Raw genomic sequence first — 288,358 nt, forward strand, 5'->3', positions numbered from 1 at the left:
AGCATGCTCTGAATCAGCACATTAAATGTCAGTGTACTTTCTGGGAATCTTTGCAACTTGCTTCTGCTTGTGCAGCACAATTCTTTTCTGTGGTAATGCTTGCTCTCAAAATAACACAATGAACATCTGGTGAGGGTTGCTAGCAATGCGTAACTTCATCTCCTCACCAAGCAAGCAGATTAATTTCTGGCAAAGATGGTCATACCATCACAGCAGAATGGTACTAAGCTGCCTACATGTGCCCTTTCTGCAGTTCAGAATCCCTCTCCAATATGTCATATTTTCCATCCATGTGTAACGAGACCTGATAAGAGTGTCAACTGGCAATAATAACTGAATATGTCAGAATTAACATACACTAATGTATATGTTTCACAAATGTTAACTCTTGGTCAGAATAAGCCCAGGCTAAAGTACATAGAGTAATGTCTGGGGCCCAGAAAGCATGTGTGAAGATGTTCATGTTAGCCTTTGTATTTATTGTCAAAGAGCTACAGACTGGTCAAGGAACAGCCACTCAGTGTATGAGGCTGCTGAGCCTTCCCCTCAAGATTTTCAAAAGAGGACAAAATCAGATATTCTGGTGATAGTCTGTAGTTTGTCTGAGAAAGTTTGGTCTTCCCCTGGTTACTGAATGCAATACAGTATTTTCTTGTAGCACAGTTTGTTTTGTTTAATTACAAATGATAAATGAAAAAGTAAACGTATTTTTCACTTGCTTTTCTCTTAATGTTTCCTTTAATGAAATCTTTTAATGCCTTTCATTTCACAGTACAGTTGCACAAGATTTGACTTTAAAAATTATGAAAATGTGGCTCATTTGCTCTCTTGCTACAGAGGTCTGACAGTTCGGTCTTGCAGTACTGCAGTGTGTTCTTTGGTTCAGCTGTAAGGCATTTCTTTCTGACTGCAGTAAGCCTTCTTTACTTAGCTGAATGCTTTTTGACAATCTCAAGGTACTCCTTCACATCATCAGGAGATCCCAGGACAACAGGCACTCTTTGGTGAATATCCTCAGGCACTATATCCAGTATTGCTTGATGACCTGTTGTTGCTATTCCCCCAGCTTTCTCAATAACAAAAGCCATAGGATTGCATTCATAGAGCAGTCTCAGCTGTAGGATAAAAATCAAAATGGCAACGGTCAGTCCAGGCAATAGTGACAATCATGAAATATAACTATATTTAGCATTTGGTTAAAAACCAGTCAACAATCCAAGTACTCCATATTTAATATAAACTTGTCTCCAGAGTTAAATTATATAGACTTTTCTTTTAAATACAACAGTGAATGCTGGATTTGCCCAATTCAAGGACTTTCTCCATAGCTCATATTTGCATGGTGCACTTTACACAGAGACAAAGCTCATATGTAAGACACAATCTTTAACAAGGCAGCAGATCATGTAAGCCTGTGTGAAAGAAAAGAAAAACACTGCCCCTGAGTGTTCCATTAGGTTTCTGTAATGAGTAACTGCATCTTATCTTCAATCTGAAGCAATAATTTACGGACAATTACAAAACAGATGAAAGGTCTTCGTTGAATAAACAGTCGCCTTGTCAGCCTGTAAGGGTGTGCTTTTCCATAAGGGACTGTCTGATGTCCTGCAGAGGCAGCCAGGCATGGTTTGTCCAGATGAGTCAGTGTCACCAAGTACAAGATGCAGACGTGTTTCTGTTTAGCAGAGCTTTTCTTATGGAGAACAATACACATAGGCCTCTGATATATCAGCTTGTAATAGGAATCTCAGTGCAGTGCGGGATGTTTATTTTGCTTTATAACTTTTCACTTGGTTGGGTATGGCATGGTTTGGGATGAAACGGTATATAGAAGCCTGCTTAAACAGCACATCCCCTGGTACATTCCTGCTAATGTTCCATAATGTGAATGTGTTTGGGTATAAAGAGAAATCAGTACAGATGACACATGTTAGCAGCAATGCTAACATTGGTGTGTTTTATACAACAGGATGCTTTCACTTGCGACAGTGTGCAATGGGTGGCCACACTTGCACACCAGAGATGTAAGCTACCAAGCTAAAAGAATTACATTCTGGAATCATAATACTGATCCATGACAGTAAAATATCTATCTAATGTAGCGTCTTCTATAATTGCCTTTACGTGGGTTTACCTTTCCTTTAGGGCTTTTGGAGTTAGCAGGATACAGAAAGATTCCTCCATATACCAGCGTGCGATGCACATCAGCCACCATAGATCCTATATACCTTCCGCCATATGGTGAACTGCCATCCTACAGAAAGACATTTAAATAAGTGTAATTTTTGAGAACATCAGGTTAGTCTTCTTTTCCCCTACTAAGAGAGGGGGCTCTTAGTGGTCCTAATGTCTAATTCATCCATATCGTAATTTGTAGTATTCCAAGGAGCTTGGAGAAAAATTCAATTTCTTCCTTGTTTTCTAAATGGGAAAATCCAAGGAAAAAGACAGACAGAAGATTTCAGGATAGATGAGTGGTGATGCCAATAACAGAAAATGATTCCCAGCTCTCCATCAGTGCTCTAGCCCTTAGAAAATACTGCATTTCTAGTAGCAAAAAGACCAAGTGGTGGTAACTGATACTGCACTTCTATTGTAGTGCAATAAAAACATACAAACAAACAAACAAAAAACCATAAATAATCCATAAATAATAAAAACAAGAAAGGAAGCAATCTTTAGTACTTCTTTTACCCATTTTCTCCTGAATTTACAACACTTTTTCTAACAAAAAGTTCATAGTTGACTACTAAAATTAGTTCCTCAATATAGCCCAGGCAGTACTTTTTATTATTCTAATAAACAGCACCTTAAGGCTGGCAAGATGCCAGAAGAAAATGCCACTCTGCCTTCAAAGCGAGGAAGTCAAGAGCAGCCATCAACATTTAGCAATAGTGAATGTTTACACTTCGCTATCCAGATAATAACTGCAGTGATGACAGAAGGAAGGCATGAGAACAGACATGATTTTTATGGGCACTCCTGAGAGCTTCAGGCCTCCTGATAGTAGGAACCTGCATGACCACTAAGCAGACTTTGAAACTACACGAGGCTTTCAAGTGAGAGGCCCTTGGGAACACAGCTTGTGTTATCGCTGAGCACATGGCCCACCCCTGCTCAGCTTCTCCATCTAATCAGCTGCTGCAGTGATGCAGCAGCAATCTAACACCTGTAGGAAACATGCTTTCAACAACAGATGAGCCTTCCTATCCAGTATCACTAAATGCCCAGTTTTGCCTCCAGCACCATTACTCAGGTCCCCAGCAAGGATGGGAGATAAATAAGTAAATAAATAAATAAACAAACAAAATAGATAAATAGAAAAGAAAAAAAAAAAAAAAAAGAGGGGGTGTGAAGTGCAATACTGAAGAATGGTGAAAGATCTGGTCACATCAGTGATATTGGTGGTAGGGGGATGGTTGTATCAGGTGATCTTGGAGGTTTTTTCCAACCTTAATGATTCTGTGATTCTGTGATCAACTGCAGTTCTAACCAGCAGCCCTGCATACATGCAGATATATTTTAAATAGATAAAGAATAACAAGTTGTGGAACAGTACTTCATAAGTAGGAAATTAGAAGTGTAACTTGTCATCCAAAAACTGGATCTCTTACCTCAGGAAATTTCTTCTTCTTGAGATACTCTGTGATTGCAGGATCAAAGTATTTAGCATAGCCCTCATTGAGGCTGTAGATATTCCCCTTCTTTTTGATTTTTACATCCCTATCAACCAAAATGAATTCTCCAATTGCCTAACAATAAGAAAGAAAATCAAATTGTTAATATTAGTTGATCATTTATTTACAAAGTGAAAGCCAATCATACACACAACTTAGGAAAAATTCACTACAGCTTCCATTTTCAGTAACGATTTAATACCTATGAAAAAGTGGTGATTGCAGTTCAGATGCAAAGTGTTTTGTTTATCCATAAAACACAGAGCAGGAATCCCAGGGTCATGCAAAGTTCTTCATGCTACCATTCCCAGCTCTCTTTCATTTTTCTGTGCCAAAAAATGCTGTTGCCTGTAAATTTGTTTATCTCTCTGCTCTGTTGCTAGACCTATAATCAAAGTGCAGCTCTGAGGAATTCAGAAACTGACAGTGCCAGCTGGAGCAATATGCAGATATCTTCAAATAGCTATACACATTAATAAACTCCAGTTTGCCGTAGCTTTCACTAACTAGAAGCCTGGAGTGAAGAGAACTACTCTCCGTAACAGCTGGGCTCTTTCGTTTTCACTGATGTAACTTTCGATGTTAGTGCTAAAAGCAAAAAAAAAAATAACATGCACACATGCACAAAGCTAAATCTCCTATCTGAATATAAACAAAAATACATGCAGCTACGTAAGCTGTTACTTAGCAGGGAGCACCACATTTTATATCCTGCTGCTTGACCACTGCAGTTTCTAAAAATTTAATACAGGCAGGTGGCACATGCCGATTAACTGATGATGCTAAGATGGTTCACTACAGCTGTGGTCAATATGCCTTTGATTTTAAAATTCCTACGGTCAATGCATTCTAGAATGTCTAATGCATCCACACACATAACTTACTCTTTTACTCATCATGGTGAGGCCTGAAAACATAAAAGAATGTTAAATATTTCTGCTTCTTCAGGTTTACTAAGGTTCTAGCATCAAGGAAAAGGCAGAAAAATCTACAAATGCATTCTGCATGGTTGAAAACAGCTTATTTTAAATATGACATTATCTGACACATGCCACATATTTGCTTCACTGCACTGACTGTCTTCCCATTGTTGAATCACCCATCTTGGCAGGCAGAGAGAATATAAAAATCTCTTGACATTATTTTTGACAGGTTGTTGACTTCATTTTTCCATGTCAGCTTTAATTTGAAAATTGTTCTTTGATTTTTTCATGGACAAGGCGCTCTTACCTCTTACTACGCAAGTACCTTGTTGCCCGTAACAAACAAACAAACAAGCAAGCAAACAGAAGAGTTCCTCACCGGATCCAGCATAAAACAGTTGACACCTCCAGCAGAAGTGGCTAGTACCAGCATCGTGGCACTCCCATAGAGAGCATAACCAGCTGCCACAAGATTACGCCCTGGTTGTAAAGCATCTTTCCCTGAAGGTTCCTCAGGAGTCACCTAGAATAAGAAGGAGCATAGAAAACATCATTTTACTTCATTTTTTTTTTTCTAGCTGTTATGTAACTGGACTATTTGAGATAGGGATGGCCTTCTGCTTTGTACCCAGGCAACAGGTGTCACAAATGTTTCCATGAACTACAACTAGGATTCCTACTGGATGCGTTATATTACTGGATTCATTATATGTAATGTACAAATTACACGGAGGAGACAAACACATTGATCTAGAAATGCTCTTATATAAGCCTGGTTGGAATGCAGGAAACAGGAAAGGATTAAGGAGATATTATAGAGCTGTGTGCCTCCCCGTAGGTCATGATGAACACAGCTAGAAGCAACTCTCCAGAGCACAGTTGAAAAGCAAGCAACAAGACATGACTCATGGAGTTTACAGCTGATCAAAAGCAGCTAGGGTTGTTCTGTTTTCCTTTGCTTCATATAAAAATGAAGTTGAAAATAGTTACTTTGGGGTGTGTGATGACATACAGAAGATGATTAAAACGGACAGTTGGGTGTGTTTTATCTGACTTACTGTTTCCCCCTTCTTATGACATGCAAGTCCGGTATTTCAAGCTGCTTCAGACAAGAGTTCTGCCTTTCACACTGAATTAGACACTTGAAATGCACACGCCATGTTTCAGCTCTGGTTTGTATTTGAAGCCTATCCTCGGGCTAACAGGACCATTAGTACAGAGAACAAGAAAACCGGAAAGCACATTCCCCAGGTAGATGACAAACACATGGTATTTTGTCCCTGTGAAGGTATCCATGAAATCTAATACCTGCTTTGTTTGTAAGGGCTAATTCCTCTAGCTGGCTAATTAAGCATCAGCCAGGCTCCCATGTACATGGAGGTACCTCTCATCTTCTAACACAGTGATGCAAATCCCTCACAAATGTGTTTTATACAAGTGTCTGAAACAACAGATTTATTTAACTTAAAGCTTGTCCTGAAAGCCTCTTTTACAAACAAGTTTAGTTAGATTTTATGAAGTCTTCATATGCAATTATGTATTACCAAAAGGTGCACAACAATATTTTTTCCTGCCTTACATGAAAGCATTTTACCTTTCTATAGATGCCAAAGATGGTCCCAATGGAAACAAGACAGTCAATATTAGATGAGCCATCCAGGGGATCTATGCAGACTATGTATTTACCCTAGAAAATACAAAATAGAGAGCAATAAGGTTAGTGACATTATTTGCCTCCCTCCCCCAAATACAAGAACTTCAGTATGTAAATATTCTCGCACAATTTCAAATCAATATTAACTAAAATGCTGTTATAGATTATGAAGGACTGGAATTCCAGTAATATTTACTATTCAGGCTACATTTTCTCATTTTTAATAAAATTGCTTTCTGAATTATAAGGAAAAAAAAAAAGACGTTTTAAGAAGATCAGTGTGTTAAGAGCTAAAATTAGAGGTATCAAAAAAATGACTTTAACACCTGACATTCATAAACTATGCACTTAATTTTAATGCATATTCCACTTCAAAACCCTGTGCTCAGAACTTATCTTAGCCAGTTTGTGGTCTTATCCTATATTGTTTTTTCCTTCCCATCCCTTGACCCCCTCTCTTCTCCTCCACCCTCAAAAAAAAAAAGGGGGGGAGAAAAAAAAAGAAAAGAAAAAAGAGAACGGTCTCTGCCCATTGCTGTATATGGATTCCTGCAGGTACAGGAAATTGCTGATACAGGGAAAATAGCTCATTCCGCTCTACCTATTAAATAGCTTTTTTTCCCCTTATCTTGCCCACAGTCATTTTAATATTCATGTGTATTAACAGTGTTTGACTATTTGCTCTTCATTTGATTTAACCCTGTATACCAAAAACCTTTTAAGCACAAAAGTACTTTCCTCTGCTATCATACAGGTAGAAATTCTGATAAAACCACATTAGCTCATAGCCTACAGATCCTCAAAGATCAGTGAAGGAGTCATATTTGTTCAGATCTAAAGCAGACTTTGCTCATCCAATGCCCATGGAATCAATTTTCAGGATTTCTCAACAAGGAGCAAAAGAGATAACTGTTTTGACAAAACAAATGTTATGCCTTCTAAATTAGATTATTTTTTTTGTTTTCTCTCTCTCTATTTTTTTTTTTAAACTCAGATTTTTTACACAATAGAGTATTAGCCAGGAAAAATGAACTATGATCATTCAACAAGTGTATGCAGACTTGTGCACATAAGTAATGCCTAGGCCAAAAAGACAATTTTTTTTTCTTGTTTCATTGTTGTTAAGTCCTATTTTCATGGACTTCTGTGAGGATTTGCTTAAATTAAAAAACCTAAGATCTGATCTGCACTGAACAGATACTCAGTCTTTTACTGACAATTCTGCTTTACAGAAGTGCTGGGTTGACTCAGAGCATAGCTCTAGAGATCAGGAGGAATAACCATGAATTTTCCTCCACAAATAGGAAAAAGTAGGGTAAAAAAGAAGGTGGAGAGGAACCGCAGAGAAAACAAATTAAAAAAAATATGTCTTGGGAAAAGAAATGACAGAAAGAACAAATGCTGAGGTAGAGAAACACACAAGTAAAATATAATAAAACAAAATAAAATTCCAAGAAACTGCTCATATTTGCATTTTCAGAAAAGTACATGTTCTCTGAAATTTTCAGCTCAGTTTCAATTTCTTACATTTGAAGAAATACAATTGTAATACAACTGTAATTTGGAATCAAGCACAAATAATTTTTAAAGCTACCAACCCTTTTGTCAGCTTCCACTATTACAGCATCTTTGTTTTCCTCTGACACGATGACACATGTGCTGAAGGATGACTTGAGCATATTAATCACCAGATCATTGGAAAGGATATCCAGCTTCTTTACTTGATCTCCTGTCACATTGGTAGAACCAGCAATTCCATAGCTAAAGTAAAGGAAGGATGAGCATTTAGTCAGAGCAGGGCACTATGCCTTCCTAAGCATCCCATTTCTGGCAAGGTAAAGCAAGACTGGATGATATCTCAGTTTTTCAAAACTGTGTTTTATTTACTGTCCATTGGATTCTTGCTGAGACCTGCTAACATCATCTGTGTTGTGGCAAATCTAGAAGACATCAAATGTGAGGAACACAAAAAAGGGGATCATTTTTCTACAGTCCCTGAACTGGATACAGGCAGACATAGCCAGAGCAGGCTGTGAAGGCTGAATTACAATAATTGTGTTACTTTACATTAACTATAAAACCTAAATATTCTCCTTCAATCCTAGCCTCCAACAGCACAGCTGTTTACCGTAAAAAATTAAGATTTGCTAGAAAATTTATACTTAAAAAGTAACAATGACCCTGACTACACTAGTTACACAATAACTTTTCTCTGTAACTTGCTCTTGGTGAGCCGTATCAAACTCAGATTTCAGAACAAATATTTTGCTCACACTTAAATCAACATTTCTACGGTTCAGTGTTTTCAGTTTTGGTTTTATGCAGTAAGCATTTCTTTGGGAGTAAAACTGAGAAACACAAACATGGAACACAAACGCAGTCCCGACAGCTAATCAGAATCAAGCCATCTGGCATCAGGAAGTACTGGGAGACTTTGCGATAGGCACTTTTGAAAGCACACAGAACAGAGAACAGGAAGTGTAGCTCTAAGAAGAGCAAAAAGAGACCCTGCTCTGCACACATTCAGATGACTCTTATGTACTTTAGGTACAGTGCACCAGTTACTCCGAATACTGGTATTTCTGGTCTTCAGCAATAGCGCTGCACTCAGAAATATAACAATGTACTGCATTTCTTTAATTTGATGCAAGAGAAAAAGAAAAATACCCAGAATAATTCTCTGTCTGTCTGTCTCTGTCTCTGCCACAGCAGCTCAAATGCTTTTCTGCACCTGGGGGATCGTAAGGCAAGGCTTTGGGCACAGATACCGAACCTGTGGGCAGCTCAGCAAAGCAGCAGGAACAGGACCTCTGAGTGTGACAAATCAGGTCACTGATGGGAAAACCTGGTCTCTTCTGACAGACATAAGAGGCATGGGAAGGGGCTAGCACATAGCAATTAAAAAACTGTCTCAACCATTTAGAATCTGAAGTCAAAACAGAGAAAAAAGTTAAAATATACAAAAAGCAGGACTTTTTTACTGTCTCCTGCAGTTGCTTCTACTTTATTAACTTCAAATTTTTCAGCTTTGATGCTAATAATACTTTTTACAATAAAAATTACTTTGTATTGCTAGAGGCCTTTTGCTTCATATATTTTCCACTACATGGTACGTAGATGCAAATTCATTTTCTCTCTACTGCATTTTTCATTAAGTAATGAAGCAGCTCATGTCTAAACCCCTGATCAGCATACAGTTTGGCATACCAATGATATGTAAAATACCTAGGGGAAGTAGTTATTAACAAATAGTTTTGTTTTTAACATTTTGAGAGCTCTAATTTCCTCCCGATTCTCCTCCAGTCCACGCCCCTGGGTGTCAGCGCTGACTGGCTGACTGCAGACACTGCTGTTCCTGATGAAGGCTATTGCTAAAAACTGACATTGCTATGGTGCAACAAAGAGAAAAAGAAAAACCCCTTTGGGCTGCTGGCTGAAAGCATCCAGCCTGACAGGGGTCTGCATGCAAGCCCATCAGCCACCAAAGGCTGTGTGCCCTCTGGGTGAAGGAGCAGCACAACACAACACAGTCCTCTGGGGAGAAGCTCAAGCTCATGCTACAGCAACAGCTCTGGAGAGGGGAGGAGAGGAGGGATGGGCGGCAGGACAAGGAGGCATCTCAAACTATTTCCAAGTTCCTCCTGGGCTGATGCTGATGGGCACAGGGATGGGGATGGTGATGGTGATGGGGATGGGGATGGGGATGGGGTTGGGGATGGGGACAGGATGGGTATAGGGAGGTGGACAGGGATGGACATGGACATCAGGATTGGGATGGACATGGGGATAGACATGGACGTGGACATGGACATGGGGATGACATAGGGATGTGGATGTGGATGGACATGGGGATGGGCATGGGGATGGGGATGCACACAGAGACAGGGATGGACATGGGGACAGGAATGGACACAGGGTTGGGGATGGACACAGGGATAGGGATGGACATGGGGATGGGGATGGAGACAGGGATGGGGATGGACATGGAGATGGGTATGGACACAGGGACAGGGTCGGCTCACTCACAGGTTGGCGATGCCCGCCTTGCGCACGGCAGTGGAGATGGCCTTGACGGCGGTGCAGAGGGAGTTGAGGAGCTGCGTGAACTCCCCGGTGCCCTTCGCCCGCCTGCCCTCCTCCATCACGAAGCGGGTCATGGTGATGACATTGGTGTCGAAGGCCGAGCGGTCCGTCATCCTGCCGACACCACAGCACTGCCGCCGCTCCCCCGCTGCCCGCAGCACCAGCACCGGCCAGGGGGTGGGAGGGGGGGTGGGCGGGGTCTTCACGTGGCCCCGCCCATCTCCGCATCAGGCCACGCCCCCTCCCGTGGTATATCCACAACTCTCTCGGGCACGCGATCTGCATTTTTTTGGGGGGTTGGGATGTGCCCAGTTGGATAAACATAGCCTTAAATGATAAAGATGTGCACCTCTCAGTACACGTGTGCTGTCTTCCAAAGCACGCTCTGTATCTCTGCCTCGCCGACATCAAAGGTGTGCATAATGCCTTCTCCTGCAGGTGTGCACAACTTTGGCTTAATTAACCCATGCTCGGCATCACAGACACTCCGGAAAGCCTTAGGTGTTAGTAGCTGAAATGCTCTTCTAAAAGGGGCAGTTCAGTACTTCACATGACAGGTGGATTTTGTAAAATTGATAAAGCATTGATATTAGCTCTTTCTTTAAGAGTAAACAATGATTTACAACCACATAACACAGCTACACCTGTCCGTCTAGTTGAGAGCAATTAATAGTGAGCATCCCATAAAATTTTGTATGAGTGGACTTATCTAGTTAGAAATAAGTAGGCTAAAAGAGTCTGGAAATATATGATTTCAGGAAACAAAACTCAGACCTGCTGATTTGAGACAGTTTAGCTTAATTGTGATTAATACATCAATAACCAGTAGGAAGAGCTATACATTTGTGTATAAAAAAAATCAAGATCATATCAAAACACTTGCAATCCAAGGTTTAGTATGCATGCCTGAGGACTAAGCTCTTTCATCTCACTTGCAGGGCTATGCACTATCCTCACGTTCTGAACAGAAACCCGTGTTTTTATGGTGATGGTGAGGTGACTGGGGAAAGTGTTTCGCCTCTCCGTTCCTACCATGAAGTTCAGGTAGAAACAATCTGTGAATTGAAAGAGCAGTCATTTGAAAGGGTGCTGGTTTCACAGTGGTCTATCCAGATGTGCATTTTCCACTGTGGGGAGGTAGCTTAATTATTTCTAGCAGTTATATCAAGTTCATAATCTTCTGAACTGAAGGCAACTTTGCTTACAGTAGATTAACCCATTTTCTTATCCATGGCCTTAAAATACACCCAGACATTGGTAATTCTGGGGATTCTACTACCATGTTGAAAGTTGACTTCACATTAAATAATTGAGATCAAAATTGTCAAGGGTAGACAAATTAAGAGAACATAAAGCTTAATACTATAAACTGCTTCTCACACAATTTTTCAGGCAGAATCTGCTACCCACAGATAGTTCCCTGCTGTGAGAACCAGCTATCCGGTCAAGATATCTGGCTAAGTTTGTCTACATTAGACAGACACTATGGTATAGTTATATCCTGAGATGATTCCAATCAATTCCCAAACGTGTTTGTTAAAATAAAACACCACTAGCTTAGTCAATGTTATACCAGGGGCTTAATTTTTGCCTCTTTGTCAGTATTTTCACATATCTTAAAATAATGCAGAAAGATAACAGGAGCAAAATTATAAATGAGACAACACAAGTATCAAAAGACCCTTGGACTGCAGAACAAATCTTTTAACTTCCTAAAACACATAGGCAATCCTACAGCAACCACGCTATGTGGTATCTATAAAGCCAGTATACGATTAAAAGTAGGTTCTACATCTTTTGAACTTTTCCCCTTAGAAACCAGTAGTTAAACATTTATTGAAAATGAATTTGTGGCATTTGAGAAGAAAGGTCAGTGCTGGTTGATTAAACATTGCTGAAACAGCTTACTTCTGGATGGAAGAAAACATGGTCTTGTTTGCGAACAGATGACGTTCAACCAGACATGGTTCACAGCTGACTTAGAACTGTAAGCATCCAAAACCACAACTTTTTCTAAGCAAATTACTATGTTGAAAATAAGACACATGTTGATGAATAATTCCCAGGTATTTTATGGTGAAGTTTTGCCTCTTGTAGTTTCAAATGACAGACAAAAGGACAATGAGAGTTTTCACAAAGCCTTTTTCCCATGAAGTAACAGTGTCAACATGGAAAGGGTAGTCTTAGATCCCACTGTTGCTGAGAAAAATTCTCTCTATGCAAAAGTATTGCAGTCGCAGAAGTTTCTTGCCAGCTGGGTGGATTGAGGGTCAGATCCAACAAGTCATACAGCAGTCACTCACAAGACAGTATCAGTCCAGTTGCTCTCTGCCTTGCTATGCCATGATGCTTGGGACTGGAGCAGAATAAAGGGGATGACAAATGTTGCCTGTCATTTACTGCAGGAGATGGATCAGGAGGAATTGCAGTAGCACGTGTGGAACTTCACGCAGGGAAGTGACAATATGTGGGAAATTCCCAGGCAGATTTCTGTTTAGGCAATCAATCTTTCATCTTTTTAGCTTCAGATAGTTCTTTGTTTCTTCTGCATGAATTTGGCATATGGGGCCAGAATACCTATTTTTGACTGTGATAACAAAACACATCCCATCTCCTAACACAGGTGAAATATACCAGGAAGCATAAAATTCAAAGGGATGTAATTAAGCGTACAAATTGGTTAAACGTTAATATCTGGTATAGTAGCTGTAAAATGGGATTAATTTGTTATTACATATTAAATTACTTTGCCAATTGAACTAGAAAGTTCAGATTAATTTAAATCCTCTGGTAAGGCATTTTCCTGTACTGTGCTTGTGTACTGCCCTCTTGTGGAAGTAGCGTATCAACACTTTTAGCATTTTGTGAAACTTGGCTCTTCTGAGAGTATATTTGCATTTCTCTGTAGGTTGACAAAGCACTTAAAATGCAGACAACAGACGCTGAAAATAAACTATACCTGCCTCTGAAGTACAAATATTGAATTGTAATTTTTATTGTCATTTTAAAGTATCTGTATTTATTACTTATCCACAAGACTGCCAGGAAAACAGACCAGAGTATGTTACCTGAGTATTACTTATACTATCACTTTCTGTCTTATAAAATGTGTAAACTAAAAGTATGTTAAATAATAATTTCAAGTCTACATTGATTAAAAAACTGATAAAAAAACTGAGGAGGTTTCAGTACATTCTATACTAAGCTAAACACAAGGGAAAGTTATCGTGTTCAGTTGTTCACTTTGCAGAAAGAAATAATTTTTGTCAACACTGAATAACATAAAGTCATGATGATATGACACAATTTCACAATGGAAAAACCAGATGGAAAAATGCCTTCCTACATTTAAAGAAGGAACCTAAAAAGTCAAGATTGCCAGATGAAGGGCACTTGGTATAAAAGGTCAAATTCTCTGCTCAGACTCAGCTCCATGGATAGATTTCTGAGGCAGATATCCCATTAATGTCCTTGTGGATTTCACTGACAGCTCAAATACCCAGTTATATTGTTCTACTTCGAAGACCAATCTGCTCAGGTTTTTCAGATCCTGTTGTCTGGAATGATTTAAATGAATGGTATTACAGAGGGTTCACTGTGAGGGTTTAACTAGGGCATTTGTTTGGCTTTGGTAATTCTAACTTTGTGTGATTCAATTCAGAGTTTTCACATTTCACATCTCAAGTGTTTATTAGCACAATAAAAATTCTTCTTTAAAGCTATAGAGCTTGGCTTTTCTACCTTTATTTGCAGTGTAAGGAAAGTCTGACTGGAAACTATTGTGTTAGTGAGATACATACTATAGAGTATGATACAGAAATGCAGCATGATATTCACAAAAGCCTCATTTTGTATAAGCCTATGAAAAAATACAGCTATGAAAAATACAGGGAAAAAAAAAAAAAAAAAAAAAAAAAAAAAAAGTGGAATAATTGACTGTTTACCAGGTTATTCCCTGTTGCTGCTCTTTGCCATTTGTATTCTGTTACATGCCAAAAGTACAGGCAACAAAACTATCTAAAATGACTATTAGCCTTTATATTTTTAATACAAATTCTATCCATAGTTTGCATAGTTTGCTATAGCTTCTAAATTCCACTTAAACATCAGCTAATTGGTAAAACTGCCTTGTGAGGTAAGTAGGCAAGCAAAGAAGATCAAGGAAAAGACTTTATCCTACACCAGAGAGCAAATCTGTATATGAATGAAAAGCTGCCTGATTACTTTGGGAATTCACACAGTGAGAGAGAGGGAAAATGGGAAAGAAAAGCATTTAGATAGACAATACAAGTAACTGCTTCTGTGACCTTTTCTTTGTTTTTCCTCTTGCTCTACTGATTTGACTTTCCTCTTGCTCTACTGACTTGTGCTCCAGGGCCTTGATGTTCTTCTTGTACTGAAGGGCCCAAAGCTGAACACAGTACTCGAGGTACAGCCTCACCAGAGCTGAGTACGGGGGGATGATCACCTCTCTGATCCTGCTGACTACACTACTCCTGATACAAGCCAGGATGCCGTTGGCCTTCTTGACCACCTGGGCACACTGCCAGCTTGTGTTCAGGCAAGCATCGACCCACACTCCCAGATCAATTTTCCTTGGAACAACTTTCAGGTCACTCTGCCCCAAGCCTGTAGCACTGCATGGGGTTGTTGTGGCCAAAGTGCAGGACCTGGCACTTAGCCATGTTGAACTTCATCCCACTGGCTTCTGCCAATCAACCCATCCTGTCCAGGCCCCTCTGCAGGGCTTTCCTAACCTCCGGCAGATTGACACTTCCCCCTAGCTTGGTGTCATCTGCAAACTTACTGAGCCTGCACTCAATTGCCTCATCCAAATCATCAGTGAAGATATTAAAGAGGATGGGCCCCAACACCAACCCCTGGGGAACACCACTGGTGACAAGTCGCCAGCTGGGTTTCTCTCCATTCACCACCACACTCTGGGCCTGGCTATCCAGCCTGTTTTTAACCCAGCAAAACATGTACGTGTCCAAGCCATGGACTGACAGCTTCTGTAGGAGAATTCTGAATTCTGTGGGAGACCATGTCACAGGCCTTGCTGAAGTCTAGGTAGACTACATCAACTTCTTTTCCCTCATCCCCCAGGTGGGTCACCCAGTCATAGAAGGAGATGAGGTTGGTCAGGCAGGACTTGCCTTTCATGAAACCATGCTGCCTGGGCCTGATCCCCCAGCTGTCCTCATACATTGCATGACTGCATTTAAGGTGACCTGTTCCATCACCTTTCCTGGCATTGAGGTCAGGCTGACAGGCCTGAAAGTTCAACCCATACAGCTAGGACATTACTGCGAGCCTGTATGACTTTAGTAATGGGAAGGAGAGGTGAGTAGAAAGAAATCTCTTCTTTAGATCGCTATACAGAGTCCATTTGGTTGTGATGAGTATGTTGTAGGTCAAAATCCTTTTCAATTAACTGGTTATACACACGGCTATAGATAGCTATAAAATCCTGACCTAAAGTTGGATTTTACCTCACAAATTCACATCATTGCTGCAAGTAGTCTCACATTACCAATGACAGAAGTATAGCAAATAGTATAGTATATAATAGTATATAATATTATATAATATTGCTTATAATAGTATAATATCTTTTTTCTAAATCAGAATGACAGCATTTTCCGGTGATGAAATTTCTTACCAAAAAATAAAAAAATAAATTAGGACTGATTAGAACATTCTGTTCTGTTGAAATAATAATGAAATAATAATAATAATAAAAGGATTTCTGGTGCTTAAAAAATAATCACCTTGCAATACATAACAATATATTTATATTATTTTCATTGAGAGTTTGCTAACAGAAATTCTACTGAAATCAGCTTGTTCCTATTAAATTTTTCACCTGAGGGAGAACTGCATTTTCTAGAATATTGTGCAGTCAGCTGTAGTATCCCTGTTACCAAGAGTCCTCTAAGTCTCAGTGCTGGCACTAAATATCATTGCCAATGTGACTCAAATAAGTTGGGCAGCTCTGAACACTGTAATTACCAACTCATAGAATCTTAGAATGGTTTGGGTTGGAAGGGACCTTAAAGACTACCCAGTTCCAATGCCCCTGCCATGGGCAGGGACACCCCTCACTAGACCAGGTTGCCCAAAGCCCCATCCAGCCTGGCCTTAAACACTTGGAGGGATGGGACATCCACAGCTTCTCTGGGCAACCTGTTTCAGTGTCTCTCAATATTCTGAGTGAAGAATTTCTTTCTCATACCTAATCTCAACCCACACTTTTTTAGTTTAAAACTGTTACCCCTTGTCCTGTTACAACATTCCTTGCTAGAGTATCTCCCCATCTTTCCTGTAGGCTCCCTTTAAATATTTTTGATCTTAAAAGCCCAGTGTCTTACAATTAAAGAAATTTTGACTGGACTAAGCCTCACTGGTTAGGATGAAGTAAGCAACCGATTTTAGAGTAATCGTGGAATTGATATGCAAATAACTGTATTGCAACCAGGCTCTTTGCCAAAACATTATTTATGTATTTCATTTCTTAGCTCACAGGGGTTTTAGAAGTGATTTGTGTTAACAGAGTTTATAGGTTCACTGCTAGGTGTCTTCACACTGGTCTGCAAGCATGAAGCAGAAAAAAGCTCCCTCCTGAATCTGATGCTTTCCCAGCTATCTGCCAGGTGTGAGTTGTTCTGCTTCATGCTATATTTACTCAGTTACTTATGGTAAATTCAGAAGGATTGTCCCCAAGACTCTAGCACCGTATGGGATGCTCTAGAAATGGTTTGATAGATTGTTCAGCTAAAATCACAGGAATAAAATTGGTTCAATTTTTCTCAAGCACAACATCTCCATTTTTGATAGGAGTGAAACTCCTATCATATATATTTTTTGATGGTTTGTTTGTTTGACAAACATTTCTTTCATTCAGAAATACAATAACATGAACTATCACAAATAGGAGCAAGATCTTTGCTTCTCTCAGGAGACTTACTTATAGAGCTACATCCCATGCCAAGACAATCTGTGGGAAGGTAATGACCACAGCAAGGTAGCATTGGCCAGCATGTAATTTTAATCTGAAGTCAAAGGAATAAAACAACTATGCAGAAGTGGTCAGAACCAGGACTTTGGGGTTTCTGGCAGTCAACTGAATAGAAGTCTTGAGTCCAAGATGAAGAAGAACTGGGGTTATGGTGAACAGTAGCACTGTGGAAAGAAGACGAGAGGAGCTGAGCAGGAAAGTTGACACGTAGACAAAGACATTTCAGGTAAAATAAGGATACTGGAGAGTCTGGAGTGGCTGGAGAAGTTCTGGGACAGGAAGACCTTTGGGACAGGAAACATCTGGGGAAAGAGTACGTTGGAATATGGGAATATTGAAGAAGATTGGGAGAAAGCAGTAGGAAGAGGTGGGGCATGAGGTCTAGCACTGTGGGAGCCAGAAATGATTGCTCAAGGATTAAAGAGATTCTGAGGAAAGAAGACAAGGAGTCTTCACTCTAGTAATTTCTATTGTGAAGATGAGCATATCACTATTGTGACAGAGCACCCTGTTGACATGTGGAACACACTGGTATGGACAGTGCTGCCAGTGTCTTGCCTCTAGATGAATATAAATGAATGTGACCTTGTGGGTGTCTTGTGCTGTGGTAGCCTGAAAAGCAGACTGAAAATGTATTGTCTCCTCAGAAAAGGAACTTTGTATTAACTGCAGGTGAGTGTGCAATGGGAATGGGGCATCAATCTAAAGGTTCGCTTCTCAGTTTTTAACAGGCTGAAATAGAATTTGTTGACACCTAAATTCCAAGGTATAACACAGGGGAACTACATTCTTCCCATTCTAGGAAGACAGGTCTTCTGAGTTGTGGTGGAAAGGATGCTGAGTCAAAAAGAGCAGCTGAACACCTTCACTGATCTGCTGCCCATCTGACTGAGTTTATATTCACGATCTTCCTTCCATCTCTTTTTCTTCCTTCTTTCCTAATAGATTTAAGATATCTTTCCACAGCTTCATCTTGAAGTGTGATTCCTGACCTCAGATGAGAGACAGACGGTGACAAAGCAGAAAGCAGCTGAGAAGGCCAAAGTCTGAGAAGGTGCTGCCAGATGATGCAGCTGAAAACTAGGTCAGTGAGGAATTTGGAAATGAGTGCAGCAGCTAGTGATAAGAGCTAGCAATGAGGATAACACTGGCCACTGATGATAGCCAGCTGAATAGGAGCCAGCAGTGTGCTCAGGTGGCCAAAAAGAGCAGCAGCATCCTGGCTTGTATCAGAAATAGCGTGGCCAGTAGTACCATGGAAGTGGTTATCCCTCTGTACTCAGCTCTTGTGAGGCCACACCTCAAATAGTGCATTCAGTTTTGGGTGCCTCACTGTACAAGAAGGATATTGAAGCCCTGGAGCATGCCCAAAGGACAACAAAGCTGGTGAGGGGTCTAGAGAAAGTCTTAGAGGAATGGCTGAGGGAGTTGGGGTTGGTTAGTTTGGAGAAGACAAGGTTTGAGGGAGATTCTATCATGCTGTACAAATACCTTAAAGGAGGTTGTAGCAAGGTGGGGATTGGGCTCTCCTCCCAAGAAACAAGTGATAAGACAAGGGGAAATGGCCTCAGATTGTACCAGAGGAGGTTTAGGATGGATTTTAGGATAAATTTATTTACTGAAAGGGTTGTGCAGCATTGGAATAGGCTGCCCAGGGACGTGGTTGAATTACCATCCCTGGAGGTCTTCAAGAAACGTAGATGTAAAACATACTACTTTGTGGTGGACTTGTAACTACTAGGTTAAAGATTAGATGAGGTAATCTTAAAGGTCTTTCCCAAACTGAATGATTCTATAATTCTGTGATTCTATAAACCATCCTCACCAACCCTGACAGAGAGAAAAGACATCCCTTCAATCTAACGGCACCTTAACTGGGTGACATACAGTCTTATTAAATATCTGTATTCAGTATTTAGGCAGATGACTGCTGCCTACATGGACCTGGCAGGAAAAATAACCTTTAAATAGGCAGGAAAATGGAGAATCCAACACTGAATGCTGTTTGGCCGGTTCATGCCCAAGGTGATCAGGATATGGATATAGCACAGCACCATGCCCACAGATAAAAACCAGCACAGAGTTTTGAAGCTGCTTTCACCATGGGCAGGCTGACTGTAGGAATAGGCTCTCATGTTAATGCCATCCGTTCTCTACCATGCAAAACACATGACTGCTTAAACCATTTTTGTAGACTAGAATCTAACTGTGTCCCCACAGAAAATGGTATTTCATGTCATTATTTCATCGTTTTCAGCAACTGATCATCTCACATGTGTGAAATGCCTACAGCTAGGGCTAGCCTAGGTCTAGGACATATGAAGATACCCCAATTTATAAACTTGTTTATTCCTTTTTAGAATAGAATTAGATGAGAAAATCAATGGCAGTTTGTAGTTAGGTGACAATTTCTGGGAAACATTAAAAATTTCATTATTGTCATTTCTCACATAGGCTAAGATAAAAAAAATCAGGCTTGAGGGAGAAAATTTCATGCTCACAGCTCCCAACAGATGGGTGAAGTTTGTTGGTAGGGGTGATACCAGTGTAAGCAGCAACCTCATACACACCCTTGCCATTTAAACTCATGCAGACATTTTACTACAACAAGGCATGAAGTACCAGAAAGGATAATAGTAAGAAGTATGGTGGAAAATGTATATGTGCTTTTCTTTTTCCTCTTTCTTCTTCGATCATTGAGATGTATGGACCCTGACTTGTTTTCCTGCCTGAAATCTCTGTTAGAAGTGTAGAAAATCATAAATGAAAATTAACTGTATTTTTGACAGGTAGTCTGCAGCATTGTTTGTTGAGCATAACAAAGTATCTGGAGGACTAAAAACTTGAATCTCAAATTCCTAGTGCTTGTATTGAGTGAGACAAAGCAGCATGTTGAAGGACAAATCAATAAATGTCTCTGAAATTTCATTAATTTTAATGGCAGAGTTCTTTGTTATTAGTGAAGGCTTAGAATTTAGCTAAATTTCTTGTAAATTTACCTGATTTACTCCCTATTTTGTACCTCTCTTCACATGTTATGTGAACACAACATTTGGTAAAAGGAAGATTTAGTGTGCAGCATGCTGCAACCAGTATGCAACAGAGTAATGGTGGAGGAAAACATTGTCTTTTTGAGTATAGACCATGATGAAGATGCTTACATATATATATATATAAAAGGTTGGAACAGTTGTATTGAAACACAGTGCTCAAAGTTGTCTTGCCAGTAGTTGTTCAGGTTTGTTTCCCTCTCTTGCACTATCCCAGTTGCAGTGCTCATCATTGAAGACAATCATGACTGCAGTCTGGTCTCCATGAAACAGAAGCACCTCAGAAAACTTGGGGAAAAAATAATGTATTTCAGTAATTAAATTATAGGCATAAATAACAGGGAACAACTTAGGAAACCAAGCAAGAGATCAAGCTTGACACAGGTTTAGAAAAATATTCACATATGGTGCTTTAGATAAAACACCTAAATAAGATTCTTGGGAACAGGCTGGAGTAGGGTGAGGCAAAAGGTTTGTTGAGCAGATGTGGATTGTATCTTCATTTTACTCACATGTTTGTGCATATGAATGCAAACAGAAGGCTGGCACCTCTGTTTCCTGTACCTGGAAAGCTGTTACTACAGAATATGGTAGAGCATACTGGGTAAGATATAAGCGGATATCCAGCATTTATAGATATCACCATTTTTGTATAAATGCAATATCATTCTACAAAGGTGAAAAGGTATTTGCCAGGTGATAAATTACAATTGTGAGAGCTCCTTTAACAGTAAATCCCTGCATGGCAAAGTTTATTAAACTGAAGGGCAGTGTTTCAAAAAGTTTGAGCCAGGTAGGCGTGTTCCAGTTGTCTAAGGACTGTGAGTTTTGCAGAGCTCCATGCTGCTACCAAGGTGCAATTGAGCAAATTTAAAACCAACACATACATATCTCCATATGGTATTGCAGACACACACATGCAAACGCTGAGAAGTGTCTTCTCCAGATCACAGACGCAATATTATCTCAATCTAGCCCTGTTTGGCAGTAGCACCATGATCATTAATATCTCTTCTGTGATGGTTATTCAGTCCAAAGCAGAAGCAGAGCTCTGCAAGGACGGACGGGCTTCCTACACCAAGCAGGTGGAAACTAAAGTTGACAGTGGTGAAGCTGAATACAGTTAAACAAAGCACTGTCAGCTGAAATATGCTGCTGTGGTCTTCATAAAGTGTGTCTGTCCAGGCTGCCACCTGAAAGAATAGCGTGGCACTCAGTAAATGTGCCAACCATCCAAAATCATGGCACAGGCACACAGAGAGGTTTAACTCTTTGTTACCCCATGCTTCTCTGAAAGTTTGTGAGTGACCCCTCAGAGAAAGAAAAGGCAAAAACAGAGCAGAAGTTTCCAGCACCCTGTCTCTAAAAAAGCTGGAAACACAGTGCTCAGGGATGAAAAGGGTTTTGGACATTGAAGTGACTTCTCTCCTGGCTCCAGAGCCCTGCTATTTTCAGGAAAACGGGATGTTAATCAGAAGCAAATAAATAAATAAATATAAAAAATAATAATAATTTTAAAAAATCCATCTATCAGTCAGTCAAACAAACGAACACCAGCATTTATTTATTCACGGTCGCTTCTTCCCCCGCGGGGACCCAGCGCAGTGCTGCAGCCAGGCCGTCAGGTGGCGATGCTCATTTACGCTCAGAAAACGGAGCCGGGGACCCCCCGCCTTCCTCCCCCGCCGGCACAGGGTCGCCGCGGTTGGTTTTGGTCTAAAATGCCGTTTGCCGATTCCTAAGGGCTATTTAGGGTGGTTTTCTAGCAATGGGAGGAATTATCGGCGCTGCGCAGCGGGGGAAGAAAAGGGCTCATCCCATGCAGCCCACAGCCTGAAAAAAATAAATAAAATAAAATAAAATAAAATAAAATAAAATAAAATAAAATAAAATAAAATAAAATAAAATAAAATAAAATAAAATAAAATAAAATAAAACAAAATAAAACCAGGAAAATGTGAATGTGCTTGTTTTTCCTGTGAGCTGCTGAAATGGTTGTATGAACAAAGTTCCCACTGTCATTCAAAACTTCGCTGCTATCTGTTCTGCGTTGTGCAGTCTGTCACCCTCTGAACTGCGTTTTGCTCCTGTGAGCAGAATATGTCACTTCCCAAAGAAAAAAAATATCCCGTGAGATTTTTCAAACAAGCATACAAACAAAAAAGTAACAAGTAGGAGTAACCTATATTGGGTTTAAAAAGCTCATTTTCAGTGCAGAAACTGGGTGGGGTTGCCACGTCACACATCCGTAACGCTCCACGCTTACATAAAGGAAAGACAGCAAACTGTCCCTGCACATTCAGTACTTCCGTCTGTTTGCAAACCCAGAGCACCCCTTCAGCCAGTTACAGGATGAATACCCTGCAAATGAAGAATTAAATAGGCCCCACGTGTGTTTTGTGACATGAAAACCTTATGAGACAGCAGGAGTCAGAACATCCTACCCTCAGTTTCCACTGTGTCTTAATTGCAAAGGATGAGCAAGCACTGCACAACCAGGCACAGCTGGAAGTTGATTTAGCCTGTCTTTATAGAGGATATAAAGAGGATAGTTATTTTTCATAACAGCTGATTGGATTTCTATTTCATGCCACAGGTGTATGCCTAAATGGAGGATTATATCTGTATTTTATTTGTAACAGATGCAACATTCACGTAGTGCTCAAGATGAACTAAGTGCCCTGGAGTAGTAGTATCAAAACATACTTTGGTTATACACCTCTATTTGCAACAAATTTCTGGTTACACACCCCCAGTATATGTAGATTTATTTGTAAGTTATATACATGTACTACTGTACTGATATATAAATAAATCATAAAACATACATACACACACCAAAAATAAAAGCAAACCCAAACCCCACAGAAGTTAAAGAAACATGACAATTTACCATACCGTAATGATAAAATTATTTTCTTCTGGTACCTTAGTGGATTGTCTGCTGCACCCCATGGGGTGCGTACACCCTTCTTTGGGCACTGTATAGAGATAGAAGCTGTGAGGTCTGATATCCATTGCCCCATATCCAGGCACCCTGCATCCAGGGTGCTTCTGTTCTGATTTACCCAGGATATGAGGTATCTCCCCCTTCCAAAGGACAAGATCCTGCATCATCCATTTAACCTGCTTTATGTATGTGGATGGTTGAAGGCATGAGGCTTTCATAGGTAAACAGGACTAAGAGGTATGGCAAGCCTGGCACCTAGAAATTAATCAGCTCCTGAGAAATCACATGGCAAATGACACAGGTTTTGAGGGATAAAAAGATTCAGAGATATGCTTGTGTGCATATGCATTATAACAGGTTTGTGTAAATGTTTTTAACAGCATGTTGGGAAATGCTTAAAATTGAAATTTAATGGAGAAGCGCTATTAGAAACAAAAGAATTAGATGAAATTAAAGAAATACAGATATTGAGAAGGGAAGAAGAGAAAAATGTGAAAAGCAAAGGGATGAGGAAGGGCAAACAAAAGAGCAGAGAAGGAAGCAAGATGTTTTGCCAGCACTTCAGAAGAGGAACCAGCTCTGCTTTATGAAACCAGATGTTCATAATAGCTGTGAAAATCTCACAGCAGAAATACATGTATAGTTTTCCCAGTGCTAACCCTATATTTTAAAGTATTTTTTTGTCAGCCCTGTACTAGAACCATGCCTTTCCTGCTTTTTAGACAGTATTTTTGTATAATATGATCTTCAGCTCCTAAAATTGAAAATATTCGTTTAACCCCATTTTCTAGCTACTGATGACCGGTTAATAATATAGCATAATTAGAATGAAAAAATATATATTCTGTTAAACTGCCCAGACATTCTTACCATTTGGCTTCCTAAAAGTCAGAAATAATTGATTAAGTTAATTTTAAATGTCCTTGGCCCTCCTGACAATTTTGTCATGCAGAAAGGCCTCTCCATAGCAAAAGTCTCCCTAGGGTTAAATTCTGATGGACCCACAAAAATTGTAGGTGAATTTTTTAGTTAGGAGTTTAAGCACTCAAGGCAAAAGGTCATGAGTTCCCAGCCCTGCCTCGACTCCAAGGCCAGCTCTCATGATCACATCTACCCAGTGACTCCTGCAAGCCACAGCTCTACATCGAGCTGCAAGGCACCTGCTAGCATCTGCCTCAGCAGGGCACAGGAGCAGGTTTGGTCCAGCCCAAGAGCTGGAACCACGAGGAGACTTCACCCTGCCCCCATTTCAGGTTATAACATTCTCAAGCACCAAATTTTAACACAGCCAATACTCTCTCGGTTGCCTAGACCATGTCATAGCTGTTTGGCTCATAACCAAAATCTGACATTTATGCAGTGTTAAGTGATCCCTTTATTCTGAAGTATAAAGGATTACCATCTGGGCCCTATTATCACCAGCCATAAATTAGCATCAGGACCCCTTCCAGACCCAGCACCAATCATAGTTAATCATTCCCCTTGGGCCCCAAATTTAGGTTAAAACTTGAATTTAGCCAAACCATCATTTATCCCAGCAGCTGTTTCTGGACCTGTCCCTACTTAGTTTATTAGCCTTCCTTATGACAAACCTTAATCTCACTCTTAATCTCAATGTCAGAAATAGAACAGTAATGGTTGGAAGTGTGAGATCTGCTAACCATGTGGGAAGTTTTATCACAAAGTAACATCTCCATCTGTATGCAGCCTTAAACCCAGCTTCCTACAAGGCCAAATCCTAAACCAAATATTACTTATAGGCTCAGGGTTTGCCCAATGGCTGCTGCCAGGCAGAGATGCAAACATAACTACTTCTAAACAAGGACCAAGCGACCCCGCGTTTAATAAGCAGTAATTGAGGTTTGCAGGTCACCTCTTAACCCTGATCCAAACCCCAGCCTTCATGTGGAGATCCCTGCCATCCCCCAACCTCTTCTAAACACTGCATCCCCTGCAAAACTCAGAAAGAAGAGAAGAGAAGAGAAGAGAAGAGAAGAGAAGAGAAGAGAAGAGAAGAGAAGAGAAGAGAAGAGAAGAGAAGAGAAGAGAAGAGAAGAGAAGAGAAGAGAAGAGAAGAGAAGAGAAGAGAAGAGAAGAGAAGAGAAGAGAAGAGAAGAGAAGAGAAGAGAAGAGAAGAGAAGAGAAGAGAAGAGAAGAGAAGAGAAGAGAAGAGAAGAGAAGAAGCTATAAGAGTTGCAAAACAGTTTGCAAACATGATCTGAATATAATGAGCAGTCACATCCCTGAGGTCTAGGCAAAACTTAAAAAACGGTAGTTTGAGGCCTGGAATAGACTAGAAAAACTATTTCTAGCCATAGCACTAATCAGCATGTGTTAGCTGAAGGAATGTAAACACCATTAGGGGATGAGACAGAGGGACTCAGCAAATCCCTCTGCAGCTGTGCACAGGGTGGCTGGCCCTGGCTTTTGACCTCTGCCTGAAGCTACAGTCCCCACAGCAGGGACATTGCCAGACGGCTCCACCTCAGTGTGGATCCCACTCCCACTGCCATCTTTCAGAGGCCTGAATTCAACTCCTAGGAGGTTTACTGGCTGCATTGAACCCCAGGGTTTATTGAGGAAAGCAAGGCAAAAACCTGAATAAGGAACCGTCTCCTTCAGAGACATAATTGGCAAGACTGACATAGTTTTATATAGTTGATTAGTAGAGTTTAGCCAAATTATTTACAATCATATGGATTAAATATATATTTTTTAAAGACAAAAACTACAAATTATTAACTGCAGTTGCAATGGAGAACTTCACTGAGTGCTTTTTTTTTTTTTTTTTTTTTTTTTTGGCAATTTGCCATTCTATAAATGCTTAATGATATATTTAAAGTAAAACAAAAAAAAATCTGTTCTCACATTTAGCCCAATTTTACTTTCACTAATTTAGCTTTTTCTTGTCTGCAATCCAAAGCAAAAAATTTTGGAACTGTGTCTGTGTTGTTATTTCACCAATAATCTCACCATTTTCAACTAATAGCATGCATTTAAATCACTTTTAAATATTAACATTAGTGCCAGAGAATACAACTTCAGTACATAAAAGCCTGTCTGAATAAGTACGGAATTTCTGAGTAGGTATGAGCTATGGTTATTTACCTTATATAAATGAATTTTGCTGCAGGTATACCCTGTTATAAAGATTATATCCTCTACTGGAAATTAAATCAGCTTGTCAGCAAATTTGGGTGTCCTGATATTACATTAATTACACAAATATTTAGCAAGTGTATTCTTGCTTCCCACAGAACTCTTTTTGTTTGAATCCATTTTAGAAAAGCTTTGCTACCTAAAATAGCTCGAGGAACGCATGGCATTACAGAGGCCTTTTTAAGGAAAAGATAAATCAGGGAATCTAAAGGGAGAACTGAAATTCTGGTGTTTCATATTCTAATGCCACCTTCGATGCTGATCTCATGCACACAAAACAAAAACAATCTCAAAAGTTTTTTGGTGCCAAAATGGACAGAACTGTGGCAGGAGGATGCAGAGTTTCTGTAAAACTTCAGAAAGCCTTCCTCAGCCGGTGTTCTCTGAGTTACCAGTCTTCAGAGCCCAGTCACAACTGCGCTTTCCATCTTGAGATCAAGGTGGGAATGGTTGAGAAAGGCAGGCACAGAATTTAAATAACAAAGTACAGAAATGCTGGCATGGCATCACAGCAGGGAAAAGGCAAAGGGCTTGGTTGCCTGGTGGTCTGAAGAAAAAGAGCTCCAAAGAGAAATGAAGTAAAAAGAAGGGTCTGTGAATAGAAATAAAATAACAGGTTTATTTAAAAGAAGGGCAGTGTTTGAATTCAGAACATAATTTAGTGGGATGTAGAGAATCCCTGAATGTCAGGCCACTTCTGTCTACTACAAATTTAAAAACCTGATTCTGGACACTTGTTTTGGAAATGTATGCCTTTGATTTACAGATCTGAGTTTTGATGGCAGGAAAACCCATAATGTGGCCACTGGGATGATCCTTACCAATATCTTAAATGAGGTTCAGTGCATTGCCAGCAAAATGGCACTTGCACTTTCTTTCTTTTTCTCTCTTGGCTCAGCCAATCTGGTAGGTTATTGTCTTTGTTGTTAACATGGCAATTTTGTACTGTCAGCGAAGAGCTTGCTGTTAAGCTGTTTAAACAGTCTTAGAAATTGTTGTTGCCTTTCAGTTTTGACTTTGGATTCTATTTCAGATGTTTTTTGTTTGTTTGTTTGTTTGTTTGTTTGTGGTGCCAGCCCTGTAATTGTGTTCTTACTGGGTTTGCATGACTATAAGAAAAAAAAGATTCCACAGCTTAGACTTTGTTAATGTTTCTGTAAAGTGGGGAAACAAGGTAGTATGGTTGGTCTTCCCATTAGGTCTCCACCTCCTATATACATCTAAGAGTAAAATGCTGGTAAAGGTTATTTTACTTAGAAAAGCAAGCAGCTAGGCTCTTACAGAAAAAATAATAATAAAAATAAAAATATAGAACCTTGGACAAACAAGTGGCTACTGCTTTAACATTTGCGCTTTTGGGGGAATTTGTAAGTCTGTTTTCAGTCTGTTAACTTCAGTCTCTACAGGAAAATAAAAGCATAAGATTGCTGGAAACAGTGATTGCTTTGAAGAACCAGAGCAGAGTTGCAGTTAATATAAATGTGCTCACAGCACAGGAGGAGTAAGGACTACCTGGAGGCTGCAATCAACACACACTAAGGAAGAGCATTACATTTTGCATTCTATCATGCTATAGAGATTTTTAGGATCTATATATATATATTTAATGCATGTACATTGAATAAAAATAGTGTCTGCGTATCTGAAGACCTGTGCTTTGAAATGAATTATTGCAATGCTTCATAAATCAGGGACTCATGGTGACCACCATGAGTAGCCCCCCCACACTCTCTAGTAATGGAAAAGTCAAAGCCTTTTCCTGCTGGACTGCTAGGACTATCTCTGCCTCTCTACTCCAAGCGCAGCCACTTTTACATTTAATCTTTCACTGGAATTAAAACAGAATACTGGAAGTAAAACTTAAGCAAAACATACCAATGTGTTTTGTCACTGTAATTTTTCTTATTCTTACACAATTATCACAACCAAAAGGTCAGGCTATGAAATGCCAAGAACATCCCCATGGCGGATCTGTTAATCCTGGGAATGCATAACAAGGACCACATAGTCAGTCATAAAATTTTAAAGAGCTACAGTAAATCTATCTGCAAAACCTCCTTCATTTTTACAGTAAAGCAGCTGAGTGAGATACAAAGGGGTCACTCATCTCCACTGAGAAACCCATTTAGTCCACAACAGCACACCTTATTTTAGCCCCTTTCTCAGAATGCCTTTTGCTTTCCCAGTGGTATTTCTGAAAGAAAAAAAAAATAATAAAAAAAAAAAAAACAATGAAACACATGAGGTTTAAGTACTGATACTGTAAGCCATTAACTAAGTTTTGTTCACATCATCATTGCTCACTGCAGGATGAGTAACTTAATTGTTTTCTTGTCAAAATGTTTATCTGTAGTTTCCTGGCAGATCTGCTGAACACAGCACATTGACATCGTTTGAAGCCCTCTTGCTAAAACTCAGTTCCATCTTTTCTGCAGTTGATCAGAAGCAACAATTATGTGCTAAGAAAAAAGAGCAGTTTCTATATGGAATGAAGCAATGGAATGAAAACTAAGAGAAATCATTCCGTCATTTTTTCCCTGTATGATTATAGTCAGAGATCCCACATGTACAATAATTACATTTACAAGAAGAGGCAAAGGAAGGAGTTATGCCTGCTCACTGTACAAGCACGTTGAAGCTCCACTCTGTAATGATTAAACTTTCAAAAACAATGCTTTATGAATTAAATTCCACAGAATTGCTGTATGGTACTTCCATTTTTTCTTTCTTATCAGAAAAAAATACAAATGCACAACAAGATTTCTTCTTATCCTTTCATTGCCTTCCCAGGTTGTTTGGGAATTCCAGCTCCCTCCCCAGCATTAGCGATATTTGTTTATGAAGGTTCATCACAGAACAGAGACATGGTACCTCCCTTTTATGTAGAGTTTACAGACAGAGGCATTTGTCCTGCTGTCAGACCTATAGGGGCAGATATTTATATAGACGTGTAACTCCAATTCTGTCAGCACTGGCCTAAAGGAACAACTTTTTTTTTTTTTTTTTTTTTTTCCAATCAGATTACAGGCTTTGTGTGAATGAAATCCCAAAATAAAGTGGTTCCCCAGCTAGAATTTGTTACTGGAAGGGACTGCCCAGTGATCAAAGTCCATTTTCTCATAGCCACAAAGCACAGATAAAAGCTGTCAAACCCAGATCAGTCTACACACACCCACCCTAGCACCAACCTACACTACATTCTCACTTCTAGCTCTGGGCATTCAATGGAAAGGTCATGTTGGCAATTGTCATGGGCATTGTCCCAGCTCCATGCATAGCAGAGGTTTGGGGAGGCAGAAATGCTTGGCTGGCCCCTTGGAGCATACAGCCCTTGCAGCAGAGGGGGACAAGGCCACCCATCCAGCTCCTGCTGAGAGATGTGAACAACAGAGAGGGGAGTGAAGCAGGCAAACATCAAACATCCGAACATCAGGCCACAGGACTGAACAAGGAACATCCACGAGTGTAAAAATAACAGAATGCAAGTCTCACTGATTCCCTCGTGTATAGGGGAATGGCTCTAATGAAGCAAGCTGAGCAGTGGAAAGGCAGGGGGAGGAGGCTGTGTGAGATGCTGAGGCTGTGGTCTGGTTACGTGTATGAACTGTACCCATTAGCTACAGCATCCGCAACTGCTCGCTAGTGACGATAATAGCCTCTCTGAGGTTACAGGAGTGGGAATGGCCGGTCAGAGCTCAGCAAATAGGAACCACACAGGCTTCATTTCTATCGTGCTGTGGGTGTGCACTTACAGTCCAAGCCCAGGGTGAGGCTAAAAGCAGTCAGACCAGTGATAACTTCTCTCTTACAGTATTGCTTCCCTCTGGAAGGGACAGTGCCGTGCGGACACAATGTGGTGCTGTGGCAGAGGAGTAGCGAGAGTGTTTGGAAAGGAAATTGTTTATTACCTGAGAAATTATCATATTATCATCCTGCTTTGAAGTAGGCATTCAATTCCCTAGGCTTAATGAGAAAAGAGACTGCAGCTCTGAAGTGCAATAGGAATTGTATTGACTAATGAGCATGAACATGGTATCCGAGTAACTCCTGTCCAACCTGAGTTTCTTCTCTTGGATGGCCAGTTATTTCTCAGGAGATAGGGAGTACAGGCTATTCTTCTTCTCAGTCCAGGTCTAAAATCACAGACTCTATCCTCTCTTCACACCAAGCATAGCAGAAAATTTGGCTACCCTTGCTAAAATTTCTCATCCGTTGGAGTAGCTTACAAGTTGATGACCCTTGTCACCTGCTCTGTTCCTGTGATTCTTGGAAAACTTCAGTTCTGTCCTGTGCCCTTCTTTGAAGTTCCCACCCCATAAGAAAAACAGGAGAGAGTTATAAGAAAAAAACACATTAGAAAAACTCTTAATACCTTTTCAGGAACTTTTTCTTCTTTCCCTAGCAGAGAAAAGATTTGGCCTCCTACAGCACAGTTTTGAATTCAAAGTGTCGATGAATTCTGGAGGAATCAAATCCTTTTTGTTTTAGACAAGCCAGAGGGAGCTCACCAGAGAGAACAGACCTCAAACATGGAAGGAAATCTGTGAAAGGCTGTAGGGGATTTGGTAAAACTCAGTTTGAAGTCTGTCTGCAGGCAGCAATATTATACATATTGATATATTTTAAAGTCCTTTAGTCAATTTGCATCCATTAATTAGAGAATTGTTCCCCACATATCTGAGGTGCTTATTTTATGATAAATCCAATGTACATAAAAGATAAAGGGTAGGGGAAAATGAAGAGCTTATCAAAGTGTCATTGTTCATGGAAAAATAACTGATGAAAAAGTTAATATGGCAATAAAGTACCAGCAGACACTTCAGTTTTGAATTATTATGACAAGCATTTAGTGCATATTTTTGTGTTATGGCAGACTTGGGTGATCCCATGTTGAACTAATCATACAGTGGTAAGTTCTCAGGATGCTACAGTCATATTTGCTAAGATAACATGACAGCAACTGAGCAAATTCACCACAGATGTAGGCAGACATTCAGAGCTGTAAATCTCAGTTTTTCAGAGCTGTGCTTTGCTATATCAGGATTTCATTTTGGAATAACTAAGTGATTATGACTCTTGCTAGGTTAAGATATAAAGAAACATTCTGTAAGCTAAATCTGATTTTGAAGCTTTGCTCCAATCTGTTGATTTCTTACAATACCTGCAGTACAATAACACTCTTTTACTGCTGAACGTATTTTATCTTAATCAGTTTGTTTATATCTTTACCCATATAGCAATTAAAAGTTGGTTCAAGTATATTCACCCAGCATTTGTGTGCCATTTGTCCACATAGAAGGTAAACATCTGGAGTCAAAGGTGTTGTCTTTCCTTTGTCTGGGTGTCTCTACACCACTGTGATATAAACATTTAATAATAAATTAGAAATTACAGAGTTGCCATGACAGCTATTGCTCATTTTCAGCAGCTAACACAGGATCTGTAACTATTAATATATACCCAGGATGCAGTACTGCCTGTAGCTTTGTGAAGATTATTATTAAAGTTAGCACTGAATTAAACATTATACATTAAGATAATTTGTTTTCTCAAAGATCTTCAAAAAAGTCTTCTAGGATAGGTTAGTATCCACGATTAGCTAGCGTGACTTTTGTAGTATGACTTTTACTGTGTGGTTCAAATAATTTAAGGCAGCATTGTAAAACAGCGTTAATATTTTATATTAAAGAATTCTTTACAAAGAATTAGTAATTCTTTAAGTTTTATTTGATTATATGTAATACAAATATATATACTGTATGTTTAAAAGAGGTATGTATTTTGTGTGTATTATAAACAGTTTATAGATAGAGGACAAATTTTAAAAATAGACAATGATGGGAAATTAATTTAGCAGAGATTATGATATAATAATGAGAGACACAGAGGTGATGACAGTGAATTTATGATTAGTAAGTGAAAATTAAACCATGAATGACCTACACTGCAGTCCTCAATAAATGAAATTATCAACATTGCTTTGCTTCATTGTATAGTTTATTTATATCAAATAAAATCTTACCTTCTGTGGCTTTTGCCTTTTTATTAGATTTTTTCCAGGGACAGCTCTGTTTAATAAAATGAAGACTGTTTGATTACTCTGCCGGCTTCAAGTCAGAATGCTAGTCATTACTTTTACACAAGGATAGATTTGCATCATGTTAACATTTGTTATGGTTAACTAAAGATGGAAAAAGTGTTGTAAACTTTAAGGTCACGCAGCTGCACAAACCATTATACAAGTGTAGGCTTTTATTTGGAAGGTTGTGCACTTTTGTCTTTAGCCCTGTATTTTACCCAATAACTGTTTAATGTAAAACACAAAAATAGGCTTGAATGGAAGGTAAGATGGAAGCAAAGGACACCCTCTTACAAAACAGATCTCCTACTGGTAAGCAGGCAGGCAGCTGGGGAAATTTGAAGGAAGACTGTAAGGGGCCTTTGGGATTTAAGCAGCACCTGAGCAAAGGTTTTCAGGTTCTTTCTTTTGAACGTGGGCACTAACACTCAGCCTGACTTCCCTTCTTAGTAATGCTGACTCCACACTATGCTGTGCAAAGATTGTTAAGCTAATGCCACAAGACCTAATGTCTCCATACTTCTATACAATTTTGAGTATATGTACTAGGTCACTTCTGGCAGACTCAGCCTCCCTAACCCTGTGTAGTCTATTGTACTGCAAACACACACAGCTCAAAATCTTTATGGAATTTTACCTGCATTTCCTGAACAGCAAAAACTTAAAGACTTATCAAGATTCATTTTCTCAGAGATTTAACATCCTCACAGATAACACACACCAAAATATTTTTTATTTTTATTTTTTCCCCACTGAAGGTTTTTCACCCATTTTTATAGATCTTGACTGCAAAACTGAGCATTTTCAACTGCATGTTTGGCTGTGATTTAGTAATAAGATCCGTGATGTCATTTCCTAGTGCCAAGCATTAAAATAAATCCATCATTGGCACATAATGAACTAATTCACCTCTTCCCTTGAAAATTCTGATTCCAGCAGAATCCAACAGAACAAGCTGGCAGCAACAAACCCCTACTCAGAGAAGACGAATCTGTCTTCCCAACACCTTCTGACTCACTCCATCTTCACAAGGAGATCTCTTTTGAGCTCTGCCAAGTGAAACAACATGTCTGTTGAATAGAGCATCTATGAAATACGGAATTCTCCAGAATTTTCACATTTATTCAGATCATTAATATATATATATATATAATAATAAGGCTGCTTTATATGCAGCTACATCTCCTGCATCCCCTTTGAATATGACTGTGTCTACTTGCTACAGACAAGCAGAAGCATTCCAGGGATTTCTCAAATCATTTCAGATTTCCTGCAAAATACATGGATATGAATCCTGCTACTTCGCTGACTGACTCCTTAAAATGGAGCTTGTGGGAGAACTCTCCCCATACTGAAACATTACTTCTGGGACTGCTCCCCCATTCAACCTGGAGGCACTGGAGATGGATCATATCTGCTACTTACAAAACTGGTCCCAACCCTGCTGGAGCAGTGCAGTGGGAAATACATACTGTTCTTGGGAAGAGAGTTAGCCAGTTTCTCCATCGAAAAGGCAAATTTTCATATGTAGTTGAAAGAATATCACAGACTAAAAAAAAGCCTGTGCGTCAAGCAGCCTCACTGAATGACACACATTTACCAGTTCTCTCCCTTTTGGCAAGATTGCTAAAGCTCAGTCTCCTGCAACATCACCATAATAATATGTATCTCATAGTCATGCTTCTCACTTAAGCATACATCAAAATAGTCTCAGAAATGCTAACAAACTGAAGAACTTTTTTCTTCTGATCCTCAGAAATAAAGAGGTTTCTACAGTGATCCTTCTAGGTATCACAATGCAACAATGAAATACGATGATCGTATGGTATTGGTGGCAAGCATGTATTTCACTTACAGAGTAAATACAAGGACACACAAAATTCTTCCTCTGTTAATCTACAGGTTTCAGAGAATCATTATGGACACTTTTTACTTTCCAAAATTTTCAGTGTACAAATCATTACCATCCTGTACTTCCATATCAATCAATGGCAGTGTCTTCTCAAGGTTAGCTCCACTTTTAAATATTTATTTCATAAATAATCTTCTAAATAATACAATTAATTACATTTTAACAGCAAGGGCTGAATAATTTGGGTTAGTTTTAATAGAATTATACCATTTCCAAAGCATGTTTATTAAGGACATTGCCTTTTTTTTTGTTTTTTTTTTTCCTTCTATTAAGTATTCAGACATTTCATATTGTCAGTGCAGATGGCAGATCAAGTTTTGAATTCAGAAAGTTCAGCCTCCTTGATCTTCTGGCTTAGAAAAGGAAGGATATATGCTGAGTGCTTGAGAGGTCTCCAGATCTTGAGCGAAACTCATTTTGGCACTGGGCAACCCATACATTTCAGGACTGCAGTTGCATTTCTTTCTTACACATATGAGCTGGGCAAGTTATGTCATCACAGGCTGTTACCCACGATCTGTGTCAGAAGCTTTTGGCCTGTCAAATTATAAAATGTTCTCTAGATCCTCATGTGTGAATATTTATTCCTATCCTCCAGCATCTCCAGTGTTTCTGAACATTTTCTTTCAGCTTCCTAGTGACAAGCTACTATTAACACTCATTGGCCAGAAGGAAAGTATTAAATTATGCATAAGTTTACTTCCATTCTTTGTTTACTTAACATTTGGAGATCAGAGAGTGAGTAGGAGGTTTTTGTGATGTTTCACTCCATTAAACTTTGCTTTTGTGCACTCACCGTAAAGTTTCAGAATGAGCTGACCTGTCTACCAAGCATAACGAAACCCACACTTCTTAGGGGCAGCAAATAATTTTTTGTGTCAGTTGAGAAGGGTTTCCTGAAAGCGAGACTTTTCAGTCTCTTTATCCCAAATTAGAGTGCCTGTATTAGGATTTCATCAGGTCAAACTGGTCTCCAACCTTGACAGCAAATTAAGGCACTAATGTTCATGTGCATTGGACGATGAGAATTACTGCAGCTCAAATAGACTGGATAAAATAAATAATTGTTTCAGGGAAAAACAGGTTAAATTAGATCGCAACACTGATGTGAGATGTGAGAGTAAAACTCTCCAAAAAGTAGGAGAAAATTCATCTTTAGCAATTGTATTAATAGCCAATTCTTAAGTGCTGATCTGCTTGCAATAGTCACTGAATCTACATAACATTTTATCCTAAGATTACATGTGTATTTTTATTTTAAGTCTGTTCTCAAAAGGTAACATCACATGGGAGTTATCTCTGGAAATTCAGAAGCTGAAATGTTGTATGTGCCTAGCTAAGGCAGAACACAGCATCTGAGGTTCATTTTTATCTTCTGTGATGCATTTTAGAACAGCCTTTTATTATTTTAAGATGTGCAACCAAGGAAAGATTACCAGGCAAGGTATAATTTTTCCTCTACTGGCTCTCCAAAGATGGTTCCATAGCCAGTTTTCTTTACAGGCTTCCACATATGGTTTTGAAGATTTCAGAAACTACTTTCAGAGGATTCTCCCTTAATGTAAACCAAAATAACGACAAAGCACGACAGCAGCTTTGGCCATTAGCTGCAGAAGCTAAGAAGATAAAGCTTAGCCACAGCAGAGTGCACCCATCACTCAAAACTGTGTTGGAAAAAGCTTCAGCTTTAGTATCAGGCAGCATACCCAGGTGGCAATTCTGCTAACTCCTTTTCCTAAACAATGTGTGGCCTTGAGGGAAAACAAAACAAAACAAAACAAAACAAAACAAAACAAAAAGTCACAAACTTGACCTATGAAAGCCATAAAAACAACAACGATAACAAAAGCAACAAGAACAATAAAACCAAAACCAACAGTAATACCCTCTGAGGCCATGTCTGCTTCCCAGGCTTTTAAAGTCAGTTTCCTGCACACCTGCTTTTATACCACCTCCTCCACACTTTCTTACTCAGCCTCAACTTTCTTTCCTTTCGAAATGTTTTTAATATTTATAACCTATATATCAACACTGCCAGAAGCATCTGGGAGATCCTTGCTGCCACCGCACCGTTCACTCTGCCTGTCTGTAAAGCCCTTTTCCCCTGCACCGTGTGTATGTGCCCTTTCCTTAGATGATAAACTCTTTCAGGATGTGCCTTCCTCTGTGTTTGTACAGCTCTTACCTAAAATGTTTTTTTTTTTTTTATAGCCGTTACTGTCACAGACATAATAATTAATAGTGTAAGGAAAGCCAAATGTTGAAAGGAGTTTATAAGGAGCCAGTAACCAGTTTCAAACTTTGCCTACAACTGGGCACACCCTCAATCAAATGCATCAGCTTCAATCTTCACATATAATATTCAACAAACATGAAGAACTTAATTTGCAAGAAGTGCCACACTGACATGCAGTGTTGATTTCTGCGGTTCAACAGAGGTCATTTTTTCAGATTCTTACTGTTCTTGAATATCACAATGTTGTAGTGTAATCCAAAAGGAGAAACTATGCACAAGCTCTATTCCTTTTAGACTCCACAGGGTGTGGAGAAAATACCAGTTACCAAAAGGATCACAGGCAGAGCATTTAGTACATTAACTACGTTAGTTAAAGGCAACACTTTTCACTCCAGAATGCAATCCTCCCTTCTTTTATTCTTTGTGGTCAGCATCTTATGATCAATTGAAGGATGATTTGGAATTATAGGTGGTGAACTGCAGTCTAGATTCAATTTGTCAGACTGAGTTCTGCCTCTTGTCTGTGTTTCAAGTGCTTCATCATGGCAATAATATGCCATCATTATTATTGTGAAATTGCCCCAAATAATTGATACTGGTGTCACATTTGACACCAAAACAAAGTTAGTCTGGCACAAGTGGCAAAATATTTTAAAAAGTATTTAGCAATTATTTTCACTATTTTGGACACGTAGAACCTACATCTTAAGACTGATTATGAAGGGCATAAAATATTACTACTACGGAAATATTGCCTGAGTAACTTGTTATAAAAATACCCCTTTATGAAATCTTTAGCTTTTTTATTGTGTGGAAGTTACAGTAGGACTTTTACACCTTTTTTGAAGCCTTTGTTTTCAATGGCAAATAAGATTCACTGTTGGAATCACAAGCAAGTACTTACTTTGCTCATGCTTCAGTCTAAATAGAGGAAACCTCCAATATTTGTTTACATCAAACTATCCACTGTTCACTTGACAATAGCAACTGAATATTTTATTGCAGATGGGTGGGGTGTAGGCATTTGGACAGTAACAGGAAATGCAATTTGACAGAGAAGTTCTCGTCTTTCGAGAAATAAATAGGTTTGTGGTAAATATGGAGCAAGAGAATTTGGTTCATTCATGCTCGTGACAAGGTCCTGCTCTAGATTTGTTTTTAGGCTACAGCAATGTGTTCTCTCAGTCACTGGAAAAGGCTTCCATGCATGTATGCAGCTGATTTCAAGACCTCTGTACATCACTGTTGCATAAGTAGGAATGTTGATTGTGCACTGAAAATCATGAAAACACAAAAGCTGTTGTACATGCAATGCTAATGTAAAAAACAAAACAAAACAAAACAAAAGTGTTCCTTCTCTAGTGCTTGCAAAGTAATGTGTGTTTTCATGGTCATTCATTCTTGTTTATATTTATAAAATCTCCTCAAACTGAATTCTTGCTAACTGAAGTTCCACATGGATTCAAAGCATATACTAATCCTATCTGAAGTGGCACATGATTTCCGTCTCAAACCTTCCTTGATTACTGCAGGTAGTCCTAGCCAAAAATTCCATCCTACGCATGAGTGGTGTGCCTGTGATCCTCAAAGAGAGGTTTGTGACTGGATCAGAGATATTTTTTAACATCTGTCTAAGTACAGCATTACTAGGTGGTCAAGGGAACTGGTTGTCCTGCTCTACTCTTCACTGGTGAGGCCTCAAGTACTGTGTGCGGTTTTGGTTGCTACAACAGAAGGACATAAAACTATTAGTGTCCAGAGGAGGGCTACAGAGATGCTAAAGGGCCTAGAGGAGATGACATATGAGGAGCAGCTGAGGTCCTTTGGTTTGCTCAGCCCCGACAAGAGCAGGCTGAGGGGAGGCCTGATGGCAGCGTGCAGCTCCCTCACAGGGGAGCGGAGGGGCAGGCGCTGAGCTCTGCTCTCTGGGGACAGCGACAGGACCTGAGGGAACGGCATGGAGCTGGGACAGGGGAGGGTCAGGCCGGGGGTTAGGGAAAGGGTCTGCACCCAGAGGGGGGTCGGGCACTGGGACAGGCTGCCCAGGGCAGTGGTCATGGCACTGAGCCTGATGGAGATCAAGAAGACTTTTGACAACGCTCTTTGACATACAGTCTGATTTTTGCATGGTCTTGTGTGGAGCCAGGAGTTGGACTTGGTGGTCCTTCTGAATCCCTTCTAACTCAGGATGTTCTATGACTCTATGATCTTCCTATCATTGCTAATATGTTCCAATTATTTTGGGCAGAATATTTCTGACAGCTTTGACATTTTAAAAGCCCTGTTAATCAGGCCTGCTCTGAGTAAGCTTGCATGGCTAGGTCCACAATGGCAATTTGGTAACAATATTCCTTATGTATTCCTGATTTGACCTCCCCTACCTTACCTACATTTCTGCAAGTCAGTCTTTAAGGCAACTTTGAGGAGGTTTACACTGCAACTGATTCAAAGGTCCTTAATCCAGAAACACATGCCAGGTCTGGAACCAGCACTTCATAGATGCATGGTGGAGCCTGGGCTATTTAAACATGGCACTTAGCCCTGGCATTAAAACATCATAAGGCAGATAAATTGCTCTCACGGTCCAAGCTTCAGTGCTGTGTTGCCCATGTAGATATTCCTAAAACTGAGGCTGATCCTTCTCCTTAGAAAGATTCTCTAACTCCTTTCGTGGTTTCCCAAAGTACTGTGCCTTATCCACTGGGGACATCAAATCTGCACAAAAAATGATCTTTACATTTCTTTCCCTAGAATCCAAAGATAATGCGGAGAGGGAAATCTGTTTGCAAATTTCCCTGATTAGCTAGATTCTGACACCAGGTCTCTTACCTCCCTAGAAAATGCACTAGAAAATACAATTGGGCATTCTGGGAGAGACTCTCACATTTTCTCCTGTCAGTGTTTTTCCACTTTGCATGAATAATTAAATGTTTGTGGAGCTAAAGGGGAGGAGAAACTGACTTTGCAAAGCTGTGGTTATGGCACTTGCATTGCAAAGTCAGGTTTAAACCCCTATTCTAATGAATATTTAATTATTCTTCTGACACAGACGAGCTAGGGAGGCATTTCCATTCCCTCCTCCCCTATTCCATATGTTAGCATCACTGAGGAGCTTGGCACCTGCAGGCTGAGAACATATTGTCAAGACTCACAAAACTAAACATTTCAGAGCTGAAATAGGTATTTCAAAGACCTTCCATGGTTTTGGTTTTATGAGGCAGTGTCCTGCCTACCGTTCCCAGACTATCAAGATGTTTCAGTGCTTGTAACAACTGGATGTTTTTAGTGGCTATTCCTATTTCTGACAGAATTTTCAGTGGCTATTCTTTCTGCTGATAGCATTGTCATAATAATTTGCCAGCTGGAAGCATCCTTGGCTTCCTCAGGAGCCAGCTGATGGCTCCAGCATGCAGCGTGCTGTGGGGGGTGAAGCAGGGTGACCGTGCCAGCGGTTAACCAGTGATGCATTTCTCCAGGAGCTTAACCATTCACTGCCAAACTAAATGCGGGAATGAAATAATCTGTGATGCGAAAACAAATACTTTTAGGTGTCCCCCCTGCTGAGGTCTATACACAACCCTCTGGTTAGGGGCGGGGGAGGGGGAGGTGTTCTTAGGGGCGGGGCGGCGTTGCTAGGGGCGTTGCTAGGCGCGTGACGTCATCGAACGGCGCCGCAGCCGGGGCGGCGGGGTGTCGGCGCGAGCGTGGCAGGTAAAGCAGCGGCCGTTGGTGCCGGTAGCGGCCGTTAGCGACCGTTAGCGCCGCCCGCACCCCCCCTCGGCCTGTGCCCGTGTCCCACTCGTAGGACTCTGGTCCGAAGCGCAACGTCCCGAAGGAGCTGTGCCCGCCTTAAAGCTCTGAGGGGTGGTTAAGAAGCTGCTGTGGTCGTGGGCCGGTGGCGGCAGGGGGAGGCGCACGGGTAACGCTCGTGTGGTAGGCAGGGCCGTCGGGGGGTCTGTCCCGCCCAGCGCCTCGTGCGGGGGGAAGCTGAGGGTTGCCGGAGGCAGCACGGGCAAGGGAAGGTTGATTTTTTTCCACCCTTAAGAAAACAGTTCCTTCACCTTGGAGGTGGTGGTCACAAGCGGCAGCTGTGGTGTGTTAAAAGCAGTCAGGCTCTATCAACTCTTTAGTCACATCCCGTATAGGCATATCCTGTCGCTCATGTGCCCCGTTTTGTGAATATCAGATCCCCGTCCTCCTTACTACAGAGTGGAAATAATACCCGGTGTGATTGTGCACCTCTGTAAAGCTCTTCAGCATCTCCACAGAGGCGTTGAGGTTGGAAGGGACCCTTAAACATCTTCAGGACTGGTGACCCAGCCTAGGCGCAGCACATTGCTCGGGACTGCCCTTGAAGTGTTCTTGTGAAATTAAAAATTGTGAGCTTTACTCTTGTGTCAATGGGTGTTCTGTAAACTTGCAGATTTAGGGGTAGGTACTTGTAAAAAGTTTATCTGTGTATATTTGGACTTCAGTTAACAATTTAGGTATTTGGTTACTACTGTAATTCATGGAATCACAAGTGGATGAAGGATCAGAGTTCATGGGGAATCTCAGGATGTTCTTTGTAGCACATTCACCATAAATAAGCACTGCTTCCACAAACTTCGATTAATTATGGTTTTTTTTTTTTTTTTTTCCTTTTTTTGTGGGCATCAGTATTTTTGGGAAGGAAGGAAACTTGACTTTTGGAGTGGTTTCATGTCCTATTTGAGCTGAAGGGAGGAGTTATTTTCTTGTAACTTCACCTCGTGGGAAGCAACTTCCACAGCTGCTACCTTGCGGTAGGTGAAGAAGGTCCTTCGTTATGCTCGTTACTGCTGGAGTTCACAGGCTGGAGAGGAGGCTACTGGAAGGGCATCAATTGCTCTGACAAGAGGTGTTATTAATTGGATTAAATTTTCACTTCAAAGCTTCATTTGGACCCGTGCAGGTTTTTTTGTGAGGCACAGTGAAGTCTGCAAGCTCATTTGTATAGATTCATTTACAGTCCTTTAAACAGTAGCAAAGGCTTGTGTTAGTTTCTTTCGGTCTTGCTTTCACCTGTGGTATTGCACTTGCCTGCCTTAAAAAGGCTTAGTTGTGTTAAGTGCTTGGAACAAAAATAAGTTAAAAATTATGAAAAGTATGAATAAATATTATCTGACATTCAGAGAGTAAAATTACTGTTGATGCTGGTGTTCAAAACTGACTTCCTGGTAAGATCTTTAAGTCTTACATTATACAAAAAATATATAAAACTGTATTCGGAAGAAGGCAGTTTAAAAGAGAAATAGTTATAAACATAATTATTAAAGAGATTGTTTATCCAGACTTCTTTTTTTTTAATTTTTAAATTTCTTTAAATGCTAAGTGGAGATAATTGTAGGTTATAATTATGACACCTGCATTTGAAAGCAATTGAGCTAGCTTTTATGTATGGATGAAGCAAATGATGCTTAATTGAAAGTGAAGGGAACCCAAACATGGCTTTGTTTTGCAGTGTATTTTATTTAGAGTTGTTTTATATAAATACATAGCTCTTGGATACTGGCCAGTGGCATGCAGGGAAAGTCTGGGATGGTGAAATACTTATTCATTTTTTAAAGAATATAATGAATACATAATACAAAAAAGTTGTCTGTGCTCAGAGATCCCTGTTTGCTGCCCAGAATACTAACTTAAGTTACCTGTTATCCCACGTGTGCCAGGGTGTGGGCTGGAGTGACTGGCCATGGGGATGCTCGTCTCTGTTGACAGTTTTTCAGAGGATATGATTCTGGTGGAACAGGCCGCTAGGAGAAGTCTCTTCAGGCAGACTTAGCATAAGTTGGTAGGGTTTGTCTGACAGTCCTTAGCTTTCTAGGCATCTCAGCTTTTATACATTTCTATTTAATTGCTTTAATTGGCTATCATTTCAGGGAATGAATTTGTCTACTGCACAACAAAAAAAAAAAAGAAAGCAAGCCTGGGGTAGAAATGACCTCTGTCTTGGGAACCGATGTCTACTATTTGTGTCGGCATTTGTGTACAAACAACTATGTGCAGCTGATTTTGCCCAATTAAAAATACTTTTTTTTTTTTTTTTTTTTTTTTTTTTTTAAGACATTAACCAATTGGAATTTTATGAATGGCTTTAAGTTGGGTATTTTCCAGTGGTTGGCAGACACTAAGTACAGAATTGTAACTACATGATTTTTTTAAGAGATTACTTCTCTTGATCTTCTCTCATACAAACCTTTCCTTGATTAATTTCTGTTCTCTCAGATTTTAGAAATGCATGAGAGGAAGCAGCTACGGTTGTGCTCTGATATAAGAAGCATCTCACACACGTTCACAAAAGAGAGTACGCATTTGGCATAGTCATATGATTTGCTATGAAGACTTAAGAAATCGCTTCGTGCGCTTCTCTTTTGGTGTGTTAATGATCTGGGACAGCCCGCTACCGCCCAGTCTGGTGGACAGAGTGCAATACGATGCAAATCCATGCTGGAGAGGGAGCAGGGTGGAGTGCGTTCTGCATGGTGTGCTTCTGGCTTGTACCACTATATTGTGGGGTCATCTCTAAAGAACATGTACATTCTCTGTTAATTTTTTCAAGGTTTTCTTTTCCTTTTTCTCTCTTCATTTATTTCTTCTTCCTTCTCCTTTAACTTTTTTTTTTCCCCCTTTGGGTTTTTCTTTTTTTCCTTTTTCTTTCTTCTCTATGTTTCTTGCCACAAATGTTTTCTGCTGTAGATATTTTGATATTTTTAGGAAGTTTATTTTCTGATCTTGTCTACTTTACAACCATGGTTTTTTTTGTTTTTTCTTTCCTCAGGTTTGCTTTCATAGGCTTATGAGTCTAACTCAAGCTGATGCCTTCTGTAGTACCCAGAAAGGCAATATTATACAAGTACCATTCTGTGAAGAATCTCTTCTTCCCTGTTTGCCATTCTTTGTGCTTTTTATGCAACTCTGTTATGCACAGGTGATGAAGAGTGACTCTATTCATGTTGGCCACCATCTGCTATTGTTGTTCTTTCTTTTGCAAACATCTACCTTTTAAAATATTAAAACATAACCAACCTATTAGCTTGCCGTATATTTTTTTATGACTTAGGAAGTACATTCAGTAAGGACAATGCATTGAATGTGAGGTACATTTTTCAAATGTACTAGTAATGTGTTAAATGTTTTGGTGCATAGCAATGTGACATAACACAGTGTTTATGAAATGATTGTCAGTATTTTATAGTAGCAGTATAGTTTTGATGCTTAGAATTCAGCTAGTGAACTTGCCCTTCTAGAGTGCATTACATTCAAAAAAAAAAAAAAAAAAGCCAGATATTCCTATTATGTACAGAATATAAATAAAATATTACAGAAGACAGTGCTGTAGAAAAGAAATGTCTCACAAAGCCCAACATACCAGTATGGCTCTAGTGCCTTCTGTGTCATGCCAGGATCTGGATATGTGTATAAAGTAGTGAGAAATTTGTCATATCAAATTCAGTGAATCCCAGCTCAGACCAGCATCCTCAGGAAGAGCAGTAAAAGGTCTACTGTTTCCATGGAAAAAATGAAGCTTGGAAATGCACAGGGAAATTCTGAAAGATACAGCAAAGTTATTGCTTCAGCAATCAAAAATGTGTGCTGCTTGTAGTACATGAACACCATGGTTAGGATTTATTCTCTGAACTTGCTAAGGAAGAAGGAAAGGAAATGCAGAACGAATTCAGCTCGTAGAGTGTATGTTTGGTTATAATACAGTCATGTAGAGTTCAGTTTTAAGAGTGTATAACGTAGCTGGGTCACAAAATATAATGGGATAGTTCAGCTGGAAGGGACCCACAAAGGTCATTGAAAAATAAACTGAATGGTACCTGCGTGCTTTGATGTTGATATAGCAGAATGCATACAAATGCTTATGATTGCCTACAAAACATTTTGGAGGTATTTAAACCATTCTAATAACAGCAAAACACGCATTGTATCAGTGTATGACAAATACACGGTGTATGAATATATCGGCAAGACTTTCCCATCTTTGTGTTGTTAGCATAGTCAGTTCTTTTTTTGAAAAAAAACAAAAAACAAAAGCTCCATTTCTCTTTGTATCTTTCAGACTCCTACTCCTTCGCCCCATGGAAGTGAGAATGTTGAACGACAAATGTTAGCCCAAATGAGTTTCGTGATCATACACTGTTGGGCAATCAAGATTGTTGCACTTCATCTGAATCTGTATTGAGTTAATCAGAAAAAAAAAAAAAGCAGGGGAGAATGCCGTTTATGTATACCTAGTCTTGACTTTCAAATTTGTGTAACGTTGCAGCTCATACTGATTCTGCTTGGAATTTTGATAAGCTGCATTTTAGTACTTGCAGTTGAAAACATATTGCCTCAATAATTGTACTATGATTTTTGTGCATCTTTGGGAAGACTTGATTACAGAAAAAATAGAAGACTCGTTTGGTCTCCACTGAAATCAAATGGTGAATTAAATAATTATTTACTGCCTATTTTGTTAACCTCTGTAAATTGTTACATATCAAAGACATCACAGTTCAAATGAAGCGGATAGCATAGAGTTTACAAGCATGTTTGACTGTTGTACACATTTTTTTTTAATTTTAACTTTATTCTCACCTGTCTCTTGTACTTGCCAATACATCTTTTTGCTTATGTGAGTGCACACATACTTTATGTCTGCCTCGTGGCTGATGTTGTCATGTTGGACCAAGGAAGGGAAGTCCATGTGTAGATATTAAACCTCAACTGTAAAATCAGTATGTTTTTTTATGTTGAAATAGCAGTACTGATTGAAACATTGTAGATGACTAGGACTTAAATTTGGAGCTAGTTTTTAAACTAGCACATAAAAATGGAGCATATATATATATAAAGATATATATATGTATATCTTTTTGTCTTGTTCAGTTAGAGGTTTTTATGGTGGCCCTTTTAAGAAATTAACACATATATATTTATCTGATAATGCATGCTGTTTACCCTCTTGTTTTGCTGAAATATATTCTTTTATCAACTTTTGCTTGTCTTTTCCCCGCCAACCCCCACTTTGTTTGACCTCTGTTTTGCTTTTATGTGATTCCGTTGTCATCTTCTAATTCATTGCTGCAGAAATAGGGTGTATAGTCATTAATTGCCTCTATTTTTTACTTTTTTTCTTGATACTAAAAAGGCTCTCTCTTTGGACCAGATTCATTCCTGTCTTCTTCTTGGAGAAAATTGAGACATTTTCCTAAGATGTCTCAGATCCAGTTTTTGATAAGCCAAGCACAGCCCTGTGGAATATTCATCTTCTCTGGAACATAGCCATTTATCCATGCATTTTAATTTCATAAAATTGGCAGACTGGTTGAAGCCAATGGATCAGTTCGTCTCATGTCAGGTTACATTCTTGTGTAAAATGGCTTTGGGCCCAAATGAAACATTCAAATAATCTTTCCAGCTCAGGTAACTATCACACATACGCCTGAAAATATTTCTCCTGTACTGTTCTAAATTCTAGGCAGCCTTACATAGTTTTTCTGTATTGCAAATGCTGCATGCTTTCAAGAAATGCATTATTTTATCATTTAATTTTTGTTAATAAAATAGGTGTAAGTAAAACAGGGTTAAAAAAGCACAACTTTATCACAACTATATTAATTTTTGCCCTTCCCCCCCCCTTTTTTTTTGGATCTGGGAAATATATTCTGTTAGCACTACTTATCTTCTGTCAGTTTTCTGTCAGTTTTGTTTGGATGTGAGTCTGGAGTGGCAAGATTAGCTCAAAAGGAGTGGAAGTTCTGTGTATTTAGTAATCACTTGTCATTTAATTTTGAAGAGAGGACTTTATGTCATGTGTACCCAACTGGTGTAATGCATAGTGTTGTAATGTCACCCAGAGACATGAGGGTATGCTGAGTTCTCTAGAATATAAACAGGAAAAACATTTTTTGGTTAGGGTAAATTAATCCTTTCGGGGGGGGGGGGGGGGGGAGTACACCTAAAATGAATGTGGTGCTATTTATAATTTTTTACATATGTTTTGTATTAATATTTTAACTATATGACAGAAAACTAATCTTATCTTGAAATGGTAAGCCTTTGGGCTTAGTTCAGTGAATATTGTGTATTTCTTTGACTAAAGGTTAGCATTGTTGCCTAAGTTGGAGTAAAGAAAAATAAAAAGCACCCTACCGTGCATGTCATCATTCCTTTCTTACTGTAGTGTGTTTTGTACAAAAGGTTTTCACAGGATCGCAGAATGGTTGAGCCCACCTGGCCCAACCCCTGCCCAAGGAGGGCCACCCAGGGCAGGCTGCTCAGGGCCACATCCAGGTGGCTTTTGCAGCTCTCCAAGGAGGAGACTGCACTGCTGATGTGGGCAGCCTGTGTCTGTGCTCCCTCACCTGCACAGTAAGGGCGTGCCTCCTGAAGATCAGGAGGAACCTCCTGTCTTACAGCTGGTGCCCAGTGCCTCTAGAAATACAAAAGCTCCCATAGTCCCAGGTAATCTTCCCTAACATGCCCCATCCCTGGAGGTGTTCAAGGCCAGGCTGGATGGGGCTGTGGGCAACCTGGTCTGGTGGGAGGTGTCCCTGCCCATGGCAGGGTGTTGGAAGGAGATGCTCTATAAGGTCCTTTCCAACCCAAACCCTACTATGGTTCTATGAACTGTGTCATTCCAAGGCCAAGCAAACTTAGTGGCGTCAGCCTCTCCTCCTACAATGGTATGTTTCAGCCCCTTAGCCATGTTAGTGGCCCTCTGCTAGGCTTTTCTGCAGGAAAGTTGGTCCAGCTTAATTATAGAGTGAACGCTGAGACTCAGAGACTTTAGTCAGAGAGAAGAACCGCTTCTAGTAATACAAATATTTGTCTTTCCTGCAGGGGCTCCACCACCCCTGTGGATCTGTTGAATGACCAGTTATGCAAATGGTCTGAATTTATTACAGGCAAAATTAACTATTTGACTGAGAGCACAAATTCAACTTCCTGTTAATAATCTGACTGTTCTGAACTGGTGTATTGAGTGATCGGGAGTATGTGTGGAGAGCGGAAGAGTGACCTTGCAGTGCAAGTGGGAGATAGAAGGGGTGAGAAGCAAATGAGTGCTTCCACAGTATACATGTACTTCTTTATCCAGGAAACACGACCATAGTGAAGCTTGAAGGACAAAAAATTGTTTGCAGGAAAGAAGATCTGATTAAATGGTACAAAAAATTGATCAAGCAATCTAGCAAAACTGAACAATTCCCTTCTGCAGAAATACTTAAATACAGAAGAGAGAAATATTTCACATGCATCTGTCTTATCTCAATGGAAAGAGCTCGATTCTTCCAACGAGGACCCTTCCAGACAATCTGTCAGATATGTGAAATATATACGCATTAATGGGGGTACAAAAAGACAAACCAAACGAAAAACAAACAAAATTCACAGGGCAAACAAAAAAAGATACACTTGGAGAATATTTTTAATAAACCTAGATTTTGGATGACATTAGTAGGAAAGGCCACATATGATAGAAGTGCAACAGAGCTGTAGGCTGAAAATACATTTTGATGCAAATAAAGGGTAACCTGCTAAAATCATACTTCACATGTACAGGGTACATTTTAGGTAGCTCCCTACATGTATTTGAAAGTTCTTGCTTTTAACAAGTGAGCACTTAGAGCAGTGCAAGGTATCAGTCACGTTATGAACTCTGTAAATATTTTGAACAATGCAAGCTAGGCAGGTGTGCATAGTTAACTTGTCAAACACAAAAGGGAGTTGGCAACAGCTAACTCCCTTGCTTTAGGATTATTGTGGATCCCCAGAGTGTGATGTAGCAGGAGTATTTGGCTGGTATCTGGTGATATTGGGTACAGCTAAATGTTTCCGTATCCAGAGCTATGCTTTAAGCTCCTATTTTTCTTTAAAAATAGATCTCAAAGGACATTTTTGAATGCTTATTTGCTTGTCCAAGAAGTAGGGAATTCCTTGGTAATATGAATTTGCTAACCATATGCTGCTTCGCAAATGCATTGTGGTAGCTTCTGATCAGATGATTAAAATATTCCTCAGAAAGAGCTCTTTTTCTTTCTTTCTTTCTTTTAGAACCTGACATCCATGTTTATATCCTCTGAAATAAATTTCCAGTTTATTGGAGTTTTCATTTTATTGAAGTTCTAATGTTCAGAGGTGTCAGCAATTGAAGAAACTATCAGGGATGTAGGAAATGCCTCACTACCATTATATAGATAGTGTTGTACCTGTCTGTTTCTTTACAGAATGATTGTGCAATATGGAGTTTGAAATAATCATATGTTTTAGTGACTTCTTTTTCTTCCGAAATCTTAATGTGGTTATGGCGTTAAGAAATGTTTTTATCAATTTTGGCTCATTATGCTCTTTTATACAATTTTGTACTGTTGCCAAGAGTTAGGCTTCTGCTGTTTTGCAGTAGAAGAAAGTGCGTGGTTCCATTAATTGGCCTCACTGAGGAATTAGTATGTACTTCTCAGCAAGAGGCTTTACCTCTGTAGTTCCCACACACATTTTCCCAGTGAGGTTTTGAACTTCTAGAAGAGTTTTTCATTACCAGAGTGATAAGGAAAAATATGGCAGTAACAGATGTAGAGTTTCTGCCTCTAGAGAACATAGTGAAGATAAAAAAAAGTGAGCAGAGGTCTTAAATAATAAATGAGCAGAGCAATTACACTAATAGCAGCTTCTTTTCAGTTTGTGTTAAATGTCGAATGCTTTTTGGAATGCTCTGTGTGGACAATTGCAGCTGGCAGCAGGGTGCTGAATTGTGCAACCCAACCACAAGAGCTGTCCTATTGTGGATGAGCTCCTCACTAAGCTAAGAACTGTCCAGTGCCTGGATGTTACAGGGCAATTTCTTTACAGAAACAGTATGTGCAGTATTTCTGAAGCTTACCTAGAATTCAAAGAGTGGACTTCAGGGTTCTTTCACTGCTTTTGAGAATTTACTTTTGGATACTTGGTTGTATTATAAAAATAGGTATGTGTAAGATACTCAAATTGCAATTTTAGAGATATGGCCAAGACCAGTTTCAAGCCAACTTTTATAAGGAAGTTTTTGGAAATATTTTTTGTTTGTTTGTTTAATTTACTTTCTATTATGCTTCTGATATTTCTTAATCTGTACAACTATACTGAAGTACAAAACTGCTTAAAACAAATGCTCCTGTGTACGACTATGAAACACTAGAGAGCAGGGAAAGGAAGTAATTGTGTTTACAATTTATATTCTGTTAACAGTGGATTTTTTTGCTTGTATTATTTGATGAGCAGTAACTCTCTGGAAGCACCAGGCATAGACAAGATAGTATAGAAATGACAGTTTTTAAAAATCAGGCTGCTTGTGTACAATTTTTTTCCCTCTTCTGAATCAGTGTGTGTTTACAATTAGATATTGAAAATACAAATGATGAAGCTATGAGCAAATACGTTCAGTTCAGCTAGACACAGGTACGCTGCAGAGTACAGGCATCCCTTCCATAGGCATCGCGTAGCCAGAAATTCACACTAAGGGTGTGTGTGCCGAGACTGTCAAACAAGGTCAGAGTCATATGCTTCCTTCAACTTCTTCAGCATTCTTTTTAATGTCATTTTCCATCTGTTGCTGGAGATTATGCTATCTGAAATCTGTATCTTTGGAAACTCTACAGTTGATTAGTGTAGTTCTCTGTACCTTCATAATGTCATGCCTACCTTTAAAACGCTAAAATTGGTGGAATTATTGTAAAATTAATATTTAAATTAAACACACACACCATTGCCTTGTTTTAAAACGTAGTGCATAAGTTCAGTGTCTTTCCTAGTTAAGAGAGCTCTAAATAGGACCATCTCAAATTACGTGAGACACCACCTCACTTTGTGGGTTGCAATTTCCAGTATGAAGCTTTACTGGAGGAGTAAAATTATCATTCTTAAAAGAAGTGCATTTTGCACAGAAGACAGCACTTTTTTCTAATTCAGTATCAATATGAAATTATCAACATGCAGTGAAAAAATATAGCTAGTTGAGGCTATATTTCCTAGTTGAGGCTTTCTATAGCTAGAAAGGATATGTGCAACTTTTGAAAGATGGGATGTCTAAAGTTAAGGTGATTTGAGAAATAGACAAGACTGAATAGGCAGTGTTACATTTGAATTAAAATTCCATGTCAAATATACACAGTAGTACTTGTTACTTATCTACAAATGTGTTCCCCCTTCTCTGTTCATAAACGTGGTGAGATGTATCATCTCCAATAAACAAAGAAATGCTGACCTGAAACTTTCCATTGTAGGAAATGAATGTCCTCTCTGCAGGTCTTTTAGCATCATTAGGACAGCCAACCTTTGTTTTCAGTTGTCTATGTTTTTGTATTAATAGTTTTAAAGAGGATTTATATTTATAGATTTTATTTTATTTTATCATGCTTCAATTTATTATTATTTTTCCAATTGAGTTCACCTGTATGGTCCTATTTGGCACTTTTTAGTCTACCCTGTTAATTAATTTTAAATAAGTCCTCTAAATACAAACTAAATGCTTTTGTGTAGGCAGTGAGCTGCACATCTACTATTTATTTTAAGGTGTTCAGAGGTACTTCCAATTATTAATGCAAGTTAATGTAATTATCTTGATACTTTTGAGGTAAGAAATTGATAATGCTTTCCAAATGGAAAACAGAAAATCAGGGATATAAACATATGTTACGAGTATAGCATAAAAATTTATTGTTAGTATAGTACTTAAGTTTTATAAAAAGTAGCAATATTGTATATATACAATATATTGTATATAATTGTATATAATAATAAATATATTGTATATAATTGTATATAATATTGTATATAATAACAATATATTTGTATATATATACAAATATTGTATATATACAACATTGCTAAAACAGGTGCTAATATTGTATATAGTAGCACCTGTTTTTCAAATGAGAAAGTCTATTTGTGCAAAACGGAGGTTCTTGAATGCCAGTTCAGTATGCTTTTTTCTATAAAGTTACCTTATTTCTTTGCTTTAACACCAGTGCTTAGTTTACCTGTCAGAAGTCACAGGGTTTTGGTAATCATAAAACATTCAGATAACATCAAGTTTGATCCCTTGTGTCAGGCACAGACATCATAGATGTGCTCCTCACATCACAGCATTTAGAACCTTTGATTGCTCTGCCAATTTTTCCAATTAGGTTTTAAGGCAGGAAATGGTTTTAATGGCCATGTACTATTTATAGATGTTTCTTGTTCAGAAAGCTGAGGTTTACTGAAACTTGTCTCAGCTTTTCTTACTAGTCTTCCTAAGAGCTTTTTTTTTTTTTTTTTTCCAACTGATATTTTTCCCCCATTTCCAAACTTCTTTAAGTAGAAAGCAATTGCTGTTATAATGTTAGCTTATATACATTTCAGGGAACTTAATGCTTCACCTTTATCTGGTTTTGTTTATTTATTTGTTTGCTTATTTTAAGTCAAGCTGACAAAACAGATAAACATCCACACAGTTATCTGCAAAGATAAGTCATCTTTGCAAAGCTAATGAGACTCTGCAGGAGCCCATGAATCTGTTTTTCGATCCTGACAAAGGTTGAATTCTAGAAGAATTCTCTGACTTACACATCAGTGCAAGATGCAATGTGATTTCTTGCAAATATGTGAAGTTTGAAGTACTAGAAATAGTAAACTGTTAAGATTAATAAGAATATGATTAAATTCAGAGAAGTTTGGGAAATCTCTTGAATAGAGAATTATCTGCTGGAGGTAGTTCCAAAAATGCCATGAGTGTCTTTATCAGGTCATCTTCAAATTATTCTGAATTTACTGATTTACTGGGATATTTTCAGGAGGGATGACATAAAAATGAAAAAAAAAAAAAAGAAAAGAAAAGAAAAAAGATTTTTCTCTGCTTGTCTTCAAAGACATTCCTGTTAGAGCTGTTTCTGAGTGGTGGAAAGCAGTCAAAGAAGGAAGATGTTTGCCGTGCTTTGTGTGAAGTGTTGTGCTTTAAGCCAGCAGGCAGCTCGGCACCACACAGCCATTCGCTCACATCCCCTCACCCCCCAGTGTGATGGGGGAGAGAATCGGGGAGGGAGTAAAAGCTTATAATAATAATAATAATATGTACAAAACAAGTAATGCACAATGCAGTCGCTCACCACCCGCTGACCGAGGAGTGGTTCCCCCACCCCAGCCAGCACCCCCATATGAATTGCTCAGCACAGTGCCATACGGTATGGAGCACCCCTTTGGCCACTCCGGGTCAGCCGTCCTGGTTTGGCCCCCTCCCAGCTCCTGCTGCACCCACAGCCTCCCCGCTAGCAGGGCGGTGTGAGGAGCTTGGCTTAGTGTAAGCACTGCCCTGCAACAATTGAAACATCAGTGTGTTATCAACATTGTTCTCATCCTAAATCCCAAACACAGCTCCATACCAGCTACTAGGGGGAAAAAGAACTCTATCCCAGCTGAAACCAGGATGGTGAAGCCAGTTCAGGGAACAGTTAGGTGATTTCTTGTCCTGAATCTTTCAGTTATGGATGCTAGCTTGATAGCATGCTCTGGATTCTTACAAAAGAGTTAGCAAATCTTGAGGGAATCTAGGTTTTCCTTCTTGAGAACTCAAAAAAAAAAAAAAAAAAAAAAAAAAAGGATTTTGGACACTGTAGTCTATGACAACACTGTGAAACTAAAATGGCACGAGCTGATATCTGTTCACTGAAGACACTTAAAACCAGACTTGGCTGTGTATCATCAAAGTGTCACTAATCTGGCAGAGAGAGAACTGCGAGTCTTAACATGAAATTGCTTCTTCCTTTCTCTGATTTCTAATTCTGCTCTAGAAAGTAGTCAAAAAAGTACTGAAGTGAGATAAGAGTGTGTAATTTTAGCTCAGTGGCCATAGCAAAACAGAATGCATGACAGTTAAACTTCCATGATGAACTTTTGCCTCTCGTTGCAAAAAAATGTTGACGCATTTTAATATTTTCTTTTGTAGGTTTTTGCATATTTTTCAGTGGAAAGACCTTTTGTTTTCTGTAAGATGCTATTATCTCAAGTGTTAATGGGTTTTCAGCTATTAAGATGTAGTCATATATCTTAAGAATATAACTATAAATTCAAAAAATCTTCATGAACAATCTCAAAGGAATGCTTAGAATGCCCTCATAGTAAACGGGCTTGTTTTCTTTTAATTTACTAGAATCGCTGATACAAGAGTGGTTGTAATGTGGATAGTTTATTAATCCATACTCTTGCCTTGTATATATTAGGTTATTACTTCCAAAATTTAAAACGTATGAAGGGATTTAGGCTCATATTTGTTGTGTAGAATCACAGTTGAAAAATGATCACTATCTTTTCAGCTAAGGCACTTGAAATAAATGCAAAAATTTTAAAAACAAACAATGCAGTAATAAATAAAGTTAGATGTTGCATAATGATGTATTTTTTCTAAAGTATTTTTTGGGGGTGTAGAGAGTCGACAGAAGGACTTTATTAAAGTGTGTCAGTTTATAAAAGCTGACTAGAAATACATTAACTTGGGATCTTCCCTGAAAACTAAAGCCTTCTTGATGGCAAATTCGGAAGCAACTAGCTTGATCTCATTCTGTGGAACTATTTTTAATAAAAGCAATTGAACTTTAAATAATTTCTCAAAATGCTTGTTTCAGAAATAGTTGTGAAATAATTATGTGATATGTTTTTGTTTTCCTTCGCAGAATGAGAGGAGTGGAGGAACTGCAATTAATTTCTACAAAGTAATATTAATGTTTTTGACACTGGAAGGCTGAGTATCCTTGGTCTTTGTGGAGGCATCATAAGTACGAACTGGCCAAGGTTTTGTAAAGCTGCCCAGCAGACTGGAACATGGAGCCGCAGCTAGACCCCATGAAGGATGACCTGCCCTTAATGGCCAACACTAGCCACATGCTTGTAAAGCACTATGTATTGGACTTGGACGTAGATTTTAAAAGTCAAGTTATTGAAGGCTTCATAGTTCTGTTCTTGGAGACTGGGAGCAGGTACAGGAGAGCCAGCAGTACTGGAGAAGAAGGCTGCCAGTCACAGTTTGATGAAACCTGCAAAATTAGGGCATCAGAACAAGGCCACGTCCCTGTGTCAAATGCAAGTGCCTGTTCATCTAAAATGGAATATAATGATGTTGCTGTCTGTGGTAAAGGTGAAAAAGATACTTCTGATAAAAATGGTAACCATAGCAACGAGGAACAGGCTTCTGGGATTTCTAGTTCAAAGAACTGCTGTGACATAGAGAATCATGGGAACGAGGATTTTCTGCTGGTGTTGGACTGCTGTGATTTGTCTGTGCTAAAGGTTGAGGAGGTAGATGTTGCTGCTGTGTCAGGCATTGAAAAATTCACAAGGTCTGCCAAACTAACTGATGTTTCAAAGGAGCTGGCAAATCTCAGGAATCAGATTGTACATGAACTTGTGACTTTACCTTCGGATCGCTGGAAGGAACAGCTATACTATTACACTTGCTGCAGCCAGGCACCTGGCTGTGGAGAGCTTCTGTTTGCTACTGGCACTTGGAGCTTGGAGATAAGGAAATCAGGAATTCGGACTCCAGCAGACTTCCCTCACGCAATTAGAATACGGTACAAAACCAAACCAGAGGGAAGATCTGTTACGTGGACTACAGACCAGAGCGGCAGGTACGTGACTTATCTCAAAGGCTTTGCAGACATTAATTTTAAACCTAGATGCAAGAATGTGCAGTTGTGTAATGCTGAGCAGCTCTGCGAAGATGATGAGTGTTCTCTTCCATTGTATCTGTTTTGTCCTTGTTTTGAACCCTATTGCTGTCCTGTAGGAGAACAGATAAACTGTGCTCAAGCACTTGCAGAGCTCAAGCCTGTCTAAATGATTGTGTTTTCTCATAATGAGTGGGAGTAAATGTTTGTTGTTGCGTTGGAATAAGTGTGTTTAGGGAATAGGGAATTATCACTTTGGAAAGAGAAGATATACATGACAGGTTATTTTCATTCGTATACTTTGTGTTCCCTTTCCTTCCTGGCTTAAACAAGTGATCATGCAGCATAAAGATCAATATACATAATAATTAATAGAATTGCTTTACAACCAGTCTTTTGTCAATATTGTAATAAGTTTAGAGATGCAGTCTTTTCCTGTTTAGTCTCTTGTAATCAACTTTTAAAATCTCCTTCATCTATTATGTGAAATAAATTGATGATAGCAAACAAAGTGTAAGAGGATTTTTTTTTCTAAATCTGGCTTTTATGAATGTACACAGTGCTATACAGAAATCTTCAAGATAAGATCTTTACAGGAGGGAAACTACTATCTATTCTTGACTTACACAATGGTTAATATTGCTTTACTGTAATGCTCAAAGGTGGATCTTAATGTCTGTTATTTCTTTAGTCTATGATATCTAGAAACCACGAGCAAAGTTGGAAGATGAAGAAATTGTGTCTAATTGAATACTTGCTTTTCACTCCCAAAGTAGAGATGCATGCTTACCTTTCATTTCAGTTATGCTAATGTAAATTAAGAGTCTTCTCACTGATAGCCGTGTTAGGGAAGAAAATGAAGCCTTTAAACTGCACGTCTGGAGTATTTAAGTAATTCTACTGGTAAACCATGATCAGCATCAAGCCCAGGAGTTTGTCAGTCATGTTCATTACCTATTCCCCTTCCCCTCCTCTCCTCACTCCCCAGGAAGTTATTTATGGTATTAGTGTAGGAAGTTTAACTCTATATAATATCTTTAGTTATGAAAATTCTGAATTTTGACTCAGACAAGCAAATGGAGGGCAATTGCCTGTAATCATGCAGTTTGTCAAAGTCTCCCTAGTCTTTGCTAAAGTCTTTGAGACCAATGTTAGCAACACTTAGCTGGCATAGAAATCTTCTGTGTGTTGCCTCATGAAAATTCTTATTTCAAGGTCTTTTTTAAAACATCTAAATCACTAAGTCTTTTAGTTTTGACTTCTTTTTCCTTTCACTGCAAAATGTTATGCTTTCTTTAGAGACAGTTCATGCCAGTTTTACACAAAAAAAAACGATATTTTATGAATCAATAATGAAGCAGGAAAAGATGGCTTGGCATGGGTCAGGAATTCTGATAGTTGCTGTTAGATAGTCTCAAGCTGTTTTAATTTCTGCCTTTTGTAGAATATTTGAGAAATTAGTACCTACCAGAAAATAAGTTTTTATGTCACAGTTGTTAGAATCCTTCTCACTGCGTTTTCTAAAAGCAATTTCTGTACATGATGAACACATAAATATAGTGGTAAACCTCATTCTACAAAATGTGGTCATATTTTTCTTTTCTTTTCTAAAATAAAACCCATTTTTAATATATGGGAGAAGTACTATTACATTTTATTCTCATAGGGGAATTCTATAAATTGTTCCAAAGTATGTGCGCTTTTTTAGGTAAAAGTCAAATCATTTCCCAAAGGAGCCTATAATCTGTGGTTCCAACCCCAAAGAAAGCAAAGTAAAGTGGACAACAAAGCACAAGCATTGTGTGGCCACCTCAATACATTTCCTCTAATTTAGCTCTAGTTCAAGTGTTTGGAAATTTACCCTATGTGATAACCATTTTATGAAGACTTGCATTTTTTTTTATTTTAAACTATGCTTGAATTATAATTCACAAAATAATCTGTTGTGACAAAGCTTTGTGAAGTGTGTTTAGGCATATCGTATGCAAAGCTGATGTAAACCCATCAGGGTACGCTTCTGTTTTCAGTGAAGGCAGGAGCTGAACACACAGAATTTCAGCATTTCCCTGTCTGTTCTTTGATACTAAAAAATGTTTTGATGATCAAGAGTGGAAGTGCTATTTAGCCCTTGGACAAGATTTTTTGTAATAAAAACTTCTCTGTGCCTTTATGCAGAAGTATTAATAAAAGGACAAAACAGAAATAGTGAATAACATGGGTAAGCATGTGTAGATGCATACATTTGGAGAGATTCTTGTCTCTCCAAAATCTGAAATTATAGGCAGTGTGTCAGTTCTTAAAATTGGCAGGTAATTTTTAATAATGATCAATAACATTATTATTAAAACAGGAATAATAATAATAAAAAATGTTTGGTATATTATGTGTAACATACTTACCATGAAAAAAAAAAAAGAGAGAAAACAGTTCTGTTTCAAAGCTTTTCAATTGTTTATTAGCATAATGCAGCATCCGGGTTTCAAACTAAGAAGGTAGTGTTGCAATTTTAACAAAAATTATACTTGTGTTTGAAGTATTCTCACTTTTATATTTATTAAATATAGAAATGTTTTAAAATAAAAACATACTTTTGGCACCATACTAATGTATATGCCCTTGCAGTATGTATAAAACATATTTAATTACTGGGAAGGAGAAACTTGGTGTCAGCCCATCAAGGTGCTTCAGCAGGTTTGTCTAACTCTTAGGAGTATGTGGCAGTGTTGCATCAGCAGTGCTGCCATGCTGGAGACAGAATCCCACAGTAATATTTTAGCAAATAAGGATTCTTATTGATGATCATGAGGTAAAGCATTTAATTTGGTACTTTTCTTTGATACTGTAGTCAATCAGACTTTCTTATGTATTATGTTGAATACAGTAAGGAATAAATAAAAACTGTCTAAAAATATACATAGCACCTTTGAAGAGAAAAATATGCCCTGTATTAACCTTGTCGTCCTTGCTTTCTACTGGTTACTGTACCAAAAGATACAACTTTTCAACAGGAGATTTTGCAAAGTACGTCTAGATATATCTAGATATATCTTTGATATATCTGATGCAGACCACAAGTTAGTTGGCACAGGTCCAAGAAATTTGCACTGAAAGGTTGGTTTAGAAATTTAGCCATCCAGCTGTTGGAAAAACAGAATCACAGTACCAGAGGTTGCTGGAAATGTCTGTGGAATCCCTCATCTCATAAGCATATTTGCTACTTTTAAACTGGAGAACAGTTTGTAAAAGGCATGGATAGTTGCTGACTGGTGTTTTGTTCAAGAGAAAAATGAAAACGAGAATGCCTGGTCTGTTGGCGTCTGATGGCAATCACTGGCAACTCACAACTGTGTAAAGAGATAAGTTGGTATGATTTAGGTGGCAGGAAGCCCTGCTGCTTCATGGAAATGACATCGTGTCATTTAGAATAAGAAACAGCCGCAAGCAGCAGTGGTTTTACAGGGAGTAGCCTTAAAATTGCTAGAGGCTGCCACCTTACTTGCAGACAACTTCTGAAGAAATAGGTGTCCCTTTCTCCAAATACAACAAGTGGACAGGTTTGCTGAGCTGGACATTTTCCTTGAGAAAGCTTCAAACAGACAATAACCAGAGCGTGTTGAGATGGCTGAGCCTTTGAATGTGGTTCAGGTGTTTTAAGGTGCCTCAGAGAATACCTAAGGATTCCTGTTCAGAGAACAGAGTATTAGTGCTATTATTAGCTTGTAGTAGCTTAATTTGGTATTAAACACATATTCCTACATGGGAAAGGGAGATCTGCCAAGAGCTGGTTTGAGCTGGTTATGTTATGTTATGACAATATACAGAATACTGATGAGTTAGAGTTGAAGGAATCCATTTTTCCTCAGAAACCTTGCCTCTGGGAGATTACTGCACAACGCAGAGCCCCATGTCTCATCATGGGGCAGAACCAAAGAATATCACAACTACTGCTTGATTTCTCCATTGGTCTGGATTGTCAGTCACAGGGAATTACTAGTCATAAAGTTTGCTGGATGAGTGACCTGTGACCTGCTTTGTTTTGTGGATGCTAGTCTTTCCATTGTAACAGCTAATCAGACAAACAGCCTGAGTTCTCTGCTTAGCTTATTTGTGCTGTATTTGATTTCCTTATCTCTTCCAACCAGTAGTGGCAAAGATTATGGTTGGCATAACAACATGTTACCTAAGTGCATGATTTGAATGTTTCCAGACCACAAAAACTAGAAGAAGAAAGGTGGAGAGAATAGAGAAAAAAAAAAAAAAAAGACTAAAAAAAAAAAAAAGAGGAACTGTGAAGTTTCTTGCTAGTAGTGGTAACGATAAATCAGGAAAAAGCAAAGTTTGTATCTGTTGATGGAAACAGTCCAAAACTGGTTATTTGTCACTGATATTCTTTGATGTATCTTGGCTAGCTAGTAATTTTTCTTCAGTATCAGATGGAAGGAAATCCATATCAGGATAAGAATTTTTTTTCTGGTACTCTTTTTGCTGGAATTGTGCTGCCTAGCCTAGAACAGAGAAAACTGCCAGCTGCAATGGGCATCCTAAAGTAACACTTTGCTGTTACCAATGTTGTTAAATTATTACTGTAAATGAAGTATATAAAAAAAGCAAAGTAAAACAAGATTCCTCAGGAGAAACAATAAAATCTGTGGAGGTATGTTTTAGGGTGAGAAGAAAATAGATTAAGAAAATTCCAATGAAGGAAGAAAAGATAATTCTCCATAATCGTCAGTTCATCTTATAAAACTTCCTCTCCAAAGCAGAACAGCAGACTGTTCGGTGTTAGCTGACATCTCAGTTGATGGCATACTATCAATCAGCAAGTCTCCAGGTGCTCTAGCCATGAATATATGAATGTCTAATTAGAAGCTGATGTAATCACTGTTCTGATAGTTTCCTCACAAAATTCAGAATGCTTTTGTATGTTTCATTGCTGTTTTCTTAGCAGACTTTGACATTTTGAGTAAATTTTCATTTTAAGTAATGAAGATAATAAGTACCTCTCGACAAAAATAATATTTTCCATAGGTGGGAAGTGGAAAGGACAGTTTTGAAAACAAATCAGGTATTTGACCAGTCTTTCTCCACCATTCTAACTCAGTTTCTCCTTGGGCCCTATAGGGACTTGTGACCTGCCTATGTGTCTCTTTCAGCCCTAAAATATTTAAGGAAAAAGGTTATTTACGTAATACATTATTATTATTATATGTTATGTAAACTGACTAAGAGGCTTGAAACTAAGTTTGTAGGTCCAGTGGCCACTAAGTGACCATTCACTCATTTCCCTTTTCCCACCCCTAAAACTCTGTTAATTTGTAAAACATTATGGTCTGCAGGTTAAAATACTCTCTGAGAATGAGATAATATTAGTAGTATAAATAACATCTGTGTTGCTTGTATTATATTTGACTCTGGGTTCCCAGTCTCCCAACACTGAAATAATATAGATTTAAAAATTAACACATGGAGCTTTATTCAGTAGTTTTCTGAATTCTGATAACTGATATGCTCTTACCTGTGTGAGGCTTGGGTACTTAGAATGTTAATATTGATCATTCTTTTTTTTTTTTTTTTTTATTTCTACATACATCTGATCATTCTATTTTTTACAGTGTGATGATATATGACATACATGCTTGTTTACAGCCCAAAATATCTCATCCCCTTCTCTGCACCGTGAGTTTTAACCTCTGCTAGCATTAAAGCACAGCTTTACAACATTCTGTTCGGTGTTGTTTTGCCAGCCCCTTTTCCAAGTTGTAACATTTTCCTCTGTAATTTCTTCAGGTTGAAATCATAGTAACTGACTCACTTGCTCTTGGTCTCACAGTTGTGAGACAGACAGTATGCCTGTTACAAATCTAACATAAAACACATCAATGTACACTGCCTTTAAATATGTTGTGTTTGCTGTGGGTTAAGAGCACACATACAGAAACTTGAAGCAACTGAGTTGGCATGCGTTAATTAGGCTATAGAAACTTGGTTGCACCATGGACAACTCTGGATCCAATAGCACAGGTAACCCTTAGAAAAGGAAGAGAAAAAAAAGCTGTAGAAGTAATATTTTCATATTCTTTCCTTCTGTGTGGTTGAGACTTGGCTTTAGGGAAGGAATTATTTGAATGGAGGAATTATCTGGGGAGAAGTAAAGAAGATGCTCAGATCTTAGCCATTGCAAAATAGAAATATTGTTGAGATAGCAAGGGGGCAGCAGATGAAGAGGGTGCAACAGTGAGAAGGCTGGAGAAACTGCAGAAAGGTCAATACCACAATGAAGATCACTATATGGAAAAATCGAGAGAAGCTGAGGCTGATATGGAAGAAATACATCCTTTTCATTACATGTGCCGTGGTTGGAACCCTGCAAGGCAGCTGACTTAGCATGCATTTCCTTAATTACAATAAGAAATGCAAAAATGTCAAGTTTTATGGAGGCTGTGACTGCATGAGGCTCAGTGCTAGATCTATTGCTCTAAGTCTGGACAAGCCACCAGGTTGTACAGAGAGATGGGATTAATGGTAATGAAAGCACTAGTGTGATGACAACAGTGTGTCACAGATGCTGGTGAAGACTACAATGGCATCTGTAGAAGATACTCAGGAAAATTCATTGGTCTTGCGGTTCCAGTGTAGAGCTATCGTATGAGGCTGGAAAATATTTCCTCATGTGGAAGAAGGAAATACTTAGAGTTATTCTTTTGTTGTATGGGCAAAAATTACTGTAGTAATTTTTCTTTTCTTCATGCTCTCTTAAATGGCTAAGATGATAATTTGGTTGGTTCATGTCATACTGTTTTGATATCTACATAGCTGAGAAGGTTAAATGTAAAAGCAGTACAACAATATGTTTCATTTTTGACAGAAAACTTAATTCAGTCTTCCTTATTGTAACTCTAACTTCAATCTCTATTCCTCCAATTTAGGCCATGTGTTTATACGATGGGATCACCAATAAACAACAGAGCTCTTTTCCCTTGCCAAGAACCACCCATTGCCTTGTCAACGTGGCAAGCATCAGTCCGAACAGCTGCAAGCTTTGTTGTTTTAATGAGTGGTGAAAACTCAGCAGAACCAGTCCAGCTTCAAGAAGGTGAAATATATTTTCTACAGCAAAGTAGTTTCAGTTATTTCATAATTAGAGATACAGTTTAGTGAATGCATGATTTTTGAAAGGATGTAAAAGCACATAAACCATGTCTGTCTGTAATCTCCATGTCATTCTGTGGAAATTACCTGTGCCAAGAATTCAAGGATTCTTTTACTTTTTCCAGACCTAGATTTCAGTTGTTGTAAACTGACTGTTTTCAATCTCTCTGTAGTTGAACATTTGGCAGATAAAGTACCGTATCAGGCTCTTGACCACTTCAAGCCTTAGTAATTAATTAAACTTTATGTTTTAGTTTTTCAGTCCGATTGTAGCGTGGTGTGGCAGTGATTAGGATCTATCATTGTGTCATGTCCGTTTTCTGAAAAATATTGAATGAATGAAGAATATCAGTTCATATGTACCTGATATCTGATCAGTTCTCATGTACCTGATATCTTGTCTTCTTCTCTCATTTTGTCTTGTCTCATCTCTTCTTGTCTCTCCTTTTTTTCCCCTTCTCTCATTGGAAGATCATACCATGTGTGCAAGCAAGAAAGCATTTTTCTTCTGTATTGGTAGTACTTCATTCTTTAACCCTCTGTCTGCACAGAGGAGGAAGTTTTTATGGTAGCGATACACATAACAAGAAGTGTGTCTTGCTCCCATTAGTTTTGAGACTCTTTGGGAAATACGGTCAGTATTTTCTAGTGTCAGTTGTTCTGTTGTCAGGCCTTTAAATATGTAGCCTGATTTATGGAAGTGGTACTCTTTGGTGTTAAGTGGAAAGTTAGGATAGTTATGCATCTTAATAATATTAGTAGTTAGAATCACCTTTCCTTAGTTAGGCCTCGTTTAAGTACAGTTGGTCCAATGCTAGCCCCAGGAGATAGGTCATAGTTTCTTCTTTACTTTAACTCACTTTCCCCCAGCACATGTAGTAACAGGTATGCAGACAGCACTGCTGCTGATTGTAATCAACATTCACCAGTGCAGAAAGCCCAGCTCTGTGGTCAGACTGTGGACAGGAGAAGAGAGCTTAGTTCTGACACACAGAAATGGAGGTAAATTAAATGTGAGCATTCTGTGGGATGAATCTAACATCCAGACAGTGGTTATGTACACTGATTTTTAGAGGGCAATGCCAATAGATATGCAGCATGGCATCCGTCTCAAAATGGAAGTCAATCTTGACATTTGTCTAAGCTTTACTCAGAATTATGTTTTATTTAGGGAAAATTAAATCCCTAAATAAATGTATACACTTCCATTTGTAATGGAGAAAGGTGCTGTTACCAGTTACGTGGTCCTGCTTATATTTGGATAAGGCCTACCATTCCACAGGCATGTACTCCAATTGTAAATAGATGAAATAAGGTTTATAGACCTTGTATCTCACTCGTTCTGATAAAATAAGCTCTTAAAACTCAAGGAAGATCTTCCTCCAGTTGAACTATTTCGAAGTGTTGGTTTTGAAGTAATTGAAGATCTTAATATTTACAATCCTAAGGAAGGTAGGGGAGGATTGGAAAACACACAACAATTGGGGCCAGTTTTGTTTAATATTTCAATGATCTTGATGAGGGGATCAAGTGCACCCTCAGTAAATGCATGGACAGTACCAAGTTGAGTGGAGATGTTGATCTGCTTGAGTGTAGGAAAGCTCAGCAGAGGTATCTGGATAGGCTGTATCGATGGACCTTGTCCAAATACATGATAGTCAATGAGGAAAAGTGCAAGGTGCTGCACTTGGGGCATAACAACCCTATGCAGAGTAGTAGGCCTGGGTAAGAGTATTTGAAAAGTTGTCTGGCAGAGAAGGACCTGGAGATGCTGGCTGGGAGCCAGCTGAACATGAGCCAGCAGTGAGGCCAATGGCATTCTGGCTTGTATGAGAAATAGTGTGGCCAGCTGGACTAGGGAAGTCATTGTCACCTTGTACTTGGCTCTGGTGAGGCCGCACCTTGAGTACTGTGTTCTGTTTTGGTCCCTTCACTAAAAGAAAGATACTGAGTTGCTCAAGGATGTGCAGAGAAGAATGTACAGAGAAGAACTAGAGTTTTATAGTCAGAAAACAAGAGTTTTGAGGAGTGGCTGAGGGAACCGAGGCTGTTTAGTCAGGAGAAAAAGAGGCTGGGAAGGATACCTCCATCACTGTCTACGACTATCTAAAAGGAGGTTGTAGTGAGGAGGCTGTTAGTCACTTTTCTCAGGTGACAAGTGGGAGGACATGAGGAAATGCTGTCAGGTTGCACCAGGAGAGGTTTAAATTGAATATCAGGAATAATTTCTTCACAGTGAGGGCAGTCAGACATTAGAATAGGCTGCCCAGGGAAGTGGTGGAGTTGCCATCTCTGGAGGTGTTCAAGAGATGTGTGGATGTGGTGCTTAGGGATATGGTTTAATGGTGCACTTACTAGGGCTAGTTTGTTGATTGGACTTGATGATTGCATGGGTCTTTTCCAACCTAAATAATTTTATTAATCTAAAAGGCATGTTAGTCTCACGTCTCACCTCCCTTTCTGCAGAGTCTTTAGAAGTATCATGTTATTAAGTGGCACTAAAGATTTTTTTTTTGTGAATCCTTGAAAAAATATACAGCAGCATGTCAACCATGTGTTTTTTTTTTTCTAAATATTGACAACATGTAAGCAGGTTCCAAGCTTGCAACACTTACAGCAAGATAATACTTTACATTATATACCTGTCCTGAAAGTTAACAACTCCTTTTTATTATTTTTTTTATTTTTTATTTGTTCCTGGTTTGAGGAATTGTTTGCTCAGTTGTATTCTTTCACAATTTCAAATATTAGTCAAAGTTTAAGAATTTTTTTAGCTACTGCTATGATGAACAGACTTCTTGTGTAATCCTTCATAGCTTATGTGATAAAATAAATTTGTCTCTCAAGACTTGCAGAATGAGGCTGATGCCTATATTTAGATATGGCCAAAATTTTCTTTAAATGAGAAAGATACTCAGGTGTTTGGATACTGAAAAGGAGCTTAAGCATACTTCTGATGTACATAATTTTTCTTCTTTTTGGACAAAACAAATGTAGAATTTAGTGAAGTTTTCTGCAAAGGTTTCTATTCTCTGAAAAGATTGTTTAAAAGTGGCTCATTGAAAATATTAGAATTTGGTGTTTCAGTGAAGAAAGTCTTTCTTCTATTCCCCTTTAAAAAGGCATGTTTACTCTTTAGGGACCAAAGAAGGAATGAAAGTTTCCTTGATTTCAGAGCCATCATTTGCATTAAATTATCTGGTTATTTTTGGCCATATGTGAAGCCTGTTTCAAGCCTTGTCTCTGCTCTTGAAATATGGAAAAATGCCACGATGAGCTTCTCAGCTCATTTAGGCAGTAATACTTTCCTGACTTGGCATCAAGAAAACAAGAGTGCTCTAGGTTTAAGACTAGGAGAACAGCTCTGCCATTATTGTTTAATTAATTTTATTGACACTCACACCTTGCTAATGAGTTGTTGCCTGTCCCTTAGTAGTGGCTGCATGGTTTGAAATATTAACAGGAAAAAGGATGCTTATGTGAGTTTATAGAAATGGAAACCTGGGGAAGATTTTCAGGCAATATAAATAGGTATAGGTAAGTTAAAATCAATATTCTCGTAGACCAATTAGGTGGTTGAAAAGTCTGTATTGTGAAAGAATGATTTCCTCATTAACATTGTTTCATCACTAGTTTAAAGAACCCATTAAAAATTTATAGTGGAATTAAGAGTAAAAGTAATACTGGGGAAAAACATTTTTAAAATGCTGTTGATGGAGTGTTGAGAACGTTGAGAATGACATCAGGGTACCATATCATTAATGACAGTATTGCGGCTTAGTCACCCAAGGCCAGCCTTGTCACCCTGTGGAGAATAGATGGGGTTTTTGTTCAAACCCTTCTAGTAGTTGCAATGGGTCAGTTTATATTGGTAATTCATGTGTCTGCCTAAAGATATGTTTATTTTTTTTTTTCATTTTTTTTTTTTATAAGGCTAACGTGGTGTATATCTTTTACTAAGATCTCTGTGAAAGCAAGAAATAGCGTAAGAAGTCTTTAATGGAAAGGCCAGCAGCGAGGAAATGACTCATTTTAGCTTCACAGTGCTAATGATGTGCTGAGTGAAAAGTGTGTAGTGAACAGGGAAGAACCAAATGCAGCATTAAAGCTGTCTCCTTTAGTAGACATGTAACAATAGCAAACTTTTGTACTAAACTTTACTGAAAAACAGCAGATGCACCTTCTCTATTTCTGTCCTTTCCCTCTCTCTAGGATAGCATTCCCCAGTGTGTGGAAGACTCTACTTTTGAATCTATGTGGTGCACACAAAGCTCTTCACTTATCCTGATTATGGTGTTGTGATACAAACAAGATTTGTTTATTTATTTATTTTTTAAAGGTACTAAGCGTTGTGCTCTAGTACCTCTCAAAGACTCAGTAATTGATGACAGCCTCATCATCTATCATCTGGGTGTGTATATACAGATAAAAATGGCAAATGCTTGTTAGAGAGCTGTTTGGAATTTTTAAAAGGTACAGAAGAGGTACTGAGGAAAGAAAAGAAAGGACTAATATTCTGAAAAATGATGTAAAAACAAAAACAAAGTTCAAGTGTTAATCTGGCTAAATTCTTATTGAATTCAGGAGTCCAGATTCACTAGTTTCTTTAGTAATACTTTTGGAAGTTAAAAAGATAAAAATGGCCTGTGCTGTTAAATGGCCTGTCCCACATATGTTGTCATTATGCAGTTATGTGAGGCATATGAAATCTATCCAACTTACATTTTTTTTTACATTTATAATACACACCTTGAAGCCTTTCAGAGTGCCTTCAATGGAAATTATTTTTCCCTAGATTATTTATGTACAGTATGCTATGTCTGTGCTGCATATTTATAAAATTACATATAACTGGCAGAACACCAAAATATATTCTTTAAAATGCAGTTTCTTGGAAAGAATAAGCATTTTGGCAAGCAGTTGTGAATGAATTTATTCTGAACAGAGCTAAAAGTTAGCTTAATACTTTTTTCCTTTAAGAAATGCATTTGTAACAAGCATGCAGGCAGACAAGAGAACAAGCAAGGTTTATACCTATATGCATTTAAACAGAGATCTGCATTCTGATTCATGGAGCTACATCTCTTGATGCACAGATGCTTTGATCCCACACTGGGGCTAGATTAAGCTAGACTAATCTCATGGAATAGTCAGATTCCTCCTTTGCTGTTTGTAGTTTTTGGAAGTAGTGTATCCTAGAATCACAGAATCATTAAGGTTGGAAGAGACCTCCATGGTCATCTGGTCCAACCATTGCCCTACTACCACTATCACCCAGTAAATCACGTCCCTAAGCACATATGTATGTGCCATATAAACCATTCAGCTGTTGTATTTACTTTTCAATGCTTCTCAGTGTAACTTTTATTCCATTACTGTAACACATACACTGTGCAAATATATGTAGTCAGAAGCACCTTAATGTTGATTTTGATTCATATTCAGGGGGTAGATATTCAACCATTAATTATGAAATCCAGTGGCTTGCTCTCTGTGTGATTACCTTCATATATTCCTTGAGTTTCTGTCTTGTGCAGACTTCAATGCCAGCTAGAAGATGTGTTCAGTTATTAGAAATACAGTGATAGAGAAGCCATCACCTGCAACATAGCTAGCAGCAACAGCTTTTATTTAGGCTCTTCTCACTTTTCCCAAGGCAAAGTGTAAGAGTCTGGTACTCATGTTGATTGATCTCCAATGTATATCAGGAATTACAGCATGTGAGTTGACAGCTTGTCACATGCTTCATTGGAGCACCACTCTCATGAAGAAAGGCTGAGAGCTGGGGATGTTCAGACTTCAGAAGAGAAGGCTCTGGGGTGACCTCATTGTGACCTTTCATTACTTAAAGGGGACTTACAAAAAAGATAGAGAGCAACTCTTTGCTCGATGAGATAATGACAGGACAAGGGGGAATGGTTTAAAACTGAAAGAGGGGAGATTTAGATTAGAGATTAGAAGGAACTTCTTCACTCAGAGGGTGGTGAGGCACTGGCACAGGTTGTGCAGAGAGGTTGTGGATGCCCCGTCCTTGGCGGTGTTCAAGACCAGGTTGGAAGAGGCCCTGAGCACTCTGATCTAGTGGGTGGCATCCCTTCCTCCGACAGAGGGGTTGGAACTTGACGATCTTTGAGGTCCCTTCCAACCCAAGCCATTTTGTGATTCCTTATGCTACTCATCCCTCTGTGTCAGTGTTGAAGTAATGCTCCAGCATGAACGTGAGAGTGCTGTATGAGAAGTTCTGGTTTTCAGATGAGATCAAAGATTTCTACAAGTTACAAGGAAAGCTGGAGGGTTCTTCACCCTCGTGCCTCAGTCAATTAGTAGTTTTGGGATAACTGCTTACTAAACTGCATTTTTACATACTAGTGTTAGCTCTTACTTTGTATATCAAATTCTGGGAGAGTGAGGTACCTTTCTTTTTGCCTAGAGGTAGCTGAGTTGTGGGTTTTTTTTTTAGTAAATCATGCAATTTGTTTTTACTTATTGGTATATTTTCCCCTAAAATAGTTTGCACCAACATAAACACCACAAAATACAGACAATTTAAATGATCCATCAGGCATTAACCAATACTGACTCTCAGATGTTTCTTCAGTTACGATGGACTTTGCAGGACTTGAACAATTTTCATGATTTGAAAGATAATGCATTAAAAATTCTAGTAAGTAATTACATGATCCATTATTATTTCAAGTACAGAAAATAAATGGCCTTTAAGTTGTTCTTTTGAACAGTTATAAATAACTTATGGTTTCTTTCTCTTGTTAAATGTAGTCCTAAGTTTGGACTGTGATGTTTTCCAGTTTTACCTCCTCGAATAGGTGATTGTTGCTGAATGGTTTGCGTAATTGTGATATGATAGATTTGCTATGTAAAACTGGAAAAAAATAATTTTTGGAAAATGAAATATTACACCAAAAGTAACTATATATAGGAATATAATTACTTTTAAATTGTTTGATTTTAAGGAGAGGAAATAAGCATTACAAATAAAAGGACTCGGGTGCTCTTCCTTTATTTTTCCCATTGACTAACCCTTGCCTAATCTCTTGTTCCCAGGGTGCCCTTGCTTAGTCCGAAAATGTGTTTGTTTTTTTATTGGTGGTACAAAATGTTATTATTTCTAGTAGAGAAAGGGTAGCCATCTTATTTTGATCTGCACTACTTTCTCATACCCTAGAGGTGGTGCTGTCTACAAGGAAGCCACTGGAAATTAGAGGGCAGGCATGAGAAATCCGAAAAGGAGCAGAGTGGAGCTTGTGATCCCGAGGCATAGTGGGGATATAAAGGAAAACAAAACAAAACCACTGGTCTGAAGGAAGTTAACTAAAGGAATTAAAGTTATGGAAGAAAATGGGAAGTTGGGAGATAGCCTTACCAGGGAGAGGAGACAGAAGATAAATGGGACTCTTATTTGAAACAGTACTTCATGGTAGCTTATGTAGAGAAGTGTTGCCTATATAAAGACCATTTAAGTCACTCATCAGTTAACACATTTTAGAGAGAGCTCCCTTGCATGGCTGGGTCAGGACCTCTCAACCAAACAAAAGTGCAAAATGGAAATGGATAGACAGGGGAAGCAGTGACCTACATACTGGGAATATTATAGGGATCCAGCCTGGTAGTGTAGGGATCAGGAGAGACAAGGCATAGCTGGAGTGAAGCTCAACTAGGGATGTGAAGAATAGCACAAAGACTTTCCACAGGTACACAAGACAGCAAAGGAAAACAAAAGAAATCATAACCCCTATGATAAGTGTGACAAGGAACTTGGTTACAGCTGACATGGAGAAGGCTGATGTACTCAGCAACTTTTTTGCCTCAGCCTTCACCAGAAATTGCTCTTACTACGCTTCCCAAGTCTCAAGGCAGGGACCAAGAGAATGAAGTCACATCCACCATCGAAGATCAGTCCATGAGACCCAATTGGATGTGTCTTAGGGTTCTGAAGGAACTGGCAGGTGAAGTTGCAAAGCCACTATCCATCAAGTTTGAAAAGTCGTGGTAGTCAGGTGAGGTTCCCAGTGATTCAAAAAGGGGAAATGTAACACCCATTCTTAAAAAGAGTAAAAAAGAAGACCTGGGAAGCTACAGACCAGCCAGTCTCACTTTTGTGCTCAGTTAGATCATGGAGCAGATCCTTTGGGAAACCATATTAAGATGTGTGGAAGACAGGGAGGTGCTTGGTGACAGCCAACATGGCTTCAGAAAGTGCAAATCATGCCTGGCTATCTTGGTGGCCTTCTACAACAGAGTGACAGCATTGGTGGAAAAGGAAAGAGCAAATGATGTTGTGTGTTGACCTGTGCAAAGCCTTTGATGTGGTCCCACACAAGATACTTGTCTCTTAATTGGAGATACATGGATTTGATGCATGGACTATTTGGTGGATAAGGAATTGGCTGGATGGTTGCATCCAAGGAGTGGTGGTCGATGTCACAGTTGCTAGGTGGCGATCAGTGACAAGTGGTGCCTCTCAGCAGTCCCTACTGGGACTGGTACTTTTTAATATCTACATTGGTGAAATGGACAGTGGAACTGAGTGCACCCTCAGCACGTTTGTGGATGACACCAAGTGATGCTAAGTGGTGCAGTTGAACAGAGGGAGGGAGTGCTATCCAGACAGACCTTTGCAGGCTTGAAAGATGGGCCCACATTAACCTAATGAGATTCAACAAGCCCAAGGTACTTCACCTGGGTCAGGGCAATCCCAGACATGAGGGCGGACCACAGAAGAACTCATTGAAATCAGTGCTGTGGAAAAGGACTTGGGTCTGGAAAGGACTTCTGGTGGATAAAAAAAGTCAACGTGAGCTGGCAATGTGCATTTGCAGCCCAAAAAGACAACCGTATCCTGGGCTGCATCAAAAGAATCATGGCCGTGAGACCTCACCTGGAGTACTTCATTCAGCTCTGTGGACCCCAGCACAAGAGAGTCATGAACCTGTTAGAGCAAGTGCATAGGAGGGCCATGAAGATGTTCAAAAGGGTAGAGCACCTCTTCTGTAAAAACAGGCTGAGAGACTTGGCATTGTTTAGCCTAGAAAAGAGAAGGCTCCAGGGAGACCTGCTGGTGTCTTCCAATACTTAAAGGGGGCCTACAAAAAAGATGATGAGAGACACCTTGTCAGGGAGTGTAGTGGTATGACAATACCACTAAAATAAAATGAGGTAGATTTATATTGGATATAAGGAAGAAAATCTTTACCATGAGGGTGGTGAGGCACTGGAACAGGTTGCCCAGAGGAGCTGTATATACCCCATCCCTCGAAGTGTTTCAGGCCAGGCTGGATGGGGCTTTGAGCAACCTGGTCTAGTGGGAGGTGTCCCTGCCAATGGCAGGGGGGTTGGAACTGGGTGATCTTTAAGGTTTCTTCCAACCCAAACCATTTTGTGATTCTATGATCATGACAGTGCTTGTGATTCAGTTGTTCAAGAGAAAACCACTGTGGGATAAATATACAGTTATCATGTACAGTTCTAGAGTATGGATGGAGAGGGCATCTAAAATCCCTGCAAGAAATAGAATGAGCCCAAGCTGCATGTGTAAAGACAATATAAATCTTGGATCTTGTTCTAGGAACATCCAGAGTTTGCATGGTCTCTAAAATGCCTGTAAAATATACAGGACTTGGAAAACAGAGGAGGAGCTGTATGTCAGTTTCTCGTCTCTTCTTCAGGAAACCCAAGTTTACATAAATCTGGAGACACATATCAAGAAAACTGATTTTCTGTTTTCTTTGGTGCCTTCATCCTTTTTCAAGGTTTGCTCTGGCTCTGAAAAGCATATGCTTGTTGCCAGCTCATATTAACTTGTGAGTGCAGTACATGTTGTTCTTCTCTCTGGACTGCTAAACTGACTCCCCATTCATTTCGACATTCTGTTCAAATGAAATTAAAAAAAAAAAAAAAAAAAAGCAAAACCCCCAAAACCTCTATGGTCTTGCTTGCTCCAGCCTGCCTTGCTAAACATGTTTCTCACTGTAACCCTCTCCACCGCCTCTGTTTGCATGGCACAGACCTCTTCCCTTTCCTTTTAGACAGTCTTCTCACTGCTGTGGGAGCCTTCTCCTTTGTACCTTCTCTGCCATCGTGAACAGTTTTTCTGTGACTGCCTTTTGACTTTCATTCTTCAGAACACAGCTGAAAATGCATTAGTTTTTCCTCAAATTCTCTTCCTTTGCTGTTTGAAGGCTTTACTGTTAACGTAACTGCATAGAACATTTTGTAACACATCTTACATAACAGATACTACACTGAGTGAAGTTTTTTAGACTACCTCTCAGTCTTTTGTTGCGCCCATTGAAGTGAAAGGAAAAGCAGCTATTGGCTTCAGTGTGAGCAGGCGTGGGCTTTTTAGCACAGTTTATATCAGTGAAGCTCTACATTGCACTACTACATGACAGTCTAGTATTTCAAAAAGATAAATTGCTGCTCTCCTGGGTGGCATCTGTCTCTCGAAGTGGGATCTGCTTTCCTTGGCTGTTTGCTAGCCTTGGTAAGTTTAAAAATAAATAAATAAATAAATTGGCAAAACAGTTGTCCTCTTTGTTTCAAATGTGTTTGGAGCAAATAAGTTCCCTCTACTCCCATGCTGTTGGAAGGTTAGGAGAATTACAGGAATAATATATGTTCAGCTGACAATACAGATCAAAGCTTTCTGATGGTAATGGTAAGTGTTGCCAGAAGCAGAATGGACTGAGGGAGTATAGGTGGTTGCTAGGGCATGTAAGAGGCAGAGGTTTTATCTTCCTCTTAGATTGCTTTATACAATATTGTTTTCTTATACAAAATAGTAGGTGGCAAAATTTACTGAGGCTATGCAAAAAGGTTTTTTTATATGTCATTTCTTTGAACAGCTTGATGTTCTGTGCATTAGGGGACCCACAGGTAGTTTAGCTGTGCTGTTGTTTCTTTTCTCTATGCCTTTTGGCAGCCACAGGATTTTTTTTTCTTTTATTTTATTTTCATTTTGATAGTGTTCCGTAGCCCTGGTTAGAATACCATTGCAAGTATTAATGTTCTCTTAAAACAACTGAAGTTTGTATGTTTTCACAGTTTCCATGGCTACACTTATTTGCGCATGATTCTGTAGTTTGTAACTCATTTTAGGCTCGTTCCAAGAGCAATTAAGGTATTAATATGGTGTAGTAACTGTATTTGGGTCCATAAGGGAGTACTTGAATTTTACCCTTAAGCTGTATTCATTTTTAGAGGGACAAATGGAAAACCTAAGTAACATTTAAATTCATGAAAGGTATGCTGTCCTAAAATATCCTCTAGTTTGTCCACACATGTTCACAGATACAGTCAGCCTATAGTGTACTCTCTGTCTTCCAGCACTGTGTTCCCATACTGATAAGACTCATCTTTTTAGCTTCTAATAGACTCTCTAATCTTGTTATAGCAGCTCCTGGATTATCTTGACCAAATCATTGACTTTGGCAATATCCCATCTGATTCTGAGCTTTGATTTCTCACTGCCTGTTTGGCACATCATGTATCTCAGATTGCCAGGTCTGATTCACAAGCACTAGTGTTGTTTGTTAAATCTTTCCTGTCAGTTTGGTACTGTCCAGAACACAAAGAAAAGTGTTTGTTCTGTGCAAGGTCATACAGATAAGACAAAATCATGAGGTGGTGATCCAGGGTCAAAAGAATTAAATGTTAATCTTTTTGTGTCTGAAGATTCTATTAGATTTTGTATCTGATGCACTTCTTGGTCAGTAAGAGTACAGTCATGTTAAGTTGCATTAATAACATCTCAGCAATGATTGTTTTTTTTTATAGATAGAAATATCAGCAGACAGAGGAATGTGGGTGTAAGTGAACAATACTGAATCTGTGGTGGTTACATATGACTGCTTTTACTTGTCCCAGTGGAATTATTTTCCCTTCTTCAACATAAATAACCATGATGTATGGCAAGAGGTTTGGTCCACAGTCTCAAGTACATAAAAATATCAAGTACTGTCTGTGTTCTGTGACTGATGAGTCTGTACAAATGTTCTTTTTACTCACAGGTGTCATGAGCTGGTACTACTATGTGACTATGCCAATGCCAGCATCCACCTTCACTATCGCTGTGGGATGCTGGCAAGAAGTTAAACAGTCCTTCACACCTGCTGTCCAGACAAACAATGAGTTGTCTTTGCAATGTTCACAAGCTGATTTCAGGTTGGTGTTTAGATTATTGTTGAAAAATGGTATATATGCATAGCGTTTTCATTTACTCTGTGGATTGGAGCCATTTCAGTACAGGAATCAAAATAGAACTTTTTAAATGTGAACCAAAAAATCTTTACATGGAAATAATTCCAAAGGCTTTATTTCACAGGTAACGATGTGGTTCTTTCTATGTGAAAACAGCCTGCTTAGTGAGTAATAGGTCTAATCCTAATGTCTTCTGGATTTGCATCCTACATCCTGTTGTGCTTAATGCCCTGCTGTAACAGTACCAGATTCTCCATCTTTTATTACAATGCCTGCCTGCAATATCTGTGATGCTACTAGGCTTGGGCTATTCTGGATGCGTAGTACCCTCTAGTACCATCGTGCCTACTCACTCCAAGTCCCCTACTTTTCCCTTCCAGTCCAGTCCCATCCCAAAGTTAGAGCTGGCCTTTGCAGTGTTTTGCCTAGGGTGATGTGTAGTATTGCAGTGGTCCTGTGAAAGAAAGATGGGTTCTTCATTCTATTCAATAAAAGAAATAGCTTGTTGTCCAGTATGTGCAGTGGCTACTTAGCTATTTTTCACCAAATGTGTAGAAAAGTAATTATTACGAATGCATCTATCCCTCTTTCCAATCCAGTCAAAACTGATCATAGTGTTTAAATTATTACGGGGTTGTGAATGAACATCACAATACTACATAGGCTTGCAAATGAGAAATGAAGTTAAAAATTAATGTTGTGGAGCAATATAGCTTGTTTCCACATGTGTTCACCTTAGTTAACAGCAGTCTCAGACATGGCACATGATTTTCTCACATATTACTGTCAGCTTTTCAGATTCCTTAAATGTTTTTTCTATTTTGCAATTAGAAGCTTAGCCTAAAAAAATGTTGTTAGGTAACTGTTTTGAGGCTAATACTGTGTTAACATTAAGACTGTGGAAGTCCTTACCATTTTGACAGAGTTAGTGAGACTTTGGAAAATGAGGACATAATTATTGGAATTTAAAATTAAAGGATTCTGTGGTTTGCAGCTTGACTAATTTTTTTCAAATGCTAATAAATCTTGAGAATAGGAACTTTCATGCTTTGTCCAAGATCAGTAAGACATGCCTAGTCAAGCTTCCAAATAGTTTGTAGGTTTGATAAACTTTTAGAAATTGTTTTATGTTTATTCATCTATATGTTTATATGTTTCTAATATGACTACCTAAACAGGAATACTCAGTAATTGTTAAGTACAGCCTGTTCAGGAATAGGTATTTTTTATCGATTTAATGCAAAAGATTATTCTGACAAGTGTGGTGATAGAGTAAATGAGTAAATGAGCTTTTTTTTTTTTTTTTTTTGTAAAAAATCTGGAAACTGGGAAATGTATTTGTAACTTTTTCTAACAAAAGTTACTGCAAGTTTTAATCAGTATGATGGTCATTATCATTATCCCTTTTGGGTGAGTTAATTGACAGAGATGAGGTGATGTATCTACAACGGATAAAGTAGTGACAGTGAAATAAATACAACTAATGTCTTGAAAGAAAAACTGACAAAAAAAATATGTTTATTTGGGAGTTAGCAAAACAAATACTTATTATTTATTTAGTTATTAAGACTATGTAACCAAGCCATTAGCGGAGCTTTCTGGAAAAGATGTGAAATGGATATAGACAAGCACATATTAAGGTAGTGTCTCACAGAAGGTAATGGGGATAGACTCTTGTATGGCAGGAAGACGAGGGATTTCTGAAGGAAGTGTTTAAAGGTGTAATGTAATTTATATCCATGTGCCAGTGAGTTTGACATAAGGAGACTGTGTCAAAATATTAAGCGGAGCTAGAATGTAAAATAAGTTTTTTATCTTCTTAAGGACTCCATGGCAACTTCCACAAGAGATAGGGTGCTAGTTTTCAGGTTCCTGCCTAGTATCAACTCTGACAATTAAATACAAAGTTACATTCTTTTAGGGAAAAAAATATTCTGGTTTAAACTACCCTTTGGAAAAAAATGTATAATGATGGATGTAGTTTCTCTGCTAATATATGTAATCAATGTCTACATCTTTCACTAAAAAAAAAAAAAAAGTTATATAAGGTGTTAAAAGTTTTGGCACTTCTGTAAAATGTAGTTCTTTCCTACATGATTTCATTTGTTTTTGTGTGTCAGCACTCACCTGGAGCATGATCTTACAAATATAAATGCTTTTGGTGATACTTGGTGCAGTAACAGTAAATGCTTTGCCTGTCAAGGCATAATAGAACCAGCTTCTTTAAGATGAAATCTGAAACCAAGGAGAGGTTCTGCGCTGCACAGAAGACTACCTAGGAGGTGAAAACATGAAGCTGATTTCTGCTTAGATACAAGTCTATTTGGGCAGATAAATTATTGTAAAGGTATATGACTCAGTGTTTAGGAAGGATCAAGTTTACTCATCTTTCCAGCTACAGTTTTGAATATTCTGTAAGGATAATGTAAAATAATCTGGATCCTAATGTGATAGCTTGAAATGTCTATGATGATAAGACTGAATTGATATCTAATGTTTTACCTGAGAAAAAAAAATACTGTAAAAACTCCTAGCAATTTTTTTACTGACAACAACAACAGAAAAACTTTAAATTTCATTCTATTGCACCTGATATGTTTATGGGGTAAATAAAAATGTTATGATTTAAACAGGAATTCTCTGAACAAATATTGTTGTATTATTACTTAGTTTATCTACATTTTCAGCACTTGTTCAATTGATTCACATCTATTATAAAAACAAGGTTTGACTACTCTCATCTTTTTTAGTTATGAGTAACTATATCAGTTTCAGTAAGGTATGTAGTAAAGATTCTGACCTATGTTTTCACAGTGCTTTGCATGAATGAATGGTATGAGAAGATAAATGAGATGGTTTTATGTGAACTAACTCTGTGATTCTGGTGACTAGAAAATATCATTCCAGTGCTTAGGAAATATCCTTGAGTTAATATACTCTGTTGTGCATGTTTCTGATATCGTATTAAACCATTTTTTGTTCTTGTTATTATCAGATGGCATGAAGAAAGCTGTGGACATGTGGAATATCCCTGCCGTTTCCAAAATCCTGCTGCCAGGTTGCAGAGAGTCATTCCTTACAGAGTCTTTGCTCCCTGGTGCCTTATGAAATGCTGTGAAGAACATCTACTTCAGCTCATTCCTCAGTGCCTCTCAGCTGCTTACACCACACTGGGCACCCATCCCTTTTCCAGGCTTGATGTTTTGATAGTTCCTTCCAACTTTTCCAGCCTGGGAATGGCTAGGTAAAGAAAATTCTTGATATCTCACCTTCTATATTTATTTAGACTCCTTTTTATCATCTAATTAACAGTGTCAAATTTCTATCAATATGAAGTTGCTGTGTTATTTTTGTTAAATCAGTTTTAAAACTCTAGTTGTTGCTGAGTAGGTTTTTCTTAGTTTTCTTTACTTACATCCTTTGTGCTATGAACATTAGTTTTCATAAGGCTCAGGAAGAAAAATATAAGCTTATTAGATATGTCTCTGAATTTCCTCATTTGCAAAACTGAAGTTCTTTTATTATATCTATTCATTTCAGTACTTGATACTGCTATCATTTTGTTATGTTTTCTTTTGTCAATGACTTCACCATTATGTCTTGACAAAACAGGAGCATGTTAAAATTCAGATGCAGAGTTTATTGATAAGCTGTTTGTGATTTATGGTTTTATAGTCAAACACTGGTCTTTGGAAGCTGAGGAAGGCAAACCTTAAGGATTATATTATCAAATTTTCATGGAATTGTGGAGAATAAAAAGCTTAATTAAATATTTTTCAGTTTCCAGTTGTGCAGTGACAATAAAATTTTAGTTCTACTAGTTGTACTAGTATAGCAGTGTCTAACAATTAAAATTCCCCTTTTTTTGTGTGTGTGTGTTATAAGAAATATGCAAGTTGGTAATCAGATATAGTATTTATTCATAGCAGAGAATGAAACACTATTTTTATTCACAGTTTGCCTAGTGCCAACACTAGAATTGATGCTTTTAGGCATATATATTACGGAAAAAACATCTGAAGGAGGAATTAAAGGCAATGTTATTTTGAAAGGGGAGGACTGAAGGGAAAGCTGTATTCACAGACTATTAGTTTTGTATGGAACTATTAGAGCAGTTGTCAACTGCCAGCCTAAGTGCTTAGATGAACCAGAAGTTCCAACTGCTAAGCTTACTGTGTTAGATTTCATTTTACAAACTGTATAATTAAGCAAGTGATGAAACTTTTTGTTTCATGCTACGTTGTGATTTATATTTCTGTAGATTTCTTTCTCAGATTTCCTCTTGCAATCTTACTTAAGAAAAAAAGCAGAAAATACTGCTGGCATGCAATAATAATATTGTATAGATTTAGATTTAGATTTAGATTTAGATTTAGATTTAGATTTAGATTTAGATTTAGATTTAGATTTAGATTTAGATTTAGATTTACTTTCACTTTTAAAAAGATCTGTAACATTTAAGACTTTGGCATTCAGTGACACTCTCCTTTGTCAGATAAGCCTCATTGCTTTATAAATAACTTATGAGTTATTTATACTCATAAACTGAGTTTGCAATGATAGTTCTTTGCTCAATTAACCCATAAATGAAAGTGTCAAGAGATCTATATGACTCCTGGTTGCTTTGGATGCCCACTACAGATTATATTTTCTGATGCTTTGCATGGAGGTTTGATTTGTAGGTAAGCATGATGTTGAGTAACATGTTCTTGAAGCCGTATGAAATGGAGAGAGCAGCTTACTTTCTTATTTCAAAGACATGATGCTTAAAGGTTGACATGGGTCCTTATGGACCCATCACTGTAAATGAGTAAGAAGATAGCCATTTTACTTAGATGTATGACAAGAGTAGTGATCAGTGGAACCAGGAAGAGCAAGATGTACACACGATGTAAAAGGAAGGAGCAAGGGACAAGAGCTGTGTAGGCCAAAATGACAGCACACAGTAGATGAAATCTTCAAGATTCATTTGCTGGTATGCTATGTCTATTTAGGAAGATGTCAGTGCTTCCCCAGCATGTACCTTTCCCAGAATCTGTAGGGAATGCCTGCAGGGTGTTCTGTTGCAAAACCATCTGTGGTTATCCAGATTGCGTATTCTGAATATTGTAATAGTGCTTTCTTTGTGAAGGAGATGAGAAAACCTATAAGCATTATTACAGTATTTCCTTATGCCTCTTCTAACAACTGTCTGTTCCAAGTGATCCATATCATTGAATATAAGTGAAGGATGAAAGAAAGGACATGCATACTTCCTGATGCTTTTCTTTCAACAGTTCATCAAGCCAAGGACATTCAAATTTTTAAAAATGGAAATAAAGGAATAATTTAAGCTGTTTAAATGTCAAGCTGTTTGGACAGCAAAGGGAATTATTAAGTGACTCATAATAGCTCGTTTGTTCTTGTTTCATGTGATTTTTTTTTTCCAAACAGAGGTTCTGTGCATATAGCAAGCTAACGTAAATGGTTAATTCCTGCCCATGCAATGATAATTACCCAAATGACTTCAGTTAAGACTAAGCTATATGCAAAACTGTGCCCAAAGCCACATTAAAAAAAAAAAAAAGAAAAGAAAAAGAAAAAAAAAAAAGTGCTATTATCTTGGGTTAAAAAGGGTGCTGTACTATTTACTTTTTTATCTTCTAGTCTATCTGTAGCAGTATAAACATAACAGCATGCCAGCACAAAGGGATTGTTGTTTTGAGAATTCTAATTGTACTCCTGTCTGCCAGGGAAGGAAGCAGTCATAAATTTTAGTCATTATCTTAAGTTTCAGGGCTTTACAGTGTTTGGCACTTTTCTTTCTCTGTTCCTCATTAGCTGATACTTACTGTGTTTTTTATATCCCAAAATGCTTCCCTTTTCTTAAGGGAGTTGTTTCCCCAGCATGTTAGAGTGGTATGAAATGATGATAGTGCATGCATAGAGTGACCTAATTAGGCGTCTTAAGATGTCAGTTGCAGCAGCCACTACTGTGAGGCGGCTACGTTTCTCTTGAAGTCTGACTTTATGGGAAAAACTCTACTTGAAAGCATGTTCATTTTACTTACACTTTCTGTACATCTCTTCCTGTCTTTTTTAATTTGCAATGGATTTCTTTATGGAAACAGAATCTTGATTGCATATAATAATTACAGTCATCATCTCTTGCTTCCTGCAGATCTTTGAAGTTGGAAAATTTAATTTTGCATTCTTTTTGGTTTTCACGCTATTTTAGTTCAAGTGACTTCAGTATAGCTTCTCCCAGATTTATATTAGTAAAAGAAGAATGTGGCCCACGTATTTGTTGGTGATGTTATGTTAAACCATGCAATTAAAAAAAAAAATCAAATTAATAAAGCATTGTGGAGCAAATTTACATAGCTGAAAAGCTGGAGATTCAGTGCTTTCTGTAGAACTTCCAGTTACATGAATACTTAACGGCACTTTTCATCTGATTTAAAGTTCTCTCACCAGCAGAAGGGAGAGAATTGGGGGAAGAAGAGTAGTGAAAAAAAGGAGACTGCAAAGACTCTAGAGCCAGGGAAGAGCCATTACACCATAAGATGGCTGTCATTTTTATACTTTGGGAGCTAACAGGTTATAAGAAGGAGATTACAGGTAGCTCCGTGGTTTTGTTGCTGTTGATGACACTGAGGGATTGAATGTAGACTCCACTGGCATTTAAATACCTAGATTATTCCACAGTTGCCAGTAGAATTGCATAATCACTGAATGCTTTGGGTTGGAAGGGGCCTTAAAGACCACCCCCTTGCCATAGGCAGGGCCACCTCCCACCAGCCCAGGCTGCCCAAAGCCCCATCCAGCCTGGCCTTGAACACCTCCAGGGATGGGGCATCCACAGCTTCTCTGGGCAGCCTGTGCCAGGGCCTCACCACCCTCTGAGTGAAAAATTTCTTACGGATCATAGAATCACAGTACAGTGGGCCATGAGTAGAGTTACTCATGTGAACAAAACTGGTGGAAAGACTTCAAATAAAAAATAGGTTTTGTGTGTTCCTTGGGCATACACTGTCTTCAGATCAGTTCATTCCCAGTCCAGTTTTGTTGATCTCATTTTCAAAATCTCTTCCCACTGATCTCCAGCTCTCTAATCTCCTTTCCTTTTGGCAAAACCTACAGAAACTCTGAATTCTGTGTTCTTTTTCATTCCATCTGGGAAAAAAGAGTTCTTTCAAATATAGACCCTGGCTTTATGTGCCATCTGAGCTTGTGCTTGAGACTTTGACTGTCTTGCATAAGCCCTCTTTTTCCATGGAAGTCTTTATTGCTTCCTTGCCCATAGAGGGCCTTTCACAGTCACACTGATCTTTTGCATTTTTAGGGCCTTCCATACTGCTTACCAGCCTTCTACTTTTTCATGGCAAATGCACTGATACTTATTTTATTCCCTTGGAGGCTGTAAGCCTTTGTTTATGTTGAGTTGAAGGACTTTTTTAGAAACAGTGGTCTTCAAATTTGTTGTGTGTTTGTTTCCAGCACACATAGTTGGAGTAACATAAGGTTAGTACTTTTTCTGTTTGGATTTGAAAACTGGAACTTTAAATGTACTGGTGCTAGCGCAACTAAAGATCTGTACGTGAAGCACCATGTATCAGTTATGTGACTAGTCACATCACACATCGCTGGGAGCTATGAGAGTACGATGAAAAGAGTGCTCTTTGGTATGTACCCTGCTCTTATGTTTTTCTATAAGCGTTTAATAACTTAGTTTTACAGCACTAGTAGCTGCTGAAAATAGAATAATGGGGTGTATTGACCTTTGAGCTTAGCTGTTTGGTTGTTCGTACAGCAATTTTGCTCAGCAGAGCTAGCAAATAACTAAAACCAAAGAACCTATAAATAAGATACTGATGTTTTCAAAGGAAAATCCTGATAGGATATTTGAATCCTATTTCTAAAATAAGTGACGTTATTTTCAAATATATTTGACACCCTTGAAACTCAAGTGGCGTTTGATGACTGAAATGTAGAGGGTTCTTAGAATCATTGAATAATTGTAAAACACATCAACTTATATTGCTGGCTAACAGAGGAGTTAGCAACCCAGCTTTGTCTCTATTCTTCCGTCATGCAAATGGTCCTAGATGGTATATCAAGTAGAAGGAATATCCCTTTTTTCTAAACAACATATTTCAGCAGTACTCTTGAGTCTTTCCAGGCCATTTCACTAAGGTTGTTAACTTTTTGAATTGAAAAGGAAAACAACAACAAATCAGGCTCTTTGATCTGTGTGTATGTAGCCATCATTTATCCAATCTGTAAATCTACAGTGTTCCAATGACAACTGATAAGTCTATAGAAAGCCACTACGATTGGAAACCACCCAAATGTCAAACCTAAATGTCAGTCTTTAGCATTGTTCAGTCTTGCAGAGCTGTGACTGACCATTTGCCTCAGCTCAAGCCTTTTGTGAGAGTATACATTTATATAAACTTTTTGGTCAGCATTTTGAGTTGTGTTAGTTTTAGGAAATATTTGCAAAAGTAAAGCTCGAACATGAACACTCCTTAGTCTATTTTTGGTGTATCACTAGTTAGTTATCCAGACAGAAATAACACATACAAGAGTTCAAGCTAAAAATATGATGTCTGGAGAAAGAAAAATGGATTTGTAACCTATTTTTGATGCATTATGTAGTGAGAATCTTAACTGGAATCTTGTGTACTTGGTTGCTTGTATGTCTGGTGTGATTTTTTTATTTTTTTTTCTCCCTTTTTCCTTTTTTTCCCCCTTTTTATTTTTTCTCTTCTTTTTTCTGTTTTCTTTTTTTGTCTAATTTTCATTTTTCTTTTGTCTTTTTTTTTTTTTTGTCCTTTTCTCCTTTTTTCTTTGTTCTTTTTGTTTATATATGGGAGTCTGCAAGTTGTATGAGAATTTAATGCCCGATACTACAAATGATTTTGTATGTCCTCAAGTTTACATGCAAGAGTCCTCTACATTTTGATCAAAAAACATGCTTGCATATCCGCTTTATATATTTGTTGCCAGGATTGTGACTCAGTTAAAGTCCAAAGTTCATAAGCTAAATTTGGTGTAATGATGCAAGTAAATTTAATGTCATTTGAATTTAAATAAAAGTTTGTTGAGCTTATACCTCCTACCAATGTTTGCAAGTAGTGGTCGTTTGTTTTGCTCAGTGCTTTTTTTTAAATAGAATTTGGAGTATAGTGGAGAGCACCTAGGAGGAAATAGTATCTGTCATTCTTGTATTTCTGAGATGAAGAATCAAGCATGAAATTTGGCTGAAAATAACAAGTAGTCCATTCATCACTGCAAACAAAAGTGCTAAATCAGAATAAATCAGCATAAATCATTTTTTTAACCTTAGGCTCTCTGTTTTCTTTCTGAGTACAATAACACTTAGGCCGAGTTTGTTACAAAAGGTTGCAAATTACCAAGGTTTTTCAAGAGGCAATTTTTACAATTAGCATTTTTTCCTTTGGAAAATTAAGTATTTTGTAAAATCACATGCAAATAAGCAAAAATTGTTTATTTTAGTATTGTGGAAATTATGTATGAAATGCATATTGTCTAGCACAAGGACTACCACAGTGAGTTGTAACTGTAGAGATTCATTTTAATTTACATGGGTTTTCTTTTAAATAGTAGTTCTTCTGGTAGATACTTGGAGTGTTTGCTAGCTTTAAATGCTCTGTTGCAATAAAACAAAGCTGCTATAAATAATAATCTCAGTATACCTGTGCTTAGCAAAGGGACTCCAGAGATTTGCCTTGTGGAATGGAGAGGGGGAAATGTGATACCAGCTGAGTAAATACTTGGCAAGAGAGGAAAAGCTGGGTATCTATTTAAAATGCTGTTTTTGTTTTTAATACCGGAAAAGCAGTCAGACATGATATTCAAAACTGACTGTATGGCTATATTGGCTATAACCTACATTCAGTTTTGAATTTAAAGAGATCTGGGACATGTCTTCTAGCCATCTAAATATTTAGCACATTATGTTTGATTTTTGTCTGTCTTTCCCTCGATTTTTTTTTTCACTGTTACAGAAATCTGGATCTGGTCTCAAATTCTTCAGAATTAAGTCAAATTTTTATGAAATTAATATTGATCTAGTGGCAGAGTAGCAACTTAGTAATTTTTACTTTTGCTGAAGCATTATCATACTATTTCAAAACAATAAAGCTGTACTAAATTCATCTGTGTTGGAGACTTATCTGTTAGTAGCAGTAATTCAGAGTATGTGTCTGTAAAACACGTGTATATTAACTTAGTGGTATTTTCACATTCAGAACATTTTCTGACTTTTATCTGGAGCCTGAGGTGTAATTTGCCACCACGGCAATCACAGTCCTTCATGCAGTTGTCATTTTGTGATCAAACCAGGATTTGGAGTACTTCAGGCACAATATATTCCCTTACTAATGTGCCGAGCCATCTTGTTAGCCTATTAACTATTAGCAGATGCCCTTTTGAATGCAAACCTGCAAGAAAAATAAAACAAGATCATCTCTTGATAGAAACCAAAATTTGTTTTTCATCAATTCGAGCAATGATAAAATTGCTTGTCCTGGTTTTAGCTGGGATAGGGTTAATTTTTTTTTCATAGCACCTGTTATGATATTCTGTTTGGGATTTTTGATGAAAATAGTGGTAGTAACATGCTGATGTTTTAGTTGTTGCAGAGCAGTACTTACACAAAGCAAAGGACTCTGTTTCTTGTGCTGCCCTGCCAGTGAGGAGGCTGAGCGTGCACAATGAGCTGGGAGGGAACACAGCCAGGACAGCTGGCCTCAAATGACCAGATGGATATTCCATACTGTATGACTGGCTGGGCATTGGGCAGCTGGTGGTGAGCACTTGCACTGTGCATCACATGTTCTGTGTATTCCCTTCCCTTCCCTTCCCTTCCCTTCCCTTCCCTTCCCTTCCCTTCCCTTCCCTTCCCTTCCCTTCCCTTCCCTTCCCTTCCCTTCCCTTCCCTTCCCTTCCCTTCCCTTCCCTTCCCTTCCCTTCCCTTCCCTTCCCTTCCCTTCCCTTCCCTTCCCTTCCCTTCCCTTCCCTTCCCTTCCCTTCCCTTCCCTTCCCTTCCCTTCCCTTCCCTTCCCTTCCCCCATTATTTATTAAATAAACATTCTTAAAATTGGCTGTTATACAGAAATTCACTTACATGAAACGAGTGAAATAAATATTACATTGTGTAGAATAAGCCTCTTAATATGTCCCATTACTTTAAACTGAGGCTTTAAGTTGGAACATGAAGCAATTCCTTCTTCATTCCCTCCATCTCTCTTGGCTTTAGCTGCAAAAAATGTTATTTCTTCCTGCAGTAATTGGAGAGTTAATGGGGCTCTTTGTGCTGCTACTGTAGAATAGCGACTGCATTTTATTAAATTTTGAGATTGGAGTTATTGCAGAGCCCACTAGCACCGTTATAGTTAAGCATTTCCAATATAAACTTTTATTCCAGTGGTTTATAACTGGCTGTAAAAACTTGTCCCTGGCTTAAAGCTGGCATAAAATGCTTTGGCTCATGAAAAGTATGTATATATACACATATATGAAGGGCAGCTATTTGATTATGTATCTTATATATAGTGTATATCATACAGATTATGGATGCTTAACCATGTATGTATACATAGTCATACTGTTGGCAAACAAAGGACTTGTGGATGGTATGTTGGCTGGAAACTGTCTTGGGCACAGCCATCATGAAGTGATATGGTTTTTGATCTTTGGAGAAGTAGGGAAGGCAGTTAGCAGAACCGCTGCTGTGGATTTCCAGAGGACAGACACTGGCCTGTTCAGAGACCTGGTTGACAGGAGACCCTCGAGAGGCTGTTCTAGAGGCAGAGCAGTCCAGGAAAGCTGAACTTTCTTCAAGATTGAAATCCTAGAGCAGTGGGAACTGGCTGTTCCAATGCACCAAAAGTTGTGCCAGCCAGGAAGAAGACCAGCCTGGCTGAACAGAGAGCTTCTTCAGGAAGTCAGGAACAAAAAGAGTTTATGAGCTCTGGAAGAATGGATGGAAAATTCAGGAGGACTACAGAGCTGTTGTCAGGTTGCTCAGGGAGCAAATGAAAAGGGCCAAAAGCTGACTGGAACTCAATTTGACTAGTGCAGTAAAAGACAAAAAAAAAAAACCTTTTGATAATATATCATCAGCAAAAGGAGGACTAGGGAGAACCTCAGTCCTTTATTGGATGTGAGGGGAAACATAGTGCTGAAAGATAAGGGTGAGGCTGAGGTACTTAATGACTTCTGTGCGTCAGCCTTTATTAGTAAGGCCAGTTGTCCTCAGGGTACCCAGCAAATATGACTTCAGACTACAAAGACAGCAGGAAGGAAGAGCCAGGGAACTACAGGCCTGTCAGTCTGACTTCACTCCCATGGAAGGTTATGGAGGAGATCATCCTGAGTGCCATCACATAGCACATAAAAGACTATCAAGTGATCAGAAGCAGCCTTCGTGTTTTTAAGAAGGGCAGGTCCTGCTTGACTAACGTGATCGCCTCCTAATACAAGATGAACTTAGTAGATGAGGGAATGGCTGTGGATGTTGCCTACCTGGCTTTTAGTGAAGTGTTTGACACCATCTCCCATGGTATTCTCCTGGAGAAACTATCTGCTTATGGCTTGGACAGGTGCTTGGTAAAGAACTGGCTGGATGGCCGGGCTCAAAGAGTCGTGGTGAATGGAGTTAAATCCAGTTGGAATCCAGTCAGCAGCAGCATTCCACATGCCTGGAATCAGGCACGGATCAGGGGATCAAGTGCACCCTACATAAGCTTGTGGACAATACCAAGTTAGGCGAGACTGCCTATCCACTTGAGTGTAGAAAGGCTTTGCAGAGGGATCTGGATAGGCTAGATCAATAGGTCATATCTAATCATACGACATTCAACAGTGTGATGGGCAGAGTGGTGGAGTTTCCATCCCTTCAGGTGTTTAAGAGATGTGTGCATGTGGTGCTTAGGATTATTCTTTAGTGATGGGACTCAGTAGGTCAGGCTGATGGTTGGACCTGGTGATCCTGATGATCTTTTCCAAACCAGATGATTTTGTGATACTAAGATCACATATATCCATGACTGCCCTTCATGTATGTGCATGTTTATGTGTAAGTATGTAGTGCTAATGATTTTTTTTGTTACAGGAGTTGCACAGAATTTAAAAAGTAAACTTATTCTTTTTCCTCAAAACAGTTGTGTATAGAGAGATAGAATATGGAGAGATAAAAGTAGTAATTACTGGTCATTATTGAATATTATTTTTGAGATTTTGAAACTAGATTTCAGAACTGAGTTTTTCTCTCTCTGTCTTTTTTATCTCTACCTTAACTTTTTTTTTTTTTTACCCTACTAACAGAACTGCATAAGATGATGGAAAGTTTTGTTGCAGATCAGTATTGAAATAGCTCAGTCTTGTGTTTATTATTATTATTATAACAGTCAGTAACACTGTAACGTTTCATTCCAATTTCTGAGTCATATAAATAGTAAAGTGCTTATAAATGCAGATTTTTGCCTTGTATGTGCTGTAAGTGTTAAGAAAGAAGATAGTTAACTTTGTGGCCAATTTTTTTGATGCTGTATGATTACTTTGAAAAGGGCCAAAAAAAGTCAGTGTTCAAAGCAGCCACAGACTCCTATCATGAGGTTATTTCTGACCTGACTTGCTGCTATAGCAGGTATTCTAAGCATTCTTTGTCTCTCTGTCTTTCATAATCCCTAATTTGCTGGCCACACCTGTGGAGAAGCAAGCAATATATCTTAGATTTTAAATGCAGTCTGCAAGATAAGTGATGCTCAAAGCAAAAGGAAATTTATGGAAAGCTTTAAATCCATTAAATCCACACTTCTTTACTTCTGGCACCAGTTGCCAGCTGCAAATGTCAGTCTACTTCATTGCAGCCGTAGTGTCAAGTTTAAACAAAACACCAAAACTATTCATATGAAGTGGTCACTCTTTTTTTTTTTGTTTATTTATTTATTTTTTCCCAAAGGAGTTGGTCTAGGTCCTTTGAGCCCAAAACCAGTGTTCTAACATTGTACAGCCTTCCTGGACTCTTCTTGGTTTTAAGAGTAAGTAGTAGCTCTTTGCCAAGTTTGAAATGCATACTCCAAATTTCTGGGCTGCTAATACTAATAAAAATATGTTTTGAAATAGTGTGTACTGCTTGCTTTTTTTAACTATTTTTTTTTTTTTTAAACAAAAACCACGGTATACGTTTTCATTATTAATTCTGATCTTGGAAATGCTGATTACATGTGTAGAAGTTTCAGTACATTAAAAAAGTGAAAGCTATTGAAATTGTGGATAAGGTATGGGATCTCTAGTGATAAGATCTAATAGTCTAAGGATGTGCATTCGATAGTATTACTGTCTGTGGTGTAATCTTGTATGGAATGTTTCTGCAGTAGGGCAATAGAATGATTTAATTTACTAGTTTAGAAATTGTTTCTGAATGTGGTTAAGTTGTTGGAAATGCTTTATACGACATACTTATTTCAGCAGTCACTGCTTATCAGTCAGTATGAATGAGGAAAAGGGGGTGCTTCTGTTTTTTTTTTCTTACTATGAGTGATAGTAGCTTTTGCTGATTTTACTGTTTGTAAAGTAGCCAATGCTGATTTTACTGTTTGGTTTGATTGGATGAAAGCAGCAGAGATAGATTTCTTAGATTCTTTTTGGGCTTCCTCTTCAACTGAGAAATTATTTTAGGTACAACAGAGTTATGGTAAGGGACATTTTGTTAGTGTCTAGGTGTAAATACATCTATCATGACTATTTTTCTAAGTCTTTTTCTATCTTATTTTGATGTAAGCCAAGCAGAGACTGAACTGGCACTACAGTGCCAAGAAAAATCTCTTGAATTTCTTCCCTTCTATGTCTACCAATCCCTCAGAACAAATAAACAAGCAAACAAACAGAAAAGCAGGCCTCTTCTTACTAATCCTACAATGAGTGTTCATATGTAACTCCAGAAAGAGAAGTTAAGCCATGAGCCAACGACCTGATACCTATTTTGGAACACTAAGTATTTGACAAAAATGTAAAAGTTATCTAAAATACCAGTATTTTACAAATAACTACATGCCAAACAAGCTCTGTTCCCTTCCTATACTTATGACAACTGGTTTATAATTTAATGTTTTGATTTTGTACTGATATTTTTCATACAGTTTTCCAAGTATTATTTACAAAGAAGCAATTTGCTTTTGCCCATATAAGTGCAATTTCAGCAACCAGGCAATATATGCAGCTGACAATTTTTCTTATTTTTAGTCTATTGAAATGAATGGTGTGGTCTCCGTAATGCTGGTGTAGATCATGAGTAATTCCATGAAGTTAGGAGAAGATCTGTCCCGTGTGCTTAGGATCATAATTTATCTATGAAAGTTAAACTGTAACAGATTAATCCTGAAAAATATAATCTTGTATATGTTTGGCTTTTTTAGCTCTTAATGATGATGAGTGAGTTATTAAATGTTGTTTCTAATTCTCATGAGGTATATTGTTAGAAAAAAAAAACACAACACAGGAGATCTTGTGCAAATCAGTAGTGTTTAACTGAGAGTTTAGGGCTCAGTTCACAAAAGATTCTGATGATGCTTTCTCATGTAATTTATCTAATACTTTTGGAACTCTGAAGGAATCAAAAATTCACCCCTTTATCTTTGGTTTAGGTGGATTTAGTTTTTGTTAGACAGTTGTGCACAAAATAACTTCCTGTGAACACAACAATTAAGCATCTTATCCTTGAGTCCTTGTTAATCACATAAAAAGCCCTGCATTCCACTCAAAAGAAAAAAAGAAAACAGAGTTGGGATGTCCTGCTACTTCTGTTATTTATGGGCATCCCTTTTAGAGAGGTGGGAAACGTAAGGCTGTTTTGAAACTGAATGCCCATCTCTGCTGTGCAGTGAGTTACCTGAAGCACCACTTCTAATACATGGGGAGAATAAATACATAAATAAATAAATAAGGAGATAATCCTAATACCAGTTCTCCTTGTCATGCTTGTAGTGTATGTTATGTTAAGTGTGTCTCACTGCTTTCCAGCTGAGAAACAGGGAGAATTAGCATGTGATACCAATCCTACCAAGTATGGACTTCCTCCAGTGCTCACTGCAGCTATGTGTGTCCATACTGAAGTGCCTTGTGCTAGGCAGTTCTGTGCATAAAGACTGCTTCCAAGCATATTGTTTGTAATGTTTTGACAGAGGCCAAACCGCTGACTTTCTCTTGTTTTCAGCTGCAGGGGTGTAGAAATCAGGAGGCAGCAAGGAGAAAGACACAGGCAGAGTTGTGAAGTAGTTATTTATCAATGTTGTGAAGACAAACTGGTATAGGAGGTGCTGAGAAGTGATATCATGAAGTAAAATAAACAGGCATGAGCAAGGACATAGGCACCCTCAAGAGAACAGACTATAAGATGATATAGAGCTAGTGAACATATTCCAAGCAGAGCTAGATCAGTAGGTAAAGAAAACAGTTTTGATTGGTGTGTTTTGCATGGCACAGTGAAAAATACCGAATTTCCTTCTGGTCCTCCAAACTGTATATTTGACACCAGTGAAGTATAAACGTTACAAATGTAGTAAATTGCTGCAGTACCAGTTCCTGCATGTTATTTCTGTCTGTTACTATTTTAATTTTGGGTAGTGACCAAGAGACAGAGTAAGGGAATAGGTCTTCCAAAGTACCTAATTACAGAAGAGAACACGTAGCCCTTTCAAACAGTTCCTGTGGAGTGCTTTTCCTTTTGGTCTTGCAACGTGAAGAACACAGCAGTAGTTTCTTTCTGAAACTTGCAAATCTCAAAACTTACATTTATGTAAGGCTAAAATTTGAGTAAACTTCAAGATGGGGTTAGCACCCTACTTAAGACTTTTTTTTTTTTTTTTTGTCTCATTAGAAAATGTTTGTGTGTTAGAAATGCTCATTAGGGATCTCACAGCCCCTGACATTTTGAAGTGACAAAAAGTCAATGATGGACAAGGGAGAGGAGTGTCTTCAGGGCCTGTTGCAGCATTCTGATTATCCTGTTTATGCTATTTGTTAGATTTGTTTTTTCTATTATTGTTATTAATAATTGCATGTGCCATGTCTTGGGCTCTTTTGAAACAAATTGGCCTAAAAGTGTCTTTTAATTAAGAGCAAACCCATAAGCCTGCCCAAAACTGTGAAACAAGGCTTTCAAAGTCCTTACATGCATTTTTGCAATTATATGATGTTTATTCTCACTTCTGTTAGAAAGGCTTTTTTGAGTGGATTTTCTATGAACTGGTGCTAAAAGGGCTTGTTTTTAATGTTGTTCCCTTTCCTTCTACAAGATGAAATTCGGAATAAGCTTATATGAGGAAAAGTTTAAGATGATTGTGAAGCAAGTGGAAGGACCACAGAATGTTTACAAACAAAAAGAGAGTTCAGCAGAAGATTTATGTTTCTTCACGTCTGTGGGTTGAACTCTCTGCTGGTTTTGACGTTTTTCCAGAAGTGTGATTGTCAGGTAATTTAAAGTGAGCAACATACACAAGGTTTTAGATCTTGTGCAATACAGATAGTGAATTACTTTGGGGGAGAGATTCAAGTTTTTTTTTTTTTTTTTTTTTTTTTTTTAACTTCCAGAAAGTTTGGGAAGAAAGACAAATAAAAAGAAAAATTAACATAAGCTAAAAATAATCCAAGCAGAACACTTAGAACATGTGTTATGAAATGAAAATTAGGTCTTTCTCTGCAATGAATCATTTTTCTCTCAACTGTATGTTCTTTCCACATGTCTCCAAAAACCTTCCCAAATATGTATGTTAGCTTGTTTCTAGTAACAGTATGCATATTCACATAGTCTGTGGCAGACTGTGTCAAACAAACACACAGGAGAACAACAACAACCGTAAAAACCCACAAACCTTACCATAACCGTCTTCAAAAATTAATGGAATAATTTAGAATATTTCATCTTCCATTGCCACGAATACAACTTATTAAGTTATTGTTATGATCAGATTGTTTTTCTTACTGCATACCAAGTGGTTGGATGTGGGTTAGATGAGGCTTTCACTATTACACACCTTTGCAGCCAGGTTTCAAAACAGAAATATGCTATTTTTCCAGTAAATTCTTCTATAAACAAAATTTGGTGCTAAAGAGCTTACTTCATATGAATCAGTCAGGAGGGAAAGCATTTCTTGTCACAGTTCCCTCCTCCCCTCCCCCCAACTTTGAGACTGTCTGCAAAAACTTTATGATATGCTTACTGCCTCTGACCAAGGTAACTTAATACTCCTAGATTTCAGTGTAGCTTTTGGTCTTATTTATCATTGTCCTCTTTGAAAACTTATCTCATGATATCTCTTTTTAATAGCATTGGCATTTAGAATTTTTTTCACTTCTCTCAGCTGTTACATGTCTATTTTTTCCTCTTTCATATCATTCACCCCTTCTATGCTACTGTATAGTCTCCTTTCTTCATCTGTGTTGTAATTCAGTACTAACTTTGATCTTGACCATTCAGCTATGTCTCCCTCTGCTTAATGGCTTGCATCCTATACTTCCTGTATTTGCTATTATTTTTCTTTGCTGTTGTAACATTCTGTCAGTTGGAAAACTTCGTTTCTGAAGGACAGTTTTATCAGATCTGTGGTGGTCAGCAGTATACTTCATCCTTTTGACTTTGTCATTTGTTGAACTGTTTCTTTCTCTGCTCAGTCCCCATTTCTGTTAACATGGGAATTCACAAACACCTAGGCTGAATTTCAGTTACCCTTTATGCGAGGGAATAACCAAACCTTTCTTTAGTGTCTTGTGATCCATTGCTAGTTTCCTTAGCAAAGTTCTGACTTTGTTTGTGGTGATACGTCATGTGAGGTCTGAGGTTTTCCCCTAACTTCAGCAGCAATGGGCTGGACATTGGCCTGGGGGGGCTTTACAGTTCTGAGTTGGGACTGTAATCTTTGGGAGTCTCCAGCATGTGTCAAAAGGCATCTTTTCCATCTGTCACATGTTCTGTGCTTTTAGAATAGTTAATCCAGTCTGTTTGGCTAGTGTTACTTTCTGACATTTATATGCTGATTAGTTAAATTTGCTGCTGAATCTGCTGCTGGGCAGTGACTACAACCTTCAATAAGCTGCTGCTGCTGCGGCTGCTGTTTGGCTAAGGATGTAGAACTCATTTTTCAACACGGCCACCATCAGATGCTGGCAGCTTTGGACCCATTTTGCCAAGGAACATAATTTCCTTTTTCTTTTTGGTTTCCTTCCACAGTGTGTCACTTCCAACTACTTTACGCATTACTGCAGTAGTCTATAATGTTTTTTCTTTAAAATTAAATAGCCTTCCACTTCTTTGGTTTGACCAAGAATGTTTGGAGGTGAGTGTTGATGTGGCTTACCACACCCTCCACAAGAAAGTTTTCTATTTTTGGATGAAAAATTCTGGTTGTTTACAGGGTCTGGTGGATGGCCAAATTTTTAAGAACAGCTTAAGCAGTGTTAATTTGTCAGCAAAGTACACATTTTTGTTACTGTAGGAAAGATGGGGTTCAGCAACTGTGGAAAGAACTTGTGATCCTTCACTGTTATTTTTGGAGAATGTGTTGAGGGGATTGGCTGGCCTTTGCTTTTGATTTTTATTATTTTTTTTTCTGCCTGTAATAAACCAGGAAGGGAACGGATGCTGAAGTACATAGTGTCATGGATGTTTTGTCATGGAGAAATTCAGCTGAGCTGAGTGAGTTCACACAATCAGTTCCTTTAAGCTAGTTCAGATACCAGATAGTAAGTACATTATGTCCTTTTTTACACTGAAATCAGATTCAAAGGCTGGGACAAACAAGTTACACAATGTTGAGCTAAGCTGTAATTTAGAGATCACCATGCTTAGACGTGATCAGTAGTTGCAAGCCAGTAACTTTACAAATGCTTCTGGACATTTTTGCTTCTGAATATTTATTTGTATTACTCTTTTAAAGAAAAACAAACAAACAAACAAACAAAAAAAAAAAACGAGAAAAATAAAAATGAGATGAAAAAGCAGTCTTAAAATACTTGCCCTATTATTGTAATTGTCTATATTAGCGAGTAACACAGTGGATGAATAGGTTGAAGTAGTCACTACAGAGGCCCCTACATCTACCTTATGTACAGTTGGAGGGTGTACTTTGTACTAGATTCATTCTCACCCCCTGAGTTAAATATCTGTTCCTGTACATTGAAGCTGCCCCAAGGAGTGCTATTTGTTTAGCCCCTTTCTTTCCTGTTGATGTGAAATGGTGTGCACAACTGCAGCACAGATCCCTGTCTGGCTTCCTTTAGAAATAATTAGTTGGTCTGCAACAAAATCTCTCTGAAAGCTGACACAGTCACAGTGAAGCATGTGCTGGAATGTGCATGGTGTCCAAGAAGTCTGTCCAACAGTCAGGCACCACAATACTTGTGTCCAGGCTCGTTTTGGGTCCTTAATGTGTCTTGGGTTCTTCCTGGGTTGGCAACCATGTGCTGCAGCTTTTGGATATGCCTTTTTGGATATGTCTTTTTGTACCCTTTTGAAGCTGACTGTGATCGGCATTTCCATTCTATTCGACTTGGTGAGTCATCAGGCTTTGTTCACCATCCTTTGTCTTCAAGCCTGGGTGTCTTTGGAAACTGCATTTAGGTGTGCTGGTCTTGATCATCCACTCGCTAATCAGTGTGCCATTAGCACAGCACATGGAGAGCCTTTTCCTTACTGTGTGATCCTCTTATTGCCTCTACTCCTAGGCATCCCAGTTCATGCTGTGTTCATGCATACCATCACACTAATCCACTATAGTGCTAGAAAAAAGCAAGATAGTAATGAATTTGAGACAACAGGATAATAATGAATAATGGCTTTTTTTTTTTTTTTTTTTTTTTTTTTTTCTCCCCTATGTTCTGTTAAACAGCAGTAGCATCAGGACAACCTGCAGCTGCAGTGTTAAGTTCAGACTAAGCTATGACTAGAAACCAAGAACATTGTCTGTAGGACATGTGAGCCAGTATCAACCCTGTAAGCTGCAGTTATGTGAGGCATGGCCTAGAAGTGGAAGAGTTAGAGAGCCATTGCCACACTGAGTCCTGTGCCTTTGTCTCAGCAAGATAAAGGTGTTGATCAACAGCCTACAGAACTTCTGACTGGAGAATATAACAGTAAGACAGGCGTACTCAGGAACCTGTGTGGCCCAAGAAACTCTATAGAAAGAACCAAAATGGAACCTTTGACTAATTTTTATCTCAACAACCTGGACATGCTGAGCCAATAGTACCTGCAAAGCCTCTTGTTTGACGGCAATCAGGTCAGAGTCAATGACCTCCAGAATGAACTACATTTATCTTCAGCTAATTGGAATGGTTGCAGAGATGTGTGTAGACACCAGCGGGCAACGGGTACTGAATGGGAAACTTGACAAAAATCTACACGTTGATATCATCTTTGTGGTTCAGAAGTGTGAAACAATCACACTGAGAAAGGCTTTTGCCACGATAGTAGGATATAACAGATTTATATGCAGAGGCTTTGTCAGAAACCTATCAAACATCTGCTTTTCAGACTGGCTTTCCATAGGATTTAGAATGTATTTCAAGGTCTTAGGTATCTCAAAACCCTCCATCGTACCAATGTAAAACCCTAAGAGCCCATGTAAAGTTTTACCATGGTGAAATCTGTGTTGATCTGCAACACAGGAAAACTGAAGAAAACGAGCATATCAGGCAGACAAATGTCAGTGGAGTCGATCTAATCTTGCCAAGTGAATTCTCCCAATAAGTAAGAGACAGGACATACTGTACCATGTTGCTATCAGGAGCAAGGGGAATGTTGCCTTCGTTTGCTTTGCATAAATATTTAATACTGCAGATATATTTATATATATATCCCTATCAAAACAAGAAACATCTTTGCCTCTGCCTTTCCCCTGAAGGAAGGATCAAAGCAAAAACAATGTGCAACAGATGTTAGTCACATGGCTTAATGCAGTGTGATTTATAAAACTGTACAGAATCCAAATTTGCTTCTAGTCATATTGTTGTTAGTAGATTACCTCAACTGAAAGCTAGTCAAAGTACTCCCAAATTATGCAACTGTAAGAGACTGGAATTAGTCCTGCCCCCACGTATAGTTTATTTAGATTGTAAGGCTTTAGGAAGACTTTCCAAAACTTTATGCTGTTGTGTGTTTATGTTGATTAAAACAATTCTGTTCAGTCATCAGCTTTTGTTTATACAGTGTGTATTTTCAGGAATAATTTTCTCAGACATGTAAAGACTGTTAAAAGATTCTGAGACAAGTCCTATAGCAGTCTGTTTTTATCACATAACTTACATTTTTTAGTGTTGTTTTAAAGCGTATAAGACTGTATAAAAGTTTTATTTTATACAGTCTACATTTTTTTCACTTATCAAAACTATGAAGAAAGCTTGTTTTACAAATGCAAGTATTTGCACTGTATCTTAGTTTTGCACAGTAGTAACGTGAAAAATATGTGTATTTATTAATTTTTATTTTCCAGTGACATGGTATTTTAATTCTGATAGCACTGTCATTTTAGTGCTTCATTCTTTTTCACTTGGGAAGTGGTGCAAAAGCTATCAAAGCTATTAGGACACGTTTACTTCTTGTGTAGTAGAGTGTAAAATAGCCACCAATAACTTCATAGGTAACTCAGTAATATGGCAAGAAAACCATTAGAAAGTGACTTTAATGGTAAACTGTTGTTTTTATTGTTTGGTTGCACAACACGAGTTAATAAAAAATAGATCAATAAGGATAGATCAATAAGGAGGGGCTTGGTAAGTCTGTATGATACTTTTGTTTGTATACACATACCTACCAGGCATTGTGTATGCAGTAAGATGAGCTGTTTAATACTTTGCTGATTTGGTGTGAAACTGTACAAGCTTGTATAATACATTCTGGATGCCCTGAAATTACTTGTTTAATGAAAAATAGTTCAATTAAAAGGTGTGAAAGTAGGTGGCGCCATTTTCTAGAAAGCAGGATGGAAACGCAGAGAGAACTTTTCCAGGGATTATTAGCAGGGATTATTATATCACATAAAGTGGAAGACAGATTTCCCTTTCTGGGGAATTTTTCATTTGCTTGACATCAGGGGCACACTATGGGTGCTATTTTTTAAAAGAATTCAGCAAATAAATGCTTCATGCTTAAAAATGCCTGGCATCTCATGGCATAAGAACTTTTCGTTAAGGATGTCTGCATAACAAGACTGAACCACCCTGAGTTTGTATATGTTCATTCTGAATTATTGATTAATGCGGTGTCCAAGGAGGGTAAAAGCAAGAAATATACATAATTTGTTCAGTTTCAAAGCTAATTGTTTTGCTTATGTTTTTCTCATTAGTTTTATATTGTCTTAAATGTGATCCATTGCTCTAAAAGCACAGAAAGGAGCTTGTTCTTATTTTGTGACAGCTTCATTTGTTTATGAACGCTTCTTTGTAGGCTGTTGTAATAATTTGACCTAAAATGGATAGATGTTCAAACTGTTACATGAAGCCCTATTCTAAACGGTGTAGCTTACTTCTCAGCAAGAATGCTAAATGTGTCAAAACAGAGTACCTTTTCAAAATAACCACCCGAAAAGCAGGAAAGAATAGTGCTGTTAGGTCATCCAGATAAAGATATCAAACTTCAGCCATTACATTTTCTCTCTGCTTGCAATTAACGTCCACATAAATCACATTGTCATAATAATAGACCATTAAAAGCTCTGCAAGTTACAACTGTGGAACTTGCAAGGTGATTTCAACTTCTTTGGTTTTTGCTTATTTGTCTGTTTTTCTGTGGTATACTGCTACTTAGAATTAGTTTTAACATAGGTTTCTCAATGTGTACAGTCTCCCTTTAAAAGATGCTCTTTTAAAACACATACATAGATCTCAATGCTAATGGGCATTGCATGCTCACAAGGAAGGGAAAGAATAGCCATTTGTCTGAGATTTACACAGTCTCTGTGATGTTATTTTTAAAGACTTCTGGGTTATATTCTGGTTTAAGATTTCCTTCACGGGGTTCCTGTTGACGTCAGTAGGAGGTATGCTTTCATATCTGGAGAGTGTAGTTGTTTGTTTTTAACTACATAACATATGGGTCAGTGGTGAGATACCAAGAGTATAGGAGCCAGAGAAATCTCAATAGAGCTGTGAATAGAAAGGCTAAAAATATACATATAGTTTTAGATTTTTAAGCTACTTATAGTATGTCTAAAAATGCAAGACATTCCTAAGATAATCATATTGACACTTTAAAAAAAAAAAATAGAGATTAATCTGCATTCATTCACAGTCCGTTTATAAATTTAAGTTTCTTTTGCATTAAAAAATACAAACAAACTAAATCCAGGCATTGAATTAAACTAGTCTGAGTTGGCAGATAAATGTGCTAGAAAGCTTGCCCTGTACCTTACATCTTTCGCATAGCCAGATGTAGTCAAGCACAAATTATCCAGATCTGAATGTAATATTGTTGCACTGTAATCTTGTTGTGAAGGTAATGATAGAATATCACATTAAAAAATGGCTGTATTACATTAAGGTTTTCTTAGTCTGTCAGTTTGTTCCTTTTCATTCTGATTAGATTTTGCTTTTACCATTCCAAATTGAAAAAAAGAATAAATCCTTCCTGTTTATAAACTGTTACCACACTGATCTTTTTCTTTTTCTGTTCTTGAATTGATTGAAAGCATCAGTTATTATAAATCAGAGCCACCTTCACACTCCATTTTAGCATTTTGTTTTTCATGTATTCATAATAGTTTGTTCTGTTATATTTTTAGTAGCTGATTTTATGCCTTTTTATGCTGGGGAAAACAAACAAACAAACAAAAAAAAACCAACAAGTTTATGTTTTGGAATATGCAACATGTATCTACTTGTGTGTATTTTTTTTTGTATGGAATATTGGCATAGTTACTACAGAAACTGCATACGTAGTGAAAACAAGTGAATTATATGTGCAGTGTGTTTTTATGTTGGGGATATCAACAACTTTCTTCCTCCTGAAGTATCAGTGCTTCTGGAAGCTCGGTGCTTGGAATACACTAAAACTCTAAAAGACTAATCTAAATCTAAAAAATCTAAAAGATTTTTCATTGCCGCTTGGTTTGTTATAATTTTTAAAATGTTTTTCTACAGGTGGACACTGTCATCCAAATTATCTGTTTGTGTTACTAGCTATGAAATTGCATTACTAATAACCGGCCTGAAGAAATCAGATTTGGCATGTTTACCTACAGAGATAGTCATCTCTGAATGCATCAGGAAAAGTGTGGATGAGAGAATTTGTCTGCATATTTTCTGTATGGTATCAGCTGTAGGACCAAGTTTTCTCATCTTGTGTGCAAGTTCCTGTCATGAGACTAAACTAGGAATTTTTGCTATAGCAATTGCTTCTTAACACCCAGGCTTTCCACCTGAGCTGATAGTACTAGTCTGACAGTGAAGGAGTTATTTAAGCTGTTTGCTCTGAGTGACTACAGTATCTGTGTTGCTGTCGCCTGTTAGTAACCTTAGATCTCCAAGGCACTATGAAAACTGTGTCTCAATAATTTTACCATAAAGATTGGCTGTCTTTGGACTCCTAAATGAGACCTGGAAAGAAGGAGTTAATAGCCATGCATTTATCGTGGAAGTATCTGCCTTCTTATGGTTCAGGTCAGAGGCTATACCCACTCAAAATAGGTGGCAGTGAATACCTCCTGTAAGAGACTGTCAAAATACACATTCCACTTCAGGGGAGCATTTGCACATGTGCATCTGATTGGAAATAGTCTTTGCTAGAGAAAAAAAATCCTTACCTTGTACACACCCAGCATATCATCCTGATATTCTGCCCTGAATATAGAGTTGTGGAGTCTCCTTCTCTGGAGACATTCAAAACCCACCTGGGCGCGTTCCTGCGTGACCTGATGTAGGTGTTCCTGCTCTGGCAGGGGGACTGGATTAGATGGTCTTTCAAGGTCCCTTCAGTCCCAGCATTCAGTGATTCTGTGATGCACATAGGGTGACACATGTCTTCCATTCTTCGCTACCTCTCAGGTCTGGCATTCTGTGACTTCTGTTTAGTTTTTAACTCTTCTCAACTTCTGAAGGAAATAATAATAATAATACAAAGAAAAAGTTTGTAAAATTTTGGAGATTACAAATAGCTAGTCCTCCTAATTTTGTGTAGTGCCTTTAAGTCAACTCTGTTTGCAAAAGCTGAAAATACAAATGGTATATGTTAACATTTATGTTACTTGAAATCTAACTGTGGTGCTGGAAACAATTATTTCTGTTTGGTTTAAGATTCTCTCCTACTCTTTCCACAGAAATTAGGCAAACAAAATGTTGTGTTATATTCAGCATTTGAAAACCCAACCGTCTTTTCCCAAATGCATAATTCATAGGAAGACGTAGCCAGTGTTCAGACAGAAAGAATTGTATGACTATAGGCTACTGTTACAGTTCCGTAGTTATGCCATACAGAGACAAAGCGCCTGGAGATAATTTATTTTCTTTGGTCCTGGATTTGCTGAGAGAGCTGCTACCTGTGAGCTGGGGTTAATCTATTGCCATGTATGGCCAGGAGAAGCCTGTGTAGGAGATACGGATCTAGCACTGGCAGGCTTGTTGGAACTTTCCAGTTGATCAAAGAGTGCCACATATTCTCTTTTACAAATAGGCTGTGTTTTATTCTGTTCAATTGTCAGTGCTGACAACATAGTTAAAAATGCCTGCCATTTACTTACTCTTTTTGTGTACAAAAGTTGGAAAAGCACAGTGAAGCACCTCTGGCAAATGCCAGTGCTGGATTATCTCATGTCACATGATGTTTAAACTGAAAGCCTGGAGCATTCACTGGACAAGGAACTTGTGCATATGATGGTTTGGGGTTTTCTTGTCACGGTGCTAATTGCAGAAAGCCGTGTGTTTCTCTGGAAGACTCTGAGGAAGCTCTTTCTATTCAATAGTTGTACATATTCCTTTATGAGATCCTAGGTACTTGAGGTTGTTGTGTACTCATTATTCCTGAGGTCTGTTTTGTAATGTGTGTTGCAAAGATCTCTACTGGCAAATCCTTTGTGTGGTGCTTGTGTAGGGCCAGCAAGGGACTGTTGCTTCCGTGCCAGCACTATGCTGAAGTTATCCACCTCCCTGTTGTCATACCCAGATGGTGCAGGCTCCGCTTTCTCAGCATTTGTTTGATACATGGGCTTGCATAAGAAGGACTTGGCAGAGTTTGAGCTGGATATAGTGGTTATAGGAAGAATATTTAAAGAAAAAAATCATGCTTCATATGACTCCACTGTTCAGAAAGGCTTGCTCTCTTCCAAATATTAACTTATACTCATTTTTTAGGTTCCACTAATGCAATTAGCAGAATGGAAACATTGTTGGATACAACTTTTTTTTTTTTTTTTGTAAGAGGCATGTTTTTACCAAACAATAAGTTTGTGGTGAGAATTATTGGTCAATGAGCTGATCTGCATTTAGCTCAATTTATACCCTCCTGTTTTAGTTCAGGATGTGGATAGCCTCTTTTGTGGGTATTGGAAGCCTGCTGTCAGTCACTGCAAGTCAATTGTTAAGGGTTTTCTTGTTTGTTTGTTTAAAACTTCAATTATAAACTTGGCCAAAGCTTTATGGACTGAAATGTGCTTTACACATGTGAATCATAGAATCACAGAAGTATTAGAGTAGATAGATACTAAGGCTCTGATATATATTAGAATAAAATTATATTTTCAAATACACAGATGACTCCCACTGAAATAACAAGAGTCAGATGTAATACATCTGAAGAAATGAACTTGGATTTTTAAGCATTTTCTCAAATGAATACATGTAATGAATATAATATACGAACATAACTTTCTTTTACTTCTCTGCATGGGGTTCCCTAAAAGGCCTGAGAACATAGTCAGCAAAGAGAATCACTGTGATTCCTGCAAGTGTTTGCATTCTGAGTTGGATTTGTTGCTTTATGCTCTTCTCCTTTTCAGCTATCTTAGAAGTCAGCCTTTTTCTGATTTGGATGTAGGATATGCTCTGTAATTGTGAGAAACCCAAAGCTGATGAACCGCTGTGGGTCTGATCAGCACCCTGCCCCTGCACAGTAAGTTACTGATCACAGCTATGTGCAGCCAGTCCCTGGACCTCTAGGGAGCAACAGTGTGTTAGCATCTTTGCTTATGTCTCCTGCATTTACTGCACATTTGCTCTGCTGTTTATGCTTTGGTAATATGACCAACATAAATTTCATTCTAACTATGTCAAATTATCAAATAAGGCTACAGCACTGCAGTGGATGGGAAAATGAAAGACCTGACAGTATGATCTTAATTCTTCCTGTTTGTCAATTCCAAGTCTACTGACATTTTCTCACTTTACCTGTCCAATGTATGTGTTCAGGACTTGTTTGCAGATGTCTATATTAACTAAAGAACTTTTTCTTTATACTCACGCACATATATATATGTAATTGGGGGAAATTCTTCCTAATCAAATAAACAGAGGTGATAAAGTTTGAGAATTATTAAGCGGAATGATTCTTGGCGTTGAGTTGTGGGCTGTATTATGTAAGTGGTACCATAATTCAGTTTTTCTGCACCTAACTACCTGATACATGCCTTTGGAAATTTTCAACTTAAAAACAGTACAATACAGAGTTCCTTGATGAAAAGTGTATTCTGCTTATATTGAATGAACCAGCATTATAGATTGTGGATTGTCCTTTCCTGGGCTCTTTTATGCCTAAATCCAGATTTCTGATGCACATATGGCTCAATGATGCCAATATCACATATAGAATACATGTATGTATTTGCAGAAGCCTTGTAACCATCCAGGAACATTATGTTGCTAGTTCTTGACCCAACTCGGTGTCTGCTCCTGTGTAAATAGCTCAAATACTATTTAAGAAATACTTAAATAGCATTTCTGTCTTGGATTGGAATACCACCTGATCTTCCTGGTAGTATTTTGACTGGCAAATGTTGTAGATAGTTTAGGGAGCTGGTTGGAAAGAAACATGTAGTCCTTCTGAGGTGTGGTGTAAGGCTCCAGAAGGAAACCCCCCAAAAGCACTAAGCTTTAATCTGTCACCTAAAATGCTTTGTATCTGCAGTTGTTAGCAGGTACACAGAAACCTCCAGGCTTGACCAATATCTTGGTCAGTTCCTTCTTGTTAAAGGGGCAGAATTAAACAGCAATGACAAGATTACTGAGATCCTTAAATAAGCAACTGATACTTACGGATCTTAGTGAGACTAAAGAGTTTGTTTGTGGTCATGTGTATTACTTCTGGCTCCCATCTGAAGCTAATAACATAGCTGAAGGAGGAACTAGAAGGGATCTGTAAGATGTTGCCAGACCTGCCTCTTCTAGAGAAAAGGATACGACCATGTAATCTATTATTAACTCAGATCCTTTGATATTTCAGCGCAGTTGTCATAGAATTGGGATTTAAAAAGAAAAAAAAAGTTTTAATCCTGCTTCCAGACGCTAAACTTCCTTGCAAACTCAGTTTGAGTATAAGCCTGAGATGTGGTTTGAAAGTCCTCTGTTGTGCCTTGCTCCAGTTGTTACATGCTGGCAACTTTTTATTTTTTTTGTTTTCACATAGTTTTTTTTATGCTTATTAAAAAAAAAAAAAAAAAAAAAAGAAGAAGAAAAAAAAAAAAAGAGACAGAAAAACATGTTGGTGATGCACCAAGATAGTATGATACAAAAAGACTCCCTTTCCCTCTCTCACGCTCAGGGAAACATGCAGCTTTACTCCAGTATTCACTCATTAAGCTTGAGAGGTCTGTGAGAATATGAAGACACCTATGCTGACACCGTAATTCTTACAAAGTGTCAGTGAGTCTGTTGTTGTGGTAGTTTCAAATGCCCTTGTTTTATCTTGCTATCATTAGTTTTGTTAACTTAAGCCATGGGAAAAGGTGTTACTATTATTCTGGCAACTTTGAGCATACTCCTATGCCTGTTGATTACAACAGGAATGATAGATTGGGTCAGCTCCTTTTTACGTAATTACCTGGTTATTTTTCAGCCTGTGTATTCTGAACTTGTGCTTTATTTATTATCTGCCTAGAAACCATTCTCCTGATTTCATAATTTTTAGACCTTTGATATTTCTGAGTGATACATATATACAGTTCTAATGGTGGGTGGTTTTAATCTTCGCAGGGACAATAAATCTGGCAAATCCTTTAAGCAATGGTTTGAATTTCTTGATGTTTTGATCCCTTTCTACTTATTGCTGAAGTTGCTTGATTTAAAAACGTCGGGCTGGTGTCTGTTGTTATCATTAATGCTCAAACTGCAAACCAGGTATTCCAACAAATTTTCCTTTGAATTAATTGTTGACATCTACTTATCCTAAGCTTTAACCAAGGTGAGGGAGGTCTCTTGGCAGTGGATTATTTGTCTTTTATGGTGTGTAGGAAACTGTTCAAATGTTCATTATTTTCCTTAAGTGCAAGTAGAGAAGACTGAATAGAACTGGCTTGATGTGATGTTTTGTCATGACATGGGTGTCCACATGCTCATTTTGGAAATGTTCAATGGTATACCTAAGAGCATTCCTTAAACAACACTGACAAATCTGTTGAGAGGACAAGGGACATTTCGAGTCATACGGGTGTGTCGGGGGGGAATCTGGGCAGTTTTTATATTAATAACTTGTTTATCCTTGTACTGAGGAACACTGATAAAGCTAATGAAATAAGGATTGTTATTAGATTATTTTTATACTCTTTTAATTTTTTATTCTTTTACTCTGAAGAATTATTTGCTAGCTTTTGTACTTTTTCTGCCACTGACAACTTTTTAGGGTTTTTGTGTTGCAGACAGAACAGATTCCTCTGACGTGTTGGCCATCTCCAAATTATTCTGCACCCTTGTACTTATTCACTGATGTGTGAGGGAAAGAATGAAAAACAGACTCCTGTATCCTGAGAACGATCATGTAACCTTTCTGTCTGTTCCACTATATTTGAAGTCAAAATAACAATAGTTCTCTAAAAAACTGGATTAACATGTGTAGTGCAATTTAAAGATTGGAATATATTCTCATAAGAAAAAATATTCTTTGAAAGATACAAATAGATTCTCAAACCTGTGTGCATGAGTAACTATTTGAAGCTCTTAATATACATTAAACTGTATCAGCTATCCTTCCAAAACAGTTCAGTCTGCACTCTCATTTCATTCATCTGTTCCATCCAAATAGTTGAAACAGTTTAATTTTAGAAGAAAAATATGAATTAAAACACACATTTCGAAAGTTTTGTCAATACTACCATCAAAACCTAAACCTTCAATATATTTAAAGACGTTTTGATGCTTTATTTTACATTTCAGTGACTGAATTTGTTACATAGATTTCTTCTGGTTGTGCTTGCACAGGAAAAGCATTTTTATTTTATTTTATTTTATTTTATTTTATTTTGAGAAAAGCTGAAATGTCAAACTGCTGTATGTTTCAGAATATTGTTAAAATTTTATAGCATGTCTTATGAATATTAGCATCTATTTTATTGTGGATTATATTTTAGTGGAAATTTTAAACATGGTTTTTCATTTTTTCCTGGGGCTGATATGTGATACAGTGTAGTCTGAGTATTCTTGTATGAATTTTCTCCTCACATACCCATGCTACCCATCAATTTGTTGCTGGTAATTTGCTAATAGGGATCTTAAATGTATGATAAAGATCAAGAGCTAACCCATTGAAATTGGTGGAGGAATATGTATAGGTACTTTCTAAATAGACTGCTGAGAGTGCTTACAAGGAAGAGAGAAGGACACTTTTTTTTTTTTTTTTTAGGGATTTGGAAGTGTGATAGATTTGGGGGAAATTAATGAGATGTGTGTTTGAAAATGTTAAAAATTTGCTTGGAGATTGTGGTTTGTGAATAAAAGACTACCTCTGTTTTTTTTGGGATGTTTTTTGGATTTCCTTTGTCTGTGGTAGCATAAAGGATGGTTTCATTCCTTTCGATTTCAAGGGCAATCCTTTTTCTTGCCAGGTGGCAGGCATCTGGTTTGTGATGACTGCTTGCTCTTTGCACAATATTGCATAAATTATGTCTCTGCTTAACAAAGGGGGTTACTATGTGCTGTGATATGGCAAGTTAATAATATTTTTGATTTCTAATTCTAATTTTGAATGTTGAAATTGAACAGTCTAGTCATATTCACTTTATAGTCTGCCTCATTTGTGGTATGATGTTGTGCTGCTATTTCTAAAGGTTCATTTCCCTGTAGCTTAATTTTAGAATTTCAAACATCTTTAAGCTTACTCAGAAAACCATCTTCTGCTTAAAGTGTGTGAAGCTGACATTCAGGGTAGTATTATGGCTCTCTAGTAAAGAGCCAGTACAGTGAATGTTCTGGCATATTCTTTATCACTTATTGTTTACATATCTGTTATTTACACACACACACACAAAAAAAAGTTAAGGAGTTCAGGAATACATTTTTGGTGTGATCACCAGTTTGTTGGTTATAGATACTGAGTTAAATCTGTGATGTAATTCTGAACAGACTTGTTGGCCTTCTTGAGGATGTCACAGACCACCAAAAGACAGCTTTGTATGGCTTGGTCACCAAGCAAATTTTTAAAAGCCCAAATTAGACTTTAGCATGATGAAGGAAGGGAGGAGACTAACTTGTCAGTGACTGAAATGGCTTTGCTACTATTTTGTATATCTTTCTTATTATTTCAAAGGTTTCTATGTTTACGCATAAAATGTTATGTATTTCTGAGTGCTAGCTTGAGCTCAGTTGTACTTTAATGGTGCTCCAGACAACAACAACAACAAAGAAAAAGGAAAAGGCAACATATAAGAGGCGATATTGTTAGTTTGGAGACAGAACCAAGTTATCTCCAAATAACTCTGGAATATGATTATGAGCTGTTTGGGGAAAATCTTTCCATTCCTCACTGCCTTCAGTAGGTCAGTAAGGCAAAATTATTAGTGACAGTGCTGATGCTTATGATTTTGATTTTCTGTGATGTATTTGTAATTAGTTATTAATATGACACAGTATATAGGTGATTTATGTGCAAGCTATGTCTTGGAACAGAAAGATTTACATATGAATTCCTCCCTCTGAATCCCACAACTTAAGTTCAGGTTATCACATTTTGTCTGCAATGAATTTGAAATGCTAAAGACATCTTAAAACAGCACAGAGAGAGCTTCTCTTGAGCACTCGTACAGAGCAATATTGGTATTCTGTATCAATTTACTGGTGTGAATACACCTGATTTACACGTACTAAAAAACTGCCTGCCTTTACTGGAATGAAAAGGCAAAAGGATAAAAATGAAAGCTGTACCATAATACTATAGTCTACATGAAGTCTTAGTTTCACATGATTTTCTGAAAAATGAGCTATTGCCAGAGAAGGTGTGATTCACATAATTGTGTTTATGGTCTGAGCGCCTTCATTTTCGTAAATACCACACTGGGCACATACTGGAAATTCCAATCATTCTGACATTATGGACAGTATAAGCCACAGTCTCTACTTACTGCTATCATATCTTTGATTTTTTCTTTGTAGTATCTGAGAAATGGGCCTTAGATTTTGAACAAATCCTGGTGTTGATGTGCTGTTCAGTAGTGCCAGATTAGATATGTTATTTGTCTCTAGGAAATCAGTTTCTGTTTTCGCTCAGCCAGGTGATCTGAGCTAATACAGTAGTGCATATGCAAAGTCATTATCACAGAAAACAAAATGCACTGCAGTCAGAAAGGTATTTCCAATGCTTTCTGAGAAGAAACAGCAACGTCCAATTTGCATACATCAGCATAACTGTAACATTTGCAATTAATTCCCAGTTAAATAATTTTAAACCTGTTGGAGGTAGAGTTACAGAGTGATAGCTGCTGGCGGGGTGGGAGGGGGGGTGGGGTAATACGTAGTGCTGTCATGGAAGAGCTTTTCTCTCCAGAGCTTGGAACAGAGCCCAGCAGAAACAGACTGTGCTGTCCCTTGGTGTGTTAGGCCATGGAGAGGGTAACAGCTTCTTTTTTCTACCTACAACTTTGCTAATGGGTGGTGAGGACGGTATGATAGACCTAAAGATTTCAACCTAGAACAGGACCTCAGTATGGAATCTGTCTTTTTAAGTGTTCTCTGCTCCAAAAATGACATGCAACTGCTGTGCTAAAATTCAACTTGCAGTCAAGCAAGTATATACCCAAGTCGGAGATGCACTGGTTGATTACTGATGCAAGTCTCAGCGAGCGTTCTCACAGTTAATAATAAATTCTGCTAGTATTAAAACTTTAAGGTAACTAGTGTCTGTGGAGATTAACTAGATTTACAGCAAAGTGAGTGGATTTGGCTGGAAAACTTAACTTTGGAAACTTCAGTCTGTACTTTCTGAAAAATCATGCAATTTTCAAAACATTTTGGTCTTTGGGTTCATAAATTCAAACTGATTTGAATGTCAAATGCCATTTGAAGTTAAAAAAAAAAATCTTAATGTGATCAATACTGACTGCGTGGAATATATAGAAACAAGACCATCTGACAAAGTATAGAACCAACTGAGTCTCCAAGGGAATATCCAACAGGAACTACCTGTCATGCAACTAACGTTAAGTGTTTTTAACTGGAAAGCTGATTCTACCTGGTCTTGGTGGAAATTTGGGAATCTTGTTTGGTTCTTATGAGTGGTCGGTAACCCCATTCAAACATGAAGGTATGGCCTTGACAAAAATTTAACTGAAGAAGAAGAAGAAGAGAATTTCTAGTGTATCACCAGAACTATTCACAGAAGTATAGATGGGTAGCAATCAAATTTCTCCTCCTCCTCTTCCTTTTTTTTTTTTTTTTTTTTAAACCCTGCTGATTGAAAAATAAAATAAAATAGAAATCTCAAAATTATCGTCATTGGACCCATGGCAATTTATTTGCTGTGGCCAGAACCCTCACTCCCCACCCCCCACCCCCTTTCTGGAGTTGTAAAAATACAGAATCACAGAATTGTCTAGGTTGGAAAAGACCTCAAGATCATCGAGTCCAACCTCTGACCTAACACTAAAAAGTCCTCCACTAAACCATATAGCTAAGTTCAACATCTAAACGTCTTTTAAAGACCTCCAGGGATGGTGACTCCACCATTCCAATACCTCACAACCCTTACATACCAACATAATCTGTATTCTCTCTATCATTTTGCTAAATACATAATTTGGTGTTCTCAATTCAACAACTTTAAAAGTGTATATTTTTAGGGTTTACTTGATGAATTTGCAATGCACAAGTTATGTGGACATATCTATATGTTGAAAAACTCCAGAAGAAATGATGGATTCAGTAGATGCTTGTAATGTTTATAATGGTGTTTGCTTCCTTTTGGCATCCTTAAAAAGAGAAGATAAAAGTATCCTGTGGTATTGTCCTGGACAGCAGGGAATAACATAATAATATATAATGTAATATATATTATATAATATATAATACTTATTTAGTACTTATGATGGACTGAAACTGATTAGGAAATGTGTGAAAAGCTAAATTCATGAAGATGCAACAGTATAAAAGCTCATTTCTAGGTAATACTTAATACTTAGTGACATTAGCTCAGTTTTTAGGTATGCTAGATATTTCAAACTTAGCTGTCCCTTGCTGTACAATACGGTAATAATAGCAAGATGCCTTGTGTGACAAATAAATAATTCACATGCAGACTAACTACTTCCAGTTAAACTGTCCTTTTACTGTCTGATTCAACAATAATAGCTGGATGTCCTGCATAGTAAAGTAATTTGCATGCACACTGAAGTTCTTCTGTCGTTGGATATGATGTAATTTAATCTCATTTTTCCACCAGCATAATAAATGTGACTGTGTGCGAAAGAGAATGTGTGTGTGTATGTACCATTTTACTTGGAAATAATCTCCCGAAAAGGAGGAAAATTACTACATTGCAAAGAGTTTGGTGTTCCCAAAAGACTTTGTTTACAGTTTTGTTTGACTGCTAAGCACTTATTGTAAGGAGAATAGATTGTTCTAGTTCTAGTCATTATAATACTGTTCTGTTTTAATATTGCATGATCTGTGGGCTGCCATAAAATTCTTACAAATTGAAGGGCTGATATAACATGAAATGAGGCACCTCGTCTGAATGTTGCTTTTGTTCCGTATATAACAAATTAGTATGTTGACATTTGTCACTGATGGATTTCATTATTTGCTGAAAGGGGTTTAGGAGGTTTGACAGCATGAATGGTTTGTCCCACAGACTTTTGAGAATTGATAAAGGCATCTTTGTTCTTTGTGCAAAAGCACAACAGATATCTTATTGACTTGATGCATACAAAAAGGAAGGCTTGCATAGCTGCTGCACAAAATAAACTAAAAAAATAATTTTGAAGCCATTACTTAACTCTTGTATGTTGTTCTGTCTCTCTCTCTCTCTCTCTCTCTCTCTTTTTTTCTCTCTCTGTCAGCTAACAGCATTAGGTAGCATTAATCAATGTAACAAGAACCACATTTTTTACATCACTTACAGTTTATGTATTACTTATAGATGACAAAAATATGAAAAATGAGTAATGGAAGATAGCAGTATTATTTAGTTAAACATATATTGTCTGAACCATTTTTAAGACAGGAGAGTGCAGAGTGTTGTAGCATTTTTTGTCTAGAAAGAGGATGAAGGCATAGTAGAAATAATGCATTTTAGCACGAATGTTGAGAATCAGAATAAACTTGGCAGCATTGGTTTTGTAGCCAGTCTTTTAAGTACAATGAAAGGCTTCAGCAAGTGGATTTGTAGATACTACTAGGTACCACCAGGTACCAGCAAGAATTGCTGGCGATACTATATATTGGCAAAAATTCTGTCACATGCAGATAACTATCTTCACCTCACTGTTTGCTCCCATATGTGTTGTTGGCACAAGCAGCAAGAGATATGAACTGAAAATTTTGAAGAATTGGACCTGTGCCTCTTTTATTGCATGAGAAGACATTCTGATCATTTTTAAAAAACTCTGAGCTTTATGTTTTTATTTATTTGCCTTAGAAATATCAGGTATTTGTAGCTCTGTCAGCTCCTGTGATTTTAGGGATTTCCTGGATGATTCAGGGATATAGCCAGAGTTTTCTCAATCTTCAGGTGAAATATTTGTGATAGAAAACTCTGAAAAGCAAAAACGTTCCTCAGGTTTATTTTGTTTTGGGATACTAGTCTAACTGTAGTTTGTAAAGATTTAATAAGAAACACTTCAGCCTTCAAGCAGATTTCATTTCCTTGCTGCTTTTAGAACAGTGATACAGATGCTGTTAGAATAGATAATAGCATTACACTGAGAAAACGAATCTTTAAAAATTCAAAGAACAAGTAATCACTTCTGGTGTTGCTGTTTGTTTGGTGCTTTGCTTCTTGTGTTTGTTTGTTCTTGTGTAGGTAGATAAAAGCTGTCTTCTGTATATTAAATGAAGAAAAAATGACACCTTCTTTATTTTACTTTGTCTTGTCCAAGTCATCTTTTGAGACTTTCAATATACTGGATCTTACCTTGAGTGAATTTTATCTGAATATGGAGAAGCAGATAAATTTTGCCCCTTCTGCCTGTCTATTTATCATAGTAGCTGATTTGTGTTTTGGCTCTCAGCTCTGTTAGTATCTGCCGGAAGCTTCACAATGTAGCAGAAGGAAATTCAGGTCTTCCACTAATAGCAATGATGCAAAACTACAAGTAATGAAATCCATCCATGATCACGTAATAACATCCACGTATCAGTGACAAATGTCATTGTTTAGACTGGAACTGAGAAATGTTGTTTGTGACTGTTGTGATAATATAAAGAGCAGTTGGAAAAGACTCTGAAAAAAAAATTCTATGTGCATTGCTGGTATAAAACAAGAACTTCTCTTTTAGTCTTTAGAAACCAAAAATAATTATTATCACACACACATGGAAAACAAAAAAGAATAAAAAATGAATGTATAAAAAGAGAGGTGAGAGTATCTATGTCTCTTTCTATTAGCCTCCTATTTAAATAAAATGATCAATTAAAATTATGAATTACAATGTGGAACAGTTTCACATGAAATCTGGATAAAAAATGATAGTTCCATGATAAATTCCATATCCAGAAGTACTTTTCACTGAAAAAAAAAAAAATCAAAATACATGTATTGTTATTTTCTTTATTTTTATTTCTTTGCTCTTTAATTGGAATAATCTACATTGGTTTCCAATCTATGTTTATTAAGGGGGGCGGGGGGGGGAAGGCTAATTGAGTTGTACAGCTTATATGATTTATCATTTGGAAACACAAAACAGTATCATTTTGTAGTATGAATACTTAGTAAGGAATTTGGGAATTGGTAGCACTAGTTCACAAATTATTTTTCAATTTTAACAATGTCAATACTTTTTGAAAAGTAATTGTATGCATGGTGTGAATGTTAAAAATTGAGCTTGCACTTACTCCTATCAATAAATCAGTTAAATATGAAAAAATTATTATATGAATATGAAAACATGAAAATATGATATGAAACATGAAAAGCTTTAGTCCTCAAGATGTTCTAGAGAGTTCTAGCTTGTAAGATTTTCTAACAAGATTGTAGCCATGGAAATATAGTGCTACTGAATTTTATAAGAGGTTTCTTTTTTTTTTTTTTTTTTTTTTTTTTGTGAGAGGGAGGTTTCAAACAAATAATAATGAAAAATCTTGATGGGCAGTAGAAGGTTTTGAAACTGTAATTCCTTCTATTTTCCCCTATAATTTTCTATGTTTGTTTTTCTTTCCGTACAACAGCAGGCAATTTGCTTCATGCCGCAAATCCTGGGAGTAGAAAAGTCTAAATGTATAGATATTGTTAGGCTTATGTAAGACATCAGGAAGTGAAATCTAAAGAGCTCCAAACAAGCACTGCAAGTTCTTCATATCTGAAGGATGCGTAAGATGAAATGATGTGAACTAGAGCTGCTGTTAGGCATCCTGGGGAATATCAGAGGTCAAATGGAGAATAACTCCTTAACTCTGTTTCTTACTTGGGTTGACTGATGGTTGATCTTGTCAGCTCCAGTTCCTGATGAGCTTGTTACAAACTCAGGTTAGTGCACCGGCACTGCTTGGTTCAGAGGCATTTATCAGACAGACACCTACATGTGAAATATGTCCTTTCTTTCCCTCTTGGGGGAAAGTCCAAGGTCAGGAAACGTGAAGCAGATAGGATTTATTAATAAGCTATGACTGCATGGTATCAATCATGTATAAGTTGTTTTGTCTTATGAATTTCTGTAAAATCACAATTAAAGTTTTTGTCTTAGTGATGTCAATGTGTGTGCTCCGTGGATTAGACAGATGATGAGACAGCATTATTTAAGTAAATTAGTTGCATTATTAATGAATTGTTTATTTTGTGGTGTGTTCTGATCTCAAGAGCTCTATCTAGGGAAATTCCTGTAACCCTTCTGTTGGAAGCAATATTTTCACTCTATCATTTTAATACTATATATTTTGGTTGGATTATAGAGGACAGTTCTTCTGGAGCTGAGCCCCAGAAGAATGCTAGAAATTCAGAACGGAGCATGGTTTAGAAAAAAATAGAAAAGAGTAAGGGCGATTTTTGGCAAGACTGGAGTAAAAATTAAATCCTCTAAATGTATTTCTTGTCTGCTTGATGTGCACCTTGTAAGCCAGCTGGATAAACATCTTGGTTTAGTAGGTACAGCTCTGCATTTTCTACTTGAAGTTCCGTAGGGTAGAAATATGAAATGAGAACCCCCCTTTTAGATCGACTGTCCTATGGTCTTCAAAGACACTAATGTGTGGTATCACACTGCATATGGTTAGTTATTTTTGATCTAATTTTAAATGAAAAAATACATTTTTACAGGTTGGTTTGTTTCTTGACTTTTTTTACATCTTCATTATTTAAAAAAAAAATCAGAATAGTGGAGATTCATTTTTAATAGCGTGACCTTTTACTCACATAACGTTTCAAGCAAGTTGTGATTGGAAATGCTTGCTGCTGCATGACAGGATAATACATATCTATTCATTTGTGAACAAAAAGTTAAGAGAATTGAATTATTATTAGATGGGTTGATACAGTTTACCTTTATGTTGGCAGATTAGTGTTAACTGTGGGTGCATGGAATTTTCTGTTTATTTTTTGAAGCATTTAAATCCTGTGTCCCTTTTTGTTCAGGTCAGGATGATTGGTCCTTTTGCAATTGCAAAATGAGGAGGTCCTGGCATAAGAAAGTACCATTTGTCAATGCTTGGCAAGGTTTTCAGTGTGTTTTATTTCATTTTTGTCAGTCATGAAATTCCAGAGCTATTCTGATTTCTGAGGAAAACTTATAAAATTTCCTCTGTGAATAAAAATCAACGAGTCAAATCCATAGTTGATTTGTAATTCCAAGGATATTTTAATTAAAATAAAAGTTGTGAAATGTGGTGTATGTCACAGTCATGTGGGATCAGTACTGTGTTACTATATAAGTTTTTACTTCGAGGCTGTTCATTTAGCATAATTTAGAATGCAGATATGAGAAGTATCAAGAGTTGTTACAAACCCAGATTATTATTATTATTATTATTATTATTATTATTATTATTATTATTATTATTATTATTATTATTATTATTATTAGTGTGTGTGACTAATCTGGTTTGGTATTACAAAATAAGCAAAACTAAAGTAATTGACAATTCATGGAGCAGCTGCTGCCCAGTTTTCTGATCAGTAAGCAGAGGCTAGATTCTCTGTACTTAGAGATTGTCTGATATCATCCTCCTTCCAACACATGAGAGCTCCCTGTTGCCTACAAGAACGCTGTATTACTGCAGGATTTATGGAACAAGAAGTTGTTCATCTGCTCTGGAGTGACTGTCATCTGTCACTTCCATTCACTTGGTGGTTTGTTTCCCAGTGTGATTATAGGGAGGGAAAATGTCATTACAAAGTTTCCAATATTTCTGGTGCAATTTTGAGTTTTATAACTACAAGATTCTTGTCTCTACAACTTCATTGTATGTATGTTTCAGCTTCTGGCATACAGTAAACTTGGGAGATCAAAAAGGGCTGTTCATCTCTTTAGTTCTCTCAGTACTGAAATGTAACATATACCAGATTGCTGGAGATTACAGAGGTAAGTAATTGGATGTGGCACGTTCTTGTGCCTGCTTCCAATGACACAAGTGTCCTCAAAGATAAAGTAAGCTAACATTCAAAGTCTGATGTAGATATTGGAGGCAATATGATAATACTGTTCTCTGTATCACTTCAGTAATGTAGGTTGAAGGCAACTGTTGAGAGTTTGCATAAGATGTTTATAAAGAGCTGTCATTTACTTGTCTAACTTTCTGAATTTCAGTAATCCTGAAATGTATGTCTCAATGTTAGCATGTTCCTATGAACATATTTCTGAGGTATTTTCCCTGCTCCCTTTTACATGGGAATTTTCTAGAAGTAAAATAACTCTTTAACCCATTTACTATCTGACTTCCTTTTTATGAATAGGAAAACATAAACAACACGTGGAGTGTTATCAAGACATGAGAAGTATTTTACGTTATAATTTACTTCTGTAATAGTGGTTTGGGGTGCTACTTTTGACTCCAGAAGCATAATTTGTGTCTCAGCTCTGTTGTTTCAGAAAGTACATAAGGAAACGTATCTGCAAATCCCCGTATGCTTAGGGGGAAAAAGTTCTCCTTCAAAAGGAGTGGAACAAGCCTGTTAGAAATGTGCTTCATGTTCCTAGCTTAAATGTGTACTTAAGTTCTTGCACGTACATTTGGCTTGAGCTTATGCTATGTGTCTCTTGTCTGATTATGTGTGAGCAGCCAAAAATAGCACACTGCTGCAGCCTCTGTGCAAAGCAGCACCTGCATCAAGTCATAAGGCTGGAGAAGAAGTTTTGCAAAATTGCTTTCAGAAACTTGGCTTCTAAACTGGTCATATTACTGCTCAGAGCTCTAGGACTCATTGGAAACCTTTTATTTGTTACAGAGAACATTTATTAAGAACATCTACTTGAGTGGATTCAGATGATTAGAACACAAGGACCCCTTGGCCTTTCCAACCAAAAAATTCTTTCCCTTTGGAGTTCATATTTTCCTTCATATGCTTCCCTTCATACCATAGTTACAGAGTTGATATTTCCCTTAACTGTAGTTTTACTTGGATAAAGAGCTTGTTCCTTCTTTCTGTACAAAGATCTAAGTTATAAGGGTGTAATTCTGGTCAGAATAATAACCTTTTGCTTTAAAAGTATAACCAAGTGTATACTTGTTGAAAACAAGTCATTAACTTCTATTTTTCTGTAAGAGCCATTGGGAAATTCTCCAGCTTCCTGGGAAGGACTGGTGGGGTTTTTCTTTTTCTTTCTTTCTTTCCTTTTTTTTTTTTTTTTAAACTGGGAGAGGTTTCCCACCTTCCTTACTGCATCGAGCTAACCTGTTCTGGCCTGCTTTAGAAACTTGGGCCAGACTTGAAAAGACACCAGCTCGAGTCATATAAAGGCTGGGCATACCTTGTCAGGTCTTGATATAATTGTGGAGCTGAATCACCTTTGTCCCTTCCTAGTGCATACACAGATTTATTTCCTTTTTAATTCCAGTGAAAGCAACAGATATCAAGCATTATAATTCATTTCTAGTAAATCAGATGGATGGTATGAGGTTCAAATTCCTATTCTGGTTTAAAAATATATATGTATATATATTTCATTATATATAATATATATATATGTATATATATATATAATTATTGCAATTTAATCATCATCCAAATTATCTTAATTTTCACATGGCCACTTTCTTGAATTACTGAATTTTTGAGCAACACCACTAATAGTAACAATGAATGATGTTGTACATCCCACATGTTAAAAAAATAGACTTAGGGATTTAGGTGAGATGAGTAAAGGTGGAGCAGAGCTTCTGGAATTCAAACATGTATTGGAAACAGAGAATCTGTATTTTAACATAATACATAGAATCAAATTTCTCCCCAAACTAGTAGGTGCTGGACATAGTATAAAAGCACGTTCAGTCTTTGAGAAAATTATTCTTAACATAAATGGGAACTTTGCACTGCTCTGTAGTGGTATCTGCTGCTGTATGAAGCTCTGAGTTGGACGTTTAGTTGTTTGTTAAGGGAAAACGGAATAAAGGGATTATTTAAGGTGTTCTTGGGAAAGGAAGTTGTTGGCTGTACTGAGACTCTAAAACGAAATCCTGCTGCTGCACATAATCTTATTTTTGACCTTGTAGAAAGTTGTATTCATATTCCTTGCCCAAAATTTAACTCATGTTCCTTTTTCTCCCTAAAGTGCTTTTTAATCCTTTTGTAAAGGAGAAGATTTTCTGATTGTGGCATTTCTATTATTTAATTGGAAAGAGAAGGAACTAGAATCTTTACTTTTATTATATGTATACCTACAGTAGTCTTAAAGTACACAGCGTTCTGTGAGATTGTTTATAAGGCATGAAATTACTTGTATTTTGCTGAAATAAATGGCCAAAGCACAACCAGCAGTATGTCCGGAATGTTATTTACTTGGTCCATTTCTGCATTTTTTCTTTGTAGCACTGTACACATGCCACAGTTAGGGGTCATTTACTTACCACTGACCAAAGTGGTGCCCCCAAAGCTGCAGTTATTCTTCTCAGTAGGGGTTTGTAATAAAAGGCTCATCATGTTCTGCAGCTTCTGTGCTCACTCTTCCCTTCTCTCTCCTTTACTTCTCTCAATCGGAATTGCTTTTGGCTAAGATTTCTAGAGCTGCATTTTTTTTCTTGATGTGTTCTTTGTGACTTGATTCCTCTATTGGTACTTACATTTCAATCATTTGGCATTGCAAGAAATAATGTAAGAAATCAACTTGTTTTGCTGGATTATATTTACTATTACTATTACTATTATTATTCTACAAGGAGATGGTTACTGAGTATGTTTTTCTACTTAAGAGTGTGTCATATTTTACGTTCTCAGTTCCAGATACTTAACCAGTTGCAAGAAAACTGTGGGTGTTATAACATCTCCAGCGGAAGGGTAGGGTGGGTGGGGATGCTCTATGGAACGCTGACGAATAATATTTGACTCTTGGAAATGTCTTAAGGCCATGCGCTCCCCTCCCACGCTCGGAAAGCTAGACTTAATTTTAAAGACCTGTGGTCTTGAAGGTATTACCATTGTTCTTTATTTCCTTTCTAACTGACTGGAACTGAGAAAACAGTTGAAAAGGAGATTATGGATGCCTAGGGTTAGTGCAGGAATACTCTGCAGATGGTGTTGGTGGTTTGTGTCCTTGCAGGTCCCATTAGTAGCACCATGCCCCTTTAATCCCTTCTATGTTAGTCACAGAGGTCTTAGTTCTCCTACTCTTTTTTTCCCAGGCGTAAAATTATGTAACTTTTAAGACATTAACGTCTACAACATCTGTAAGCATAACAGAAACTGCCTTACAGCAGAACAAGAGCTGGGAACTGCAGAAACTTGCAGTTCAGTGTGTTTTCCATAGCAGGGCAAGTATGCATAGCAGGTTTTTTGTCCCAGATTTCTTCTTTTAGTACTTGACTGCAAAGCAGAGTTGATACAGATTGTGTTGTTTTCTCCTGTAGTGAAAATGAGACATTTAGTGGGCATCTAAGGCTTCTTTTCACTTCTGTGAAGGGTGCTCTCCTTCCACTGCATTTGTGCAAACCATCACCACTTATCATCAGTTGGTATCTTTTTAACTTGTTTTAAGTTGTAATGAGCACATGAGCTCTACTATACATTATCTTGTTCTTCTGGGTAGTGATTTGTTTTCTTTATAAAACGTTTCTGCTTTATTTATTTCCAGCTTTGATCATTTAACTGATAAATACGTACTACCCGTATTCACACCTGCTCATCTTTTATTATTGTGGCTTATGTATAAATGCTTCTGTTGAAATAAATCAGTCTTGTAATTTGAAAAATATAAAACTTTGGTTTAAGTTACTTTCTAAAGGCAATAGCTGTTTGACAGTTGAACACAAAACAAGTGCTTGGCAGAATTTTAATTTAATTATCTGCCAACATATGATAAAGCACAACCCGACTCCTAAAAATGCCTGAACTATAAACCATTTGTCATGACCTAGCATGCATATAGTAATAACAGGCTGACAAGGCTAATAAAGCCTATATATTATTATGGTCATAGAATGTGCGTTACAACAGGTCTATAATGTATTTTGTCCTTCATTCCCATTGTACAGCCCACACATCATCTTCCTGTCACAGAGTGTATTACCTGGGGGGCACCATCTCTGTGGAACACGTCTGTGCCATGAAATTGCTCATGCTTGGTTTGGACTGGCCATTGGGGCTCGTGATTGGACCGAAGAGTGGATAAGTGAAGGATTTGCCACTTTCTTAGAAGACGTATTTTGGGCTAGGGCACAACAGGTAAGGTGATGATGTGTCACTTCTCAACTGAATCATGTGGAAACCAAAATTACATATATATATATATATATATATATATATATATATATATATAAAAATAAAAATAAAATATTATACTATATATTATATATACAACATGCATAATATAATATATAAAATATATTATACAATTATATAATATATTAAATATAATATATAATGTATAATATATATGATATATACAATCAAAATTAGATATAAATAAAACCTCGTGTTATGAGACTAAGTTTAAAAAAAATATATTGGAATTTGCATGCTAATTTGTTTTTTAATTCTTTCTTTCCACAATGAACACTGATCTTTACAGAGGTAAAGGTTAGTGCAAATAGGAATGGAAACATCTGCTTGTCAATGATTACTTTCCCACAAATACACGACTTAAATAATACTGTTCAGCTATCAAACAGGTGCTCTGCATTCTCTCCACTTACATCGTGTTCCTGAAAGTGGAGTAATTAGCAGCATCTTACTGAATATTGTAATATTTCAGTTACCTGATGTAAATGGTTTGCCTTTGGTCCGTGTATAGCCAAATGGCAAGCCTTAAAACAAAATGAATTACAGTGCCAACGCTTATACTTTTTTATGTCTTACAGTGTCTAGCAAGAGCTACCATCTTGTCAGAGGCTTAGAAATCATTGCCCTTCTTAAAGTGAAAAGCTCATAAATTGCATGTCACCTAGTAAAGCGGTTTTCTGATTCGACTCTTATTTTTGTCATACCTCTGCTATTTCAAGCATTTCGTGTGTTTGTGATTTCTTCTTGTGCTGGTGTCAGTTAGTCTCTGACTGCTGTTAGAGTTTGCAGAGCTCCATCTTTGGAAGAGCAGGTGGGACTGGGATCTGACATCGCGAGCTCTTCTGAGCCTCCGTTTTATTACGTATCAGGCATATTTCTAGCATTGAACAAAAGAGAATTCCTTCTCACTTACCATGCTTCTGCAATGAGAAAGAGGTGAAGGCTATCCAAACACTTTGCTTTTCCATTCTGGTCCTAAAAATTCGTTTCTGCTCTTACATTGAGCATCACTCCTCTACTGTGGGCTGCCCATATTAATCCTGTATTAATCCTGTTATACTTGTGTGAGTCATTGGAAAGCATTTTCATTGTAGTAGGCATCCTTCCATATAGCTGAATAGAAAGCAGTGAGCAGCAAAACAGGGTGATTATTCACGGTTACTTTAAAAGATCAGAAAATCTTTTTTTTTTTTTTTCTTTTTATAATTATTGAGTAGTTTTGGTGTTGTGTAATCCTAGAATTGGAGGATTATCGGTGAATTCTTTGCTGCGTGACAATAATTCATGTTGTGACTGAATACTGGTGTAATGCAGGAGAACATTAGCTGCTTTTAGCTTCTCCCATTTCCTGTCCTTTTTTGTAACAAAAAGTGTAAATTAGTTGTTGATTTGTAAGCTGACAATCTAGCATTTATTTCATAAGCATGCATCTCTTTATGCTGTGTTAATGTGGGAAAATGCAACAGGGAGCTTTCACCAGGGTGGCAGAAGTAGTAGGGAAGAGGGGTGAAGTCAGGACATAGAGCAACTCTTTGCTTTCAAGGCTGGGAAAAGTAAAGATGCAATCAGAACCGATAAGCGAGGTATCTGTACGGTATGTTCAGTTCACCTGCAGCCAGTCACTAAAGGGAAAGCAACATGCCTTGCTCTATCCTCAGACAGAAATATTTAACCAACTATTGATTTGATGTACCCAGTGAGGCTTCTGTTTTTCATAGTGCTGCTGTTAACTCTTAGAGCATGAGGTGTGACTATATTTTTTAACACAGGTGTTTATACTGTTTCTTGCATTGCCTGCACATTAAAGGAAAACAAAACGTGTTTCTCTCTGAAAATTATTGTTGTCTCTTGTGAAATGGCAATCAATGATCTGTGTTTTTCGTACACTAAGCAGCTGTCACATGATGAAGAAAAAGCACAGCAGGAATTGAAAGCTTTACTTCGCTGGCGACGGCTCAGAGATGAGGTGCAGAATTCTGAAGAAGAGCTGCAAGTTTTAAGGTAAAGCTACAGCACTGTAATCTTCACTTTTGCATGTTCTCCCCCTCCCTCTCCACCCCAATCCCGTTTTCTAACATTTTCTCCCTTCAGAGGACATACATCCAAATCTTCTAATTAAGTTACTGCATTTCCTTATTTCCTTCTGAAGAAAAAAGAGAAGTCAACTTAAATTGAGTAGGTTATTCATCTTCTATATAATGCAATTGCTTTTCTGTTTGTTATAGAAAGCTTTCCAAAAGGATGGGATTTAGCCTGATATTAAATGTCTCTAAGCAGTTTACAAGAGCCTCTATTCAGGGGAGGGAAGAAATAAAAGAGACCATTTCCTGAACAAAGTTCACTGTTTGAAGCTGTAACAGATTCATATTGTGTGGTTGAAGACAAGCACATACAAGAGTGTAGCACCTAACTGCCAAGGTGAATGAAGCTTTAAAAAACAAAGGAAAATGCATAATAAACAGTATAAATCTGCTTTCTCTTTGGAAATGACTAATGCTATTTAAACAAGATTTTGGTCTTTAGGTACCAGATGCTAAGCTGAAGGCTTCTTCTCACGTTGCTGAAGATATTAGATCATGAAAGGATTCCTGCTTTGCTAATGATTTAATCATCTGGGCTGTTCTGATTGGTGTCTTGGGAGTTTGCCATAGTCTTTTATCTTGAAGTGTCTAGAGTGGCTGCCTAACATCTCCACTGATTGTCTCTCCACAGTCTTTGACCAGGAAAATCACATTTACTAATCTGAACTCAATTTAGGCATACATTGACCAAATCACAGAGGTAAATCAAGAGATTATGTAGTCTCCTATCCTCACATACAGGCAATATATACAGATAATCCTAAGCAGGTATTTTCCAACAGGTTCTTAGGGACCTCCGAATGAGAAGTTTACACAGCTAAGCTGTTTTGGTGCTAACAGTTAAGAATTGTTTACTAATACTAATTTTAAATCTTGATCATTTCACACTATGTAGATTTCATCTTTTTCTTCACAAACTGGAACTGAAAAACAAACTGGCCCCCATATTTTTATAATCATCTTCTGCATGTTTTTGGAAGACTGAAGCCATTTCTTTCATTTTAAGGTCTTCCCTTCTTTTTTGCTTTTCCATTCAGACCTAAAAGCCTTTTGCATTTGGGCATTGGACACTGTTTGGCAACACAGAAATTCCACTCAGTGGCCTCATGCCATCTTAAAAAAAGTAACCAACTTTGCATAACTGTAGCCTTTCATTGATCTGCTCTAATTCATGTTTATTAATGAATTGTGTATCATACTTGTAAGCAGTCAGTGAGCAATTTGATGATAGCTATAAATTCAAAAGTCAGCCTTATCACTAGCTGCCGTACAGCTGCTAGAAATGTAACTATTGACTGACGGTCTGTTTTTTATTGCTTTATTTGCTTTAAAATAAATTATTTTTATGAACATTGGTTCTTGTGATATGACACTTATCTGGATGTATGTTTTCCATTTTCAACATCATGGAATCATGTTTATCTTCTTTTGTGTTAATTATGTAGTTGTTACTTTTAATAAAATGTATATGTGTTGTAAATTTTTTAAATTATTTTTCTAAGGGTCAAGATATGAGTTTGAAATTCAGGAAGTAACTATTTATCTAGGAGGTCCAGGAAGGTGATTCTTGCTCTCTAACCCACTCTCATGAGACCCCACCTGGAGCACTGCATTCAGCTCTGGGACCCCCAGCATAAGAAGGACATGGACTTATTAAAGCAGATCCAGAGGAGGGTCAAGAGGATGATCAGAGGGCTGAAGCACCTCTCCTGTGAAAACAGGCTGAGGGAGTTGGGGAAGTTCAGTTTGGAGCAGAGAAGGCTCTGAGGTGACCTTGTAGCAGCCTTCCACTACCCAAAGGGGGCCTACAGGAGAGATGGGGAGGGACTCTTTGACATGGGTTACAGTGATAGGGCAAGGCGTAATGTTTTTTAACTAAAAAATTGGAAATTTAGATTAGATATTAGGAAGAAAATCTTTGCTATGAGGTGAGGCAGTGGAACAGGTTGCCCAGTGAAGCTGTGGATGCCCCATCCTTGGAGGTGTTCAAAGCCAGGCTGGATGGGGCTTTCGTGGTCTAGTGGAAAGTGTCCCTGCCCACAGCAGGGGAGCAGAACTGGATGATTGTTAAGGGTCCCTTCCAATCCAAACTATTCTATGATTCTGTGATCTTGAATTTGAAACTTAAGTTTTCAATTGACTTACACAATTAGTAGTCAAAAGTCTCTGTAATAAGCATGCTGCTTACGTTTTACATAGTGGTGGTATTCTCAATCCTAATACAAAAGAATGACAAGTCATTTCTTTTCTGAAAAGTATGCCACAACTATGCACTTTAGGAGAGGATCATATTGCCAGTTTGGGATTCTGTCAGTTCCTGCGTAATTTCGTTAGTTTCCTGTGGTTGCATTTAAGGACTTTCCTCTGTTTTCAATTCAGATATAAATATTTTTACTGTTTTTGTAGCATGGACTTGAATATATTTGCTCTTTACATATTTACTGTTTTGTTTTTTCACCTGAAAATATATGTGTGCTTTCCAGTGTTGGTCTATAAGAGAGAAAATTCGGAGTATTTGAATTGCATGAGGTTTTGAATGTGTATTGAGGCTTGTGCTGGTTCAGGCTTGTGATTTTATGAAAGGATATTAAAAGTAAATGATAGCTGTCCCTTCCTGCCAATTCTGTCAGGAATACAGAAACCAGCCAGCACACTTCCTTAGCATAAGCTTATTCTTCACCTGTTTCTTTTGTTCCCTGCTAGCTCTATGATTTTCTGTGCTTTCTTCTGACAGCAGGAAAACCTTGCTCAAAATTTGACAGTTGATCATATTAACTCTTGATCAAGGAAATGAATAGCTATTCACATGAGGTGAAAGCCACTCAGCAAACTGATCATCAGCTTATTATGATGATTATCAGCTTATGATGGTGATTATTATTCTTATTATGAATATTTGATAATACGTTATAGTAGCATCTTGGATGCTAGAGCTGTTGAAAAACTGAAGCTAGTTGTGAAAGAAATAGGTTAGTGTCTTTTCAGTAGGCAGCAGGTCTGAAAGGCTGAACCAGCATATCTTAGTATTGAAGAAATAGATTATGACATTGAAATGTAGTGCTCGTATCATAAAGACATAATATCAGACAAAATCATGTGTGTTTTCTCACAGAGTTTGAAGGAAGCCTGAATGATAAAAGCACCTACAAAGTATGTCTTGGCACTCATTTTAGTGGCCAGCATCAATGACAACACTGTCATCTTATTTGAAAACAAGGAAGACTTGAGTAGTCCATTCTATTCAGTGACACCAAACACTTGTGTTGAGATTGTTTCTTGTCCTGGTCCTTGTGACTGAACTTCAGCTTGAGATCTTTAATGAAGACAAACCAGTGTTGACATCTAATTCTGTATTTGTCTCTGAGTTCCACTTGAGTCAAGTCAGTGACCTTACCTGTTTTCCTCCTGAAACAATGCTCTGTGCCTCCTCTATAGGTGTTTTATTTTATCAATAATCTGATAGGAAATGTGCCTTTTAGACTGTCTCTCATAGTCTCTGCATACCTTTTCATGATCACATCAGACCATTTAATTACCATCCAAGTGATTTGTAATTTTACTTTGTATAATGTAGTTTTCTGCCTGGCAGGCAAAAGCAGCATCTTTTGCTTCATTAGATATACTGCCAGTATCAAAAATCTGCCAGGTAGCAGATTGAATAGCTTGAATCAGCTTGCCTTAGTCATTATGCCTAGCTGAATCTACTAGGTTAGATGCCAGGTTTTGTAGGTCAGTGTAACAAACTTTCAGTCTCCGTACCTTCAATGTGTTGTAAATATACTCAGTGTTGCTTTAAATTAGTGTGCTGAAGTACTGACACTACAGAACAGGGTGCCTTTCTGAATATTCACACACTTTTGCAGACATTGTCTAGGATATATATATATATATATCCTTGGCAACAGGAATTTCCTGAGTTGCAACATCCAGAAGAGAGATGGCTTTCTAGTCACCTACTAGGATTTACACAGACACAAAGTTGGAAGAGGAAAGAAAGAAACACAGAATAGTAGAATATCCCAAGTTAGATGGGACCCACAAGGATCATTAAGTCCAGCTCCTGGCTCCATACAGGACCACCCAAAAATCAGACCTTATGTCTGAGAGCATTATCCAAACACTTATTGAACGCTGGCAGGTTTGGTGCTGTGACCACTTCCCTCGGGATGCTGTTGCTTAATTTAGAATAACTCTGATTATGGGAGTTACATCGGTTTAGTGTGAATCCTGTAGCTTGTGCTCAAGCTCTGGTTTTCAAAATCTATACACTGGACTATTTATTATGAGAGAAGGAAGAAGCATTTTGGCTGTCTTTCTGTATATGCAGTGAAAAATGAAAAGTTGCATATGAAATTCCAGCAGGCCTTACATTCAGGAGAGTGATCCAAATGGCAGATAGGTGCATCTCCTCTCCTCTGCAGTGGGTCTGCAATGGTTATCTTGTCTTGAAGAGCTGGAGTTGCCGTGGGACGTCAGTTATTCATCTCCATCCTTCAATGTTGAAGGAAAATCTCCCTTGATAGAAAACAAAAAATATTGCATTGTAAAGGACTGTGTTAGGAGCAATGAAAAAAATGAAGCTGCATTTACTTTTTTATTTCAACCAGTTAACTTTTATCTGTGACTTTAATGTGTGTAGGGAATTTGATGTGTACAGGTTCTGAACAAAGCACTTGAAGAGGAAAAATGGCTTAGCACTCTTTCTTATTACTGGGAAAACTGCACTAAGAAACTATTACACAGACACAAAAAAAAAAAGGAAGAATGTTTTTCTCAAAGCAGATGTGGCCCTGAAAGAAATTTGATCACTGGAACTGGCTCATGAGAAGTGTGTGGACGATGTGGTTTGAAGAAGCCTGAACTGCTGTGGTTTGTGTTGCCCCTGTTCTATTGAACTGCGGGAAAATATGTTTGGTTTCTAAGGCTGGCCCTTCAAAATCCACAAGAAGACTTGGAGATGTTGTTTTCAGTCACGGGGTAGGCTGCAAAGACAGGCATCTATTCTCAAACCACTGTTAGCTGGCATGTTTTCTGGATGGAAGAAGCAATGTATTCATAGCTTCTCTTTAATCTTAGTTTATGCTTCTAAGAGTCTAGGAGCCCTCAAAACTTTACTAGCGTAAACTTCTGGCACACCAGATACTATATTGCATTTTAAAATCAGACAGTGAAGAAGTAGGTTTGTTCTATACTTGTTTAAAAACCCCAAATGTGTGTGTGTGTTTGTAAGGCCTCCTCTTTTAAAATTTCAAAGCTTTTCTTCCAACACCAAACAGCAAAATGAAAGCCAGAACACGGTTTCTTCTGCACTGTATTACATGCAAATGAAAAAGCTTATTTTTGCAAGTATAGCTGTTTAAGCTGTTAAGCCAACATTCAGGAAGAAGAAGAGAATCTGTAGTTGAAAATAATTATTGCAATATCCTTTCTTCCCTTCCCTTTTGTTCAAAACATATTTTATATTTTTCTGTTTGTTCATACTTTCCCTGTACACTGTAGGAAAGCATGCAACATGATGTCATGCTGGCAGTGAAGAGAGTATACCAGCTTGGTGATGGCCTTCATTTTTACCCCAGCTGAACTTCTCATGAGTTACTATGACGTTCACAGTGCTTCAGCTATAAGAACATGTGGTGTATGAGTTATTTCTTTACTTACTTATCCAAGACTTCATTAGCCTGTTACCATTTTAGGCCTAACAAGGAGAGCACAGGAGAAGTGAGTGAGTCTGGTGCCTCCATTGTCAAGCATGGTCTTAAAGCAGAAAAAATCTTCATGCAGGTTCACTATTTGAAGGTGAGTGTTGTAAGCTGATTTTTATTGAGATTGCTTTACTAATATTACAAAGACTTTTTTCTTTCTAGATATCAGCAAATTCATGTCATCCTGTTTGTTTCTGGCTTAATTTCTTGCAGGGTTACTTCCTTTTGCGGTCTCTGGCAAGGAGAATAGGAGGGGCTTCATACCTTGCATCTTTACGAAAATTTGTCTATAAGTTCCATGGACAGCTTGTCCTTTCTCAGGTACTGTGTTTAGCGTTGCTACTCTTTGAAAAAACAAATGACCTACATTTTCTGCTTGACTGTCTAAATGACTGCTACTGGTTGTGGTGGAAAGACAAAGGAAATTGTTGCTTATCAATATTGATGAAATTTCTACCTACTAGGAGGCAATAGCTTTTTTCAGGGTGATCCATAAATCTGATACCCTGATAGTATCAGATAATATAAGTAATTGATTTTTTTTTTTTTTTTTTAAACCATCAGCTTGATACTTGGGAAGGTCATGTTCATAGGTACTGATGTTCTCAAGCACAGGACATCTACTCTCCCGTAATTGTCTCCTGTACTATTTTAGCTTCTGGACTTTGGCTGTGATCATTCAGTCTTTTACCAGATAACTCTGTTTCTGACAGAGAAGAAACACAGAGTAGGAATGTAACTGAAAATCTCTATAAATAGTAACTGTGTGCATGTTATTTTCTGACTTTATTTCCTTCCTCTCTGCATGCAGCTTCATTCAATTCTTTTATTTTCATGGTAGTTCTTACGAGGACTGCATCCTTCCCACAAAATCTGTGTCCCCATCACTGTATGGCATTGCACCCACTGTTATAACAGTCTTGTCACAGCATCTTTAAAGGTTTCCTCATCATGCTCCGTTCTCCCACGCTTTCTAAAACAGTATTCTTTTCTTTTATTACCAAAGCATAAATCCACAAGGGATATTTAAGATGCACAGCTTCTTTCTTTCAATAGAGTTTTTCTGACAGTGATAACATGCAGTGGCAGCCTATTCTTAAGAACAATTATTCTTCTAGAAGAGGATTCTCCTAGAATAGGATTTCTTTCTGGATTGGTAAAGGCAAGATTTAAAAAAAATAACATTGGATTAGGAATCAGAATCTGCCCTCTCAAAGTCCAAGTGCATATATTAATCACTTGAACTACAGACTTAGCTTGTTCTCTCTCTGACATAAATGGTATGTAATTATGTCATACAACGTAGATCAGCTTTAAAAGGAAAGATTGAGCAAGACATACAACAGAATATTGTAGCATCAGTTAGGTAGAAAACCTATCTGGGATTATACATAGAAATTAATCTCCCCCAGGCTTTTCTGAAAGAGTTCTGTAACCCATGCTATAGCATTAAAAGAGAGATGGTCTTGTCTTCCAGTGTTTTGTTTTGAGAAAGGAGAGGAGGAATAGGTCTCCAAACCCAAAGTTGTAGGAATCGTGTCATTGGTGATGAAGTCAGCACAGCAGCTTGTTGCTTTGGTAATGCTGCGAGCACAACCATTCGTGGAGTGTGTGAACCAGTTCACTAAATTCAACGCAGCTAAAAATGGGACTGGAACAAAAGCCACAACGTGACAAATAGTTGGCATAACTCTGAGAGCAATGTGATGAGAGTGGGGAGCAGGGAAAAAGAGGACAGGAGCGCCATGAATGAATTTCTGAAACCAGTCAATATTACAAATAAATGTTTCCTTGCAACACATAGAAAGAGGTCTCTGATCTTGAGTGAATGGAGACTAGGACATTCCTATCTCTTCCAGGGTAGTAATTCCTTGCTCAGTGTGCCTGGTATCACTCTGAAGGGGCCATCCGTGCCTATGTGTCTTTAAAAATAACTCGCTGACCTGTGGATTCTTTCATATGCCAAGTCACACAAAATGTAGGCACAGAAGCTCTACTGCTATATCTCTGCCCCGTGGAAGAATATTTGCAGTGCTGAGGGTGTTAATGTTTCCACTGCTGCAGCTGTTTCCTGTACCATGTTACCCAGACCCAGACCAGTTGTGCTTGGCATAGAGTGGAAAATGCTAGTGACTCTACTAGCCTTGTCCCCATTATGGTGTCTGAAATCATAAATATGAGCTTCAGCTATTACACAGTTGAAAACTTTTGGAAAATTACAGATATCATGAAACTGCCAAAAGCCAGAGGCAGCCTAGTGTTTTATTCTGGTTGTATTCTGGTGCTGGGATTTTTGTGAGAAAAAGCTATCTTGTTGCTCTTAGATCAGTCTCCTGGTTGACATGAGATGAGTTGTGTCAGCAGGCTGTAAATGCTGCAAAACGTCCCAGCACAATATGCTGTGAGTCATGGTAGCTAGGTTGCATTGCAATGGAACTAACCATCAACTAGAGACTTCTCCTTCTGTCCAGCACTCTGCTAAAAAATGTCAATATAAAGTTTATCTAAGTCTAGTCTCATAAACTAAGATACTACATGCTGCTTCCACACTGAGAAACCACCGTCTGGAGCTGTTGGATAGAAACCTTTTCATCTGGGGCTGTTGGATAGAAACCTTTTTTTTATTCTTTTTTTTTTTTTTTTTCAAGCTTTTATTTCAGGTTTCTTAGGCTACTTTTTATTTGAATGTGTGCAATATGTGCGCAGCTACGTATGTAGGTCAGAAACAGATGCTTTCCATCATTTGAAGGGATTTATTTGGTGAAGAAGTGTAACTTTTACTGTATACAATACTACCAAAGTATACTGGTTGTGTACAGTAAATATTCTTAGCAAGAGCCTTGAACGTTCCTAGATGCCTGTTCATGAGTCATGTATAAAGAGGTCACAAGGCCTTGGTAATGCTTTTTGTGCCTTTACCTTGTAGCCTACCTAGCAGCCCAAATCCAGTCCCTACTGAAGCTAATTGGAAGAGTCAATCTACAGCGTCGGCAAGTGTTAGAGCAGGGCAAGACTGAATTTTGACATCATCCTGTTTTTCGGTCACTATGGTAAAAAACACAAGCGAGATAGATCTAGATTCAACTGCAAATGTATTTACTTTCTCTGTAAGAAATATTAAAGATTATATTTATGTTGGTATCTGGTATAGGGAGATAAACAATCACAGCAGGAACTGAAAATGCAGAAGCAATGAAGTCAAGTTAGTACAAAGTTTATTATTCAAGTTCCTTCTTGAACAAACATGCTGTCGGGGTTTAAATGAATAAAAGATTTAAAATAAATAGAGGTGTGAGTGGCAAGTTTAAATATCAGAGTGTTGTACCTTCACCTTGTCCAAAGTAATTGTAAAGGTTCCCAGCTTTAGGAATTGTGGGAAAGAAGGAAAGTAAAAACAGTGAAAATAATTGCCCACATTCTGAATACCAGTCTTGTTTTCAGTGGTGTTTGTAGTATTTTTCCTAGATGAGAACTGCAGGTGCAAGGAAATGACTTCAGATGTGAAACATTAATCAGTTTTCTTTTTTCCTTCATTTTGATTACATGCTCAGTATGTTCTTAATAGTAATTTTTGTTTATTTTAGTTGAGTTATCAACAGACAAGTAAAACAAGTCTGGAATCTTTGAGAAGGATTTAAAAAAACCAAAATCTTCCATTTTCCTTTCTCTGGGAGTATTCACTTAGTAGCTGCTTTGAAAGAACTTTTTAAAATAATGAATGTAGTGTTCCCTGACTATAAATAAATAGAAAGGAGGGCAAGCTGCTGATATTCTTAATGCAGTTAAAGATGTTGTTCAGTCTGATATTGAAACAAGAACACCTTGGGAACTGAATTGTTTGCAGGCTTTCATTTTCATGTAGTTCTATCTGCTGTAATAATAGCCTATGGTCTGAAGTGTTCACCCAATCTGACAGAGCTACAATTTGCTCTTGTAAAATGACAGTTAAAAAGACAGCACTGCAAAAAATCTTAATTTATGTTATACTTGAGAATAGTAAAGACAGATGTATGGATCCAGGCTCAGTGCATATACCTTCATCAACATGTTCCTGCACACCCATTTACACATGTAAATATCATTATAATCCTGTTACACCAAAAATTGGTGTCTGCACACACAAATAGCCATACAACTGTCTATTTGCTTTAACTAGAACTGGAACCCTAAGCATGCAGTCTGTGTGTATTTTGGTGTTTCAACCCCTAGAACATTTACATAATTCTTTTAGTTAAACTTTTATCTTTGCAGTTTGGCTTCAGCTGTTCCATGCTTGCTGACCTGTAAGCCTGAGTGAACAACTGTTGACATCTGTGGGCTTGGTGTGGATTTTAAGTCTTAACAAAGATAAGGAAATAAAATCACTTTACAAGCTCAGACATTTTAACTTCAGATTGCCTGTGTTTAAATTGTTAATTTATATGGCAGCTGATTAATTTACGAATCAGTTCGTTGCACTGCACATTTTGACAATATATTTCGTTAATACATAAAATCTATTTAGCTTTAGGCTATATCTTCATTTGAGGTACAAGTATCTTGAAAGAAGGAATCTGTGAGGTATTTTTCTTGAAGTGTCAGTATGACTGGGTTAAAAAAAATGCGTAACATAGTGCAATGCTTTTTTTTGGTGAGAAAACATCCTATTTTTTCTGAAATACTGTTTCCATAATTAATAAACTTTGTATTTTAAAGGATAAAGAGATCATAATGAAGTAGGGATACTGAAGCTGGAGAACATAGCAGAGAGGAGTGAAACTAAGAGGAGCTCACAAGTTTTATAATCATGTCTAATGCAGATGAAAGAAGAAAAAGTGTGCTAATGTGTCACACATGTAATGTCCAACAAAATGTATATAAAACAATTATAAATATATAAAAAATATTTATATAAAAATATATTTATATAAAATGTATATAAAAATCCAAGCATATTTTTGTACCTCTTGTCTCAAGCGTGAAGATCTTAAAAGGAGCACTAAGTTTTACAAGTAGAATTGTTTTCTGTCAGGGAAAAGATCCGTATGTCTGAAAATGCCATGACCCTTTATGATACAGTACACAAGTTCTTCCCATTGTTGCTGAACTTACTAAGTCTCAAACTTCGGTCACCTGCTGTGGAATATCTTTTTACATTTCCGTTTCTGCTGTAGTAGTCTCCCACCTCTGCTGACCTAAAGTTTTTGTATTTGCTTAGCTTCCATTTAGCATCCTTCAAGCTTAAAACTGCTTGATAGTTTGTTAAGCAATATCATTTTACTGGAAAAAAAATTCTTGAATTGTGATCAGAGCAAACTGGCAAGGGAGCATTTCAAAAGTCGTGCCTGCTGAATCACAGCTCCAGCTTTTGCTTGATTTAGGTGGATGTAATTTAAATAAACAATCAAATACATCTTACATATGATTTTCTGCTGGATAGTCTTAAAGAGACGTTGTAAGAATGATTAAGAGCTGTAGGTAGAACTGTTGATATATAACATTTAATTCTTCATCTTTTCCATTGACATATATATATGTTCTTAATGTTTATACATGTTAAATAGAAGGAATCTGTGTTTCTTTCAATATTTTAGGCAGTGGTATATTCAGTATTTTTAGTGGACAGTGAGAATTTGTGTAACTTCTGAAGAAATGGAAACATTTTTAATGAGTTCGAGACAGCTTAGGCTCTAGAGTCAAAGTGTTAGCAGAAAGCGTGTACAAGCTTGGATTTCTCTACTTCCCTTTCTGGGCTTTACTTTGAACTTTTGCATCAGTAAGGGAAGGAGGAATGCCAAAACTTTGTTCACTGAGTTAAGTAAAAATCAACATACTTTTTCCAATTTATCTGGTCCCCAAATGAGCTTGTGTTTGCTCTTAGGTGTCTTGACACGACCCCTGTACTACAAAGATGGTAAAGTCAATAAGAGAAATGTGGAGGAAAGGACTTCAAGAGGCTGATACCACCTGAAATAGCTACAATATCTAGATTTGTGCTTTTGTCTATTTAATATTCAGTGTTCTGTATATAATATCAACATGTGTGATCAGAGATGGGTAGCTGTGTGGTGCTTCAAAACAGTTCACAGTGAAAACATGCTGGTTAATTGCTCAGTACAAGAACTGCATTAATCATATAGCATCTTTAGTTATGGAATTAAAGGTCTTCTAAATTTGTATCTGCCTTGTTACTGCTTCAGGTAGCCTTCATGCCCAGTGTTCTCAGAGTCATATCCCTTGACCTTCTTCATTGGGTCTCCACTCTTCTTTGCCTTTGACCCAGACGTGCTATGTGCGTTAATGGTGCAAGGAAACCTCCTTGATCTCAGTGCACAGTGTGTATCCAGATTTGATCTGGTCAGCAGCAGCCCAGAGTTGCAGTTGTGAGCAAAAATGTTGGCTTCTGTCTGGAATATGGAAATACAATATGGTCTTTAGGGAATTAGCAAATCCTTTGTGAACATGTGTGAACTCATTTTTTCAAAGGCTTTTTCAGTTTAACCAAAGAAAATTTCACAAACTTCAGAATAACAGTTTCTGTATATAGGGAAAAGTTGTTTTCTACCCTCTGGGTTTCCAGCCAGGGAAGAGCAACAGAAGTAGCTAGGGAACTGAAATTATTTAATAATAGGATATTATTAAATATTATAAAATAATTGAATAATATGAATGTAAGCCAGTTTGATAATAATGCAGCACTGCAGTGATGTGATTGCTAACTCCTATTTTCTTTCTGACTTCATTGAATTACTTGTCACAAAGACAAAATGCAAACTTTATTTTGTTTTATGATTGCAACTACCTTGGCCACCCATCCACAAGTCTTTGCTTCAAAGTGTAAGGTCACTAGAACCTCTTAAAGAAATGGCATCAAAGCTTAAAAATACTGTGTCCTCTAAATTTACTATTGAACCCTTCTGAACTGTTTTATCTGGAGAGGAAGACTAAAATAGCTTGAGGATGAAATTTCACTCCAGATGGTTAAAGTTTGACAAAATTATAAGCAACTGAAACTTCAGACCTATAAAGGGATGTGTCAGGCAGACTTGATAATAGGCAAGCATTAAAAGACATGTAAATATGAGGTAAGTGGTAATTCATTTTCCTATTCTGTTTTGAAGCATTGAAATAGAAGCAGTTAAAATAAAACAGAAGAGATTAATCCTTGTTTTAAAAATGTGTAGAGTGATTTCTATTCTTAGCAGGTATTCGGTGAGATGAAGACAGCTTTTATCAAATAAGGATATGTTTAATATCAAAGTAAAATACACAGAATATAAAACCACCATTAATACCAAAGGTATCTTCAAGTATACCATTGGACTGATCATAAAAAAAGATGCAGTCCAATCATTTAATGTGGCTGCATTAATGTATACCCAGTCTATACATTAATATATACCCAATCTATACCCAGTGGCAAGGTTGACCACTTCTGTATTACTTTTCAGACACTTAAGTCTTTGAAACATTTCTAATGGCAATCTTTTCTCCATTTTTTATGTTCTTTAATTATATGTGTAAGCTTACTCTGTACCTCCAGGAAAGTTTCCACAAGCTGAATGAGACAGAAGTTCTCTATCGATATACAGAACAATGGTAGAGAACTACAAGTAGTAGTAGGAAGTCACAGAATTTCATGCATTATCATCAAGTCATCTGTGCACTGTAGTTGGACAGAACCAGTGCTAGGGCAGTTATGGCACTCTTGCCGCAGTGAGCTTCGGCACTCTGTAATTCAGCTTTACTCATAAGCAGACTGTGCAGCAATGTAGTCCGGATCTTGATTATAATGTAAAGGAAGAAGACATAACAGTGTTGCTCAGTTGTTTCAGTTGTGCAATCACTCTTTCTTTGGTTCCATAACAACGCCAGAGTCACACAGAAGAACAGCATCTTTTGTTGAATGCCATAGCAGTCCGTAAATTAAAGCTTTCTGTGTTTCAGAAAACGTTCTTCAAGACTTTAGAAAGCAAGTACTCACAATTAGAAATCAGTCTCTACTCATATAATGCAGTGAGGAACATCGTTATGCTATGAAATTTGTCTCCGCAGAAATTAGTATTAATAAAGTGGATTGCTTTATGAAATAGTATATAAACAAATAATTCATATTAATAAATCATCTTCTTATGAGGTTATTCAGAAGAGTGCATTGTGTCAAAGCGATTGCCATTAAAACTAGGGCGAATGTCTTGTATAGCACGGGGTGCTGGAGAACCTTTGAGTGATGTCATGTGTAGCTTCTATAAAGAGGGCTGTTTTTTGTGAGGACGATAGTAATACTGTTACACTGGCCTAGCACTTTCCTTCTAAATTCAAGAAATTCTATCTACCTTCTCTTTGAAGAGTTTGCTTTGTAGTTGGTGTTGGTTCACAGCGACATGAATTTTGTCAGGGAATGAGAAGTAGGTGTTGTCTTCTGCTCAGGAATGTGCATAAAAGAAAAGAAAAACAAAGCATGGTCATATAATTAAAGACAATGTGATAACATAAGCACATTGAAGAGAATGCAAGTGACGCTCTTAACTCTGGTGTTTCTTAGCCTTTCAGTATGTGTAAAAGTATAACTTTTAACAGCTTTAAATATAGTTTGCATGTGTATTATAGATTAAATAAAAAAGGGAACGTGGGATTGTGTTAAAATAGTCAGCAGGCTTTTCAAACCCATTTTCTATCAATATTGACACTTTTTCCTTGAGTGGGTTGGAAAACTGACAAACATAATGTGTGTTGTATAAATAATTGAGCAGTATAACACCAGAGCAGATACATAAACTTTCTTCTTACTGTTCTGCTGTCTGCAGTCTTTAAAAATCTATCACTCACTAGCAATGTAGATGTGCAGCTATCTCTTCATAAACATACTAACTGTGGTGCTTTGTTCATTTTCCAGGATTTTCTTTCCATGCTGTTGGAAGATGTACCTGAACAAAAAGAGTAAGTGAGAACCAGGCCAGGAAGGTCAAAGGAAAAAGTAGAAATTAGATCTGTTATAAATGGCTCAGTCTTCAAAATAGGACTATAATCAAAGTTTACAATTTATTAAAGGAATAGAGGTAAGCAAACAGCGCTGGGTGCACCGGGAGTCTCTGCTCCACCAAGACCCACACCAGTTACATCAAGCAGTTGATTTTTATGCTCCCAGGCTAATACATATTCATTACTACTTCTAGAAAAAACAGGGTTATTATAATTAGTTTCTGGAATCCAACCCCTCCTACGGGAGCATGCGTATCTGTCTCTGGGGGTCCCTCTGGGGGTCTCTCGTGCTGAAGGCTCATAGTCTTCCTCCCTCATGTCCTTCTCCTGTGTCCAACTTGGCTGTATGTCAGAGACTTGTGCAGCGTCCCCCGCAAGCTTTGCCTTCTAGTTGTCCTTCAGCTTTCTCCTTCTTCTTAATCTCCTGGCCAGATATCAGAGACTCGCATAGTGTCCCATGCAATAGTCATAATAGTTAGCAGTTGTTCTGAACCCCCCACCCCCAGATATCAGAGATTTCAAGGAACAGCTTACAAATACACTTCCCTTCAAGCTCTCTATTGACATGAATTGCTAAAACATTCCTCACAGATCTAAATTTCAGCAGTGCTAGCCATAAATAATAGAATTTCATTTAGTAATATTCTGAATGTTTCTTCCAAGCATATGTGTCTCTCTTTCTCTGTAAATTTTCATTTATATATACACACAACAATACAAGACTTGTGATGTAGCTACCCTGTGCTTCCCCCAGTTATTTAACTCTTTGCCTTTAACTTTCATGTTAGGGCAGCACTGAGATCTTGTGTTCACTACGTGATCTGAAGAGCCAGGCACAGCTGCTCAACTTAATTTGTAATCCTCCTGCCAGCTGCTCTTGGAACATGGTGCATGAAACAGAGTGATGGGGCCACAGCTTTGCCCCAGATCTGTGAGAGCAGAGAAGATGGTTGTTTTTTTTTTTTTTTTCCACAAGCAGTAGTCTGGAATCATACCCTCCCTGTCACACTGTGTGCGAATGGGGAAAAGATGGAAAGCACTAATGGAAACCCAGTGCCACACAAGTCCTTTGAAATCCTCCTGTGTGTGACTGGCTGAAGACGATACAGCCAGTCTTTAGCAGAATTTTGAATCCATCACTGCTTATTTGTTGTTTTGTTCTGTGCTACCTCAAACTGTGCTGCATATGCACGTTCCTTAAAACTAAACATTGCTTACTTGAAAAACATTAAGCACTCTAATATTGCAATGGAGGCTGGACTTTAAAAATAATAATAATTATAAAAAGAATATAAAAAATAACTATATTTAAATAACTATAACTATACAAAATAACTATATTTAAATAACTATAAATAACTATAAATAACTTTAAATAACTATAAAAAGAATAATAATTATTCTCAGCTGTGCCAACAGAGGCAAACTAGTGTGTAGCTAAGAGTAGCATGTGGCTCATGGGAGACTTCTGTAATGAGAACCGTGTTAGAACTGGCAGAGAGCAATCATACAACAGTGTGGAAATTTTCTGTAATTATTACCTTTGAGTAGTGCTACATTATTTTCTGCTTTTTGATACAGCAGACTATATCTAAAAGATTCTCTCTCTTCCAGTACATAAGTCCTTTCATTTTCAGTTACAGGAGTTTTTTCAGTACATTCCCAATAATGAACAGTTCCAAAATACAGACACAACTGCTTAAGTTGCAGTCACTGATTTTTCCTGCCTTCTGTACTCAGAGGAGGAGACCTACATGCCTACAGGGCTACTTCACTGCCTGCTCTGACTCAATTTTCCTAGCTATAGGAATCCACTCTCCAAGACAGGATTCTTCTATTCCTGGACTGTGACTGAACACTGACATCAGACAGGCCTAGCACTACCTTTTTGTCCTTCAGCATCTTCTAGCTTGCCTTGAAGGTACATTTTTTCCAGTTAGGGGACTAATGGCAAGAAGAACAAACAAATAGCTATCTATATTATCCTTACCTGTTTTCAAATTCTTTTGAAGTGTAATATGCAGTGACTGTAGCCCTATATTAACTTGGCCTTTCTGTAACAAATCTACCATACTACTTGCTTGTAAATGAGGCATCTCTTTTGCTCATATATATTTTGAAAGCTCGCTGCAGTTTCTTCAAAAAAAATAAAATAATAAGAAAACCCCTCTTACATGTCTGTGTAGCATGGTGCACTAAATTTGATTAAAACTCTCAGTGGTTCCTTTTTCCCCAAGGCTTACAGCTGTATTCGTTGCTGTAAATTGATCCTTTCCACATCTGCCTAACATGTGAGCCATGCAAAAGTCAGTGTTTTTAAGGCCCTGTAGCACAGGGTGAATTTCACCAGCCTCAGATAAATCAGAGTGGAACTGCCTGTGCTCTTTATGAGTGCAAAAACAGTTTTTGAGTAGGTCAGTTCTGTTCTTTGGGGTTTCCTGGTGGTGTTTTTTATTCAATAACATAAACAAGAAGACTAATAAAGTTATTGTTCTAATAATACATAGTAGACAAAGGAAGGCTTGTGCTACATCTCTGCTATTTGTACTGTTAATAACTTGGTCTTACTAACCACATTCCTTGAATGTCTTTATAAATTGTCAGTTAAGTACCAAACCAGTGTTAAAATAATGCTGTGATTTCAAAGCACCGTTCTACATAGGTATATGTCTCTTTCTTTCATATTTGCTCTCTTGGATACTAACATTAAAGGCTACTTGCCATGAAAGTGTTGATTTTGATGGAGACAAAGAGCTGGTAGGCACCCAGCACCCAAAGCAAATAACTGGGAAAGGTTTTTGGTTTTATCTGGTTTGTTTTTGTGTTTGCTTTTTTTTTTTTCATTATTTTTGATTCCTCTTTTTTTTTTTTTTAAGCCAGAATATATATATTTTTGGGTGGTCCTGTGTGGAGCCAGGAGTTGGACTTGATGATCCTGGTGGGCCCCTTTCAACTCAGGATATTCTATGATTCTATGATACATATGCTGGACACAAAACAAACACATAAAACAAACAAACAAATTAAAACATATCTGGAAGGTATGGGTACTTGACAGAGTCACTGATCTGTCACTACTCTTTGATTTGCCCTAACTATGTCTCCATATAGCTGTAATGGCTCATTTTGAAAATGATCAATGTAAATGAATGTATGTATACAGATAAAGCAAATCAGCAGATCTGCTCATTGAAATATTTTTAGCTGGATATGTTTACTTCTTTTCTTCCTTTAGCACCCCACCCCCACCCCACTCCACCCAAAAAAGTTATGCACTTTCATGAGCTCTGTTTATTTGCTGCAAAATTTTATTCTGAAGGGACAAGATCCAGTCTCTTCCTTGAGTTGCTATGTAACAATCTTCTATAAGGCTAACTTTGAAACTATCATTAGTGCTAGTGTTTTACAGAGCTTTTTCTGAAGCATTGCATCTGGCCTGTACTGTATGGATGGATATTAGGAGCTCATTACTTGGCTGATCAGGTTATAGTCTATACAAATCAACAAGGGATGATGAGATAATGGATACACTAGAATTCTTAGTTTTCAGCAAGAACTGTGGAACAAAGCAATTAAAAAAACTGCGGTCTTGACAGAACTCTGCTGTAGTGCAAATCAATTAAACCCAGATTCCCATAGCCCAGTGCAGTACCTTGACCAGAAGGCCATTCAGGAAATCAGTAACACACCAGATTTAAGTCCATACAGATGCTTAAATGCAATATAAGCAGGTTGTATGTGCCCTTGGCTGGTGAAAGCTGGTAGCAACCTTTCCAAGGATTTCTCAGTTAAGCACTGATGCTTGATACATTCATAGTAGGTCTTTACTATAGTCTACATATTACTAATTAAAAAAAAATTGTTATTTGTTGACTTTTAAAGATATATATATATATACTTTTTTTTTTTTTTTTTTTTTTTTTTTTGATGAGTGCTAATAAGAAAGTCCTAAATTGGGGCCAAAAAAGTGAACAAAACAAAGTGTGTGAAATGCAAACAAACAAACTGCATATGGGAATATGAAAGGATTTTTAGCTGAAGGCTGAAGGTGAGGGTGCTGTAGACAGAGTTATGGCAGTGTTGTAATTTTTACCCTTGAGATATATGTCAAAATTTCAGGAGAGACTAAACAATTTACAAGTGGTGTTTCTGCCTGGATTAGTGTGTTGTCAGGACAGTGCTATTCCTTTCAGTTTCATAAGCTTATTTCAAAGCCAGTGTTCTGAAGTGAACCATTGTAGGCTTAAAAAAAAATAAAGGGGAAGAGGGAGGAGTATATAATAAATAAAGGTACTATGTAGCAAAAGCAGTGTTATTATTTTTTTCCGAGGAAATCTTGACTTTTAATCTTTCTTTAGGTTCTGAAGAAGAAGTGGAGAAACTGGCAATGTAAAGCTGTGTTTCTTATCCCTAAATAAAACAATTAAATGCACAAGTAAAGGTATTTTATCCTATCTGCTAGTTCTGGTTCAGCATTGAAACACAAAGCTGTGTTGGGTTTGATTCATAAAATAATAAATTAAAAAATTGTTATTCTGATTATGCTACTTGAGACAGAGTAAGTAGTATGATCCACCCAATATACCTTTGACTGTATAAAATTTGTGTGTTCAATTTTAAGCTAGTCCTGTATGTGCTTTTTGCACTAACCAAACAGTAAGAAGCACTGAAGAAAAAAATGTTGTCTTATCTCAATGAAAGTGAATTGACTGGCTGTTTGGAGATACTTTGCTTTCTCTGTTCCCTTTGAAAAGGACTCAGCTAACTAACTTAGATTAGACACCACTATTGATAACACCGCATGAAGTATCTGGCATTCAAATGCTCTAAATTTCCACAAATAACAAGGTACTGTTAAAAGCTGACCAAATCTAGAAAAAGTGAATAAGTAGTTCACTTGAACGTAGAACACCACCCCATTATAAGCACGGTATCTATGCTCAGTTATCTGTGTAAAATCAATTTCCATAGTGATCAGACATGCAGAATGGCAATTTCCCTAAAATTTGGAATCCTGGCCATGTAAAAATGCTTCTACTTGAATGCTGAGATCATTTGAATCATGTGATATAAGGGGTTAATTTATTTACTTATCTACTGGTCTGTGGCACATCTCCTAATGTTTACAAGATGTATTTTGTCATTTCAGACAGCGATTGGGAAGATTTATTTTTCTCTTTGGAAATCATTCTTCTCATAGGACTTTTTAAGTCATCTCAGCCAGGCTAATAATGTCATCCCTTACTTGTAAAGACACTGGAAGAAAGGCTGGGACCTAAACTGCATGAACTGTCAAAACGTGTTACTAGCAGTGAATAGGCTAGTTGTGCTTCCACATTAAACCTTCTTGGCCTGCACCAAAATGTACAACTGATCAAAACCTGAAAAAAAATTGAAAACAAAAAATAATCAACAACAAAAAAAATAGAGAAAAGAAAAGAAAAGAAAAGAAAAGAAAAGAAAAGAAAAGAAAAGAAAAGAAAAGAAAAGAAAAGAAAAGAAAAGAAAAGAAAAGAAAAGAATAGAGACTGAAAACATTAGATGTCATTAGTGTTGTTGTGACAGGAATGTTCTTTTTCTTTAATATGTATTTTACAGTTTTCACTAGGATGCTATATCCTGTGTATACAAGCATGTCCTGGTAGCTGAAAGACGTAGGGCAGCATTTGTTAGTACAGGCTTTTTTGTGTTTAAGGCCCTTGGTGATTGCTTTTTGCCTTTGTTACAAAATTCCTGTGTAAAATTCCTTTTGGACAAGTATATTAGGAACAGATTGCATATTTGCTGTGGTACTGTTGAACAACTCAGTGCATAGTCAGCTGACTCTATTTTCATCAGGTACTCCCAGCCTTTATACACATTAGCAGAATTTTATTCTGTCAAGTGGATTTGCTCATTTGCTCATTTTGCTCATTTTAATTAAGCTTCCTTCAGAAATCTGCTAAGTAGGGATGGCAGATCTAACAGCATGGTGGTGTGGCATGGAGGACGTAACTGTTAATTCTACCTCAGAGGAATACAACGCATAATACTGTTGAAAAATGGAGGGTAAATTTCTCATCTTGGATTCAGCCAAGAATATAAGTCAGACTATAACCCATGTCTGGATAAGTGCTGCTGCTACACATGTTAATGTCAATAATTTAAATCTTTGGTCACTCCAAAAAAAACTATCCAATTAAAAAAAAAAAAAGAAAAAATAAAAGGAAAAAAAAAAAGTAATTACTATGATTGGTAAACGCATGGAAATTTTTACTCTATAACTGTGCTGACTGTGTCATCCAATAGCATATTGCTTGACTGCTTTTGAGACTCCATAAGCTCTCTAAGCATTAGTTTTCCCATTTGCATGTCAGGCATAACAGTGAGTGATCCGTCTCTCATTGGCGTAGTGAAAGTTAATCTTTTAAGGTGTTTTAAAATCATTCAGTAAAAATGACTGATGGATTCATTACTAATCCTTCACAGTCACTGGTACAGTACGTAAATAAGCCTCTTTTATGGTCAGAATTTCAAGCAGAGTTTTGTCAGGGTATGTGAAAAAAAAAAAAAAAAAAAAGCAAACAGGCTTCTTTGTCATGTAACTCTATTAAAAACTGTCTTGAGATGCTTGCCTTCCCACTTCAGACCTCAAATGGGTATTCTTTTCTTGGGTGCTTTGTTTAGGGGTCTACATTATACACATGAAAGTGGCTGCAAGTACTACAATGAATCTTGCCAAGTCATTACTATGCTCAGGACTGTGCACATAATTTTCCTTCTCAGAATATTTACATTCATAGAGAGCTTACTCAAGTGTTGAGTATTTTCAGTATTGGAATGCAGCATGAACACTAATTTACTTTTTTTAAAATTGACTTCTCTGTAATTTGGGAAGTTTTTAACCTGGGTTTAAGTAAATTCAACAAAAGTTTCTTACAAAAACAGAAGGGGAAATATAATTAATGAATGCACATATAATTAGCATGTGTTTCTTTTAGTCCATACCACACATAATTAGCATGTGTTTATTTTAGTCCATACAGCTTGATCATGACAAACTACTTATAGTTCATAGTAGTTGAGTCTCCAGACTATGCTGTGACTTCCCTGTGAAAGTTATCAGGGTATAATCAGGGAAAGTGCAGAAAAGATGAAAGTGAAACTGAAATATATTAGATACTTGGTAATTCTGAGGATTAAAATCCATCAGTGCCTTTTAAAATCCTTAAGTTTAAAGAAGCTTTGTTTCATTTCATCTTCTTTATGTATTTACATTTAGGCTGCTTCTATAATAATACTCTACTCAAAAAGTCAAACACCTGTTCCTAATTTATGTTTCATGACTGTAGTTTACCATCTTACACTTTCTCTGTCAATATTCATAAATTCTGAATTTATCCTTTTTTTTAAACACACAAAAAAATGGATCTGTCTTTAACATGGTCATATCACCTCCGATAGTATTATCCCATTAAAAAATAAAGAATTTATTACTGCATTACAGCTAGTACTTGGAATTCAAGGTTTTGCTCAGCTTCTATGTGGTTAATTGTCACATGAAAAATTGTTGGTTTTCTGTGTGTCCTTTAACTTTTTTGTTTATTTATTCAAGGTCTGGGTTAACTGTTGAAAGTATCTTCACAAACTGGCTTGACACTTCCGGAATACCAAAGGTAAATACAAAATATCTGTTCTCAGTTCTTTGTGGAGTTTTGCACGTTATATCATACTTTATTTTTAAATAAACAGTTTTGATGATGACTGATTTCCAGATATTTAAACACTGATCATTGACTTTTATTTAGTTATTTAGTGGTCACAAGCATTTAGTGGTCACTTCTACCATCATCTCAATGAACCTGCAAAAAGACAAATCTTACAAAATGTATCTTCCTGCTTAATATTGTAGTCATTGGAAGTATGCTTTACAGTATAATGCTGGTTTCTACTAAATGTTAGAAGCATTGCTCATAGTTGTCATTATAGAAATTACTGACAGTCATATGAACAGCAATGACTTCACTATATATTAAATATAATTATTTGTACTTTGATGCTTTGTGAATAGTGTGAGTTGCTTGTGAATCTGCTGCACAGATAACATTTCTTTGGGGTTCCAACTGTGTTGCAGTTGAGACCGAACATTATTTCCTGCTTTTAATGTTGAGAACTTTTTCATATTAATGTTTTAAATTATGTGAACTGAGAATACTTAGTAGTCTGTGGTATTTGAACACTTTGTATATTGCTTTTGTTACAAAATTGGCATCAGCCAAAGAAAGGTATCCCTGTAGAAAAGTTCCTAAAACAGCTTTTTCCAAAATATGTTTTTATTTTATATTTGGTGCTCTAATTATAATTGGTTTGCACTACACTGGCTTTGCTTAAGTTTCTTGGAATTTATCTTAAGTAGAGCTTGCATTGGTTTCCACTTTGCATTGCCATTTTTAAGAGTTAGAATGATAACCTGGTTTGTATGTGCAAAAGTGAGAGGTATGTAGGCAGCATGGCTTTGGCTCTCGGGACTGAGCATGTTTGCAAATAGAATTGTCAAAATGGGTCAAAATGACAAGCAGTGGTCTGTGAACCTGAGCCATACCTGAACACTGTGGTTGAGTTCTTGTCAGCTTCAGAGGTATCGTGCACCTTCATTGTTCTTTTTATGCTGTACAAGGTTCTCTGGGAAGTTTTGTCCGGAGATCAAAATGTTTGAAGACACCGTAAAATCATTATGGAATTTGCTTTTTGCTGTAAAACTGTTGAAAGGAATATTAGCTTTAACTGGAAGAGGGGAAGGGAAGGGGCAGTATCATCATGCATCTTCATGTTCGTTCATTTCTTGAAAAAGGATTTTGATTTTAATACTAAATTTCAATCAAGGTTTTGTTCCTAATAGAAGATCCAATGGGTTGTAGAACAGCTGCTTCAAGTATTGCACAGAAACTAAAGTTGCACAGTTACTGCTGTAAGATGCTGAACTGGCTGCCTGAAATGAAAGACTTTTCTGGCATTTTACTTTTAAGTAAGTCTCTGAAGATGTCCCTTGCCAGTTTCCTACAATCAACTCTAAAATCACAAACAAGGAAGGTGAGAATAGACTAAATAATTGAAAATAGTGATTAGTGTGAAAACTGAACTCTCTGTTTATGTGAGCGAGTAGTATGGGCTGTTCAGAATGTCTAGCAAGTAGTTTCATAATACCCTGGGAGTATCTACTGGGTGTGTAAGCAAAATATACAGCAAAAATATTGGCACATTCAGTGGGCTTGTAAATCATCGTAAATTTTTGTTAATGACCAAAGAGATTTTCCTGATAGTTTGGCTGTTCTGTAAAATCAGCAGTGCCAACTGGAATAGTGCTGATTTAATTTTCTGTTCGTTTGAGAATCAGCATATGGACTTCGTCCATTTCTCTCTCTCTCTCTCTCCCTCATCAATAACCTTTTGACAATTTACTCTTGTTGCCTTCAGCACATCTCAGGCTCTTGCGGGAACTGGTTTCCACTTTACTGAAAGAAATGGAGTTATCATTCAGTGAATACAAAGCCTCGTTCACTTAGTGCTTTATTAAATCATGTGGGGAGGCCTTATTCCTGAAATCAAAACTGTAGAGGTTGCTTAGCAGCTCCTAATATGTTGTTAGTATCTGTAATCTGAATATGACTGTATTTACTGACTAGAGAACTATAAATACACTAGTGTGCTGTACAGGAGCTGATACAGAACCCTCCTTTAAAAGTATTTAAATTACTATCTTTCCAGCAAACTGATTTCTTAGCTCTCATGACAGATCAGGGCTGGCAAAGGCATGTAATCCACTTTCTTACATTCAGTTGAATTACCTGCATCAAGGAGAAGCCCAGGGATGCCACAGAGTTGATTTATTCTCTTTTATAGGTTGCTAGGTGAGTAGACAAGGGTGTTTGTAGAGGAAGGCTTCTGTCTGCTCCTCTGGATGAAATGACATGGCTGAGCCCGCCAGTCAGGCAGTGTGAGCTTCGTGAGGCATACGTTGCAGCTGATTGCCTTTCTTGTGTGGTGGGGCAACCAAAAAGCAGCTGGTGAATCTTTGCTCCAAAGATGTCTCAAAGACAGAAAAGAGGCGTCCTGTGCCCTACACAGGATTTGGCAACTTTCTGCTTATCGCCCTTACTTTGCGGACTGCTCTATGTCCTGTAGCATGGTAGTTAAAATATCTCCTGATTTACAAATAGTATCTAAGAGTTCACTGCATTTGGAGTGGAAACCTCCCTACTGAAAAGATTAACCTATGTTACAGGGTCATGCTGTCCATTCTGAAAATTACATCAGAACATAGTTCCTCTTGTATCTTTCCCATATGTGGATTTATATGTTTTTTACTGTCTTTGTTTGTTTCCATGGTGTTTTTATGTTTGGGTGGGTTTTGCTCAGGAAATCCATGTCGGCAGTTAATACAAAGAAAATTTACCAGGCTCAGCTGATTTGCAGCAGTATCTACCAAAGTGAAACTCCTAAAAAGAGTTTTCTTCCATGGTTATATCCAAATCTAAAGTACCCGTGCTTTGTATCATTTGCCATCCCTAGTCCTGTTCCCAGTTCTGTGCAGGGAACAGTATGTGTTTGTATCTATTTATATATATACACTCCATTATACTTGTAGTTTATAATTAGCAAAACTTTAATATTAGTCAATCTCTGTTACCATTGCAGTCTTTGAAAAGGCATGTTGTCTTTTCTGGGCCAGTTTCCAGGCTCTTATATATATCATTACTAATCAAAAGTAACACTATGTGAATTAAGGGAGTCATACTGATAAATAAAAACAGAATTTGGCCTGCTGCCATTAAAAAAAAATAAAATAAAATAAAATAAAATTCTACATGCTAATTTACACTTTCAGCTTCTGTATTTTCTAAACCATTAAAGGTTAATCCTATAAAAGGAGTGTATGTGCTAATGCCTGGCCAGTCTTCTCATAAATGGAAGAGTATCACAGCACAGTGGCTCCCTTGAAGCTTGCTGTGTGGTAAGATTTTCTTATACACAAAACAAAAGGATCATAAGAGATGAAAAGCAAGCATTTCTGAAATATGAGCTTTCAGGAGGATTTGTTTTTCCAGGAAAGCATTGTGGTGGTGTTAAGTAAGGTGAAGCATGGTGTGTTGTTGAACATACAATCTATCAAACCACGTATCAGCAGCCTCCAGTCTGTAGTTCAATCTCAGAAGTGACTCACCGGTACACTGTAGCAACTTTTCATCAGGCACAAGGCTAGTAATGACTTAACGCCACTAACTGTAGTCGATGAGTTAAGCTGGCAGGTAGAATCAGAAATACCAAACAGTATTTAGAGCAGGAAAACACCTATGAAACTACTTAAATCCACTTAATTCCTGCCAGTGACGATTTGTTCTCTGAAGTATGGTTTCTGTTGTATCTTTCAATCTGTGTAATGTCCTACCTTAATTAGAGTTTAAAGCTAAAGAACTGTATGCTTGTTGAGCAAGATCTTCTTCTATTCTGCACAGACTTGTTTTTGTTATATATTGTCCATCTGCTTTTATGAGAATTGGTTATTCTATCATAGTGAATTAATCTTTTTTAAAAATAAATGTGAAATGTTTATTTTAAATTCTTGGGAATTTTTAAATGAGTAGTAGAAGAAATAACATCAAGTAGTATCTGCATCTCATAAACTCCCTACAAGTACTTTTTTTGCTCATTCCAGTTTTACCACTTCTTAATTTATTTATTTATTTTTTTTCTCTGTGAAGCTACATTGTTTCATAGGTTGCTATTATTTACTGGTAAACTTGAAATCTATCTTGAGTGTTCTTGGGGCGTGCATTTGATTTGTTACCTTGTGTTACAAAAGTGACCCTCAGGTTCCCTCTTAAGTTGCCGCTTTATCCTGTTAAAGCGTAATTCTTATCCCCTCTTCCAGCTTAAGTTGTATTTCCTGATTGTAGTAGGTACTGCCAACAGGTATGTCAGAGCATGTGCATCTTTCTGAGAGCATTGGGAGAATACTACTCCATGATTTCTAATTCTGAATGAACATTGGAAGACTGCCTCCTGTTACAATACTAAGAATTTTACCACTGAAAAAGAATTTGTATTTTTTCGTCTCTGCACTATTTCTTGTTACTATGGTGAAGAAGTAGCTTAAGCTCTGCCTACTAATGCTACTTTTGTAAACCAACTATACTTCTGGAAATATGCAGGCGAAAGAATTCTTCCAGTGGTGAATATTTACTCATAGTATTTCTAGTTTTACTTACATGTGACTGGCTCTTGTGTCTCATACCTGAAGAAATGAAATGCAGAACTAAAGGAAACTTCATAAACTATTAAAAAAAAAAAAAAAAAAAAGAATTAAAATGTAGTTTGTGCAGTGTTCTAAATCAATGTAGGTAATATCTTTCTATGGTTTCATAAATTTTAGGGGATGTTACAGCAGCAGCTCAGGCACTTAATATGATTTCTCATGAAGCAGTCTGTTACTAAGACGGCTCCTGGCTTTTGCCCCAGTTATAAGCTTTATAGATTTCCTGTTTCCTTTTACTAAGAGAAAATGACAGATGAAGGGATAGCTCTGCAGGCATAGTGGCTGTGGCATGGATGCGTTGTAGCATAGCGGTTAAAGTCGATTATTAACAAACCAAGCAAATTAAAGCATTTTTTAAAAGAATTGTCTAATGCTTTGTAACTATCCCTAGCAGTTGCTCACACAAGCTTTACAGAGGGTACTAGAAAAAATTTCAGCAGAAAAATTCTTATTGTATTGGAGTGTAACTAAAGGCTTACATATGTTAATGCTTGGTATTTCTAGTCAATCTTGTACTTTTTCTCTCTGGATATATACAATAACTGCTTATTAGTGGATGTCAACAATGAAACAGTAAACAAATGAAATCCGTGTTGTTTGTTGAGATACGGTGAATTTGTAGGCATTAGCAGAAAACACGACCTGCTATGTAGAAAAATCTCATTTAAGCTTGTAATTCGGGGAGACAAATGGGAAAGGGCTATGAAGAGGTATAAATTTTCATACTTATTTAATAAAGTTTAACTGTGAATGTTAAATTCATTTCAAACTTGGTAATAAGTCACAAGAATAACGTGCTGCTGCTTAAGCACTGAAGTTTGCTACTCACTATTATCTTTGATTATTTTATCTGAACATAGAATCATAGCATGGAGCCTTTTGTGTATGTTTTCATATCATTGCAAGAGATATAACTGACAGGTACTGAATTCTAATAATTCTGATGAACATATATATCAGAATTAATCTGAAGAAAATGTAATTGCTACTTAGCAAAATACACATTCTTGTACATGGATGGAAAGCACCCTGAAAAATAGATGCTTCCCCTCAAAAAAAAAAAAAAGGGGGGGGGGGGTGGTGGTCCTATTGATATTAAACTGCTTGCAGATTGGCAGATGAAAAAAACCTCTCAAAGTCCTTAAAAACTTAAATCAGCACAGATCAACAATATATATAATTTCATGGAATCTCTAATGATAACAAGAGAATGAGAAAAAACTTTTTCAATGTGAATCATTAATGCTGTGTATTTTCAAAAATTAGTCAACATTTCCTCCCATTTCCTTAAAAGAAAAGATGGGATTTAGGAATATACTGCATAGTACTGTAACATGCATAAATGAGAGTTGAATTACAAAGAGAAACAAATCAAAACAGATTGCACAAACAGACTTTCTCTCTACACTGTAAACTCTTTGAAAGCTGTTTTAGATAAAGATTATGCATTTGAAAGTCTTTCTAGACAGACCAAACTGGAAAAAAATTGATATTTTGTTTGTGGCAAAGTATCAAATAAGTTAAAAGGTCTATTATTATTTAAATAATAATAAGGAGGACAAAGTGATCTAAAGAAAGTAATTGTCATAAAATGTAATTATAATTTAATTAGCTGTTCCTATAAATAATACTTAATACTGCTAAACAAGGTCCAGACTGATGTGTTTTTGTTTGTTGGATTATTCAAAAGCCCAAGGAAATTGTTTATATAAAATGATGCATCACCAAATTTATTTCAGATATATATATTTCAAAATCAGGAATATCTTATATATTGTTACAGTTTTAGAAAGTTTCAGGTAAATTTCTTCAGGATTGCGTGTGATTGCTGATTTTAGGGGCAAAAGAGATATTCATCATCAAAACAACATTTTAATGAATTGTTGTGTGGTTTCCGTTCCAAGATTGGAAAACAGGCTTTCTCAGGTTTGCCACCTACATAGTGCTGACTAACTTGAATGTAGATGTTCATTTTTAAATATTAGAGTTGAAAATATTGGCCACAACATTTCAGTGCCTCCCTTGTTCTTGTTTCTAAAAGTGAAGTTTAAACTATAATTTCAGTAATCTTATTTTAGCCATTAATTGAATGATTCAGGAAAAAAAAAAAAAAAAAAAAAAAAAAGCTTCTGAGATTCAGAGCTGGAATGCACTTCTGCAGTAATGCTGAGGTGGATACTTCACTGGATTTAGTTTAATGACCTGCTAAAACACTGGCATACGTCTCCAGTCAAAAGTGAGATTTTCACAAACATTTTTCTGTTTTCCCTAAGGATGTCCATTGGCATCATGTAGCTTAGAGGTACAACAGTAGTACTAGTATAGTAAATCTGAATGAGTAATAGCTTGTTCAAAAGGTTAAAGTGCATTTGAAATAATGTTCCATTTCTAAAATAAAGGTGGACTGGATTCCACACGTTTGTTCATTAGAATCTCTTTCAAAACAAATCTCTAGCAGTCGTTCCGATTCCCTTTTCCTATTAATTGCATTGCTGAACACAAAAGCTATGTTATGTGCAGAATGACTGGGCTTATCCCTGCTAGAAAGGAGCTATGTTTGGTATCTCAAGAACAATAAGGGTTTGCTGCCTGGTTGATCAGTGCTGGTTCAAGTTCACATTCCCAAGCTCCCATTCCCCCACCTACATATGCAGGGGGTGGAAACAGCAAAGGGAGGGAGGACAGGTCCTTTTTTTACACAAAGATGCAGAACAGAGACTTGCCAAATATGTACACAGCCAGGCTTGCATTGCCATAAACACTGATTTTAATCCATTGCTTGTAAAAACAATGAAAAGAGCAGAAGTTAGTAACCAATTAGTTTTTGCTGTGTCTGTTGTTTTACTTGCCTAGTGGAAACAATTCACAGAGACTTAAAATATTTTTGTGATACCTTGCAAGAAAACAGATTTTCTATATTGATTAGTGAAGAGTAGTCCTCTAAACTTATGAAGTCTCTCCAATTTAGCATCCATTATAAGTAGTTTTAGCAAATTGGACACCAGATATGAAATAATGAAAAGTCAAATTCTACTTTAGTAAATACATGTAATATTTGAGATATATTTAGTGCCGGAGAATGGAGAGTTGGCCATGAAGCTCAGGGAAATATTGTATGTGACAGGAACAAGTTACCACCTTCCACAGTGGTCTAGGGCTTTTGAAAGAAACACACATTTCACTGCCTGGAAAATTTCCATGTTCTCTGGCCTTTTAGAGAGACACGCTTGTGAATGGAAGGAATGAACATGTAGGGGAGATGTGTATTTGTACGCATGCACGAGGTACACCATGTACCTGAAATCCATGTAGCCCCCTGTAATGCTGGCCAATAAAACTGTGACCATCTGATTCAAGCAGAGGTCAGAAACTCAAAGTGCGCCCGCCACTGCATTCCCAGCTGGCCTGAGCTGGGGAAGGAAGCTCTTGCTTTTGAGCTTGGTGATTTTTTCACACATTCTGCAAAAACACTGAACTACTGAAGTACCTCTAGAGAACAGATTGTAACAAAACATTATAACAGCCTTCATTCCATCTGCATCAGTTTGTTGTCCTCCACAAAAGTAGATATTAACAATGTCAAGGTCTTTCCTGGTTTATATTACCTTCAGTCATCCCCTTATCATTTAGCAGGGCTTTCTGGTCATAAAGATACTGTGGTGGTTTTACCATGCTAGGCAGCTAAACACCACAACTGCTCTCTCAGTCCCCCTCCTTAGATGAGGAGGGGAAGAAGTAAAGTAAAGAGCAACTCACGGGTTGAGATAATTTAATTAAAGGGAAAAAATAATTATTAAGGAAAAAAATATTATTAACTAAACAATTTAACTAAAGGAAAAAAAAAAAAAAAAAAAAAAGGAAACAGGAAAAGGGAGAGGGAAAGAGAAAACTCAGTTTTTCTCACCTTTTTTGCCCACCCCCTAGGAGGGTTAAAGAGCATCCTGATGCTGTGCCAGCACTGCTCAGCAGCAGACACAACACTGGTGTGATACCACTGCTGTTCTAGCTACAAGTGCAGAGCAAAGCACTGTATGGGCTGCTGCAGGGAAAGTTAACATCCCAGACAGACCCAGTACAGATACAGATGATGATCACCTTCTGTTTACTAGTGGAGAAAATAGGTGATCCTTCTAAAACCCATTCTATCTGCATAAGAAAGTTTGGTGGGTTAGCCTGGGCTGGCTGCTGGCTGCTCACCAAGCTGCTTTCTCACCTCCCCAACTTGAGAAAAGTACAGGTTGAGATAAGTACAGGGAGATCACTCACCAGTTCCTCTCTGCCAAGTGCTGTGGGGAGATGGAGAATGGGACCTGCTGTCAGTCCCTCATGCTTTGGCTGTGCCCTGCCACTCCTTCTGCCTCACAGAATCACAGAATCACAGGATTTCTAGGTTGGAAGAGACATCAAGATCGTCGAGTCCAACCTCTGACCTAACGCTAACAATCCCCACTAAACCATATCCCTAAGCTCTACATCTAAACGTCTTTTAAAGACTTCCAGGGATGGTGACTCCACCACTTCCCTGGGCAGCCTGTTCCAGTGTCTAACAACCCTTTTGGTAAAGAAGTTCTTCCTAACATCCAACCTAAAACTCCCCTGGCGCAACTTAAGCCCATTCCCCCTCGTCCTGTCACCAGGCACGTGGGAGAACAGACCAACCCCCACCTCACTACAGCCTCCTTTAAGGTACCTATAGAGAGCAATAAGGTCGCCCCTGAGCCTCCTCTTCTCCAGGCTGAACAAGCCCAGCTCCCTCAGCCGCTCCTCGTAGGACTTGTTCTCCAGGCCCCTCACCAGCTTTGTCGCCCTTCTCTGCACCCGCTCAAGCACCTCCATGTCCTTCTTGTAGCGAGGGGCCCAAAACTGAACACAGTACTCGAGGTGCGGCCTCACCAGAGCCGAGTACAGGGGGACGATCACCTCCCTAGCCCTGCTGGCCACACTGTTTCTTATACAAGCCAGGATGCTGTTGGCCTTCTTGGCCACCTGAGCACACTGCTGGCTCATATTCAGCCGACTATCAACCACTGCTCCCAGGTCCTTCTCTGCCTGGCAGCTCTCCAACCATTCCTCTCCCAGCCTGTAGCTCTGCTTGGGGTTGTTGCACCCCAGGTGCAGGACCCGGCACTCGGCCTTGTTGAACTTCATGCAGCTGACCTCAGCCCATCGGTGCAGGCCATCGCTGCAGCCTATCCAGATCCTCCTGCAGAGCCTTCCTGCCCTTGAGCAGATCGACACACGCACCTAACTTGGTGTCATCTGCAAACTTACTGAGGGTGCACTCGATGCCCTCGTCCAGATCATCAATGAAGATATTAAAGAGGACCGGCCCCAGCACCGAGCCCTGGGGGACGCCACTAGTGACTGGCCTCCAACTGGACTTGACTCCATTCACCACGACTCTTTGGGCCCGGCTATCCAGCCAGTTTCTAACCCAACAAAGCGTGCGCCAGTCCAAGCCAAGAGCAGCCAGTTTCTTGAGGAGAATGCTGTGGGAGACGGTGTCAAAAGCCTTGCTGAAGTCAAGGTAGACCACATCCACAGCCTTTCCCTCGTCCACCCAGCACGTCACTTTGTCATAGAAGGAAATCAGGTTTGTCAAGCAGGACCTGCCTTTCATAAACCCAATTTCTCTGTTCTCTGAGAACAGCCTTCCCCTGCTCCAGCGTGAGCTCCATGCCATGCAATGCAGCCCTTCATAAATTGCTCCAGCACAGGTCCTTCCCATGGGCTGCAGTTCTTCAGGAGCTGCTCCAGCTCGGGTCCATACCACCTGCACCACAGTCCCTTCAGGAGCAGAGTGCTCTAGCATGGGCCTGCCACTGGACACGGCTCCTGCTGGAAAACCTCCCCCTGCACTCAGGACTTGTCCATTAACCAAAAGCCACTAAGTTTTGTTGTTGTTGTTTTTGCCTTTTCTTAAATACGTTCTCACAGAAGAATCACTGGCATTGCTGAAGGGCTTAGCTTTGGCCAGCGGGAGCTTCCTTTTGGAGCTGACTGAAACTGACTCTGTCTGAGATGGGGACAACCCCTGGTATCTTCTCACGGAGGCATCCCCTGCATCCTCCCCTGTCCCTGCTACCAAAACTTTGCCACATAAACTTAATGCAAAAGTGATGTGTTTTTCTCCCCCAGAATGCTTTAGCTATTTTGTCTACTCTCTTCTATGCCCACAGTGAAATTTAAATGCCAAAATGAAGATGTCTTGGGAAAGATAGTTTTGAAAGGTCTATTGGCGGACAAAACTAATGGTCAATATAAAAATTAGTAGTAAAAGCCATGGTTCAGCTAATAGTTATTATCCTTAGCATACAGGCCAACAGAGAACTAATTGACTTTTGTCTTGAATAAGTTTCCTTTCTGGAACTGCTGGAAGGGTTTTTGATTGCTTCAAGAGATCAGTAAGACTCAGAGGTCAGTGTCTCTGAAAGATGTATTTTATTTCTTAAACAAGAAACATAGCCTTGTTTTCTCTGAGTCTCTTCACGCTGGAGGAGGAAGGAAAACACTACCTGTCATGAGTGGGACAGGACTGTCCAGTGTCTATGTTCAGGCATGTTTATTTTTGTTTTTCCCTGTAATTTCAGTTATGAGAGCAGCAGCAGCAACAACAACATAATAATGCCAAGGGACTTTCAAAGTCCTATGTATTTCAGCCAGCCAGCAACTATCCACTGACTACCAAGATCTCAGTGTTGGATGGAGCAAAAGTGAAATTTGTAGAGGTTTCTCTTATGTCACTGATAGTTGAGCCCTGACATTTTCCTCCGGGTTCAGAAAGTCTGATTCACATTACTTTTAAATTAAACAAGTGCAGGGCCAACCTGAAATGTGAGGCCTCATTTCCATACATGATTGTATTAAAGAGCATGACATCTTTTAAATATTTTCTTGCTTCTCGTAGAGGAAGGTGTTGTAATTTACAGTCTGGACTGTGCTTTATTGAAAAGTATTCCCACACATGGGAATACTTCTCAAGCAGAAAAGCCTAAATATAAAAAACCAATAATATACTCTTCCAGTTGCTCCAGAAGGTCACCTAGTGAGAGTACCTGATGAAATCAGAATTAAAAAAAAAAAAAAGCATAATCAAAAGTATTATTATAATATATATGTGATATATAATTTATATGTCATTATGTGCTACATATTACTTATTTACTAATAAGTAATAAGCCTTATAATAATCTAAGTAATCTAATTATAATAATCTAAGTAATAATCTAATATTTAGAGATCCCATGGGCATGTGGTCAGAGATACTTTCTTTATCAGATTGTGAATTTGATCTGGGACTAAAGAGGCAGTTGCAGTGATTCATCTTTAGGTAGAAACTTTATCCCTAAAGAAGGCCTGTTAATATGGATATGAAGGACGTATTTGCAGTATTTCCTGCCACAGTATTTGAAAGTCATGTTGAAGTGTACTGAAAGTACATCCTCAGAGTTTTTGTTTCTACAGATTTTTATCTCTTGGAGGTAGATATATTTTCAGGAATGGCGAGTTTGATTTGAACATAATGTCTCTGTAGAGGTGTTTCATTGAAGAATGTTAAAAACAGCATGCTGATCTGAAAAGAGTATGTTAACACCACCACAGACACTTTTGGAGGAATTAGAGCACTTGGATTTATGTTATCAACATAAATTACCATTTTTCCTAAAATACAAATACAATCTGATTTCCCACTTCAGTGAATGAAGTTGTCGCCATGAAAACTGCAGTCAATTGGAGGACTTGCTGTTCTTAAAGGAGCATAGTCTGGACTGGATTGCTTTTTCAGTAATTTTGATCAGCCGTTGATATACTGTGTCTTGCAAGTAAAGTTGCAATGTGGATGCAAGCAGCCACCTTCTGATTTTCAGTGGTAGCCTACTGCCTCCTGAGTGTCTCTGCCAGATTTTGGTAACAGTAGGTCTTTAAAAGGCTTGAAAATATTGCCCTTGGAGAATTATATAATCCAATGTTTCAAGCCATTATTAATCATCTTGTTAGCTTCTGGATAAAATATTGCTTTAAAAATTTATTGCAATTTTCCAGAGATTTTTCTTTTCTCTTGCTGTTGTCTACATAGACCTGAATATATATACGTATATGTGGGCGTGTACACACAGTGTAAAATTCAGTAATTGAGAGGAATCGAACGTCTAGAAATTAGAGACTGGAAAATATGACTCGACTGCATTAGTTACTATCCTCAGCTTTGTAGAAGCTCTTCTAAAATTCATTTACAGTAGATAGTTTTAGTTTTATTACACTCTTTTCAATCTTTTATCTGTGCTTTCCAGTATCTGAAAACTGCTGCAGGCAAACAAAATGGCACCGATTCAGTGTCCTCCAGAGATAAAATGACCTTGGTTGAGCAATACTGAATGCTTTAGCATTAGAGTGGCACAGACCAGCTGAGATTATAGACAATTCATGCAAAGGGAAAGTGTGCAATTATGATTTTTCATTGATTCATGAAATATCATTAGTAGTCATCACAGCCTAATTAATATAAAATCATTTTGTGCTTCAATTAAAAAGGAAATGGTTGCCTGTTGCATAAATATCCTGTTGTTTTCTAGCCTACGTACAATCCTGAAAATTCATTGTATGCTTGGGACCTGGTCTGACTTGAAGAATAACTGATGTGTAAATCCCTGTCTAAGTCATGTACAAAGGATATTGGGCCTATCTTCATCCAGTTGGTAGAAAGTGCGACCTCTTCCCACATATTTCAAAATTCTGCTTTAGTCCTGGTTCTGCAAGAGTGAAGGATCCTAGGATCCTTTGAGATGGATAAATGCTTGCTCCCAGTCTAAGCGTTACAAACGATAGCTCCATTAGCAGTTTCTGAAAGCTGTGCCCAACAATGACATGCAGGATGGACTCAACCCTTAATTTCAGTTGTGAGGGGATTTGAGAATGACAGGTCATGGTCATGAGGACACCAACTAGGACTGCTGGTGAAGAATGAGGCAGTCACAATCCCATTAATTGGGGTGTTCTATTGCCCTTTTATCTAGTGTAAGCTCTTTCCTTTTGGGGTGTGGAAGAACATATTGGAGATCAAATATTCTTAAAACAATCTTTCCTGTGCTGTCTTCCCCTCCTCTTCCTTTCATTCTTTCCATTCTCCCTCTCTTTCTCTCACTCTCCTACTGTTTTCCAAGCAAATTTTCCTACTCTGATCATGAGATAAATCTTACTGAAGCCCGAATAAGTAGAGTTAACAGCTGACTGCACAGCTGGTGTGCTGTGACCACAGCTCGTTCAGCCCACCCTGCTTCTCTCACTGCTTTCTTTACACTGCAGTCTGTCTGTGTGGACACATTAGTTCCTATCTTAAGCAGCAGTGCTGTCATCCTACAGTAGATGAGTGTGGAAGCTATGATGTGCACAGCAGCCACCACCAGGGAACCCCAGGTGTTGGCTCGACAAGGTATATTTCCATTATAAAAATCAATAACAGCTCCTGGTGAGTTGCCTTCACTGCTGTGCACTACTGGCAGGAAAAGAGGAGCTACTTCTGAGTTTTAACACACATTCTGTTTGTTTCAGAAAGTAGGCATTTTCATCCCAGGCCGGCCTCAGGGTCTTTGGGTCTGCAAATCAATGTCTCTTCTTACCTTTTTTCCCCTACTTTTCTCCAAACTTTTGACGGGAGAGAAAGTGTAATTCTTTAAAGTATTTTGGGAAAGTGTGTCTCACTTTTTCTATGACCCAGTCCCTCCCATAACTTCTGTGGGAATACATGATCTAATCTGCTAACTGATTAAAGGAACGCTGTTTTTTAGGTAACTGCATTAATGCGTGTTTGCCATTAACATCACTTTTTTTTGTTCATGTTCTTGTTCGGTTTCTTTGAACTGTGCTCTATTATTTGCTTCATTCAGACACGCACAGTTCAAGAGTCAATTTATAGCAGCTTTCCAGAGCTACTGTTTAGTGGAAAATCTGTTGTTTTATGAAATAAAAATACGTTGTTGATACTGGTTTTAAGTGGACCTGTTGTGTGTGTGAAATAAAAATCTATAATAAGATTTTCTACTGTGATAGCTCTATTAAAAAGTTCTTTGTATAATAGGTCATGGTGAAGTTGCTTCTATTTAAAGCATTGAGTTTGATCTCAGCTTTGATCTATAGCTTTTGATCTTGAAAGAAGGATGTTGTGGCAGTGAAACAAAAAGAGTAGGAGAGAGGGTTATTTTTTTTTAATTTTTTTTTTTTTAGTTATAGAGTTAAAGGGATACTGTCGAGATTTAGCACACACTAATTTGGACCTACCTTTATTTGCTTAAATCTGTTTGCAAAGTCCATCTATTTCTACTTGAGAGGGAGTTTGCTCAAGCAGTTGCTTTGATGAGCCTTCTTTTTTTTTTTTTTTTTTTTTTTTTTTTTTAAAAAAGCACAGCTTTTCTTTTGAAGTTTTCAGGGAATTGTCACACAGAGCACAATCTAGTTTTAAAATCCTGAAAACACCGTAATTACACCAGGTGGGACGCGGTCTGCCTTTTCGTGTGCGTGTCTTGTTTCAAGTGCTAAATGCGAGGCGTGCAAAAAAATCCCTAACCCAGGAATTTCTGGCGGCTGACACCGCTCGGGTGGCTCCCATCGCGGCGGGGTTTGAGGATCTGGCCGAGGGAGCCACGGGAACATCTGCTGGCAGCCCCGTGCCTACATTTAGTCACCTGCTGCTGAACCCAGCTTGTAACAGAGCCCTCAGCAAAGGGCTCGCTGCGCCCGGGGAGGAATAAAACGCCTGCATCGGGTCTCGCGTTTAGGGCGCGTTTCGGGATTTCCAAGGCTTTTCACGCAGCAGCCGCGCTCCTCAGGTGGCAGGCGTGCTGCGGGGGACAGCAGTGAGTGGGGCAGGAAAGGGCTGGGCAGCACAGCGTCCCTGTGGGGCGACAGACAGCGATGGATCCCGGGGGATCCGTCCCAGCAAGGGCCGTCCCCGGGGACAGCTCGGGGCCGGCCCGGGGGCGGCGCGGCAGCTCCCCGGCGGCCGCCCCGCTGCCTCCCGGCCCCTACGTCTTTAAGGCAAGGCTCCTCCTCTCCGCGGGGCTCCGGGGCCCGAGCACGGGGGCGGGGGACCCCGCCGAGGTGTTTCATTTCCGACCGAGGGCTGCGGGGCGGCCTGGGCTGGGACGCGACGGGACGGGGCGGGACGGGACGGGGCCCGGGGACGGGGACGGGGACGGGGACGGGGGTGGTGGAGCGGGCGCCTCGGAGCGAGGCTGTCGGGGTGGGGGCTGCCGCCTCACCGTGCTCTTTCTCCCCCCGTGCAGCCTCTGCTGGAGGAGGGCGAGACGTGGAAGGAGAGCCGGCTCGTCCAGCAAGTGAGCGGCGAGGTGAGGGGGGAGCCGTCTCCGCGGCTGGGGCTCGCTGTCCCCCGGCCGCCCCGTCCGGGGTCTCCCTCCTGCTCCGTCCCCTGCAGGCTCCACCCGACCCCCCTCCCGCCACGCTTTGATGCAGTTTCACTTAAATAAAACCAAACCTGCGTTCGGATCGGGAATAAAAACATTCGTATTTGGGGGGGGGGGGGGGGGGGAAAGCAACACCCACGTGCTGTTACCTGATGATTTAATAACAACCCCGCTGTCCGCAGTTGGCGTTGGTAGTCTGCAGCAACGCCCGAGGGGGTGGCAGGAGATAAATTTTGTGAGAGGGGTAAAGGGTAGGGCGAAGAGGTTTTCCCCCGGATTTTTTTTGCACACAGCAGTGGTAGCTGTCCGTTTGGCAGCCTGGTCTGGCATCAAGCACGCTTCCCTTATGCAAAATGAAATAAAATTCCTAAGCTGAAAGCTGTAAGTTTGCTGTAGGAAAGAGCAGAAGGGAAAGTGCTTTCGTAGGATGAAGAACAGCATCTCGCTCTGACCATGCACGAGTAGCTAAGTAGATTACCTAAGAACATGTCATTCTTAGGGAAAAACGCTTTTCCTCTTTCCAATGAAGCAATGGAAAAACGTGTCTCGCGTCTGTTTATAGCTTCTTACTAACGCTGAGTAGCTGCACCCAGGTTGCACCTTCTTCCTAAAAATCCACTACGGTTTTGAACTCCAGGTCACAAAATGGATTCGGGCAAACCAGAGGATCAGAAAAAGCGGCAAAAAGAAAAGAAGACAGGATGAAGGCACTTTCCAAAAGGTAAGGGATCACGATGTGCGTTTGTGCAAACGGACAAAGGGCAGCACGACTGAAATGCTTTCAGCTGATTCCATTCTAAACGTTAAAGAGGTGGTTTTGAGCATCTTTGTCAAGGTGATAGCAAAAGAGTGTTATTGATAATTTCAGTGTTTCATTCTGATTATTATGGAAATCGATTTATAGTCCTCAGATCTGTTTATAATTCCAGGGACAAAAGTTCCCTGTGTTTGCATTTAACTTGAATGTTTTGCAGAAGTAAGATCAGCGCGCTCTCATCAGAGGTAACTTGAGAGCTTTTGTCAGGATCTGCACCATTATTTGCAAGTCTTCAAGTACTGTTAGCTGAGAAATGGTTTTTCTTGGTGGGTTTTGGGACAAAAACGTAATATGCGTGCATTGAAAAAGGTGCTATAACTGCATCTGGCTCGTCATTCAGAGGGTGATCTGAAAATCATATAGGGGCATTCACGAAAATGTGTCTTGGTGGTTATTTTAAAAATAACTACAAAGGATTTTAAAACCGAATGCAACCTTAATTAAACTATTTTTAAACTAGTGACTTTTCATTTACCCATTGTGAAACATTTGTGCTATAATATTAAGCTGACCATTTAAAATACAAAGTAGAGAGGTAAGTAATCAGCCGACACTTGTATTAAATAACTATTTTATGTCCTCTGGGGAAAAAAAAAAACGTTTCTAATAGCTATCACAAATGAATAGGGATATATTTCCAAATGCATTATTAGAATTGTGATTTTTCTTGCTTGCTTTGGTTATAGAAATATATTTTAATTATTATTTTTAAACCCTTGTTACCTTTAAAGGATTAAAATAGCAGTATGTTGTTTTGCTGTTTCGACAGTGCTTCTAGAATGTATGATGAATCATTGCTGTTTCTGTAGCCAAATTCTTGCTGATAGCATGACTGCCAACTCCTAGGATGCGTTGCCTTAGTATGGGCATTGCTGTATTTAACAAATGTCTACAAAGTGCATTGTTGTATGTGGGTGACTTCCCAGCTCCATGGTGAGTTTAAAAAATCACCAAATTGCATCCTTCAGTTTGCTATTACTTTTAATTTGTAACTGGTATACATCACTTAGGAAAAGGTGTTTTGTATTTGTCGCACTTCAGAATGACATGATCCAAACACAAACGATTGCACCAAATAATTCCATTCGTTTGTTTTCCCATACGTGACTTTTCTTTGCACGTTTACCATTTGTATTTACAATCATTTATGTTAAGATTAAGAACAATTTCTTAAAGTAGAGTGTAAATCGTTGAGCAAAATGCATTGAAGGTCCAAATAGCCCTAATATAAGCTACAGTCTGCTTACAGTTTGAAGTAATTTTTAAATGATACAAAGTAGGTCCACATCTTCCAAAGTGCCGTTAGAAGTATCTTGCACTGTTACACCGTCTTTGTCTCTTTTTGTAGGAGAAAGCTTCCTCAGTGCAAAAACCTCTTTATGACAAATTTCCATTTATATCTGAGAGATTGTTCAGCTTCTACTGTTCCAAGGGTTGTGAGATAAATCTATAGGGTGTAGATCAGCTGTGTTAGAAATGCAAATACTAATGTATTAAACTAAGATATTACTACTTTTAAGAATAAATTGTTTTAAGGTCTGTAAACAGAAATGTGAACTAAAATTAAAGGCAAGAATACACATTTTCTTCTAATATCCTTAAATATCAATTCTCGGAGATTCAGTGTGGATTCAGAGAGATGCATTGGCAGGGCACTCTACTGCATGGGAAAGGAAAGGCATGTAGATAAGCTTACATTTGGTACTGAGACTGTTGACTGGGGACTGAGGATGGGAATCACGTTCCTTGGAATAATGACTTTTCCAAGAGTTAGAGATGAGAAAAAGAGGAAAAAGGAGTGAGATCTCCCTGGTGCTGGCAGAACCTTATTGCAGTATTTGGATTCAGGCTTTTGGTTCCAGCTAAGTTTTTGATACAGACTTTACCAGTCCAGGTAGGTGTTGCCCAGGCAGAGTGGATGGGGCTGATCTCCATTCCTCTAGAATTCTTGACTTTCATCTGGCTTCATATTGGCCTGTAGTAGAAACAGCACGGCATAGTTCAAGTAATCCTTTGTGGATAAACAAGAAAGTAAGAAAGAAAAAAGTACATAATGAAAGAGGAAGGTGCCTTTGAAGAAAGCAACAGAGACAGAGGTAAAACAATGGAGTGAAAACAGGAAGATAAGAAGCAGAGCAAGAAGTAAACAGAAAAGTCAAAGATTGTGTATCAGCTTATATCACAAATGTAATTAAAGTAAGGTTACTGGCCTGTCTGCTACAGCTAGAAAACCAAGCTATAGATTGATCTTGTTGATCTTAGCCTTTCAGAATGAGCACAAACTTTAAATACAGCCTCTAAACTTTCACGTTCCTGTGCTGTCCAATTTTCCTCTATAATTTTTTTTCTTTATGATAGGAAGTCCTATTTCTAATACAAGATGGATGACTTTGCTATCCTGAGACACCGCCAAATCAAAGCAACTAGTTCTGCATCCAAGTACAAAATCTAGGACAGAGGTATCTAACTATGGAATAAGTGAAACAGAATTGTGGAGGAAAGGTTGCTGACAACTGTGGGGGAATTGCTTCTTGAAAAAACTCGTCTTCTAAACAGTTAAGTTTGCAGGAACTGGCTGTGCATGCACGTATCTGCATTTAAAGAAAATTTGAAAATAGCATGTGCTGGGTAAGAACTGTGTAACTGGTAGTGCTAACTGCACTCCAGGGTCATGTGAACCAGTGGGGAAGCTTGTCTAGAAAGGTGTGCTGGTGCTCTCCAGCATGGACCCTCACGCAACGAATTAATGCAGCGTAATGAATTTTATGGATGAGAAGGACTCTCTAGACAAGTAACTAAGAGTTCTTTTGCTTTTCTCTTTTTAAAACTTTTTTCCATTTCAAACATTTTACTGCTCTTTCTCTCAAATGTTTTATTTTTTTTTTTTTGTAGCTTTTACTAAAATCTGTTTTTTCTGCTTCTGTTTCAGTGATCTTTCTTCTTTGTCTCTTTTGGTCATCTTCAATACCGTTTATTACTTCGTATTTACTCTTTTATACTTTTTAAGTTCTTCCTTTTTGCTCACCTTATTTGATCTAGTACTCTATATAATTGTTTGACACTCCCACATTTGGACACAAGTACATACATGCATTTCTGCTTTGGTCAACCTTCTTGTAGTTGACTCCTTATTTAATCTTATGCTGTCTCTTTGTCCCTGTAATTTAGCTGGTTGGCAAATTCTTCAGTCAGTATATGTATTGGTAAAGAATGTTGTTTATTTGAGAAATGTAGAGGAGAGTAGAACCAAAGGTTGGAAAGGATTGGTTAAAATGAGTGTTCTGCTATGATGAGACAAGTGGGAGAAATGCTAAGCATTATATATTTTTTTGTTGTTTTACTGGACTGTGCCTGTTTGAAAAGGTTTCTGTTGTCCATACCAATTCTGAGTGTTGGAAGAGAGTCATCTTTCAGTCTGACTAGTGGAAATGTAGCATGCGAAACGTATCCGCTGTCGAATTTGAGGAGAAACATTTCTTTTTATGAGGAGAGTAATCCACTTTTACATGAAATGCAGTGTTAAAATATAAAAGATACTTTGAAAGCACTCCTGTGGCAGTAAAAGTGTCATAAGATGAGATGCCAAGCGTACACACAAGTTAGGGAGAGAGCATTGAAAAGTGTATATATATACAGTAAGGAAGCCGATTTGTTGCAAATTATCAAACTAGAGGTTGTCTGCTTTCAGTTTTAGTTTGATTCTGTACTGAAACTTTGAGGGATACTTCAACTTCTCCAGAATAATTTCTTCTGCTTTATTGGAAGTACGTTTTTCATGTGTTTTAAGTTTGTGTTAGTTTACACAAAATTTGTCTTTGATTTTTTTTTTTCCTGGTGGTTGTTGCCATTGATCATTCACTTTCTTCTCACTCCAGAGGTTTGCAGCTGTAGTAGTATTTAAGCTCTGTTAATAACCTGAACAAAAATTACTTTGAAATAGCAATTAAAATTTTAATAAAAAAAATCAAAATAAAAGTTGTGGTATGTATGACTAATGCCAAATGCTATACCTCTTTTGTACTTTAACAACGAGATCAACAGTGTAACTAAAACACAAGAAATCATTCTTGCAATTCATTATAACGAGTTGTGATGTTACACCTGAAGTAGAAAATGTTTTGATGTCTCTGAAGAGAGGAAAAAAAAAAGTAGAAGAAAATACAGTGTGCTAAGAGAGCTTCCATTTAACTAGGGAATTTATTCAGGATAATGTCCTTCTGCTAATTCAGGTGAAGGAATAGTAAAATACAAGACATTAAAGTTTCTTTAAAACTTTGGTTATTATGTACTCTCTGTTTCTCAAAGTGAATGCTTTTACTTTAATCCACCAAGCTGAGAATCAAAGCAAGGACCAAATCTGAAATATGTATCTCGCACTAGCACACTGCATAGACCATAACAGCTAAAGAAAAAAATGTAACAAGTCCTAAAGTGTTCTTCAGGAAGTGTTCAGTGGAATCACTTGTGGTACCTTACATAGCCAAATTTTCCTAATCCTATAGAACTGGAGGAACACTGTGTTTGCTGGTATCTGTTGTTAGCAGATAACATTTATTTCCTTTCTCAAACATGGAAAGAAAATTAGAATGCACATCATGCATAGAGTAGAATTGCAGTAAATGTTAAGTCATTTTAGAAATAGTGTGTTGTTTTAAAAAACTTTCCCCCTGAATACATAGGAATGCAATTTCAGGCTGTTAACATTAAACATTTTCAGTGTTTAGCTTTCTATCTTCATAAAAAAATATCTATATTTATGGGTTGTTTGGAAACTGTAATTGTACAGCTCCAAAACACTTTATTTTTTAGGATTGCCCTGCCTCAAAGCTGACTTGAGATGCATTTCAGAGCACAAGCAAATACCCGTGCCTATAGGTAAAAATATACACATTTAAAAAAAAAAAAAAAAATCCAATTCTGAATCCAATATCAGCTATGTCTTATATTGACATGACACTACTGAAAACATTGTTTTCCTTTTCAATAGCACCTGTCTTCATTAACAAGTATAAATGTATAGCATATTTCACACTGAGTCTCCAAGATGGATATTATTATTCTATTGTCAAAGGTTGAATATTCCTATTAGGCCCCATTCAAGCTGCAGTTTTAGATCAATGCTGCAACTTATCACCACACATACAATGATGCACCTGCTCCCTTTCAGAGTCTGAGGTGACAATTCCTAAATTATGAGAACTCAGGCCAGCATGGCCATGCGTTGAAATAGTTTAAAGTTTAGAGATAATTACATCACTGGTAATTATGGTGGTTCAAACCATTGGCCTGCTCCCTCCTGTGCAGTGAAAGATTAAGGTCACTCTAATGTAAAAAATGAGACTTGTGAAGGAAAGAAAAATGAAGTTTTAGTGGAGGGTTTTTTCCCTTTTGATTTGTAGAAAGAACTGGTTATACTCCTGTGATAGAACAGTATTTGCTAATCAGCCTCATTGGAGGCATTTGAATGAGGCAGTGTTTGCATATGTTATCACATGATAAATTACTGCAATCGACTAATGTCACCAACATTTGAGTCTATTGCTGATTCTAGTTAAAAAGTCATTTTTAGTGGTTGATATGGGCTCCTTTACACCTTAGCTTACAAGTACCTTTTGTCCTTAATTAAACAGGAAATGGAAAATGTGGGAACAGATTTGTTCTTTCCAAAATAGCAGAAAGCATTTGATTCTTTTTAGTACTTCTCAAACGTTTTACTGTCCACTTCTTATACAGGTAATTCTGAGTGGCGGTGTAGTGAGTTTTGGGAGTAGAAAGACAGTTGTCTGTTTCAGGGCATTTGCAACTGGACCAACTTAACTACGTTTGAAAAGTGTGATGCAGTGCATTGAAATACTCCATAAATTGTCTTCCCCAGTTTTTCATATGTATTTTTTTTGTCATTACTTGAGAATATACACTTGGGCATGAATAATTGACTTGGTCTAAATGTCCCAAAGTTATTCCTGAAATACCTGACTCTAATGACTCCAAAGGAGTTTTAATGGGTCTACTGGCTCTAATATGCTTTATTTCAGTATTAAATGTGTTGTATTTGTATGAGATTTATTATTCATTGTCCAGAATAGGTTTAATAATTTCTCACTGATGATTCTTAGCTATTGTTCTCATTCTGTGTCTTTATCAGTTTAGATTATGTTCAGATACTTTATAATGAAAGCACACGTAGGTGTTTGTAAATGTAGATATTGTCATTTAAAGGAAGAAATACATGAGTGCAGAAGGCAAAGGCTAGAGCTTTTACAGAACTGGTTTTAAAGATTTTGGAAGTAGTTAATCTGCTTTTTCATGGCTGTACCCCTTAATAGTGGCCACGGGTGCTTCTTACATCACCTTTCTGCCCCCCATCTACCTACTAAAAAACTCTTAGATCAGTAAGGTGGCCCTTAAAAGCAAGTAAATCCTGTGAAGGCTTAATTGAACAGGCAGAGAAACAAATTCCTAAAGTTGTGTAAATTATACTGTGCTTATTTTGTCTATGCTGCATATATTTTCTTGTTTTACTTTTCTTGTTGTTGCAAATGTAGTGACTACTCACAACTGTCTAGCTCCTATCTTCAGACGCATTGCTCACAGGTTTTATGTGACCTGTACAAGTGTGAAAAATGAAACTACAGTGTCTCAACATTACCATGGATATTTATAGGTTATCAGTATAGTTATCTGTGCTTCAGTTTTCCATGGTTTTGAATCAGAAGTGATTGTCAGTGGCGATTAATAAAGTATAAGAAATTTGTTGTCTGCCTGTACTATAGCTGTGTTGTAGTTAATAATTAGCCCTCAAGAAAAGCTTTTACCCAGAAAAATTACTGATCAAAAAGAAGCTTCAGCGATTATATTGTTCTGTACATGTCTTTCTTTCCATTCTGCCTTTAACTTAGGCATCCGCTGGCTGTTCACACAGATTTGTTAGTGTTCTAAATCAGCCATATTCCTGTTGCTATAAGGAAAGTCCAAATTAAGGCAAGACAGAAGTGTGAGCTCCGGGAATCTGAACAGATGCATGAGGGAGATGTTACAATTGTCTCAGCCACAGGAAACTTCAGGTTGACGCTTTGAGCACATGAAAAAGTTTTGTCATGAGACACAAGTTTCTAGGGAATTGGATTTCATTACCTTTGCTTCCTACAGAATTTACTGTTTTGATTTTATGAACCACATTCTATCTGCTATTCAGGTGATGTGCCCTACTTGCGTTGAACACCCACATAATGAATTTGCCTTACAGTTGGTTTTCTCCTCCACTCTAATACATGAGAAGATAGGGGTTTAGGACTTAGCTGGGAAGACTGATGAGTATCTTACTTACGTTGTCTCATCTGTATTGCAAAAGAAAATGAAATAAGCTTCTAGAATATTAAATGTTTCCGTGCCCAGGATCCTGTTTATTTTAAAGGAAAGATGGCCAGGTCAGAGCTAGTTTTGTAATAACTGTGATAGTCTTTTTGTTTGAATTCAAGAGACTTCTGTGTTTTGACTTTAGTTCTGATGAATTTAGTAAAGCTACTCACATGTGTAAATGCAGGCCTTAGTTACTCATTCTAAAGATCATCTTTCCAAGAAAACACTTCATTGGTTGAAGGACAGATCTGACTTCTAATTTCCTTGATTGTCTTCTATAAGAGAGAAAAAAACATTTTTTTTCTCTCTTATAGGACAGAAGAAACAATTGTGTAGGACTTTGGGGCGGGTGCAGAGATAATAATAAGGGGGGGGGGGGGGAGGTGTAACTGTAGAATTCCTTTGTCTTAAACTCAGTTTCCTTTCATCTCCTGCCATTTCCCCTCTCCTGTAAAGTAGGTGCCCTTCTGAGCATATGCCAGCTTATAGTATGAGAAACCTGTAAGGTGGAGTTTGTCACCCAAATTTACCCTCATTGTGGCTTGATAAATTAGGTCTATGTCTCGACAACCTTATTTTGTGTTACCATGAGTAAGCCTCCTAGGTTTACAAATGCTTGTAAAGAAATAGAAGGAAATACTTTTTTTTTTTTTTTTTTTTTTTTTAATATTCTCTATTTTGGGGCACAGGCATTCACATTTAGGAGAATTGATTGCTTGAAGAAACTAAGGAAGTCATTGATAGGAAAAGTGGTTTGGACCTACTTGAATTTATAGATGTAGTTACATGAAAAGATGATGTATTAATTTTTTTAACCAGTGTAAATAATTTATATATCATACTTTTATTCTAATACACCCCATTATTCCACACCATCTGTAATATTTTTCTAGGAATTAAGCAATTGCTCCTTGAAAAACTGCCATGTCTGTTTATCAGGACAGGAGAGGAGACATAAATAACAACAAAATGCTTTTCAGTATCATTTACAGTTGCTCTAAGTTGCCGGGTTGAGTTGTATAAAATGTAGAGATTCTAGACTTTTCAGAACATAAAACCTAGTAGTCTGAAGACACAGTTATAATGTGCCTGTATGTTTACAAAGTGTCTTCCATAGAAGGAGATGGGATGCCATCCAGAGGGACCTTGACAGGATTGAGAGGTGGGCCTCTGTGAACAAGGTCAAGTGCAAGATCCTGCACGTGGGTCAAGGCAATCCCTAGCACAAATACAGGCTGGGCAGAGAATGGTTTGAGAACAGCCATGAGGAGAAGGACCTGGAGGTGTTGGTTGATGAGAAGCTCAGCGTGAGCCGGCAACGTGTGCCTGCCAAATGCAATCCTGGGAGGCACCAAAAGCAGCGTGGCCAGCAGGGCAAGGGAGGGGACTGTCCCACTCTGCTTTGCTGTTGTGAGACCCCTCCTGGAGTACAGCATTCAGCTCTGGGGCCCCCAGCACAAGAAGGACATGGACCTGTTAGAACAAGTCTAGAGGAGGGCCGTGAGGACGATCAAGAGGCTGGAGCATCTCTCCTACGAAGACGGAGTGAGGGAGTTGGGGTAGTTCAGCCTGCAGAAGAGAAGGCTCCGTGCAGACCTAATAGCAACCTTCCAGTGCCTAAAGGGGGCCTACAGGAAAGCTGGGGAGGGACTCCTTGGCAGGGGGTGTAGTGATAGGACAAGGAGTAATGGCTTTAAACTAAAAGAGAGTAGGTTTAGATTAGATATAAAGAGGACATTCTTCGCTGTGAGGGTGGTGAGGCACTGGAACAGGTTATCCTGAGAAGCTGTGGATACTCCATCCCTGGAATTGTTAAAGGCCAGCTTGGATGGGGCTTTGAGCAATATGATTTAGTGGGAGGTGTCCCTGCCCATGATGGGGGGCTGGAATTTAATGATCTTTAAGGGATCCCTTTAAACCCAAACAATTTTGTAATTGCTATGTGCCTTTTTTTATCTAAGAAAATCATTAACATTGCATGAGATGCCTCAAAAATACGTGGTGTTTCTAATATCACTGCTGAAGGGTGGGGAATTTTAACACAGTATGGTGGAGTGTTGGGCGGCATGTTTCTTAGTTTAGAAAACAGAAATATGCCATCATCTTGTGCCTGCACAGCATAGAAAGAGATATGAATGAGCTAGAGGTAGTGAAGTGTTACTATGAGAAATAATAATTCTATATATAATTCATTATTACAGAGGTATAATTATCTTAATGATGTATGTTGCTTTACAGCTATGAAAGATAGAAATGTAAATGTAGGTATCTTGTGCGAATGTCCTGTGCCTGGTATACAGTGGCATGTAAGTAAATATTTAAAGGGTTATATTTAGTTAAAAGTATCTGTTCGGGCCATTGAATTTCCCTATGGTTTCCTGTGCAGTTTGTCAGGGACACAGGGACGTCTGAAAACCAACTGTTTTCTACTTAGAGTTTATTTCATATCTTGCACTTGTTTTTAATCAGTTAGAGCCTGTGAATGTCCTGCACAGGAATCTGTTTGAAGTGTTTTTAAAAAGGTTGTGTAATACCAATGACCTAGATGGCGTGTAGACACTAAGTCTTTTCATTTGTTTTCTCTTGTCCAGAGCATTGAGACAGGAAGCATTCTTAGAATTATTTTTAGATTTTTAAAAGTCAACCTTGATTTCCTCTTGTAACAGTAATCCTTTGGCTAGGTCCGAATGCAATATTGTTCACTCTTTCATGGTGCCATATGCTTACAATTCTTTGCTTTATTTTTGGTGCCTCATTTTTAAAGAAAGTACGCAAAAACTTCAGTCTATCTTGGATTGTCATACTTGAAATGTCTGGGTACAGAAGAAAGCACTCCCCAATGTGTCCATGATTCTTTTCGCCATGGGTCTAAATCAAGCACAGTAGGTGGGTTGATTTTTTTTTTTCAGACTGAAGAGATGATCATGTCTAAAAGACTGGACATTTTCTTGCTCCATAATTGTAGTGTTTTTATGACATTGCATTAATTGTGAGAGAAGGATGGCTAAGAGGAAAGTAGTCTGGAATTCTTGTCTCCCTGTTACCTTATCTCCTTCTCATTTCCCATCTGAACTGAGAAATGATCTGTAGGTATGAATGTATCTTATGCCTGGGCCGTGGTGCTGCTGTTGCTTCAGCCGATATGTCTTGTCTTTTTCAATTGAGGAGAAATCGGGTGCATCGCTGTGTTTCTGTAACCGCTACCTTTTGCTCCTTGTACCATTTCCAGTGTTAAGATCTGGGAAACCTCTTCAGAGATGTCTTTGTCTCTGAAACTCCGCAATACGTTGCAGTTCCTGAAATATACTATCCTTTCTTATACCACATAAATGAACTATGCTATTTGGAGAAGGTGAGCAAGCCTGAGTTCTGCTTCTTTTTGATGTAGAGATATACTTAGCTAAATGTTTTGTTACTTGTCAAGCCAAGTTAATATTTCTAAACCATACTGAGATTGGTAGAGGTGACGGCTGTGAGAGCTTAGGGAATGTCTATTTGGTGGTGGTGGTGTCTGAGCAATGACTGATGGTTTTCAGCAAGGGAATTACAACGGTATTTGTCCTTTGTGCTAGACTGCAGCTTTGCAGTATCTTACTTGTATTCATCTTGCCATACAACGTCATGTTTAAAAATCATATGCTAGCCAGTGTTGGACTGTGTTCCTTCCATCAATGAAAAGCTAGTTTTTCAGCTTACTGCTTCCTGAATCATCTTTATCTGAATGTGCTTTTTATTCATGTGGCTTGTTCTAAAGTTTGAGAGTAATAATGTTGTAAAATTCTCTGGATGGCAATGGAAATCCCTTGTGACTAAACAAATCTGTGGAAGAGTTACTTTTGGAAGACTATTGTATGAGGTTTAATTGGCCATAACATTGTGAGTATTTGTTAAATGTTTATGAAAACCTGACCATGGACAGAAAAACATGAACTCTTGCTAACTTGCCTGCAGATTTCAAAAATGAAATTCATTTCACAGAGGAGAAACTGGAAAATGAGAGAAGGTGGATCAATATATTGTTGTCTTCATTGCTATGATTCTAGTTACATTTACAGTTTGTACAAAATTGGAGTGATAACATGAAAAGTGACCAAGCCATGAAGTGTAATCAACACAGATAACATCCTTGAGATTTTGTCATGCTTGTTGGTGTCTTGGCTGAGGAGATCCAGGTAGGTTTGTGAAAAGAATTGTTGATTGTAAGTTGAAGCTCAAGGCTTTCTGTTTGTGTTCTCATGCCCTGCCCCATTACCTACATATTACACTGGGGAAGCTTCTGTTCTCCTTTGGGAATATTACAAATAGTCCCATCGTTGGCCTGCAAAGCACTCCAAAACTGGACATAAAAGTAAAGTTGCTTTAAGTTGTCATGGGGCACAACAACCCCATGCAATACTACAGGCTGGGGGAAGAGTGGCTGGAAAGCTGCCTAGCAGAAAGGGTCCTTGGGGGTATTGGTCAGCAGTTGGCTGAATACGAGCTGAGCCAGCAGCGTGCCTAGGTGGCCAAGAAGGCCAACAGCATCCTGGCTTGTATCAGAAGTAGTGTAATAAACAGAACCAGCGAAGTGATTTTCCCCCTGTACTTGGCTCTGGTGAGGCCACACCTCGAGCACTGTGTTCAGTTTTGGGCCCTTCGCTACAAGAAGGACATGGAGGTGCTCAAGTATGTCCAGAGAAGGGCAACAAAAAGCTGAGGAAGGGTCTAGAGAACAAGTCTTATGAGGTGTAGCTGAGGGAGCTGGGGTTGTTTAGTCTAGACTAAAGAAGGCTCGAGGGAGATACTACCACACTGTACAATTACTTCAAAGGAGGCTACAGTGATGTGGGGTTTAGGCTCTTCTCCCAAGCACCAAGTGATAAGGGAAAATGGCCTTAAGATGTGCCAGTGATGGTTTAGGTTGGACATTAGGAGGAAGTTCTTTAGTGAAAGAGCTATGTGGCATTGGAACAGGCTGTCCAGGGAAGTGTCTGAGTCACCATACCTGGAGGTCTTCGAGAAATGTGTAGATGTAGAACTTTGTAGCATGGTTTAGTGGTGATCTTTAGTACTAGGTTAAAGGTTGGACTAATGATCTTGGAGGTCTTTTCCAACCTGAATGATTCTATAAGTTACATGTAAGGAGAATTTGGCTACCAAATTTTGTGTTCTGTTTGCTTTTAATGCTAGGAGATGGGGAATAGAAGTAAAAATAGAGGGGGGAATGTCAAGTTAAAGATGTCCTTACAAGGATATCCTTCATATTCTAGAAGCTAGCGTATGGTGCAAAAGGCTCTTTTCCTGTTTATTGAATTTATTACCATCTTGGCTTAGTTAAGAGTGGACTGGGTGGGTGTTTTGCAATGCAGACTCTTTTTCCAAAGCATTGGCAGAGATTTAACAGTAATCCAGCTGAGTTCCCCTAAGGGTTTGTGAGCTAAAATTCTGACTTTCATATTAAATTAGGCATAGTTACAAGACAAGAGTTATTTGAAGTTTTTGAGAAGCATGTGACTAGCAGAGCAGGCAACTGGGATGCAAATTGTTTCATGTATTTTTTCTTTGTTGTGTCAAAAAATTATTCAGGATGCAAAAGGTTCTTATTGAACTTGAAGGATCTCTCCTCAATTTTTTTTTTTTTTCAATCTTGAAAACAAAACAACCCTCTCAAACTACCTCCCCCCAGTTTCCCATACTTGAGAATTGCTCCCTAAAAAGGGCTTACCCCTTTTTGCTAGGCTACATACAACTATCAACTAGATATGTTTTTCTTTTTTTTCCTGTTTATACCTCACTTGTATTTTTGAAGTACTTTAGCAGATGTTGTCGTTTATGTGATAATGTCTGAATTAACTTCCCCTTTCTTTCCTTGGCCTGTGATACTTTTTGACAGGGTGCTGGAGCCATTTCTGCCAGTATTATGGGTTATGTCACGAATTAGAATCATGAAGTACATGTTGTTGCATGCAACTTAAGGCAGAAACTTCTTATAAAACTTTGAAATGACCTGTCACCACACATTTTTTTTTTTACTCAAGAATTGTGTTGTGCTTTAACAATAGTGTAGTAACTCTGTATTTGATGTGTTTAGATTGATGTGTGATTAGAGAAAATGATAAAAATTCTGGCCTATCTACATTTGAGTCTTCTCTACTCTTACTGCTGGATGGTTCCATTGTTGGTGTCAGGTTTAGCAGCACTGGGTGATTTGGGGGAAATGGAAGGTAGAGAGACACAATCACAAAGTCAGTCTTTCCACAGTGTCAAATGCAGTCCTTTTATTTCCATTTCTTGTCTACCTGCATTATCATATTGTTTTTTTTTCCATGTTTTCTTTCCATGTTCTCTACCCTGAGTCTCTTCTTTAGTTCATAGTGAAGACTTGATTTTCAGCAACCTATTTCCTCTGTTTGCAACAACAACAACAACAAAAAAACAAACAAAAAAACACCTACCATGAGGGTGAAGACTCCTTTATAAACAAAGAATGTTAACAGATACACCATTGTAATGAATGTTCTAATGAATGTTCATTGTAATGAATGTTTTAAACCATGCTCTTTACATGGTTAAAATCTCTATCAAGCTCTTTTTTTCTTCTCTGCTTTACCTATGGAAAGAAGAGGGAGAAGGAGGAATGTTAATGTTTGCTGGTTTGTTCTTTTTAATTGAATAAATGAGAAGAAAATACATATTTATCTACAGAGCAGGTCTGCACGATTACCAAGGCACTTGTCCTTATTTCTTTTCTTTTTCTACTCTTATTCCTGTCTTCTTATGGATGATGATGCTGAACCATGTAAACTGCAGAGAACAGATGCTTCGTGAATGTGTCTGTGATAATTTTGTAAAGGATTTAGGTGGTTTTTGGATGCACAGAAAATACTAAAACATAAAAACTGAAATAACATGAAGAATATAGTGGTTTCCTTTTAGCTCAAATAGAAGTGGCACCTCATGATGACACCTTGATGTCATCTGCAATGAAACAAGATTGTAATTTGGAGGTAGGAGTTACATATGGCCCAAAAGCCTGTATATACGTTGGCTCAATCCAGTAGCTCTCCCAGTCATTTTAGATGCTCAAGGAAGATTCACTTACCTGAGGAGGACTAGCGCTTCTGAGGTAGGCCTTTCTCTTACAAAGTAAGAGAAAGTAGGCTGTTGTAAAATAGTGCTGTGGCTTTTCTTGCTTTTTGTTGTGTTTTTATCAACCCAACTGGCAATAGAACAACTATTAGTCACCCAGGTTGAGTGTTTTTACAGTCTGCTGGTTGTTTTGATAACTGGACTGAATTTTGGGGGAAATCAGTAGCTAAATAGAGCCTTTTAGATCTTAATTTGAGTATGGACAGGATCGGTAATGGCTGAAAATGAGCGGTATCTAAAGGTTGCTCCATGTAGGTTTCTCAGTAGAAACTGTTCCTAAAACAGCTAACAAGGAAGCTGGTTTTACTTAAAATCCTATTTTGATTGTTTCAGCAAAAGCCAAGGATAGGGTAGATATGAAGATATGGAACATAAGAGGTTCTGAGTTGATGCTGATGCTCTCGGCTTTGTATCTTCTGTAAGCTTTAAAGTCATTCCTTATGAAAAGAAAAAAAGAGCTAGTTTTCCATTATTTACTCTGGGGGTTTTGTTTCAGTGATGTATTTCTTTTTTTTTGTCTGTCTGTATATGGCATTCCTTCTGGATATCTGAAGAGAATATATATCTGAACTGAGCAAGCTGTATATGACTGTGTATATGACTGTGTATGTTGCATGTAAGCCAAAGTAAGTGATCAGTCAGAAATCTCTTTTAAAAATGACATTTTTTAACATTGATTTATAATTAATTTGATTGTTTAATGAAGGAAGGCAAGAAAAAGCTGACTGACTTTCAGCAGGAGCTGGCAAGCTTAAAGTGTGCGTAAGAGAGCTTGCAGTAAGAAGTAGTGAATTTACAGTCAAAACGTAAGTAATTGAGAGTGGGCTGAGGGAGATGCACAGTTATTAAATCAAATAGAAGGAAGAAATATTTTTTAAAAAGACAGAAGTTAACCCGTGTTTAAATAGGATCCAAGCTGTGAGTTATCAAGGGAAAAGTACCCATCCTTGTTAAGAAAGGCGTTGTCCCAGAATATTCATCTCCCAGGGGGTGTTAAGGGTTTGCAGCAATTCCCATCCTTCACAGCTTCATGGCTGGTTTTCTATTAGGATATTTCTGCATAAATTGTTTTGAGTTTTGTGTTCTTTCTAATGCCCTGGGTCCTATGGAGGTGCTCTGTGTTACAATCTTCCTTGACTCCACTGCTTTAAGACGGCAGAGAGACCCATTTGAAGTCATAATGAAAACCTGCATCTTTGCTTCTCAGGACAGCTCATGAAGTGCAGGTCAAGCACTGGAGTTCAGGTAGGGAGTGATGGTGGGGAGGAACTCGAAACTGACAGTGAGAAGTGGAATTTATAGACACTTGGATCTCTGGTAAAGTATTTTTGGATTAACTAACTGCAAGATTAATTACTTCATAACAACAAGCAAACTGGTCTAACAGGGAGTTCCCGTTATTAGCATAATAAAAGTGTTAAAAATAGAATTCGCAGCAAACAGGATGTCGAGTCATAACTGTGCAGTTTCGGTTGCCCGGTGTTTGTGCGACTGACCTCCTGCGCTGCGAGCAGGGAGCAGAGAGGAGCCGCATGGCTGTGAGTAAAATTGCCTTTCACCTGGCTGCACCAAGGTGGCAGCTCCCAGGGGCAGCGGGCTGCTGCCTGAGGTAATGCGGAGAGGTGGGTTGTCACCTCCCAGGGACAGCATGCGCGCTGCTCCCATCCCAGAGGTGGCACAGCTTTTTCAGAAAAAGCTGTTCTGCTTTGAGACCTGGTGGGTTGAACCGTGCCTGTCCGTGTTACTAGTCACGTCAAAAATAGTGTTTTTTCTGTGTTAGTAATTCCAGATAGCCTCTGTCTGGAGCCTGGAGAGTTTATTCCAAGCTACTGAACTCGTTTTACCAGATGAATTAACAAACCAACAGTTCTGGGAGATGGGTTGTGCTTCTCAGCCAGAATGACATAGCAAGCCCGCCGTGCGCTGTGGGAAATGTCCCTCACTGACCATTTAAAGTAGAACTATTAAGAAAATTCTTCAACTCTGTAGACAAACAGGCATGCCTGCAGCTTGAAGTCTGGACCAGACAGCAGTGACATTTCAGCCCAGAGAACAATTTCTGTTCACAGTTCCCTGCCTGTTGTATGACTGCAGATGAGACAGACTCACTCCAGAAAGCTCAAGAGCACAGAGCTGTTCTCAGTGCCATATGCAAATTCCTTTTTTTTGTTTTTTTGCATCCATATTGTGAAATTCAGTCAGCTGTGCCAACAGCATTTAGCTGAAACCAACCTTCTCGATTGCTCACCTTTGTGTAATGAAAATTTCCGTGGCTTTCAGTGCAAAAAACCTTAAGTTTTAATAAGCTAATCCATGAATGCAACCAAAGATATAGTAAAAAGTATTTGAGATGCTACTTTTAAGAGTTGATGGGAAATATTAATGTTGACAATACTGACAGCACACTTGTGTAAAAAAAAAAAAAAAAAAAAAGTTTATTAAGGTTTCTAAAATAATAAGACTCCTAAAGATTGTGCTATATGTATTTGGAAGAAACAGGCATTTTCAAAGTTGGCGTATCTCAGTATAAAAACATTTTTTCTTAATTTTCAGCTGACTTTCTTCTGAGTACCATTTTAAGAACTTCTGAAACTGTTTAGCATGTCAGAGCATATGTATGCAGTGTCTATGAATGGATACATTCTAAAATTTTTTTCCAGGTACCTTGGTAAATAAAGTAATTATAGAAGTATTGATAGAGGCTCAGAAATTTCCCCAAATCTATGATGTAGAACAGCTGCCTGTCAGTAATAGACAAGACCTTTCTCGGAGAATGATTATGGCTGCCACGAATTGGTCTTCTGGGGGGAGGTGGAGGGCGGGTGTCAATTTTGTGATGCTTCACTAAGGGTAGTAAAGCTACATAAAGATCTGTATTTTGTCTCTGCTCCAAGTTCTTAGGTTTTGATAGTGTCCTACTTTTTGATTTTTTTTTTTTTTTTTTTTCCTCTTTCCTCCTGTTAAAGGAGGATTTTGGCTTACAGAACCAGAAATTCTGTTGCATATCAACATATATATTAACACTGTACTTGAAATAAAAGTTATTTGAAATAGGTATTCCTGGCTTGCTTCTCAGTATCTTTTTGCCAAGCCATGTGTTTACTGAACCTTTGAAAAGCGGAGAGATAATTTTCAATTAACTGAAGGAATGTACAACATTCAAGTACCACGCCCAACCAGCTTAGGAGGACAATATTTTTTGTGTGCTTACATGCCCTTGAATAGTTAGGGGGCAGGTTTTGGGTTGATGTCAGTTTATAGTGGAAAAATACAAGTCTGAAACTATTGCTTGAGAAGGCAAAGTGTGTAGGTGAAAGCAAAATGCTGGAAGAACGTATGGTACAAGGAGAGGTACAGCCTTCTTAAAGAAATGTAGCTGTTATTAGTGGAATAGGATTTACATAGAACTCTAGTCACAGTTTGATTTCTTCTCAGACAAGGGTAGCTTTCTCTAACGTTTTAGTTTATTAACTGACTTATATGTGGAAAGAAGGCACAGTGTATATATGATTTGACTTTTCCTCCCTTCCCTCCCCCAAAAAAGAAAAGTGTTTTAAGAAACATGTTTGTGGTTTCGTAATTGGTTTCATTGTAACTTTTGTAGTTTCCAAAGTGTATTTAAAAAGAAATTCCTCTTAAAACTATATTTGATAACGCTACTTGTTTGACCTTGTTATACAGTAGACAAGATTCAGGGCTATCCACTGCATTTGATTATTACTGGAGTTTCTGGGAAGTTATAATTAATCCCATCTCTCGTTTAAATTCCTGCAAATCCTTGTGTAGTCCTCTGCAAGAACAATTGTCTGTTCCTCTGCCATCTATGCTTCAGCAAAGTAACTGGGCTTGGGCAAGAATGTACACACGTTTGGGTCTGTGACAAGAGGAGATGTGGGCTTAATTCTGAAAGAGTGGGTTGGTCTACATCAGATGTGCTCAACACCCACAGAGGGTTTTCTTCCTTCCTCCCCACCTGATGTCCTCACCAGCTGTCCCGGCTCACTGCCCATGGAGGCTCACATGGTGTGGTGTGGGCACAGCTCCACTGACAACCTGACTGATACTTCTGAGAGGCTGTGCTAGGGGCACAGGATGCTTTACTCGAGGTTGTGGGGATATATCCAGGATGATGCCACGTCTGAGATGGTTTGAATCTTAATCATCAAGTCCTGTACATACCCAAGACTACATGGAGCGGGTGGTCAGGGTCTGCCTTTCTCCCCGCTGACCTGTAAGATTGCAAGAGCTAGCCAGCTCACCAAGCCCCTTCTGCTTTGAAGTAACCACAGTACTTCTCCAGAGGCCCCTCTGCCAGCCCAGTGCCAGCACGGAGTGTTTGTCAGCCCTTCACTGCAAACAGTGGCTAAAACGCTGGATCCTGAAGTCTTTGAATATTTGTTGAGTCTCAGCATTATCACTAGGGACTGTATAAATTAATCAGATGGATGAATTGCAGGACTTCAGGAGAGGAAGCTTTCAGACAAATACCAGGAAAAAAAATGCAAAGTGGTACTAAATGCAAAATCATTTAGTACCAGAACCGTTCCTAGGTTCTGGTACTAAATGATCACTGTTGTCTGTCCTCTCTACCCTCTTGCCTCTTGGAATTAGCAAAGCTGAAGGTTTATGTGTTTTCTATATGAGTTCATGGGGCAATGCAAATCAACAGCTATAGTTTGGTCAATCTGTAATACTCTTACCTGACAGGAGGTTTCCATAGGTTGGATAGTTAGCTGGCACTCCTCCATGAGGAACTGATAGTAACTTGGTTATTCTTTAATGGGCCACTTGGCCTGATTTAAATTCTTTCTGCTTAAGTGTCAGTAAATACTTATTTTTGTTTTTATTTTTTGACCTTTTATGAAAAGAAGAAAAAAAAGGTTAATACAATTAAAATCTCTATTTTGAGATTCAAGAACTTGTTTTCATTGGTCAGAAGCTCGATCTTCACTTTCATATACAGACCTCTGGTACAAACAAAAATGGAAAGTGCAGGGTAGTAGAGTCTATTGAATGTCGTTTTGTAAAGCAGAGTGCATGAAAGAGTAAAAGCAGCTTATTTAGCCCAAACTTTATTTTGTCTTTTGTTGGTCAGACATTGTAATACTGGGCCAATTTCACATAATTCTACAGTGATGTGCTATTTGCAGGGTCTCAGTCCTTAACAAAACTCATTGCAGACACGATGCTCATGTGCCCTGTAGCTCCAATGTTATCGCTATATACCCCAGTTGAAGGACTGGTCATTTCTCAAGTGGCAAGAAAGGTGGAAGGATCGAAGAGCTCAGATTTGTCTGAAATTACTGCAAGTTTTAATAAGAGAGGTGAGGGCACATTTGCTGTTGTGGAAATACAGCCACTAGATTAATGTTTGCAGATCTGGCCTTTAAATTATTTTTTGTGGTTTTAAGTTTGCTTTTGAGTATGGAGTTTAAATGTGAGGACTTGGGTAGAGCAGGTACATCCCTCAAGTGTGATAGTGAAATGCTGTCTAGTCCCCTGTCACCTTTTGTGCTTCAGTGATCCCATGTTTTATAATCCACTTAAAGGAGTTGCTTTATGCAAGCTAGAATACAGTATTCCCTCTAATGAAAAGTATTCTTGGAATGAAACTATGTTAATTTAAAGCAAATGCCCCTATATACATTTTCTCTTATGAAACTGTGAACTGGTATCAACTGTGTAACCTACAGAGCGCAATGGCATTATACCGGGTGTAAAATAGTATAGGACATGGTGCTCTAAGTCAATTTACAGAGAAGCTTGATAGTTTTGTGATTTAGTTCACATACTTAAAATATTCGTGCTGCTGTATTTTAGCCATGGCATGACAAATAATTTTAAGTTTTAAAAGGTCGTGGAACAAATATGTCAGCTATTGTTTTAGTTTTTAATTCTCCCCCTTCTTGAGAATATTCACTTGTGTAAACAGGAAGGTAATTGAGATATTCCAGTAATCCACTGTAGGTTCGCTGTTTGTGCCTTTAAAAATTACAGCAGGTAGAAGTAAGCAGTGTAAGTTGTTCAGCAAGCTGTTTAGCGTGTATGGATAGAATGGCTTCACCCATCATTTTCTGTGTATTCATCTACAGTGCAGAAATACCACATTACATTGTAATATTGGAAAGATTGGTTTGGAGAGATTGGTGTAGGATAGAAGCTAGAATAGTCTGTTGGGCCACACTGTATTGGCATGGCTGTAAGAATAGTTATGTCTAGTGACTTGAACTTTTCATAGTTCTTTACAGATATGGCCAGTACTTTGCTTTCATAGAAAAAGCACATCTGTAACAGGGAAGAAAAATGATAAGTAAAAAGTTAACTGCAAAGAAAAAAGAAACCTAGGTTTAGGCTAACGTGCAGGATCAGACATCTGTGTGCCAGATACACATGCTTTCGGGAGTGTTTCTGCTCAGTGGTCTGCACAAGATGCTGTTCTTTATTTAAGCTAGCTTTAGATGGGTATCTGTGAAAGAAGGAGATTACAGTTCAGACAAATCATTTTTCGTTCTTAACAATTCCTCCATCTCATCTGCCTTTCCTGTTTTTTTAGATATTTTTTTCTCCACTCTTATAGAAAGGAATCAGATTCATATGAAAGGACTTAACTTCCCCTAAAACTGTAGTGCTCACTGGAATTAGTCATTCTTCTCTTCTCCGAACTAGTAGAATCTCATTTGTATATTAACAGTTTTGCTATTGTTGTTGTTTTTACAAAAATTTGCATTTGTTCAGCAGTTTATTTATTATTCTACTCGGCTTACTCCAATCATGTCCTTCTGAGCTGCTGAATACCAACTGCCAAATAATTTTCTGCATTCCATATTCTTTTTTTTTTTCCAGGGAGGATGGCATGTATGCGCAATATATGATTTCAAGGCATGATCTTACAGCCTGTGGAATTGTTGACTGGTTTCATCTTAGGCTGAATTTGTCAGCCTTAGGATTCTCTGAGGTGCAGAATTGTGAGTAGCTGGTGACTCATGTCCCAGTTGGTTTAAGAAGTCGTTCTAGTGCCATACAGACTTTTCTCTCCTTTCTGCTATAGTGCGGGCACTAGTCTGCCTCACGTGTCCCCAGCACCACTACCAGACAAGAAGCTAGATTTGAAAGTGTATTCCTCAGTCCATTGCATAGCTATCAATGCCAGCCACAAGGTCACTTACTCTGAGTGTTTTATCTAAATTACATAAGTTGTTCTTTCTTCCCCTTTGCCCTTTTACTTAATTGTTTCCTACAATGATATATGTGCTTCAAGGACATTGCCATCTGATTTCAGAGGAGAGAAGAAAGCTGATCAGCTCCCAGGAAATTCTTCTGGTAACTGCAGGGCCTGGGCTTATGAGATTGTGGTATTAATAGATGCTGTTAGAGACTGTTGTGATACACGCTTCAATTGTCTTTCACCTTCCAAAAAGATTGGAGATCATTTTAATTGTGGTTCTCATCAGATATGCTCACATAGAGCAAATTTCAGTGTAAACATGTTTATCCATATGTCTTCTCTTGTAACTTGGCTTATTTACATCAGGTATGACAAAAAGACAGATGTCAAAGACAACTGATAGAGTGAATGCCAGTTACAGGAAAAAGAGTCAGTTGCCATTGAAAGATAGCTTGTCGTTTGTTAGACAGGAGGAGTTTCACTCTGTAAAAGCCCTTAAAATACCTGAAAAATGAATTTACAGTCAACCACAAGACACAAATCCTGGGGAAAACTGAACTTCTCTGCATCTGATGCTTCTGGAACAATATAGTTTTGTTATATGATGCTTCATTGTGCCGAAGTGAAGCTCAAGCTCTTGCAATTTTATCATTCTCTTACAGCGGCATCAAAGGGATGGTAGGACAGGGGTGTACCCAAAAATAGGAATCAGGATGTGCAATCTGGTTCACCTTTTGATGCTGGTGAGCTGACTGCCTTTTGGTAAACTAATCCACCTTAAGTTTTCTACAAATGACTCAGTATGCTGCTGTATACTTCTGTACAGATGAACCCTCTGGAGGTCTTTTCCAACCTTAATGAATCTATGATTCTGTTTCACTGGGTATCATAAAGAATGTACACCTCTGTGGTTCCCAGTGTGTGACCTGTAGTCTGGTGTTGAGCAAGCTGGTTGGGCATACATTACTGGCATTATCTTGCAGTTTGCAAGACTCACTATCCCTCTTTTCCTGTACATTCTGGTACTTTTTCAGAAATGCTGTACATGGACACAAAACCAAAATGTTTTTTTTTTTTAAAAAAAAGTGTTAGAGGTCATTCAAAATTACATATTGTTGCTTCTGCCTGCACTGCATCAGTTCCTCAAATATTATCCAGTTACAGCATGTAAACTTGTATAAGGGAAGATTAGCAGCTCAGCTTTTACTGCAGAGTGTTTCATGAACAAAGACTTCCTGACCACATACTTTTGTTTTTTTTCTTACCTTCAAGTAGGATAACATAATGTGGTCTGTCATGGCAGGAAGATGTAAAGACCTGTCAGGTTGTGATTAGGTCCTGATCCAGGCTTTAAAGTAACTCAGGATGTAGGGCTAACTGTTGAAATACCTTGTGAGAGGATAGAAGGAGATTCAGAAATTTCCAGTACTGTATTTCATAGCTTTCTTTTGTGGAAAAAAATGTTAAGAAAAGTCAGGGTAAATGATGGGAGGGAAGGGTGAGGGTGTGTGTTCTTTCAAGCGTTGTGGAAAAATGGTACTCAAGCCTGAGGTTTTTGTCTTTTGTTTTCTCAAAAGTTCGGTTATACTGGATGTCGCTGCGTTTAGGCAGAATCAGTGCTGAGGTCCACCCATGTCATCTAGTCATCACTAAACTACGTGCTGTGAGACTGGCCTGGTGCTTGGCCCTTCCCACAGTCTGCAATATGAACGATATTAACCAGAGAGAAGTACTTCTCAGACTGTCTTAAGCACTAATTTAAAACACAGGTGGAATCTCTTCCCAGCTTGGTTAGGTACATGTCTCACAGTCTAGTAACTCACAGTATTCAATTAAGCGTGCTGATTGTGCGTCATTAGTTGTGACAAATTACACTTCGGTAATTAAGACGAGCCTTTAACTTTCAATACAAATAACAGAAATCCATTTAATTTTTGATTTATTTTTGATTCGTCTATTTTTGATAGCTAAAAATGCTGTGGCAAATGTGGCTTGGTTTACTCAATTTCCTCTTTGTGAAAAACCTGATCAGGCGGGGCTTTTACCACATTACTCTTACTAAATTTTACCAGTCATCAGTTTCTTTGCAATGAACTTTGACATGTGATAGAAAAGAGAAGGAGACAGAGACAAGCTAGCATTTATGGTGACTTTGGGTAAAAGTGTGAGGAGCCCATCACAGCAAGAGCCTGTAAGTCTTACTGTCTGCATGGGATGAACAAGTGTGCAGGTCTTTCTTGTTCCACCTGAAATGAAAGTGGCCTGAGGAACAGATTCTTTTTGATGTAGTGAACAACATTAGAGGGCAGGAAAATCTTCACTCTAGTGCTTGTTAATTGTATTAACTCTGTTCCAGGATTTTTCCTGTAGTGTTTCACTTCTTTCTTAGTCCTCATGTTGTTGCAGAAGCAAATACTGTTTCTTTCTAAATATTTTGCTGCACATAAATACATGTAGGTTGTGTGTGTGGGTTGTGTGTGCTAGCATGCATCAAACCTGTGAAAGTTCTTAAGATTAATTTTTAAGATGTCCATCTCTCTCTGTCATGGACTGTTGCAGCTGTCAGGAGGAGTGGATCAATGAGCAATTAAATTGGTTGAGATCCTTCCTTTTTTTTTTTTTTTTTTTTTTTTTTTTTTTGCCAGTATTTTCTGTTAGAAATCTTCCAGAATTTGTCAGAGCTTACAGGCTGCTCTTTCCATGAGTATGCATGTTCCTTCCAAGTTTCCTTACAGAACTGGAGAGAGAAGTCACCTGATCAGCTTCTCCAAACCTTCCTTGTGTTTTTCCATGGTGTGCACCATTACGTTCATTAAGCTAATCACAGAGAATGAAAATGAGCAAAAGGTGTTATGCCTGTGCATCTTACCCAATCTATTTGTTCTTTGGTATGTGATAGGCACTGAGGAGTTAACAAAGATTTAGGATTTGCAGTCACCATCTGGCCCTCTGTTGGTTTGTCCCTCTGTTGCTCTTTTTCTTTTGTTCTCTCTTTTCCTTTTTCATCTCTGCACCTCTCTTTCTCAGCTGGGTGGGAGAACTGTTATAATATCCTTCTGCCTCTTAATAAAATGTAAAGAATGACCTCTTTAAATCACTCCTTACATTCATCGCAGGAGCACCCTGTAGTTATGTCAGCTGGGAGATCCCAAGTGCAGTATGTTTTATTGCTTTGCAGGCCAAGAGGTCATGCAGTGATGGTGATCTTTGTTGTTCTTATTTTCTACCCAGTGTACAGCATCAAGTGCCTTCCAGATGATGAAGGCAAATCCTTCAAAGACAAGGCTCAGTGTTCTAAACTCTGTGAAAAAAAGGAGACTATAGATGACTTCTTTTCTTGCAATTGATGGAATGCAGTGCTTCTGCAGGAGTACGGGAAGAACATTAGTAATCCTTGGTGCTGTTGTGCAGAGTAGTTTCATATGTTCTGCAGAACCATTACGCGTAGTGGTACAATACATCATGCTTTGGAAAGTTTTCCAGCTTTGATAGTGTAGTTTGGCCATGTTTTCCGTGTCAGAAAGAATAATGTGTAATATCCTAACAGCCTCTGAAATTAAAATACAGCTAAGAAAAACAAGCCTGAACCTAAATTCTTAAATTAATATATCCTGATAAATTTGATTATGTGACTGTCCTAAGGATAGGGTTTCATCTCTGGAGTGACTTGTGAGACAAGCCCGGCATAGTTAGCTGAGAGGACTGTTGGTAAAATGCAGAATATACCAAATAGCTTTCCATTTGGTGCTTTTTAAGGCTATTATCAGATATTAACTTATAATTTTAAAAGTGAGACTGTGCCAATGTGTTTGCTGTTGAGAACTTTGTGCTTTTCTTAACTCTGCTTTGCTGAGCAGTGCTGAAAATTGGTGTGGATCAGACTTCTTTTTTCCTTGATTTGTCTGATATGAAAGAATCTAACTTGTGTGAACTTCTGTAATTTCAATATGAAACCATTCCACTCAAAATACAGATTTCGGAATAGGTGATGTTGATATAGTCCTTTTTCCTTTTCTGAAAAGTTTCAGCATGAAAAATGAAACGTTGCATTGCCTGTCAAGATTTTTCATGATGCATACCCTGTTACAGTGAGTTCAGTTCTTGAGGTTTTAAGCATGCTGTTTTTGCATTGATACCGTATTCACACCCAGTATTACAAATGTGTACTGACTAACAGTGCTCAGCCCAACAACAGTAGCAGCAATGCTTCTCCTTTTTTTTCCTCAGGTAATATAAAAACTTTCCCATATTGAGCATCTGTGCAGTATTCTTAATTCTCACTTTGGTAGGAGCTGAAGGCAATGTAGAATTGAGTCTATAGAGTACTAGCATAAAATTTTCCACTGTGAGATGGTAGTTTCCTAAGAAGGAAGAGAAGGCAGAAAATACAGATGTCCATTGGTTTATTAATAGCACTTGAGAAAGTGTCTGCTGTACCTGTTTTCCAGGGAGCATTGATTTCAGCAGTGGAGGGAATAGGGAGGAACTAAAGTCCAGCCCTGAACGCTTTAATACAGGCAATTTTGGGGAGACAGGTAAATATTTAGATATACTCAATGTTCACACCACTTCTTAAGCTCAGACTTGTACTATCTTGAAATAAAGTGCGATCCTTAGAAGTTGCATGGTCTTGTCATTATCCCTTTATCCCTCCTGAAAAATACAGTCATTGTTATTTCTAGTTTCTTTCACGATTCTTCTATTTCTCTGGCAGCTCTTCTGGCATCTAAACCAACTCTTTATTTGATTTGTATAAGGATCCAGAATCTGACTAAGGAGACTGTTTGTATTGTGGTCTGAAGGTTAACTGATGCATTTAGACAACAATAACTCTTTATTTTACCCTAAAGCGGTGCTTTAGTTGTGTACTGACACTTCACAGTCCAGTTGCAAGATCTCAGTGTCTTTGAACTCAAGAATGAGTTTCAGACGTCTCTTCAACAGTGACTGACACTCAGCCATCTCTATGATGGAATCTGGCACGTGCATAGCAGAATGGCATCACCATGGCACGTGTTAAAGGTGCCAACAATGCCTCCCCTTTACATCGGGACACAGAACTCTACCTAATTCATACAGGGCGGGGGGATTGAAAATAAGCAGTATGTTGTTGCTGTGATAGAATATGGTCAGCATATGTTCTGTGTAGGCTAGCTTAGAGCAGAAACCTGTGGGAAAAATGCCAAAACTTCTGCTGAATAACTCATTTTAGGACTCTCAGTTTTAGACAGAATTGAGTGGAGAGAGTAAGGCAGGTGGGAAAATGATAGAGTGGGAAAACTCACAGAAATAAATACAGTATTTTGATCCGGTAGGCTGGTGGCTTCCAACAGGATGAGATGGCAGCTGTCCTGTGCTCTCTGTGAATGCCTTAGCTAACATAAAGCAGTGGTCTAACACTGTCCAGGGATGTGCCCACAGTACTGAATTGTGTGTTCTGGGGACATTCGCTAGAGGGGTGCATGATACAAGCTCTTGACCTCTCAGGCAGGATTTGCTAGAACCCATGTTTCCCATATTTAGGTGTGGGTTCATGGCAGCAGCACTGTATCAATCACCCCAGGCCCTGTTCTTTTTATCAGCTGGTTCCCCTGGCAAGCCAGAAACCAGAAAAACCTGGAACTGGACAGAAACATTACATTTTGCCCCCCAGACCAGGGGGGTTGGAACTAGATGATTTTTAAGGTCCCTTCCAGTTAAAACCATTATATGATTCTGTGATTTGTTTGAAAGTGAAATTCTGGGTGAAGGCTTGTCTTGTTTGCTAAACAAGTAGTGAGACGATATTTTCTTATTTCAACCTTTTTCTGCCTTTTTTTCCCCAAAGTCAGTGCGTTACTACGTCTAGCAATGCACTTCTGACGCTAATGACATAGTGCATGGGTTGTTGTGATTGATGGGATTTGTGATAAGCAGTAGGTTCAGTTTTGATCAGTGGCTGATCAGCAGGTGATTTTAATTCACTCTGTGTTTCAGGCACATTTCTGCCATGACAAGACATACTTTTGGACCTCATAGGCCAAGCACTGCCATACTACTTGCAGTGTTCTATGGCTGTTTCTTTCCCCTATGTAATATGTTATGGTTTGGTTAGTGTGTATTTCAAATCTCTTTTTGCATCAGGAATGTCTGTAGAAAAGGGTGTGGGGAGTGCTTTGCATGCCAATGTATTCAGAATTAAGCACTGGAAAAACCTCCTGTGCAGAGCTTGATTCTTCAGCAGTGTTTCTACATTCCAGTTGTTTTGATGTCAAAGCACGAAGACCTATTCTTGAATGATTTCTTTGTTCTTCTCAATCGTATTGACACAAAATGAAGTTTCAAGTCAATGACCCAAGTATCAGCAATGACTTTGAGAAATAGTTTCCATAAATACTACATAAATTATTCCATACTTGGGAGTTCTTCTTGCTCCAGATGTAAGAACCTCCTTAGTTAAATCTCTTTCCCCTTGGTTATTTTTTGGGAGGCGGTGGAGAAGATTTTTTTCTTCTGTGTCTTTCAGAGGGTTGATGGGAAACCACTAGGGTGTTCCTGATCCATTGTACTCTTTCTTTATTAATGAAGGATTTTGTGTGTGTGTATGTGTGTGTGCTGAAGTTGATCGTGCTGGAACCTGAGGATACCAGCTGAATCAGTTCTTCATCCTATGTAACTGTCACTGCAAAGTGTTTACATCTGACAGTTCTGGCTATAGGTAAATGGAAATTCTGTAAAATGGCTTTCTGCTTGAAAATATTGTTTTGCATTTGATGGGGTGGGGTGTTGCACCTGAAATTGTGCCTCATGAAAAGAGGTGACCTAGGACAAATGCCAAGCTCCACCTCCAATTTTGCATCTGGAGTGGCTGTTTCACTTCAGGTTGGCACTAGAAATTACCATCTCATTGTTCTGTGATGCCTGTGTTAAGTGAACATCGTGGATGCCTGACCCCATTATGCAAATGCATCAAAAACATGTTGTTTTCTATATTAAAAGTGTCCTGATTACACACAGGTGCTGATCAGGACAGGCCTGTTGCTTGTTACTTTCTCTGCTGTGTCCTGTTGGAAGCGTGATGTGAGGAACTTGAGAAGAGAGCATGGTTTACTTTGTACATCCATCTTCTTACTCTAGTGCAAAGTCTAAAATTGGGGTCAACTCAGAACTTCCTGATTTTTGTGCTGTAAGTATGCTACCTCATCTGAGTCACCCTGTTAGAGCACCATTTTGCTTTAAAACTGAGAAGCCGTCACGAGGGCCTTCTGCTTTGCTAGATAGTTAAGTGTCGTAACTTTGTTTTACTCTAAAATGGAGAGCAGGGGAACGTGTTTATCAGCTTTCAAACATATTAGTTCTGTATTGTGGGAGGATGTGAATTGTTTACTTTAAATAATTTGAAGTTCTTCTCTTGTTTTCCTAAACTCTCTGTCCTTTATGTGTCTCGTAAATTACACATCAAAATGAAGTTCCTGCTGTGTTTCACTTGCCTTCCTGGAAAGTCATATTTATATGAAACTAGCCATGACATGGGACGCAGACTCCTCCATGGACTGTGACTGTTTTTAGGAGGCAAGGAGATGGGATTTATAGCAGATGCTGCAGTGGAGCTGGGCCTCAGCAGCTCCATGAACGCCGCCCTGGCTGCGCAGTTTTCTCTGCGAGGTAGCAGTGAGACTGGAAGGTGCACCTCGCCCTCTGCTTGTGTTGGCCTCACGTCATGGAAAGGTCTCCTGCCAGGAGACGACTTTGGTGTCCAGTGAAATCAGGGGATAAAGCTGTTCTCTTATATGTATCTAGGCTAGTTACTATACATTGCTTTTGTATTATTTTGTGTCACAGTGCCAGTCACAAAGGGCCGGAGTCCTGTTTCTTTATTGCTGATTCAAACAAATAGTAGTTGCTGTTAGCAACTGAATGACAAAACAGGGTTTAGGAAGAATTATAAGGTTTCTATGGCTTCAAAGTTTTATTGGCAGAGTTAATAGCTCGCAGTGTTTCTTCGCCTCTCCTCCCACCATGTAATCATGAGGCTACGATCTATCCATTTCCGGCCACTTTTAACAGATATTAAAAATTATGATTCTGGTTTGCAACCAGAGTTTATTTAAGGAGAAGTAAAGAGGGGACAATGTTGTGTGCTCTGTACTTTATAGAGTCACTTTGTTTCTCTTTTCTTTCAATTTTCTCCAAAGTCTTCTGAGTCCATCCTAAGGTCAGGAGGCAAACTGGAAATAGATCAAGTTTTGGAGAAATGTTCCTGAGCGAGCATTTAAAAATAACTCATTTTTCTCCTTATTTGCACATATTTTTCAGCTTTATATTTTAAATTCTTGGGAATGTTGTCATCAAATAAAACATAAAAGTGCAGCCATTTCAAACTGTGAGGTGTGGAATTTCCTGGAAAAAAAAGTTTCTCAGTAGTTTTGAGACATCTATACTAGAAAGTAAATTTCTGTTGCAAAGGTTGAAACAAATACCACTGGTTTCACTATCATATGCATTTCATTAACAGTAGGTAATAATTTCTAGTACTTTGGTTAAGGCTATTCTTTGGGCATTGTAAAGTGAACGCCATAGATGTTCTCTTCAGATTTCAGCTTTCCAGGATTTCAGGGCTGGGTTTTGTTCACTAAATAGCTGTTGTAGAATGCCTGCATGTGTGGAACACAATTCTCTGCTATTGATTGCTGTTGATCATACTGGGAGACATCAATGTGTTTCTGAACATAAATCCCATAAATATTTTTTTATAAAATTGACTTGTTTTGAGAGCATAGACTCCATAATGTGGGTATTTATCACTTCTGTTTGACAAGAGGTATAGCTTATAATTTGAATGATATCATTGTAGCTTTTTCTGTTGTCTTTATATAGACATAATATAAAAACTTGAGCATCCATGCTCAGTGGAAGCATGAAATGCCTGTGGAAGGGCATGGCCACTTTACAGAGCTTGCTCTAACTGTGTGCTGTATAATTGCATCTCCTACATGCTCAGTACAGCAGTAACAGGAAGGGCATCTGAGCCTGAGCAAACAGAAAGGAGAGCTTTGTTTCATACGCTCTGGAATAATTAGGTTGCTAAATTAATACCTACTTGTCTGACTGCTGACTCATATGAGCATTGCAGTCATAGAACTAATCCAAAATGAGGTATTTCTGAAACATTTTCAGCAAGTCAGTGTGGCCTCACCATGCTGACTCTGCTTTCTATTTTTGCTGAATAGCATGTGGGAACAACAGGGAGCTAGAATAGGGAGGTCACGGAGCCATCCAGGAGTTGCAGAGGCCCTTGGATCCCAGCCACAAAATGGGCAAATATTAAGTATAATTCTTAGGTAAGTAATTTCCTCTCCCACCACCCTTCTTTTTCTCCCATGAGGGCACAATAAGGATCTGATAGTCTAAAACCATGTAGATACATGCTGCTCTTAACCCGCAGCACAGTGATTGTTTCTTCTATTACTTAGACCTCTTATCTTTGGTTGTAGTACAGAGCTTGAAGTTTCAAGTACAGCACTAAATAAGTTTCAGTCTTACACAGTCATTTGGGAGATGGGAGCCCTTGCTACCTATGCTTGAGCCTCTCTGTCTGCTGCCAGCTCATGTCTTAGTGGGCTTAGTGAGCTCTTATTGCCTACTGGTGTGGCTGTCAGGGCAGGGAAGAGCAGGACAGGTGTTCATTTCTGTCATGATCCACTGTCCTTTAGCTTTGGCTTTCAACTTATCCTTAGAACTAACACCTTGTCCCATGTGCACCTGATTTGTGCCTGGTGGAGAAGGAGCCCTCCTAGGCTGTCGGCGCTGAGATGGGCTGCACACGTCTGTGCCAGCTCTCCTGAAAGTGCATTCCTGAAAGCAGAAACCCTCAAGTGTGCCAGAATAATACAGTGCAGGGAAACAAGCTTTACAATATGTTTCCATCTTGCAGAACGTTTTCTGCTTGTTGTCTTTGAAATCAAATGCTTCTACCATGACATAAACCAACGAGACAGTGCTTTTCTTTGCGCAGATGTTGAAATTACCATGGCTAACTTTCCTGAGAAGGAAACCTCTGTTTACTTCAAGTGGTACTGAGCATGATACAACTTAGATGTTGAGGGAAAGCTTTGTCCAGGGAAGCAATAGTCTAATATCATAGGCACAGTGTGTAATGTCACCCTGGTGGGGCTGCCTTTGTATGGTTCCTTTGATCTTGTCTGCATTTTAGATGGGCCACGAATGTTGCATATACAGTCATGGCCACATGAATGGTCTGAAAGATGATGTGGTTGTCATGAGATTAAATTGCATACTGAGACTGGCAATTAATGAATTCTGGATGCGTCTCTAGCAAATAATTTTATTTCTTTGAAAAATGCAGTTGAAAGCTTAGAGGAAGCAATATTTTACCTCAGCAGCATAGATTTGGATAGTTGTCTTAATTGGAAATCACGAATAGTTGGGGAATCACAGTAGAAACTGTTGTAACATGCCTCTATATAAACACAGGGCCTGGTTCTGTCTTGTTGAGAATATTTTAATGCCAATTAGATTATCTGCACCAAGACTGATGTTTGCTTTCTTTGATAAATAAAAAAGAATGCACAATTTCCAGGAAAAGGCAGGCTAAAAAGGTGCTTGGATATCTTTTTTACAGTGTAATAAACAGAGGAAATAATTTCAGTTCATTTCACTCCCAGAAGTATTTTCCATGAATGAATATATTCTCTAGATTTTCAGACATTAGGTAATAGTATATTTTCCTTTTTGTTTTGTGGGGAGAGGGGTTGAGGTGTAACTTACAAAGAGACGTCAGGTTTTACTGAAACTTTACTTTTTTATTTCTAGGAGTGTAGCGAGCTATCATCTTACAATATTTCCTGAACTGTGTGTTGATTTTTTGTTCTAATAAGAAAGTCATAAAGAAAAGTGGGCAGGGGCAATACTTGCCACTCATAGATAGCAGCCTTGCCATATCTGCTAGGATTAATAAGCAATTTAGCTTAAGATGGTGATTGTTGTTATCACGCGTAGGCATTTCCTGCTTTGAAGTGATGAATGAAAACACCTAGGTGTTATTTTTTTGTTTGTTTGTTTAGTAGTTGTTGCTGTTTTAAACAATAAAATGCCAACTATGATAGTCATACCATGATTTTTTTTCATAAGGACAAAGCATGCCCTTGTATTGAGCTAGCAAAGCAGGAGTGGCATACGAAGAGAAACAGACCTGACCCTCTGAATTAAGTTCTTCTAGTTAGACATCTAGTTGATCAGTGATTGTGGCAGTCTTAATGTCTTGTCTCAATTTGGTTGTCATTACTTACCTTTCATTTTGAAAGAGACAATGGAAGAAAATTCCTGGAGCCTTGTTTGTTTGTTTCAGATTTACTTGATGTAATTCTCTGTGTAATTATAAAAGTCTCGAGTGTACAAACAGCCTTCATTTAAAAGCTATTTAACAAGTCTCTGAAAAACAATGAGAGGTTTCATTCTGTGCTTCATACAGTATCACCTCTCTGTTCCGGATTTTTGATTATAGTTTTTGCCGTGCTCATAAGTACTCATCACAATGTCATCTTCCATGCAGCAGATGAAGTAGCAACAACAATTATTATTTTTTTAATTGAAGGGTAGTCCTGGACTGAAAATTCACTGAATTTTATAGTAGTAATAATTACTATAGAACAAGAAAGCAGGTGACAGTGAGAACTCAAATCATGTCCAGCTTCTTAATGTTGGGGTGCATTACTAACAAAGTCTCATCAGTGTGGGGAACATGCCAAAGATTTTCTCACAGCTGGTAATTTAGCATGCATGAGGATCTGAATTCTTCTGTTTTTCAGTCTCTAGGCAATCTGTGCAAATCTAAAAACTGAATGTAATGGATAACTGTAATAGTATAAATCCCTTGTGTAATGGTAGCTAAAGCAAACAAATTTTCAGCATAACCTGACTGTGTAGTAAATGTGGCTGTTGAACTGCGAACTGTAGTTGTGAGCCACTAAATACTTCGTCTTTCTGTACCAGTGTTCAGGAACAGCTAAATTAATTTAAGCTTCCTGAATGGAAACAAAATCATGCTTAAATCACATTAGCAGGAACCTTCAATGGGAGTTCCTATTGCAAATGTCTATTGCAAACAGACATTTATCTTAAATTACTGTTTCAAAGTGAGATTTTTTTAAATGGTATTTAGCTCTCTTGAATAGTGTCAATACTGAGCAAGCAACAGTCTGAAAGATTGTGCCCACAGAGCAGATGCATCACGCACAGGAGCAGCGCTGACTTCTGACGCTCTTTCCCTGGTAGGCTGATCTGTAGGGACCACCTACAGGGAGAGAGGGTGTAATTCAATTTCCACACTCATTGAGCCCTGATGTCCATCAGCGTTGCTGGTTGTGAGGGCAGCTTTTGTGATACAGATGCCTTTTTCAGTGGGATCTGAGCTAAGGCAACTAAGCTGATTTTGTCTACGTACCTTCTCTTGCTTTTAACGTGGCAATTCTACAGACAGGAAGTTTATGTAGAAAAGAGTATTTAAGCTCCACTGTAAATGTTTAAGCCTCTCTCTTCCACTTGGTAAACCTTTATTTCACAAGGAGCATATGCCAAAAGTACACTCATCCTTGTATAAAGTTGGAGGAACATAGACACTGTGCACATGCTTCCTGTAGCTCAGAAGCCAGGATTCCCACAGTTTACAAGTGGCTTGTGAGCATCTAAGTCTGATTTAGCTAACTCTAATAAGGAACACTAGAAAAACAGGAGAAGAAAATGTCATCTTGCCATTGCTGTACAAGCAAAAACATTGGAAATATGACTGCGTAAATTTGGCAGGATTGGCCTCACAGTATGTGTATAAATTAAAAATTAAGTCAATTTTTCATGGAATGAATTATTATGATAATACATTACATTTTGGTTTTGTAGCTGACGTGTAAATTGTAAACATTCCACCCAGAACCTTTCACAGTTCCTGTTTTCACTGTTTCCTCACAAAAATCTGGCTGCTTTCAGTTGTAAAAGCCAAGACTTAGCATTTGTTTCTTTGCCTACATAGCCACAATTGGTTTTATAAAGTATTTAGTGCTGATTGTCTGAAATCAACTTCCTAGATCAAGTTTTTGGGTATATGTCCTGTGACTAAAGTGTATGTCAGAAAATGTCTTTTTAACACTATACTTCTAATGTGCTTTCTTGGTTTAGATTCTATAGTAGCTTCTTGATACTCTTGATGCTTTCTAAAATATTTCTGTGATATGGCTTGCAAAATACCCCTTCTTTCACTAAATTTCATAGTTTTATTTGTGTAGGTTATAATTTTTTACTGCTCAGCACATATATTATTTTTGAACCCTTTTTTCCTATATTAAATTAATTTAACCTATATCAGCGTATGTGATATCAATAAATAAGAATTGACAGAGTGTGCATATGTCTTCAATAATAAATGTTGTGAACAAGGTGGTTAGGTGTATGTTATGCGTTAACTTCAATCTCTCTTAGATTTGAGCAAGGTTGTCGCCTGCAGCACTTTGTTTTATTTATGTTATGCTCTTTAATGCTTACAAGTTTCAGCTTTGCTCTGAAAGTTTAAGGCAAAGCAAAGAACATAAAATGACAAAATAAATTTACATGATCATAGTATGTGTATGTTAAAACAATTACTCAGAGGTACTGTGCGCCCCACCCTACAATCCTTATGCAGATGAGTTTTATTGAAATCTATGGGAATTTTGTCTCAACAAGTACTGCTGCAAAATCAGGTTTATTATGTCATAAATGTTTAATGTATAAATCTGATGCAAAACAGTTGCAACTAAAATTCCATAGTTTCTAAAAAGTGCGTGCAAGTCTCCTTTTGCACAGTAGATAGCCCATGTAGAATTGTGAAAAATAGTGACATTGATATCCACTACCCAAACTTGTATCTCTTATAAAATTGACAGAAATCTCTCTCTCCCTCTGTCTCAGCATTCTGTTTTTTATAATGTTGTTACTGCACAATTCTCTTCAAAAATTTTTAGTCTTAATTCAGTGCTGGCAGTTCAGTCAAATCTGTTCCATCAGCATTCATATAGTATTAAGTTTTAAAGCTGGTATTACATTGTCCTGTTTGTTCTTTTAGGGCACATATGAGATGAATTTTTTTCCCAATAATGGTATTTTTTCCCCGGTAGTGGCATATTATGTACACCAGTTGGAAAAGTAGTGTAAAACTGTATAATTGCTTTACACCACAACTACCTGATTTGCCTTGAAAAGCAGTTTTATTGCAAGTTGTGATGAAGACAAAAATGAGCAAAAAGGGTACATAATATTTATCTGAGTGGTGACTTTGCTTCTCGTTCCGTTCATGTTATGATGAAATCTGTATTTTAAAGAGCGTTTCTGAGTAGTTTTGAATATAGTTATATAATTTGGGAAAATTGACTTACAGGTATTCACAGTAGGATTTTTTTTCACAGCAGCAGTGGATCAGGAACATGCAACTAATTTAAATACGTAGCCAAGCTCTTTTGTGTTAAAATAGAGTGTCTTTAGTATTTACATAATACGTTTAACAAAGTGTATGGTTTATAATCTAATTATGAAACTTCATGTAGTAAGTTAATACAGCTGGAAAATTAAAATAAAACTTAATGTAGAAAAATGCAGATCCTTGAGTTGAAGCTGTTGTTTCTATCTTTTATCTTCTGTGTTTTGTTGCAGGGTAGGTTGTTTGTTTGTTTGTTTTTTAAGTTTTCATTGAACAGCAATTCCATTTGTGTCAAGCCTACTTCTATCTGTGTTGCATAATAAGGTACTTTGAGCACAGATTTGAGCACTGTTTATTGAGGAGTACTGGAAATACTTTGCATGAGAAATAGAAGTATCTATTTTTTTTTTCATTGTAATTGCATATTAATTGCACAAAATCCAGCATTTTAAAATTCTGATTATAGTTATTTAATGACTTCTATATTTTCTATGTATCAAAACTTGGAAATGAAAATGTATCTTCGAGTCACAGAAAACTGTATTTGCAGAGTAACAGCAAAATACAGCTGGACTGACGAACTCCTTCTGTAGCTGCTGAGAGGAATCATGCAGTGCATGATTATTCTACCTTGAACTGTGCGTTGCTGAACTTGGTTCAGTCGCAAATAGTGACAAGGTGAAGAAGCATAGCGTTTTCGGATTTCCAGGTTTGTTTTCCCGTCTCCCTCGCGCAGGCAGTGCCATGGGAAGCAGTTAAACCCAGGTTAGGAGAATGGCACAGAAGCAGCGTGCAGATGAGTTTTGGAAATGTGGCAGGAATATTTCCTGAGGCTGGAGTGCCAAGAGGCACCCGGGGCTTGTGGCCTGTGCCATGGTGTCTGGGGGTGCTTCTCCCCACCACAGGCTGCATTCGGGCGAGGGCCTCCTTCGGGAGGCACATGGTCTAATTTTTCCTAATCAAGTGTCAAAAACAGAAAATGAGAAGCAAGGGAGAGTTTCAGCTTCAGTTATATTGAAATACTGGAAAAAATATGGGGGCTTTGAAAAGTGGTGAAAGGGTGGAATGTGTAAAGTCTCTGTGGGAAGAAAATGTCATCCTATCAATGGATTATTTTTTTTGCAGCGTTTTCGTGCCTTCTGTTGAATTTCATAAAACAAGCATGCTTCTTTGTTCCTCTAAATTCCCTGCCAAAGCCCTCTCTTTTGATCAAGCAAAATATGTTTCAAAATCAGCATTGTTCATTTTCCGCTTTGTTTTTCAAACTCTCAACTTGAAATCCAGTCAGCTTCAGAATGCTAGTTAAAAATATGTAAGGTCTCCCCCTACTTTGTCACTCTGTTAGTTTTTGTGGTTTTATAATCCAGTTTCCTGCGGAGGGTTTTTAGTTTTTTTTCTCTCCCCTGTTGCTGTGTGAGTAATTTAAAAAACAAAACAAAACAAAAAACATCGGAGAAACTGACTGTTCAGAGGAAACAGTAGGATGTCAGACATTAAGTAAACATTCCAAAAATAAAGGAAAATCCAATGACAAGGAATTGGAAAAAATGTGTATCTAAGTAAAAAAGAAAAAGAAGGATGCTTCTGTATAGAGCTCACATTTTTCTATTAAGGATAACCTGCAACCTATTTTTAAAAAATAGACAGTAGTATTTGATTTACTGCGCTAAACAGTAGCAGGTATAAGTGGAGAGGGGGAGAGGCATTCAAGAAATAATTGGCTAAAAGCCAGCAGTATATTTTCCCATGATTTTGAGGTCTCAGCAACCAGACCTGACAGCTTTCCATTCTGTCTTTTGCAGTTTTACAAATCCAGAATCTAGATTAAACTAATCCCTCTTGCTGTTTGCCCCTGCAGTTTAGAACTGTGCTGTGATATATCGTGCATATCTGCATCATCACAGTGCTGCTGGCCTATATATGCTGGCACATGCTGCTGGAATTGGAAACCTGAATGTAAGGGGGGGGGGGGGAAGACGTAAGGGGGTATTGTATATGTTGTGGGGCCCTTATTTTGGTTACCATATTATATGCAGCAAATGTTGTCCTTCGCAAGGTTGCTAAGTAAGTCACTAATGTTCTGGATTCAGGCAAATAAACTGTAATTACGTTGGTGATATAAATTTAGCTATGCAGATGCTGAGAAAACCATTCACGACTGTTTGGTTTTTGTCTTTCTTTCCCCGTTTTACTTTTCAAATACATCATGGGGAGCTCAGTTCAAATTGTACAGCCAAGGATCCCATGGGGACTTAAAAAAAAAAAAAAAAAAAAAAAAAAGTTTTCCAGAGAAAACTAGTCCTCTTCACTCTATAGAATTGAGACAAAAAATATGCATGATATTATATCGCAACAAGTCTTTGTAATCACTTCCCTGTTCTTTCTCTTGAGACACATCTCAAAAAGGTATGGGTCCCTATTATTTCACTCCGTGCAGATACATTCAAAACTAGTCAGGATGGACAGACTATTTTTTGACAATGAAGGTTAGTATAGAAGGATAGCGCGTAATAGAAATGCAGCTTATGTACATGGGCTATGTTAATGATAAGGACCTGGTTGAATACCATTGCTTTATTTGTTTACTCCAGGCAGAACCCTATAAACTGAGATTCTTGTTGTGAAATCATACAGACCAGCACTTATGATTTTACTGTAAGCATACTAATCATATAATATTCCTGATAAACAGGAACTACAGTTCCAGTTTAAACAGGCTGTTACTTTTTTATTATTATGTTCATTTACATTAAAATTGTATATGAAATAAGGTGCAGTTGTCCCAAAGATTAAGAAATATGTGCTGCCCTTGGCAAGTATCAGTATACCTGTATAATGTGTCAGCTATTAAAGACAAAGGATATGTTCATTTCTTATATTTCCTTAAAGTCAGTGTACTTGAGATTAATATTACTTTTATGTTACTACTGCCTGTGGAATTGTAAGATTTGTCAAAACTAGTTTAATGTTGTTTAAATGCCAAAATTTAAATTTAAATTCTAATTAATATGATTATTAGATGACAGAGAATGCTCCCAGAAAAGCATTGAATAAAAAACAATACAGTATGAAAAAGGAGGAGGGAAAAAGAGGTGGAATATGATCACCAAAAGCAATATGTAATTGCAAGGGTGGAGCATGTCCAAGACTGGTTTGTGATTGGATTTAGATTAAGAAGAAGAGCTTGTGTATTTAGTCTGAAGAGAAGATAAATGTTATAGAGGCACCACAGTAAAGGTATAGACAGGTTAAAGGACTCTGTGCTCTGGCCAGCTGATTGGAACTGAAATTGCATTTTCAGTAAGTATAACCTTGTCTTTCAGCTTTTTCACAATAGCACTGCATTTCTTTTGTCGTGTGCCTTAACAGTTCTTGGAGTAATTCAGCTATTGCTGGTTATGGCACTTGTTTTGAATATTGGTGAGCTTCATTTCATATCACCTTCTTGCCTCTTGCCCATTTGCATTTAGCAGTGTTTAAGAACTTAGATTTACCGTGAATCGCTTGTTTCAGTGGTGTTTATGTAAGGATATTGCTGCCTGTTGCAGGGTTCGATCGTGATACTAGAACAGCAATACTCAGCTGAGACTCTTTTACCTGCCAGTGCCAAACTGGGAGTTTGCAGCACGGTTAATATCTATTCTGCCACTTTAGAGGTACATACAGGCAACCTCTTCAGGAATAGTTTACGTGTGTGTGTGTATGTATATATGTATATATATATACACACACCCATGTTATCAGCCTCCTATGTCTGTTCAGATGTTTTTTCAAGGTGTTTTTTTTTTTTTTTTTGTGATGAGATCTAAGGCAAAGTTTAATATGGTTTTTCCTTCTTTAAAGTGACTCTTTCAGCTTCTTGGGAATTTAGACAAAGAAAATTGGCAAAATGAAGACAGATATACTGATTCATAGCTAAGCTGATTGTGTGCAGGATTTTGCCCTCCTAAGAGCCCGTGGTGAAATAACTATGAGATTGACAGAAAAAGAGAAGAGAAGCAGATCTCAGTGTACATTGCCTGGTTTGCTTGGGCAATTATAATGTGTACATTACAGTTGTGATGTCCTTAATTTCCAGAGGTGTGGGGTGCTTTTGGCTCCCAGCTTTCTAAGGCTTGTGGGTATAAATACATCCGAAAGTCCATGCTGCGGCAGCTGCCCAGGCTGAATCTGGTGGTATGCAGAAATGGCTTTAAAGCCTGGCATATTGTTGTAGCAAACACATTTGTGTTTAAAAATTGGTGGGGTTTGAGGCATAGGGGGTGGTAATAAAGGAGTGTTACATTTCCAAAAATATATTGTGTTTATTTCAGTACAAAAAACTGAATGGTCTCTGAAAGTTTTACGAAAATTAGTGAATTCATTAGATTTTACAGAGAAGAAACAGTATTTAAAAGGAGTTACTCTGTAATCTATGTAATATATTATAATATAATATAGACTCCTAGTATTCTGAGCCTCTTAAAAAAAAAAAAAAGTGAATGTATTGCTGCTTTAAAATTCTAAAGCATGACTTTGCTATTTGTTTGTTAAATCCCATAATGTCCTTTCAAAAGTGACATATAAGGGGGCCTGATCCTGTAGACTTCTTCACACGTGTATGCTACTGTTTTTTTTCAGTGGAGATTCTTGTGCACACAAAGTTAATTACACAAGTGTTTGCAGGGCTGTGCCCATAAGCTGCCTTTGTCTTGCGTTTTTTGGGGGTTAGGTGATGATGTGGATAGGATTCTGAAAGAGACTTCAGGGGACTACTTTTAAACATGGGGGGAAGAAACTTAAATCTCTATTGTCTGCCTTAAAAGAAAGTAAAAAAGTGATATACTTTAAGGAATATTTATTTTATGTTATTTAAGATGGAGCTATGAAGGGTTAAATTTGCCAGTGGAAAACATACTCAAGTAGCCAAACTTTTGTGGTGTTTGTTGCCATAGCTGTCCTAATTTCATTGATTTACATGATTAGTCGAGTTGCTTTTGCAAATCTATTAATTTTTAAGTTTTCATTTCTAAAAGGTAGGAATTCAGTTATAGATACTTGTCTTAAATCAATAAACTGTCACGGATACTTTATTTGCAATATTAATAGTGGAAGTAATCTTTTAAATCTCTTATAGGCTGAGAACTTTAATGCCAAGTTTTTTGCTCAAGGGAATTTTTATAATTAAGTTACGAACACCTGAGAATTTAAGTTCATAAGGGAAACTACTCACCTACTGCACCAGCAACCCACTGCTCCCTGGTATAATCTGTTTATTTTGACTGTTTTCACATTAGTACACAAGTCCAGTGATGAAGTGCCAGCCTTGCACTCCTTACACAACTAAATATTCCAGTGAAATCATGGGTGTTTTCCTTGCGATAAGAGTATGGAATGATGCCATAGGTCAGCAAGTTTTCCATATACGCTTCCTTGAGATCAATATTTTTTCCCTTCCCCTTTTCCTTTCCTGCAGAAGGAGAAGTTAAATAGCATGCAGCCTTACCGATACACAAATAACTAAAAGCTGTTTTGTGGAAAGTGGGTCCCTCCATGATTGATTGCAGTGCTTTGCTCAACACCTGCTTGTCAGGAAATTTTGGGCTGTCCCCCAAAACAGCTTGTCCAGGTCTACGTGAAATAGCCCGAGCTATGCAGAGCAGAAGCTGTCTGGAAGGGAATCCAGGGGAGCTCTGTGCTTTGCACCTGCTAGATTGTTTTGTGGTGTGCGAAGTAGTATGGAAATGGGTGGCAATAAATTGAACCATTTCTCTGCACGTTCCTGGAATAAAATAAGTAACTTCAGAGTGGGACTTTTTGGTCCTGTTTTCTGCAACATCTGTTTTGCCCTTTGCTTCCCCCGTCATTCGTAAAGCACCAGCAATTTTAAAATACCTTTAAAAATGAATGGGGGAAGTAAACGGTTGATGGAAAATACTGGAGAAAGTATGCAGGCTGTTTGAAAATGGAGAACTTAGAACACTGCATCATTTCAACAAGAAGACTTGTCCACGTGCCTGCATCTGGAAATGAAACTGGATTTTATCGATGGAACTTGGATTTTTATATAAATGTTAAATGACTCCAGGTACTCTGGAACATTAACACGTACCCTTAATGGAGGGGGGTTATGAAATTAAGGGTTTTTAAGCAGCTCACCGAATCGCTCTTAAAGGTAAATAACTACTAAAAAAAAAAAATCAACAAACCAACTTGTTATTAAAAAGAGGGATTTAAAGACATGTTAGAATTTTCACTTGAGAATATTTGTTTATTATGTGCATATACCAATATTAAAAATAAGCATAATAAGTTATATTTATCTGCATTTTACCTATTTTATAAGGAAATTAATGTATTTTTGGCCTCTAATTTTACCCCAGCTGTGAGGGTGAATTTATAAGGCAATTGGTGCCTTACATGTCTGTATTTTTTTAATTTACCTTCATCAGCTTTGTAGTTGCATAATATGTTCTAAAATACCTTTTTCCTTTTTGAAGTACTTTTCTATTTCTCTCACTTGCATTGCCAAAAAAGCAGCACACACTTCTATAATCATGAGAAAATACTTTTTGTTTGCTTTTTAAAAGAGCTCTTAAGAAGTTTGTTCTGTTAAATTGAACAGAATTGTTCTCTCATGAAGTTGCAGTTATGAGACAAGAAACAAATCCATTAGATGGATCTAAAAGTAATTATTAATGTTATACCTCTATGTGGAAGTACTGGTCAGTACACATGATAAAATAATTCTTCCTCTTTTATGCGCCATTCTTGGCATTGCAGAAAGTCGCATCTGAGAAACATGAACTGAGTTTAGCACTTTTACCTTTTTTTTAATCACATTTCACCTGCTAATTACTTCTGAAACCATTATCATTTCAACTATTAGGGTGTTTGTTGCCTTTTTTAAAGAAATCCTGCTCCTACACACACTAATGGTGTGCAAATCCTGTGTCAAGCCACTCAGTTTCTTGCACTCCTTCAAGCCAGCAATATGTAAATCAGATTGCAGTTTGGAAAAGTTCGTTTCCAGAGAGTTTCAGCTTAGATTTATTTTTATAGCAAGTTTTAATGCTCCTATATAGGATTTTGAAACAGAAAATCTGGCAGCTGGATCCTTGCTAATAACTATAGAATCTTTTTAAATAGCACTGGGCATAATAAGGATGTCGTGCAACACTCATTCACTTGTCCTCAGATCTTTTAAAGGGCTTTTTTTTTCCAATGGTAATTGTCTTTCACAACAGTTTTAAATAAAATCTCATCCATATTTTTCAAATCAGGAATAAAAAGTAATGGGATATGCTTGTTCTGTTCCATACCACACTCATTGCCGTAGGATCTGAGTAGCTTCCACAAGTGCATTAAGCAATGAACTAACATCTGTCATGTGGTGTTTATTGTCTCATCCTCTCCCCCTGGAGAGAGCTGTGTGCAGTGGAGTGTTTTTGCTTCAGAAAGCGTTTCTTGCAAAGGAGAAAGGGTTACTTTTTTTTTTTTTTTTTTTCTTTTTTAAGTGTATGCTGCTATGTATTTGTACTAGAGCAGGCAAAACTGAAAAGCTTGTTATGCAGCTGGAGTGGGAAGTGCCGGTGGTTGTGAGCAGCACGTAGTTTAGATCAACCTATTTAAAAGCTCAGTCCCTGCCCTTCGAGAAGTCTGTGGGCTTTGCATGAAGAGTTGCAGGACAGAGGCTCCTGCATGTGATTCTTGGTTGGCAGTCACAGGTGGCCTCCTTGGGATCACGGGCACAGGCTGCAGTGGCTGGGTGAGAGCAGTTCTGGGGGAAAACGCTGCAGAAACAGGAGAGCAGTATGATGGGCACATGATAACCTGTGCTGCTGCAGAGATGTCCGTGCCCAGTCATTGCTGAAGTGCCAAAGGCTTATTTTTGAATTTTTGAGATACTGAGGTAACTGGGATGAGGAGCAGCAGTGGTTATGGAACTCAGTCAGTTCCAGCCATGGTGAACAAGTTCTCCCAGACAACTGGAGATTTTAAGTTATGGTCATTGTGAGAGCTTGGTTTAAAAAAAAAAAAAAGAAAAAAAAGAAAAAAAAGAAAAAAAAAAGGATCCAAGAGGACTGTGGTAGTGGATCAGTATCTTTCCATCTTTGGTCAAAGGAGACTATATAATGACTTCAGACTCTGCATGTGTCTCCGATAAAACCCCAACATCAGCTGCATGGATCTGGGTTTAGATCTCACCTGTTTCAGCTACATTGATTTTAAGGTCGTCTGTGATTAGACCTTGTTTGGAGGTATATATGCGTTTCTGAAAATTGAACCCACTTAATCTGGTTGGTTAGCAAATAAAAATAATTGAATAAAAACACTAAGAATCAAAGAGACATGATGTGTTGGACAGACTGTTGTAAAGATGTGTAGGTTTTCTTGGATGCAGAAGGCATCAGAGCCAGATTTCAGGTCAGAAGAAATCCTGCTAGCTGACGTCTGGAAATGCAATTGATCTACAACTGTTAAAATACACAACTGACATAATTATTCATGAAACCACTCATCACCTGTTATTCTGAAATAAAAAAGGATGGAAAAGTGTTTGTTCTTGCGAATTCTAGGAGTAAAGGATCATGTGATGAAAGTGCAGTTTCCCATCTGTGCTTTCGTACGTTCCTTCAGGAAGACTCATGACATTATTAGTGCTTTAGGAGTGAACCTCTTACAGTGACAGCCCTACATGGTGAAGCAGTCACATATGCTACAGCCATGAGATACAGCTTTCTTCATCAGCAGCCCTACCAATGAAGGGTTAGAGAAGGAAGAAAGTGTATTCAGTTTTCTCTCTTTTTCAGGTTCTTTCTCAAAATGGTGCTTATAGTTTGTGGCAAATACAGTACCTTTGTCCTTGGTTTGTCAGGAAAGAACGTGTTCTGGTTAACAAGTCCTAGTCCCCACATGACCTGGCCAGACAGAGAGAGAGTCTGGAAACTCCAAGTGAATGCCTGCGATCCCTGAAGAGCACAGTCCTAGATGAGTTCTGGGCATTGACCGGATCGTGTGTACTAGGCACAGGTAGAACAAATTTCTCTTCCAGAAATTTCCATGTATGTGCCAATTTCTCAAGGGAAAAAATAAAATAAAATACTACTTTAAGCTAACCTCGGCTCAGTTCTGTTGCAAGAATATTGTATTGAAGAATTAGCTTAACTGGCCCAAGGTACGTCCTAGTGATAGACTTTGGCACTTCCAGCGCTAGGTGCTGAGGTTACTCAGTAATTTGCACAAAGCTTAGAAAAATTACTTAGTTTTTCTTTTAGCAGTCTTTATTTTTTTTTCTTTTTTTTGTCTCTCTTTGTCCCTCTTTTTATGTAATACATACTGAGGGTTTGTATGTAGAGTCAAAATAACAACAACAAAAAAAAAAACAACAACAAAGGAACTCTGCAGGTGCTCTCAGTGATGGTTGCAGCAAGCATACCGTGATAATTTTACTCCAACTTTTCGTTCTGCAGACTGTCTGGCTTTGGTTTTTGGTGTCTCTTGCAGCCTGTGTAGATGCCTTTTTTTCCCAAGCGTCTCACAGGGCATTCACTGGCCTGTATGTTCTCAGAGGATCTAAGTGATGGTCATTCAAGGTGAGATGGTTTATACTGCCTTTGAACTCAACATCAGCCACATAGTTAGGAGTGGCTGAGACCTGGAGTGTTTTCAGTGGGGTTATTCATAAGGAGGCAAGTGCTTCCACATCAGCATCTACTACAATTCATATAAGACATCTTTCCACCAATTGTTAACTAAGACTCGCCAGTCCTCTGTATGAATCTTTTTAATTGTAGTAGTCTGAGTGTCTGGCAAATAAAATCAGAGTTCTCTTCGTCTTTGTTTTCCGCAGTTAGATGGAGTCTTTGCTGAACCTGAACTGCCTCTGTTGGGTTTGCTGTTTGATGAGAGGGTGGTCTTGGTGCCAGCTGCTTTCACGTACTCTGAGAGTGGGTAACCACAGGGCTGATGCTCTGATTACCTTGTCAGGCGCTGGGCGCTGCCTCTTCTGAGGTCTAGAAGTAGCTGAAGATCATACTGCTGCCAGCTTCAACACCAGTTTGTGTCAGAGCTACGCTGTCTGCTCACAGTTTCTGTAAGTTGTGGTCCCATGGAGTATATGATTTCAGAGCTGGAATCTGACTTCCTGCATCTACTTCTCCTTTGCCGTGTCCAGTTCATCAGAAGCTAGGAGCAGCATGTGCTGAAAGCAAGGTAGTGAGTGGCAGAGATGATGATGATCTGCATAGAATAGACAATGTGTAGCCTATTATGCTTAAAAGGGAATTATTATGCTCAAGGGTAAAGTTATGGTGAAACATTGCTTTGAGAAAACTAGAGCTGAGGAAAAGCACTGTGCAACCTGACTGAACCTGCAGTGGAAGCCACCTGGTTTTCATTTTGCTGGCTCAGCACTATGTTGGATCATAAAGGTTTAATCATTTTTGACGTTTCAGTGCATTTATATTAGATTGCAGATGTTGAATTTCTTCATAAGTGGATCTTCTCTCCATTAAGTAAATTATGGGAAAATATTTGTACTTTAGCTTAAGAAAAAAAAAGTTTATGGACTGGTAGCAATGTCTGGCCTTTTAAAACCACTGCTGGTAATGTGTAGCCAGGTTATCAGGCATAAAACATGAGACAGTTTAAAATATTAATTTATGCTGACTATTCATCTATTGAGAGTCATCTTAAACTATTGATAAAATGAAATCCTTTTATTCCTATCTCAGAATATTGTAACACATATACCCACAGTTTCCCTGCCTGCTTTGGCTTTAATGCTTTCCTACAAATATTTTTCATTTGTTTAGAAAATCAAATGTTAAATTTCATGCATAAGTACCAAATGGGTGGGTGGGAATAGCACGGTAAGATCTGCACAATAGGTTGTACAATGTCAAAATCTCATGTAAAGTGTCACAGGACAAAAAGAGTGATGAGTATGACAAAATGCAAGCATGTAAGAGGTCCCAAGAGCCTTTTCAGATTGGGTATCCATAACATTTAGGGAAGTACAGCACTGGTTATGCAAACATTACTTGATAAGTGAATGCTAATTTAGGACAGATTTTTGAGAAGGGTGTTTCAAAGAAGCAGCCACATTTGTAAAGTGTTTTTCTATCAACTCCTCTTTCAAAAATGCTGAATGAATTGCTTAGAATAAGCTTCCCAAGTTTTATTGCTTTGTGAACACATTAGTGTTACATATGTCAGTTCAAGTTGTAATTAAAATCAAGCATGCACAAAAATTTCGTATTGAATCCTCCAAAAGCCTGCCCGAAATTGTAGCAACGTCATCTGGGATAACATTTATTACTTGCATATTGACAGTTTCATTGTGATTACTACTATTTTTGTCCTTGTATTCAAAAGGGAACATTACAAGTCAGTGAACATCAAGTCATTTGACTTACGTGCACGTGGAAGGTTGTGTTGTTCTTTGGGATTTGTGTCCTTCATCCAGCAGTGCTTTCATAAAGTGTGGCCAGAAAATCAAAGCTGTATATTTGAGTAGGTACTGGCCTTAAAATGATTTGTGACAGGGATGATCTTCCTCCAAAACCAAGAAATCATTAATGTTGATGTTACGAAGAGGAAAATAGCTGGGAAACTAAATGTAAGTGCGGGTTTTTATTAAATTACTCTCGGTTTCGTTTTTATGTCCAACTAGCATGAAGAAAGAGATACCAGACCTCCTAAATTTCCCAGAATCAGTATTTTTGAAGCAAACTTAATAGGAATTTCTGTTCCTTGAATTAAAAAACAAAAACGGTAAAATTCATGTTTGGTCTTTTTATTTTTAAAATAGATGTTGAAAAATGATTTGCCAAGCATAGTGAGATTACTCTGAGCAGAGACTGAAAACATTTGCACACAGTGGGAACAAGTTTCAGAGAACTGTAGTTCTGAAGTAGAAGATAATGTGTTACAGGCAGATATTTGTTTTGTTTTTAAATTTAGTGAGGTCTAGTTATCTTTGTAAACGTTCGAAGGGGAGCTGATTTTTCAGCAAGAGGGAAGTCATAAACAGGCTGACCTAAATAAAGTTAGGCAGAACAGTCTGCTTCACTGTGCTCTTCAAGATTTTTGTCAGCCTTTGGAATACATGGGTTCTATTTTGCGATCCAGTTCAAAGCATTTTTTTTGTCAGCTGCAGATTACTTTTTTTTTTCCCTGTGTATTAATCAAACTGTAGACGAGTTCTTTCAGACTTAGAATCTCTTAAGCACAGTGTATCGCACTTTGCTAGTTAACAGCTGTTAGTGTGGACGTTTTTAATGAATTCATATGTTACATGATATGAGTACATTTTAGCCCCTGGGGGGGCGGGCAGGGGGAGCCTTGCTTTCATTTAGAAGAAGTCGTCATGCAGATGAAAACAGCATCTTAAGGATATCGTTTGAGGTAAACAATGACAACGTCTGTCTAAAAATGTTGAGTAAATAATGTTTTCTTGAATTTTCAAGCTGACAGTCTTCTAAATGTTTTAAGGAGGGGGGGGGGGGGGGTTCTTTTATAAAGGTTTTTTGTTTAATTGCAGATTGGAGAAAACAGCCCTCGAGGCAAATTGTCTATGTGGAGAGTTTATAAAGCGAGATTCGTTCAGGGACTCGTTTGATCTGTTCAGAACATGGGCACAGGGATGGCCTGGCCCTATAAATCCTGTCTGCTGGACTAGTAGCAGTGCTTTCTTATCTGCAATTAATGAGGAAATTCTGTCTGAAGGGAGCTATTCACTATTGAACACTGGGGTGGGGTTTCGCCCTCCCTTTCTTAAGAGAGGGGTGGGAAGGAATTTGGTTTGACCTTGGAAAATCTTGTAAAAATGTAAATGAAAATATATATAATGTTTTAGGGGACTACCTTCTCCCAGAGAAACACTGCAGAAATCTATTGTGTCATAGAAACTTGAAACTTTTTCTGTATGATTTTCAAAGGTCAAATAGCATTAGTTCTGTTTTGGGCCTCGTTTGCATTGTATTTCAGCCAGCATTTTCCAGTATACAGTAGTGACATTTTTCCTTTTTTTTTTCGTTTGCTTTTTTTTATTTTTTTTTAAACTTTCCCCCCTGTTTTTGCTCAGTATAAACAGTTCCTTGCTGTGGTTACACAGACAAATATAGCAGAGAACCCTTTTCTGGGAGAAGAGTCTCCCCATGCATTTCTTAACCATTTTTGGGAAGAATTGATCTATCTGTGCATGTGAGAGAGGGAGGCAGTAGCTGTAAATTGAAGTGACATCATATATATTACTCCCATTGATCCGCTTTTAGACTAGAGCCAGGATAAAAGGAAATGGCATCAGGGAGGAAGTATGCTCATTTAGGCACAGATCCCAGTGTGATAATGGAGTAATAATAGAAATCACGCCACTGTCAATTGGTTGCTGCATTAGTCCCAGGCACATTTCCCCTCCGAGGAGGCTTTCAATGACTTCATTCAAGTGCAGGCTGGAGCAAATGGGATATTCAGCATACCAGCTGTACTACTTTAGTGATTTGTGTCCTGGCTAAAGGGTGCCGTGCGAGCGCTGGTGCTGCGGATGCTCAAGTAGATGTATCTGTGTCACATTTAATGGCTGTGAAAGGTCAGTAGTCAAATGTTTCAGTGGCATTTTTCTAGTATAAAGGGTGAATCTGGCGTTTATTGCATTTGTTAATGTAGGTTTGATAAATATGCTCCTTCGTGTGGGTGGTCTTCTGGGATGTGAGGATGACGACCTCTGTGGCTGCAGTGCCAGGTCTTTGAAGAGACAAGATTTGTTTTCTTTGTGCTTTTTACAGGTTAGGGGTAGGATTCAGAAAACTCTCTGTTCTGTTCCAAGGTTATTTGTGGAAACTTTCAAAACTGTCTTGAGTTTTTATTTTAAGAAAGTGTAATGGTTTAAGTGTCTTGTGTACCGGTATGAATAAAATACGAAGTAATGCTTTTTCTTAGTTCCTGAATATTTAGTATATGTTGAATCTCAGCCCCAGAAAGTTGCTTTGATAATAGCCTCAGTTATATTTTCAATTTGATGACATTTACATTAACTCTTTCATCTTGCCTTTTTCAAATACTAGTTTTGATACTCCATGTGATTTCCAGTTTGAGTTAGAGGTAAGAGCCTAATTATTTAAACTTTAAAACCACCACATCAGGTAATGCAAGGGAAGCAGGGGACAGACGGCAATTTAATGGAAAGACAAAGTAAACTTCTTCAAAAGGCTGAGTAGTTGCGGGAGAGGTTTAAGGGCAAGGTAAAGTATGCAGTGTTGGGATACAGCTTTATAGTGGGGATGATGTTTAATTATATGGAACATGACAGAAAACTTCTGGTGTGCTTGATCACAACACACTGATTTATTCCCTCTTTGTAGCGTCGGTACTCTCATCTGGGGGAGGGGAAATCCTGGGAAAGTAATATGATTTCCATGCAGCAGGCGTAGTTTGGGACTAGACCCATCTACTTTACAATATAAACAGATGGTATTGCAGCAATCGTAGCCGTCATAAATACTAACCCTTAATATTTGCTGCATTTCCTGGTAGAAGTGACCTACTCTAAGAATCACGTCACATTTGAGCATTTCAATTGAGTATATTCCCGTGCGGTTCAGAGAGAAATTTTATTTATTTTCTTTTAACAGGAAGACTGAAATGTTGTGTTTGGGGTGTTATGGTTGTTTTCAGAATGTTTTCATCAAGGAGAGGAATATTGACATAGTGTTTATCCTGCTGTATTTTGCTGTATCTGTGCTGTGTGATTTTTATGCACGTTAGGTATCCAAGGTGCGATTGCAGAATATAAGTTGTCATAAATGAAAACAGCTTCACAATACCTAAAGCAAATGGGCTTTTAGTTTCCTCCAGCATTTACATTTTGGTAACACTTAACAGCTAGGGCCTCTTTGTATTAAAAATAAGACAAACAAATGGAAAATGGACAGCATGCACCCCAAACAATTTTCATAGTGCGAAAGATGAGAAGTAACAGGTGGATGGGACAACTAAGGACGGTGGCAAGGAAGATGAAGAACAATGGTTTTTTGTTTGTTTTTAAGGAAAACTTTAAGTGTAATTTTATGAAGATATTTATAATCTTTGGAAATGTGCTTTGGAGATACGGGAAAACCCAAGAGGGATTTTGTTGCAGTCTGTACCCTGAAATTTCAACTGAGGTTTCTGCGTCTTTCCTTTTGGATAGATTTTTTCTCAGTCTTTCTTACTTAAAGAACAGGGGAAAACTGAAATGAAATGTTTTTTGTTTTTTTTTTTTTTTTTTTGGAAGTAACTGGGGAACAGAATGTAATAGCTGCACCTACTAGTGCCACTTCAGTTCCAGGTCTGACAGTGTTTCTTCTTCAAGTGCTCCCACCCTCTCTGCCTATGTTTGCTAGATCTTAACTTGGACTTTAATTAAACTGTGAGCAGGAAACTAGTGTATAAAGTCTCATTTTGGGCATCTGAGACGTGGGAAAATAACTGAAACCATGGTCTCAGATTTTTTGCTCTGCAGTCTCACATAGATGAGTAAGAGTTTAACCTGTAATTCTGAGAAATTTTCACCCATAATGCAGCCCTAGACAAAGGTAAATTAAGGACATGTCTGTTGTTTTGCTGCTTTGCTTTTGTTGGCTTCATTTAGATTCTGTTATCTGAAACAATAGCTTTCTGTGGCTGAATCTGTATAGCAATTATACTGAGGATATACTATAATACAATAACCCAGTTGTTCTGTACCTCCCTTAGCACATACTTTTATATATATATTTAGAAACGGTAAAATAGCTACTTGAATGCATATATATGTGAGTGTATATATATTTATACACATACATGTGTATATATTTATAAACATGTATATGTATATATATATTTATTCAAGCAGCTGTTCTAGTTTCTAAAAATTAAGCATTGCTTTGCTTTATAGTTAGTAGAGAAAGCTTTCTAACTAGGAGATTACCTTTCTTTATGTGGTGCTCTGCAACATTTCAAATTTTATTAGTGTTCAAAATGAATTGGGTTTCCAAGCAGAGCCACTTCCCAGAAGCCTTCACGGTTTTATTTTTTAAAGTGTCTCCCCACCCTCTAGGCAGCTGCTCTTGGACTGTGCAATAAACATTCAACTTAGCGTATTAGTGGTTGTCCTAAAATTGAAATAATTCAATATTTGTGAATGTCTGGCTGTTTTTAACAAGTCCATTTTGTTGGCAGGCTTGGGTATCACTTAGAAAGTGTTCCAGTAAGAGCCAATAAGATGCAAATTTTTTTTTCAGTTCCTAAGAATACAGCTTTAACAATAAAATGCATGGAAGGGAATGCAAGGAAAACAAATCATTGAAATCCTAGAGATCTCTTCTCCTCCTTATTTTGATTTAGATATTAACATTAAAGTATGTCAGACTGAAAGGGAAGAAAATGTCATATTGCTTAATTGTTAACTGTTGTATTTTGGTGGGAGTGGAGCATCTGCACACGGGATAAAAATTGGAAGTAGAATTAAAATAACAGGGTATCTTTTTCATTAATCTGGAGGATTTTAGAAGTAAGCAGTGTTAGTTTCTTTTTCTTTGCAAAAGCTTAAATTCTTTTTCCCTTCCCAGTTCTGATTTTGGTGCCCTATGATGATGAATAGTGGACAAAGCTTTGGGGCATGTAACAAACTTCTGACTGAACTCTGAATTTTCAATATATGTTTCCTGGTAGCTAGTCTAATTTCTCTCTGAGCTCTGTTTGAATTATTTATTTGTTCATCCAATAAGCCTTTTAAACAGAGCACTTAGGCACTCACTACATCAGACTTCATGTGCTTTTTCTTTTTCAGGCTGTATTAGATTCAACTTGAAAATGAGTCAGGCAACTAACTGCTAAATATATATCTGTGTGTATATATGTATTTATATATTTGTATATATTTATATACTTAGAGAAATGCCATCTAGAATATGAGTCAAAATATGTTATAACATTGTTTTATGGGTCAGTTATTTGTGTTGTCTTTGTTCACTGAAAGCATGTTGAGAAATTCCACATGCGATGGCTAATATTGCTGCTCTTAACAATTAATTACATATGCATATATTTGGTTGATTCCTGAAATAATGCACTATAAAATATTCTTATTTTATTCCTTCCAAGCCCAAAGAAAGTGTAATTACTTAGCATACATATTCCATAAAAATCTTAGTTTAATAAGCTGTGATTATGTTTCAATAAGATAAACATGGTTTAGATCTGATCTAACTATATAGTAATGAAAGCCATGGAAAATGTGTCTTAACTGGGCCCCAGAACAAAGTCTTTCAGAAAATGGACATGTAAAACCTGAGGATTCTCAGAAATCAGCTGTGACTTCTTGCCATATTTCACACACATGCTGGAAGTACATAGGTTATAGCAATCTTGTCCTCTTTGGTTTGTTTCCGTTTAATTGCTTAGTAAGTAGAGCTCTATTCACACATGGCATTTAATTTTCTCGTAGCTTCTCCCTGACCAGCTGGTCCTGCTTCTGGAGTATCTCTTGGAGGAGAAGACATTATGTCCCAGAACACTACAGGGCTTAGAGAAAACGTACCAGCTCCGGGACCAAGATGCTGAGGTAAGGCACTAAAAAAATCTTGCCTAAAATAAGCCATTGCATTGTTGACTGGAAATAATAGCTGCCCACTTGAATCCAGGCTCGACCAAGTTGTTTTTTCCTTGTCTAAATCTAAAATTGCACACACTTAATTCCAGTGGTGTTGCAGCTCAAGATGTTGTCTGTAGGTTCATGCCTGGTGTGCCCTGCCAATAAGCACACAGAGTGAGAATCCACACAAAAGCCTTTCTAAGGCCACAAAGATGCCTTAATTGTCCAGCATTTGTGTGTATGTGTCGTGTAGGTGCAGGTGTGTTTGGATGCCATAGCAGGAGGAGAAAATACGGCATAGATGTCATACACTGTCAGATGCATACCCGAGGCAGCACATTCAGTAAAGTGTTGAAGTTCTCACTATGAGTGACTGTGCATTACAGCTCAAGTTTGTTTTAGTTCTGTGTGTTGCCTCCAAATGCAATCATATCTGCTCCAGTCTAAAGTTGAACTTCATTGTGGTTCACCCAAGTTGTTTCTCTCTGAGAGCTCCCAATTCTCACTGACAGTTTTGAAAAGTTTGCTTTCCAGAGAGACTACAGCATGTTCTGATTTGGGCCATGAAGTGTAAGCGGAAATCAGTTCTCTACAGATGCACGTAGTGTGTTAACAGTCACTGGGATTTTATAAAACACCGTACAAGTACCTTACCCATCACAGCCACACGTGAGGCTAGTATCCCTGCTCTAAAAAGCTTAACATCTTAGGGGGGCAAACCAATATATCCTTATTACCACATACAAAGCTGGTCATTTTGTAGAGTCACATAGGTGTCTCTGGCTGGGAGAGCTGTGACAATTGAAGCAGCAAAACTAGTTGCTTAAAAGCATCCTTGCAATGAATGTGTTTGCTTCAAGTACTCAGGAGGGAAGATAAAAACATAAAACCAATCATGAAAATAAAGGATGTGTAGGTTTTATACATTAAAAAAAAAAAAAAAAAAAAAGTTAGCTATTAAGGAGCATATAACCAAACTAATGTACAGTGAGGAAGCATGGTAAACTTAACATGACATTCAACTCCTGTTTAATTAAAAGCTACTGTGAAGTATGTGGAAAGTCAGTGTGCATGACCTACCCTGTTGTAATTGGAATTTTATGGGAATAATTGAAATTGAAGAAAAGAGCAAAGTCTCTCTTGTTACTCTTATGCTAAAATTGCTGAGCAGATACTTACAAACACCTAGAATTCCAAATACTAATAGAAAGATTGATTGAACAGAGGTCTAGCTTTTTCTTAGTGTAAAAAAAAAAATAAAAATAAAAATAAAAGGCAGTCACTGTTTACTGCACCTTTTTACTTTTTCTATTGATAGGAATTTCCAAATGCTAGACTTGTTTTTAATTAGTACTTGAACCAACATTTCTATTTATAGGTATTAGAATATACTTTAATCACATATGAATACCAGGGAAATGTCAGGGGTTCTATAATGGGAAGAGAAATAAATAGAGAAGTACATCAAAGTAATAGCTGTGGTGTTGCTGCTTCATGCCAACGAATTGTGAACACAAGGCCACAAGTTTGGGTTTCTTAGGTTTTTCCTTTCCATCCACTTTCAGGCTTGATTTCTTATTTGCAATGTCGTATAAAAGTACACAAGTGCTCTGTCAGAAATGTTTCTTTAAAGAAATATATAAATTATGGCCTGAGTGAAAGGAGCATAATCTCAATTTCATTTTACAAGGTGAAGCCAAGGGCTTAGCAGATCTTCAGAAGTACAACTAAGATAACATTACGATTAGCATTTTACTAGTCATTGGATCACAGACACCTACAGTCCTTTAAAGGGAATGTTAGCTTACACACCCTGCATACCTGAGGGAAGGACTATTCATGCCTCTGACTCCAGTATGTGCACAGGGGATTTTCCTTGTATAATGACCCAGGGACAAGGAACCATAGTCCAAGCTTCTAGCTGAGCTGCTCTTGTCTAAACTTGATTAGTGAAGACATTAATTAGTTATAGGGATCCTGTTGTGTTACTGTATTTCAAATGTTTTTAGTACCTGGACATCAGAAATGGATCATTAGAAATACAAGCATAAAAAAATTGCTTGCTGGCCAGTAGAAAAAACAGCCCTCCATGTCAGAGATTTTATTCAGGAATTCTTGTAAGTAAGGTTGTCAGTTGTGTTCCACCCCGCAACAGAAAGTGAAGAAGTAGCTTTAGCTTTAATAACTAGTTTTCTTGTATTTGATGAGTAATGTTTATGCTCACATTAATCTTCTGGTAGCGATGATATGGACAGTAATATGTGAGAGTAGTTGTATACAAAGTATGTCAATTTGTATTTTAAACAAAGTCTTGTCATAAATATTGCATGTAAAATATTATCTGCACCATTGGGAGTTGGAAGGTTTTTCTGTAGGTATTATAGACAGCTAGAAGATTGTCTTACAGCATCAGAGGGGATATAAACAATAGTCTCTACATGTAGAGCTGATTACTCTTGCAATATCAAGAATGTTCCAGGCTTGTTAATACTAAGAAGAAAAAAAATCAAGGGTTTGAATAATCTCACTTTGTCAAATAAGTGTGTTGGGAGGAGTAGAGAGGACTAGTCTCTCTAAAAAAAACTGTTGCCTGGTAGAGATATCCCTTATGGGTGAGAATTGAGTAAACACAGAATATTCATTCCCCTTCCCTCTGCCGATTGTCAAAGGAGGGGAATGTTCTGTGCAAACACTCCGCTCTTGTAACACACGGCTACTGGAGTACCACACCGAAGCTAGAACCAGGAAAGTGCTGGGAAAGAGCTGCAGTGAGCTTGGTTGATGAGCAGTGAGGTACACGTGCATTAGGCTTGTTTTTCCTTTGAGTTATTTTACAGCTCGCTCATCTAGAGCTCTGTGTAGCCCAGTGATGAGATGCCCTTTCCTTGAATTTCATAAACGCTGCAAGAGAACTAATTTCTGGGGGTGTCTTTTTGTCCTGCACAAGTACTGCGTAGAACATCTTGATTCCTGTTTCTTAAAGCTTTTTATATCTGTATTTCTGAAACGTCTTTATTTCAACTTCACAGTTCAACACTCTTATCCTAAGACTGCGTGCACCTGGCCATGTCTGCACTTGCACACAGTGGCATGCAGGTTTGGGCTCATTCAGTGAAGATTGCCAGCAGCAGTATTTGGTGTTCCTGACTGCTTGTTACTACTTGCATGTCCAGTCTTACCAATGTAAAGGCTACACCTCACCTCAGGAAGGAGAGGATAGTTTGCAGCAGGTTATCTGCCCTGTTCTGAGCTCTTTGTACCAGCCAGGAGAGGAGAGAGGTGTGAGTCAGCCTTTGCCTGGAATTTAATTGTTGAGCTCTCTTCAAGGAAAGCCCAAGATACATGCTTACTGGGATTTCCTCAGCAGCTCAACGTAGTCACTGCCCTCTCTCATGTGAGGTCTCTCACCACACATACATAGCTTCAGAGAAGAGAAGGAGGTAGAGAGCAGTAGAGTTTTCAAAGTTCAAAGGCATTTTTCCTTCACCTGTCAGTGTTCTGAGCCCATCAAGGCTCAGACCTTGTCAGACAAGTGGGTGGCAATTGCACAGAAGAAGGGTTGAGTCAGTTTTCTTTCTTTGTTCCCTTTTCTCTTGCTATGCTCCCTCATGCTACATACGTGGCCTGTATCTACATGGTGCTCTCCTGCAGCTCTGTGTGCAAGAGAAGCATTACAGAAGTTGGCTGCAGGGAGTCAAAAGTGACAAAGTCCAGCTGGAAGTTCAGCTGATTGAAGAGAGCTGGGATACCTTACAAAGCAACTACAGCTGCCATCAGACAGCGGAGCAGGATAAGCAAATTGAAGGCCAGTCAGAGTTTTTTTTGCTTTTTTTTTTCCTTTATTTTTTTCTTCCTGAGGTAGCCGTTTTGTTCACATAGTTAACTTGATATCTAGCTTCTGACAGAACGTAGATTGGGTTTACTTGGGAAGTGTCTGTTGTTAGTATTTAAGTCCTCTTAATTTTGGTGACACCTCTTTTGATACAAACTTTTCATGTTTGAGCATAGGCTGTTGAGGACTTCCGCTTAAAAAACTGGAATCAGTTAGTTACAAATGCCTAAAGACACCACTGACAGCTCTGGATAGCAATTGATGAGTCTGTTAACTAGCAACCACAGGATCACAGAGTGGTTGAGGCTGGAAGGGACCTCCGGTGGCCATCTGGTCCAGACCCCAGCTCAAGAAGGGGCACCTAGAGCAGACTGCTCAGGAGCATGTCCGGAAAAGCACTACAATTATTTCCATTATTTGTGTTCTAACATCTTCATTTGAAGGGGAAGAGGCCTATAACATGTGTACACCAGATTACAGGATGTGTAAACGGCCTACAGAACAGTAACAAAGATGATAAGAAAAAGGTTGCTAATTACATGGGAGAAGGGCAGGGGATGTATGGACTCGATGATCTTGAGGTCTCTTCCAACCTAGAAATTCTGTGATTCTGTGAAAATACAGAACGTAGATGAAGCAGAAAGATTTATCATGTATTTCCCAAGAACTTTCACCATAGAGTTAGTTTTCTTTCTTTCATACTGCAGGCATCACTTTCTTATAAATGTCTTGCCTGCGCAGCATATGGAAAGTTGCTTTGTTAGTTTTTCTTGTCTCAGCAAATTGGCTGAAATGCTCTTCACTTACATAATGCTTTCCCTGTATTCAGGATCATAATGTGGTATATTTGGGGGAGAGGAAAAGGGGAGAGGCTGTAACTGTTTTTGCAGAAAATGTGAGTAAAATGAGTTAAGATCATAATATCACAAGTCATGTGGGTGGCATAAAGCCATTCTCACACAACTACTTCATTGTGCCTGAGGTCTGCCTATGAGACCAAAGCTATAAAGCGGTGGCATCTTATTTCACTGACAGAAATCCATTCATGCTAATACAAACCATATAAGGTGCTTGGCGTCCTTAAAGTAGCAAGAGTTGGGTTTAGGACAAAATAACTTCTTTTCATTGATCTTTCCTAGCCTGTGAAACACTGGCAGGCACATAAGTACAAGTGAATTACAATGCAATATCTGTCTTGCTGCTCCCCATCTGGTAGTCACTGGATTAAGCTGAGCACGTTCCCACACTGTACAACTCAGTGGTCCTGCAGGTTGTCACTGAGCATTGTTAGAAGGCACCCTCATGGAAGAAAGCTCTGTAGAATGCCATGTAAAATTGGATGGGAAAAGGGAGCTGGTCAGAGAAGGTCAGTCCATGTGAGACAGCGGAAAAGGCTCTTGGTGAGCTTTCCTTCCACGCCAAATGCACTTGGGGCAGGGGTTAAGGAGCGATCTCCAGCTTCTGAGTAAAATTTGCAGGTTGTTGCAAATACCTCCTTAGGCTTGGCAGTCCTTATAGACTAGGCCATAAGGCAATATGCAGGCATGTTTCAGAGAGTGTTGTTACAGCTGAACACTGTGATCCTTCCCCTTAACATATGTCAGTGTTAGTGTGAACCACCAGTTCACTACATGAGAAAGACAACAGCTTAAACAGGTGACCATTTTAAAGAACAAGAAAAAGACAAGTGAATACAATAATTTCTTGTTTCTGCAGAAGTAGAAATAGTTTCTGCACATAGTTTATGCAGATGGTTTCTCACATGTAAACATACAGCTCGTTATTCAGTTTCAGCTCAAGTCAGGAGGAGATACCTTATTGTGTACATGAGAGCATGTTTTATAGGATCTACAAAGCTGCTGTGAAAATTTATCACTGATGCAAAATAAATTTCATCTGCCTTTTTCTTTCTTCCTTCTTCAGAGTGCTATTAAGAGCTTATCTAGATAGATAAGATTACATTGAAGAATGTTTTATTTTCACTTACCAGTTCAGTATATAGGAATTAGGAACTTAGTAAAAGCCCCATAGAATAGTCAGCCTGTCTGCCAGATTTGTTTCTGAAATAAATTAGATTTGAGGCTTTCACACCAAGCTGTTTCTGAGGAGGTATGTTCATTAAATAGAAGAGAAAGAAGAAATATGAGTTTTTATGAAGTGAGATCTCTGTACTAGTCAAATCTGCTGCTATTCACACTCATCATCAAATAAATATTAAATTTTACACTGCTCTTCTCCTCATACTTTTCCTGGCAAATACCTAGCAAAGACTTTCTTAATGGTCATTGGAAAACTTTCCCATTTTTACTAGTAAACAGAATAAGGTCAGAGTACAGTAGGCTATCCTCATCTCAAAGCAAATGCATTGACTGAAGCAGCAGCCACTTGTCAGAAAGTCCTCTGTGGTCCCTATTGTTTTCAATCTTCATCCTGTTACAGTTCTTACTTATGTTGCATCTAAGTGCAGTTTGCAGACTCTTCAGACAGGTAGTATTGGTATTTTTCTCTCTTCCTTCTCTCTCTCTCTCTCTCTCTCTCTCTCTCTCTCTCTCTCTCTCTCTCTCTCTCTCTCTCTCTCTCTTCCTCCCCTCTTTTTCTTTCCAGTTAAAAAGCAGCTTCTAGGCCATGGTACTTGCTTTCCAAAGGTGAGTCCCAAAATGCAGTGTGAGACCAAAACAATTGGAACAGAATGAAGAAAAAAACGTTTCCAGTAACAACAGGGGGAGTTGTCCCCTGGGGCTGACACTGGTTTGTGTGCCTGTCATAATGGAGCGGATGTGTTGGGATTAATTTGTAAGACTGATCAAAGGATAGTCTCAAATTGCCATGATTGGGGTTAGTTTTGATGCTACATGTAAAGTACGGGGACTTTTCAAACCACTTGAGAAGAACCGAAAACCCCTCAATCAGCATTAGGTCTCTGAAGGGCACAGTCAGAACACAAGATTTATGGAACACTCAAAATAGCTTTTTACCAGTCAGCACTCCTTATCCCGAGCCCTCCAGGAGCCAGCAGCAGCACGCCTCTTCCAAGTGATCTCACTTGCTGCTGGGTGGCATTCGCAGGAGTTTCCAAGCCTCTGTCTTGTGCTGGTGCAGTTCACTTATCCTCCCTTATTTTTCTAGCTGGTTTTAGCACTTAATTTCATCCTCATCAGGCGACCCAACAACTTTTTGATACTCGATGGTAGGAAGGAACCATGTACTTAATGTTATTTATTACTACTGCTGCTACCACCACTAATTCTACTGCTATTTATGCAACGAATCTGCAGAGGGAGGGATTGGAAATAGTTCTTGCTTTTTCTGTATTCTGGAAAGGAGGATCTTGTGGTGGAGGCCTCTGGACTTCTGAAGTCAATCTCAAAGGTGTTCTGAATTGGGTACAACTGCTTTATTTGAAATGTTATACAGTATTTCTGTGTAGGGCGATATAAGCCTAGCACTGTAATATGAACCTTGTCCTGAAATTTAAAAGGTTGTGTATGTATGTTAGCTGCCAGGATGTTGAGGAGGATGCACTTATAAAAATAAAAAAAAATAAAATAAAATAAACAAAAAAACTAACAACACCTCTTAGCTATCAGTAGTAGTTTTCCCCAGTTGTTTCATTATGAAGCTGTAGACATATTTGTGCTTGTATGTTGCATTTTGCAACTGTGAACAAGATACTTCATATTTAAAAATAAACTGATTTTGATCCTACATCCAAACAGTTCATCTAGTACTTCTGCCTGCATAAAGGTTGACTGCAAATGCAGATAACCCCTGGCAGAGACGACAGAGCAGGAAAAGAAACATGGCACGCCATAAGCTTGCAAGGTCTATATAGCACAAGAAATGGGGCAGTCTGAAATTGCTAACCCTGGCTGGTTCTGGCATCCCTACCTTAGCCACACAGATCTGGTCACACTGCTGAGTCACTGACTTAAATATATTTGTGTGAGTAAAATCCTGCTGTCCTCTTTTCAACTCTGTGCAATTTAAATGCCTTTGGGGTTGCAGGGTCCTGGAGGGGCGTCCTGCTGCATTCCAGGTGGGGTAAGCATTGCCCTGGGCAGCAAGGGTGATTGTGTTCTTGGGAACTGAGAGGAGAGAGGATGACTTAAAAATCTAAAACACAGAGTAGAGTCTGTGTTCCCATTTCAGCAGCATGTTTTTTCTGAGCATATGCAATCAACATATATTTCTCTTGAGAGTATTTTCTGGGATTTGGGAGAGGGATGAGTATGAGTGATGTGAAAGGTCTTTAGTGTCAAAACCTCATGTTTAATTGTTTTGAAAATTAGAACCAAAGTTTTAAACTATGCAAAACTGGAACGATGTGAGCACAGGGTGGATGGGTTGGCTGTGGCCGAAGCTATGGAGAAACCAGGCGGCCACATTATTCACTGCCTGGAATTTGTGCTTCATTCGCACATGCAGCTCCAGATCCTGTCTGTGACAGTCATCTTGCCTGGAAATGACAAATGTTTGGACCACAGTCGCTGCGGAGACCAAAGATAAAAGGAAGGCACTGTTTTTTTTTGCCTCTAGATATGAGAGGGAGGAGGCAGAAGTAGAGGAGAGAGGGGCACAAGCTGAGGGTGCAGCTTGCTGTTGTGCTGATGCTTGCAGCAGCATTGCCTTTTGCTGAACGGGAGTTACGACTCAGTTATAATTGGTAACAGAAGGTTCTTGTGCTCTGCAGGGCTGGGGTTCTGCTTCAGATGTATGAGTGTTTATGTGCTTTTTCCCACTACAACATTTGGTTTTATAAGCCCAGCATGCTTTTATTTGCATTTATAAATAGCTTGTGTTGAAATATATATGCAAACACTGTACGGGTAGGAACTCTAGACGTATTGGGTTTGGAAACGGGGGTGATGGGCAGTATTTGAACCACTTGTGATCTTGATGCAGAAACAAAATCATGGTGATACCAGAGGTATTACAGCCACTATTGTTGCTAAGCATTTTGGTCAAGGTGTCAGAGGGAATTTGGATGGGGTTTGTGCATCAGACAGAGAGGCAGTTGTGGTCTTACATTTTGGGTGAGGGGCCAGTTTGGACATACACGTGTGCCCAATCCTGTCTCACCTCCCTGACAGACCTTGTCCCTGCGGCCTTTTGTGGCCTGAGGCTGGGACCTGCCCTTCCTTCCCTCTCCTCCAAGGCCCATACCCTGTACCTCAGGGTACTGTGCTGCTGTCCCCACCACCACACATGGGGCTGGTGCTGCAGGTGGTGGTGTGGAGGCCTGCCATGGGGCAGGGCATCCCCAGCACCAAGGGCGCAGGGCAGTTTTGGAGGGCAGAGCTCCTTTGTTCTGCAGCGGGGCAGAAGGCAGCCTGAAAGCAAGCAGCACCACAGCAAAGCCCAGCTCGACACACATCTCTGGTGGAGTAGTTAAAGAGGCAGCTGATGACATCGCTTCTGCCATCTCCCATCTTGCTGCAAGCTGTGAAACGCGCTAACAGTACAGCCTGCTGAACATGCAAGGCTAAAAAAAGGCAGGGGCAAGGGGAAGCACGTGGTTCCAGTGTAAGTAGTGTATTTATGTTTTTAATTAAGGCTTATTTTTAAAAACCTTTGTTTTTCAAACTAAATGGTTTCACATGCTGTGTTAAACACATCCTTACCTCACATGGCATTACGATATAGGAGCTACTCTTCCTAGAAGTGAGATCATGGCAGCCTAAATGGAAACGCAGTGGAAAAGCCTTCAGGCGCAGTGGGGATGAGCTCTTCTAGCAGGCGCTGTGAATGCTAACTTGGTGCTCGTGCACGCTGTTTTTCCCTTTTCCTCATATAACCTCACTATAGATTGTTGTCCTATCATCACGTTATTGGCCCACAGTAGAAGGAGAAGGAAGACTTGAGGCCAGCTACTGTTGTGTTTGAGCCGTCTCCTAAATGGGAGAGAGGAGAAGCAGGCGGAGGAGCGCATGGGATGTCAGCATTGTGTCTTACCATGGTTACTGGTTCATGACAAGCGCTTTGACACCAGGAGAGAGGCACAGCCGGAGCCACCTTTTAAGAAGGATTAGACATGGCTGCTTAATTTCTCACATTTTCTGCCTTCTTTTGGAAAACTTCTACGAACACAGATGTCATTGATCACAGATGTGGCCCACATAGGGAGAAGAGTGGTCTCTAATTGGGAGCTCTTTTTTTGTGAACTGGAGATGGGGTAGAAAAGGGTATTTGTTTTTTTCTAAACAAGCTCTTGGCATGCACTTCATAGAGCCTTGTCCTGGGATGCAACTCCCCAGTCAGTATGCCTTTCTGATCAGAGAAAGCAGCAGCGATGTCCTCCGCTCTGCTTGGGCATTCCTAAGCAGCGTGTTCTGTGATTCCTAGGCTTCCGTATGTTTATGTGGGAAAGAGTTCCTGCGCTGGTTGTGGATTAGCATATGTTTTATTTGGAAGCAGGATCGTGTGTTAGCAGCGTGGGGGACTCAGACAAGCGGGACCTGCCTGATTGCTCTTCAGCAAGGCCTAGGGACTGCAGTAAGTTCGGGAAAGTCACTGGGATTTGTCACAGAGGAGTGGTTCAGTATCCCGCAGTTGGACGGAAGGTGAAGGGACAGGAAGGAAATGTGTGCCCATAAATCAGATTTGTAAAGGGGAGAAGTTTCAAGCCCACGCCTGTTGGTAGCTAAGGCTTGCAGCAGCTGTGGGAACACACTGCGTGGCTTTCGGGTGTGCTGGGGCAGTGACAGCTCCAAATGCTGCCAGTTGTCCCATGGCCTGCAATTGGCCAGAATGCAGAACTTGATGCCTTTTTTATTTTCTTTCTTTTCTTTCTTTTATTTTTTTTTTTAAAAAAAAAAAAAAAAAAAAAAAAAAAGCTAGATCATACAGCCCTTTCTTCTCCCATATTAAATGGAGGCAGTTACTGCATGAAGCTCCACCCAGAGCCTCTGTCAGTGCTGCTGCAAGAGCTAAGGAGAGGCAGGACTTGGAATGCTTCTCCCCTGTCACACGAACACCCGTCATAGCATGCAATTGCTTCATTTATGCAGAAACAACAATCAGAAGGAGCAAAATGAACTAAGGAAGTATGATATTGTTACTAATGTTACCAAAATCTAGTTTGGTATTCTGTTAAAACTATGTTTTAAATAAGTTTTTTTACAGCCAGTTCATTACTTCAGGTTTTACAGTATTTTGACCTCTACATAGTTCTTAAAATGACAAGTATCTCCTGACAAACATCATTTTGATTAGCTCAGCCCTTCATTAGCTTAAGGTTTCCTGAATGACCATGTTCCTGTATGCTGGGCTGCACATGGGCTAAAATACTTGTGCTGGGGGACAGAAAGAGGAATAGGATGTTGTCCAAGGTGGCAGTAATGGTCCTGGAGCTACCTGTGCAATCGCTGTCCAATGCAAAGTGTGGTGGGGATCCCTGAATTGATCAGGCCTGGGTCCTGCCAGCCCTGCTCCCCCTGAACATGGATTCTTCCCAGCACATGGATTGAAAAGCAGCACAAGTAAGGCTAGCAAGAGCCACGTTAACATTTAAGGTGTTACCATAGTTTTGCCCACAGTGCTGGAAAATGATGTGTTTAGTACTGGGAGAGCACATTACAGTACACAGCATTAAGTCTTGGCGCTATGAGGGTCTCAGGAAAAAGGTTTGCTGTCAAAGATGCCTGCTGCAGTGGTTCTCTATCTGGCCTTGGTTTCCTTGGCCCTGCAGTGTTGTCAGAAGGAGTATTACCATTTACTGCCTGAGAAGTAATTACGCAGTGAAGACTACCAAATTTTTTGGACCTGATTTAAGCTGTTAGGCAGCTTCTTTGCTCAGACTCTTCCTGACAAACCCTTGGCATATACAGTAATCCCAATTACAGACCTCTTGTCAGAGTGATGAATCTGTTCTGCTTGCATTCAGTAGGTTTTTGGCTATTGAGTACATTTTTTCTAGATTGCCAATCTGATACTGTGTCAGCACAGTTGTAACACACATGGCTGTTTTGTTGCTCCTTTCGAGCTCATTGAGCATCCCCGATCATCTTACTTGGTAAATGTTCGTGAAACCAAATTTACATGCTAAAGCGTGCTTATACTGTGGTTTAGAGCATAGGAATGCTCACGTGAAAAGCAGATTATATAGAATGAAAAGTCACTGATGCAACCTGGCTGGTGTGTTAAAGAGTAACTATTTCAGCTGTTCTTAAATGTTTGCTGTTGCAAAGGCAGCGGGGAAAAAAAAAGTCATTAAAGCCACTTTGCCACAATAACATTGTAAAATTTGCAGTTTTTAAACTGTAATTTGTCCATGTTAGCCAACTGTAAAAGACTTTTTAGTCCAAATATTGCCCAGTAACATGTGGCATTGTTCCTTAATTGTCTGAAAATGATCTAATATTTAAATCCAAGTTGTGTGTGTATAGAAAGAGACTGGAGATAAATACTTTCAGATAGAACAGAACAGTTTTCTGGTGCTCTGGAGATACCAGCTTCCTTTTTGTTAATTAAAACTAATCTATAGTAGGAAGGCATCATTATTTGAAAAAGTTTCATTGTCTTTTTCTTCTCCAGATTAGACTGGAGTCTGGCAACTGAGATCTGTTTAACATTTGTGATTCTGGTTGTTCAAATACTTTTTTTTTTTTTTTTTTTTTTTCAATCAAGTCTGAACTCACGCTTTATAAAGATCACAAATGCCTCCTACCTTTAATAAAGATTCCGTTTTGGTGTTCAATAGCTCTTAATGTATTTCACATTAGCCTGTTTCCTAGGATCTCTAAGTAAGTTGCTTTTGTTCTGTGATTTAGATTTGTTGTCTCATGGCGCCTGTTAAATTGGATCCAGCTATTAGCAAAATGTACTCATTTTCCCTGAAGCTAGTCTCTCATTCTGCAGACCAAAAGCTTAATATAAAACCCTCCTCTCCTCCTTTCGTCTTCTCCGTAAAATATTTATTTTGCTTGCATACATATTATTGAGAACTTTAACAAGCTAGATTACTACAATAGAACATACGGAGCTTTCTGTGAGGGTGTTTGTTTTAGGCTTCCTTGATTGTTTGTATGAGGCACAGGAGAATAAAACAGATTAGGCAAAGTAATTAATCACATGGGTCAGAAAAGAAAAAAATATATAATTTAAGACCTGTTTAAAATAGTTTAAAATTACAGTTTCTCAGATTTGGTTATTAGTAGCTTTTCTTTTGCAAGTCGAGGCATGTGTTTGATGCCTGATAGGAGTATACTCCATCATCCTCAAGCAGCATTTACCAAAATATCATGGCCCAGATTGTTAAAATGAAAGGACTGTCTTAGAGCTGGATATTAATATATATTAATATAATTTATTATGTAATTTATGTAAGACTTAGTTCAGTTGAAGTCTTCTCATGTAGCAATTTACTTTCTGAAAATAGACCAGGGTGGTGTCACTTTGTTTTCTAAACATTTCCCATTTCACTGTCAAAATGCAGGTGATGTTTGAGTTCTTCATAATGTTGTGCACTGATGTGTATTCTTCCAGAAGTCAAATTAAAAGATAAAGTGAGAACACTTAAGTTCTTTGTATAAGCTTCTAAACTGGAGATTGTGTACTTTGTAACAGTAGCAGCCCTTCAAGATACTTCACCTAGATGTTAGCCAACACATAGATCTTGATGCGGCTGGTATTTGTGGAAACCTATCGGTGGTTTTCAATCATCACACCTGCGCAAGTGGTTGTCTGGGTGTCTTCCTGCCGCTGAGGTGTGGCTCAGAAATGCACTGCTCGGATGTGTGGTGTCTCGCAAACCTCAAAGAAAAGCGATCCCTGTTTAACTCGAGAAGGTGGTTGCTCAAATATCAGCATCAGTGGTGAAAGCTGGATGGGAGGAAAGAGATGAGGAGTGGGTCAGGTACTGGAGGTGCCACAAAAGGCCCCTGCCACCTCTACTCTTGCCTGGGAGGGCTCATCAGTCTGAGGCTGGGAAAACCAGCGGCATTTCCAGCATTGGCACGTATGTCCTGCAGCTGCTGGACCTGCAAGAGGGTGGGCGGGCGGCTGCAGGTGCGTGCTTTCTGCCAGCAGCAGGGGGAAGGATGGCTGCAAATTGCTTTTTGGGGCTGTCTGGTGCCGAGGAGCCAGCCAAAGGGACATACGGCGTGCATCTCTGCACCGTGCAGGAGAGCACTGGGAAGTGTGCAGAGGGGGGACTTGGAGGAGATTAATGAATTCTTATTTTCACTACTGAGTATTTGCTCCTGGGAGGAAAAGGAAAAGCCAAGAAGAGCGTACACAGGATGCGGTTCGGTTAGCTTGGTCCTACCACAAGCTACTTAGCTTTCAACATTGCCTTTTGATAGGGGTTTGTTAGAGGGCCTGGTTGCATGACACATGCATTACGCTGCAGAGCTGCGGGGCTTCTTGTGCTCTGAGCGCTGGAAGAGACACTGGGAACCAAACTTATTTTTTTTTTTATGTCTTCCTCTTATATGAATAAAGTTCTCAGCTGTGCGGTATTAGCCTAGGGCTTGGATTGTACCAGAAAAAAAAAAAAAAAGTGGCGGCCTGCACACCGTACAGGCCTCGCGAGACATCAGCCAGGCCATGCCTGCTCAGGCCACCCTTGAGGCTTCGGTGGCAGGGCCGAGCAGGTCACACTGAGCCCCTGCCACATGCTGGGACAGTCTCGGTGCCCACAGCTGCCCTGCAGGTTGCCAGGAAGCTGGGGTCTGGCTGCCCCCACAGCTGGTTTTTATGGCTGCCTCGGCAGCGGCTGGTTCTCCTGCAGCTCACCACACCGTGACGGCATTCGGGGCTTTTTGGGAAGCAGGAGGCAAACGTGTAATCTGAGGATAACAGACACGCTGCTCCTGCCCCAGCTGGAGTGCCTCCAGCACTTCAGGTCTGGGAATGGGCCAGGGTTTGTAATGACCCTGAGAAAGAAAGAAAGAGAAAAGAGAGAGAAAGAAAAGTGTGCGCTGTACTAAACCTCACTCAACAAATCAATGCTTCTCTTTCAAACTCTTTGAGAGGAGGTGTACTGCCAGGAGTGGGAACCCTGTGGAGGAAGGGGCGATTAAGGAAAGGATACAGCTTAATTGTTCTTTGTTTTGCAAAACAGTGGGAATTCAGATAACCAGGCAATGACAAAAACGTAAGGCAGACATGCATTACGTTAGTATGTGAGTGAGCAGAAGCATGTGAGTACATCCACACCGATAACTCCTGCTCTGTTCTCCGTGCAGGTGTTATGGTAACAATCACAAAAGGGAGTGTTTGCACTCTGCAAACCAGGTGCCGGGGTTGCTATTGAAAGTACTTAGAAATTTCGGCACCCAAGGGCCTCTGACTATCTCCTGTAGGATTCTGTAATTATTAATGCTTTAATAATTACATGTGGGGAAAAAACAGCTTCACCAGGAGGTATGAAGAGAGCCCTATCTCAGAAGACTTCGTAATTTGTTTGTTGGACGTTCTCACGTGCTGGGCCACAAGGCATAGAAGCGCAATGATCACAGCAGAACACTGCAGTCCCTGTCTCTCCTCCTTGCCTATTCCATATGTGCCAAGAATACATACAGAAAATTTTATTTCTTCTTAAGTAGTTGACATCAGGTGCTGCATAGGTAGGATAAAGTGGTTTCAATGAAGATAGACAAGCTTTTCAATGTTTCCTGTTCTGCTTGGCTAACTCAAGCTGCAGATGAGAGAAGGATATGCTTAATTTTTGAGACTAAATTTCTAAGGCTTGTTCCAGGCAGGGAGCTGTTTGGTGCTATGAAAAATGTCCTGTAAGGGAGCTGGCTTGCCTGGGATGATTTACTGGTGATGCGTTTAGTGTCTCCAGGGAAAAGCAGCAGCTGGGTAGGGTTTTAAAGGCCCATATTATAGATGTGTGGGCATCTATGACAAAACGAGTTGAAGCTTGGAACACCATTTGCTTTTGTGGATTTAGCGCTGGTTCCCCATGCAGGAGTCTTAACAGCTGTTGTTTAGTCAGCAAAAACCTTTCAGAGACAGCTTTTATCCCCCACCACGCATTGCACTTTAACTCTGCAGTGTCTTAGAAGCTGTGAGTGCAAATTCCCTTCAGCCACAACTTCACGCAGCATTTTATTTAATTCAGAAGCTGTGTTCAAACTGTGTCATGTAACAGGTAAGCTGGGAGGAGATTCCAGCTACCCAAAAGGACTCTTCCAGGACCTCTGAGTATTTATTACTTCTTAATCATGTTAATGGGGTTATTATCTAATCACATATGACTGTAAAACTTTCTTGAGACATAAAGTTAGTAAGGATTAGGATGACATGGAAAGTATGTCCAAATACCTTATTTTCCAAAGCAATAAGATATTTAAGTTCAATTCTTTTTCTTCATTCCTGGCTTCCACTCTCAATGTTATTGGTAAATCTGTCATTCAGAAAAAGGCTCATTCACAGTGACTTGATATGAACACAATTTGGACTTGGTTTTTAAAACTATTAAAACTGCTGACATTTTATTTTATACAAAGTGATTGTTGTTATGTGCCCCATATTATAAAAGATAGTAAGACCACAGGGTAAAACAGAAGGAGCGGGAGGGTGGGAGGGCTTTATTGAACATAATTGTTTTCCTTTAGATCAGTGCTGTTCCAGTAATAGAGTAAAAAACATCAGCCTGGTCACTGCCTACAACTGTGGAAGCCTTGCTGGAGTGTAAGATGACTTTTAATCCACAGGAGTGTTGAAGAACAAAGTCAGAAATTCAAAGTCAACCAAAAAAAAAAGGGCATTTCAAAGACATGTTATTCACACTACTTAAAGATAAATATTTTTCAATTGTGATTGTTTTTAAAAACTCTGTATTTTTCATTACATTATTTTAATAACTGTTTCCGTCTATGTGCATTTGGTAGAACAGCCTAGATTTTTGAGTGTAGACAGATTTTAAACTATTTGAAAGGTGTTCAAAATGTAGTCCTGGAAAATGATGGTGGCAAAATTATGTTCCACTTAACTGAACCTTGCTGCATGGTTTTATATATAACATGCTTTTAACATGAATTTAATCTTGGTACAGTATTATATTTAAGCCTTTTTATTACATGGATTTTACAGTTGCGTAGAAGAGATGATTAATTCTGTCTTGTGGCTCTTCTGGGCATTTCTAGCTATCATCTGCCTGTCCTGCCCCCATTCCCTACTTCTAACATTATAAAATAAGTAATGTTTAGGCAAACATAAAGGAAGGATAATAACATTTAGACAAACTTAAGTCTAAAGATGCTGCAAACTGGTGTCAGGATATGGATTAATTTACTATTCTAGAATGAGAGGTTTGTCTTTAGGTCTTGTGGGGTTCTGAAGCCCAGAAAGACACACATACAATTTCATTTATTTCTTTTTTTTTTTCCTCTTCCCGAAGGTTCGTCATCGGTGGTGTGAACTTGTTGTTAAACACAAATACGTGCCTGCATATGGAGATGTTGAGAAATTTCTCAGAGAAGATCAGGTCAGTTACATGTTATTAGCATTTTCAAAATAATCACATTTAAAAATTTTTTGAGACCCTAATGTGAAACTGAAAATTAATATATTTTCTTGCTGGAGACAGCTAAAAAGTGGAATGTGTATTCAGTTTATGCCCTTTCCTTAAATAGTGCAATTTAAGGAATCTGCCTAGGTATACTCAGCCCCACCTAAGTATGCTAATCACCTGTAAAGTGGTAAAATAGGATATATTCTCTTCTGTTTCCATTTTATACAAGTCAGATGTAGCAATGATCCTTGCCAATGCTAAGACACGTTTTCCTCAATTTGCAGGGTGACAAGGCAAGTCTACCTGTGAATATTAACCCACATAGATAAGAGTTTGGTGCAAAACAGTGACTGAAATTTTCAAGACGATGTACAGATCGTCTTACAGGAGAAGCATAGCACAAGGATATTCATCCAAGGATGCATCTGCACCGTTAAGAAAATGATTTGAGACAATTTTGAAGGTCTTAAAATGCCAGCTATATAAAATGTCTTTACTATGGCTAAGCTATTATGAAATCACAGTTGTAATTGTACCTCTGCCTTGTTCTTTTGATTTCACTTCCCATTTGTTTTTATTCAACCTTCACTGCCTAGGATCACAGCTATATTTAAAATATAGGGAGAAAAAAAAGGAAAGAAAACATTGCAAGGGATATGAAAATCAGTGAGAGAGATATTCATGCCTTTTCCTTTAGTGTTGACAGTGAACAAAGCCATTTACAGCCTGTGAGCTTTTTTTGCTTTCAGACAAATAAATACATTTTGTCACAACAGCATAATAAAGTTACTGCAGTCTCTTAGGCTCTTTCTTCCAGCTCTGGAGTATACCTCCTATTTATATCTCAGCCAATAAACAGTCTCAAGACTTCCTGGCAAGCTCTTTGTTTGAATTTAAAAAAAAAAAAAAAAAAAAAAAAAAAAAAAAAAAGCATGTAACAACAGCATTTATGACAACAAGGAATTTATATATATTGTGCATATTTTTATCATATGGAATGATGCAGGTGTCTACCAGCAGAAAGGCAAAACAAAAATCCTGACGTTCATACAAACATATTGAATTACATTACGTTTAGAACAGATACAATGCCAAACAAAAACAAATGTTTTCTGCAGTGCAGGGAAAGAATTTCTGCAATATTTTTTTTTTCATGTAATCCTCAATATCTTTCATTTCATTTACTCCAGTGGTGGAAACAATTTATAACGCAACCAGGTTCTGGAATCATTACAACTCAAATCAGAGTAGTTGCATGCCATTACTGATCATGAAAGACTTTTTTTTTTTTTCTTTAAAGTCTGGGAAAAATGTAAATGTGATTATTTAATCCTTTCCAGGATTACAAACACCCAGTGTTTTTACTGCATTTTAATGTTTAGGTTTGGGGGAAAATTATTAATAGTGGGTAGAGAAGATAATTCCTATTTGGAACAAAATTCCAACATTTTGAAATTCTTTATGAAAGCAACTGGAGCCCAGCTCCAAGGCAACGTTCCTGGTGTGATCTGCAGCTGCAGATCCTGGAAACCTGAGGTCTGTGAATGCAGAAGAAATGCCCATGGTTAGGGCACTGTCACAGTGTCTGTCAGATTTCTGTCTGTTTGGGACCTTTTTCTTTAATTTCAATCACTGTTAAACTATAAATTTCCCCTCTTGTTGAAGCTTAATTTTTAACCTTATCAGCCAACACTAGAAATTGTGAGGAATTATATTACAAATTGTTTTTTTCAATGCTGTCCATATTCTTCCTCTTCTGCAGCTGTCCAAGCATTAAGTTTGCAGCTGTACAAGTTAATCTGCTAAGCTGCTAAGTTTTGTCATTATATATATAATATATGCTACATATAACGATTATACATAATATATAACATATATATAACATATGCCACATTTAATAATTATACATGAGTGGCATATATTTAATATATGCCAAATACAATAATTATGTCATATATATATAATATCACACGTCTTATGTATATAAATAATATTTCACATATGTGGCATATATTGCATACATAATATATATATATTATGTATGGCATATATATAATAATAACATACATACAGTGTTTTGATAAGTGCAGCTTAACACTTATGGAACTCCTATAACAAGATGCAAAGCTTGTATCTTCAGAAAAAAAAAAAGGCAATCCCCAATGTGTTTCCCATGAAGTTAGCTAGTGCTTCGCTACCTGCCATCAAAGGGACTCAGATCTTACCCCCAGGTACTCAGTTATCCAGAATGAGCACTAAGGGATCGTCTGCCTTCTTACAGAAAGGTTAAGCTGCATCTTGGACTTAAAGAAAAGGCTCTGAAACACAGACCTGGCCACAGGTGATTGATTTCCAGATACAGCATTGCCAGATGGGGATTTCAGAGTGGGGTCTTTCAGCTGTTCTGCTCTTTATTAGTGCATGTGGAAACATCCCAACTGGAAAGAAAATGTGTATCCTGTTGAAGGAAGGACAAGCTGTTTTCTTAAGGGGCATTTGGAAGTACTTCAGGTAGTGGATAAAAGAAAACAGATTTCAACTTCAAAAGTGGCAAGAAAAATGGAGTGAGAAAGCATTTGCTTGTCACAATACAATGTACATTTCTTATAGTAATGTTCTTTTTTTACACACTCAATACAACATATAGCCAATCTTAGGCTACAGAGAGCCAAAGAAAACTACATTTTTGGGGGGGGAAAGGTATGCTGTTGAGTATAAGGCTTTTTCCATGGTGTTTTTGAATTAATTGGGTACTTGGAGGTCAACAACATGAAAACTGTTCAACTAGTCATAACTGGTGACAGGATGACTGTGTGTTGTGTTCCTCTTTCAGGCAATGGGTGTGTATCTCTATGGTGAATTAATGGTGAATGAAGATGCAAAACAACAGGAACTTGCATACAAATGCTTTGCTGCAGCACGAGAACAAATGGATGTGTCCTCCGCCAAAGTGGTGGCAGAGATGTTGTTCTGAAGAGGTGATTTTTCTTTTTTAATTAAATACCCTGATTTTGCCTTATAAAGAAACTCACTAAACACTGTAAACTTTGGCATACCACAGAGTTTGTGGCAGCTTATTTAAACAAGATTTAATTTTTGAACTATCTTGGTTTTTCTGTTTGTTTGTTTGTTTGTTTTTAAGCCCAGCTGCTGGAGCAGTGAGTTAGATATGCATAGGCACTGTCTGGAGAGCACGGAGGGGCGTTGTTGTAAACTTTGTAATGGATTGTACAAGAGGCAACTGTAAGTCAGAATGGCCAGGGAAGGCCAGGCTCCACCTGCAGTTGTTTTCCATTCTGTATTCTTAATTCTGTCTACAGCATACACAAAATCACAACTGTATGAGAAGCATTTCTGCTTAACAAAGCTGTGTGCTGACTTGATAGGTAGCACAAACTTTGAAAAGAACCTGATCCCACAACAGAATTGTGAAGTTGTACACTTGCAACCAAATCTGAATCATGTGAGAACAATTTGTTAATTCAAGCAGATTAAGCGTAGTCAGGTCTTTGAAGAATGGTTATAAAGTAAGAACAGCCTTAACATAAAGAAACTGGTTAATGTCATACATAATCTAGCTCGTTTCTGAAATTAACGGGGAGGAATCAACAGAAAAAGCAAAATTGAAGGAAATGTTCACAAAATAAAGATTGCTGCAGGCTATAAATGGGTCACTTGCAAAGATATTCTCAATTTCTCAGTCTATTTGAATAGCCTGAGGTAACCTCACAGTGTTTGTACATGCATGTTTAACACATAGCCAATTAGGATTGGTATGAACGTCTCTTTCAGTACTGCATTCTTCAGATTTTTGCTTCGTAAATTAACTCATCTGACAGAGTGACGATTGCCTTGGCTGTTCACCTAACTCTACAATTGATTTATGGTATCAAAATTAAAGCATCTAATCAAGCAAAATCATAATTTTCTAACTGGTATCTAGCAGGAATCTTGACTTTCTCCCATTCAAGCCTGTACATGTAGTAGTACTTGGTAGTAAGTTCAAATTGAATTCATGGCATTTACCTCATTTATATGAAACATAGCAGATACCATGAAATCAAGGTTGTTCTGTATTGACAAGCACTGTGTCTGCCAGGGAAACTTTACAGGAAATATGGGTGAGACTTAAGAGTGCCAGGATAGCAGTCTTGGGAAAGGAGGGTTGCCTTCTAAAACGGGTAGGGCTAAGAGATTTGCTTACATGCTGCCAGTTGTCAGGAACCCACAGAAAACTTGTGTTACGTTCAATATTTTACAATCTGGTAGATAAGAGAAAGATGGAGATGCAGTTCATTCTGATACTTCCGTGCTTGGAACTGTCTTCGTATAATCCTTAAATAATAAAATAAAAATTTCTGCAACTTCTGGTGGTAAGTATCTACCTAGCACAGGAATATTGTGTAGTATGTATGTGCAGTAGTGTAGAATTGCCTGTTTGACCTTTTGGACTAGAAATGTATGGCAAACTACAAAAAATAAATCTAAAGATGCCATTAGGAGTGTGACTGTGTGACTGCACAGCTTTCTTGTAGTGTTGTGGCTGTTTGGGTTCCTGGCATGATGATTTGTGAGTTAAGATTAAAATCACATTGCCAGGGATTACCACAGAGCCATGACCGCAGCTGCTACTCTGAAAATCTCCGTAACTATCTGATACGTGTACCCTGTGGCATCCTCTCCATCTGTTAAGCAAAAAAAAAAAGTCCAAAGAGGAAAGGAGCAGACGCGTCACGGAAGAACCTCATCTGAAAAATAGTTGTACTCAGACGGAGACCTCTCTGGCGAGGTGCAGAGCTTAGCTGATTGGTGAACAGTGATTGTTTCCCTCTTTGTTCACAGTGGCTAAGTTCTGCACCTGAAGAGAAGGTGAGATGAGGACGTTTAAGTATCAGCCTGCGTGGGGCAGGGAGCACTTGATGCCTGAGATACGTTGCTTCTTGGCGGGCAGTGTTACAATAAGTGCTTGCGCGCAGATACAGGACGTGGAGGCTAACGAGCAAAAGGGGCTTAGGAAGGACCATAGACTTGTTTTGTAGTTGAAAATAAACATCGCTCCTAAAATTCTCAGCCTGACTGCAAAAGGAGGGTATGCCCAAGAGTAACTTGGTTGCTGAGCTTTTCTAAAGGTCCTAGGAAATAAATGTTTGCGATGCTAAACTGGAATTGTCTATAAAGCTTTGTTTTGTAGGCTCTTCTTTAACAGACGCTCTCGTGACTTCTCCGCAGTTGTAGCTTAGTGTTGTGTACCATTCACAGGAAGGTGGTTGTTTCCGACTGGAGCTGCCACTTACGGCTGCTGCTGTTGTTCCAGGCGTTGATGGACCCGTCCTCCGGTGCCTACTGAGCTGATATCAGTTCTGATTTTACACACTGGCTCAGTTCAGCAGGAACAGGAGTCGAGCCCTAGAGCAAAAATAAATAAATAAATAAATAAAATAAAGTACCTTTCTAGGAGCCTTTGAGAAATGTTGTTACTGTTTTCTCTCTAAAACCAAATCAGTATACATTGCGCTGTCCTGACGTTAAACACCATGCGCTTAAGGTGGACAAGCTACCTCAGTACTGTTTAGAGAACTGTTGGCTTAAGAAGAGAAGGTATGTGGATATGTGTAACATCACACAGCGTTGCTCCAGTGACTGACCTCCAGCATTGTGCTCAGAGTAACCTGCTAATAACCGGGGGAGGTGCTTGTCCTTTGGCTCTTTCATGTCTTCTCCAAACATTGTTGTGGTAGCTCTAAGGAGGTCCCCCTTCTGGGTACCCAGGCTTCTTATCTCAGAAAATATAAGGGGAAACAGTGTTTTTAAAAATACAGTTATAAATTTAGCTTTGTTAACTTTGTAACCATGGTTATGCTCTACTAGTAAGCTTAAAAAACACAACACAAACCTTCATTTGAAAGACTGGGCCAATCAAGAATGCACAGATAACCCTTTATTGTGACAGAGTAATAACTTTTGCTGCTGTTTCCATTGCAGGAAAGATCACAGAGAAATTCTTTTAATATATCTCCTACTAAACCCCGGTGGTACTAGGATTTCATTGACCCAAGACATCAAAGGAAGGATTATGTGACTGCTAAAACAATCAGCTGATAGAAACATTTACCTTTCAGTATTTATGTTTTCCAGAGGCTCAGTGTAACCAAGAACAGGTAAAAATGCACACGCACAAGACCAGCAACACACACAGGTACACACACTCCAGTGTGCCTCTAGGTAGTTTTTTAATACCAGCAGCTGGGGTCTTATCCTTGCTGCTTGGTGGTACAACTGGTGCAGTTTGCAGAGGCCCAAGGACTCTTGACTTGAATGATTTTATGTACTCCAGTAACTTGGCCAAACACAGGAACTACTGAAATTTGATAACACTGTATGCTGTGCTTAAAATTTTGTTTGTAACTTCAATGCCAAATTAAAAGGTTAATATAAAATCAAATGGATGGCTGGGGTGGAGAAGTTGACTGGAAGATGGAATAATCTGTGGAAAGTGACCAACCAGTGATCTGGTGAATGGATGAACTCTGAAGCAAAAATTAAGATCAGGATTTTGTCTCTGTCTTGTTTAGGTTGACTTCTACCAGAACTGTGCCTTTCATTTTCTGGACTTTCTTCCGTACCTCTGTGCTGCCCCTTTTTTTTAGTGATGTATCAAATGCAGCTCTTCTTTTCTAGGGATGTACAGCTCCACTGATCACAAGACATATAAAATGTGCCTTTCAGAGAGGGACTTTTAAAACGAAAGCATTTGTGAATATATTTACTTTGTGTACTATTGTTTTACATTGTATACTTGAAAAAATAAATATTTTTTCAAATATGTTCTTCCATTGTTCTTCAAATATGCATTCTTCCATTGCACAACTGTTCAAAGTTCATTTATAAACCTAAGAAAAAAATCACCTCTTTTCTACTTTTGTAGTAAGACAGAAGAAGCTGAAAGTGAAGATTAATGGATATCAACAAGAAAAATTAAGTGTGGAAATTGCTTTTCTTTAAAGGCCCATCCAGAGTCTATTAAAAGACTGCCTTAATAATGACTTAATTCCAAGGAGCCCCGTTCCTCTTCACCTCCCTCCATTTCCCAACCTCCCCTTCTCCATGCCCAGGGAGTTGTTACTGGAATCAGGGGACAGTCAGCAGCTTCTTTCACATGCATCAAGAGTTTGGAAATTGTCCAAGCGCTTGCTGAGATACTGCAGTGACTTCTAATGCAGTTACACTCATAGATGTGTTTATTAAGGGATCCTACTCTCTTATAAAAGAGTTATGCTTCCTTTCACAAGGTTTTTCTGCAAAGGCCAGCAAAGAAAATCAACTTCCTTTTTGACTTTCCCCTGTGTAAGGGAAAGAACACAAAGCTGAATAAAGTTTCTACACAAGACGTGTCAAGTAAATGTGTTGTAAGCCACTGTTGGTAAAATTGTATTGCAAATAAGGCATTCCACACATTGCACATATCACCAAGTTTTTTCTTCCTTGGAACAATTATTTTTCTTACTTTTTTATTTATTTTTTTTTCATTGAGGACAGTAGTGGTTTAGATGCTTACCATGGCTGTTGCAGTTTGTTTAAACAGTATTAATGAGAACATTCATGTGAACATTGATGGTCCTCACAACAACTTTGTGCTCTATTGTGCATTGCAGCAACAGAGGAAATGAATGGCAAATAAAACTCCATCACCACGTAGCCCACAGACGGCAGTACTGACAGCCCTGGTTCTGTACCTGGGGCTCTGTGACCTTTTGTTGCTAATCCAAGCATTCCTAAGAAGAATGAGGCTCCAGATTAAGAAGGAAGCTGAGGGTAGTGTCAAATAGATATTATCACTAAAACTCATCATAAAAAAAGAGAACAAAGGAGACTATTCAATATATGAAAGAGTGGCTTCATCAAACTGATAGAAGCGTTAGCGCTGGTGTCATATCTTGGTGAATCATGTAGAAAGTCTTGGGAGTGAAATACGCAAAATGCCTGTTAATTATTTAAGTTCTTAATAAAGCCTAGCAAAAATTTTATCTATATATTTATATAAATATATATAAGCAGAAAGTGTAGTACTGTTTTTTTTACTCAACATTCCCGCAATGCGGGGGTTCCCATATTAATTTCCTTAGAGGAAAACTTTGTGGATACTAGTTATACAGTAAACAAAGGTAAGCCAAAAAAAAAAATCCAAACATTGTAACAAATTAAAACCATTAGTGGAAGTGATATCAGGCCCTAACTCTAACAGCTTTCACAGTCAACACGCTAAAATCCAGTGAAATTACCATGCTATTTTTTAAAACATTATTTTCGTTAATCAGGCGTTTGGTTAAAGTGGCAGAAATGTCACAACATCATTGAATCTGTCTCTTCGGAGGTGAACGCTAAGACTTTAAGGCTGTTGGACATCACACCCGTGTGTGTGGCTATGACAAGCACAAGCAACCGTGCAGGTGCATTATTGCCCTGCTTACTTTTCCTCCTACTTTTGTTACACAGTCATCAGAGAATGACAGCACCGCAGAGTGCTTTGGGTTGCAAGGCACCTCATGGATCACCCAGTTCCAGCCCCCGCCATGGGCAGGGACACCTCCCACCAGCCCAGGCTGCCCAAAGCCCCATCCAGCCTGGCCTTGAACATCTCCAGGGATGGGGCACCCACAAGCATTTCCCCACCCCAAGCTCAGCCTTGCAAAGCACGCTGATAGTTTTATGTTGGATTGCATTAGAAGTCCCTGTACAGAAGTCTGGACTGTGTCCCACCTATTTCATCAGGTCAGCAGCTGGTTAGGATCTAGCTGATTATGTTTTCAGGACATAGCTTTAAACTGTAAAAATGAATCTCAGATTAAGTGAAAACTGTGTCTGTCCGTACGGTTAGGCAAGGACTGCCATCTATTTTCTTGCGGGTCACTTGTTTAGAGTAAAGCCAGGCTGTAACGAGGCTGTGAGCTAGATAACTCGTCCCTCTCAGACAAGATGCATTCCTGATCATATGCTTTCTGTTACAAACATGGTTTAAAAACATACCAATTTGCTGACAGCAGTTCCTCTGCTTTGTTTTGTCTTCAGCTTTGCTGGGATGTGTTTGCAGCTGCTTTGGCTCTGCGCTTTCTTCTTTAAGGGGGAATTAACTGTACCGTATTGCATGTTCCTCTCGCATAACGGGGAAGGAAACAGGTCTAGCCTGGAAGCAGGTCTAGCCAGAAAAGCAGCCTGAGCAAGTGGGCAGCTTGAGAAAACAGCTAGGGCTTCAGGCAGGAGGAGCCAGCGATGGACCGCTGCCACCAATCCTACGCTGCAGCAGGGAAGGGTTACAGTGACCAGCACAGCCCTGATGATGTTACAGCTACAAGTATGTGCAGCTGGGCAGCCTGACAGACACAAAATACCCCTTCACTAATGAGAGAGATTTTAACCCCGAGCTTTGCTGCCCACACGGAATGTCGGGCATTGAAAACAAAGGATGCGCCAGGAAGGAGCAACAAATTGTTCTGTGCCACACAGAGGTGCAAAAAGATTTCGGAATCTGGAAATCCCTCCTCGGTTAGCACCAAGATTAAGGGGATATATGGAAAAGCATAACACCAAAATAATCATAATTCATAGAGCGAGGTCATCATAATGTAGCCAGCCAGTTTATCTCCAAAGCTGAACAAAGTGTGAATGAGTGGTAAGGAAAGTTCTATCGTGGAATGTTTTTTTTGTTTTGTTTTGTTTTTTGTTTTTCCTTTCTTTTATATATTTATTTGTTTGTTTGTTTATATATTTATTTATTTATAAGTATGTGGGGGGAAACCAGTGCATCTTTGAATGATCTTTGAATGAACCAGCAGCTATGTTGCTGCAGAGACGTGGTGGTGATTTTGTTTTTGTTTGTTTGTTGTTTTATAACTTTTCCTGGTAACACATCACCCTTTAGCAGACACCCTCTTCCCCCTTGCACACCATGCTTTACTTTAAAAGTGGCCACATTTTCATTCAGCTTTCCTTGCTTCTTTCTCCCCGTTTCCCCCCGTGTCTCTTTCCCCACTGCCACTGCAGCTCAGTGCTCCCAGACCTGCCCAGCTGTTACATTTCCCTGTCCTCATGGGCCCAAGGCTTTACAAGTCCTGACGAATTCCTTCCATAAAGCATCTTGGCAAGCTTTAAGAAGTACCTGAGTACAGCCCCACCTCTGAGGACTGGGCTGCAGATGCTGTCCTGTCCTGCAGACCCAGGGGATGCCAGCGGCGGGCAGAGGAGGGCACAGCACCGGTGCAAGGCTCTGGTGCAGACACAGCCAGGTGTCGTGAGACAGCTTTTCCTACTGCCTAGCACTGCTGCCTCCGCTTCTGTGCTAAAAGAGGGAGGGATTTCCATGCTTTCACAAGCCTGTGTTTCCATATGCACAATTTCAAAGTTGGGAAGAGTTGTATGTGGATTTTCTGGGAACGTTCACATTTTACTTCTGTAACTTAATGGTATTTTCCTCTGAGCAAAGCACTCCCTTAATGTAATAATGTGCTTCGACAGTAAGACTAACATGTGACATGAACCCACATTCTGAGCACAAACCCTTGCTCTTTAATTCACTGCACACACTGTTCCAGGACACTGAGTCTTAATATCTAAAAAACGAATTAATATTTAAACTGTAGTATACTTGCCTTTGCACTATAATTGCCAGTAACCATGAGATTTTGTCTCTTTAAAACACATAATTTTTAACAGACACATAAAAAACGTAATTTTGTCCTTGGCCCCAGACTTAGATGCCCAGACTAGTAGTCCAAAAAATAAAGAATTGATTGCAAGAAAAGCCAAGGAAGCAAACAAACAAGGGAGCCTGAATCATCTAGAATTTCACCATAACTAAACAGAGTTTGGGAACGCATAAATAATGAAGCACATGTATACACTAATGTGGATATGGCCTGCTGTTTCCACAACCACATTATATCGGAAGAATTATTCTAAGGAGCAATCTTGCTGTCAGACTGACAATTTTATGCTGGTGAAATATGTCAGCGCATAAGGAAATTGAGAAATTTGCACAGTATCTGGGAGATGAACTGCGTTTATCCATCTACTGTGACTAAAGCTGACCACATATCTGCTGCACAAAATTAAGGTCTTCATTCCTGCTGCTCCTAGCTGCCAGAAGACCTGGCATCTCTCATGTTATTTAAAGGCATCAGAAACTGAAGTCATGTGAATAGGTGCTTTATCATGATAATTTACACATCAGAAAGCAGAACTTGATTTTCAGCTCGCCACCGTTTTGTATTCACTCCGCACCCCGGTAGAACTCCTGTCCACGGCTGCTGCCTTTCCACAGCTGCTGTTGCTTGCGCCTCTGGGCTGGGGACAGCACCACTGCTGCCCTCCTGTGCACCACTGCAGCCTTCAGCTCTGCCACTCTAATAGACAGAAAAACATCTCCATTTTCTGTTTTTTGTTGTTTTGTTTTTGTATTATACTACCCAATGTTACATCACACAGTATCATCCATTCTTTCTTTATATATTATATGTATATATATATATATATATTGGTAGTGACAATTTTCTGCTTCACAACTGTACCTCCTTTGCAGTAAACTCTTGCAATCACAACAAAACTGAAACATATACTACATCAGCATCCATGTCACTCCATTCTGTTTCTCTTGATGTTCCTAAAACTCACCTGTTTTAACTTCCAAGTTCGACCAATCAAACTTTATTCCTATTTGATTTTACATTGGAAAAATAATTCTCCTTTTTCTTGTTCTGTGATATAAAATCTTACTCCCCTCCTCCCTCATTCTACTTTCCTTGTGCCTCCTCCTTACAGTCATGGCATCGTTGTTCATTTAGAACTCTGTTCTTCACTTCTGTAGTACTGCAGGACTGCTCTGCTGTACTGTCATTGAGATTTTCTCATTGCCACCACTTGTACTGAAACTACCTGCAGTAGAACCATCAAATGGTTTGGGTTGGAAGAGACCTTAAAGACCACTCAGTTCCACCCCCCTGCCATGGGCAGGGACACCTGCCACCAGCCCAAGCTGCCCAAAGCCCCATCCAGCCTGGCCTTGAGCTCCTCCAGGGTTGGGGCAGCCACAGCTTCTCTGAGCAACATGTTGCAGTGCCTAACCACTCCCGATGTAATGAATTTCCTCCTTGTTTCTAATCTAAATCTACCCTCTTTTAGTTTAAAGCCATTATTCCTTGTCCTATCACTCCACCCTCTGACAAGGAGTACCTCCCCACTTTTCTGTAGGCCCCCTGTAGGTACTGGAAGGCTGCAGTGAGGTTTTCCAGAAGCCTCCTCTTCTCCAGGCTGAACAACCCCAACTCCCTCAGCCTGTTTTCATAGGAGAGGTGCTCCAGCCCTCTGATGGGCCTCCTCTGGGCCTGCTCTAACAGGTCCATGTCCTTCTTGTGCTGGAGATCCCAGAGCTGAATGCAGTGCTCCAGCAGGGGTCTCACGAGAGCAGAGCAGAGGGGGACAATCACCTCCCTCACCCTGCTGTCCATGCTGCTTTTGGTGCAGCCCAGGATGCAGTTGGTTTTCTGGGCTGGAAGCGCACACAGCCAGCTCGTGTTGAGCTTCTCATCAACCAACACCCCCAGGTCCTTCTCCACCAGCTCTCTGTTCAGTCATCGCTCAACCTGCATTCATACCTGGGATTGCTCCTCACACCCTAACTCATTGTCACCTCCCAGTCCTTCTGACTACAAAAAGGCTGTTCAATAAGCTCCCAATTTTAGTCGAGTTGTCCCCACCTTCTTGTAGACAACAAACAAACAAACAAACAAAAACCCTACCATATAATGCTCTTTTTCTTTTTTTAAACATACGTGAAGAGACAGAACACCTCACAAGGTTGTCCACATTATGTAAAAAAATAAGGAAGCCTGTCTACTAGCTTTTTCTAGTTTCTACACACACCTACACAGCTTCCTTAGCACACACTTCTCCTTTCTTCAATCAAGTCACAGGACTGCACGTTTCCCACTTGAGATCTGAGAGGAAGGAGTGGGAATTTGGAAGCAGTCATATGAGGAAAATGGTAAGACCTAAGTCTTAAACCAGCTGATCCTCATCCAGAAATGGCAGCATCAGCTATGGGGAAAATGTGATGCTGAGAAAACCAATTGCTCTACCCCAAAGAGAAAATGTCAATGCTGGCACTTCATGTGCATTTAGTATTATAACTTATGTCTTGGCACTAAGAGCTTCCCACACCACAACCACATGTTTATAATGGGCAAGAAACAAAATTATTCCTCTCTATATCCTGAAGCACAGCTGGTAAGGATATGGGTTGCTGGCATGTTTTAGAGGTGGTGAGCACCCACTGCTCCCAGGGCATCCAGGGAAGAGGAGCCCACTCTGCAAACATCTTAAGAATCACAGCTAAACAATGCTTCATATTCATGAAAGAAACATGAATGGATGGAAAAATTATGAACTGGAACCACAACAGCATATCACATGGCAGTCCTTTCCCTATTTTATTTATATACACTTCGATTGCCACACTCTGCGACAGATTTTGACAAACTGTGTTGAAACAGAGTCACTGTATAAATGGCAGGCATTTACTGGGCTGCTCAAATGCCTGGTTTTGGAAACAGAGGGAAGAGAGAATTCATATAATACCAAACTCTCTTCTGCTTCAGTATCATATACATCTAAAAGGGTTGTTATGATTGTAAAGTTTGAAGAAATCAGGGCAGGGAAGAGCTAACATAGAGACTGATGTGTGGTTACAAGTATGCATGTGATAGACGTTGGTAGATGTTTGGCTTACATGTAGTCTTATGTGACCTTCAACTTCATTCTATGACATCTGAATAATTTTGCAGTATTCCACCTTAAAAATACATCACTGCATTTAAACTGTCGGATATACTATTTGTACAACCTGCCCATCCACCAAGAAGAGGCAGCAGATACACTTTGGTCCCCTGCTCAGCTGCTGGAAAGGCAGAACATAGAGCAGTCTGTGAAAATAACTTTATACGTGTGAATTAACAGTAATTAACATGCTAAAATTCATATTAGGTTAGTGGCTGGGAGCAGAGCTGGCACCACATACACAGGGACACACGAGGGACTGAGACATGCATCTGACTAGGTACGCTGGATGATTCACACTACTCCCTAGCTTGGCCTAGGAAAAAATGGTCAGTTTTGGTTGCTTGATTCACATTTACCTAGTAACCTGTCATGGGCGATACCCACGTTTGTTTTGGATCCTGAGCAGACAGGGAGAAGAGGGTGGAAAGGGAAAGAGAAGGCAATGCTCATGCCTAGAGAGAACCTGAGTCTGAGAGCTCGCTCCCTGCCAGTACAACAAGTGGAAGCAAAATTGTTGAAAAGAAATTGAGATCAGAAGAGCTATGATGACAGATAATGAAAAGCCATCATCTGAAACCTTGAAATTCCAACAGAAATGTTTTTCCAAAGGGGTTGTTATAGCCGTATCACAACGTTTGTGCTGGCTATTTGCTCAGCATGCTCCTGTGGGTTAAACAGGCCAGGGTAAGCAAGGATAGCTATTCCGCCTGGCCCTAAAAGCATGATACACAGTATACAGCTCAGCACTGATCACTTGTGTTTTAGCAAAGAAGCAAACCAACCAGAAAGAAAAGCTGAAATGTAACACTGTTTTTTTGCAATGTATTTCAAAAATGAATTTGTTGGTCTGTGGTAACAAAGTTTATATTTTTGTTGTGCCTCCAGAAAAGATGGCAAGGACTCTGCCTGCTGGGAACTCACAGACAATGCCTGAGTTAAGCCACGTATCAGTAATTTTCGTCTTAAGAATTAATTCCATACCAAATTGCAAGGCCTCGCTCCTCATCGATGAAATTTGAGAGCGTATTTTCTCTCTGTATTCACAGACTTCTGGAGCTGATATAGGAGTGAAGCACAAACACAAGACTAAGAACAGTTAAACATTATCTTTTCTGGTAGTCTCTACCAGGGAAGATAATACAGACGGGAAATGTGTGCTGTCGTGCCATTACAATTCTGTTTGGAATAAAACAAAGCAATGACAACAACAACAAAAAAATAAAAATCAGGGGAACCTTTACCAGTAGCATGTAAGTGACATGCTGAACACATCTGTTTTGGGATGCTCCAAATAAACCTATAAAACTAAGGAATAAAAGAGCAAGGAGTGGGTAAGCTGTACACACAGGTTGGCTGGGCACATACACACAGGAAATCTCAAGCACAGCACAATTCAGAACACGGGTAACTTAGTGCAGCCAATTGTTATGGCCAAGAACACGTAAAACTGTGTTGAGGATGGAAATATGAATATGCAAAAGTTCATGGTCTAACTGGATATTCTTATTCAAAGCAATATAAAAGAGAGGAGCATTGTTTCAAAGGGGCTGCATTTTTATGAAATGAGTCTATCTAATATAACACAGATGAGTTACGAAGCACATTTTTGAAGTAGCAACATTTATTAAGAAATTGGGAAGTTAGTTAAGTGCACAGAACTATTAAAGACATAATGTTGTTGGATTTTTTTTTCTGCAACTTGCTGATGTTCAGGTTAATTGTCATATGGAATTGTTATTTCCTAATCCTATGAGTACTACAGTTAAACTGAATATAAAAATCAAAGACAAATTTCTGCAACTGGGTTTTAGCATGCTACTTTTTTCCTTCCTTCTCACCCTCTCTCCCTTCACACACGTGCAGGAGTACAAAATACAAAGGCGCAATCCGTGCCCACTGCCTGTATTGCTAGAACTCAGCTACAGCCAGCTGATGTTTCAGGTTTTTGTTCCAGTGTCTGATGGCAATTCAGTGCTATCCCCACTTGGATCTTGGCCATTAACAGGACCCAGTCACCACGAGTACACTTAAGCCATGGTGAGGGGCTGGTGGGGTTTGTTTCCTTCAGCAGCCAGGCAGCTGGTTAAAGGAAGATGGCCAAGGCAAGCACGGGAAACTCCTTCCTTGGCATCCGCCAGCAAACAGACCACCTAACTGCGAGTTCCCAGAATAAACTACTCCCTGCTAAGGCAGCAACCAAAACGGCCACCATCAGCAGATCTTTTAAGGTTCAGACAAGCATGTGAAGGAAAACATTGATCACGAGTAAGAAGAACTTGCCAGAGAGGTAGGTGGACTTAAACAGCCCCACATGTGAATACTGCTGTGAATTAAGTGCTAGAGGGGCACCTCTCACACCAGATAATTTAGCTACAGTGGTATAAATATTTTTGTCTGCCTCACAAAACATGCATTGACTATAGGAAAGACTACAGGAAAAGACTTTGAAGACTATAGGAAAATTAAAAAAAAAAAAAAAAAAAAAATTAAAAACACAGTGTTGTGGTGAAGTTCCCCTTGTATAACTTCGTAGGTTTTGACTTCTCAAACTTGGGTCTAGGAGCTGCAGTTCGGTGTCAGAATTTCCCACCTTTCTTCACTCATCTTACATCACAATAAAAATTACGTTTTAATTAGCACAACATTATTCACTCTCACACAACATTGGCATTTTATTCTGCCACTGGATAATACAGGAAATACATGTGTTAAATTTTGGTAGTGGTGGTGGTGTTTTGTTTTTTGTTTTTTAGTGTTTGGTTTAATAGGCTAGTTATTTTTCCTAGACTTTTCATAATAAACTTGCACAATACTTCAGGTTTTTTTTTGGATTGTATTCCCCAAAACCAGAATAAGCCAAACACACAATATCACGTCATGGACTCTAACTTACCAAAACTACATGTAATATTCACTCACTTGCATCTTCAATCTGACCTTCTGCAACACCTCTTTGCACTTAAAATGTCACAGGTACAGAAACCACATTACAAATCCCAGTAACAACAGACAAACATGTTACTGTTGGTCAGCTAAATTGCAACACCTGGTATGCTTGTTCCTAGCATACGTCACAAAATAAAACGTATTGTGCTTTGTACATGCACTGTGCTAAGATCCTGGTTGAAGAGAACCACAGCAACATCTTTTTTTTTGAAGAAAATACACAGAAACCCACCAGTCCCATGCTGGGTGGACAGCTTGCAGTATACCAAAGGCTGTAAGTTATCAGTCTTAGACTGGAAATAAAGATCATCAACAAAAATGTCAAATTTACTGACTGTATTCTTATTCAATGCAGAAACATCTTGAAAAGCTCTCTGTTCAGTGTAATATCAAGGATTAGGGTGTGTGGTGACATGGAGATTGGAAGGAAGGGAACAAGCTACTTCAGGCCCTGATTTCAGGGCTTCTTGGCTGGTTCTGCATAAAAGTACAGCCCCGGAGGCTCCAAAGAACTTTTCCAGAAAGCAGGGATTACAGAGGAGAAGATGCATATTAGGCAGATGGAGCCACCATACAAGAAATCTTTCATTACTCAGACCTACCAAATACATACTTTTTTGACTTCCACTGGCAAACTAACAGAAGTGGCTTCGGCATCCCACAAAATCATGGCTTATATCAATGTTAGATCATAATTCAAGCACTGTGAAAGTGCAAGGAAAAAGAAACACCGAAGTTTTATAACAGCTATGCTAAATTAAGCAAAAAGAACACCAGTACAGATGTCTCTTTTTAAAGTCACAGATAGCATCAAATGGCTGTTTTTCTATAAAGTCTCCTGAAACCAGCAAATCCTCCTTGTAATATTTAAATCATGCAGTACTTCTTCCTAAGTGAAACACTGTAAAACAAGAATATACCTTTTCAGTGCTCATTTTGTTCTTTCTGCACATTTCCTTCCTGCTTGAATTGACTTCTCACTATTTAACAGGATATTGATTTTGTTTAAGAAAGTTAACAAGAATTGCCATATATTTTGCTAGTAGTAAAATAATAATAAAAAAATAATACTGCACTGTGAAAAGATGGTAAAAAATTCGTATCCAGCAAATGAAATCACCAGGTAACTATGATACCCATAGTATTACACTTCACAAATCTTCAAGAATCACGCATTGCAACTCTCTGCTAATTCTTCTTTTAAGTAGGTTAAATTGCATGTAGTTTTAATATGGATAGAATTTAAGAAAAAACAAAGAATCTCACATCTGAGAATGTGGTTCTTCCCTTGGAAACCAATTTTAGAGTATTTGTAATCCTACAAAGAGTACTGCATACATCTATTTCCACTGGATAGATACTTCGGTTTCTGGTCAACAAACAAACAGTTTAGTTTAATTATATCTCTTAGTTATGCAGTTCAAGGAATAGAAAACTCAGTTGCTTGATTTTGCTTTTGTAGATATGTGTACCAACAACCAAAAAACTGCAACACACCTCTTTTTTATTTTTTTTATTCAGAAATATTTGTAATCCAAAAAGAGAAAGAGCAGTGTTCTTCACAGACATGTATTAAATATTTATTATTTCTTCATATGCTGGAGTCAAATATTACAACCATATTAATAAATTCACCCAGAAGACACGTCACTTCTGTAATTTAGTCTGATATGACTCACTGGGAACAAAATTGTAAGAACAGTTACAGAATATTCTTCCACTTCTTGCAGCCAAGGGATACTAAGAACTTTGTTTTTCTTCTCCCTTGCTCAAAACAAATGCTACACCCATAACGCTGTAGTAATTTAAGATATGTAGCTCCAATTTTATATGCAAGAATAATTTTCCAATGCGTATCTTTGAACACAGCATAAGTGTTGACATTAAAGCTAGATAGGTAATATATGAGAAGAAATGACTGAAATGTTTTAAGGTGCTCTACCATTACTTCTCCATTCTTACTTGTCTAGATAAGCTAGAAACATGTTCACTACACTTCTTGGGATAAGTACTTTCCTAAGTGTAAAACGCTAAAGCATTGTTCCCTGTCGACATTCTTCTCATCGGACAAATGACACAAAGAAGTAAGCAAACCAACTGTACCTCTGGACACAAAAAAGGAAGGAGATGAGGTGTGACCATATGCTTTCTTTAGGAAATTTGGCCTTCAAACTATAAAGTTTCCTTACACTTATGTTGTGCTTGCCCTATTTTGTCTCTATGAAAAAAAAAATATATATATATTTCTTAAATAAACAATAGCACAATAGCATCAGTCTCCACACACTGAAAATAGGCTTTACTGAGCAAAACCTTCTATCTGCAGCATCTGTTGACAGAGACCAGCTCTTGGTATAGCACATTGGAGAGAACACTGTCCTGTGAAAGCTGCAGTACTGTTAATTAATCACTTACCAGATCTGAGAGGAGTTTTATTTTGGAAATGTTTTCAAAAAGAATTAAAGAGTTCAGGAAACACTGTTGATTTCCTGAGAACATGGAGTGCATTCACCATGAATCATTAACTCTCACTTGAGATCATCACTAGTCTTATAAAAGCAGAATTGTAGAACAAAACGTTTTAGGAACAACTTACCAACCAAACAATTGGATACAATTTGCTTATAAAACCATGAGTAATTTGGGAGAAAAATTGATCCACAGCCAGATAAACAACAAGATGAGTAAGCTGCTTTAAATGACATTGGTCTCTTGTAAAACAAGGAGAGATGAGAACAAAGTTTTCAACCATCTTTCACACTTCCTCTTATGTTCTAATAGGCTACGTTTCAAAACAAATACATTTTCAAATATATGAGGGAAGAAGAAGTTATGGGCTATCCTTAAGTCAGAATGCTAAGACTGATTTTTCTTCTAACCTTGCTAACTAGCAATGCAGGATGTTCATGGAAGCCTGACACCTGATTAAAGACCTGATTTGTTGGCTTGATAAGGAGATGACATTAAAAACCTAAACTTTAAACGTTAAGTTTTTGAAGAAGTTCATTCACCAGCTTCACAGTCTTTTGGTTTTCTTCTCCATTTTGGTTAATTCTGTATGCAGTACGGATAAGAAGGCTACGAACTTCCTTGCTTCTATCAGTTGTCTCAGTAATCTGAAGGAAAATAGGGAAGATGGGAAATAATGCAATTAAGTTATTAGGTGCAAGCTATTCTCTATTTGATATTAGCAACACAACCACAGATCTGTCCCTCTGATACCTGAACGTGTGAGATGCTCTGATAATAAACGCTGAATTCAAAGAAACTTCCCTTCTGCTTAACCAGCCTGTTTTCACACACCTTGGGTGAACTGATCATCTTTGAGATTTCTACTGTTCTCTCAAATTTAAGTGAAAAAAATAGAGGCCAAAAAGTTTTTAAAGGAAACGCAAAAAGACAGAAAGTACAACGATTTGGAAGTTATCTTCTTAGAAACTAATTGAAAATATATTAATGGACTTGGGGAGGCAATTCAATTCTTTAATGTTTCAAAACATAAAAAGAAATCCCTTCCCCAAAGACTAAGTGCCAGGAAAAGACTCTAAGGAGGAATTTCAGCAGACCAGGACAGACTTTCTGCCACCTATCTGTTGTGCTAATCCCAAAATTTACTATGCTAGCCAAAACAACTGCCATGCATCCCAGTTTGGTTCTGTACCATTTTGCCTTCCATATATTGTTTCAGACCTTTTCAAATCACTTGGAAAGCCTAGTTATAAATCAATGATTACACAGATGCAATCAAAACAAATCAGACCGACATGCTCTGGTGTATAACAGCTCATGACCTCCCTGCACTGGAAATTGAATACTCGGAGTTTTAAAAGTCGTTTTATGTTACTTTCTATGAAGAAATAAGAAGTCCCTTTCAGTCAGTTTCACAGCAGCATGTTGGCCTACTACAGCACCACTGCTCAACAGTCCTCAAAAGAGAAAAGCTGAAGGCAGCAGATTGTAAATCTACAAACAATCCCCTTTGTTTTCCATGTATAATATTACGGTCCTATGCTGGGCAGTTGTTCATTTCTGAACCTATATCTAAAATGTTAGAAATATCTCAGCTCTCCTTAAACAGATAAATGTTATGTCTCTTTAGCCATTCAAAAGGAATAACCGCCAAAATAGTTTTCCAGTTCCTCCTGTCACAGAATCACAGTGATCATATAAAACATATAAACTATACAGAATGGAAGGGCACACTGCAGCTGGAAGGAAAAATTTTCAAAGTGCTAAAACCACACAATACCTGCTTGTACAGGAAGCTTGTACTTTTTAAGAAAAATCTTGAGAGACACAAACACATTTTACAGTTCACACCACTATCACTGAAAGCTCTCAACAAAATTAGCAAGATATTGTAGCAAACATGCAACATTTCACTCCATTTTTTTCCATCTTTTTTTCACACGCTAAGTGGCACTCTCTTGGGACTTCATTCTTTTTTTTTTTTCTCTCTCAGTTCTTAAACCATTTTCTTTCTCTGGATTTGTTAAAGTACCAAGCATCTGCCTTATCAATGCTGACACTTAGTACTTGTTTCACTTACAGGAAAACAGAGAGAAGACAATTCCAGCACCTCTGCAGCAGCTGGATAATTAAAGTAGTGATTTGCAGCTGGGGAAAGCAAACAGCAAAATTTACAGCAACATGTTTACACAATATGCCGGCTGTAAATTAACTGTAGGTATCCCTTAGTTGCAAGCTACTACTTGGAGTGCTTCTGCAGTCAATACAGCAATTTTTTCAGTGGGATCTTATCAAGATGTATCAAGAAGGAGAATACTTTGACTTCAGTTTAAATAGATAAATAGCAGGTTAGCTATAGTTGTTGTAGTCACAATCTCCTTTAATTCTCTGTTACATAGCTTCTTTCTTAAGTGGATCTAACGTAAATCCAAATAGTAAGAAAAATATATTTTGCTTAAACTGGAAAAAAAAAAGGGGGGGTGTGGTAAACAAAAAAACAAAACAAAACTTACATGGGAAATAAATTCCTGGGCAATCATATGTCCACCAGAAGAAAATAGTAAAAAGTTGGTAAGAAGGTGTGTTGTAAGATGCTGGGTATAACATTGCTCTGTATCTGTTATACTGTTTACAGTTGCCTGCAGATCTCTGACAGAAAGTGTAGTAGCGTTGAAGAGCATTATTAGACGGTTGTAGACTGCTCGAGCTTCTGCCTGTAAGGAACAATTCCAAAGGATGCAGGATCAAAGGAGAGTAAAGGTCACCTATGGTATTTTTCCTATGGATTTATTCACTAACAGGACACGGAATACTTGGCAGAAACTACCCAAACATGAAAAAAGTCAGCATTTAGGCAGGGAGAACAGGAAAGGAAGGGCAGTACACATTTCTTTTATACTGATTCACGCACACAAAGGAGAGCAGAAAGGATTTGTTAACTTTCTTTAATCTTGCAAACTAAGCGGGCAGGGCATCAAGCCAGGATTTGACCTTTTTAATAATAAAAGGAAATAGAGAAAGTCCCTCAGTAGAACATGGTCAGGTTATTGCATTGTGGGAAAAAGAATAGAGACTCCTCAAGGGCTTATTTCAGTATTGCTGGTACAAATCAGTCAAATCCCCATGCAACCTGACCTCAACTGATAAAATGTTCTGGTAAGAATGCAGTTCTTTCCTTCTTCCTGTGTTGTTTGCAATTTATGTTTTTACCTTTAGAGTTAGCCAATAAAAACTCATTTTTTACTGGGTGTAGAAAACAGAAGACTTTGGCTCCTACACAATTGAAAACGAACTACAAGCAACTATTGCAAAAAATAAAAATCATAACTAATTCTGTCCACCCTATTAAAAACAAACCAAACAAATGTGTGTTTAAAAAATAATAAAGGAAAAGAAAAGAAAAAAACTCCACAACAGCAAACAAGTGCAGGGACAATGGAAAAATGTAACAACTGCAAATCCAATGGAAAAGGACATCCATTTCTCAACCATGTTCATTAGGATAATTTATGTCAATCATTTACCTGACCTCATTTTTCTCATCCCTTCCCCATAAAACAGCTTCTATGTTTGAAAACGATTATGTTCACAATTACTTGTAATGCAACAAATGAAACCAGAGTTTAAGGAAAGGGAACTGGAATTCTCCCACATCCTTTCTGCATCCCATTCATGGTGTGCCTCCATCCCATGTGCCAGAGCAGGGAGACTGATAGCTAACGGGACCTGCTCCATGAGCTCGTGCACCCTAGGACATCTAGGAAAACCTTCAAATTTTGTTCCTTCAATGTTTCACAGTGTAAAGGTAAGAAAGAGGAGATGAATAAATAAGTGAAGAACAGAATATTCTGTCCTGCATGTGCAAGTGAACTCTAGTGAACAGTAAAAGCACTGCTGCCTTCTTTAAATCATTTTAACAGTATGAATTCCACTCTTTCTGATATCTAAGCTGCTACCTAAATTCAGTTGCAGGAATACAATCTTAAGTCATGAGTGTGCACCTTTCCGTACAAAAATATACTGAATTAAAAGGTCCCTAGCTTGCAAACCTGGCAAGGAACTACTACTACTACTACTACTACTACTACTAAAATAAATCAAACATCTAAATAAAGGCAGAAGCTTAGCATGAACTGTGGGAATACCTTTCAAGTAGCCTAACCTGTGCAAAAAGTCTTTTTCACTCTAAGTAACTGAAGAAAAGAATCATACTGAAATATGAGACCTCTGGGAACAGATGAGTAACTGTGTGGGCTCTAAATGGAAAACATTTTTTTCATTGAAGTTTATCATACACTGACTGAGAATAACAAACTGATAGCACAAGGGACACATGGGAAGGTGACTTTATATGTGTGACAATACGACTTCATTCTGTGGTGCTGGAGGTGGACAATGCTCCATATACATAGACATCAGCACCTACAGTCATTTGGTTTCATTCACTCGTGTTTGTTGTTTGGGTATTGCCTTCTTTCCCAAAACTGCACTCTAAAACCCTTGTTTCTTTGTCCCACTGTAGCTCTAACCTAACTCTACTTGATCAATATTCCACTCCAGCTCCTGGAGTATAAGAAATTTAACAGAAAGAAAGTAAAAAGTGATTGGCATGTGAGTTTGCATATGTAGTAGTGGGATGGGAAGGAAAGGAAACAAAATATTGCAAAACATACTGGAGATGTGAAAAACACACTGGAGATGCAAAATGAAAACATGATGTGGTGTATTGAGCTGCATCTTTTTCTTTTTTCTTTTTTTTTTTTTAATTAAGAAAAATTAGATACTGCAGCCGGATTTTGAATCTGGGCTTTGTGGAGCAGATAGCTTGGGCTAGTCCAAACTTGTGAATAGATCTAAATGTATTTAGTAGACTTTCACGCATTTGATAGACTTTCATGCACTTGCAGGCACACAAAGACATGCACCAGACCACTCGGTTACAGAGAGCAAAGTTAGAACACTGCTTCATTCTGTTAGAAATTTAGCATGTGAGAATATAACATACTTTTTACAGCCTCATACATGTCAAGAATTAATACAGAGATTTGAGATGAATCAGAATAGATGGGTGAGGTTGGGATTCAGTGCTGTGTGTGATGAATGTCTTTACTGCTTCGACTGCTGTTGTGATTTCTTTTGTGTTTCATTCTCAGAAGATGCTATAACACAGGACTGCTGAATTCTGCCACACAGAGATTTCAAAAATACCATTCCCAGCATAGTTTTATGTCTAATGAAAAACACATGAGTTATTTCAAGAAAGCTAAAATGATGCTAATATATATAGCTGTCTTTAAAAGGGAAAAAAAATTCTAATTGTCAACAGGAAAATTCACAAAAATTAGCTTCCAACTTCACTGCAACCTGGTTCCCAGGAGACCTTGTAAAACCAATACCTTCTCCAGTGCAGACCTTTCATTTTTTCTGGTGCACACAATTTGTTTTATAGCAATAAAATATAAGCAGACTATTAACTGCTTATCGCTGATTACTACTGTTACATCACTCACCATTGTTTGAATCCTTTGTAGGTTTTTAGTCTGAGGACAGTAATAAAATGCCAACAGCCACAGCAAAGCATCTGGTTCTACAGCTGCCTTCAGCAATTGTTCTGCAGCAATATCCAGCCACTCTCCAAAACAAGCAACCAAAAACCAGACTTCTAAAAGGTCAGAGGAACTGGAATATGACAAAGATGCAATTAAGTATTTCTTCTTATTAAACACTTATAAATTTCTTACATTAACTGCAAAGGGTGTTAGCATGAAAATAAAGACCACTAAGCTGTTCTTCAACAGATAATGTCTTACCTGTTAAGCAGAGCCACGTACTCTGTTATCTGCAACAAGGTCAATAGGGGCACTGCCCAGTGCTATTAACAGATTAATCTTATCAGCAAAACAGAATATCCATGACACCAGTTTCCAATAAATAGCAGTGACAAAATATTATGTATTAAAATATACATCATAAAAGTATTCACAGTTTATGGTCTTCAGTCTAAGGATTTTCAAAACGTTAAGTTGTATATTATGTACTGTATTCTAAAATGCTGTTGCCTTATATTGGTTTTCTATTTCTCTGTTTTGCTTTTCTCAGTTATTTTCTGTTAAAAGCACACGTTTTTGGTAATTAATGAGGAAGTACATTTAGGTGGGATAAATATAAAGTTTTTAAGGGTATTTATCTCCTGACTTGTAAAATTTGGATCCTCTTTAATGAATATTTGGAAGATACTACAATCTGGGCTACTGCATTAAGGAAAAGAAGGATCAGAATGGACCACAGGTCATCTCTACACTCTCACATTAGTTCGCATGGGGAGATGCAAACTAATGATGGGCTTCCCATAAGTATAAAGACAAACAGAGTGAGGAAGGAAGAAAGGACATCTGGAAGGAAAGCAAGAAGCAGGAACTCATATTACTATTAAGTGTGGCAATGGGTTTGAAGAATCAGAGGTTTTCCTTAAGTTTTATTCATGGGGATTCCAAGAGCTGCTGTACCACCCCTTCCAGGAAACTCCAAAATATTTCATAAATTTCAAAGGTTAATGCAGTTGTTTGATTATTGCAGTTGTATTATCAAGGCAGAAGAGGTGAAAAGCCAAGGGCTAGGTAACAAAAGCAGAAAGACATGCTTCTGTTATTGTAACACATTAAGATGGATGTTATTTTTTTGTTCAAAGCCTGAGTTATTTTTCTTTAAGAAATCATGGTCAGCTACTGGTCCCACATCACCTGGAGAATATCTCGAGATGATAGTTGGAATAAACTGCTTTATCCTTAAGACTTCCTGAAGGAGGGATGTTCTGTTTTATGATGGAAAATGTAATACACACAGATAATATTCTATGTCTAGAGTATACTGTTGACTCACATTGTCTATGAGTACCTCAGAAACGGCTGACCCTGTAAATCATACTTTCATACCACAGAATCCCAGGATCTCAAAATTCTATTTATGTCCTATTCCTAGGACATAAATCCACCAAACAAGCTTATCCTTATTTTTGGATAAGCTTGGTCACTGACATCAGACATAAGAGGTTGATATAGGATGGGCTGGAAAATAGTGTGCTGAGGAAACTGCTACAGAAGTCACTGCTGTTGATATTCCACAGCTTTTGGAGAGGTAACAGCATGTCTCTGACTGCAGAGAACTAGAGATGTATGACAAAATGTGAGACAAAGTTTCCTTAGATAAAGGAACAGGATCAGCACAATCTGAAGTTATTAGAATCCAGAAATGCAACATTTAAAACCTTAAAAAAAAAACACACAACAACAACAAAAACAAACAAAAAACAAAAAAACAAACAAAAACAAAAAACAACAACAAAAACAAACAAACAAACAAAAACAACAACAACAAAAAAAAAAAAACAAAAAAAAAACAGAAAACAGCAACAACAAACAAATGTGACAGTGATCTGGAACAACAGCCTTCCCTTCAGCAAAATAACCTACTTATCTGACCATAATTCGATGTTGTGACAATGTAAGTGGATAGGCTAGCTCTGAAACACAGTGATTTACAATCAAACAAAGAAACAAAACAAAAAAAAAAAAACACACTAATTAAAACTTAATTACAGAGAACAGATAACTAAGGGTAACACTGACAATATTTATGACTGGAAGCATTCATAGCTCAAAGGGTAAATACATGTCCTTAAACTTGAGCATTAAACTGACTTTAACAAGTATTAAGTAGAATAGAGTCCAACTCTTGCCTCGGCAGTTGAGGCACCAGTGAAATTACAACTCACCACAACTTTCCATCAAACTGCCTGGTTTGGAATCACATAACCTCCACTTGTTACCCCATTAAAGTTTATGCCCACTCTGTACTGACAGCTACACTACTGCCATTGCCAAAAGTAGCCTTTCACTTCTTCTGGGAATTTTTTTTCTCCTAAACTTATGTGAGTTGATTTAAAATGTCACATGATAGTTACCATTTACTGAGATGACTGCATGTCAATAAGTAATCAGAATCAGGAATAACACAATGAAAAAGCAAATTAAATACAGTTACTCATTGATATTAGTACTGAAGAAGACAAGTCAGATCCTTTTTCTTCACAACTGAGAGGGATTTGGTGGAAAAAATAATTGTTGTGTGAGTCCCAAAGAAAGTAAGAAGATATTCTGACAAGTACAGTGCTATTCAAACTAGTGTATTATCAAGGCAGAAGAGGTGAAAAGCCAAGGGCTAGGTAACAAAAGCAGAAAGACATGCTTCTATTATTGTAACACATTAAGATGGATGGTTTTTGTTTGTTCAAAGCCTGAGTTATTTTTCTTTAAGAAATCATGGTCAGCTACTGGTCCCACTTTAAGGGCAAAAACGTTTGAAATCACAGCAGACCAGGCACTGACAGACATTGCACTGAACTGCAGCTCATACAGAAAATAAGAAACAAGCTGCAGACAGCCAGGTCTCAGGAGGAACAGCAAAAAGCGTTTTTATGCTACGCAACAACAAAAATAAAAGCTTTCATGTGTTAACTGAAACCAAGTGCGGATTTAAGGATCTGCCTTCCAGGATGCTGTGAACAGGGGGACAGTTGGGTATCTTACTTTGCAAATCTATCTGGCCTAGGCATTCTATATTTCTATTTAAATATTTCAGTTTTAAAAGCAAAAATAACTTGGTTCCTTGGAATTTAAAAGCAGTTCAATATTCTTTGGAAAGCTCATTCTTGGAGCAGATCTATGCAGACTAATATCAAAACTCTAGCCAAGTCAAGTCTCATCAGAGACCCAAGACCCAAAAGGAAAGAATTACAGTGCAACAACAGATAGGGATGTATTTTTTGTCCCTATAGTCCTGGAACATATACTTCCAAAGCAGAATTCATATAGATGAACATTATCTTTCATTACAGTAGCTATTTTGGAAAACAAAGCAAAACAAACAAAAATCACAAACAAAACACTTAGGGCAACAGGTCAGAAGCACTGTGTGTCAGCTCAAGGAGCAATATAGCAAACAATGCAATAGTCTAGCAGACATATCTTTATGAAAACAAGAACAACAACAAAACAAAATAAAAAAATACGTGAAGTTTGAAGTTTGAATGTTCATACAAGCCTGCAGAAACCCAATACGATCTCGTACATGAAAGAGAAAAACTCACAACAGACTCTTTCCAATACAAGCTGTTTTGTTTTGGTTGAAAGAGTTCTCCTGTTACAATAATAAAATGGAGAAATGTCAGATCAACTTTCCAATAAGTATCCTCAGCTCCCCCTCCTCCAGCTCATAGCCTGGGCTCTGTTTTTCCCCTGACAATCCCATGTATTTTCTCACACTGCTCTTCAGGACTTTACTCCTGATGAAAGGAGCCAAAAGGGCTCCTTTTAAGCGTGCACCGTGACTCTGCATCCTAAAGGCAATGGCAATGCCCAAGGACAACTTGTAGGCAAGTTGCATTGGACCCTCTCTAGATATCACATTATTGCCCCAAGAACTTTTGAAAGTTCTGGCTAAACAGAATTAGAAATTCAATCCAGAATCAGTTTTAAAAGTTTAATGGGACAAATGGCAAAGTAGGAAAGTGAGTATTTCTGTTGCAGTTAGCTCTTTGCTGAAACAAAAGCAAGAAGAGAAGACTTTGTTTACACAGGAGCTTATTGGACAGGTCTGTAAGTGCTACAAAGTTCTGGTTCAGTAAGTAGTCTAAGTCTTTAAACCAAAGCTATAATTAGAGAAGAAAATTAGACTTAATGAAATGTAGCCACTAAAGAGTTCGAATGGCATGACTTTTCACGAAGTAACACATTCAAAGGACAAAAAGTTAAGAAATACTGCTTACCTAATGTTTGTGTCTTCTACTAAGGCTTTGACCATATTGGAAATGTGTGTCAAGTGTTGAGACCAGCATGTAGCTGGCAATTCTGAGGAGGAAGGATGAAATAAAATTCTTAAAATATGATTTTTCAAATTCAAAAGATGACTTTTTTTTTTTCCAAATTAAAACTTTCTGTCCAAATGGAACAGAACAATGAAATTAACCACATTAAGCGAGCATTAAAACTTGTTCAGGATTCAGTTATTACAAAGCATGTAGAATTTCCCAATTTTCAACAATAACTGCCCCTATGCTTCTTAGAACAATTCATTGACAGAGACATGTGAGGAATTACAGCTAGGAATATTATTCAAATTAGGCCTTGTGTAAATTCTGCCTCAATGTTAGCATCTAATCACTGGAGTAACATTCTCAAAGGCTCTTGTATTGAGCAGAGCAGAAATTACTGCTCATGAAAACCTGTATGGCATTGAGCAGTAATTTCTTGATCTATGTAAATGGGAAATCTTAAAAAAAAAAAAAAAAAAAAAAAAAAGTTCCTACAGAACCTAAAAGAACAGCAGAATTCAAGCTTCAGAGACAAACAACAAAGCAACACAGTATTTCTTGTCAAATACATGAATTTTCATAATGACATAATGACAATTACTGGTGTAAGAAAAGTGTTTGTGTGTGTGTATATATGCATAAACATATATATATATACACAGACCTCAGCAACCTGTTTTAATTCCTAATATCACAGTTTTCATAAAAATATAATGCACTCTTTGTTATTTGTCTTTTAGTTTTTCTTGAAGTTAATATGTGTTACAGTTACATAATAATTAGATGTTCCTACAAAAAATACACTAAAAGAAAATTATTAAAACTGCTAAATCAAAACATCCAATCCAGAAAATGGCAAAATTTAGTCTTAGTCCCTTTTAAAGTTATTTTAAAACATACGAAGACAATGCAAGTTGGCTAATGCTGCAAATATGTCATTTAGAAACTTACCAAAAGGACGTCTCAGTAAAGCTACTACAAGGGGCTGGTAATGGTGAGGGAAGTAGGCCTTCAGTGGAAATTTATGCTAAAATAATTTTTTAAAAAAAGTTATTTTAAGAGCTTTCTGGTCAGTTTTCAAAACAAACCCACAGCAAACAATCTCATCTAACATACTAACTAGCAACACAGTCTGAAGCAAAAGAACACAAAAGTAACTCTAAACTTAATTTTAAGATTTAGTACACAGAAGGGAGATAGTTGTGAAAAAAAAAAAATCATTATAAGTAATTATTTATGGATTTTTAAAAAAATACCTGCATTAAAAAAGATTCAGAGTATAAAAAAAAATACATCTTAATATTCTTAGTCTTTTTTTCCTGTAATCAAAAGAGTCTTGACTCTTAATTCATAAAGGCTAACAAATACTAATTAGTTTAATTTCATTTTCCACTGTAAACAGGCTCATGGATCATAACAAAACAAGAAATAATAATATCCACAAAATCTGAGGGCATGATGTGGATTATTGCATTATGTTCAATTAACAGAAAACTAAAATTCTTTGGATCTGATTCAGCACAACGTAAGGTTTTCATAGATAACAAACCTGTCGTCTATTTATCTGGGTGTGTGAAATTTGCATGATGTGAACATCGCTGCTTGTGTAAATGTGAGACTAACAGCAGAATATCCTTTAATCTTGTTGCTCTGCAAGCATCTACAACAGGAATGTCCAACGTATACTATGAACTCCATCTGAAGTGAATTGAAAACAGGCTGACACCCAGGCCCAGAGGGTGCTGATGAGTGGCACAATGCCAAGCTGGAGGCCATAATCAGCAGAGTACCCATGGGGTCACTACTGGGCTCAGTCCAGTTTAATAGCTTTATTAACGATCTGGATGATGGGGCAGTGTGCACCCTCCGCAAGTTTACTGATGACACAAAACTGGGAGGAGTGGTGAATATATCAGAAGGTTGTGCTGCCATCCGGAGGCACCTCGTCAGGCTGGAGAAATGGTCTGATGGGAGCCTCGTGAAGTTCAGCAAGAAGTGCAAAGTCCTGCAACTGGGGAGGAACAATCCCAGGCAGCAGTGCATGCTGGGGGCCACTCAGCTACTCAAGCAGCTTTGCAAAAAAAGGCCCTGGGGTTCTGGTGGACACCGAGTTGGCCATGAGCTGTCTACGTATCATTGCCACTAAGGAGGCTAACAGTATTCTTGGCTGCATTAGGCAAAGTGCTGGTCAAGAGATGTAGTCCTTCAACTCTGCTCAGCACTGGTGAGGTGGCATCCGGAGTTGTGTGTGCAGTTCTGGGCTCCCCAGTAAAAGAGAGACCTGGACATACTGGAAAGAGTCCAATGTAGGGCCACCAAGGTGATGAAGGGACTGAAGCACCTCTCTTACGAGGAAAGGCTGAGAAAACTGGGACTGTTCAGGCTGGAGAAGAGAAGGTTTGGAGGGATCTCATTTATAAACACCTGAATGGAGGGTGCAAGGATGACAGAGCCAGGCTCTTTAAAGTGGTGCCCAGTGATGGGATAAGAGGCAACAGGCATAAACTGAAACACCAGAGGGTCCCCCTGAACATCAGGAAACACTTTTTTACCATGCAGGTGACTGATCAGGCTGGGCTGACACAGTTTGCCCAGACAGGTGGTGGAGTTTCTGTCCTTGGAGATACTCAAAAGCTGTCTGGACATGGTGCTGTGCAAACCTGCTTTAAATGACCCTGCCTGAAAAGAAGGTTTAGACCAGATGATCAACAGAAGTCCATTCCAGCCTCAGCCATTCTGTGATTCAAGTCTCCATACCAACAACCTTAGAAGTCTTCTGGCTTCTTCCTTTAGGAATAAGAGTCAGCAAATAGATCACCTCTTGAAATGCAGACCGGGAATACAGACTATAGAATGCGACAAATCTCTAAACCCAATGAAGACCACATTCAGTCTAAGAAAAAACTTACTTAATTTGTGAAATTCATCTATGCACCTTATAAATAAATGGGGTGACACATTCTCTCTCTATTTTTGTTGTTATTGTTCTGTAAACAACAGTTAATTTTAATTACAGCACAGTAATATGTGCGGTATTCTTAGGCAGTCAATGTATCACTGGTATGGTAAGACTCTAAGAGCGTACTTGTCAAATGGAATTAGGCTAATTAAAAATTAATAATCCCTGTACTAAAGTATGTGTGTAGCCAATTAGCTTGCATCAAGAATCCCCAGGAAAAAGCAGCTCTTGACACAGTCAGTAGAGGCCAAGACAAACCACAGCGTGAGTTACATATCAAAACGGTATTGTAAAGCATGTAAAAACCAGTTTTCAGCATATGGTTTAAGCAAAGTAAAAAAAAATAAATAAGTAAAAATCGCCTTGTACCATACACACAGTATTTTAAGCAGTTCTTTCCTGACATAGACCATCACGAACAGCAAAACAAGGTACCAAGAGATAGAACTACTTTGGATGTAGCTGATTATAATAATTACCATGATATCAAATGGGAAATAAAAGTTGATGACTGGCTTAAAATATTTATGCAGCTATTTAAAACAACATTCCCAGGTGAAAAACACTGACAGTCCTAAGGGAAAACAATCCTGGAGAAAATTATAATTTCCATCAAATAAAAACAAGAGCTTTCAGTTCATGAATTCACAACTAACTTTTCACAACTAACTTGACCTTATCCTCAAGTCAGCTCTCACTGCTATCACAAACTGGAATGAAATTTGCTTCTACACAAGACAGAGAAGGTCATCCCAACATCTCAACCCAGTACAGCCTACAAAGTTATCAGAAAAAACAGCACACACTGCAATAGGGAATCATTCTCCTCCTACCTACCTTGCAAACCTGTGCAGCTGCCAGACATGACCTGGTTCTTCAAAACATGTTTGGGACACATCTGTTTGCATAGTCTTTTTTCAGTCAACTGTACTCTAAATTCCTATGGCCTCAGATGATCCAGCCATAACCTTCTTCAGCTTCTATCATTACTGGTAAAACCATTAATTTGCTCCAGTAACATTTCTTATGGTAAACATTAATGGTAAAACCAAGAAATGTTATTGGAGCAAATTAAATCCCCTATCAAGGACATCCAGATACTACAAAAATGGTTGCCCTATGAATATATGTAATACTGGTAGACCACAAAAAAAAAAAAAAAAAAAAATCACAGTGATTTAAACAATATTTAGGAAGTAGTCCGTGCCTGCATATTTTTATGTCAACTGTTAGTTAATATTACAGTAGATTCATAAACTGTGAAACAAGGGATTTTAAATTCTAAGAATGAAGATAGTATCTAAATTAAAAACCCATGAATTAAACTGTATAAAAGTCAAATACAGGAAACTTAACATTTAAAACCACTTTCAAAGAATTGGGCAATAGTCCATGTTGCGATGTCAGCAGATGAAGAACTTTCACCATGAATCAAACATCACCTGCACAACAGGATTAGCCCTTGGGTGTCTGATGGGTGTGGGATCTTTACTTGTGTTCTCCACCCAGTCACCCACACCTGGGGCTACACAACATGCTGCTGCCATGAAACCAGGGTGGCATAAAATTAACACGCAAGGCACCTAAATATTAAGCAACACAGCTGCAGTTTCATCCTTAAATCATATTGCCTGAAGCTAGAAGACAGATTCAATCACAATGCTAATTAAAGGTCAGTACATCACAAGTTCCCAGATGAAGTCCCCACATTTTCTTAACTACCATTTCCCCAAATGGATGCAAAAATCAAACGAATGGAAAATGTATTTGAGTCTAAACCAAAAACTATTAAATGATAGGATAATTTCCAAACTTACATCATATGCATTGGAGTTAAAAACAAGCAAAACTGTCAGGATGCGAAGTGACAGTGATCCTGTAATCTAAAAAATGTTTGTAACCTATAAACAAAACTTATTCATATCTCCCATTGTAAAAATGTAAAGTAAGAAGCTGATCTTGCTGATGGTTAAAGTAGTACATACAAAAGTAAATCTACTTAATTCAGTTCAGTAAGAACAGTGTAAACTTCTGTGCAGAAGAAGAGATGTTAAGCTGGGAAATTTGAAGCTTTAAACTGAGGAAAAACTCCCGAGGCATTAATGACCAGAAACTGAAACTGTTTTGCATGCTGCGTGTTCTACCTTTTGGTATTTGGTATCCTACTTACTGTTATTTGTGGAGGGATTGAGTGTGGGGGACACAGACAGGGAATGGGAACGAGGCTGGGGTTATGACCTCTGTTTCATGTATTATAAAGAACCCTACAACTGCAAAAGAAAAACTAATCTGAAGTTCTTCATCCTGTCTGTCAAAGGTGCATGACGGTAATGATGCTCATTGTACAGACAGAAACTTCAGCACCATGACAACTGCCCTCGACAAAAACAACAGCTTGTATGTTCTCAACAGGTTGTAGGATTATTTCAGGATAAACTCAGGTAAATTGCTCTGGTATATTGGTTTCACGCTGCATTTTTATTGACGGTTGAAAATGTCTGAACTAAACTTTGGCGTGCATGTACAGCCATAGAGTTGCTACCGTTTCACTCATTATATTCAGTCACCATTCCTATCAGCAGAATTGTTATTTTCTTGCAAAATTATGTATGTTCTCATTGAAAGGAAACATTAAGAAGTAGGTCTTGACCAACCTGCTTGTTTTCATTCTGGAGAACCTGAACGAAGAGCTGTGTAAACACCTGTATTATGGTCATAACTTCTGGAGTTCCATCAGTTTCCAGCAGTGCATTCCTAAGCATAAATATTGAAGTTAGATTATGACAGATTAGATAATTATTCCCCCAAACACACCACTGTTATTGAAAGGAAGGAAAAAAAGGTACATTCCTCCTAGGCTGTAGCTTCAAGCTGTGTTTGAGCTCATCACACTAATTATGCCAGTGTGGAAACTGATAGAATACCAATTTCAAGTTTTTGTTTTCTTTTGTTTTTAAGAAAACATATACAACCCCTACATATACTTTGGATTTATGTGCATAGAGTATACACACAGAAATGTAGAATTTTCCTTACCAATACGGGAAAACTGATAAAAATAAAAATCAGACTATCAGACTATCAGACTTTACTAGGCAAATTTGGTTTTAGAACAGTCTCATTGGGTTCAAGGCAAGTATTCCTATGCCTACAGTTAGGCATATTTCATTGCTTTGTTGGAAGGCATCCATGGGCCATCTCAAATTAGAAAGAAATTACAATCTCCTGGGGCATGGTACCTGGAGGAAAAATATGAGAGAGAAAGAGGGACTTTAGGAGAGACTTAAATTGTTAAGTACTGCACTCCTAGTGTAGTCAGAAGAAATGAAAAAAAAAAAAAAAAAAGTTGTCAATCAAATTTAAAAGTTCCATCTATAGCAAACTAGACAAGAAGACCAAACTTAAATATTAAATAATACAGCTGCAGTTCAATCACTGTCTCTCCTTACTGATCATCAAGCAGCACAAACAGAAATTAGTATACACCAAATGCATACTTTGGATCAGTAATTACTGCAGATTTAATTAGAGACTGATTCCAAAGTCCTTTCATTGGTGAAATCATAAAATCCATTCTGGAGGTTCAGGAATGTGAACCCTTTAACTGACTTTCCATAGGGCATAATGAAAACTTGAGCAAATGGAGCACAAAAGTACGTGGACAGCCAAGAGTAATTTTCATTCCCATCCTTAAAAGATGTGTAATGGTCAGGAGAAAATTGTTCAAAGTAAGCTGACACTGGGATTTAATATACTTTTTTTATTAGAGACTTATTTTTTTTCCATAACAATCAAGAAGACGAGAACAACGAACACATTACTGTAATTCAGAAATTTCATAAAGCTGCAGGCAAATATAATCTCTAGTTTAAACACAAGAAATAGTACACAAACTCAGGCCAGGCTTATGGACTTTATAGCTGCACAGAGCAACAAAGTAAGCTTCTACTTTGTAGAAAAAAAAATCATTAATATCTTGTATCTGCATCTCCCTGTGAAGAAACAATTTAGCACATTAAAGCTCAATAACAACCATGCAAATAGTAGGAAAAGTTATTCCTGAAAGAGACAAAGTTTAGATGTGTGCTTCTAAGAGTGTACTGCCTCTGCCCTGCACTACAGTTTCTGCAGTAGAGGCTCCTCTGTCAGTACCTGAACATATGCACCTGGAAGGCTTTTTTTTTTTTTTTCCCTTCTTATAAAGGAAAACACTTGATGAACAAAGATCATCAGCTTCTTCTTAGCATTACTGTTGTATCAAATCTGATTACCACAGCAATAGACCATCTCAAAAAGAATGATAAAATAAGAAGAAAGACAAGCAAAGAGAAAAAAACATTGAAACTACAAAGGACTGGAAGCCCCCATGTGGTGAACAATATACATAGCTTCAAAATAATGCATTCGAACAGAAACTCATTAATAACAGGCAGATCAATAGCTTAGTGCAAATAAGAGCATATCTGATGTCAATCCTGAAGATAATTAACATAATGTCAAAGATGCCACATTGGTAAATGCAAATATTATAGCTACATTCCACCTTCATGCTGGCATGGGCCAAGCCATTACAGAGTATTTACAGTTTTCACATCAAAATAATATTTCAACAACAAATCTCTACTATAGAATAAAATAAATTTCAATTTCTAAAGGCTAAAATACAATGTAGTCAATTATAATCGACAGTTATAACGTAACTTTCAATAAAGTACTCGGGATTTTTAACATTTGCTATTATTTGCAGTATATTACACAAAGGGGTATACTGACGCATTCTGCTAAGAGTATATTCTATTAAAACATATCTCATGAAGAAAAATCTCAGTGTTTAGACTGGTAATTTCACACACTTTCCACTATAATTTCAAAACTTACTTGAAGATTTCATTAACAATTCTGAAAATGGCAGGATGGCTTGCTGCTTGTGGCTGTTTGTAAAGAAATGAAAGGAAATTAGTCATTAAGAAGCAACTCAAACAACTGTATAATCTATGGCTTAATTAATGGATACTATTATGCTGCAATTATTAAACTGTAAATCTTACCTCAACTCTTACTAAACACTCAGATTTTCTCAGGGTTATATTCTCCAAAATAACTACATTAAAATCATGAAGGGACAGCCACAGCAATACCAAGCAGGCTAACAGCTGATAAATGCAAACACCTGGGATACCAAACTGTTTATGACAACAATCACTAAAAATACTAAAACTGGCAGATAAAACAGGTTGTTGCATGCAATTGCTGGAGGCGAAAGACATGGAGAAGATTTTAAAAAGCTTTTTTCTTGCCTTTAAAGATGATTCTTTTTGGATGTGCTTAGAGATTCTTGATACATCTTCAAAATGAAATTCCAGAAATTATATTTACTTCCTTTGTCTTTAGTACTACCACATGCATTTTGGTCCAAGACATATTTTCACAGTATTATGTTCTGTTAATTTCAGGGTTGCTAATATGAGCTAAATATCTCAGTGCATCAACTATTTTTTTTTTTTTTTTAATTAGTGAAGCTTTTTATATTTTTGATTCTACCACATAAAAGACTATTTTAAGAAAATTATATTAAACATGCATGGGTAAACACACTACTTGCTAATCCCATGTTCTTAAATTCTAAGATTTATGTAGGCTTTTATAAAGCAGTAATATTATACTCCTATTTACGTGTTCTCCAAAGTGCATTAGCTTAAGTAAAAGTAAAACAAACATAAAGCAAACTCATGTGTTTTTTTTTTTGTTGTTGTTGTTGTTTGTTTGTTTTTGTTGGTGGTGTTGTTTTGTCCTGAAATTAGCACCTGAAGATTTGATGAGAACATAATTACTCAGGAATCTGGAACGATGCATGTCTGGTTAATTGCATATTACATACTTCAAGATGCATGGAAGGAGTACACATGGCATTTATTGTAACAGCTCTAAGTGTCTGAAGCACCATTCCAAAGAAAACTTTTTTGCATCTGTTTCAAGCTAAAAAGTATCCAGTAAATGCGATTTTTCTTTTTGCTTTTTAATTACACATAGGCAGAAGGAGGACTTTACCCTATATGACAACCTCAGAAAACAAAAAGACAACCTTTAAGACAAACTGCCTAGAAAAGCTCTTAAAAGGACAGTTTTTGTTTTGTTTTGCTTTGTTTTGTTTTGTTTTCCCTCACAGTTATCTTTGCATATTGGAAATACTAGGTAGAACCTTATTTTTATGTTTCACCACACTGTCACATGGCTGTAGCTAGGTTTGTCCTATTGAACGTATGCCATCTAGCGTTCACGAATATTTACAGTTGGTTGCTTTGATGTATGAAAAACAGCATTCAGGGTGTTGCAGGGCTGGTCTCCAAAATTCCACAGTTAGAGGGAGGAAAAAGAAAAAAGAAAAAACAAACAAACAAACAAACAAACAAACAAAAAAACAACCAACTGGCTGGATGTGACAAACAAGCAAACAAGACTTATTTTTTCTTTTAAAGAAAACCTGGACTAGACAACCTCCAGACATCATTTCCAATCTCAGCCACTGTATGGAAACAGTGGAGAGTTAAAGCTATGTTTACCAGTCCTGTGGGTTAAATGGTTGAATTCAGCAATTTCTCTGATGCCTTCAGATACTCTACCCACCTTTAACATACAAACCCCCTTTTGCCTAAGATATGTTGGGTGCAAACTAACAGGGTCCACCAGTACGTTCCCCCACATATAAAGATCAAACCATGGCTCTTTTGCAAAAGACCAAAATAAATTTTCAATTCTGAAAGTCTACTCATTAAGGAAAAAAAAAAAAAAAGTTACCTAATTTCACAAGATTTTGATAATAGACTGTATCCAATTAATTTGAAAATACTCAAAATAAGAATAGTATCCATAGCACCAAAGTTTTCAAGGCTATCTGAAGATGGATAATGTGCCTTTGGTGTAGCATGGCATACTAGAGCAATTCTGGAGCTTGGGAGGGATTCTCAAGTTTGGGAGGGTTTCTCACAGGGTTTCTGGGTTTTAACATTATTCTCTTTTTTTCTTTTTTCTTCCCTCCCCCCCCAAATGAGAGATTTTTGTATTTGAATAATCTTGTCTGCAATTACATGATATTTTTTAGAGAAAGCTCAGAAAATCTAACATCTTGTCTACCGGCAGCTTGTTCAATCACTTTTCAAACATGCACATTCCATATAGCACAACACGTGCTAAGCTGAAAAGATCCAAATGCAGGGAAATGTAATTGCATGTGTAATATCATGATTACATATTTTCAAGAGTGTGAGATGTGGAGCTTCAAAAACAAAACAAAACAAAACAAAACAAAAATCAAACAAAAACAGAGCCATTTGCCATTTTTAAAAGGAGCAAAATAGGAAAAATACTTTTTCCCTTTTTCCATTCACCAGTGACTTTGCCTGACTGCCATGCCTTTTCAAATATGAGGGAGAGTGGTTTGGCAAGCACATCAGAAGATGACAAATATTAAGCCTTCTCAACCTATTGCAATATAGTAGGGTTTTCTTATATCTTTGAATGAAATAAAACTTCTTTGGAAAGCTATCTAAGAACAGAATACAAATCATAATCGACATTGATTTGTTTGCATACTTCTTTACAAAAATGGGCTTAAAATTAGTGTATATATATGCATATATCTCTAGTAAAGTATAACATTCTGATGTGTTTTTACTTAAATTTTAGTTGTTTATTCACACACAAAATATTCAACATTACTTCAGCAAGGAAGACATCTATCCACCCACCAAATTCTGAAGAAGCCAAAAAACAATTTGTGATGGTCACTTCACTTGTTTTTGTTACTTTTCAATAACCATAGAATTTCCAATATTAATTCCAGTTTAGACCAAAAACCCACAAACCTAATAGCATACCACATAAGACTACAAGTTAGTGGACCATCACACTATAATTACACTTGGAATTCAAATATGAGTATTTCATATCAAGTTGCTATTACAATAGAAGTATAGTATTTTATAACCACAGGGGTACTGTAGGTCACTATGAGGCTTATGTACAGTTTGGTTGCTGTTTCAAAATATTTTGTTTAGATAAATGGCCTTGATAATGCAATTACAAAATAGCTTAATGATTTTTCTTTCTTATCATATACTATAATCAAAACACCAACATATACCTGCCTATTTGTACTTTGTAGGTCTTCTTTCAAATAGAAGAAATGTCTAAACCTATCAATTGGCGACTCACATTTCCACTTTTTTATTACTATACCCATAAAGCAAAGAGGTCACATCCAATAAATGCCTTCATCCAACTGTCAAAACATGCATACCCATACTCCCAAATAAATATTCAAATGTCTTTCAGGCAGGCTGTTGGATTCAAGGTGCTGACAGATCTAACACCACACAACTATCCTTACAGTACCAGGTACAAGCTGTATATCATTAGATATTGTAGACCACAGTTTCTAGATCCAATCTTTTCCCTCTATAATTCTGAAGATTGTAATCCCATTGTTTTTAATTCCTAAACCATCTCCCTTTTATACAGCCTCTCTCTTCTGTCAACTGCTACCAATAAACTACATGCATCTTCCAAATGCTCTCATCTTTATGCCTGCCTTCATTCCACTCCTTGTGCACAGGATGTCCTCTCTAAACCAGCATTCAAAGCTGCTGCTCTGGTCCTTCCCCTTCGTGAATGTCTTTTTTTGAACGTATCAAGTCTTTGGAGCTGAGACAAAGAAGAATAATTTAAGTGTGCTAGCACAGTAAGGTTCCATTATTTTGAGATATCAGGATGTGATAAAACAATGTAGGCATGAAAGTCATTAACAAACACCTATAAACCAATAATTAAAACAAACATTTTACTTCCTGCTACATCCTAACTTAGACTTTTCTTCTCAGCCATGTGTGGTACCATGTACTGCATTCAATGCATAGTGTATCTGATACATAAAACTATGTACAGGCCTTGTGTATAAGCTTTGCTTTCTGGGATACTAGAATCCCAGATGATGCACAATATGCTGTTGATGCCAAGCATTTATGAGATTTGCAAGTACTATAAAGACCCCCTAAAATAGAAATTTGCAGATTCAATTAAAACAGAAGAATTTTTAAAACTTTAGACTTCCTATCTAAAATACTGAATCTTTCATAGGTGGAAAATAAGACGTGATGTACCATTTTTGAGTGCTATCTATCTTAAGAAATATGTAATTTAAGTGTGTAGTACATATGTTTTCTCACACTCTAAGTAACCAGTTTGCATATAGCATTGCTAACTAGCTCATTATTTTGTAAGAGGTACAGCGTCACTATGTTTTCTAACAGGAAAGAGTTTTGGTGCATTTTAAAATAGATCATAATCACAGTTTAAGAAATGTTATGTATTAAGAATTTTATTCAAGTTTTCAACCAAAACCAAGTAACTAAGCAGTCCATAATAATAGTAAACTACAAGGCATTTCAACTTCAGCAGTCTAAACTGCTAAACTTCAATGGGCACAGAGACTGAGGTAAAAACAGATTCAAATCCTCCCTGGCAAAAGGGGATAATTTTTAAAGACAGAGGCAGGTATGCAGCACTCCTACCAACAGGATTCTCAATTTCTTCATCTGTTTTTCATCACAGGATGAAACTTCTTTTTTGCCTTCAGTCAATTAATTATAAAAAAATAAAAAATTAGTGAAATTTATGACTTGAGATTTGCTTTCAGCAATGCCAAAGTTATTGCCACATGACAGCCCCGTTCCCTCAAAGATGCTGACATATTTGAAAACCATCACTTCCTAAGCCTGAAAGAGCAGTATCAAATGTACTACAACATTGTACATACCAGAAACGAATCTTTTATGACAGAAGCCACTTCTTCCAGTGAATTCATCTGAATGGAAACCAGCTGGTCTAAAACATGTAACGTAGCATTTTCAAGGCTTGGTAAGTGACGAAGCCAGAGACTGAGGACAGCTGATTCTGAAAGGGAGATTTTCTTCCTGGGTTAGAGGAAAAAAATAGTGTTTTTTCCTTGAAAAAATGGAAGACATGCAAAAATGTAACTTTTACTTTTTCTTTTTTGCTGCAGGTTGATCTCCTGCAGCAAAAGAGAAAATCTTGTTTGCAGTACTCTATTCAGTATAAAAAAAAATAGTGGTAAAGAGTAATAAGGAATCGTCATCACCTAAAAATGATACTTTCCTACACATCTTTAAAATCTAAAAACCTGGTTATATCAGACCCCAGCAAATGTAACTAGAGGGTTTGAGACTGGTATTTGCTTAACCCCAGAGAAAGGTTAGACTCTATACCCACTCATTTTCATGCCCAGACAGTTTCCTGTAGATCTGTCTGCTCAGAGAGTATCAGCAGCTGGCAGGTAAGCACGAAGGTCCTATACAATTTTACTACTGGCTGCGTCAAAGCATTACCTGTCTTCGCACAGTAATAAGGAAAAAATCAAAAAGAACTAGGCAGAGGTAGATAATTCTTGACCCTACCAACACTAACAGGAGCCAATGCTCCTGTCAGATAAATGCTTCAGAAGAGAAATCTCTCTTCACCTAAAGCTTTCAGCTATAGCTCAGCTGAAGTATAGTGTTATATCACTAGGAAACAGAAGGCATAGTTTATTTTGAGACAGCACCACAATGTGCTGGCACACATCAAAACCTTTTACAGTAACCACCCAAGAAGAACAGGTACTGCAGTACAAAACATCCCGGAACATTTTTGCAGCAATTATTATTATTTCAGATCAAAAACTTAAAAACAAAACAAAACCTAAATAACAAGAAATACATGTCTTGCAGTTAAAATTAAAAATAATTAGACAGAAGAGTACACGCAGACTGAAGCTACTGATAAAAAATAAAAGAATATTAGCAGGAAGATTTAACGCCATTTTAGGTTCTGATTTTTTAATGTTTTTTATCATGCCCTTGCTTAAGTATCAGCCTTCAAAATTTTTATTTCTATTGAAAAGCTGTTTTTTCATTCAAGTCTATTAAATAGCTTACTTTAAAATTGTACTTCTGTAGACAGGAAGAAATATATCCTTAGAATTTCAAATTTTTTAAGTATTGCCCAGTTTTGGGATGCTGTATAATTAATATGGTATCACTATTAAAGCACATATGCACATCAGAATAAATTATGAATGATGAGAGATATTTTTCCACAATCCTCTTATTTTATTTTTGCAGTAGCACGGTAGGTATTGTGAACATTATGCCAAGAAAAGAAATCTAAGAAGGTGTTCTTAGATGTATTCGAGCTCCAAGAGTTAAAAACCATATATGAAGAAAACTGTAGTCATTATCTTTCTGTGACTGAAATTTCAGTCTCAGTGGGACACCACTAAGTTCTGGGAGCACCATGGGCCACAGTTTTCTTCCTAGTATTTACTGACCCTGTTTCTTGGAGCAGGCTTCACCCGTGTTCAGAAAGAAAACTGTGACCAGAATGCAATGACAGAGTTAGGGAACAGAATTAAATTATTAAAGTGGAAAAAAATACAAGTACATTCATCTTAAGATAACAAGATCTTCAGTAGCAAGCCAAGAGTGTACCATGCAAATGACTTGTGAGCCTACATCTTCTCTCAGTGAAACCAAATATTTTTTATCAAGGGGCCTGTATGAGTCACTTTGTCAAAAAGACACATGAACTGAATTATTTTTGCTCACTGTGATAAACAAGTAGCTCAAAGATTAAGCAATGTTTATTTTAATCAGAAGGACCTCTTACAACCATCTAAAGGGTTTAGACTCACTTTATGAAGTGGCAAAAGCATGTCACGATCGACTGCCTATTGGCTCACTGTCATTAGTATAAATTATCCATGCTGAAACTGCATACTTGCTCTGCATTACTGCTTGTAGACCACATTCATTCTGAAGCCATGCAAAAAGGATGACTAAAAGGCAGCTCACCCTTCTTTGAGACTCATCTTTCACTACAGACTTTGCACCTTTCACTACAGACCTTCACATTCCTTTTCTTCCTGTTTTCCTCGACTTTCAGGAGCACGTGCACAAACTAGTACCTGCGCTTTTTCTATGGATTACTGATTTTTGCTGGAATGCTCAGAAGAGCAATGATGTATATAATGCTAAAAAATCTCAGAAATAATGCTCTTGGCTAAGGGGAAGCAATTAAAACTTTGATTAAAAAAGAAGAGAAATGGGTAATTGTAGTAAAGGATTCACAAAGGATCCTTTCTAGTATCCAAAAAAAAAAAAAAATCTGTAATACATAATTGCAACTTGATTACTGTTTTTTGTTGTTGTTGTTTGTGTTTTACATTTTTATTTGCCTTTTTATTTTTAAAGCTTTGATTTATATTTGTCTAGCATTAGGTGATCTTTTATTTGTCCCACACTAAGATCACCAAATCCTCTGAAAATAATGACAGTCCTAGAGTAAGTCAAGAGAAATGAGCAGTGCACAGATCTGATATTCTTGCAACTGCATCCTATGTTATCTCATAAATATGTTGTAACATCCTGCTACTTCAAGTCTGGCAGCTTCAGAAGGAGTTCAGAGAAAGTCATGTCACATGCGATTCAAACACGAGATGCCAGAGACTCCTAAATCAAAGATAAGCTGTCATCTGTCAGGATTGAGTGGAATTTCCTAGCTGGCCAAAGGTGACCGAAATTGTCTGGTGACACAGGTACACAACAACTTTGTCACAAAACAAAATTAGGAACCATCTTTCTCAGTTACAACTTGAATAAATCAAACTGTCTTTTCTTCCCTGGCACAGCCAATCTTGCTGATGTTCAGATTCTCTCAGCTGGCTTTCATCCATAGATTGATTTTATCAAAACAGTGGCTTTAGTGGCAGCAAAACAAGCAAAACTGTATTTCACAAATTGCTTCTATAAGCCTCATTAAAAATAATCTGCTGAAAATCAGCAGAACTGAAAATCTTGAGAATCATTTTCACAGAAAAAAAAAAGAGAGAAATATGGAACCACTTAAACAAGAATTTATCTCATGCATTGAAAAGTAAAGATGGCTCTGAAAATGTCAAGTTACGCATGCTGATACACCTAGATGAAAAGTAGATAACATTTCTATTAAAAGCAATCATATTGTTCACCAGCTTCCTAAAATCCTAAAACTTTTACCTTTGTTTTAGAGAAAAGGTGGGATAAAGGCATAGTATTTAAAGCTGTTATGCCACAAATTGTAAATCAGCACTTTAAAATTCTGCTTTGGCTGACAATCTGAGCTCTGCCATTCAAGTGCAAAGAAAGTATCTTATTATAATACAGAAGATGTAGAGTGCATTCAGCATACAAGTTTAAAGAAAAGACATTTAATTGAATTAATCTTTATCACAGAAAGCAGAAAGATCATATGGACCTTACTTTAAATCATACAGCTACTTACTTTAGAAAGGCATCATTCACAGCCTCCAGGAACTGTGAGCTCAGGATTTCTTTTGATGAGCCTCCATGGTAAAGAAGAAGAGTTTCCAGCAGTGGAGTTATATCAGGCAAAGTAATAAGAGGGAGACAGAAAAGGGACACAGCATTCACACGACTGGCTGGAACACTGAGGAAAAATAATACAGAAAAGAAAAGTCAAAATTTAAATTTCTAAACCAACAAGGTAAGAAAAACAAAATTAATTCCAGAAGATTAAACACAAGAGATGAATAACTGACTGCAGAAAAATATATATATTTATTGGAATAACTGTTGACTTACCATTCTGCATTGCCTATTGCATATTGTCTGACAGAAGTGTGATATTTTAGTGCAGAAAGAATACCACATGAGGGATATCAAACCAATTCTGAAGTGCAGCTAGTTATGTTCACTCAGTAATTACTGCCTTCCTAGCAGGAAATACTTTGCCCTTCCCGGAAAACAGCAAAGGACAGGTAAAGAAGCCTACAGTTTCACAGCTCCCATGTACATTTGTTAGATTCTCACAAGAGACAACCTATCTGCTTTTAACACCTCCTGTTTCCTTGACCTCTCTCCTCTCAACAGAAAGAACTGCTATAAACCAAACACTACAAATCCTGCTGACTTCAAGCATTCGAGCAAAAACTGTTTGTCTTGCAGTTAAAGAAATATGTAATGAATTTCAATCTTTATGTACGAACCACTCACTTGACCTGCTTGCTAAAACTGCACTCTTGGAAATGACTAAAGATAGTGATTTAGCTTGCCACAAGACTAAGAATAAAAATGTCACACATAAATATATTTTGAAACATGGAAGCTGATCCCAAAATATGTTGCCTAAAAAAGGTCACTGGCATATGTTGTGACAAAATGCTATGATTTGTAGACACAGAACCATAGTGATATCCACAGTGAGAGAAATAAAACATGACACCTTTTCAAAGACTCAGATTTCTGATTAAGTACCCAATCAAACATATACTTAAGGTTTTTCACTGAAATACTTTGAGATGCAGTTTTGCTATGAGAAGTGATTATGTAGGAATGGTAATTATTAGGCTAATATTTATTCTGCAGTAGTATTTTCCAGGCTACACATGCTAAGTTCGCAGGCCTTAGACTCTTTTTTTGAATCAGTTTCCTTTAAAAAAAAATCTAATTCCTCATCCAGGATTAGCAAATGCTAGCTGCTTACTTTACTGTTACTTTTAACTCTGGAAGAAAAACCCTGCAAAGGCATTTTTTTTCTTCTTTTACATAATCTTTAAAATATGTTCTTGGAGAACACGGTGCAGTGCGTGCATTTCACTGTGTGCAATGAATTTCCACAGATATTGTCCATGTTGCTGTGAGCATCACTGAACACAGCAATGAAAATAATGTACACCTCCAACTGCAAGCCCTATCTGGGGGGTTGGAATTAGATGATCTTTAAGGTCCTTTCCAAGCCAAACCATTCTATGGTTTTATGATTTGTCTCTGTAAATTAAATAAACAGCCATATCATCATTTCTATACTCCAAATCCACTTGAAGTTCAAACTTTTCCTTTTTTCCTGGTAGAAACTAGATATTCCTCTTCTCAACAGTCTCAATAGCTTTTCAGCTCAGTCTGCTTCACCCTATAGTATAAAACGTGGGTGTTTGTTTTCTACATTCAACAAAGCTTTGTGGTGCTCCTTACTAATCTGTCTACATGATCATTTATACTTTTTTACACATACATACACATCTAGGTACAAGAGGGAAAACAGCCAAACTATGCAAAAGAAACAGAAGGCATCACAACGCTGTGAGGATCTTTCAATCAATCTCCTCTTCCCTGTGAATTTACTGGCTATGTGGCATTATGTATGTAATAAAAATCATTTCATCAGTGTCAGCAGCTTTGACTCTGAAGAACAGGATATGCACAGATCACACATTTTATGCAAAGATCACACATTTAAAGGAACAGACACATTCTAAGTATATAGTTTATATTTAGAATACCTATTCTTACTTTTTTTTCTAGCTGAAATACATTTAATTTTATATAATCAAAAAGGTCTACCAAAACACTTTGAGAATTATAACTTTTAGAGTATTTACAAAAGATCATGATTGATGGTTCAAGGCCAGTAGAAAGGCACAATCATTTTGAAAATAGTTATAACAGGCAAATGTATTTTTTTGCCTTTTTTTTTTTTTTTTTTTAACGTAGTGTGGATGAAGAAGGTGATTATTCACACCGACTACATCCAGACATGTACAAACACACTACACGACATTGCAAAATGAGTATTAGCATCTCCTGATAATCTAGATTGGAGATCTGCCTACAGCACATCACAATTTCCCACACACCCACTTTTCCAGACTTTCTTCCTTAGAAAATCAGGGCATGGAAGCAGTTAAAGGGTGGAGATACTATGTGCTTGGGTACATTTAAGATATTTGTTTGTGAAACACAGTATTGCCACAGCACTATTTGGTACCAGATCAAGGAACTATTATTAGAAGAAAAATGAGGGAGCTTATTTAAATGAGCATGGAAAAATTTCTCATTAATAGCAAGTGCATAGTAACACTTCCATATAAAACCATTACACAAGGAAAAAAAAAATCCTTTGGAAAAAAAGTGTTGTTTTGTTTTGTTTTGTTTCAGTAACTGCCAGTTAAGTTTGGCTGTAAGAAGGTATACAGCAGTAAACACAGTGATTATCAGGTAACATGAAGCACAGCATAGCAAGCTAGTCCATACATGAAACATGCATAACCAAAACTTATCAACCGAAGCCTAAGTACTTGCATTTCCAAGACTGCAAAAAGGTCCTCACTGCACTGTACTGATCAATACTAAAACATATCAAAATAATGTCTAGGTAACACCTACCTCCCTTGAACAGTAAGTCCATTAAATTGATTTCCTCTGAGTTCTGTTACTAATGAGGAGACAATCTGTAAAATAAAATAAAATAAAGTAAAATAAAGTAAAGCAAAGTAAAGTAAAGTAAAATAAAATAAAATACATATACTGCAAAGAAACAGTTGCATGGTTCTCTGTATGGCTGATGTTCTATGAAATTAGTAACTTCCCCTGTTAACTCAGTTCTATTTTTTAACGTGTTGGGGCCAAATTAAAGTTGTCCAGATCACTGAGTAAACTGTTCAAAATGTTTTTGATCATGTTATTTACCTTATGCATTTGAAAACTAACAAGCTATTTTAGCTCTGCCAAGAATCGAGGTAAAACTTTCAGAAAAGTAATCATTCTAGATGTTTTGTCTGATTTAAGTCAACGTATTATGAAATATTACTCCTATTTTTTAATATATTGAACATAAATACACCTTCCTTAGTATTCAAGGCATATCTACCATTTTAAATTCAAATAAACATTTAAAAAGTCATGTTCTTGCACACGAAATAATATATAAAACTTAATCTTCACAGGGAAAATTGAATGATAGGACAGGCATTTTTGTTACAAAGACACACAAAAAATTGTCAACCTCTATTACAACTTCTATGTTTTAATCAAAATATTCTCTTCTGTCCAAAGATCTCCCACCTCATTTTCTCCCTTAAAAGGCTGTAAAAGTAACTGAGGTAAGAAAAGATAAACAAAGTTCAGTTCATGTTCCTTATAACAATGACAACTCCATGTATGTGCTTATAAACTGCTGATTTATTATAAACAAAATCTCAATTGCACAAAACACTTACATTTTCAACTAAGTGACAGTAATAATCTGCTGATGTGTAGCCAAGAGCTGATATGAATGTACTGGTTTCAGCTTCATTACTTTCCCACTTAGAAGAAGAAAGGAGATGGCACAGCAAACTCTGCAGGAAATTAACAGAAGGAAAAGAAAAAAAAACATGACTTGTTAGTCTACAACATGACTTGTGAAAAGAACTGACTGCTATTGACCTGTATCTGGGGAAGATCTCTTGACAGGTTGTGGTCATTTTATGCCGTATGATCAAGACAGAGGAGCACGCAACTCCTACAAAGCATTAGGAAAATGCCTCAGCTACACCACAGTCAAACACGGGTCCACACGCCACACGATTTCTGCAATTCTAGAATGGCAAAAGAGGCCATGTCAAAGCAGTCTGAGCTTAGGTAGCTTTCAGTTCTCTAGGAGACATTTCAGTCATTTCAGTGAGATATGGCCCAAACAGCAGTATTCATGTTGTCACACAGGAAAAACAAACAAACAAACAAAAAACTATGCATATAGCAGTACCCTGATCAAGAAGAAAAAGCATGAAGTTAAGGTTTACTTTTCCATATCACTCCTACAAGAGGCCCCGGTATGTTTGTGCAGTCATACCTAACACCTTGTGACATAGGGCTAGGATTAGCAAACACGGCAAAAGACCTACATTTAAAAAATATGTTACCACAAGAGAAGTTCAGATGAAAGCTCTGTGACTCCTATGGCCTTGGGGGCATTACTCTATGTGTACTTTTTAGAAGGGTGATCTGATTAAAGACTCTAGAATAAAAAAATAAAACCCACTTATCTAATTTTCTGCTTTCAGAAACCCAAAAATATTTAGAATCATAGAATCATAGAATATCCTGAGTTGGAAGGGACCCTTAAGGATCATCAAGTCCAACTCTTGACACCGCACAGGTCTACCCAAAAGTTCAGACCATGTGACTAAGTGCACAGTCCAATCTCTTCTTAAATTCAGACAGGCTGGGTGCAGTGACCACTTCCCTGGGGAGCCTGTTCCAGTGTGCAACCACCCTCTCTGTGAAGAACCCCCTCCTGACGTCCAGCCTAAATTTCCCCTGCCTCAGCTTAACCCCGTTCCCGCGGGTCCTGTCACTGGTGTTAATGGAGAAAAGGTCTCCTGCCTCTCGACACCCCCTTACGAGGAAGTTGTAGACTGTGATGAGGTCTCCCCTCAGCCTCCTCTTCTCCAGGCTGAACAGGCCCAGTGACCTCAGCCGTTCTTTGTACGTCTTCCCCTCCAGGCCTTTCACCATCTTCGTAGCCCTCCTCTGGACACTCTCCAACAGTTTCATGTCCTTTTTATACTGTGGTGCCCAGAACTGCACACAGTACTCGAGGTGAGGCCGCACCAGCGCAGAGTAGAGCGGGACAATCACCTCCCTTGACCTACTAGCGATGCCGTGCTTGATGCACCCCAGGACACGGTTGGCCCTCCTGGCTGCCAGGGCACACTGCTGGCTCATATTCAACTTGCTGTCTACCACGAACCCCAGATCCCTCTCTTCTAGGCTGCTCTCCAGCGTCTCATCGCCCAGTCTGTACATGCAGCCAGGGTTTCCCCGTCCCAGGTGCAGGACCCGGCACTTGCTCTTATTGAACTTCATGCGGTTGGTGATCGCCCAGCTCTCCAACCTATCCAGATCCCTCTGCAAGGCCTTTCCACCCTCATTCGAGTCCACAACTCCTCCAAGTTTGGTGTCATCAGCAAACTTGCTCAAAATACCTTCTATTCCTACATCCAGATCGTTTATAAAAATATTGAAAAGTACCGGCCCTAAAATGGAGCCTTGAGGGACCCCACTGGTGACCGCCCGCCAGCCTGACGCAGCCCCATTTACCATAACCCTTTGGGCCCTGCCCGTTAGCCAATTGCTCACCCATCGTATGATGTTTTTATTTAGCTGTATGGTGGACATTTTGTCCAGTAGGATCCTATGGGAAACTGTGTCAAAAGCCTTGCTGAAGTCCAAAAAAATCACATCAGCTGGTTTCCCTTGGTCCACCATACGGGTGATCTTATCATAAAAGGAAATCAGGTTAGTTAGGCAGGACCTACCCTTCACAAACCCATGCTGGCTGGGACCACTGACTGCTTTGTCCCCCAGGTGCGCCTCAGTAAGTTCGAGAACCATCTTCTCCATGATTTTACCAGGCACTGACGTGAGACTGACAGGCCTGTAATTGCTAGGGTCTTCTTTCTGACCTTTCTTGAAAATCGGCACAACATTTGCCAGCTTCCAGTCTACCGGGACCTCTCCAAATTCCCAGGATCGTTGAAAAATAATTGAGAGAGGTTCCGCGATGACGTCCGCCAGCTCTTTCAGCACCCGGGGATGAATCCCATCCGGACCCATGGACTTGTAGGGATCCAGGTGGAGTAGCAAATCCCGCACACGTTCAGGGTCAGTTGGGAGTTTGTCATCCCCACCGTCCCGGTCCTCCAGCTCAGGGCACCCTGGGTCCCGAAGCCCATCATCGGCATTGAAGACAGAGGCAAAGAAGGCGTTAAGCGTCTCTGCTTTGCCTATGTCATTGTCTGTGAGGAGACCTTCCCTATCAAGGAGCGGCCCTATGTATTCTTTAGTTCTCCTTTTTCCATTCACATATCTAAAAAAACCCTTTTTATTTTCTCTCACAGACACAGCCAGCTTCAACTCTAGCTGTGCTTTGGCCACACAAACTTTCTCCCTACAAACACGAACAGCATCCCTGTATTCTTTCCATGACACCTGGCCCTCCTTCCAGTAGCGAAACACTCTCTGTTTCCGCCTAATCTCCATTAGAATGTTCCTGGTCAGCCACGCCGGCCTCCTGCCCCGCCTGCCTGACTTGTGATATTTAGGAATTGCCTGATCTTGTGCTTCTAGGAGGCATCGCTTAAAGAGTGACCAGCACTGGTGGACATCGAGGCCTTCAAGAGCAGTTTCCCAGGGGACCTTGCTGACTAGTTCCCTGAGCAGCCTGAAGTCCGCTTTCCCCATATCTAGGGATGAGGTTTTGGTGGCACTTTTCCTTCTGTCACCGTAAATTTCTACATGTTTTTTTTTGAATATCCCTAGACAACTGCTTCAGAAGCCCTGGAATTAGGTATATGCCTTTTTTGATATATTAATGTAGAAAAGAAGATTAAAAAGGAGAAGCACACCATAAATCTAAGAAAATTATTACTACAAGGTAAACAACAAGAATTTGGGGCACATTATTTATAGTACTTTTGTTTAGGGTTACTTTGTTGCAGACTGAAATGCCTAAATACCATTTTCTTTCATTGTAAACTTTTTTCCTGAATAGCCGTCACCAGGAGAAATTGCTGCTCTCCCGCCATCTAGTGGCGTTTCTGAGACTAAAGAAGGAAAATGCTAAGGCAACACAGTTTCAAAAGAAATAACTTTAAAGCAACTTCTGCATTCCTAAGGGGGGAGAGGAGGTGATTTTCAAAATGTATAAGTGATTAAAAAGACTAAAATCTGTTAAACTACACAACCTCATAACATGCTTTGAATAATTTATTAATATGGAACCGTTAATTATATTTTTTTCCATTTCAACTATTACTCGTTAGCCTTTTTTTTCAGAACACTATCAAGGGTTCAGACAAGCAGTTTCTACGTAGCAGGAGGGTATGGAAAGTAGGATCAGGTATCCAGCTGAAAACAAAATAAAGCAGGAGGTAGATGAGATGCTGAGATGACATTTTGCTAGAGGTAAGGTGGAGCTTAAAACACACAAAGTCAGTTGGATTGTTCAGTGAAAGACTTCAGTAATGGGAAGAACAAACTATTTTTCCTAAGGATGAAACAAATCAAATGCTCTTTATGTGAAGAGTAATGCCCTTGTGTAACAGTCACTGTTAACCTTTTAATGAAGGAAAATACAAGACAAAATTACTAAACATCACCAATCTGCTTATGGCCTCCAACACTTACCCAAGGATCTTTTGCTTGTTTGTTTTGAAGGGCTTTGGTTTGTTCCCCCACCCCTCTTCCATACATTTTACTACAACCCTGCTGGGATTTTGCAAATCACTTCAGCTATTTTTATGGAATACACAAAATCTCTGAACAGCCAGAAGGGGGCAAGGGAAACAGGGTCAAGGAAATGCTGTAGTCAATATGAACAACGTATTAGGTATGTATAAGGAAAGGTAGGTACTAAAAAGTGAAAAACATTAAGAATTCAGCTTCATGTCTTATGTACTTCATTTTGCAGACCCTACTGCCATTGCAAAGCATGAGACATACTTACATTCAACATAGATAAGAAATTTGGTATCAATAATACAAAGCATTTATTTTTCTTTAAATATGTTTAAATGCTTTCTTTGGTGAAAAAGATGCCCAGAAAGTTCTCATCCTCTCTAGAAAATTTAGCTTATTTAGTGTATTTAACTCTGGTTGCAAGTAATGATTCTATACTACTATACATTGCATTAGGAAATAGCTGTCTGAAAAAAAAAAAAAAAAAAAAGTAAACATACAATCCACTTCTATTTTTGTATATGGCACATTATTTCTTAAAAACAAGATGCTTTAAGTTATTCTATCACATCATCTTATAACAGCATACTTTGTTTAAGTACATAAATGGACTGGAAGGGGTAGATAATGGCCGAAAATAAAGCAATAAAGCTTATAGCTAATAACCTTCGAAGAGAAACTGAGCAAACTATTCCAAGGAGCTACCAAGTCAGGTAAAGCCAGAGCACTACCGCCCATTCCTACTCTTTTGAGTGTGGTTGAGTGCAGCTGCAACAAGGAGACACAAAAACATCATAAGGGATTTATATCCCTTGGAAAGATGTTGCAGGGATCAGGAGCACATACATGTAAATCTCTAACCTGCCAGATGGAGAACAGAACCCAAGAAGAAGAAGACAAGCAGACTGGGTGAACAGTGGGGTGTACGGCTGGTGCCACACTCAGGTTTGGGCTTCTACAGTCTCAGATGCACTTTTGAGACACCAGATGGGATGCACCCGACAGGGGGCAAAAGTGTTCTGGGCAGCAAGCTCTTATTATAGCAAGACTTAAAAATAGATACAGCAGGGGAAGAGGATGTGCCTTGAACTGACAGAAAAGAACCAGGGAACACTGACATGTTAGGAAGCAACAGGTAAATACACCTGTGAGTTGTCGCAAAGCAATTATGAAGGGCTTCTCTAAACAGGTGATGCAGCTGAAAGCCCAGCTGAAGCACCTCCACACCAATGCATGCAGCATGGGAAGTGAGAAGGAGTTTGAAGCTACTGCGTGATTAGAAAACTATTACCATATTTAGAAAATTATAATTGCTATCATGGAAACATGGAAGGATGCATCACACAATTGGAACACTGGAATAGAGGGCTACAAGGTTTTCAGAAGAGATGGTCATGAAAGGAGGGGCAAGGGTGCTTTCCTCTTTGTTAAGAAATTGACAGATTGTGTAGAGCTGCCTCTAAGAAACAGCCATGGACAGGTTGAGAGCTTGTGGGTAGATGTTAAGGACTGGACCCATAAAGTACACTTGAGTCTATGGCAGAAATTATGCATTCAGAAAGGAAAATAACAAGGTGCCATGGTTCTGGAAAATGAACAGCAGCAAGGCACACTGCAATATTAGAAAATATTTCTCTCTGTTCTAGTTTGATTTTCCCCACCATTGATTCAGCAGGAGGCAGAAAGAAAACCATCTTAATTATGGCTTGCAAGAGAACACATCCATCCCCACAGCCTTGGATTAAAGTTCTGTGACAGGATCCCTTTCAGCTTGAAATTGAATTAATCAATTTTCATAAAGCTTTCATAGTGAAAAACTTCCTTAAACTACCTTGCCCGTGTCTTTATTTTACTGATGCATTTACATGTATACTGAGCAATACTCAGGTAAAACCCAACCAGCATACACAACTCCACACAGGAGGAGAAAGTGTTTTGGTCTTTTGATAATGTTATTACTAAGCAGGGATTCAAACAGGTCTAAAGGCTTTCCCCCCTTCCTTTTGTAATAGCAAATATCCCCTCCTGCACTGGGGGGGAAGCCGGATTTAAAGGCATGATTACTTTTGAAATTAAGCATCAACACAGAAATAGTGGGGGCTTTGTTTTGTATTTTTCAAATTTACAGGACCGTGCGACAAGTTTCATTCTGGAATCTGCATTTGTGTAGCAACTGTGCTGGAACTGCTGACACCAAGGCCTTCCAGAGAACCAAATAAACCAATTTGTTTCTGGAAACTTCTCAACGCAGTCTCTCTAATGTATTAACGATTCTGAACGTCCTTGAAAGCAGATGTTAAAATCGACAGCGGCAATGTGTTTTGGAGAGAAAAGATGGATGGTTTCACTGGGATGAGCCTACTGAATCTGATACTAATTAGGACTTTCCAGTGACACTGTTGTGCTTTTTTGCCAACTTGGATGAGTCAGTCACAGTGACAGGTAAAGCAGGAGGGAACAGAAGGAGCTATCATTATCCTACAGGATATTTCTTGTATATTATCTTTCTAAGTAAAGTGCCATTATTTTTGAGAAAAGATTATTACTGACATCTTACTGAAAATTACAATGTATGTGAATTTGTTGGAATTCATACAACATGGATACCCAAGGGTAAATTTCTTAAATCTGATCACATAACTGGTTTATTT

General features: G+C 38.2%; 3 protein-coding genes across 10 annotated transcripts in view; 1 reads left to right on the forward strand and 2 right to left on the reverse strand.

Annotated features, from left to right (window-relative positions):
• Positions 1-762: 762 nt before the first annotated feature.
• LOC116500851 (fructose-1,6-bisphosphatase 1) lies at positions 763-10,450 on the reverse strand. The gene is made up of 7 exons (XM_032206142.1): positions 10,281-10,450; positions 7,853-8,015; positions 6,195-6,287; positions 4,980-5,123; positions 3,615-3,752; positions 2,135-2,254; positions 763-1,115 (listed from the first exon to the last, which is right to left on the reverse strand). The coding sequence occupies exons 1-7, from the start codon at positions 10,448-10,450 to the stop codon at positions 924-926; spliced, it is 1,020 nt and encodes a 339-aa protein (XP_032062033.1). The 3' UTR covers positions 763-923.
• Positions 10,451-40,436: 29,986 nt separating this feature from the next.
• Positions 40,437-239,354, forward strand: AOPEP (aminopeptidase O (putative)). Of its 8 annotated transcripts, none has more exons than XR_004254379.1 (17): positions 40,437-40,452; positions 54,435-55,388; positions 62,354-62,520; positions 74,603-74,756; positions 77,788-78,036; positions 120,030-120,219; positions 122,171-122,277; positions 128,051-128,153; positions 128,273-128,380; positions 136,935-136,978; positions 144,615-144,675; positions 160,592-160,654; positions 161,367-161,450; positions 163,901-164,005; positions 189,799-189,895; positions 190,195-190,363; positions 215,091-215,135. XR_004254379.1 is itself a non-coding variant. In XM_032206693.1 (16 exons), the coding sequence occupies exons 1-15, from the start codon at positions 54,583-54,585 to the stop codon at positions 235,503-235,505; spliced, it is 2,481 nt and encodes an 826-aa protein (XP_032062584.1). In that variant the 5' UTR covers positions 54,435-54,582; the 3' UTR covers positions 235,506-235,509; positions 235,674-239,354. The 8 variants fall into 8 exon arrangements, 2 of the variants coding, with proteins under 2 accessions (XP_032062584.1, XP_032062585.1); XR_004254376.1 differs by lacking the exons at positions 40,437-40,452; positions 163,901-164,005; positions 189,799-189,895; positions 190,195-190,363 and adding exons at positions 232,418-232,504; positions 235,365-235,509; positions 235,674-238,689; positions 239,104-239,354 and having other exon boundaries at positions 215,091-215,207; XM_032206693.1 differs by lacking the exons at positions 40,437-40,452; positions 163,901-164,005; positions 189,799-189,895; positions 190,195-190,363 and adding exons at positions 232,418-232,504; positions 235,365-235,509; positions 235,674-239,354 and having other exon boundaries at positions 215,091-215,207.
• A 12,586-nt stretch (positions 239,355-251,940) lies between these two features.
• Positions 251,941-288,358, reverse strand: part of FANCC (FA complementation group C) — a 102,320-nt gene continuing 65,902 nt past the window's right edge. Inside the window, exons 5-15 of the mRNA XM_032205991.1 lie at positions 281,705-281,824; positions 280,872-280,936; positions 277,972-278,136; positions 274,412-274,568; positions 269,479-269,531; positions 267,255-267,354; positions 262,593-262,668; positions 261,597-261,678; positions 257,284-257,452; positions 254,287-254,487; positions 251,941-252,420 (exon numbers count right to left, since the gene is read on the reverse strand). Of these exons, the coding sequence (XP_032061882.1) occupies positions 252,283-252,420; positions 254,287-254,487; positions 257,284-257,452; positions 261,597-261,678; positions 262,593-262,668; positions 267,255-267,354; positions 269,479-269,531; positions 274,412-274,568; positions 277,972-278,136; positions 280,872-280,936; positions 281,705-281,824 (1,326 nt within the window). The 3' untranslated portion in view covers positions 251,941-252,282. The remainder of the gene's footprint in view (positions 252,421-254,286; positions 254,488-257,283; positions 257,453-261,596; positions 261,679-262,592; positions 262,669-267,254; positions 267,355-269,478; positions 269,532-274,411; positions 274,569-277,971; positions 278,137-280,871; positions 280,937-281,704; positions 281,825-288,358) is intronic.

This window comes from Aythya fuligula, chromosome Z, assembly GCF_009819795.1.
Source record: "Aythya fuligula isolate bAytFul2 chromosome Z, bAytFul2.pri, whole genome shotgun sequence".
In the NCBI taxonomy this organism is placed as follows: domain Eukaryota; kingdom Metazoa; phylum Chordata; class Aves; order Anseriformes; family Anatidae; genus Aythya; species Aythya fuligula.

Bases quoted from the DNA above. Each gene is read 5' to 3' on its own strand.
- LOC116500851 (XM_032206142.1), bottom strand. From the start codon at position 10,450: ATGACGGACCGCTCGGCCTTCGACACCAATGTCATCACCATGACCCGC. The intron at 8,016-10,280 runs GTGAGTGAGCCG...CCTTTACTTTAG, and splicing joins AAGGCGGGCATCGCCAACCT to CTATGGAATTGCTGGTTCTA. The intron at 2,255-3,614 runs GTAAGAGATCCA...GTCTTTCTGTAG, and splicing joins AGAAGAAGAAATTTCCTGAG to GATGGCAGTTCACCATATGG.
- AOPEP (XM_032206693.1), top strand. From the start codon at position 54,583: ATGGAGCCGCAGCTAGACCCCATGAAGGATGACCTGCCCTTAATGGCC. The intron at 62,521-74,602 runs GTGAAATATATT...TTTTACTCACAG, and splicing joins ACCAGTCCAGCTTCAAGAAG to GTGTCATGAGCTGGTACTAC. The intron at 122,278-128,050 runs GTAAAGCTACAG...TTACCATTTTAG, and splicing joins GAAGAGCTGCAAGTTTTAAG to GCCTAACAAGGAGAGCACAG.